A 251,212-nucleotide genomic window follows, 5' to 3' on the forward strand; every position below is an offset into this window, starting at 1 on the left:
TCAGGGCTCTGTGCCAGGTGGATGGGGTGTCGCTCAATACGGGGTGGATGTAGCCTCTGTCTCTGCAACTGGAGATGGGGGTGGGGGACCAAGGAGGATGGAACTGGGACTGCTTAGCAAGGCAGCTGGGAGTGCAGAGCAGGCTGGGCCGGGCCAGAGGGGTTACCCTAGGCAGGGAGACGGGGGTGGGGCAGGCTGAGCAGAAAGGGCTGTGCCCACTGGAGTCTGGAATTGGAGGTGCTGTGAGTGGCACCAGTTCCAGATGTACCAGTAGCAATGTGAGTGTGTGTGGCAGGGTTGTACCAATTGCGCTGTGAGGGGGCGATTGTACCAGTGGCGATGTGAGGGGAGGGTGGCCAGGTGTGCGGTTTTGAACCAGACAGTCCAGTATCTGAGCTTTCTGTTTGGGAAACAGATTGAGAAAATAGAAATCGCCCCTATTTTCTAGATAAGATGTCATGTAGATTGTGACCTAATGTCAAGTGTGCCCCTATTTTAGTTGAAAACATCTGGCAACCCTAGGGGAGAGATTGCACCAGTGGCGATGTGAGGGGGGGGGATTGTACCAGTGGCGATGTGAGGGGGGGATTGTACCAGGCGCGCTGTGAGCTGGGGGGGATTATACCAGTGGGATGTGGGGGGGATAGATTGTACCAGGTGCGCTGTGAGCTGGGGAGAGATTGTACCAGTGGCGATGTGAGGGGGGGGATTGTACCAGGCGCTCTGTGAACTGGGGGGGATTATACCAGTGGGATGTGGGGGGGGATAGATTGTACCAGGTGCACTGTGAGCTGGGGAGATTGTACCAGTGGTGATGTGAAGGGAGGATGGGGATGGGATTGTACCAGTGGCGATGTGAGGGGGGGATCGTACCAGGTGCGCTGTGAGCCGGGGGGTGGGTTGTACCAGTGGCGATGTGAAGAGGGGATGGGGATGGGATTGTACCAGTGGCGATGTGAAAAGGGGGATGGGGATGGGATTGTACCAGTGGCGATGTGAAGGGGGGGATGGGGATGGGATTGTACCAGTGGCGATGTGAAGAGGGGGATGGGGATGGGATTGTACCAGTGGCGATGTGAAGGGGGGATGGGGTAGGATTGTACCAGTGGCGATGTGAGCTGGGGGATGGGGTGGGATTGTACCAGTGGCGATGTGAAGGGGGGGGATGGGGATGGGATTGTACCAGTGGTGATGTGAAGAGGGGTATGGGGATGGGATTGTACCAGTGGCGATGTGAAGGGGGATGCGGTGGGATTGTACCAGTGGCGATGTGAGCTGGGGGATGGGGTGGGATTGTACCAGTGGCGATGTGAAGGGGGGGGATGGGGATGGGATTGTACCAGTGGTGATGTGAAGAGGGGGATGGGGATGGGATTGTACCAGTGGCGATGTGAAGGGGGGATGGGGTAGGATTGTACCAGTGGCGATGTGAGCTGGGGGATGGGGATGGGATTGTACCAGTGGCGATGTGAAGGGGGATGGGGTGGGATTGTACCAGTGGCGATGTGAAGGGGGATGCGGTGGGATTGTACCAGTGGCGATGTGAGCTGGGGGATGGGGTGGGATTGTACCAGTGGCGATGTGAAGGGGGGGGATGGGGATGGGATTGTACCAGTGGTGATGTGAAGAGGGGGATGGGGATGGGATTGTACCAGTGGCGATGTGAAGGGGGGATGGGGTAGGATTGTACCAGTGGCGATGTGAGCTGGGGGATGGGGATGGGATTGTACCAGTGGCGATGTGAAGGGGGATGGGGTGGGATTGTACCAGTGGCGATGTGAAGGGGGGGATGGGGTGGGATTGTACCAGTGGCGATGTGAAGGGGGGGATGGGGATGGGATTGTACCAGTGGCGATGTGAAGGGGGGGATGGGGTGGGATTGTACCAGTGGCGATGTGAAGGGGGGGATGGGGATGGGATTGTACCAGTGGCGATGTGAAGGGGGGGATGGGGTGGGATTGTACCAGTGGCGATGTGAGGGGGGGATCGTACCAGGTGCGCTGTGAGCTGGGGTGGGATTGTACCAGTGGCGGTGGGAGCGGGGGGTAGGAAGGCTGGTTGTACCAGTGGCGGAGAGCGGGGGGGGGGGGTAGGAAGGCTGGTTGTACCAATGGCGGAGAGCGGGGGGGGGTTGGAAGGCTGGTTGTACCAGTGGCGGTGGGAGCGGGGGGTAGGAAGGCTGGTTGTACCAGTGGCGGAGAGCGGGGGGGGGGGGTAGGAAGGCTGGTTGTACCAGTGGCGGAGAGCGGGGGGGGGGGTAGGAAGGCTGGTTGTACCAATGGCGGAGAGCGGGGGGGGGGGCTGTACACTGTGGCCGGGCGTGGCGTGCGGCGGGTCTGTGTGGGGTCTGTCCCGGAACGCGGGGGGCGGGGTCACCACGGGCTGGGCGGGGCTTTGCCCGGCCGCTCGGGGAAGGCCCCGCCCCGGGCAGAGTCCGGCGCTGGCTCGCGGCGGGGATGGCGGCGCGGTGCACGCGCGGCGCCGCGGCCGTGGCGCTGATCCGCCTGAGCCACCCGCCGCTCAACACGCTGAGGTACCGCCGCGCCCCTCCCCCCGCGCGGGGACCTGTTCTTGGGGCTGTTCCGGGCCCGGCGCCCCGCGTGTCCGCGGGCGGGGCAGGCTGGGGCCCCGCTCCCCTCAGGGGCAGTTGCGCGGGTGTCCCTGGGGCGGAGCCTGCCTGCAGCACAGAGTCATTCCCACGGCTCCTTTCTCCCTCAGCATAGGGGCGCTTGTCTGTGCAACTCGGGCTCTTTGCGACAAAGGGGCTTTGCTCTTCCTCTTCGCTAAGCTTTAGGAGAGTTGGTCAGAAGATAGGAATGTCTGCAAAATACCTTACAGTTCTGGGGGGGGGGGGATTGTCCCTACTAGGATGAGAGATCAGAAACACACATTATTTTGCTGGAAACACATTCAAGGAAGATTTTATTTTGGGGGGACCACAATGGAATTTCCCTGCTGCCTGCTTCACAGCTCTTTTCACTTTTACTTCATTGAAAAGAGCGTTTCTGGCTGGCTGCCCGAGAGGCAGAGAGCTGTCATGCTCAGTCTCTGGCCCTCCTCCAACCCTGGAGCACAGGCTCTGAGCACCTTTGCTCTCTGCCTGTTCAACTCCAAGCTCCCAGGCTTTACTCCCCGTCTCCCTGCAGACCAGGGAGACGGGGAGCAGCTTTTCTTGCCCCGGAGGACGGGGGCGGCGGACCGTGGCGCATCTGGGCGTCCCGCGGCTCCTGTCCTCCGGGGCGAGAAAAGCCCCATACGTAACTGCGGATCCGACATAAGTCGGATCCGCGTAACTCGGGGACTGCCCATATTGATAAAATGGAGAGAGTGCAGAAAAGAGCTACAGAAAGGATTTGAGCACTGAGAAAATGCCTTACAGCAAGACAGAAAGAGCTTAATCTGTTTGGTTCCTCAGAAAGAAGATTAAGTGGTGACTTGATAACTGTGTACAGGTACTGTTTTAGGGAGAAAATACCAGGTAGTAAAGGGCTCTTTAATCCTGCAGAGAAAGGCAGAACAAGAAGCAGTGGCTAGAAGTTGAAACCTGACACATTCAAATGGGAGATAAGGCACACTTTTTAAATAGTGAGGATGAGATGATTAATCACTAGAACAAACTACTCTGGGAAGTGGTGGATTCTTTACCACTTGACACCTTCAAATCAAGACTGGAAGGTACGCAATAGCAAAGCACAAGTCATTGGCCTTGGCTGGGTAATAGCATGAAATATGATATATGATCTATTCTAGACAAAATTATTCTTATTTGTATTACCTTAGTGTTTAAGAACTTACGTCATCTTTGTGGTCTTCAGTTATGCATGTCTGAATTCACCCATGCACCTCATTAGGTACACAGTCATCCAAGGCATTGGTTCCAGCCCGTGAAACTCAAATAAATTAGCAAAAACATCAAGGAGACCTGTGGCACCTTAAAGACTGACAGACTTATTTGAGCATAAACTTTCATGGTAAAAACCACTTTGTCAGATGCATCTGATGAAGTGGTTTTTACCCACAAATGCTTATGCCTGAATAAATCTGTCGGTCTTTAAGGTGACACAGCACTCCTCATTGTTTTTGCTCACCTTCGATTTTTCCTTTTTCGTGGATGTTAAGTAATATGCAGAAGGAAAACCTTTCTGCTATGAGCCTCCGAAAGTCTGAGGAGCGCCCATCTTGTGAACTCTAGGCTATGTCTACACTAGCGCGATCTTGCGCCAGAGATATGCAAAGGAGGCTAAGTGTGGAATATCGCTGCACCTCATTTGCATATCTAATGAGCCATCATTTTTGCAGAAGAGGCTCTTGCGCCAGAAGGAGCGTCTACACTGCCCCTTCTTGCGCAAGAAAAACCCTCTCGAGCAATGCCACTACGCTGATTATTTTCAGGAATAACGGCATTGTGCAAGAGGGTCTTTCTTGCGCAAGAAGGGGCAGTGTAGACGCTCCTTCTGGTGCAAGAGCCTCTTCCACAAAAATGGCGGCTCATTAGATATGCAAATGAGGCTCGGTGATATTCCACGCTTAGCCTCATTTGCATATCTCTGGCGCAAAATCGTGCCAGTGTAGACATAGCCTAAGGGTATGTCTACACAGCTGGGCTAAAGTTGAAATAAGCTGTGCAGCTTGAGCTACATCAATTGCATAGCTTAAGTCAAAATAGCTTATTTTGGTTTTTGGTGCTGTCTATGCAGCAGGAAGTCTGAGAAAGAGCACTCTTCCTCCGATTTCCCTTACTCCTCTTAAAACAAGGGTTACAGGAATCAGAGTAAGAAGTCCTCAAGCTTGACATTATTTTGACGTTCTGTCGAAATAAGTGCTTGTAACGTAGATGCAAACTATGTTATTTCAGAATAATGTTGGTTATTCTGAAATAACACTGCTGTGTAGATGTACCCCAAGTGTTTGAAAGAGAAACACTTTGTGGCACTTTAAAAAAAACAAAACAAAAAAAACCCCAAGAGGCAATTGAAGGAAGTTCACACACACAAAGCTTACCTAACTTTGTTGGAATTGCTGTTTATAAAATACAGGACAGGACCATTGTGATTAAGAAAACCCTCTGCATAAAAGGAATAGGAATAGAAAGCTAAGGTCATCTTTATAAGTATTCTCTCACCTTACGGGGCATACATTTAAAGACACAAATATAAATCGCCATTAAAATAGTTAACCAGTTAAATGATTACAATTATGCAGGGTAACTGATTAACCTTTGGAGGGCTAGTGCCCTCCAGGCAGGGGCCAGCCTGCTGGCCAGCTCACCAGAAGCATGGAGCTCTTTGAGCCCCATTGGCCCACCACCGGCTGGGGGCTGGTCAGGCTGGCTCCATTGCACCTTGGCTGGGGGTGGGGTATTGGGAGAGGGACAGTTACTAGGTAAGCATGCTGATAAATCTGCTGCCTACTAAGTAACCAGTTAATCTTTTCACATGCATGCGTGCACACGCATACATGTTGAAAGGTTTAAAGTTGTAGGAATATGTACAGTGAATTTTCACACCATAGTTAATGGATATACTCTGTCATGTTAATGAAATACATATGTAAATACAACTGGCCACGTCTATTCTTTTTATACTCAAGTTTTTCAGCTGTGATGTTGTGTATTATTATACTTATTCTAGGAACCTTTATTGTAAGTTATGTATTTTTGCAAGCACACTATAATAAGAATGCATGTAACTAACAATTCGTACACTGGACCTGTGTCATCTGCATGTTTTCTGGGCCTGATAAGAGTGAGAGGTTAGCTCAGAGTTAGGAGTTGCTCTTGGCCTTTGTCCTGCTTTCAATAAATATTGTTTTTCTTGCTAGAATTCTTTTTCTAAAAAAAAGTACAATCCTATTTATGAAAGAAAATAGCTGTGTGAGGGGAAAGGAAATACTATGTACTAGTAGAGTGTCAGTTATTCCCTGGGACAATCAGTTCTTTTGGGCTATGATAGTAAAGATGGGGAATGGAGAATAGAATTGCCCTGCGTATCAGCCTCATGTGACTGATTTCCCTAGGCTTGACAGAAGGGGTAACCTGACAAAGTCTTTCTTGCATAATCCCCCCAGTGCAAATTACCACACTTCTGAGCACGCTTAGCATAACTATTGACTATATGTGCACCGCAGGCACAGAAGTGCTTAGGACACATTTAATGCCTGTTCCTCAGAGGCACTTCCTCTTTGCTTGTATACATTTTATTCTATGTAGTGTGTTCAGAAGAATAACCAAATGTGTGTGTAAATATCACTCTATGTGCTGTATGTGGGGGTTTGTGTCCTCCCTTACAAATTAAAGTAGTGTTTCATATGTTCCTCTATTTAACCTGTCCATCAATAGCCAAGTTTGATGCTCCTGTGTCCAGAGCTCTGCTGGTAGAAGAGATAAATGGTACATAGTTGATATCGTGGGCGTAGAATAGGGATGCAACTAAGGATGTTAACTAGCAGTTAATTGACTAGTCGAGTAGTTAATGGAATTTTGTCGATAGGCACTTCCGCATTCCTCCTTTGAAATGTACAAGAGTCCACTGTATAAATAGTAGCAGACACATAGTCCCTGGGCCAGAGTCCTGATACCCCAAAAAAACACTCCAGGCAGAATGTAGAATGCCATAGCTGCAGATGTCACGAGAGTTACACAATCTTTTTTTATTTCAGGTGGAGTTTTGATGGGAAGAGATTGTCTAAATGGAAAGAACAGGGAAGGGGAGGAGACACTGAAAGGCAGGGGGCACGAGTGCAGTAAAGAGACTGTGAAGGAGGGCTTGCAGCAAACAGCCAAACAGGACAGGGGGAAAGAAAGTCCCATCAAAACTGTCCAAAATATTGATGTCCTTGCCATCGTCCACAGGCCCCTGCTTAAGCTGCTCTTGCTGGCATTAGTCTCTGGCTGTCTTCTCTCTTCCATTTCTTTACCCAAGGCCACGTGGTAGCGGTGAGAGAGAAATCCATGTATGGCCAGATGGACCCCAGAGTGCGGTCTTGATTGACAGGATGGATGTGAGGAAGAGTTGATGGGAAAAGTCAAGAGTTCCAGCTTGGTTTTAGTTTCTGGAGACACCAGAGAGAGAAGCTGAGGTGTGGAACTGGCTGGAGGGAGGCTGCTTAAGAGTGAAGAGCTAGATTTGAGGCATCAACATACCAGTGATAGGAATGAGCCAATGAAATGACTTGGAAAGAGGGGAGGAGAAGAGAGACCCTGTGGGACGTCACAGAGAGGGCAAGAGGAGGAAGAGGCCAGATGTGAGCCCCTCAGATTTTGGGTGTGGGTATGCATCAGTTGATGATTCTCTGATTTATTTTAGCTCTGCAGTTATTCGATCTTTAGAGCAAGGAGTGAAGAAAGCAGCTACAGACCCTGCTGTGAAAGCTGTTGTGATTTGTGGGGAGAATGGGAAATTCAGTGCAGGTAAGATTCTCTTTTTATTTAGTGTTCACACACACAGAGTCAATTATTCCAAACTCTGTAGGAATTTGCCACAGTAACTATAAACATAAACAGCATTGTGTACAACTTTGTGAACCTTCAGAGTATCAGCATCGTCGTCTCACTATGCTTGTGTTATTCTAGTGGTAACAGTCAGCAATGATCAGATGTGTCTTTAATGCAGTGCTTCTCAGAGATGGACCAAATTAGGCTACAAAGGACACAATTTGTGTCTTCACATGTAGACAGCCCTGCTACATGTAACATTAAATATAGGATTTGCTTACATTGATAGGTGCTGGAACTAGAGGTGCAGGAGGTGGTGCAGCACCCCTGGCTTGAAGTGGTTTCCATTATAAACACGGTTTACAGTTTGATTGAATGGGTGAGGCTTTCTGGTTCCAGTCAACTGATAGGGACTGGAGCAGCTGGGTTGCTCCAGTCTGTGATAGGTCTGGCTGCCCTCCTCCCGCCGTCCCCCTGTTCCCACCCCGCTGCAGGTTACATGCTGGCTACCTGGGAGCAGGATTGGCAGGGGCTGCCAGCCCTGCTCCTGAGGAGCTCACTGCAGAGCCTGCCTCAGCGAAGCCTCCCAGGAGCAGGTCCGGCAGCGCTCCTGGGGAGGTGGCTTAGCTGCAGGCCCTGCAGTATAAAGCTTATTTATTTAAGCCTTATACCACAGAGCCCACAGGGCATGTAACCGCTGTGATTTTTAGCACATTATGTTTTGAAAAGCATCTTAACATCTCTAGTATAAACCAGAAACATTGACTCCAACGTCTGATAAATACCCAACATACAGAGAACAGAAATTCTCGTTGGTTCTTCAGCACTTACAGATAAGTGCTTGAGTCTATAGGACTCGGGACCTTGCAACAGTTACTTGGTCCTCCGATCTTCTCCAAAGTGTTTTCCGCCCACTGTGGCTCTACAGACATTAAAAGGTACTCTGAGGTTTGCATCTTTCCTATTTTCTACCAGCTTAGATCAGCCTCCAGCTAAGAGTTCATTCTCCTCATTTGATGCTTCCCACACTGGAATCCCAGCATCCAAAATTCCCAGCATTGTGTCTCCTGTTTCATATTCAATTTCTGTGTGTGTTGGGAAGTTTTGGCCCAGCCTGGATTTTCTGTCCTGTGAGTGGGACTGGATACCAGGGAATTGGGAAGGTCAGGCGGGATCCCTCATCCTTTGCCTACAGCAGTGATACTCTGACTGAGGCTCAGGAGCCGCAAATGCCTCTTTAATGTGTCTCCTGCAGCTCTTTGCAGCACATGACATCAAAACACTATGGTCCGGCCTACGCTTAAGGGGAAAGTTGTCTTAAGATACGCAACTCCAGCTTTGTTAATTACGTCGCTGGAGTTGTAGTGTCTTAAATCACATGTTGGCACTGTCCACACAGCAGGAGGTTGATGGGAGCACGCTCCCAGTTGGAATTAGTGGGTCTTGCTAGACTGAGGTTGTCTTCACTGAGGTTGGAGTATCACTGACTTAGAGTCTCTTGCTGCCCTCTAGAGGACATCTCACACACTGCTGAGGCAGACAGTGGCCTGTGATTGTGGAGGTAACTCACCCTGATTTGAGATCAGCTCAAGGAGCTAATTAGATGTAGCCCCATCAAGATAACCTGCAAAGAGAGAGAGAGAATGTGCCAGTAATTTTAGTGTTGCCACCTGCCCTGAAATGGAGCTACTGTTCGCATTCTGATTTTGACTGGCAGTGAGAGCCCTTGGTGATACAAGGAGTTGGGCTGATGGTGGATCCAGGTCCAGAACTGGGAGTTGCCGTATGTTGATGGTGGGCCCCACCTTCTCTCTGCTGCACTACTGCCATGTTGAGCTCTCTGGCTTGATGTCTGTCTATGGATCTGTTGCTGTCCCCCCACCCCTAAACTCTTAGGCTGTGCTAGAGGTGTCTTGTGGTGGCAGCTGCTAATGCTACATTGATGGTGATTGTTATAGCAGCATGGGAGTTGTTTTTCCTTCTCCATCTCTAAGGTTTTATGAATAGGTCCAGAGAGAGTCAAGATAAGGATTCCACCCAGGGGCAGGGGGTGTAAGAGGCAGGGGAAGGCATTGCCTTCCCAAAGTGCCAGGCCTGGCCCTGCCCCACACTCCACCCCCTGTCACCGCCTTTCCTCCCTGTGCTCCGGGGCTAACTCATGAGTGTGGGGCTGGGGACTACCCCTGCAGGGGGAAAAGGGGAGCTGGAGACCTGCCCCTGTGGAGGGGGAACTTGGCTCCTGTAGGGGGCAAGGCCTTGGGTGGAAGAGGTGGGGTTGGAAGGTTGCTCCCCCAACCTCAGGTTCACCCACCACCCAGGGTTGCTTCCAAAGGTGCTTGTGAATGAGTTTGATGATCTTTACTGCTTTCTTCATCACATCCAATCTGCTTCAGAGATCTGTGCATCATGACTGCTGTCCTTCAAGTTCTGGACTGAACAGTGGTCCATAGTCGCCCAGCATTAATCCCTACTTGTTGGTCCTGAAGGGTGTTCTAAGCAAAGACGGGCACTCCCTGCTCTGCTGACTTTTCATGGTCTTGTTAAGCTCCTCTGTGTTTCCGCAGGTGCTGATATTCGAGGGTTTTCCTCCTTTCCAGCAGGAGACAGCCCCAGTCTGACATCAGTAATTGACCTAATAGAGAAAAGCGAAAAGCCTGTGGTGGCTGCTATTGAAGGCATGGCATTAGGAGGAGGACTGGAAGTGGCATTGGGCTGTCACTACAGGATTGCACAGGCACAGGTAATATGCTGTTAAGTGTCCAGAGTCCAACAAAGGGCAATAAGTGGGTTAGAAGGAATGCCCTCCTATGCCGGATCGTGCCCAGCATACAGTGCTCTGAATGGAAGGGGAAATGAGCCATAGGGAACCTGAGGCTGCACTAGGAAGAGTGCTGCTGTATGGCTTTCCTGGGAGCAGGAGAGACTAGAGGGGAGGGCTCCTAATCAAATGCCTCATTTGCATTCTGAGGAGCCCATTGAACAACTTCATCTGCAGCTCCTCCAATTCTCTCCACTGCCATTATGAGTAAGGGAACAGGTGCACACGAAGGGTATGTCTAGACTGCATCTCTCTGTCGCCAGAGGGATGTAAATTAGATACACCGGCATTGCAAATGAAACAGGGATTTAAATCTCTCGCACTTCATTTGAATAAAAATGGCAGCCGCGTTTTGCCGAGTTAGCAGTTTGTCAGCAAATAGTGGCTGTCAAGACGGGGATCGGGTGACAAAGAAAGCCTTTGTTGGCCGATCCTGTAAACCTCGTTTTACGAGGCATAAGGGATCGGGCAACAAAGGCTTTCTTTGTTGCCCGATCCACGTCTTGACAGCTGCTTTGTGCCGACAAACTGCTAACTCGGCAAAACGCGGCAGCCATTTTTATTCAAATGAAGCGCGGGATTTTTAAATCTCCACTTCATTTGCAATGGAGGGACGTAGTCTAGACATACCCGAAGGGTGAGACCTAGGCCCAGTCTGCATTACAAAGTTAATGCCACATCATATGATGGAAGTGGGATAGGAAGCTGCTAGCATGGAGATATCTAAAGACTACAAAGTTTGGGGAGTCCTGGACCATTTGGACCAATAAGTCAACCAGGGTCTGCAATATTTGGGACATACACCACAGGCATTTCTGCCCCAATCACTCCTCATCTAGGGGCTCCCAGGAAAACCTCAGCTTCATATACACTGGCCTGCAAGAACCACAGTTACTATATGTGTAGTCACAAGGGAGTGCATTTGTGCACTGAAATGGACTTTCCAATTGTAACGTTGCTGGCTTTCCAATTGTAACATTCCATGCTGTTAGTCTGTTAAAAGTTTGTATTGCGTTGCCCGAAGTGTTCTGCACATTGTCTGTCTGTACTGACTTACCACCCAATACATTTATATTTAAAAAAAACCCTTTGTTTCCAGCACATATTGCAGAATGAGAAGCAGAGCTTGTAAACATGCAGCACCACAGAACTGATTTCAGTAAACCACAGAGTAATTATACATGTGCAGCAAACACCAGACTTTTCGTAGTAGCATCCAAGCTCCAGGCCCAGAGATTACTCCAGCACACAATACTACTGTGGGTGACCATTCAAGTGTTCTTTCAAAGCCTTCCTCAACGGCATAGCTCCAAGTTGAGCTCTTGCAATGTCACTTGTATCTGGCTGTCCAAAGTCAGCCGACTGCTGCTCCACCTCCATCCTGGCAGCAGCTTTCCCCCTTGGGCTCTCAGATAACATATAGGCCACCACAGGACACGATGTGAGTAAACAGAATCCTCATCCCTTCATTCTATCAATGGCACATGCAATTGTTGTTCTGCATCTGCTGAGCTGGTGCTTGTGTCTTTGCTTGATGCTGTTGAGGTAGGAAGTGTCTGGAGAAGCAAAGTGTAGGCTGGGCCCCCAGAATCACTAATGTTTCCGTATCACCAGTGGTAATTCACCGGTTGGGAAAGAATGTCCCTGCTTGCAGCTTTCCGAACCATCCTGTGTGCTTAAACATGTGAATGTCATGCATCTTCTCTGATCAGCCCACACTGGCATCAGTCACGTGTCTGCAGGGATTTACCAATGCTTGCCTAGCCACAGAGTAGCACATTCTATTGCTATATTATGTACCAGAAGATTTAACCAGCATTGCCTGGGTCCTTCAGGACAGGGGGAGTGCAGGAGTCAGGGCAGAGCCTTGGAGGAATGGGGGTCAGGGCAGGAGGCTGGGGACGTGGGGGGTGCATGAGCCATGGTGAGGGGGTTAAAGAGGGGCTCGGGGCTGGGGATGTGGAAGTGTGAGAGATTGAGGGTTAGGGAGTGAGGAGGGGCTTGGGATGGGGAGGTCCCATCTGGCAGGGCTTTCCCTTCCTCCTGGCCGGCAGGGACCATCCACCCCCCTCCCCCGCAGCTCCTCCAGTTGGCAGGGTCTTTCCCCTCTGCCCAGCAGGGTTTTCCCTGTCTCCCTTGCTAGGGTTGTGGCGAGGGGCTGGGGGAAGGGTTTGGGGCAGAGGGGCTTCTTACCTGTCTGGTGGCAGGCAAGATGGTAGCCTTTCTTGGTGCAGCTGCCTCTAGTAGTCACTCTGCAGTATAGCTCTCCCCTGAACTCACTGCCCCCAGTGGCCACTGTATCGCATTCCTCCTCTCTGCCACCTTCCTTTCCATGTTATGGAAAACAGTCCCATTCTAGGGACTTCCCGTTTTCCTGGCACAACCAAACCCTGACCTTGCTTTAAGTTAGGAGAGGAGGAAGCTGAATACCAAATTTGGTGGTCCCACCTCTTACTGTTTAGGAGGAGTGTTTGAACAAATGGACTCACAGATAGACAGGCAGACTCAGACAGGCGGACACGCTCAAATATATATCTAGATTAAGGTGGGCAGGTGCCAAAATAATGCTTCCTGCAGAAGTATTGGACAGCAAAAAGGGCTGTGAGGGCTTGTGGAAATAAAAAAAAGCAGTCATTTTGGGAGATGGGTGGCATTATGGGATGGAGAAAAGTGCATACTGGGAACTTGATCCCTAGTTCCTAGAGATTCCTAGGTGAGTCATTTCTGTCCCAAAAAACATTGCAAAAAAATCCCCCAAAAGCATTGCACTGGAGTGCTGTGGGTGGCACAATGGGGTACCTGCCCTTGATGGAGACATGCTTCATCTCATCCCCAATCTGAGGTCATATTCTACATGTGCCTATACATTAAAACCAGAAGGCCATTCCATTTTTTCGTGCACGTGTAGAACACCAATACAGTGTTGGAAGACTGAATTTCTATTCAGCTGTAGTATGCATGAGTGCCATCTGTGTCCAGCAAATAACCAGCACTTTTAAGCCTGCATAATTCATCAAATCAACACACAGTGTGTTCACCAAATTCCTGAAGGCAGATCTGTGAGCTAAGTTTACATCCCTACCAAATTTCAAGTTTCTATCACTCTGTTGTGGCATTAGAATTGTTTTGAAAGTTTATCAAAAGAGAATACATGGCCACACCGCTAATTAATATTTCCATTATGCAATATTTTCCATTATAATCACCCAGTTTCTCTTGCTTATAATTTGCTAAACTTTAACCATCTGGATGGTGATTTTTTCAGGTTTCAGCCAAAATGCTCGAGAGATGTTCTCAAGAATTAGGTTGGGGGAAATAGGCAGTTTTGCTAATATCAAACGTTTCCCCAGCCATTTCTTTGAAACGGTTCTAGTGTATCCATACCTTTGAAGCAGAGACCTGAAATTTAGCAGGTGATGTTTGTGGGCTCTGGGGGGCATCTTTTGCTTTTCCTACAACTTATCCAGATTTAGCAGTTATAAACTGCTGAAAATCACAATTTGTACCTTTGTAGGGCTTCCAAGAGCAGTTTGCTAGAAGGAATGGTGTATGACTGTGGTTATGCTGTGCTTGCATCTTCTGTATATAGTATATAATTACTGCTTTCTTTAATTAGATCCTCTGTTTACTTTCACTCGCCTCTAGGCCTGGGTAGGTCTTCCAGAGGTCACCCTTGGGATACTTCCAGCTGCTGGAGGAACCCAGAGACTCCCCAGACTGATTGGGGTCCCAGCCGCACTTGACATAATCACCACAGGTAAATTTCTGTGGCTTTGTTTAGGATGGACAGGTGTGACATGGGATCAGGTTAGCTAGCTCAATCTATTGAACGTGTTCAGAAACTCTATTCAGACAAGGCAAATTGTATTGTAACACATACTTGCTGGCTGAGTCAAATCCTGGTCTAGACAAAGCCAGACTATTGGACTGGACTCAGTGTATATATGTGTGAATCCACAAACACTGTGTGCAAAAAAAGTCACAGAAGAGTAGCCATGTTACTGTGTAACTTTAAAAACAGTGAGTCGTCCTGTGGCACCGTAGAGCCTAACAAAAATATATATAGTATCATGACCTTTTGTGGGCAAAACTCACTTCATTAGATGAGCTGGAGACGAATAACAGAAACCCAGAATTTTATAACAGGGAAAAAAAAAAGTACCTGTCAATTGTAAGACCGGTGCTAATGAGGCTAATTAAGTGGGCTGGAAGTGTCCCATACTTAGCTTTTGATGTAAAAATGCGGTGTTAAATACAGGGAAGGCTGGCTTTATAATGCGACATCCAGTTAATGTCTTTGTTCAAGCCCAGGGAAACCGTGTCAAATTTGCATATGAAGGTCAATGCTGCACTCTCTAATTGGCTGGTGAAATGCCTTTGTAGAACTCATTAATTAAATCTATTAATGAGTGCCCAGGCAGGTTAAAATGTTCCCCTACTGCTGTGGTCACCAATCAGACTATCATGGGGACACTGCCAGTCAATCGCGAGGCAGTGTTCCTAGCCTCTCCTTGCTCCGCCTCCCTCCCCCCCAATGAGGAGCCCGCGCTGGTGCTACAACCTCCTGCAAAAACAGAGCTAGCTCTGGCTTCCTGCAGCATTGGGGGGATGTCCCGTGGTTCAGAGCCAAAGCCGGATCTGGGACTTCCCCCCTACCATGCCACAGGAAGGGAAGACAAGAAAGCGCGCACACTGTTGTGAGTAGGGGAGGCGCATGCACACTTTCTTGTCCTCTCTTCCCCGTGCTCCGGGAGAGCAGGGGAGGTAGTTAAGATGGCAGTGCAAGATCTGGAGCAGCTGGATTTCTTAAAGGAGATGCATGTATGCTTCTTCCAGGACTGCCTGCAGATTCTGCCCCAAAGATCCTTGTCCCTGGAGACGCCTAGGTACCAGCCGAGCTGCTCCTCCCCCCTCTTTTCTGGCCGACCCCCACCAGCACCCTGTCACGTGCCCCCTGGCCAGATCCCCACCAGCACCCTATCACCTGCCCCCTGGCCAGACCCTCACTAGCATCCTGCCCCCTGGCCAGATCCCCACTAGCTCCCTGCCCCCTTCCTCTGGGTATACCTCCCACTAGCACCCTGTCCCTGGCTAGATCCTCACCAGTATCCTGGCACTAGGCTAGACCCCCCCTCAGCACCCTGCTCCTGCCCACTTCCTCTTGGCCGGACACCTACCCCCCAGCTTGCTCCTGTACCCTACTTTCCACCCAAATTCTACACCTCCTCCCTATTTCACTCACTGGCAACCACGTTCCACACACTGGATCCTTCATTTTTGGCCATACCCCAGAGTGTTGAGGGGCTCACAAAATCCACTAAGCCTGGAACCCCAGAAGAGTTAATCTGGCCTGAGGCCTTGAACCTCAGTCCTACCTACCTTCCCAATGGGGCTGCAGTTCCAGTGGAGTGAGGTGTTTCAGTAGGGGCCACATCAGTCGGGCTTGGAGGGGTTGTTTTTTTGCATCTCACTTGTGTGGTTCCCGACTGATTTTTCCATGGGTCAGTGACCTCTGACCCAAAACAGGGTCCCTGCCCCTCCCATAAATAAAGACAATGCTGAAACGTTTTGTATTGGACATAATATTTTGTTTAAAAATGAAGCCCGGCCAACAAGCCCCTATCTGGCCGCAGCATCATGACACTCCTGCATCCCCCCCCGACCCCAATCCTGAGCCCATCATATACCGGAACCCCCTGTCCTGAGCCTCTCTCATCCCCAATCCCTGCACTCCCACATCCCCAATCTTGTGCCACAACGCTCCTGCACCATCCACACACTGCAAATCTGTGTCCCAAGCCCATCATACACCCAACCTCCCCTGCCCTGAGCTCCTCATAAACCCCAACCCAAACTCCTGCGCCCCCACATCCACAAACCTGTGTCTTGCTCAGCACACCAACCCTCCACCTGACCCCAACACTCTCCAGCCTGCAGGGCCCTCCCTGAGCCATCATCCCCTTCTCCACCTCCTTCTGCATCCACATTCCCTCCCAGAGCTTGCATCTCTCACCTCTTCCCACACCCAGATCCCTCCTTACCGCCCCAGAGCCCACACGTCCTGTCTCAACCCAGTGAGAGTAAGGGCTGGGGACAGCAAGTGATGGAGAGGAGGGGAACGGAGAAGGTGTGGTCTTGGGGAAGGGATGGGGTAGATCTTGGCTTGCCCTGACACTTAAAAAGCGATCTTGGGTGTAAAAAGGTTGGGAACCACTGCCCTCTAGGTTTATGTGTGTTGCCATTTCGGATGTCTGATTTGTGATCATTTAGCCTTTGTCATGGAGACTGTCCAGTTTGGCCAGTATACATGGCAGAGGGCATTGCTGGTGCTTGATGGCACAGATCACTATGTGTGCAAACATTCCCTAGGCTACTTGTGTGTGACGCTATATAGTACAGAGAGGTGTGCATGCATTCATACCTGTGTGTGTTTTGCAAAATGCAAGCAGCTTGGGGTGTTGGAGAGGCTTTATAATCTCTATCTGTATATTTATTACCATTTTCTCTCTCATAGGAGGGAGTTCCCTTTTTGTGTGTACACACTAGATTACTGAAACCTTTAGCTAATAAAACAGTGGGACATTTTAAATGAAAAGGGGTTTTGCTCTCAGTACCCTGCTATGCTGAGAGGGCACAGCTGGGGAAAGAGGTGTACAACCACACTTTAAAGTTAATTAGAACAGGAGGAGATTGAGAGAACAGGATGTACCAGGCCTTCATCAGTTTTAACTGCTAGCTTCCCTTGGTTTTTCTCCCCTTTCGGCATTATCTCTGCACACCTGCTTTTGCCATTTTAGAGCCAAGTCAACTAATGGTTTACTTAGCAGAATCTGTTTGTGTCTGGTGTGACTGATGCATCCCAGTGGAGAACAGATCCCAGGCCCGGCAAAGGCAGGAGCTTTGTCAAATGGAGTGCAATGAAATCTCTGACAGCGGGAGGCTGAAGCTACTTTATTTCGCCATTGCAGGGAGACGGGTGCTGGCTGCTGAAGCGCTCAAGCTGGGCATCATTGATGAAATTGTGGAAGGAAACACAATTGAGGCAGCAATTCACTTGGCAAACAAAGTGTCAGGTAAGGGGAGAAGCGTAGTAATGAGCAGGCACCCATTGATGAGAAGCATCCAGGAGGAGAACAGCAGGGGCTAACTGGAAGGAGGCCTGCTGTGACGAGCTCCCTTCCTCTTTTCCAGACACCGATCTCCTTCCTCCTTGCTGGGCTTTGAATTTCACAGACCACAGGCTTTAAATACAGGGCAGTTACTGTCCTGACATGTGTCTGAACAACTCAGAAACATAGGTGGGCTTCAGGGAACTCAGCAAATTCAGATAGAGCAGATAGATGGGGGAAAATACTATTAAAGCATCACCAGTTCCCTATGGGCATACACCCTTCCCCACTGCGGAGGAACAGCATTGCCCCCGCTCCAGGTGGCTTCTTGGCTTGATAAGGAGTCACCCACTTTCCAGATACAGTAAGTTCTTGGATGGCCAGACTTGTTAGTGTGGAGCACAGCTCAGCTGTATAATCATTATTGGCTGCTTTAAGAGAACTCTTTGTAATGGCAAATCCCCAGCAAGGCTTAATGGCTCCATAAATCTGTCTCTAAATGCCCATTTTTCCGTGTCTGTAGCCATAAGCTGTTATGTTGCAGTTGTCTGAGAAGAGGCTGGGCTGCGGAGAGTGGAGAAGTGCTGGAAATGACAATTGTATGAAGAGGTCACTTAGAACCCAAAGATCACAAGGGCAGATTCACTGAGGCAGGAAACATTTCCATCACTGTCCTATTTTAGTGCCTCTTCTTGGGACAGCATCTTGAGCGCCTGAGAACCACTATGGGGAGCACCGAGTCAGCATATTCTTTAGCCATCTTGGCCATTTGCCTTTACCTGCCAATACCCCAACTTCTTCTGGTACAGTGTTTGTCATTTCCACTCTTCCCAGCATAAAGAAGTGGGTAGACACTTTGCTCTGCTGCTGCTCCCTTCCTAGTGGACTTTCCACCTTGGGGCCCTCGTGCCAAGGACTTTGCCAACAGAAGCTAGCGTATTCCAAAGGGCAAACAGAATTCTAGATGACCCTGTACACCATTTTTGACACTATTTAATTTATGGCTTCTTGTTCAAGATCAATGTCCTGCGGCACTCTATCTACATTTTGTCCAAGAGCTCTCTGGCAGAAGTGGTCATCTACAATAGATACTCTCTCCTGTCTCTGTGTTTAGATTATTTGTAAGCTTTTGGGTTTTTTTTAAATCTTTAGCAACAATCAGTCCATTCCATAAGCAGTCCTCCTTCCTCTTTTTTTAAACTCAAACAACTCATGACAATGTAAATCTAAAGCGCTAGAGATACGACATGGTCATATGCTTTTCTGTTCTAAATAAAGCAAAGAAACTTCTGCTCATCAACCCCATTTGCTTGTGTTGGATGAAAGTTCATGTTTGTCTGTCCTCTATCTTTTGGAAGAGAAGTTATTGCCCTTTGTCTTTCCAGGAAGCAATGATTTCACTCTGAAGTATGCTCCAGGGTGATGCTGGGGCCCGGTGTAGGAACCATACAAGTGTTTATAGCAGACACATGTAAGTGGGGTACATGCATCGTAGAGCTAGAAGATACTCTGGATTTCAGTTTAATATTAATTGAAATCAAATAAAGCCTCTAGACATGTGAATGATTATTTTCTTCTCTGTGACAAGTCAGTTGTGCATTGTGCAGTGACTGAGAATGATGAAAGCCAGCATGACCTCAGAGGAGAACCTCAGGACTGGATGAATCATCCAGTGTCTGTTCCTTGTTGCCATTTGCTTTTGGGATTTACATATTCACTGTCGTTACCAGAACATTTCTGTACTTCAATTTCATCCTCAGTGGCAAACAGAATTAATTCCCTGCGTGCTGAGGCAAACAAGGGTAACAGCAAGAGGCCCAGGGGCTCTTTAAATGGCTGTGTACCATTCCCTTACAGCTTACATAGCATCTGCTTCAGCTGTCCATTTTTCCCAAATAGCATTTTCAAAGTCAGCTCTGATTTCACATCTGCTCTGAGGATATGCCACCAGGCCTTGCTGAAGAACTCTGAAATCTGAACACTTGTCAGTGCACTACTTAGCTACATGATCCGCGGTCAAGATGAAAAAATGAGCTGGCACATGATAGATTTACGACAGTGATCTTTGTATACTGTACTTCTCTGTCACTAGTATGGCAAACCAACAGCATCAACTCCAAACTCCTTAAAAAGAGATGCAGCCGTCTCAGCTACTTGGGCTGCACTCATGAGCTCCAATGTCTGTAAGTGCTTCTGAGTTGGCTTCTGTATCTTATGGGAACCAACAACACAGTTTCATTGGAAATACCAGGATTTGAGTCCACACTCTTTGCTTAGCAGTAGGCATGCTTTCTGATAGGATTGGCGCGGGACTTTTTTTTCAGGTGCAAGGTGGATAATTGCTTATGAAAAATAATTTGTGGTGGCACTACTAGAATTTCTGTGCTTGGTCAGCTACTTGGTCAAATAAAGGGAAGATCAGTTTCAAATGTCTGCTAGTCCTGTAGATTTTATGGCAAAAGCTCAGTCTTTCAGATTTCATACTGATAGCCTGGTACTGTGCAAAGCTTCCTTTGTTAAATACAATATGTTCTTATTGGAATTTGTATATATAGTCTCAGCCTGTTTGAAGAACACACTTCATCCACAAATTGTTATGGAATGTTCCTAGTGAAGGATAGTGTGTGTACTCAGGCACAGGTCTGGGTACTTAAGGATAAGAATGCACAGACCCCAGCTACAGAGGTAATATTCAAGAATAGCATACTTCAGGTCAGCTACATAGTCTTCAAGCTATCTCCAGTTTGAGCCTCAAACAAATTAGCCAATAAATGTCTTTGCATCTGAAAAGATCCTTTAAGAAAGGAACAGAGATTAAATCGAAACCTACAGACAGGTTAATTTCTTGAAGAGCTATAAGCTGTGATTTATAGAATCATAGAGCTGGAAGAGACCTCAGGAGGCCATCAAGTCCAGCCCCCTGCTCAAGGCAGGACCAATCCCAATTAAATCAACCAGCCAGGGCCCTGGCAAGCCAAGACTTAAAAACCTCCAGGGATGGAGATTCCACCCCCTCCCTAGGGAACCCATTCCAGTGCTTCCCCACCCTCCTAGTAAAATAGTTTTTCCTAATGTCCAACCTAGACCTCCCCCACTGTAACTTGAGACCATTGCTCCTTGTTCTGCCATCCGTCACTACTTAGAACAGCCTCTCTCCATACTCTGTGGAACCTCCCTTCAGGAAGTTGAAGGCTGCTCTCGAATCCCCCCTCACTCTTCTCTTCTGCAGACTAAACAAGCCCAAATCCCTCAGCCTCTCCTCAGAGTCATGAGCTCCAGCCCCCTAATCATTTCGGTTGCCCTCCGCTGGACCCTCTCCAATTTGTCCACATCCTTTCTGTAGTGGGGGGCCCAGAACTGAACACAATACTCCAGGTGTGGCCTCACCAGAGCCGAATAAAGGGGAATAATCACTTCCCTGGATCTGCTGGCAATGCTCCTCCTAATGCACGTTAATATGCCATTCACCTTCTTGGCTACAAGGGCACACTGTTGACTTGTATCCAGTTTCTCATCCATTGTAATCCCCAGGTCCTTTTCTGCAGAACTGCTACTTAGCCATTCAGTCCCCAGCCTGTAACAATGTTTGGGATTCTTCCGTCCCAAGTGCAGGACTCTACACTTGTCCTTGTTGAATCTCATCAGATTTCTTTTGGCCCAATCCTCCAATTTGTCTAAGTCACTCTGGACCCTATCCCTGCCTCCAGCGTATCGACCCTCTCCCTCTAGCTTAGTGTCATCTGACATTTATACATGGAGGCTACGTCTACACTGGCCCCTTTTCCGGAAGGGGCATGTTAATTTTACCTATCGTAGTAGGGAAATCCGCGGGGGATTTAAATATCCCCCGCGGCATTTAAATAAAAATGTCCGCCGCTTTTTTCCGGCTTTTAAAAAAGCCGGAAAAGAGCGTCTACACTGGCCCCGATCCTCCGGAAAAAGCGCCCTTTTCCGGAGGCTCTTATTCCTACTTTGAAGTACTTCAAAGTAGGAATAAGAGCCTCCGGAAAAGGGCGCTTTTTCCGGAGGATCGGGGCCAGTGTAGACGCTCTTTTCCGGCTTTTTTAAAAGCCGGAAAAAAGCGGCGGACATTTTTATTTAAATAACGCGGGGGATATTTAAATCCGCCGCGGATTTCCCTACTACGATAGGTGAAATTAACATGCCCCTTCCGGAAAAGGGGCCAGTGTAGACGAGCCCGGAGTGTTCTTTCATTGGCTGTTTTTTTAGAAAGGTCAATGCTCCTAATTTAGAGCTGCATTACAAAATTTGTCCACTTGATGGCACCAGAAAATTGACATTCAACTGCCACTTGGATATCTGCTTGCTCATAGTGCACAAAGCTCAGATTCAAAGACCAGACACACTGGGAGCCAAGCAGAACCCGAGGCAAACGTGGGTCAACGCAGCACGTCCTGAGTGTCCATTTGCCAAATGTGGTAATTGTGCAGTGATAGGTGTGGGCATGATACCACTGCAGGACAACTGTGGGCAGATGGCAATTCTTCAGTGACCACTGGAGGCAGATGCCCGTCAAAAGATTCAAGCGTTCTGGAACATCTCCACCATCCTCTGGGTAGGGTCCCAACATCCCAGCCTCTTTTCAGTCCTGCGCTGTGGCTCACCATTGTCTGCCTACTGCCCTTGACAAAGAGGGATAGAGATCCTGCCCTCTTGAGCTCCTGGGTTGATCAGAGGCTGGCAATTGAGTGCAAGGGGCAGCATTTGTCCCTCTGATGGGTTGGGTGCACTGCCTTTGATGTGCTTCCTGCCTCTGCTGGCCTGGGGACCAATCCTAGCAGCTGATCTTCTGTCCCCAGGCTGGGAGTTCATTATGCTGGAATCATACTGCTGGGTTGGGCCTTTTCTTGACCTCCATGGGCAAGAAGTTTTCAAGAATTTAGGCACCTGCCTACCCGGTTTATTTCTCTTACTTTTAATGTCACAATAGTTATTGTTGTATTTTACACCCTTGCCTTTTAATTGCATGACCTGGAATATAGCTCCTGGTAACGTGTATCTTTCTCAGCTTCCATTGCCTGAGTTCTTTGGTTCTCTGGGGAGCTGGAGCTGACACTGCTGGCCTTGTGCCCTTTCCACTGTTTCTTAACCAAGTGGGCTGGTCTCTCTCTCTCACAAGTTTGAGTTATTTCTCTGTTAGTAATTTGGTGCTGATAGTTTTCAATTATTTCTATTGTGGTAGTAAACAGGAGAGCCAGTGAAGGACTGAACAAAGCCCTGTTGTGCTAGGTTCTGTACAGACACAGAGCAAGAAATGGTCCCTCTCCCAAAGATTTGACAGTCTTAGTGGGGGTTATGCATGATAATTTGATCAGGATGTTAAATACTTACATTGTGTCACCAGTCCAAGGAGGTTTATTTGCCTGGTAATCTATCTAATACAGGCTGTCCCATACTTGCGACGCGATCGGTTATTGGGATAGTGTCGCAAGTCGGGGGCGTCATAACTTGAGCCCGCATTTATGACAGGCATTGTGCGCCGTCATACATGTGGGGCCGAGGACGCAAGTCGGGGGATTTCGTCCCCTTCCGCACTTACGGAAAAGGTCGTAAGGGGGGGGTCGTAAATCGGGCCATCGTAAAGCGTGGGCGTCCTGTATCCCAAATTACAACTGAAAGTTGCTACCTGAGGGCCATGCTGAATGTCTCCCATAGCATATGGTAGCATCTCTTTCCACAGGCCTACTCAGATCAACCAGAATTGTATAGAAAATCTTTTAGTATGGCCCCATCAGTATCATGGGCCGTATTCAGTTATCAGAGCCACCCACAAACCCTGCAGTATGGTTTTGAGCAGCAGATGAAAATCACTGGATATATATGGCCTGGGATTGAGATTTGCAGGTAAAAATTGTAGATTCAGGAAAGGAGAATAACTCAGAGTAAAGGTGGAGCAGAATGAAATCCTACAGCTTCTGCTCAGTGATCGTCTGAAATCTTTCTCCAGATAAACTCTGATGAATGGCTGAGCTGCTCACACGAGCGAGACTTTTTCCTTCTCTTTTTGGATTCTCTTTTAAAAACTTCTAAACACATTTGAACTTTAAAAAAAGCTTTTTGTTCCTGGTGGTTCCTAGGTCTGAGAGAAGCTAATACTCGTGTGCCTGGTATTTCTCTCAAATGCGCTCTTGGCTTGAAGAAAGAACTGGAGCTGGGATGGGCTTGTTAGACAGCTACAGTTATGGCTCCACTGATGTTTCATCAGCCATTCGGAGATGGGCGCTACTCTGCTGCTTTTCCTTCTCCTGTGTCTTCCTGCTGACAGGCCAGAAAGGCAGCTGCAGAGGCTCTTTCGGAGCCAGGATGGCGCTGAGAGAGAGGAAGGGCTGGGTGGGCAGACTCTAGTAATCTGCCGTCGTTGAAGCAAGTAGACTCCTATGGCTGGGCTGTAGCTGCAGGAGCCAAGAAGCCCTGGAGGAAGCCCACGCAGCCAGCCTTTGTCACTGATACACTTCTCAGGACACCAGGCCGGGGATCGCTGTCTGGTGTGGGCCTATAAATGCTTCTCTTTGAGCTGAGACCTCTCATGGTACCAACTCAGTGTGAACTGCACGGTGGTGTTCAGTGTGAGGATGTGCAGCCTGGGTGCTGGAAAGGCTAATTACCTAATGGTCTGTACTGTGCTGTGAGGATTCAAAGCACCATGTGAATCCTTAGCAGCATTCATGGGATGGACTCTGAGGTTCTTTTTCTATTTTCTCTCAATCCTCAATCAGACAAACTTTTGAGAACACGGGGAGTTTGCGTGAGTGAAAATGGAATTAACACCTGAAGAGTGGCTCTCGGCTTCCTGTATTTGGAGGGGTGAAGGCAGTTTTGGTACCTGAAATGTAATTTATTTTGGTCAATTGAAATCCCTTTGTGCCATCTCCACAGCAACTCCACAGTGTCTTGTAGTAACTCATCCATTGGTGGTGGTGTTTGATTAGCCCCTTGTTGGTGGGTGGATGCAAACTGTCCTTGCCTATTAATTTATTACCCCCCGTGAAGAGCGTATTCCTGTTGGATATTCTCAAAGGAGCCTGGGGAAATTCATGCTGCAAAGTTAGATATAATATAGGAACAAATGACATTCCTAGATCTTTCACATGAACACCCTGCATATCCAGCTCCCTGACTGGGATGTGTCTGATTAGAACCATAGAACTGGAAGAGACCTCAGAAGGTCATCAAGTCCAGCCCCCTGCTCTAGGCAGGACCAATCCCAACTAAATCAACCCAGCCAGGGCTTTGTCAAGCGGAGACTTAAATACCTCTAGGGATGGAGACTCCACTACTTCCCTAGGTAACCCATTCCAGTGCTTCACCACCCTCCTAGTGAAATAGTTTTTCCTAATATCCAACCTGGACCTCTCCCACCACAACTTGAGACCATTGCTCCTTGTTCTGCCATCTGTCACTACTGAGAACAGCCTCTCTCCATCCTCTTTGGAACCTCCCTTCAGGAAGTTGAAGGCTGCTATCAAATCCCCCCTCACTCTTCGCTTCTGCAGACCTAACAGACCCAAGTCCCTCAGCCTCTCCTCGTAAGTCATATGCTCCAGCCCCCTAATCATTTTGGTTGCCCTCCGCTGGACCCTCTCCAGTGCGTCCACATCCTTTTTGTAGTGGGGGGCCCAGAACTGGACACACTACTCCAGATGTGGCCTCACCAAAGCCAAATAAAGGGGAATAATGACATCTCTGGATCTGCTGGCAGTGCTCTTCTTGGCTACAAGGGCACACTGTTGACTCATATCCAGCTTCTCATCCACTGTAACCCCCAGGTCTCTTTCTGCAGAACTACTACTTAACTAGTTGGTCCCCAGCTTGTAACTATGCTTGGGATTCTTCCATCCCAAGTGCAGGACTCTACACTTGTCCTTGTTGAACCTCATCAGATTTCTTGTGGCCCAATCCTCCAATTTGTCTAAGTCATTCTGGACCCTATCTCTGCCCTTAAGCGTATCTACCTCTCCCCCCAGCTTAGTGTCATCCGCAAATTTGCTGAGGGTGCAATCAATCCCCTCATCCAGGTCATTAATAAAGATATTGAACAAAACCGGTCCTAGAACCAAACCTTGGGGCACTCCACTAGAAACCGACTGCCATCCTGACATCGAGCCGTTAATCACAACCCACTGGGCCCAGCCTTCTAGCCATCTTTCTATCCATCTTACTGTCCATTTATCCAATCCACATTCCCTTAACTTGCTGGTAAGAATATTGTGGGAGACCGTATCAGAAGCCTTGCTAAAGTCAAGGTATATCACATCCACTGACTTTCTCATGTCCACCGAGCCAGTTACCTCATCATAGAAGCTAATCAGATTGGTCAGGCCCGACTTGTCCTTTGTGAATCCATGCTGACTATTCCTAATCACTTTCCTCTCATCCAAATGTCTCAAAATGGATTCCTTAAGGATCCCTTCCATGATTTTTCCAGGAACCGAGGTAAGACTGACCGGCCTATAATTCCCTGGATCGTCCTTCTTCCCTTTTTTGAAGATGGGCACTACATTTGCCTTTTTCCAATCATCCGGGATTTCTCCCGATCTTCATGACTTTTCAAAGATAATAGCCAAAGGCTTCTCAATGACATTTGCCAACTCCCTCAGTACCCTCGGATGCACTAAGTCCGGATCCATGAATTTGTGTACCTTTAGCTTTTCTAAATAGTTCCTAACCTGTTCTTTACCCACCACGGGCTGTCCATCTTCATCCCATCGTGCGTCACTTAGCGCAGAAGTCCAGGAGCCAACCTTGTCCGTGAATACAGAGGCAAAGAAAGCATTGTGTACTTCAGCTTTCCCTACATCATCTGTCACTAAGTTACCTCCTTCATCCATTAGGGGCCGCACACCCTCTCTGATCACCTTCTTCTTGTTAACATGCCTGTAGAAACCTTTCTTGTTATCCTTCACATCCTTAGCCAGTTGCAATTTCATTTGCGCTTTCGCCTTCCCGATAACCCCCTGGCATTCTCGAGCTATACCTTTAAACTCCTCCCTGGTCATTTGTCCAAGTTTCCACTTTTTGTAAGCTTCCGTTTTGTGCTTAAGTTCACCAAGGATTTTCCCTGTGAGCCAATCCAGTCTCCTACCATGCTTGCCTCTCTTGCTACGCGTCGGGATGGTTTCTTTCTGTGCCTTCAATAAGGCTTCTTTAAAATACTGCCAGCTGTCCTGGACTCCTTTCCCCTTCATGTTAGCATCCCAGGGGATTCTGCCCATCAGATCTCTGAGGGAGTCAAAATCTGCTTTTTTGAAGTCCAAGGTGTGTATTTTACTACTTTTTTTCTTCCTTTGGTCAGGATCCTGACATCTACCATCTCATGATCACTCCTTCCCAGGTTGTCACCCACCTCCACTTCTCCTATTAGTTCCTCCCTGTTTGTGAGCAGAAGGTCAAGCTGCTCACGGCCCCTGGTCGGATCATTCAGCATTTGTGTCAAGAAGTTATCCCCAACATTCTCCAAAAACTTCCTGGATTGCCTGTGTACTGCTGTATTGGTTTCCCAACAGATGTTAGGGTGATTAAAGTCCCCCACGAGAACCAGGGCCTGCGATCTGGAAGCTTCGCTCAGTTGTCCGAAGAAACAAAGTACATTGTAAATTAATTATTAATGCAGCACTGTAGAATAGTAATAGAGAGGTAGTCGTATTAGTCTGATCTTGCTAAAACAAAAGGAAAAACTATGTAGCACTTGAAGGACTAACAAGATGGTTGAATAGGTGATGAGCTTTCGTGGGCCAGACCCACTTCCTTAGATCATATTCTGGAAGAGAATTGGCATATATGGTGTATATATATGCCAATATAGTGTATATATGCCTTTGGTATATATGGTCATGCCAGTTCTCTTCCAGAATATGATCTGAGGAAGTGGGTCTGGCCCACGAAAGCTCATCACCTATTAGCAGCAAGGAGCCCTGTGGCACCTTATAGACTAACAGAAGTGTTGTTAGTCTATAAGGTGCCACAGGACTCCTTGCCGCTTTTGCAGATTCAGACTAACATGGCTACCCCTCTAATACTCATCACCTATTCAACCATCTTGTTAGTCTTTAAAGTGCTACATAGTTTTTCCTTTTGTGAATGCAGTACTGGGAACTGGAGTCAGCAAAGTGGCATGTGAAGGGTTTTTCACTTGCCCAGAGAATACAAAATGCTTGGTGGCTTATGCTCCCGAGTAGGTGAGGAACAGAACTTGAGCAGAAGTGCTTGCTGGGGATTTTGCCTGGCTGGAATGTCCGAGGAGTGTGCATCTGGAGAATCACAATTGTGAGATGGGTCAGGAAATGGAAGAGGAGTGATAGTGCCAGATACAAACCACTCTCCGGTGTCATGAGAAAACTTCACTCACGAAGTATCAACCAGTCCAGAGTGCATTAACTTCCCATGTAGAAAAGGGCAAAACTCTGTAGCCTACTAGGAGACGAGTGGGCTTGGCAATTCTGTAACTGTATTTCTCTACTCTCCCACCCAGGTCAGCCATTAAATCCTCGCAGACTCAGTCTGAAGCAAGTTCAAAGTCTGCCCAACATGGACACCATTTTCCGTGAGGCTCTTGAGAAGGTGAAAAAACAGGCCCGGGGGTTTCTGTCTCCGGAGTTGTGTGTCCAAGCCGTCAAGGCCTCTGTTCAGCTGCCCTTCACAGAGGGGATTTGGAAGGAGAGAGAGTTTTTACACTACCTGGTGACCTCGGGCCAAGCCAAAGCAATGCAGTATGCATTCTTTGCACAGAGAGCAGTACAGAAGTGGACAACACCATCTGGAGCTTCCTGGAAAACTGCCTCAGCTCAGCCCATCCGGAAGGTGGCTGTGATAGGTAAGCTGGTGAGAGCCAGTATTCTTGCCACCTTTGGCAAATGCCAGTCTGAATGAACAGGAGAGGTGTGGCTGAACAAGAGTGGTGGGAACATAAATGCTGGAATAAGTGCAGGGCACCTTGTGGGACCACAGCAGCCTAGGAAACCAGAAAGTCTGGAATGACTTCCTATCAGGGGGCTCTGGGAGCTGGTTTGAAGTCCGGAAGTTGCCTAACTTCCCCCTTAAAATACTCCCCACTCCCTCCAAAGGCCTCATTGCACTAAGACCTTATCTTTAGCGGCAGATCGTCCGTGCCTCTGCATGGACCCACCAGGGATATGCACTGTTAGAGTTATTCCAGTCTCCCAAGTTACAACAGAACACACAAGATAGGACTTTCCTAGAAAATACCAAACTGCTTATAATAATGTAAACCTCTGCCAGTGAGGTTAAATGGCTTAATCCCATAGTGTCAGGTATTTCTGTGCGCTCCTATGTCCAGCTACCCTGTTACAGCTTCATTCTCAGTTTGTAAATAGGTGATTTCATTTTAAAATAGTGTTGTCCTGAGAGCTTAGTTAATTCTGTATTATAAACAGAGATCAGTATGAAATTCGTCTCCTTCTAATCTAGTTTTGTCATCTGTGCCTGTGTGTAGCGAGTGAGTGTGATCAGGGGTATATTAATACAAAAATGTTTTGTTGACAGCTGCATTTTAAGAAGCTTTCATCTCATCATGATCCACCCTTGCTATGTTGCACCCCTGGAAGATAATGCTTTCATTAAATTTTTATAAGTGCTATTCAGATAAAACCCTTTGATGCGTGCACAGATAAAAAACACCAACAACCCTTCCTGCTCTGTATGTTGATTGCTATACTCTGGGTAAACTGGAAAGATGAGTATAGAACACTAGGAAAATGTCCATTTTAATTTCAGAGCGACCTAGTCAGGTTGCCATGGCTTTCCCCCAGCTGGTTAGCATAAACAGATTTTTTTCATTTCCTGCAGTACACTCTGAGCCCTCTTCAAGCTCATCTCTGCCAGAAGCAGCCACAAATGGGGTTTCTTGACGTGTCTGTTTTCCTCCATTCTTTCGCTGAGCTAATTAATGCCATATACTGAATGGTCATTTACTACTTGAGTCTTCAGACTTTAAGTACTTAAACCTGCCAAACATTAATTTACCAACATATTCAGTTGTCATGAGGTCCTTCGCTGGTGAGAGTGCATGGAGAACAGTTGAATCTAGCTTGTGACTCGATGCTATCGCATTTTTGTAAGAAGGAATAGGTGACAGGAAGCAGAGCTTAGACTGGGGATTCCCTGCTGTTGTGGGATCAAGCCCATGTAGATAAATGAGACATTTGTAAAACCTCACCCTTCTGTGAAAATCCAGGGGTTCATAGATTTTTAACGACACAAGGGGCCACTGCCATCCATTTAGTCTGACCTCTGGCGTAACATAGGCCATTGGACTTCTCTGGGGCTATGTCTACACAGCAACGCTATTTTGAAATAACATAGTCCGCGTCTACACACCTGGCAGTTATTTCAAGATAATGTCAAAATACTGTCAAGCTGGAGGACTTCTTACTCTGACCCCTGTAACCCTCATGTTATGAGGAGTAAGGGAAGTTGGAGGAAGAGTGCTCTATTTCAAAATAAGTGCTGTGTAGACAGCACCAAAACTCAAAATGCTATTTTGAAATAAGCTACGCAATTGATGTAGCTCAATTTGCATAGCTTATTTTGAGTTAAGCCCTGCTGTATAGACGTGTCCTGAGTTAATTTCTACTGTGACAGACTGACTATCCTGAGCAAACCTTTGGGAATTAAAATCAACTTCACAGAGTTAAGTTAAACCTTATTGAATGAGGATTAACACCTCTGGGATATATTGTCTTGATTATGTGATAGTGAATGTTATTGTTACAGCTATGATTTTTGTCTTATGAAGAGGCCCAATTGGTCCCATGAATTATTATTTCTCTCTTCCACATGCTAGGGCTCCAACACACTACCCAAAAGCCCACTCTCATTCCAACTCAACAAATACAATTCATTGGCGCTCTCCTGACTTAACCGTTGCCAGAGTCTCCCTCCCAACTGCCAGATTCCTCGCCATCAAACGCCTTATGTTGACAATTTCCATCTACCCAACAGTAGAAGCCAGAGTTTGTCTACAACTGCTAGGCCACCTGGCGGCAAGCATCCTTGTGGCACCATGAACTTGCAGTGTCTACAGGATGGCTTAGCTCAATATACAAACCAGCCATGCGTAACCTCCATATGGTAATAACTCTGCCCATCAATGTGCTAAACTCCCTGCACTGGTGGACAAAAAGGGAAAACGTCTGTAGATGTCCCTTTTTACCAGCCCTCCCTGGCGATGACATGAAAGATGCCTCCCTCATGGCGGGGGGGAAGAGGGCGGGAGCACACCTAGACCACTACATTGCACAAAGCAGACAGTCCTCAACGGAGACCTGTCTACACAACAACCTCCTAGAACTCAGGACAGTCAGATATGCATGTCTTCACTTCCTCCCTCTCGTAAGACACAGGACAGTTTGTGTCTTGATGAACAACACTGCATGCGCTTTTTACATCATCAGACAAGTGAGAGCATGCTCACACTGTCTATGCATAGAGGCCATCAAACTATAGAATGGGGGGGGGGCAGGGCAATGTTACATAGACATCTCAGCCACCTACCTCCCTGGCTGCCAGAATGTGGCTGCTGACACTTTCAGCAGGCACTTTGCACATGAATGGAAATGCAGCTTCACAGTGGCAGTACCTGTTCCCAGCCATAAATCTGTTTGCTACATCACAAAACTACAAACACCACTTCTGCTCCAGCACAGAAATCAGAACTGCATCCCTAGGGGCTGCATTCCTCATCCATGGCATGAGACGCTCATGTACTCCCACCCACCAACTCCACTCTAAAAGAGTCATCCTCAAAATCACAGATGACAAATAGTAATAGAGATGTAGCCGTGTTAGTCTTATCTTGCTGAAACAAAAGACAGGACTATGTAGCACTTTAAAGACTAACAAGATGGTTTATTAGGTGATCAGCTTTCTTGGGCCAGACCCACTTCCTTAGATCAAATTCTGGAAGAGAATTGGCCTGACCATATATACTAAAGGAATACAATGAAAAAAAGTGAACACATTATAAAACTGACAAATCAGATTTAGAACAGAAGGGGGGGTCGGGGAGGGCTAGTATCTATGAGGAATGCATCCAGTGTTTCTTGGCCATGGGTCCAGATCATAAAGATGTTATTGATGTAGCGTAAGTAAAGGAGGGTAAAAGGGGACAGGATCTAAGGAAACATTGTTCTAAATCAGACATCAGACATCTTCACAAGGATAAACCAGTTTCTTTTCATTTCAACTAACCTGGGCATAGTCTTAATGACCTTACTACATGTATCGTACTTCAAAGAGAGTTTAACACCAGACTACAAAGGGAAACCTCAGAACTGTCATTCATGCTTAAATCTGACACTTTACCAATGGGCCTTAACAAAGATGCCAATTACCTTACCCATTACAAAGATAGCTTCCCCAATTATCACCCCTAGTATCATAATCTCATAGCTACTAGCCCTCCCCCTGACCCTCCTTCTGTTCTAAATCTGATTTGTCAGTTTTATAGTGCAGGGTGCTCAGGCCTGCTGCAGTCAGGGGCTGTGCTGGCACAGCCCGTATCCACAGCAGCCCCGCTGGTTAACCTTAACTGATAAGCCTCACCTGTTAAGGGTGCCGCTTACCAGTTAACCAGCTTCACAGTCCGAATGCCAATGACATTTTTAGTATTGACAGCAGGAAACCTCCAACATGTGTTGGTTAGATCAGCATTACAACCAGGTTCTTCCCCCTGCACATTACAGATTAGCACTCAAGGATTTTCACTCTAATTGCCCTGTTCTGTTCATTCCCTCTGAAGCATCTGGCACTGGCCACTCTCAGAAGAAAGGTCATGGGGCTAGATGGGCCATTGGTAGGCCATTGTTCTTGCGATTTGGTCACCCTGTTCTCATGTGTGATTTGGTGTCTGTAGCTGACCCCTGCTAGTGCCCCTCTTGTACTTTATCCATAGATCAGTACCCTAAGAAGCATTCAAAAGCATTGACTCCCTATGAGGCTTGGGAACAGGCAATGCCATGTGTGACCGAATGCCTCTCTGTCTCCCTTTTTTCCCAGCAGACCTTTCCTAAACCAGTTAAAATAATTGATTTTAACATTCTGATCATGCGGATCTGCCCAGATTTCAGTAATGCTAACCACATCAAATTGATGCTAATAAATGAACAACTCAAATTTGTCTTTCATTTTCCAAACTCCTAGCTTTGGCTTATAGGCAACTAAAGAATTTATTCTTTTCCTGGCTCTTGGTGCTCCTGGTGCCAAATCTACCTTCAAATGCCCAGCTGTTGACTAAAGACCTAGCAGAAGGAAGAAGTGCAGCAGTCTGGCAACATGTTTTTAGTGTTAACATCTGTACTTTGTCTACATTCAGTAAATGAGAATGGACAGAAGGACACCTATAATCTTTTAAAATTACTTTACCTTTGTTGGTTACATAAATGAAGTCTCAGGAGGTAGCCCTGATAGTGTGTAACTTTAAAAGCAACGAGTAGTCTCGTGGCACCAGACTAACAAAGGTATAGGATCATACGCTTTCCTGGGTAAAAGCTCATCTCATCAGATGAGTTGGAGTGGAAATACAGAATCCAAGATATATATAACAGCAAAAAGAGTTACCTGTCCATTGTAGGACCCTTTTTAATGACACTAAGTAAGTAGGCTGGATTTGTCCCGTTCATAGTTATTGATATTAAATGCGAATGTCAAAGGCATGGAGAATTGACTTTATAGTGTGTTAACCAGTTAATATCGTTATTCAAATCCAGAAGTGTTAGTAGTATATTCATTTTGATTATGACATCACATCTTATTTTTCCATCACTGGGCCCAAGACAGAAATCATTAAGCATTCTGCTGATGTTTTCACCAGAAGTAAAATGCTTGTCTTTGAAAACACATTTTCAAGATCTTAGTTCTTGTTGTCAAGGCTAGGAAATGTTTTGGTAGAGCATACTTGTTATAATACATGGTCAGAGCTACAGTGATGACAGGCTGCTAGTGGAAAAAATACTCCACCTTGTTTGACCTGTGTTACGGAGACTTGAGCTTGTTTTACTGATGACATAATTTCAGCCATTCTTTATAAAGCAGCTTTAGATTAATTTTTTAATCCCCCTGCTTTGTGTTTCTTTGTTTGGCTGATTGACTTTCATTTGAAAACCTGGTCAGCTGGATTCTGGATTTAAAAAATCATTTTTATAGAATTATTGCAGACCTTGTGTAGTTGTGGCTTTATTCTGGCTGTTAACAGTGCTCGTATTCAGAGTGCCCCTTTGCTTTACAAGTGCTTGGCACAGGAAAAACCTTTTAAACTCCACTAGTATTTGACTTTTTAGGTGGTTCTCAGACTATTTTTTATGTACTTGTATGATTGTAGCATGCAGGAGCCCCAGTCATTGTGCTAGACATTGCATAAACAAGGGATCTAATAGTCTGTTTAAATAAGCATGAACTTATCGGTTACTGTAACAGTTACATGCTGGCTCCCAGCCTTCCTCCCAGGGAGCTGGCTGCCACCATGTGCTGCTGCCTCTGATAAAGGAGCTGGGAGCAGGGTGGGAGGCAGGAGCTGGTAAATGCTGAGAGCCGGCTTAAAAGACGGCTTCCGGCATACACTGGCTCCTGGGGAGCTGGCTGCCATCCTGCGCTGTGGGCTCTGCAGCATAAGCTTTATACTACAGAGCCTGCAGTGTGTAACTGCTAAGTTTTTTGATGGCTGCAGTTCCCTAACTAGCTGCTTTTTAACATCCCTAGCACAAACCCAGAACAAGCCTGCCCCTGCTCCAAGGAACTTAACAATCTAAGTAGAAGAGACATCACATGGACACAGATAGTGGAATACAATGAAACAGTGAGTGATAGGCAGTGGACCAGCAGCCCAAGTATCATCAAGTGTTTTGTTACAGCAAAGAAGATTTTTAAGGAAGCTCTTGAAGGAGGATATTGAGTTAGTTGTACGGGGAGCTCTTCCCATTCATAAGGGGCAGTGTGGGAGAAAGAACAAAGGTATTTGTTTGAAGATTTGACAAATGAACAGTTGAGGTTGGCATCACGGAGCAGTTGGAAGCAAGACTCAATGTCTAAATAGTGAATAAGATAGTGGTAGGGTGGGGATAGGCTATACACATGCAGTGTATGCCTGATGTGCTAGAGGAGTCCGAAGGGATGCAAAAAGAGAGGTGACATGGTCAAAAAGTGGGCTGGGGAAGTTATCTTTCCAGTGGTGTTCTGAATGGATGGAAGCAGGCCAAGATGGCACTTGTCAAGAACAGGGAAAAAGGATGTTGCAGTAATCAGTGTGTAAGAGGAGAGCCTGGACCCAAGTTCTAGCAGTGAGGCTGGCTAGGAAAAGCCATACATTAACAATGACATGTAGATAAGGTCTGCAGGATTTAGATATCTCCTGGGTGGGAGGATCTGGAGAAAAGCGTGTGCCTAAGATGACAGCCAGACAGGCAGGAGGGTGGTATTGCCATAGTAATTGAGAGAGAGGGTTGTGGAGCCATGCTGGGTTTGAGCTGTTGACTAGACATCCATGTGGAGATATCAGCAAGACAGACCAAGATTTTAGTTTGGGCAGGCATAGAGAGGTAGATCTGCCAATTATCTGCATAGCTGAATGTATGTTTGTGGATGAGATCAGATACAGAGGGAGAAGAAAAAAGGTCCAAGGGGCAGCACTTGGAAAGGCAAGTGGGGTCCAGGGTGTGGTTTTAAAGACAACTGACTAAATTGTGGCACTGTTTGGGTATTCTCCTATTTCCCTTCATCTCTTTTTCATCTCTAGGCTCACGTGCTGTTCACAGTCGCTGTCAGCGAGTTGTACCCTAGGCCCTCTCCTGTTCAGCTTCCACCTCTTGCACTGCACCAAAATTGCTCTCACCAAAATCTGGAATGACTTCTTCCTAGCCAGAGCTCAGAACCAGTGCCCCATCCTTCTCCTTGACCTTCCACACAGTCCCGCATGCTCTTCCCGAAATGTTGTTCATTCTTAGCATCCAAGATTCGGTCCTTGTGTGGTTCTCCTCCTCCCTTCTAGTTACTCTTCCTCATCTCCTCTCCACCTTTTAAACTTTTGTTTATCATGTTTTTACTATTTTAACACCACTTTCAGTTGACTCAGTAGATTGTGGGTAACCTTAGACTTGATGTAATAGGTTTTAAATCATGACAAAGCTTTTTAAACTCAAGGAGCTGACTGGGGAGATATCTGAGCTATTAGCTATTATCTTTGAAAAGTCATGGAGTATGGGATTGATTCCAGAAGACAGGAAAAGGACAAACATAGTGCTCATCTGTAAAAAGAAAAATAAAGAAAACCCAGGGAATTACAGACCAGTCACCTTAACTACAGTACCAGGAAGGATAATGGAGCAAACATTAAAGAATACATTTGCAAACTTCTGAAAGATAATAAGGTGATAAATAATAGTAAAGTACAAAAAGTAAAGAACAAATCATGTCAAAATGTCAAACCAGCCTGTTAGCTTTCTTTGATAGGATAAGGCCTTGAACCTTGGGGCTAAGCAGGAAGCGACAGATATGGAATATCTAGACTTTAGTAAGGCATTCGATACAGTCTCACATAACCCTCTTATTAATAAACGAGGTAAATACAACCTAGAGGGAGTTACTATAAGGTGGGGTCATAAATGATTGGATAACTATTCCCGGAGTGTAGTTATCAATGGTTCACAATAGGCAGGGCTCGACTAATTAGTCAATCTACTCGACTGGGGTGAGTAGATTTTAAGCCGGCACGGCGCCGCAGTGCGATCAGTGCATGCACAGCGTGCCAAACCGCGCTGCTGGAGAGCGGGGCTCGCCACCGCTTGTCAAGCCCTGACAATAGGGATATCATCGGGTAACCAGTGGCCTTTAACAAATGATGCTTATATGGTAATGGTTAACTAGTATCCTGGGAGCAGTCCCCCTCCTGCTGCAGGCAGAGTGCTACTCCAGCACCACCGGGCCCCGTGTGGGGCTCATCCTTCCAGCCCTGTGCTGGCTGGGAGCTGGCAGCCTCAGGCAGGGTTGGAAGCACTCCCTGCTTGTGGCAGGGGGCTGCTCCAGTCTAGCCACCGCGGGTGAGGGGACCATTCAAACCAGCTGGGCTGGAGCAGCCCCCTTTTAAAATGGAAAAGATCAGGTTCTGCACTTCATTAGGGTTAAACTCTTGTTTGTTTCCTTTTTCTTACCTGACAGGTTTCTGCAAGCATTTCCAAAACTAGCCAGGGGTTGATAGCCCTAACGTACAGCTGGGGAGCTGAGGCACTCAGATGTGCCTTGCAAAGGGTCCCACTGGAAGTCTGTTGCCAAGGTGCAAAGAGAATCCAGGTTTCCTTATGTCTGCTGCCCTGCTCCAACTGCCTGCCATAATACGATGTATGAGTGGGGGAACAGGCTTAAATTACACTGGGGTACATGTGCTCTGGAGACCACCCCAGCATGGTTCTACACCTTGAACAGGCATTAGCCAATCTTTACAGCTTCACCTTTCAAGCAGATGCTCCTATTAACCCTTGACATGCACTCAAAGACCAAATTAAAATGTTGCTTTCCTCCAATTTTCCATTTACTTTTTCTCATCTGTACCTTCCCACTCTCTGTTTGATTTGCTCAGAAACCTGTTTCCTGTGCTGGAAGTAGCAAAGGAGCCCATTTCCAGAGGTGTACTTAACAATTCCTAATACTTAGTCTTTGTTTTCCTCTTGTTTTTATCACCAGGGCTGGGAACAATGGGCCGAGGCATTGTGATTTCTCTGGTGAAGGCCAAGATGTCCGTAGTAACTCTAGAGCAGGACCAGAAACACCTGGAGATAGGAAGAAGAGCTGTGACATCCCTTCTAGAACACGAGGCTTCGAAAATGCAGCGCAGTGGCCAAAGCCCGGATGCTTGTGACCCTGCCCATGTCCAGTTCACTGTGGACTTTGGTGTGTTACAGGATGTAGATCTAGTTATTGAGGCTGTGTTTGAGGACATGGCACTGAAGAAGGAGATCTTCCGTAAGGTGTCAGCAGTCTGCAAACCAGAGGCCTTCTTGTGCACTAACACTTCAGCCCTGGATATCGATGAGATTGCTGCAGTCACCAGCCGCCCTCAGCAGGTCGTTGGTACTCACTTCTTCTCACCTGCCCATGTAATGAAGCTGTTAGAAATAATCCACGGTCGTCACACATCGCCCACCACCATTGCCACGGCCATGGGTTTAGCCAAAACTATAGGCAAAATAGGGGTTGTAGTAGGAAATTGCTTTGGATTTGTTGGGAACAGAATGATGGCTCCTTACATTGAACAGGCAGTTTTCCTCTTAGAAGAAGGCTGTAAACCAGAAGAAGTAGATCAAGCTCTTGAGGGATTTGGTTTCAATATGGGGCCCTTCCGAATGTCAGATCTTGCTGGGCTTGATGTGGGCTGGAGATCTCGGAAAGGGCAGGGCCTGACGGGACCTGGACTGGCTCCAGGAACTCCTGCTCGTCTGCGTGACAGGAGGAGATACAGCCCACTGCCCGATCTTCTGTGTGAAAATGGAAGGTATGGGCAGAAGACTGGCATGGGCTGGTACCAGTATGAGAAACCAGGGGCTAGAATAGCTAATCCAGATCCATGGCTTCACAATTTCCTGCGTGATTATAGAGATGCCCATCACATTCAGGCACGCTATATAGACCAGGAGGAGATCCTGGAGCGCTGTCTATATGCCCTCATCAACGAGGGCTTTCGGATCTTAGACGATGGAATAGCTTGTGCCCCAGAAGATATTGATGTCATCTATAGCCATGGCTATGGATGGCCAAAGCACAGAGGGGGGCCCATGTTCTATGCTTCAGACATTGGGTTACCTCACATTCTGGCTAAACTGCAGAAATATTCTGAGGCCCATCCTGACATTCCTAGAGTGCAGCCCAGTGCATTTCTGAAGAAACTGGTGTCCATAGGAAGCCCTCCCCTGAAGGAGTGGATGTCCCATGCAGGACACCGGAGCAGTAAGCTGTGAATGTCCCTGCTGCACACATTCGGCCACTTGTCTAGTGGCAGCAGATATCACTCTCTGCTGTAATCAGTGAGGTCTGCTCCAATCAAACCCAAAGCACTGCGGGTCGAAGAATAACGTCTTGGTGTCTCAGCCGAGTGGAATAATTACTCCCTCCAATAGTAGTTGCTGTCACTTGGCTCCCTCTGCCCTGGCTAGCAGAAATAACTCCCCAGTGTAGACTGGGGCTAAATGGGCTCAAGAGCTCTGCTGATAGGAGTTGTGCTGTGAGGCTTCAGCCAGAGAAAAGAACAGGAAAAGAAATATTTGCTTTTGTTTTTTGAACTTGGCATGGAGGAGCAGGGACTCCTATGGCTCTTGTGTGAAGAGTACAGCTGAGGGGGGAGGGGGAGGCTCCAGAACACACAGCTTCTCTTCTTGGGAAAAGCCATGTCTGAAATCTGACTCTGCTTTCTGGATCATTAATTTTTAATAAAAATTATTTTCATTTTCAGTCATTACTTACATTGCATTACTAGGTGTTGTTACACTGTTATCCTGTGTGTACCCCTGTCATTTTTTTGCCCAGTGGTAGCAGATGTCAAATCCTTGGAGATCAGTTTGGTGGTGGTAGAGAAATCAGTGATGTGGAGTCTGAGTAGTTTCTTAACGTATCTTGATTATTTACAGTCAACTGAGCAGTCTTGGAGCAGAAGCAGTCACAAATAGGAAACAGGCAATCCCCTCTTCAGAAAACTCAGCCCAGGACACAAACACCTGCTTCCCATGGAGAAACGTACCCCAAGAATCTCTTGTTAGAGATAACGCTAGGCAGAAAGCAAACTCATTTGTTTGCAGAAGCTTTTCCCAAAAGAACTTCCATCCCCAATGCAGCATTTCTTCAGAGATGTAACACTACTCTCCTACAAAGAAAAAAATCTTTTAACACCAACATGTTAACACCTTTAACACCTGCCATAGCGCATTTCTAACCAAACATCAATGGCCCTAGATGTTAGTGAAGGCTGAGGCTATGTCTACCCTGTAGAGTTTTTCTGGGATACCAAAGGAATCCCGGAAAAGCTATGCTGTGTCCATGGAATATGTCCACTTTTTTGGAACCGTTTTGGAAAAAGCAGATGTGTTCTTTTGGCATCCCTGTATTCCTCTTTGTATGAGGAAGAAGGGATGTTCAGAAAGAGGAGGTTTTTTACAAAATGTGGCCCTATGTAGACAGGCCACATTTTGGAAAAGCCTCTTCCCAATTTGCATATCTTTTTCTGACTTTTCTTTGCAGTCTAGACACAGCCTGAGTCTGAACCTTTGTTCACTGAGGCTATGTCTAGACTATGGGGTTTTTCTAGGATACCAGGATTCTGGGAGGGATACGGGAAAAACTCCGCTGTGTCCAGAGAATGCATCTGCTCTTCTGCTTTTTTTTTTTTTTGCAGAAGAGCAGATGCGCGCTTTTGGAAGCCCTGACTTCTTCCTCCCACAAGGAAGAAGGGCTCTTCCAAAAGAGGGTTTTTTTCAAAATTTGGCCCAGCGTAGATGGAGCAGAAACACAATTTGCATACCTTTTTCCAATAAAGCCCTGTAGTGTAGACACAGCCTGAGCTGGGAAGTGGGGTGATGCAGAAACCTACTGCCCGGCTCTGTCTCCCAGCTGGATTACTCCACTGCACTGAGACAGCCTGCTCCTCCCCCAGCAGCCCCACCAATCATCACCTCCCTCTTGCAATCAGCTGTGCAGGAGGGGGCAGTGGGGATTGGATGCACACACAGGAGGGGGCGGAGCATGGGGTTGTACCATTGTAACCATATAATCTATCAACAACAGTGCAATATGCAACAATGAAGGTGCTCCACATTTCAGTCATTTGTCAAGGGTTTGATGGTTTAGGGTACACTGGGATGAGCTGACGCGGTGCCATTCTCTAGTGGAGTAGAGAACGCTGCTCAGACATGTTTTGCAGGCCTTTCAGATTCCACATGTAACCGCCTATGTGGATTTTGTATCATTTAGCTAATAATATATTCCTTTGAGTGGTGAGGACATCTGCTTTTTGTGCTGCTGATCTTCCGTTTGATCCCCATGTTGACTGGTGCTTGGGTGACCATATTTCCTTATGCTGGGTACGGGACGCCTGATAAAATTACTGGTGTCCAGTGGCAAGCACTCAGAACTATGCAGTACAAATGTTCAAATTAGCATCAAGGTGACTGAATCCCTATTAAAAAATACTATGGAATTGAATTTTTTGTTTGCCTCTAAGGCTTTAGAGTTCATAGGGGGAAGAGTGGCATTTCTCCCGCCCACCCCCCCCCATATGTCCCATTCACACATGGGGAGAGGTGAGACAAACACTCTTCCATATACCTAATATGAGAGGGGTGTGGCTGACAGACTTGCCCTCCCTGCTCCATGCTCACTGCCCTTTGTGCCTGGCTGGGTCCCTTGGACACACATACCTGTTGTGGCATTTTCCCAAAGCAATACTGGGGGGGGGGGAATGCAGGGTCATATGCCCTCCCCAGATTGGTCAGGGTTCACACCAGAATGTGGCCAGTATCAGTTTTCTGCAGGACAGGGACAGGTGCTGCTTTCAGCCACAGGAGATGGGGCAGGGGAATCTTTTCTCCCCATCTTGTCTCTTCCTGCCCACACAGAGTCAAAAGGCAGCTAACCCCTCCAGGCTACTGCTAGTCACCAACATAACTCAGCTGCCTCCTGTCACAGCATGGGCAGGAAGGGGTTAACCCCTAAGGCTGCATTGTGCACCAGGGCCCAGGGAACCTGACTCTAGGGGCATAGGGCAACTCGTGGCCAGAAAGGTGGCTCAGCAGAGGAGGCTGGCTAGGGGACGGAGCAGTCCCTTGCTCCCTGGGGCAGGGGGTGCACGTGTGTGACGAAAGTGCTAAGCTCCTGCCCGGGGGAGCTGCTGTGAAGCCTGGAGGTTCAGGTCATGAACAGGCTGGAAATTGCTTCCCTCCCCCCCCATCTGAACCGCAGTGCCAGAGTTATGTGGGGCTTTGGCACAGGAAGGGCTCAGCTCCTGGCCAGTGCCCCATGCCGGAAGTGCGTTTGGGGAGAGGAGGGAGCTGCTGGTCTGGCTGTAGTGAGCTCAGTGCTCCAACCAGGGGCTTGTTCTCTGCAGGGCTCTGGGAGTGGGACACATCCACCAGGGAGGACACAAAGCAGCAGTGCTGGGGTGGGTGTGAAGGGTTAGATCAGGGAGAGGAAAGCGAGAGGGGGAAGCACGTAATGGGCTGATGGGTTGGCAGCAGAGGCAACGGATAACGCCTGCCCACACCCGACAGCACTCAGCCAGTGTGAGACAGAAAGGGGAAGGTGGCTGGGCCTTTCTGACAGAGAGCAGACACACGGCAGGGGGTGGGGCTGCACAGATGGACCAGCAGGAGGCAAAGCGAGTCACATGTACTGCGTCTTCATGCTGCCATCAGCCTTGTATATCCACCTCCATCGTCAGCCACTGGCTCCTCCCATTCACCACTGGTGGGCAGGCATCAGGCAAGCCGGGCTCACCAGCACTGATGGGGGGTGAAAATATGGGACAATTTGATCATTTTAAAGAAAGTCAGGGCACCTGCAGGGGAGTTTAAATATGGGCCATCTGGTCACCCTACCAGTTTCTGCATTGCATGCACAGTGGTGCTGACAGCCTCCGTGGGCCCCTGGGCAACACTGGGGGGGCTGGCTCTGTGCTAACAGAAGGGGCAGGACCAGGTGTGGAAGGGGAAGGCCCAAGAGTAGCCAGCCCTCAGTGCTGCCTGGAATGCACCACTCCCTCCCCCCCCCCGCCTTTAGCGCCGCCTGGAATGTGCACTGCCACTGCCCCCTGCCTGCCCCGCATTGCCTCGATTAACCGTTCAGCTCCTAGGCACCATTCAAAACAAAAGGCCTCCACTTCACAAAGGCTGTGTCTACACTCGCGGCTTCTTGCGCAAGAAAACATCCACACTGCCATGTGCACGCTGTGCTTTTGTGCAAGAGCGCCCATGGCAGTGTGGACGCTCTCTTGCGCAAGAAAGCTCCAACGGTCATTTTAGCCATAGGGCTTTCTTGTGCAAGAAATCCCTGCCGAGCGTCCACACTGCCCACTTGCGCAAGAGCTCCTGTGCAAGAGGGCTTACACCTGTTAAAAAAGAGCGTAGCTCTTGCGCAAGAAACCCTCTCTTACCACGCTGTACTGTAAATTTCCTTGCGCAAGAGCGGGCAGGCAGTGTAGATGCTCTGCGGATTCTTGCTCAAGAACAGCCATAGCCTTAGTGTCTCCGCTTTTTTTTTGGCACGGAGCTTTGTCGGAGAAAAGCGCCAGTCTAGATGCTGATCTTTCAAAAAATAAAGCCTTTTCCGAAAGATCCTTTATCCCTTATTTCAAGAGGGATAAGGGATCTTTCGGAAAAGGCTTTATTTTCCGCAAGATCAGCGTCTAGACTGGCACTTTTCTCCGACAAAGCTCCATGCCGAAAAAAAGCAGCAGCCATTTTTGTGCTAATGAAGCGCGGGAGATTTAAATCCCCGCTTCATTAGCAATTGCGATACGTCTAATTTACATCCCTTTTCCGAAAAAGGGACGTAGTCTAGACGTAGCCATTGAGCAGATGTTTTCAGAGAACTATCCACAATGACACCAAGATCTGCCTCAGCCCTGAGCCCTCTCCAGTACTCTCACCTCTTCCTGCACACCCACCTCCTGCTCCTATCCTATGTCATTGGTACCCACATGTACCACAGCCACCAGCTTGTCCCCAGCACTGCACACAAGTCTATCTAGACATCTCGAGATCTGTAACCCATCTGTAACCCTTGCACCAGATAAGCAAGTCACCATGCGGTTCTCCCAGTCATTGCAAACCCAGCTATGTTTTTAATGATCGAATCCCACATTACAAACACCTGTCTCTTCCTAGTAATTGGTGTTCCTGCCCCGAGAGAGGTATCCTCAGTGCCTGAGACTACATCATCTGGAAGGAGGGTCACAACTAAGAGATCATCTTCCTCCACTCCAGTTGGATGTTTTCCTTCCCTGAGGCTTTCACCCTCCTCAACAGCACAGAGGTTGTCTGACCGGATGTTGCACCCATCTACTGTGTCCCAGGAAGTCGCACCTACGTACCTCTCTGTCTCCTTTAGTTCCTCCAGTTCAACCGCTCTCATCTCCAAAGACTGTACGGCTACGTCTAGACTGGCATGATTTTCCTCAAATGCTTTTAACGGAAAAGTATTTCCGTTAAAAGCATTTGTGGAAAAGAGCATCTAGATTGGCACGGACGCTTTTGCACAAAAGCACTTTTTGCGGAAAAGCATCCGTGCCTATCTAGACGCGGTTTTGTGCAAGAAAGTTCCGATCACCATTTTTGCCATCGGGGCTTTTTTGCGCAAAACAGTTTTTAGCTGTCTACACTGGCCCTCTTGCGCAAATACATATGCGCAAGAGGGCTTTTTCCCGAACGGGAGCAGCATAGTATTTGCGGAAGAACACTGACGATCTTACATTAGATCGTCAGTGTTCTTGCGCAAATTCAAGCGGCCAGTTTAGACAGCTGGCAAGTTTTTCTGCAAAAGCAGCCACTTTTGCGGAAAAACTTGCCAGTCTAGACGCAGCCTACATGTTCTCTGAGAGCCAGGAGCTCCTTGCACCATATGTTACCTGCTCATAGGGCAGGTAATCGTACATGCTACACTGGGTGCAACAAACTGGATAGCCCCCACACTGTTCTGCACCTCTGCCTGCATTTTCTTTTCACTCCTGTGCTCCTTACCCTGGCATTTTCCCTCCCCTTCTTCTAATCTACACACCTTCAATTTCAGTGTGCGTCGTGGACAGGGGGTGTTGAAGGCCAAGGGAAGCTAAGCCTCCCTTTATCCAGGCTGTGGTCCTGTCTACGCTTTGCCCCAAGGCTGCACTCTCACTCTCCCTATTTCCTGAAGCCAGTGGGGACTCAGTTCCAGCCACTGGCCTGGAGCTCAGGGTTTGAGTTGGCCAGGGCAGCTCAGGCTGGTTGAAGGCCCAATGCCCAGGTCAACCAGTGGCCTGGGCCAGTGCCCAAGCCAGGGCCCGTGCGGCTGGAGTGGGCTGGCCAGTGGCTTGGGGACACTGAGGCGCACTAATGTTGGCTCCTGCAGCCATTGGGGGCAGGCCATGTGAATCTGGAGAGGGGATGAGGCCTCTGTCTGGAGGGGTGGGACCAAAGGACTAGCTTCCCCAAAAGGAAGGGGGTTCCTCCACTGCCCCTGGCACGCTTGCACACATGCACAAGAGAGAATTTGGACCCCAAAAGATCATTGTGACCGTCTAATCTGACCTACGAAAAGTTCTTGCACTGAGCCCACCACATGGAGCCCTGTACTGGTCAAAGGTATCTCTTACAGAGACATCCAACCTGAAATACTCCAGTCACGGAGAATCCACCAATCTCTCGGTAGCCTGTGTGGTTAGTATTCCACAATAACCCCCAAGACACTTTCACAAAGTCTCTGCTCTCCAGAATACCAGTCTCCTGCCTAGAAGTATGCACAACATTCTGAGCTGTCTTTCAAAATGCCAGCTGCTTAGTGGAGCCCAGGCTACCAGGCAACCCAGATGACTCTGACCCGCCCCTACTGTTATTTACCACTTGCCACCGATCTTTGTGTCACTTGAAATCTTCACCTGCAATGATTTTATATTTTCTCCCAGATACTGACAGAAACCGGGCAGGATGAGTTTGTGGGGCATCAATTCACATGGTATGGTGGGAGCAAAGGCAGCTTTAGTAGGAGTTCATGGGCATCACTGGATCCACAGAAACCCTGCAGCACTGGCTCCTGTCTCGCAAGGCTGGGCCCAGCGTCAGGCAGAGCAACAGTGCAGGGGCTGGAGCTGCTGCTGTGGGGAGAACGCTGAGCGCAAGCTCCCCCCACAGGGCTTCCCAGGCCAGGATTACCATTGCAGTGTGGAGGCAGGAAGTGCTGCTGCAGGCATTTAGGGGGGTGAGGAGCTAGCTGCGGAGGAGGAATGCACCCATTGAAATGGGAGGCTGCATCTGCCACTGGGTTTTAGTCACCAGTAGTATTTGAACCGGTTTAGACAGTCTGGATATAGCACATGAAAAAGACATATGAGAAAATAGCTTTTCTGCATAAAAGATAAACTTGAAAAACAACTAATGGTCTGGTAGCACTTTAAAGACTAACAAAACATGTCGATGGGATCATGAGCTTTCGTGGGCACAGCCCACTTCTGCAGATGACTGCATAAAAGAGGCAGTCAAACAGGAAATCATCAAAATATGTGATTAATACAATTCTGAGCAATTCCTTGCAAGATGCTATAGGCAACTATGTATCACTGTTTCAAGGTGTCTTTACAAAAGGGAAAATACCCTGTTAAATAAATAGAACGGTACACAGGTATTGGCAGAAATATTACATATAGCTATTTCTAGGAGAGAAGAGACAGCATAACATTTATATAATAACTAGATTGATGCAGATGTACTGGTAAATAATTAAAAAGACAGGGAAGTCATATGGAGCAATCTGAATCACTTGGGGTACGTCTGTACAGCAGCGTTATTTCAGAATAACTGACATTATTTCAAACAACAGAGTCTGCAGCTACACTATAAGCAGTTATTTCGACAATGTCAAAATAATGGCGAGCTGGAGGACTTCTTACTCTGACTCCTGTAACCCTCATTTTCAAGGAGTAAGGGAAGTCAGCGGAAGAGTGCTCTTTCTTGAATTTCTTGCTGCACAGACAGCACCAAAAGCTGAAATAAGCTATTTTGACTTAAGCTATGCAATTGACGTAGCTCAAGTTGTGGAGTTTATTTCGGCTTTAGCCCTGCTCTGTAGACGTGCCCTTGGTGAGCTAGGCTCATTCAAATAAAATGCATGTTAATTGTCCAATGCAGAGTTATATGTGTAGAACAAGGAGTGCTGATCGTGCCTAGAGAATGGAGCACTGCACCTTGGAAAGCAGAGACTCCAAGAAGGATCGAGAGGGTCAGAGAGGACAATCAATTTGAATTTTTAGTGCCAGGCTGTGGCAAAAAGGACTAATGAAAGTCCATGGATATAGAATGAGAAGAGTAGTGGATAGGAATAGGGAGATGATTTTAGCTCTTTGTATGACATTGGTGAGACTGATAGTGTCCAGTTTTGGCGTCCATATTTTTTTAAAATATGTTGAAAAATTGGAGAGGGTGCAGGAAGAACCACAAATATGCAATTTCCAAATAGAAACATATTTGCATTTCTTTTAAATGTAAAAACCCTTCTTGCTTTTATAATGCTTCATTTTGTGATACTTAGTGTCCCTGTAACATTTTTGACCTTCAATTACTAATTTGTACTCTCAGCCTTTAGGTAGAGTTAATATAGTTTTTGTCAGGGTATATAATAATCAACTGAATATTTGCTGGGGACAATTTGAACAATCTGTACACTTAACTATATTAGTGTTAAGTGGTTTTGAACATGTAATAGTTTTGAACATCAAATGGTTTTTAACAACTAATAAAATTATATTTGCAGACTATCCATGAACAGAATAAAAAGCTAAATTGAGCAAACAATTTGATCAGTTCTGTCAATAGTCCATTTTACTGGAGCAGGCCTCAGACCCAGGATTCTGACTAATAGTTCAAAAATATGCCAATGACTAGATTGTACTATTGCCAATGCCAAACTAAACTAAAGGAGTTTAAAGAAACATATTACAAGACAGAGGCTCTAGAGCAGTGGTCCCCAACCATTTGGGGTTGCCGGGCACCAGGGGGCGTGGCCGTTCGCCCCCCGGGTGGGGCCCCCCCAAAGCCGCATTCCCGGGGCCGGCACTCTCTCCCCCCCTCCCCCAAGTGCCGCGCGCCCGGGGACGGCGCTCTCTCCCCCCCTCCCCCATGCGCCGCGGGGGGTCAATCCGCGGTGCCCCCGGGGCCGGCGCTCACCGTGCGCCACGCGCCCGGGGCTGGCTCCGGCACCGCGCATGCGCCACGTGTCCGGGGCCAGGCCAGCCCTGAGCACTTGGCGGGCGCAGACAAATGCCCCCGCGAGCGCCATGGCACCCGCGGGCACCGTGTTGGGGACCACAGCTCTAGAGGTCATCTTACACAAGAACGAAATAATATTAAAAAAAAACCAAACCAATACCCCCCCAACCAAATTAAAAGGTTATTTTGGAAGCAGAACTGTTGAATACATTACGTAGCACTTCAGCATTAGCTCTGATAAAAAAATCTCACAAAGAACTGCAAGCTAGCTATAAAAACATTAGATGAGGAAAGGCAAGCAGGTCTTAAACTATTTGAAAATAAAATCGGATAAATGAAATCAGCTTTCTCTGCTGCAAAATTATTTACCACTGGAAGATTTACCCAGCAGTGCTTGGGTCCTTAACTCAATTAATTTTTGTTTTTCTTAATTTAAATCTGCTCTGAGGTGGGGCTGGGTATGAGGGGCTCAGTGTGCAGGCTGCCCCAGGGAGAAAGGACTACCCCAACCCTCTCTCACTGCAGGAGCTTGGGACCAAGTGAGAAGCACCCCTCCACAATATAAGAACTGGGGGTCACCAAATGAAATTAATAGGTAGCAGGTTTAAAACAAACCAAAGGAAGTTTTTCTTCACTCAGTGCACAGTCAACCTGTAGGACTCCTTGCCAGAGGATGTGGTGAAGACTAGGACTTTAACAGTGTTCACAAAAGAGCTAGATAGATTCATGGAGGTTAGGTCCATCAATGACTATTAGCCAGAATGGGTAGGAATGGTGTCCCTAGCCTCTGCTTGTCTGGAAATGGACTACAGGAGAGGGATTGCATGAGGATTACCTTTTGTGTTCACTTCCTCCTGGGCATCTGGCATTGCCATTGTCGGCAAACCGGATACTGGGCTAGATGGACTTTTGGACTGACTCAGCATGGCAGTTCTTATGTCCATGGCTACTGCAACTCTCGCAGGCAGAGCCAGAGGACGGCTGGATGTCCACCAGCTGGGGAAGGTTCAAGTTCGTCTGCCCTCTGTGCTTCCCAGAGTGAAGAATGAAATTCCCCTTGCTGCCTGAGGAAGGGGAACAGCCATCAATGTCCCTGGACTGTTCAGGAGGCAGGAGCTGCAGCCCCCTCGGCGCTCTCTAGAGGGTGCCTGGGAAATGGTAGGCGTGGAGTTAGGGCACTCCTGGATGGGGGGTGGGAGTGCCCCCAGCCAGCCCCTTTCATCTGCCTGGTGATTCTGTCTCTTTTCTGTATGGTTTTATGTGTCCCCGTACAAATAGGAAGGGGAGATTCTACTACACAACCATGCCCTGACCTTGCTGCATACCGAATTTTGTGGTCCTGGCTCTTAGCATTTAAGAAGAGTTCTTGAACAAACCGACAGATGGACAGACAGGCTTGCTTACTCGCAAACTCGCTCAAATATGTTGAAGATTATGGCAGAATTATAAAGTGCATCACCACCAGAAACGACAACTAAGGGAAGACATGCTGCTTTAACATCACACCCAAGCATCAGCATCACTACAGTACAGAGAAGTGGGGCATAAGTGTAACCCACACACCTGCTGGGTGCAGTGTACTGTCACATAGTGGCACAGAAACCACTTAACAGAGAGGAGTCTTGCTCTACAGCCTTAGCTAATAGCCAGCTGCTCATGTAGTAGAGGTTCATGCACTAAGCTCCAGAGGTTTGGTTCTGCTCACAGACTCTTGGGGGTCTGCCAACCTTACATAAGGAAATGACAAGCTCACCCCAAACTGAATAATGAAAACATCAGACAAGCCCCCAAACCACTCCATAAATAGGGGGAAAAAGATGAGAAACAAGATAGACATGTAATAGACCCCTAAATGCAACTTTCAAGCAGCACACTGCAGCGAGATCAGGAAAACCAGGCAGACTGTTCCCAAATACAGAATCAGTGACCATAAACTGAGATCTCTGCAGACCCAGAGAGGAATAACTGCAACCACCATGAGAGAAGAAACTGAAATACAAAGCTATTTGCTACTTCAAGTCTTAACAGCTAATAGTGCTTATCAGAAGAAAACTGATATGACTGGTCTGCAAACAAATTTGTTTACAAAACGGATCCAGCAATGGCTGTAGAGCAGAATTAGGACAATTCCTCTTCATAATTAACAGCACCATACATTCAATTTCCATATTAGAGTATACAGACTAAAGCAGAATATGCTCTTTCCATAATATCTCTACACTGCAATAGATACCCACAGCTGGCCAGTGCAATCTGACCCAGGCTCATGGGACCTTGCCTAAGGGACTGTTTGTTGCAGTGTTGCTAAAACCCCAACTCTGGAACCATGGGAATGGGTGTGGGGGAAGAAAGGGCCCATGGCATCAGCTGTGGGGTTTTAATAAATGAAAGTGTGTCACAACCAGTGATGACAACTAAGGGAAGACATGCTGCCTTAACATCACACTCAAGCATCACCATCACTACAGTATGGAGAAGCAGGCTGTAAGGAAACAAGCACACTCCACACTAAGCTACTGAAAACAACAGACAAAACCCCACACCATGGCATAAATCACGGAAGGGAAGAACAGGTGAGAAACAAGATGGACTTTTAATAGACCTCAAAAACAACTCTGAAGCAACACACTGCAGCAAGATGAGGAAAACAAGGCCGACTGTTCCCAAGTACAGAATCAGTGACTATAAACTGAGAACAATAAAGCACAATGCAAACCCAAAGAGGAATGACTGTGCAGCTACCACGAGAGAAGAAACTAAAATGGAAAGACATTTTTTACACCTGTGTCCACAACATTTTCTCAAGTGTCCAGAAATACATAAAATAGTAAATAACACTTTGCTCTGAAGTAAACAAAAAAAGCTCTCACATGAGGGCAAAATAAGGAGAGGAGAAATGGTGTCATATAATTTGCCACCAAATCAGACTTACTAATGGCAAATGGCTAAAAGGGAATAAAACCCCAAACATTGTAAAGACCTGCTCTGAGTGGATGACTGAATTTTCCTCTGCCAGAGACCTCAGTTGCCTGGGATTTTGTACCTGTTGCCAGCACTGCTAGGTCTTGTCATCTCAGCCGATCATTCTGATTATGAATTTGCTGGAGGAGAAAAGGGGGTTGTTAGGGAGCAGAAGGAGCAGTGTCTGTGCAGGAGAGCTGTACAGAGGTGTATGCGGGTGGGAGTGTTGCTGCTCAGCTGTACAAGGAGGTGGGGGGGGGGGGGGAGAACAGGACTGTATGGGAGCAGGGGTAGGCCACTCAGCAGCAAATTGCCCCCAACTCAGCACCCAGTATCCTTGTCAGAGGGACAAAACAATGAGAGTCGGGGATCATCCCACAACCCTACACACGGCACATCCTGGCCACCTGGAGTCACCTACTGCCTGACTCTGCAGAGCCCTGCTCTCAGACACACACACATTAATGACTAGGTGGAAGGTAGGGGGCCAGGGGCTCCCAGCTGTATACAGCAGGGACAAAGCTGCTGTGGCAGGGGGAGTCAGAAGCTGCTCAGCTGTACAAGTGCGGCTGACCTACAGGTGATGTGGGGAGAGCAAGGCAGAGGCTGCCCAGCTGTGCGTATGTTTGGGGGAGCTGCCCTGCTGGGGGAGAGTCAGAAGCTACCCCCAGCTGTGCCAGAGGCTGGAGGCTGTGGGGTGCTCTGCTAGGTGTGAGGTAGAGGCTGCCCAGCTGTGGGAAGCTCTGGGGGGAACGGTGGCTCCCAGCTCTGGGGAGCCCAGAGAGAAGGGGGGCAAGGGCTGAGGAGTTGTGGGGTACTCGGGGAGAAGGGGGAAAGGACGTCGAGTTGTGAGGAGCTAAGGAAGAAGGGGGGAAGCAACTGCCCGGCTGTGGGGAGCCCGGGGGGAGAGGGACGGGAGCGGCCCGGCTGTGGGGAGCCCGGCGGCGGGGGGCGGGGGGAGCCCGGCTGTGGGGGGCCCGGGAAAAGGGGGGGAGCCCGGGAAAAGGGGGGCGGGGGGAGCCCGGGGGCGGGAGGGAGCCCGGGAAAAGGGGGGCGGGGGGAGCCCGGTTGTGGGGAGCCCGGGAAAAGGGGGGCGGGGGGAGCCCGGGGGCGGGGGGCGGGGGGAGCCCGGCTGTGGGGGGCCCGGGAAAAGGGGGGCGGGGGGAGCCCGGGGGCGGGAGGGAGCCCGGGAAAAGGGGGGAGGGGGGAGCCCGGCTGTGGGGGGCCCGGGGGAGAGGGCGGGGGGAGCCCGGCTGTGGGGAGCCCTGGGGAGGGGGGGCGGGGGGAGCCCGGCTGTGGGGGGCCCGGGGAGAGGGGGGAGCCCGGCTGTGGGGGGCCCGGGGAGAGAGGGGCGGGGGGAGCCCGGGAAAAGGGGGGAGGGGGGAGCCCGGCTGTGGGGGGCCCGGGGAGAGAGGGGCGGGGGGAGCCCGGGAAAAGGGGGGCGGGGGGAGCCCGGCTGTGGGGAGCCCGGAGAGAGGGGGGCGGGGGCTCTGACGGGGGCTGTGGCGCGCCCCGCCCCGGGGTCCCGGCCGGCTCCCGAGCGCCGCAGCCCCGCCCAGCCGGGGGAGGCGCCTGGCGGCCGGGCGGAGCCGGGCGGGCTGGCCGGGCCCTGCCCGCGGCGCTCGCTGCCCTGTGGCGCGGGGACGCTCCCCGCTGGCGGCTCGGCCCGGCTCGGCGGCGCCATGAGCGGGGCGGCGGCCGGGAAGAGCGAGAAGCGGGACGAGGCTCAGGCGCTGGCCCGCAGCTGCGCGGGGAGACCCGACTTCCAGCCCTGCGCCGGCCGCCCGCTCTGCGCCACCCACAGCCACGGCCGCTGCTTCCGCCTGCACTGGTGCTGCCACCTGGGCTGGTGCCACTGTGAGTGCGGGCGGGGCCGGGGGGGAGACCCGGGGCTCAGAGGAAGATGCCGGCGGGGGGGGGGGCGGGAGCTGAGGGGCAGATGCCGGCAGGCGGGCGGTTGTGGGGGGAGATAGACGGGAGCTGGGGGGGAGGTGCCGGCAGGCGGGCGGGGGTGGGGGGAGATAGACGGGAGCTTGGGGGGGAGGTGCCGGCAGGCGGGCGGGGGTGGGGGGAGATAGACGGGAGCTGGGGGGGAGGTGCCGGCAGGCGGGCGGGGGTGGGGGGAGATAGACGGGAGCTGGGGGGGAGGTGCCGGCAGGCAGGCGGGCGGGGGTGGGGGGAGATAGATGGGAGCTGGGGGGGAGGTGCCGGCAGGCAGGCGGGGGTGGGGGGAGATAGATGGGAGCTGGGGGGGAGGTGCCGGCAGGCAGGCAGGCGGGCGGGGGTGGGGGGAGATAGACGGGAGCTGGGGGGGAGGTGCCGGCAGGCAGGCGGGCGGGGGTGGGGGGAGATAGACGGGAGCTGGGGGGGAGGTGCCGGCAGGCAGGCGGGCGGGGGTGGGGGGAGATAGACGGGAGCTGGGGGGGAGGTGCCGGCAGGCAGGCGGGCGGTTGTGGGGGGAGATAGACGGGAGCTGGGGGGGAGGTGCCGGCAGGCGGGCGGGGGTGGGGGGAGATAGACGGGAGCTGGGGGGGGAGGTGCCGGCAGGCGGGCGGGGGTGGGGGGAGATAGACGGGAGCTGGGGGGGGAGGTGCCGGCAGGCGGGCGGGGGTGGGGGGAGATAGACGGGAGCTGGGGGGGGAGGTGCCGGCAGGCGGGCGGGGGTGGGGGGAGATAGACGGGAGCTGGGGGGGAGGTGCCGGCAGGCAGGCGGGCGGGGGTGGGGGGAGATAGATGGGAGCTGGGGGGGAGGTGCCGGCAGGCAGGCGGGGGTGGGGGGAGATAGATGGGAGCTGGGGGGGAGGTGCCGGCAGGCAGGCAGGCGGGCGGGGGTGGGGGGAGATAGACGGGAGCTGGGGGGGAGGTGCCGGCAGGCAGGCGGGCGGGGGTGGGGGGAGATAGACGGGAGCTGGGGGGGAGGTGCCGGCAGGCAGGCGGGCGGGGGTGGGGGGAGATAGACGGGAGCTGGGGGGGAGGTGCCGGCAGGCAGGCGGGCGGGGGTGGGGGGAGATAGACGGGAGCTGGGGGGGAGGTGCCGGCAGGCAGGCGGGCGGGGGTGGGGGGAGATAGACGGGAGCTGGGGGGGAGGTGCCGGCAGGCGGGCGGGGGTGGGGGGAGATAGACGGGAGCTGGGGGGGAGGTGCCGGCAGGCAGGCGGGGGTGGGGGGAGATAGACGGGAGCTGGGGGGGAGGTGCCGGCAGGCAGGCAGGCGGGCGGGGGTGGGGGGAGATAGACGGGAGCTGGGGGGGAGGTGCCGGCAGGCAGGCAGGCGGGCGGGGGTGGGGGGAGATAGACGGGAGCTGGGGGGGAGGTGCCGGCAGGCAGGCGGGCGGGGGTGGGGGGAGATAGACGGGAGCTGGGGGGGAGGTGCCGGCAGGCGGGCGGGGGTGGGGGGAGATAGACGGGAGCTGGGGGGGAGGTGCCGGCAGGCAGGCGGGGGTGGGGGGAGATAGACGGGAGCTGGGGGGGAGGTGCCGGCAGGCAGGCGGGGGTGGGGGGAGATAGACGGGAGCTGGGGGGGAGGTGCGGGGTGAGCGGCAGGGATAGAAGCGGTGTCTGTCGGACACGGGGTTCAAGGGCTCTCACCGTTTCCTGCTGGGCGCCTTGTTCAGGAGCCACTGGTGCGACGAGCGGGGCTGTCACCGGGGGTGTTGGTGAGGGTGGGGCTGGAGCGGGCTGTCAGAGGAAGGTTAATCCATGGGGGCTGGCGTGGGGCTGTCATGCAAGCGCATTTGGCCAGGGGGAGCTGAAGCCGGGCGGATACAGGGCCTTAGGCATGGAAGAGGTGTGATGCTGGTGTGGGCGATGGAGGTTGGCTCGGAGGGGGTTGTGTTGGAGCTGTCACAGGGTGGGGGCCGTTGCCGGAGGGTTCTGGCTCAGGGGTGGGAGGATGGTTGACTGGGGAAGGGTGCAGGCCTTGGGTCTGGAGTAGGGCTGGGGTCAGAGTGGGGCTGGGGACGGAGACCAGCACAGGCACCGAGTAGTGGGTTGGATATTGCAGTGTCAGAGCAGGACAAGGACTAAGGCTGGGGCGTTTCGCCTGGGCTGGAGACACAGTCATGTGCCTTGACCCTGCTGCTGATGCAGGCAGGGGAAGCGCTGGAGATAGATATTGGCCATGCCCTACTGCAGGTTGTGCTTTGTGCTCTCTCCTGGCCTGGCTCAGCCAGCTCAGCTCCGGTGGTGGCCACGAGTGGAAAGGCAGTTGCTGGTGTGTGGTCCTCTTGTCACTGTGGTGCTGTGCAAGTGGTGGCCTGGGGTGATGCTTGTGTGTTCCCGACAGGTACTTTGGCCGAGCCACTGAAGATTCTGGTCAGAGAATAGAGCCTAGATCAGCAATGGGCAACCAAAACTAGTGAATGGGCCGCATGAGTTGCCCTCCTTCCACTCGGTGGGCCACATGATTGATTGCCAGTGGTGGGCAACCTGCAGCCCATGTGCCATTAGTTTCCTCCTGCACCTCCCCCCCATCTTCCCTCCCTCACGTCCCTCTCACACACTGGGGCCCCACACTTTCTACCCCTCCCCTCCCAGCACTTTCAGAGTGCCACGAATCAACTGATTTGGAGTGTTCAAACTCTGGGAGGGTGAGGGAGGAGTGGAGTTAGAGCGCATATCAGGTGATTCGTGGCACTCTGAAAGTGCGGGTAGGGAGGAGTAGGAAGTGCGGGACTCCAGAGCCCCAGTGATCAAGAGGCATCGGGGAAGGGGAGTAGACAGTGTAACTGCAGGTGGATCACCGGGTTGCATGCGGGCCGTGGGCTGCAGGTTGCCCACCACCGGCCTAGATCTTAAAACAGCCTGATGCAGACTCATACTGAGCTGGGAGAGTTAGTTTGGGAGTTTGGAGTAGCCACTCCTTTGCTGAAAGTTTGGGGAGCACGCAGCATACCCCAAACATACCCTCCTCTGACTACGATAGAAAAGGAGACCAAATGTATCAATACACGTGCTCTTTTTGGTGCATCTCTTGTGTATGTATTGGGGTAAAAACTTTTCCATTACAAAGACAATTGTTTTATTGTACCACAGTTTCATAGGAGGAGGAGGATCACACATTTCCAGTAATATGCAATAGAGTTTAGCAGTTAATAATAATAAGTTCCCTTTAAAATTCAGATCTTTTTATTGTCACATTAAGAAAGCAGGTTAGGGAATCTCTAAGATGTTGACTTTTTCTCATAAAATGAATCTCACTATTAATTTCCTTTCCAAAACATCTAATTCCTGTACATAACCATCACATATGCAAGCATATTTCTCCACAACCCCTCCCATCAGGCACCTCCCTAGCAGCAAAAATATGATGGATCTTAATTGTAGTCCTCATCAGAGGCACACAGAGGCTTTTGGGACCTAGCACAAAATCTGAAACTGAGTGTGCCCTCCCCCCTTCAAAAAATTACCATGGAGATGACAGAATTTGAGAGGAGGAGAATGGGGGGCACAAAGTGGGCCCAGGCCTTTGGGGTTGCTGCCCTCCCTGCTGGGATGGTGGGGCTCTGGCTTGTATATGACCAGTGGGTGTTCCTGGTACTGTCTTTCCCTGCGCTCCAGCCCATCTGTTGATGGAGGAGGGACTCTGTTTCCACCTTGGGGTTCTTTCCTTCAGGACGTGTTACGATGAAGCCAGAGGTCACGATGAGTGGGCCAAACATGAGTGGCTCTGCAATCTGGGACCCCATGTGTTAGTTGCAATGCCTCTGGCTCACATTTGACCTGGAAGCCCTTTTTGTCATTCTGGGGAGGCCAGAGCAAACTGCAGTTTTTGCTCCAGCCCAGGTTGCCTTGGTCACCGATGGTTTATCTTGAGCCAGAAAAGTCCCCTCTGTTTTTGATACTCTCAATCTGCCTTGCAAAAAATTGTTGTCCATCGACAGAAAATACAGTGTGTTCATGTCCCAGCTTATTTTTACCAAAAGATTCACTGTTCTTGTTTTCCTTTATCTTACAACTTTTTTTTGCTTTGTATTTTTGTGCAAATTAATTTTTAAAGAGCCTCCTTCCTTCTAAAATACTAATGGGATCAGTCTATTGATCACTGTAAAATTGTTTCTCTGAGATTCTGTCTTGTCTTAGAAAAACATTGCTGGGTTTCAGACTGTCAGCCTGAAGGATTGTTTTTTCTTACAGTGGTTGTGCCCATGAGGGTTGATAAATTGCAGCATAAACCACTTAGCATTTTATCTCTAGCTGTGTTCAAGCTGCAGGTTTTGTGTAAAGGGAGGGACAAAAAGTGGCTAGTCTGAGAAGTATAGTGGAAAGTGGAAGTCTTTCTATAAACACTATTTGCATTTAAAACTTGGTTTTGGAAATCCAGAAGTATCACTTTTGACAAGCAGTACTTTTTTCTGACTCTTGTTGTTCTAAAGATTCAGTCATTATATTACAAGTTTCTCTGTCTTGGTGTTTTCCATATTTCCTTCTGGTCTCAAGTGGGCCTTTCAGATTTTATATTGTTTCAACGGTACTGTCATTAGATGGGGGAGTGAGCCATGGTCTTGAGTTTCCTGGATAATGATCTCCCTTCTGACATACTTATGATTTTGGAAACTCAGTATCATCCTTCATATTAGGTATAACCAAATATGGTGCAGGAAGATGCCTGTATACAGGTTCCCTTGACTAAAGTCCCCAAGGAATTATTTTTTGACTAATTTGTGTAAGTTTGTTTACAGTCACAATATTCCTATCGTGAGTTTTGGCTACTGGAATTGGCCTTTTGACCAGTGTGTTGAGTGTTCCTCAGTAGACGTAGGTGAATATTTTTTCATGAAGGGTGACCAGAGCTTATTTGCAGTTTTGGCTAATACAGGCAGTCCCTGACTTACGCAGATCCGACTTGTGTCGGATCCGCACTTATGAATGGGGCTTTCTCGCCCCAGAGCTCACAGGCAGCGGTCAGCCACCTCGAGCTCCGGGGCAAGAAAAGCTGCTCCCGGTGCCCCTGGTCTGCTGGGGACCGTCTCCAGCAGACCAGGGGCATCGGGAGCAAACCCGCAGCAGCGGGGGACCCCGCCGCGGCTGCGGGTTTGCTCCCGGTGCCCCTGGTCTGCTGGGGACTGTCTCCAGCAAACCAGGGGCACCGGGAGCAAAGCGGTCCGGCCAGAGCAAAGCTTCAGAGGCGAGGCACCCCCTGCTGCCGCTTTGCCCTGTGTCCCTGGTCTGCTGGGGGGGGGCGCAGCTAGTGTGCCCCCCCCAGTAGACCAGGCTTTTGTTGTGGACCCTGGGGCAGAGCAGCTGGGGCGCTGCCGGTTGGTCCCGCAGCGCCGCTCTGGGCACTACTGGACCAACCCGGCAGCACCCCAACTGCTCTGCCCCAGGCATCCTGATTCAGCCGCTGCTGGTCAGTTTCAGCAGTGGCTGAATCAGGACTCCTGGGGCAGAGCAGCTGGGTTGGTCCAGTAGCGCCGAGGAGCGGTGCTACTGGAGCAACCCAGCAGCACCCCAGCTGCTCTGCCCCAGGCGTCCCCAAGTCAGCCGTTGCTGAAACTGACCAGCGCTGACTACAGGAAGCCCGAGGCACAGTTGCTCTGCCCCGGGCTTCCTGGAATCAGCTGCTGATCAGTTTCAGCAGCAGCTGACTTGGGGTTCTTAAGTTGAATCTGTATGTAAGTCTGGTGGCCAGTTTCAGCAGCGGCTGAATCTGGACGCCAGTTCCGACTTACATACAGATTCAACTTAAGAACAAACCTACAGTCCCTATCTTGTACGTTACCCGGGGACTGCCTGTAGTTTCAACCAAATAAAAAAATGAGTATTTTTCTCCCCATAGTGTCAAGAGGTTAAATTGTACATCTTCAAAAAACAAAATTTCAACTTTTCATTTTGAAAATGTTGATTCAAATCAATCTTAATTTAACAAAAATTTCATTTTGGTACAAAAACTGAAAAAAATTAAGTTTCTGAACTACTCAATTCTTATGGTTTTTTTTTTGGGAGGGGGGTTATCAAAACACAAGGTCAGTTATTTGCTCAGCTGTATTCCTTATCCCCTAGCCTACTGATTCATATTTTCACTTGCTTTGAGTATACCACCTTTTCCTAAATTCTACTCATTAGCTTTCTTTTTATTCTGGAATTGGAATAATTTTTATATTCAGTGGTATTTTAATGCACTGCTATGTGGAAATAGAGTTTTGAGTACTTCTGGGTTGTGAACATTGTGAAGGGACTTGGGTGTGGCCAATCATGTCACAGTTTCACAATAACATGGTTCTCTCATCACAAAGCATTATTGCCTGACTTCGCTCTGCAGGTGTGAACCCCATTTTTAACTCTCTCTGATTCAGAGTCTTTTGGAGATGAGGGAAGCCAAACTCTCTCACTCCCTGAGAAGTTTTTTTTGTTTATTTCAAGGTGTCTAGTTTCAATTGACCAAGACATTGGCTGAAGCATAGTAGTAGGTAATCATTCTGTTACAGAGAGTTTCACAGTGCATATTCACATTGTGGGGGAGGGATAGGGGGAGGGGGGAGAGATGGGACAAATTGAGGTAGGACAGGCAACCTTAATTCTATTTCCTCTCTTTGAGTGCTTGATTTTGCAACCTTAACCTAGTAATTTTTGTCTGTAAATTCCTAACTTTTTACAAATGCAAACTGAAAAGACAAATTCCATCACGTGGAACCATATTGAAACCTGAGGCAACCTGATATGGAAAAGAAAAGAAAAAAACATGGATTGTAGAATTTCACCCAGTGAATTCTTGTATCAAGCCAGTAACATCTAGCTGAGCAAGAACATCTCTTTTAGACTTTAAGTGATGGAAGAATCCATCATGTCCCTAGATTAATTGTTTCAATGGCTAATTAACCTCCCAGTTAAAATTGTACATTTTATTTCTGACACATACAAATCTCTTGTATTGCACCAGCTTCTCTCAGTGTAAGAGACGTGCTTACACAGAGTTCTGCAGGCCATTTTATTTTATTTCTAGTCTGAATTTGTCTAGATTCATCTTAAAGCCATTGGAATTGTTTATGTCTTTGTCGGCCAGATTAAAGAGTCCTATAGTATCAGAAATCTTCCTATGTAGTTACTTATTCACCATGATCATGTACCTTGTGCAAAGAAGAATTCACATGATAAACTGGATTAATTTTCAAATCAAGCTTAAATTGGTGTATCTGGAAGTAATGCTGCAGAAACATGTGCTATGGTGATGAATGCTAGCTAAAATCCATAGAGATAGAAAAGGAGAGTTTTACCAGTTTACCATAGAAGTGTTCATAAAGACAACTTGCTGCCTAGAGAGGCATAGAGTTTGCTTCTCTCCCCATATTAATGGCCTTTCATCTCAGTTGAATAATTATAGTATTGTAATTTAATGTTACCAAAGGGAATAAAAATGAAATAGTGACATCTTATTTCTGTTCTCAAATATAACTCTTAATGGCTAATAAACATCTACTACTTATTCTGTATGACTTTTTATATTGGTAGACCATTTTAGATCTACAACACATCAGTTAGCAGTTTTGAAGATTTAGTCTCTAAATCACAATATGAATAAAATGTTAAATCTGTATATATGCAAGATGATTCACATATGCAGAATTTATCAAACCAAGAAGAAACATTGATGAGTTTAAAAGAACCATCTGCAATGAATTTTGATCTCTTAACCCAAATTCAAAGTTATATTTAGAGAATTGTAAGTATGTTTACGACAATCCTACTATTGCTTTGTAGGAATAGGCAAAAAGCAGGCTTTAATTATCATTTGCATGGTCAGTTACAGTATTGAATAGGAATTGTTACTCACTTTTCTTACAAGTCCCTAAGAAAGAGAGACTTGTATACCAAAAAATTTCCCACCAGATAAAAAAAATATTCATTATTCTACATGACAGTGCATCACTTGTGCTTTCCTGCTTTTGAGGAGCTCAGACACACAGAATGTGTCTCCCTTTGTGCCAAAGTCAGTGACCTTATGGTCTTTAAGAGCCCTGGAAAAATTATTCATTTCATATATAACTGCGATCATAAGACTAAATAACTGTTTTTGTGGGTCCAAATCAAGACTGCCATAGATTTCTTCCTGAACAGTATATGGGGCTATGGATGTTTCAGATGGGAATTTGGACTGCCAAAGGGAAAATCCAGTAACAGATGTCAGTTTTCCATATCCTGAATTGAAGAAGACACTCTTGAGTCCACGCTCCTGGAAAGAGCAAGAGCTTAAAATTCTCCCCCTTAATTCCAGCAGGCGACGTTGTGCCACCACTCTTGTAGTGCAATGAGTGATAGGTGGAGTTGGGGATTATTGTGCCTGCAGTGCAGGCGGGGTGCAAGGATCCCCCTTCTGGCACATACTGATTTGATACTTGTGACCTATTTGTTTCCCTACCAGCCTCATTTGAGGAGTATAAACCCAAGATCATGTGATTTCACTGCATCCTGAAGTCTCCTGCCCTGGTGGGTTTCAAAGCTGGCGTTGTCTTAGACTTACTGGATGCACTGGGAACAGCTTTCAGGAGCTTCCCACGAGTAGCTAGGGCTGATCCCAGAAGTCATTCTGTCATGGGTCACCCTCAAACAGTTGAATTTGTCTAAAAGGGACAATTTCTTAAAATATTTATATTTAATTCCTTGCTAATTCACATATGCTAAGTGTCAGGCCTTTCTATGTCAGTACAATCTTATGGTTTAGCAGAAGTGTACAAATGACTTTGTAAGATGGATCGGTATTTTTTTTTCTTGGAGATAAACATAAAGCAAACTTCAACTGTGTAATTCTGAACGTGTGGATTCCAGAGTCCACTGTTGTTTCTATGGCATATTGTGAGTTTATATAAATTAATCTATGCAATTGCTGCTAACGTATTTGCTTGCAGGTAGTCCAGAAAACATGCTCCCCCCCCCCTTTGTGTTGTGTTCATACATTTTAAACACTTTCCATTTTTTTTCTCCCATTGGTGTTGGCTTCATAAAATCTTTTATCCATTAATTTTCTCACCAAATTAATTTTAATTCTTCCTCTAGCTAATAATAATGTGAAACAATGAGCTTTATATTGGTAATAATTAAGTAAATTTGGAATACATACAACACTTCACAATTTTTTTTCCAATATGCCAGTGTGTTAATGTGCACACCTATTAAGTACTCCCCCCCCCCCAAAAAGTCTGTCTGTGTGTGGCAGTCTAGGGCTTGATTTTAGGGAATCTGTTCTTTATTCTAGAGAATTTGAAGGTGTTACGTATGCATGATTTATGTAAGACTCCAGAACTGCCATCTGTCTGTCACACTAAAATCTAAAATGTCTGATTCATTGTGAAGTGATGGAGACTGCTACAAGCATGGCTGAGAGCTCGTTGTATTCTGAATATTCAAGTTCAGTCATCGCTGGGATTGGCTGCCTGTTACCATCCATTTTTCAAGTTCTCCCTCATTTTGAGTTGATGAATTATAACGGTGTGGTGTACAGCTGCAGTAAAGTACGTGTCTGTGCCATGTGTCTAGGCCTGTGCCTGGACCATTGAGGTATTAGAGGTAACTCAGCCAATCAGCACCCTTACTCTGCAGTTAGTTTGTATGTGGCAGTTTCATTCTTTGTATGAAGACAACTATACAGATGGTGGATTACTTGACCCAGCTGCCACAGTTCTTCAAAAACACCCAGGCAGTAACCCCAGACGTTCAAAGCCCCTTTACCACAATGCACCACCCATCACCATCCAACACAACATCTTCTTCCTAATGCTCTAGCCCCCACTGGGAGGCTGTTGATTTATCTGATCACTAACTGAACTCCAATGTAATTTGGAGCAATTATAGTTCTTGGCAGATAGTTCGGTTAGATCAGTCTTTCTTTGAAAAAAATAGCTTGAGAAGCTAGCTTCTTGGTCCCAGGGTATAGATATAGTTTTTCCTCTGCTATTCCAATATGCCGGGATGGGTGAATTTCAAAGGGCTCAGCACCTATTCAGGCACCAAAATAGAAATAGCCAGATTTTCAAAAGAGTGCCGTATCCACTGTGCTGAGGGTTTTTGGAAAATCTAGCCACAAGGGTCAGAATGGGAGATTCTGGGTGCTGAGTTTTTTTTTAAATGCCCCACTGTTATAGCTCTTCTTTACCTCTTTGAAGGGATAAATACCTGCCCCTTGATTCAGTGATAGATGTAAAGCAGACCCCTTGACTAGAATATTTTTTATTCAAGCCTAAAGTAAAGCCATGATAAAGGTGCGGTATTGAAATTCCACTTTATCCTCTTGGCTACCGCCATTCCTGTGCCCCGTATTACTCAACCTTACTCTGCAAATGGTGCCAGTAAGATTTAAGTGGTTCTCTAAGAGCTGTAGTCCAGCATTTCTCTAAACATTTGTCCTTTGTATGTGCTACCACTCTGATTTATTTGTCAATAGACTGTCATAGTTGAATTTCCATACATCAGCCGCACACACAGACTCTTACGTAGGCTTCAGTTCTTGTTCTGCCATACAAACAGGCTCAGGTATATAAGGAAGCCTGTTTGCAGGGAGAGTCATGTGTAATCAAACTTTCAAAGAAGGGGTCGGATTGCTTCAGCAATGCATGCTTCTCCACTGTGATTCCAGTAGCTCTGCAGGCCAGCTGGAAGTTCTCCACAATTACAAGCTGAGTACAACTGTTAGGAAATTGGGTCTCTGAGCTCTTTGTCTCTTACAAGCATTGGAAAGGTCCCCGCTGTTACTAGGAATGAAGTTTTAATCAATCTGCTTCAAACTCTGTAGAGTAAATAGAGGTACTTGGAATCCATAAAGAAATAGGCCAATCACTGTTGTTTTTTTTTAAACTAGTATAATGAGCTGATGCTGGTTTTTTGGCTTTTCTGATCCTGGCAGAAAGTCGTGTTTCTGTGAAATCTTCAGATTCACATTTAACAAAGACTCTAGAGTATTTGAAGTTTGAGAAATGGTTTTGTTTTGTTTGCCACTATCTTTGTATTGATGCCTTCAAAAGCTACATGCTATTGAACTGGACTTGTGCATATTATTAACACTAGCTTTATACTGGGCTTGACTAGTATCATTCCATTCCATTTAAACTGGCATTCTTTAAGCAGTCTAGGTTAACCCTATTAGCATAATTTGAAGGACATTCTGTAAATTCTCTTACTGATAAGGAATTGGGAGACAAAAAACAAAGGTTAAGAAAGGAAAAGACTGGAATCACAGAAAAAAATTAAAAAACAACAAATAGAACTGCAGTTCCTTAGAGACTAACAAAAATGTATCATGAGCTTTTGTGGGCACAAGCCACTTTTTCAATCTGTAGAAGTGGGTTGTGCCCATGAAAGCTCATGATACCAGCTACATTTTTTGTTAGTCATGAAGGTGCTGCAGAACTATTAATGACAAGTTTTTTCAGTTACAGATTATCATGGCTAACACCCTTTGAAACTTCTGGAATCACAGAGTTGTAGTTTTAACAGAATCGGACTTGAGCTGCCAGTATATTTTTGCTATATGTGTACTTAAAGAGGTGGGTTGGGATGGGATGGTGGTTTGTAGTATAAAGATCAAATAGTCTTTGATAGAGTATTTTAGCTTTTCTCATAGATTTTAAGGTGAGAAGATACCATCATGATCATCTAGTCTGGTCTCCTGCACATTACAGGCCACAGAACCTCACTCATCCATTCCTATAACAGACCCCAAACTTCTGGCTGAGTTACTGAAATAATCAAATAATTATTTCAAGACTTCAAGTTATAGAGAATGTGCCATTTACAGTGGTTTAAACCTTCAAGTTACTTATGCTTCAGAGGAATACCTGGGAAAGAATCTCCAGTTACTCAGAACTCTTCCCATCTAGACAACCATCTCCGGCCACTGGAGATATTTGCTGTGGTTCTGAGATTGCTTCAGCTAGTTCCTTAAGTTCCTTGAATTTGATCAGGCCTTGCTGACTTAAACACATTGGGCTTATCTAAATATTCTGTTCTTTTGCTGTTTTGACTTTCATTCTTCCACCTTCTTGTCAATGTTACTTGTGTTGACTGTCTGCCATTAATTTTTTTTAGCAAGGATCAAAGAAAATAGTCATTAATCAGCTCAGACTTTTTGATATAATCGGTTATTAGCTTTCCTTCCCCGCTAAGTAAAGGCAATTATTTTTGTCAAAATCCAAATTTCTTCGTCAAGTTATAGTCAAGGTCTAGACTTCAGAGAAAATCATCATCCTTGCTATCAAAAAAGATAAGGAAAATGTTGGGATCCATTCCAAAGCATCCAGCAGTCTAGATTAGGCTTCTGATCCGCCTATTGACAGCCCCTTTCTAGGGTATTTAAGGAACCACTTCTTATTACCTTTTTAGTTTCTTGCTAGATGTAACTCATTTTGTGCCTTAGCTTTTCTGGGTTTGTCCCCATGTGCTTGTGCTGTTCTTTTGTTCGCCTCCTTAGCAAGTCATCCATGTTTCCACTTACAGGATTTTTTTATCATTAAATGGTTCCTATCGGAGCCATATTGGATGGGTGGTTGGTGAATGTAAGGCTGGAAGAGGCAAGTCCCCAACCTCACCTACGATCTCGCTCCTGCTTCTGAGGCCTCACTCCTTTCCTGCTTCCCCAGGAGGAGGTGGGGCAGAGCGCCGCACCTGCACCCCCCCAACCATGGGGAGGGGAGGTAAGCAGTGGGTGTGCGCTTGCCCCAACCCCGGTGCACCAGGGAGGGAGGAGAGCAACCCCGGTGCACCAGGGAGTGTGGCCCCAATCTCTGCAGTCCCGGTGCACCAGGTGGGGAAGAGGGTGCACGGCGTGGCCCCAGCCTCGGAGCACAAGGGAGAGAGGAAGACACGCAGCACTGCCCCAGCCTCGGAGCACCAGAGAGGGAGGAGGACATGCAGCACTGCCCCATCCCCAGAGCACCAGCCATCCTTCAGAATGCCTAAAGCAGGGGCTCTGGGGGCGGAGTGTGGGCGGGGCCTTGCCTGGCAGTTTGGGAAGGCAAAGCCTTTCCCCGCCTAGGCTACCAGATGCCCGTGCATATCGGCCTCTGGCTGTTCTCCCTATCTTTCCTTTGCATTGGCGTAGTTTACAGTGGTGCTGTTAATACTGTCTCTAAGAAACTGCCATCTCTGACTGGACTCCGTAGATTTTCTTCCTATGGGACCTAATCTACCTAGTCTCTGAGTTTGCTAAAATCTGCTTTTCTGAAGTCCATTCTTCTGATTCTGCTGTTTTCTGTCCTTTCTTTCCTTAACAATCACAAAATCTGTCATTTCATGGTCACTTTCACCTAAACTATCTTCCACCTTCAGATTTGCAACCAGTTCCTCCATGTTAGTCAGAATCAGCTCTAAAATACCTGCACCCTGAAACAGAAAGTTGCACCTAATATATTCTCAGAAGCTTTTCAGTAGATATCCGGATAGTTATTCAAGTCCCCCATTACTACCAGGTCTTTTGCCTTGGGTATTTCTGTGGCTCTTATACTATTGCTTAATAACATTACTGCATAATTTCCAAAACTTTTTGTTTAATATTTGAAAAGTACTCTGTCAGTATAAAAGACCTTATAAACTAGGTGTGTGGTTTTTTTAATCATGCCACATTAGTTTTAAGATTTGGTTGTTATATGCACTTTTATTATACACCAAGCAGTAAGTAGTCTTGCTATTTGGCAGTTATATGCACTTGTATTGTTTGTTCATTGGGCATAAAGGACTGTTGGTACTAGAATAATTTGTAATCTGTAAGTTTTTTTGAAAATGGTACCACATTTTTTTCAATGAGTGGTATTAACACCTTCAATTATTAAGTGACAATTCAAAAAAAGTTTTTTCAATATTTATGCTGTGTGGTTACTTTTCCTTAATTAGGACAATTACAACAAAATGGCCACATTCAGTTTCTGTTTCATATGAACCAATATGAGTTCACAGCATGGTTAAATAAACTGTTCATTTTAATATGGACTGTCAGGATAATATTTATTCAAATGTTATAAAATTCTTCCGTGAAAGCCGTGTCCACCGATCCTTACACCTCAGGGCTGTTGCCTTCATTACAGCAACCAAAGCAGGGACTGTCAGCACAAGTAATAAACTCCAAGAGTGTGGTATGCTGCTTTTCAATTGGAAATGTGTATTTCAGCAGTGCTCCAGTCTCAGCATTCTGGATAAGGGCATATTTGTAATTTAGAAATGCAAAGTATTCTGCGGTTGCTTCACCGTATTCCTATGGTGTCCAACATGCTAGCCGCTAGCCACATATGGCTAGTTGGCTGGCTGAGTGTGGCTAGTTTGCTATAGCAGTAGCCACCATAGTGGCTACTGCTTCAGAACTGGTTGGACACCACGGCCATATTCCCTTCCTCCCCTGCCCACATGCTCTCACACAGGATCACTGCTTTTTACAGCCCAGTGATTCCCACCAAATACATTTTGTCCTTTTTTTTGGTAATCCAGAACCTTAATCCTGGCCTGATTTGGACAGGAAGTTGGGTGGGAGGTAGGTTGGAGAGCAAGCCTGCCCTGCACCGATCCCCACACGGGCAGGTCCTCGCCAACGGGGACTGGCTACAGACATTGCAGTCAGGTAAATGGGGTTGCGCTGTCTGACGACAGCTAGAATAGGGGGCCAGCCCAGCCCTGGGAAGCCAGAGTCATTGATTGGCTGAGTGTGGGCTCGCTGTCCAGCCCCTCCTGCCACACCCCCCACTCTGGAGGTCTCCCTTCTTCAACTGGGCTGGGAGACACGTATGTTTGCCTAGGTCAGGGCCCAGTGTTTGGTCACCATGTCCAGGGCCCAGCTACCCCTGTAGAGCCTTCTCGTGACTTACTAGTGGGTAAGGATTCACAGTTGGGGAAACTATGCAGTACCTGGTAGCCTGATTTTCTGTATGTTTCTGGCTAGCATGGACAGGAAGAGGAGTTTATATAAGTGCACAGGCTTGATAGATCCAGAAGGGAGTAGCTTTAGTGTTTCTCCAATTTGTGAATTTACTTCCTGACAGGAAGGGATAACTTAGGGGACAGCCTGCAGAAACAAGGATGGTGAATCTGTAAACCAAGATCTACATGATTTGTCTTGAAAAGAAGATAAAAAGGAAGATCAAAATGGCAAAGGTGCAGTAACTTATACAGGCAGTCCCCGACTTACGCGGATCCGACTTATGTCGAATCCGCACTTACGAACGGGGCTTTCTCGCCCCGGAGGTCGAGGTGGCGGATTGCTACCTGCGAGCTCCGGGGCGAGAAAGCCCCGATCATAAGCTGCTCCGGTGCCCCTGGTCTGCTGGAGACCGTCTCCAGCAGACCAGGGGCACCGGGCAGGTTCCCGCGCTTCTGAGGCTTTGCTCTGGCAAAGCCTCACAGGCGCGGGACCCCGCCGCGGCTGCGGCTTCAGTCCGGGTGCCTGTGGTCTGCTGGGGACCGTCCCCAGCAGACCACAGGCACCGGGACTGAAGCTGCAGCCGCGGCGGGGTCCCGTGCCTCTGAGACTTTGCCCGAGCAAAGCCTCAGAGGCGCGGCACCCCGCTGCCGCTGCGGCTCTGCTCCCCGTGTCCCTGGTCTGCTGGGGGGGGGGGGGCGCAGCTAGTGTGCCCCCCCCCCAGCAGACCAGGATTTTGTTTTGGACCCTGGGGCAGAGCAGCTGGGGCGCTGCCGATTGGTCCTGCAGCGCCGCTCTGGGCACTACTGGACCAACCCGGCAGCACCCCAGCTGCTCTGCCCCAGGTCCTGATTCAGCCGCTGCTGGTCAGTTTCAGCAGCGGCTGAATCAGGACGCCTGGGGCAGAGCAGATGGGGTGCTGCTGGGTTGGTCCAGTAGCACCGAGGAGCGGCGCTACTGGAGCAACCCAGCAGCACCCCAGCTGCTCTGCCCCAGGCGTCCCCAAGTCAGCTTCTGCTGAAACTGACCAGCGCTGACTACAGGAAGCCCGAGGCACAGTTGCTCTGCCCTGGGCTTCCTGGAATCAGCTGCTGATCAGTTTCAGCAGCAGCTGACTTGGGGACGCCTGGGGTTCTTAAGTTGATTCTGTATGTAAGTCAGAACTGGCGGTCAGTTTCAGCAGCGGCTGAATCTGGACGCCAGTTCCGACTTACATACAGATTCAACTTAAGAACAAACCTACAGTCCCTATCTTGTACGTAACCCGGGGACTGCCTGTAAACCAAAAGGAAAACCTGTACATTTTCTGCAAGTGTGTTTGATTTAGACATAAATGTATAGAAGGAATTTATGTAAGACGAGGGGGAGTGATACACACAGTACATGTAGGAATAAGTTTGCTAGAATTGATGGCAGAGGTTAAACAAAATTAAGGGGTAATACAAAATTATTGAGATGGTCTAATATACGCTGGAAGCAAAAGGAAATACGGAATGAGAAGGACAGTGGGTGGAAGGAATTGTAGGAGAGAATTCAGCACTGAAATTGGATTGAAGGGTTGAGAGAGAACAGTACTGTAATTTTACTAACAGTTTTTTACAAGAAAAATTGAAAAAAAAACCCCATGAAAATAAAACCCAGTACCCATAGTTAGATTTTCAAGATTAGTTTAATACAATAATTGCATTTAATAGAATGGGTGGGAAAGAGATTCCCTTTATGGATATAAAAAAGGAGCTAAATGGTAATGAGAGAGCTGCTCACTGTCTGACAGCAAAGCAAGGGTTGTGCGGAATGGGCCCAGCTACCCCGAGAGGCAGTTTCTATGTTCTGGTGGGTAGACAACTGTTGTTCTGTTTTGAAAAGCAACACACAACAAAGGCTCCGTCAATTTCATAACAGATTGCTCACTCACATGCACGGCAACGCTTTTAAGAGCCATAATGTTTTCTCTGCCTCTGTCATATGTCCCCTGTGGAAACTTAGTTCAGTAATATACGCTTGTAGGCACAACCTCTATTCAGGCCCCAAGGTAAAATTTCTGTTTCCTTTCAAAGGAGTAGTTCTACACACAATTAACTCAGCTAGCATAATGTTGGAGCTAGGGCAGCAAAAATGATAAGGGGCTTGGAATGGCTGCCCTGAAGAGAGATTAAAAAGACGGGGACTTTTCAGCTTAGAAAAGAGGAGACTAAGGGGGGATAGGATAGGAATCTATAAACTCATGACTGCTGTGAAGAAAGTGAATAAAGAAAAGTTATGTACTTGTTCCCATAATATAAGAACTAAGGGCCACCAAATGAAATTAATAGGTAGCAGGTTTTAAACAAACCAAAGGAAGTTTTTCTTCACATAATGCACAATCACTTTTGGAACCCCTTGCCAGAGGATGTTGTGAAGACCAGGACTTTAACAGAGTTGAAAAAAGAGCTAGATAAAGTCATAGAGGATCGTTCCATCAATGGCTATTAGCCAGGATGGGCAGGAATGGTGTCCCTAGCCTCTGTCAGAGGCTGGGAATGGGTGACGGGTGGTATCGCGTGATGGTTCCCTGTTCTGTTCATCCCCTCTGGGGCACCTGGCATTGGCCACTGTGGGCAGACAGGACACTGGGCTGGATGGACCTTTGGTCTGACTCAGTGTGGCCGTTCTGGTGGATACTGTCAGTAGAACAGGCATGCTCTGTATTTCATGAATCCAAAAAAAAGTTCTTGTGAAGTACTTAAGGTTGCAACAGTCACAACATAACATTGTAAGAGCAATGGAATGAAAAATTAAGCCACATACTATGACATATGCTCTCTCTCTTCACCCACAGGCTGCCTTTCCAATTTGTAGCTGCCAGACAGCACAGATTGTGCTGCACAATTGTAATTGTCCTCTCCCAGCACTACAAATTGTGGCAGTCCAGGCTAGTACTGCCATGTGTTGGTCGGGGCTAGATGGTAAGGGAGCTGATGGAGGCTGATGTCCTTTAGGGGACACCATTTGTAAGCTGTGGAATGTGGTCTGTGCTGTATGCTAGTTGTGCTAATTAAGTTTAAAAAACAACAAATAGCCCTGTAGCACCTGAAAGACTCACAAAAAATGTAGATGGTATCATGAGCTTTCGTGGGCACAGCCTACTTCTTCATGTTTTGTTAGTCTCTAAGGTGTCGCAGGACTATTAGTTGTTTTTTAAATTTCAGTTACAGACAGAAGCTTATTAAGTTGTATACTTGTGGGTGGAGAAATAGAGGGATGGCTCTGATGTGGCTTAGCTCTCAAGTATGCTGTATGTAGAAATCACAATAAAAGCTTTTCAATGCTTCAGCAGCAATAGGTGAACCAAGTATAGCGACTATTACTTCAGCTGTGCATGAAGCTACATCCACAGTTGAATAAAATCTGGCAGCAAAGTGTAGCACCTGGCAAAAATTGTGTATGTATTTTGATGGTGCATACCGTTTACTGCTCAGGGTTGGAGTCTGGGGGGGTGCAGGAGTGTTATGATGCTGTGGCCAGATGGGGGCTTGGCCCCAACTGGGGGCATGTTGGCCAGACTTCATTTTTAAATAAAATATTATGTCAAACACACAATGTTTCAGCATTGTCTTTATTTATGAGAGGGGCGGGGAACCTGTTTTGGGTCAGAGGTCACTGACCCATAAAAAAATCAGTCGGGGACCACACAAGTGAAATGCAAAAAAACAACCCCTTCAAAAAACCCCAAGCCTCACTGATGTGGCCCCTACTGAGACACCTCTCTCCCCTGGCACTCCAGCCCCAGGGTGGGGAGGGTACGTGGGGCTGAGGTTCAGGCCAGATTAACTCTTCTGGGGTTCCAGGGTTAGTGGAATTTGTGGAACCCTCTATACTCTGAGGTGGGGCCAAAAATGAAGGATCCAGTGTGCAGGACAGGGCTGCCAGTGCATGGGATAGAGATAGGGGTGCAGAATCTGGGTGGAAAATGGGGTACAGAAGCAAGCTAGGTGTAGGTGTCTGGCTAGGGGGCAGAAGCAGCAGCAGGGTGCGGGTGGGGGTTTGGGCAGGGGGAAGGCTGCTGGTGGGGGTCAGGGCAGGAGCAGGGTGCTGGTGGGGGTTTGGGCAGAAGCAGGATGCTCATGTGGGGCCTGGGCAGGATACTTCTGAGGGTCTAGGCAGCCTGCTGGTGGGGCCTGGCAGGGTGCTTTTGGAGGGTCTGGCCAGGGGGAAGAGGGCAGGGTGCTGTTGGTGGGTCTGGCCAGGGAGTGGGGACGGACAGCTTGGCTGGTACCTGGGGATCCTGCAGCGTGCATTGCTCCTCCCCTCCCCAAAACAGCTGGCGCGCTTCCTAAGAAGTCGGATCTGGTGCGTAGCCGAAGACTTCCTTCCCCGTGCTGGCTGCCTGCCTGCCTTCCTGCACGGTGACGGGGTCCTGCGGCTCCCCGCCAGCTCCGACTTTTCAGGAAGCACACGCGTTGTTCCTTCTCTCCCTAAAGCAGCCGGCGCGCTTCCTGAGAATTTGGAGCTGGCGTGCAGCCTCAAGACCCCACCACTGTGCAGGGAGGAAGGCAGGCAGGCAGCACGGAGAAGGAAGTCCTCGGCTGCGCACCAGATCCGACTTCTCAGGAAGCACGCCAGCTGTTTTGGGGAGGGGAGGAACAGCACACGTGCTTGCAGAGACACCGGATCTGGCATGCAGCCAGGGACTCCCTCCCCCACCCCCCTCCAAAAAAAAGCAGGAAGCCATTTTCCGAGGAGGTAGCATCAGAGCGGGCTCCTTTTTGGGAGTGGGGAAGAACGGGGGTGGGGAGGCTAGAATACTTCGCGATTGACTGGTTGTGCCCCCCAAATCAACCAGTTGATCACAATCGATGGGTTGGTGACCACGGATCTAGAAGGAATGTGAGGTGTGACTCCTGCATCTTAGCTCATGGCTGCTACTCTCCTAATATGGCTGCAGAAAAAAAAGGCCTCAGACCTAATAATATGGCTGCAGAAAAAGGCTTCAAATTTTACACCACATATACGTTGGAAGTGAAACATCCATAAGGGACACATCTCAAAGAACTACAGTTGCTGCAGAGGGTGAGTAACATTTCCTTATCACAAATAATGGCTAACTATAGCCATATTTTAAAAAGACTACCCATTGCACCACATCTATCACGAATCACCTCTCCGCTAACTTTTGTGAAGAGATCTGCTGACAGAGGGAAAATTGTCATGGACAAATATGGGGCTGACACACATTTATGAGATGCGCACACCTGATTTTTACCCCATTATAAGACCCTTCATAGAACACAACATGAACTGTGTAGCTATTACAATAACAGATACAGCAGTAAATCATCTCTTCCCGGAGCTTATATACACAGTGAACTCTGCTTTTCATTGAATCCAGGAATGTATTATTTTTCATCGTTTGAACCAGAAGCTGCGTACCCAAGGGAGGAAACAGCACGTTAGATGGGTGCCAAGTTTCTCTTAGCAGAGCTACATCTTCCACACAAGGAGAAATAGCAAGTGTTCCAGCAAACTCTTTCCTGTGCACTTACCTGGTTCACTAACTGCACCTTGAGAAAGCATTATAAGTGACAGCAAGCATTCAGCAAGTGGTCTTCTGTTGCAGAATTCTTAGCTCATTGTATAAAAAATAAACATTACATGGCAGTTTAAAGCATATATAAACGATTATGTAATTGTTTTATAAATAAATGATGAGTGGGGGGTTAAAAACCTCTCACTGAGGTTTTGATCCAACTCTCATTAATGTCAGTGGGAACTGGGCAATGCCTTGTGTCCTTGGTGTAAAAACTGACGGGCCTGGTCTTTAAGATACAAAAAGGGAAATTAGACTTTGGTGGATTTGTTTTACATAGAAAGGAGATTCCCTCCAATTCAGCTGTTCCAGTTTTGTGTGAAAAGGTGATGTTTTTAATAAACTGAAGGTTATTCTCCTTGAAATTTCCATATGTTTTTCTCAGCAGGCATGTAGTACTGTTAGTTGGTTACATTTACGGTTATTACATTAGAGGAAAGAGGCTGACCTTTCTGTGTCAGCTTTGCACGTGATTTCTTCCGTGAGTATTCTTTTGCTTTGTCTCCATCCTCACTGACCCTTGGAGCCCATAGCTTTCTCAGAGAACTGATCACATAAAACACACTCTCATTTCTCTGAATGGTTAAAAAAAAAAAAAACCAAATCAATGTGATCTTAAAATTAGCTGTCGCTTTAAAAAACATAAAATATATTTATTTTTTAAGACATGCTCCGAGTGCCAGTAACAGCAGCAGAAATCAGTTTATGTAGAAGATGTATTTTTCATAACGTGCAGAGCTCATCTGGGTATGTGTTTGTATACAGGTTTGTAGAGTTTTCTGCCTAAGGCGATTCCAGCTCTCCATTATGCTGCTCTTCATGGCTTGTCCTTGCAATATGTTTGAACATATTTTCAGCTACTACAAGGTCAAACAACTTAGCTGGTAATCCTCTGTTAATAGAATAGCCACTGTTTCCCTCTACCCTGAAATTAGTGCCAGCATGGCAGATTTCAGAGGCATATTGTGAATTATCCCATTGCTAGCAGCATGCAGTAAGAAACAGAAAGCACTCAGATAACACCTGATCTGTCTCCACCCTCATTTTAATTTCTCAGCTTTCTGTTCTTCCAGAAGAGTCACAGAATCATAGATTAGGGTTGTAGGAGACCTCAGGAGGTCATCTGGTCCAACCCCCTGCACAAAAGAGGACCAACCCCAGCGGAACCATAGAATCCTAGAGCTGGAAGGAACTTCGAGAGGTCATTGAGTCCAGTTCCCTGCCCTCATCATCCCAGCCAGGGCTTTGTCGAGCCTGGTCTTAAAAACTTCTGGGGATGGAGATTCCACCCCCTCCCTAGGGAACCCATCCCAGTGCTTCCCTCCCCTCCTAGGGAAATAGGAGGGAGGGGACTCACTGGGATCATCTAATATGGACCTAATATCTAGCATGGACCTCCCGCAGTGGAACTTGAGACCATTGCTTCTTGTCAGACTGCCCCACCCCCACCTCCACTATATGAGAAAACAAGGCTGACTGAAGCTCATAGTTCAAGGTCAGATTCTCTAGTCTGACCTGTACGTTGCAGGGCACAGAACCCTGGCCAGCCACTACTGCAATAGACCCATAACCTTTCAGTTACTCAAGTCCTCGAATCATGATTTAATGGCTTCCAAGTTACAGGGAATTCCCTATTTACTTTGACAGTTATATACTTTATTACTTTGAGCATATAAATGGGAATTCAAAACTTCTCTCTATATATTTTGTGCCATTAAGTGTGTTTTATTTTTTTATCATATTAGAGTGCAAAGACTCTCAATATAAACACCAGTATATTGTGAATTCAGCAGTTTTGATCAGCTGCCCATGTATGTATCAAACTGCTTCAGGTTCACAATGGAAAACACTAATTTGCACACTTTTACTACTTCATTAGCAATAGCCAGAAAGAACTGAGTCTGAAGACAATTATAATCTAAAATGAATGTACTAGTTCAGGTGACAGTAATTTCCCCTACAAATGAAGTATTCAATTTTACTGTAAGTCTTTTCTTGCTCTTTTCCTTTCCCTGCATTATACAGTTCCCTACCTATGTTTATTTTGTGGTGTTGACTCCATCAGTTTCTCCTTCTTTATCCTGCCTACCCCAGTACTCATAGCTAAGGCTTGGAAAATCTAACAAAAACCTAATAACCAGAGAATGACACCTACTAGCCAAAGTGACATACACAAGCTGGGGCTGTTCCCTCTGCTATGTCGGGGCATCAGCCTGCTGTGAAGCTAGCCGCCTCCTTCCCTTCTGGGGCTCCTCTCAGTGTTTTCCTGGGACCCAGCTTGAGAGCTACAGTTTTTACATGGGCCCCTGCAGCGCCTTGTTGGTATCTAAGTACCAATCCCCCCATGTGTTCTGGTGCTAGAAAGGAGAAGGGTCTGTCCATTCATCTGCACCCCAGTTACTCAGCCTAGTATCTCCCCCTTGTCCCAGCCTCCCTAAGTTGGAGGGATACATGAACTTTAGGAAATCTGGAAACCAAGTCCCAATTTGAGGAAAAGGGTAAATTAGAATAGCAGAGTTGAAAAATTAGTTTCAGAAACCAAAGTAAGTGAAGGATTGTGTCTGAAGAAAGACAAGAGTCTTTTGTTGAAACACAGAACAAAACTCATTTGGCAACAGAGAAGCCCTATCCAGGAAGCTCTTCTTTCATGTTGGATGTAAATCTATCAGAAGACAAGGTGGCGCTTCTTGTTCCTCTCACCAACGTAAATTGGTCCAATAAATAATAATGCCTCAGCTCCTTTGGTCTCATATTCTTGGGCCAACACTGCTACAATTTCACAGCATAAATCTGTATGGCTAGCATGCTCCATCATCGCAATACAATTCACTTCATTAGTGCACTGAGAAGCCTGCAGTGGTTTTTTAATCCTATATAGAGCATATTGAAAGTGAAAAATGCAAGTCTATGGTGCTCGTTTGGTTATCTACAAAAAAAATAGAGTCTTGACTAAGAATTCCTCTAAGGTTGGGTCCTACTATTTGAACAATGCAAATGCTAGAAGAGGAAACCCAGACAGTGCGAACAAAACCTCTTTATACTGGGCGATTGCCCAGAATCTTCAGCACCATAGGTCAGGAAAGCAACTCGTCATACTGTAATTGTCCTCATAGTAATTGTGACGGGATGCGGTCACAGAAGACCCCTTGGGGGCATTTTCCCAGAGTGGCCACTCACCTTCCTGCTCTTTGGGGTTTCTCACTACCCTGTCCGACTGGGCCAGCTCCCTGGTCTCTCCCAGCCAAGGCACAGAGCTGAGATCACTGCTCCCCTGAGGAGCAGTATAGACACTGAAACACCTCACATCTGAGGAAAATGTAGTTTGGGGCTCAGCTTCCTGGGATATACCACTCCTCAAACGGGATCAGAGCCCCACATGGACTATTCAGGTAAGCCCTCTTTAGCAATGGAAGGAGGATGAACACACTGATTGCTCCCCCAGGTAACAATTATTTACACTGGGCTGGAAAGAAAAAAAAAGTGATTTTATTAAGTACAAGTAATAGGATTTAAGTGGTTATTAGTGAGAACAGGCGGAGCAAAGTAGATTACAAATTTAAAATAACAGAAAACACTTGGCTAATCCTAACATTAAACCTCAGTACAAATTTATTACAAACTCACCCTAACACTGTGGCTAAAATGGCCACCAGAGCTTTCTTGCGCAAGAGAGCATCCACGCTGCCATGGACGCGCTTGCGCAAAAGCCTATGGCAGTGTGGACGCGCTCTTGTGGAAGCCCTTTTGCAGAAGAACTCCTGCGCAAACTGGGTCTCGCACAAAAAGCCTGTAGTGTAGATGTAGCCTGAGGGTAATACCCTTGATGGCTTTCATTTCAAACCATGAAGCAGGGGTGAGGAACCTCCAGCCCCTGAGGCCCAGGGTCCACCCAGCATTGGGGAGCACACGCTGGCACTTCAGCCCCTCCTCCTGCCCCAGGGCTGGAGCACACAAAATCTACTAGGCTGCCCCCCCCCCCCCCGCTCATGCTCTGGTATGTGAGGGGACTGTGGGAGGGTGTTCTTCTCAGTTGGGGGCCATACTGAGGGGTTGGGGTTTGTTTTGTGGCTCACTTATGTCTGGCCCCCAACTGATTTTTCTGTGAGTCAGTGGCCCCAGCCCAAAAAAGTTCCCCACCCCTGCCATACACCGGCCAAATCCATATATCCAACTTCATACACAAGAATGATCCATATATATATATAATGTATTTTGGTATATACCAAAATAAGCTATACAGCTCCAGCAGATTAAGACTGATTACATGAGGTCATTTGTCCCAAGAATCTTTGAATTGTGCATCTTTGTGTCCATAAGTCCATTTCGTAAAGCATGGGGGGAGGGGCCCTGTCATAGTAATCATAAAATACTAGCAGACTTTCCTAGCATTGCCTGGTCCTTCAGGGCAGGGGGCTGGTGGTGTTGGGGGTGCAGGAGTCCAGGCAGGGCCCTTGTGGACATTGGGGGGGGAGGGCAGAAGGCTGAGGGGTGGGGGTGCTGGATTCAGGGTGGAGGGGGTTGAGGAGTTCAAGGTAGGGGGATGGGGATGTGGGAGGGGTGAGAGTGGGGGGGGTGAGGCAGGGGCTCAAAGTCAGTGGTCCCATCTGGTGGGGGTCTTCTCTCTCCCCCCAGCCTCTCTGGCTGGCAGGAGCCTCCCCCTCTGCCAGCAGGCATTCTCCCTGTCCCCTCCGGTACTGCAGCCAAGGCTAGGTGGGAGGGGAGAAAGGGCTTGGGGGCAGGGCGGTGTACGTATCCAGTGTGGGGCAAGCAAGATGGCAGAGCACCAGCCCTGCTGGCCAGTCTCTTGGTGGTACAGCTGCCCCCAGTGGTCACTCTGCAGTACAGCTCTCCTCTGCGCTCACTGCCCCCAGTGGCCACTCTCAGTAGTGCATTACTCCTCTCTGTCCTGCCCTTTCCATGTTATGGAAAACAGTCCCAAATCCCGTTTTCCTGGCACAACCAAACCCTGACCTTGCTTAAGTTAGGATAAGCAGAAGCTGCACACCAAATTTGGTGGTCCTAGCTCTTATATTTAGGAGGAGTTCTTGAAAACATACACACACACACTTCTAAAATATATAGATAATTTGAGACGTAATGCTCTCAACACACTTTACCTAAAGATGAGTATTATTTCTGTGGGTTTTTGCTCTCAGATATTAACTGACTTGCCCAATGTCAAACTGAATTGTGAATGGAACGTACATCTCCTGATGTTCCAGTCCCTGCGCTAAGCATATTAATTTGTTCTGCATCCTCCCTGGTTTTTATCATATGATGTTGCTTGGCTATACGGATTCAGGACTGTGCTTTCCTTTTCCTCAATCAAAATGAAAATAACCACATACAGTTCAGAAAGTCCTTTGAATGGAGCAGGAGTCTAACAAAGGGGTTAGGTTAGATGTGGGCATCATTCAAGGATTCCAAAAGAAAACCCCAAATGGCCTACACAAGGGGGAACTGCATTCCCACTCCATGCATGGCACACACATTCCAGTAGTACTCTGCGCCTACTGCTGACATCGCAAGGCATGCACCAAAGGGAGTGGCAGTGGTTAAACTTTTTGGTAAACGCTAGATGTTGCCAGAAATGGCAATTTTTAGACACTCCCTGTCGTTGCCGACTGGGGCTGCTGGAATATGGGGGGACACACCATGCTTTTGGAGCCTGTTACATGTGCTGTCTGTGGCCTGTGTTTCCAAAGGACAGGTCTGCATTTTGAAATGTTACACTGTGGTGAGCCCACCAGGAGAGGCAGTGAGCTTCTGGTCCCTGAACTTAAAGCAACCCATGTAGCAAATGGCCATAGTGCAGGGGCTGTACTGAGCACAGGAAACAAAGATGGCGAGTGCTGGGCTGGACATATATTCCTACAACTAGAGGGGAAATTTCAGGAGGGCATTGACGCAGAGCTATAGGAAAGACCTGGTTAGCGCTGATTAGGTAGGTTAAGCAGGTCTCTGGCACTGAGCCTAACCAGCCAGTCACCAAAGAGGGAAACAGGAGACTACAATGCCAGCGAGGGAAAGACAGCCGGACAAGCTCTGCAGGGCCTGGGTGTCTGAATCAGAAGGTGGGACGGAGCTTTTCTAAGATGGACAGGGTCAGGACCATGAAGTATGGGAGCAGTGGTTACAGCCATTGCCCCTGGAACAAGTCCTTGGGGCCAGACAGTAGCTGAGAATCTTAAGCTACTGCTGTCAGGAGATGGATGTAGCTGAACTTCCCAGCGCTCCCCAGGGCCTTAGAGACCCTTCAGGATTTGCTGCTGCGTGCCTAGGATCTGTTACAAAGTACTGCTTGCAGCACAGGAAGCTGATTCCACTCTCAAGTACGACCCACTCCTGGTGCAAAATATGTTCCTCCTTTCAATCTCCAGTGGGCTGCAGAATAACATGCAGACTTTACAGTCTCTCCATCGGGGACAGACTGATCTCCAACAGTGCTCAGTGACAGGTCAAGCTCTATTGGAGAAACTGCAGAGTGTAACAGCCAAGAAAAGAAAGAAACACAAAGTAGCGGGGGAGGGGGACATGAGGAAAAGCTGCAGCTTTGATGCACTACAACAGGCCTCTGGTGATTGAGGAGACACCAGCACCAATAAAAAAGCCTTATATGCTACAAATGGAGAGTGCCGCTGTCAAGCTGGTTCTGAAGGTGCCTTGCCATGACAGAAGGGGACCATTCCTGCCCACCCACAGAGAGCTCTGTGAGGTCATCCCAACTGCTCAACAAAGGATAAAGGCGATACTGTCACCACTGTTTGCGGTGGGGGAACCAAGAGCTCTACTCGTCTGGATAGCACGACAATCCATGGAATGGATTGGAAGGGAAACTCCACCCAGTTGCTCCAATGGGACCTTCAGGTCCCACAGAGAGAAATTGGGAAACCTGTGGGATTAGTAGAGCTAGACACAGAATCATAGAGTGGAAGAGGCCGCTGTAGATCATCTAGTTTAGGCCTCTGCACTGGGGCAGGGCTAAGCATTATCTATTCTAGACCATCCCTGAAAGGCCTTTTTTGTATCCTCCTCTTAAAAAAATCCCAATGACAGATTCCAAAACCTCCCCAGGTAATTTTTTACAGTGCTTAACCACCCTTACCGTTAAGATGATTTTCCTAACCCTCCCTTGGTGCAATTTAAACTCATTACTACTTGTCCTGCTCTCAGAGATAAAGAACAATTTATCACCCTCCTCTTTATAACAACCTTCTGTGTACTTGAAGACTGTTTTCTGTTCTCCACTCTTCTCTTAGCCAGACTAAACAAAGCCAGTTTTTCCAATCTTTCCACGTAAGTCATGTTTTCTAGACCTTTAATCGTGTTTGTGGCTCTCCGCTGGGCTTTTTCCAATTTCCACTTCTTTCCTTAAGTGCACTTCCCAGAATTGGACACACTACTCAACACCGATAAGGTCTTAGTTAGGGCAGAGTGGAAGAATTATTTCTCATGTCGTGCTCACAACACTCCTGCTGATACATCCCAGAATGAGGTTTCCTTTTTTGTAATCATTTTACATTAAACTCATTTAGTTGGTGATCCACTCTCCCAGACCTTTTTGTTCAGTACTCCTTCCTAGACAGTCCTCTCTCATTTGTGTAATGGATTGTTCCTTACCGAATTTCATCCTGTTCATTTCAGACCATTTCTCCAATTTGCCAAGGTCATTTTCAATTCTAATTCTGTCCCACACTTGCATCCCTCTCAGCGTGGCATCATCCACGAACTTTTTAAGTAGAGTCTTTATGCCATTCTCCAAATCACTATGAATTTTTTGAATGATAGGAATATGTGGTGCTCTTCCTCCACCGTTGAAGGAGCTCCCTCATCGGGGCAGCACACCGGTTCTTTATGGATGATCGGTTGGGAGCACACCTGGAGCATTGGCTGGTGCCGAAAGACACCTGCAGCCAGCTTCCTCTTTCTGAAGGGGCTGTTTCCTCTTCCCCCTTGGTGCCACTGCAGCCCTCTCCAGACATATTGCTTCCTTGGTCTTGCAGTTCTCCATATACACATTTGTACTGAAGTCCTTGTGTGCATGCAGGTTTCCCAGCCCAGCCACCTCCTCCAGCTCTCCCATCTGCTTCCTGAGGGGACCGGTAGGCACCTCCCTCTCTCACAGGATGGTCTCCCCAGCCAGCTGGCTTTCTATGATAGAGAATCAGGCCACAGTCTCTGCAAACCCACACCAGGACCCACATAGAAGTACCCATGTGACTTGAGACAGGTGTAGGAGCCAGCAGCAGCATTGGCGATTTTATTTTTTCTTCCTCCTATAAATTCTGTTTGCTGCCCCTTGGTCACCACAAATCTGGCTTTTAAGCCCTTTTCCCCTAGGTCAGTCCTGCCCCTCATTAACACGTAGAGGAAGCATAATCAGAGACCAAGGCATCAAGGGATGGAAGCGAGAGTCCTGCTAGTAGGGTCCGGCCCTCAGTCCACAACAAATCACAATGTAAACTTTAAGCAAGCCAAAGATACACCAAATGGTCAGACAAGCTCATGGTTAAACTGTGATGTCCTCGAGCAGAGAAATGGCAGTACCGAAGGGGCAGTAGGTAGGCGAGTTACCAACACCAAAGCTGCATGTGATGCTAGCTAACGAAGTGGAAAACCAATGGTTTGGTGCCCTGTGAATGGTATGAAATCAGCAGCATCGTGGGACATTGGTGTTCATTGTACACGGTGCTTTGCACAGTGCTAAGGTACCAGAAAGGGAGCTGAGGAGGCTCCTCGGGAGAGAATAAAGATGAGCCTTGTAGCTGCTGCTGGCACCCCCAGGGCCTATGACATTTTCAGCAGCAGCCCCACTGCTCTCCGCTCAGGACATGGCACATAGCTAATGTAACGCCAATATTTAAAAAGGGCTCTAGAGGTGATCCCGGCAATTACCAGTAAGTCTAATGTCAGTACTGGGCAAATTAGTTGAAACTATAGTAAAGAATAAAAGTGTCAGACACATAGAACAACAATATTTGTTGGGCAAAAGTCAAGATGGTTTCTGTAAAGGGAAATCATGTCTTACTAATCTTTTTGAGTTCTTTGAAGGGGTCAACAAACATGTGGACAAGGGTGATCCAGTAGATATAGTGTACTTAGATTTCCAGAAAGCCTTTGACAAGGTCCCTCACCAAAGGCTCCTACATAAATTGTCATGGGATAAGGAGGAAGATCCTTTCATGGACTGGGAACTGGTTAAAAGACAGGAAACAAAGGGTAGGAATAAATGGTACATTTTCAGAATGGAGAGGGGTAACTAGTGGTGTTCTCCAAGGGTCAGTCCTAGGACCAATCCTATTCAACTTAATTATAATTGTTCTGGAGAAAGGGTTAAAAGTGAGGTGGCAAAATGATAGAGGTCTATAAAATCATGAGTGGTGTGGAGAGAGTGAATAAAGAAAAGTTATTTATTAGTTCCCATAATAGAAGAACTAGAGGACACCAAATGAAATTAATGGGTAGCAGGTTTAAAACTAATAAAAGAAAGTTCTTCACACAGCACGTAATCAACCTGTGGAACTCCTTGCCAGAGGAGGCTGTGAAGGCTAGGACTATAATAGAGTTTAAAGAGAAGCTAGATAATTTCATGGAGGTTAGGTCCATAAAAGGCTATTAGCCAGGGGATAGAAATGGTGTCCTTGGCCTCTGTTTGTCAGAGGCTGGAGAAGGATGGCAGGAGACAAATCGCTTGATCGTTGTCTTCAGTCCACTCTCTCTGGGGCACCTGGTGGTGGCCACTGTCGACAGACAGGCTACTGGGCTAGATGGACCTTTGGTCTGACCCAGTATGGCCGTTCTTATGATGGCAAGAGAGAGATCGCTTGATCATTACCTGTTCAATTCACTCCCTCTGGGACACCTGGCATTGGCCACGGTCAGCAGACAGGGTACTGGGCTGGATGGACCTTTGGTCTGACCCAGTATGGCCGTTCTCATGTTCTTACAGTGTCACTGGACAGGTTAAACTGCATGGTCAGCAATGGCCAGCCCCCGGGGGCATTTGTCAGCAGCTCTTCCCCGTGTTCAGCAGAAGCCAGTGACCATGTTGGGGCACTTTCTGGGGGCCTTGGGATGGCAGGCGTAGGGAAACGTGGGCCATGGTTTAAAGGGGGACATAATACACTTGGCATATTGTGCTCATAAGTTGCCTTTCTGCTAATCTAACAGCATTGCTGAGGTAGGATTCAGGGTCAGTGGCCAGAAGGGCGAGAGCTTAGAGAGACCCTACCCTGAATTCTCCAGGGGTCATCACAGAGTCGATATTCCCATCAGTTCAACCTGCTCAGTGTTAAAACGTCCAGCCAGGTGTTCAGAGAAAACTCAGTGAAGGGCAGTCCCTGCCCTTGTTCTGTGAGGGGGAAAACCTAAAAATAACCGGGACAAAGTAGCTTGATTTTGCTTGCATGTGCACTGGAAAACTTCATCGCTACCTTTTTATTTGGCCAGACACGGCTGGCACAAGGGAATTGTTGGGCAGAATTACAATGAATGGGGTAGACAATTGGGTAGATTTTTTAAAATTTTCTTTGGTATAATGTTAACCTTAAAATGCACCTTTTGTTCCTGGTTTTGTGGTGTGGCTGGTTTTAGAAAAACAAAAAACCTACTGTGTGTAAATTTTAATTTTCAAATGAAACTTTTTTTTTAAAGTTTTGAAAAAAAAATTTCCATACAAAAAATGGTTTTGAAAATTTTTGTGCCTTTCACAATTAAAAAAAATCTATCAAACACACACTTGAAAACTTTTGTTAACCCTAAATCTGGTTTCAGGTAAACTAAAAGTTTGATGGTCATTTTGACTGAGAAATATCAGTGGCTGAATATTGTAAACACTTTTGAAACCTCACTTTCCCCCAAGTGGGTCCGTTATCTCTTCTAAGCCAAAACAATGTAGAAATTTGAGAGTCAAACTTGTTTCTTTCTTCAGGCTAAGCTCTTGTGAGCTCGTCTAAAAAATGTATTGTGTTTTCATTCACTATCCTTGGCAGTGGGCTCTGGGGCAAATGTGGAAGTGCTTGTTTGTCACAATTTGGCTGTCCCTAAAATGCCGGCAGGAATGTTGAGTGCCCTGGATTTGGGTTGGTGGAGTGGGAAGAAACCACCTTTCTTGAGCACAGACAGCAAGGGAGGTCCCCCTCTTTCCCACACTAAAACCAAGCAGGGATCAGCAAGAGAGCAATGGGGCACTGGACTGGAACACCTACAAGCTCCTAGAGTTAGTGAGTAGGAAACTCTGGTCTCATCCAGGGTCTCATATACCACTGCCTAGAGGCCTCATACGTCTGATTGCAAGAGGGGATTTCTATTGGGGGTACAGCTTTGTGCACAAGTGCTGGAAATCTGAGCGGGGCAAATCTCTTCTGTGAGAAGGAGCAACGAGGAACAAATCTGGGATGCTTGTGGCAGCTGTCGCATCGTTTCCTGCCTGCCTGCCCGTGCAATGTCTGTTAGCCTCCCCCCCCGAACTATGGGCTGTAGGTGGAGACCCAGTGCTGCCCATTGAGGTGAAGGAGGGCTACTCATGCAGCTTACTCCCCCCATGCTTGGTAGCTCATTCCTGGCCAACACAACTGTTTCACTCCTGCTTATCTAGGTTTTAAAGCGCTGGGCTACCCAAAAGATTCTATTGTATGAAAAAAATGGGGGGGGGGGGGGGGAGAGTTGTTTTATACCTGCTTACAGCTCTGGCATTAGAAATTTAAATCTGAATTTTTTTCTTCTTAGATACCCCCCCCCCCCTTATCTGTCATGGTTTTGTAACTAAGCTTTATTGTTTGGGAAAATCACAGTAAGATTGAAATCTTTTAGAAGGTTATTATGTAAACTAAATGCAGCATTTTATGATCCTTTCAAGTAGTCTCAGATTTGTCTTTCATAACAAAGTACAGTACTGAGTTTTAGCGCTCTCTCTCTATTTCTTTAGCATAGCTTTACAAGCTCCCTGTTCAGTTCAGCATTGGAGTCCTCTATATCAGGGTTCTCAGCTTTTTTTTTAGAAAGTACCCCTTTAAAAAATAAATTATAAGCACCCCCAGTACCTACAGTTTTTGGACAATTTTTTTTTCTACCATTGCAACACATTTGTTTAAACAACTTTATTGTATCCGGGCAGGCAATGACATTTTTGGGTTTAAAAAGTACAAAAATAATAAAAAATTCTGTAAGACTTAAATTTCATTTGTCTTGATGTACCCTCCAGACTTCTCTCGAGTACCCCTAAAGGTATTCGTACCACTGGTTGAGAAACACTGCTCTATATCGCCAACATAATCCTATTTTCTTATTACAGAGCCAGCCAATCAAAAATGCCATAGTCACTCCTAGAACTATGAGGTTCCCTTATTTTCTGCCTTAAAATTCCATCTGCTCACTACACAGAGGCACTGTTTTGAGGCTGGAGAAGGAAGATGCAAACACACTCACAAAATCCACTCTGACACAAAAGCAGACTAATTAATATGTTACAATGCTTCAGTTAACCAAGGAAATATCTGTTAGATCAGATCACTGTTTAAAGGCCATGATCAATGTGAAATATTTTTATCGTAGTTTTCTGACAACTTCCTTTAGTTTTTTAAATCAGTTTGGTGACACACTGATTCAATGGTATTTTTGTTCTTCATCGCTGAACTAGTACCAATAGGGTGCTATAATGTTTGTAGCAATTACGGTTTTTAACAGTTGTTTTCATTTCCCCTACAGGTAAATACGTTTATCAGCCAATGACTCCTGTGGAGCAGCTTCCAAGCACTGAAATACCCATCAGGCCTAGGGACTCCACAAACACCATGCAGATTTCAGTCTCACTCACGGAACACTTCTTGAAGTTTGCACCTGTCTTCCACCTGCCGCTACCCCCTGACTCCCCGCGGTACTGCACAATCTCTGACCTCTTTATCGACAATTACCGTGTGAAATGCATCAACGGGAAGATGTGCTACGTGCAGCGGCAGCCTCCTGCTGTGCCCCATAGAATAAAGCCTGACGAGTTTGCTGTTCGCAATGCCTTAATTTCAAAAGAGAGCAATACACCAAAACCAGATCACTGCTCTTCCCCCTCCAGCTCGGAGGACTCTGGGATCAATGCTGTTGGGGTTCCCTTTATGGAGTCGTGTGATGAGGACACCGAGGAGGGGGCGGAGCTAAGTTCTGAAGAAGATTATAATCCTGATAGTAGTTGGGAGCCAGATGAATGCCCCCTTCTGTCACCCTCGCAGTGTGAACTGGAAGTGATTGAGACTATAGAAACTACCGTGTGACAGGCGAGTCAGAATCAGTCCTATGTACACTAGCCAATATTGCTTTTGTAGCATTTATATTTGGTTTCTTTCTGACAAGTCCTTTTTTCCAGTGCACTTGAGACTTTCAGCCTCTTTACAGCAGAACAGTAATGAGACTTACACTTACTCTAATTTTAATGCGCTCCCTTACTAAGCAGATCTCCCACTTCTATGCAGAAGTGACGATAAAAAACGATACCGCGTTTATGACAAAGCGGGCCCAGACTAAGGTCTGGGTCATTTCCTTTGCTATTAATTGTAACAGGAATTGCACCCTCCTGTGTTTTATGGGGACATTTATGATATACTTTCCCAGCACAGGGTATTACAAAGCAGCATGGAGAAGGCTATGCAGTTGGCCAGACAAGCAGGAAAGCCGAGTAGTCTTTATTCTCTCCTCCTGTCGCACAAACACATACACCTACGCCCAGTTTGAAAATCTGGTGTGCTCCCTTTCTCTCCCAGCCAAGGGCTCCCCTAGTAGTACACCCCTTTTTGAGCACAGATGTGGCTCCTTTCAGACCTCCTCAGCCCCCCTCTTTGAGTGGCGAGAGAGCATTGCAAAGTGCCTCCTACCCTTCTCCAGGCTATGCATAATGCATCCACAGTAGCAGAGCTCCTGCTAACTCAACAACCAGGGACTGATCATGGGTCCTGTCAAGGCTTTTCCCCCACTCTGGCATGATACATGCAGAAGTGGGGACCCACAAAAGTACCCCAATCTTTCCAGACTTTGGTATAAAGCTTCCCCCCAAAATCTTAAACACCTAAATTTTGGGGATAAAAAAATTCACTGTCATCACCCAAGTAATGATAAAGAAACCAGGGAAAGATCACTTGGGAAATCTCAGTCCCAAAAGTAAAAACCATGACACAAAAATTAACCAATACCAGGTTAATAAAAAGAAAAGAGAAAGAACTTATCATCACCACGATATTCTTGTTGCAAGCATAATGAGTAGATGGAGAAGTCACAAATTAACATACTCATGGGGTAAACCCCACCATGGGCCAAGAGCTTAGTTGCAAAAGAGAGGAAAACCCCATTTCTAAATGCATAAACATCAGATTCCCATTCCCAAACCATAACACCTAACGGATTTATCTAAACGTTACCCTACTTACAGATAGTGAAGAGTCTTGGAGAAGGAGACATGTCTGCCCCCCTCAGTAGCTGGACAGAAACTGCCCAGAGACAAAAGAGGGAAAAACCAGAAATTCCTTTGTCCCAGTTTGAAATTCCTATGTACATTCCTATTGGCCGACTACCTGGCTTAGGTATAGTTAACCCCTTAGCTCCCAGGCTGCTGGCCTTCTCTCATGATCAGGACAGGTCCTAAATTCAATTCCCTCAGCAGTGGAGTTTTTTTTTTGCTGCCAATACATCATTTAGCCAGAGCCAGCCCTGTCTTTCTCTTGACATAAAAAAAAAGCACTAGTTTTTGTTTGTTTTTATTTTATTTATTTGGAGATTTTGGTTGTACAACTCAGGCCCCGCCAGGCTGAGCTGTGAAGTGACAGCTCTAAGGGAGAGAGAAGGGTCCAAAGTAACATGAATGTTCTGCATCAAAAGGGGAGAGGGACAGATGAACAGTCAGGTCAGTTGTGCCTCTGTCTGAATATCTGCATCATCCTTGCTTTGATTAGCGTTTCGTTTAATTTTGGTTCAAACTATTGCCAGTGCCAAGACCAGATTTGAATGTGTCGGTCGTTAAGGCAACAGATTGGGGAGGAGAACTGCAGGACAGAAAATGGCTCATTGGTCTCATACTTTTCCTCAAGCCTTTCTTTCTAATTTGACTTAAGTGTATTTTTGCCATTTCCTCCAGTTTAAGTTGATAAACAAGGATTATCAAACCTTACCTAAGACTTTAAAGGCCCAATGTACATGTGTCTGCCCTGAGTTGTTAAACAATACGGAGTTACGGTTACCAATAGTTGTGCTATTAAGAAATAAATGTGACCACTTAATTTGTATGTGTGTATTTTAGCTGGAGAATCAAGAGGTACTGTCTAACAAGAGCTGGACATTGATGGATTCTAAAGGACTCTTCCCTAAGCAAGATGCTAAAATAAGAAACATTTCTCTGACTTTATGCTCCAATCTCTTGACAACCTCTAAATGTATTTGAAAACTTTTGTATGACTGAACTGGTTAGGGACAGTTGTAATAACAGTTCCGCTTCTGATTGTAAACCTGGCCTTGTTTGTAATTCTTTTGTTTGCTATTTACCTTTCAAAATTATGGGTGAGACTAAGGATATAGAAAATACAGTTTTAGTTATCAATACTAAATCTCTTATTCTATGCTGTAGAATGGAAATATCTTTACCATTGTATCCTGACTTATTGCTAATTTTTATACACTTCGTAATTGACACTTTTAGAAAATATTTAGACTACAGTGTGTGTGTGTGGTAGGAATTTAACATGAATTGTTATATAAAGTCATACTGTACTTTTTGACTAAAAACCAACAGAGGAGAAATAATAGGTTTTATAGTTTTGATGAAGTATATAAACAGTGCAGTCCTTGTTATAAATAGATGAGGAATCTGGCCCATGTGAATGAGCAAATACAGTATTACCAGGCATGTCAAGAAACATGAAGTTTGGTTGACATTTAACGGAAGATTGTAGGAAAAGCTATTTAAATTGAGTTTCTTTTTTTTTTTTAATGTGGGCTTTATGTTTCCTGGGTAACCAGGGTTTTTACCTTGGCAGTGTTCTGTCTTAAGCATTGTCATGAGCTTCAGAGGTAGAAGAAAACATTAATTAATGCTATTGTATTTGTATATAAGCCTTCAGATGTCATTTGAGACTAAATCTGAAAACCTGTCATCTTGTGGCCTGCCTGGCTGACACAGCCCACTGGAGAGGTTCCTCCCGTTGATAAATGTACTTTCAGGGATCTAACACTGTCAGAGGGCCCTGCTGGAGAGAACACTGGAAATAATTACAAATTGTATTTCGGTGTAGGAACAGAATATTGGAAAGGGCCAACTGAGTGCGCAGTAAGCAGAAGGAGTAGACCTCTCCTTAGAATTACGCAACCACCCCTGCGGTCACAGGGCTAGAGTAGTGACTAGTGAAAATTAGTTGGGTAGTCTTGACTGAGATTAACTTAATATCCTCTGGTGACACAGATTCCATATCATCGTGTCGGGATACTTTTCTTTCTAAGCTATTAGCAATTACCGTGTTTGTCTCTTACCATGATCTGTATAAAAGTATTAAGCACAAAGGCCTTGTTACATCTTATAGAACCCCATGCATTTTAGTGGAGTACTTGGGGACAGGGAAGGGCAAGATTTGGGCAAATGTTTTAACAGACAATTCTATAATACATTTCTCAAATTTATGTTCAGTTCTTGAACCACTCTCTGAACAGGTCGCTTTGTGTATGCTACTTCAGAAAAATACTCAGATAAATGTGATTTGTTTTTTTTCCCACAAGCACAGATGTAGGTAGTCTGAAAAAAATCTACCTTTCTGATATCGAAGTTCTACATTCTAATTTGAATGACTGAGGAGTGTCCTGTTTCAGGTGTATGTATTTCCTCTAATAAAATACTAAACAATTGAAGCATAGCTTGTCTTAAGTAACTCTGTGTTCTACATATTAGAGTGAAGTGTTTCAGTTTGTCACTAAAGTACCAGTTACTCTGGCTCCAGTTCAGCAAGATGTCCAGCTTTCTGGACAGAAGTAGCTGTGTTGAAGTCACATGCTTAAGTAATTTCCACAACTGGAGCTTTGCTCACAAACACTGCCTGAATGTTTAAACCACACACTTTCTGACTTGAATTTAAATAAGACCGATAATTACTGGTGTCCATGCTCTCAAAAGGATGTTGACAAATGGAAAAGGATTCAGAAAAGAGCTACAGGACAATTTGTGATCTGGAAATATACCCATAGAGTGAGAGAGAAAAGAAGCTCAGTCTATCCAAGAGAGGGTTAGGGTAACTTGATCATGGTCTGTAAATTCCTGCATGGGGAAAATATTTCTAACAAATTTTTTTAATGTAGCAGAACAGGGCATAACAAGGACCCATGGTTGGAAGTTGAAGCTAGACAATGAGTGTAATTAACTAGTGGAATAATTTATATAGCAATATGATGGATTCTGCATTCCTGTTTTTATATTAAGACTGGGTCTCTCTTCAAATTATATGCAATAAACCAAGTAAGTTATTGGTTTGGAGGAGGAATTACATGGTGGCATTCCATGGCCTGTGTTGTGCAAGCAGTCAGACTAGACAATCATATGGTCCCTTCAGGACATAAAAGCGATGAGTGCAGTAAATGAGTGGAGAGGAGTTTGTGACTTGCAGACTGCTTTCTACTTCAGTCTGTTTTGCCAGTCAGCTATTTAGGACTGGCAGGAAAGATGCAATATACAGTCATCAGCCAGCAAGGAGGATCAAAAGGAACAGATTGCTTTGAGATGGCTCTGCAGCATGCAGCTTAAAAGGTATATTTAGTGCCAAAGAGTAAATATTATTCCATCCACCTTGCTTTTAGACCCAAGGAAAAGTTTAGAATGAAATGAAGCTAAATGACTTGCTAAGAATTTTTTCCTCTGCTAGTTGTGTGTTCCTGGGTGCTTCTTATCTGGTCTTGCAGACACAGTCGAGGACAGCTGTGCAGCGCAGCTTCAGTGTAACTACCACATGACCTACACTGTAGTTAAAATAATCTTCAAAACCCAGCATCTCAGTCAGACCGTTGGGCCGTGGGGCTGACGCTTGGCTCCCTGGCGGCTCGGTGTCCCTCTGGTAGCGCAATGGGATACAGGCATTGGGGATCAGGCTTCAGCTGGCAGAGCTTTCATATCTCTTGGCACCTGGCTTCTAATCATTCTCACCCGGTTGTGAGCCTGTTTGATTCGGTGCTGGGGGGAAGCAGAGTGCATTAGGATCTATTCGTGCCCTAGACACTGGCTCCCTGATCGCTGCATTTTCCACCTGCTGCTGCCACCTCTGCTTAAAGACATGCAAGTGGAGTGGAGGGCTCCCCACAAAAGGATCAACTAAGCTGTACCTCATCTGGGTCAAGACAACGCCAGACTGCCAGATTTCATTGCAAGCAATTGCAAGACAATTGTCAGATTTCAGCCAGCAGTGCCTTGTGGTTTAGATCTTAACACATCAGCCTCCTTGCAGCTGTGCTCACTGCTGCCACAACTGGCCTCTGACCCCAGCTGGAGACCAAAGACAAAGAAAATTGTTTCTGCAAAGTGTGAGGAAGCGGTCATTTACAATGACCCGAGTAGGCCACATTGCAAATCCTGTCCAATAACTTTTTGCTTCCCTCTTTCTCCAAACTGATGTTACTGCCCCTCTCCACCCCAAGATTCCTTCACCACCTGGTTCTGAAACCAGATGCACTGGAGCACAGTGATTGGTGTTGTCTATGAGGGGGCCAGGCCTGTCCTCACTGCTGTGAATGATCCATCAGCAGAAGCAGCATGAGATTGGGGTGGACACATCACTCAGCCGGGCCTTTGGGTCCCGGCGAGCTGAGCAGAGCACATGATGGGTCTGCTTAGGGTAATGCGCATGCACCTGGAACTGCAAAATTGCAGTGTAAGGCTTGGGGCTCAGCCGGTGAGACTTCGGGATCCTGCAACGTATGGGCCGGCCAGGCGCATTTCACTGGAGTGTAGCTGAACCCAATGTCTATACTGGCGGGTTCTTGCACAAGAACGGCCATTCTTCCGCAGAGCATCCACACTGCCTCCCCAGTCTTGCCAGGGCCGGACCGAGCCATTCCGGCGCCCCGGGCAGACAGTTTAATTGCACCCCAGATTGGAGGAGGGCGCATGCGTGGCCCAGCGCCAGCGCGAGGGGGAGGGTGCGCGGAGCTGGCGGTGGCAGGACGCACATGCCTGGCCCGGCTCAGCTCAGCTACTGCCACTGGTGCGCAGCCCAGGGCCGCCTGGGGCAGGCAGAGCCTGGCTGTGCAGGGCCCCGTGGCCGCGGGGAGAAGGGCTGGCTGGCTGGCGCTGCAGGGGTTAACGCGGCCCCCACTAAGGATGGCCGCTGGGAGCTGCTGCAGCCCGTGATCTGGGAGCCGGGCATGTGGCGCCTGATGGCAACTATAAGGGGCGCTGTGCACCCCTTACAGCTGCCATCAGGCACCCCCCATAGGTTGGGGCCCCGGGCAGCTCCCTGCCTAGCCCATGCCTTAATCCAGCCCTGATTCTTGCACAAGAAGATTTACAGTACGGCCTGGTAAGAGAAGGCTTCTTGCCCAAGAGCTACGCTCTTTTCTAACAAATGTAAGCTCTCTTGCACAAGTGGGCAGTGTGGACGCACGGCAGGGGTTCCTTACACAAGAAACCCCTATGGCTAAAATGGCCCTCAGAGCTTTCTTGCACAAGAGAGCGTCCACTCTGCCATGGATGCTCTTGCGCAAAAGCACATAGCAGTGTGGCTGTGTTCTTGCACAAGAACCCTTGCGCAAGATGCTCTTGTGCAAGAACCTGCTAGTGTAGACATAGCCTAAATATCTTGTAGCACCACCCTAGCTAAGGAGTAGCATCTCTTGCTTGTGCCTTGGCCTCCTGTGCCCAATCAGCAACAAGACCGTGTGTTCCTTTTGGTTGTGGTTTTTAATTCCTCTCCACCCTGTGCTGTATGGTCAGCTGAGGCCTCCCCTGATGACTCCACTTGCGTGATGCAGCATGGTGGGGAGACAGCAGGACCAAAACAGCTCTTGCCTTCGTTAACATGCCACACGCAGCCACCTGGTGTGGATGGACCATTCCAGTGGGGAAGGCCACAAAAGCTCCTGGGTGATCAGCTTTTCACACCTCCACTCACACGGGTACAGAATGTGACACTACAACGGTTCCAGTAGCACTTTTCCATAAGGGCGGCAGCCATCACAAGTGAGATTGCAGCACTTTGCAAGTATGGCCTGACAATTCGAGCACCGTAACCAGACTAGCGATCAGCTGACCCAGCCTGCTTCCAGCCAGGTAGTTCTCAGTGGGCAGGTAAGACGTGGTGCTTTGGCAAGAGCTGGCACCACGAATGACACATCTGAACCCCCCCCCCCCATTTCAGGAAAACAGCTGTGAGCAGTGATGCACTGCACTGTGGCACAAGGTAATTGCATCTATAGTGACCTGCACTTTGGGCACCCAGAAGAAGAGACCCAGAAAATCAGTCCCTTCAGCAACGCTTGAATGATGTTAGCATTAAACCAAAAACAATCAGACCCACAGTTAGAGACCAACACGCCCCTCCCCCGCCCCGGAGACAATCAGACCCACAGTTACAGACCAACGCGCCCCCCCCCCACCCGAGACAATCAGACCCACAGTTACAGACCAACATCCCCCCCCCCCCCCCCGCGGAGACAATCAGACCCACAGTTACAGACCAACACCCCCCCCCCCCGGAGACAATCAGACCCACAGTTACAGACCAACACGCCCCTCTCCCCCCCCCCCGGAGACAATCAGACCCGCAGTTACAGAGCAACACGCTCCCCTCCCCCCCGGAGACAATCAGACCCACGGTTACAGACCAACACGCCCTCTTCCCCCCGCCCAACACAATCAGACCCACAGTTACAGACCAACACGGCCGCCCCCTGAAGACAATTAGACTCACAGCTAGGAGTATACTGGGGTCAACCCTATTTTAGAAATAGCACATCTAAGTTTGTGGGGTGGAACAACTCCATAACAGCATCTGTTAGCTCCTCGTACTGAGCCTCCCGGGGGCAGCACCCAACTGGAGGGCCGGGTTAAAAGACGCATGTGACGAGAGATGCACTTCTACACTTGCGTGCAGGGGCTGCCCTTGTGGCCACGCTGCCCGCAAGCTCATGCACTGAGGAAGATTCCATTTTTTGTAAAGCAGTTGCCTACAAAAATGGCCTCCTCCGTGCATGGGCTGGTGCCTAATGGCACAGTCCTGTGGGCACAGCCAGGCACACACAGTTGGGGCTTTCAGGGGTGGTGGTGTACACAGACGGCACAGCTCTGGGTACCATTTACCTGGAACGAAACCCTTCCCTTACGCATGTGCCAAGGGCAGCAGGACAGGTCAGGCAGGAGCACTGTGGCCAAGCACAATCATCCCCACCCCACCCCACCCCAAGAACCAGGCGGGCCACCCTGGCACCCTGCCAAGGCGCACACAGATCCTGTGCCCATCACGTTGAAGGCCAAACGGTTGGACAATGCAGGTGAAGAGCCCCCAGTTCAGGACCCCCTGGAGTTGGCTTGGCGCCTGCAGGGCCAGTCTGCCCCTTGGCCCATTTCTCAAGACTCACGCTGAGGGGGCAGAGAAGGTGCTCGCGCTTTGCATGACTTCTGCTGCTCCTTGCTCCCCCGGGCTGCTCACAGCCGGGGTGTGAGACTCAGTCAGGACCTGGCTTCCCTGGAACCGCTGCAGCGCCAGCTTGACAGCACGTCAGTCTAGCAGGTTTACACGCAGGCCCGGCCAGCACTGCGCGGCTGTTCCATACATGCACAGGGAAGGGGCAGAGGAGGGTGGCACTATTCTGGCATTGGGTGCTGGGACCACTGCTCTGCCTTGTGGAGCACGTTACGCCCAGGCCAGCTGCCGGGCCGGGGGAGGCTGCAGACCCCAGATGCATGCGAGGTAGGAGGCCTCTCATAACACATGCATGCGAGGTAGGAGGCCTCTTACTATGGGCAGCGCCGAGACGGGGGGAGGGGGACAGTCTCTGCCCCAAACTCAGTCTGAACGGACAGGACAAGGGGGAAAAGCGAGGCACAGGGAAGGGATGTCTTTTGGCACCTCACTGGTCAGTGACAGAGCTAGGAACAGAACCCAGCTCGCCTGGCCCCTGCGGCTAATCCTAGATCACGTGGCCTTCCTGCAGGAACTGATCATTTTCTGCCAAGAGGCAGCTGGTGCCTGCTCGTCAGATGGGAGGTCACGGGGAGTTCTGGGGAGCTGGAAGCGTAGGAATGCGAGTTACCAAAGGCCCCTCCCCACACAGGGAGCAGCCCCTGACAAGAGGTGGTGTGGACTGAAGACATTCAAATGAGTTGAACAGAAACATCTTTGAAACAGCTCCATCCAGATCCCCGGGGCTAGCCCATGAACACAGGGACACGGGGCCTGTGCGTCCTCTAATCCACAAATAGTGGATTGCTGCTGAGCTGCCAGGGGCTCAGAAGAAGCGTTCGCACACAGCCCTGCCCTCCCTGCCTGACAATTAGCAGGCCATTTATTATTTAGCCTGAGGCAGGAAAGGACAGGCCTCATTACCGTGTTAGCAGCGCTGCCTTCCCTCTGCCCTCCGATTCACTGCAGCCGAGAAAAGCCACAAGCCATTTCCAGCTCGCTCCGATTCGGTGGATCAAATGCCGCCCTCTGCGCCCAGGACAAGGTCACCCCTTAGCTCGCCTTCAGGCTGGCAGCCTGGGCCCGCACAATTCCCAGCACGGCTCTTCCCTGTCAGCCGCACTGCTCGGAGACCCCGCCGGCGCACTGCCCCAGTTGTGCCGAGCTGCTTCTAGGGCAGCCAGGAATTCAGCTCTTGCCACAGGGATTTTCATCCTTGGCTTGGGATGTCAGGCCGGGCTACTCTGCTCCCTTGCCAGGCCCAGCTGTCTCAGCCAGGCTGCCTGCGGAAAGCCCGACCCAGCACTCAATGCACATGCGACAGCGCCATCCAACGGGCGACTCGTGGCTCGTGTTCTCGTGCACAAGCTTCCCACAGTTCAGCTGCCCGGAACAGGCTGGGTTTGTCCATCTTCCCGCTGGAGATCAGGCTTGGCTATTTGCATGCAGGAAGAATCTCAATGGAAATTTTCCCACCCCAACCACCCCCAGTTGCATCCTCAGGCAGCTCCCCCAGTGTCCTTGGGAGCCCGCTGAAATCTGACCCCTCATCGGGAACTGCTGATTCCAGGCAGAGACATTTCTATCAGGGGACCTAACTGGACAAAGCTATTTATGGTGCCATGAGCCAATCTCGATGGCCCATTTTGAGGGAATTAGGAGCAGAAGAGATCCCTGACTGGAAGCCGGAGGCATCGGTGCTTGTGGACAACGCAGACAGCCAGAGCTAGCTGCAGGGCGGGTCACTACCACCTCCCTCAGCCGACTCACAGACGTGTTAGCAGCATTTTTGCTTTGTTCTGAAATAATCCAGGCCCCAGGGTGCTTGCCAGTTTCTCTGCCATTCATTGGCACCCTTGGAGCTGCTGCATTTCCAATCACCCCCTGCCTAACGCACTGTTCCTCACTCTCCGGCCCGGGGGTGGGGCTGGATCTCAGCCCCAGGACCTCCCCTCTGGGCACAGCTGAGCCTGCACCTTTCATAGGCTCTGGCTGGAAGGTGCCTGCCTGCCAGCTCAGGGGCCGAGAGCTGGAATGTGCCGGGCTGAGGGTGCTACTTCCCAACTGGGCCCAGCCCTCTGCACTCCTCCTGCTCCTTCTCCAGGTGCCGAACAGCCACTGCCATGACTGGGGCTTCTTTCTGTGTCGTCTGTCATGTTGCTTAAGTGGCGGCATTTAGATGGGCGCTGTGGGGTCCCTGTGTCCCTCAGCGGGGGCAGGGAGATGGTTGGTAAATACAATTCTATCAACGTACCAGCTCAGGTCCTGACCTTACCTGGCCAGTGTCCTGCGTACACGGAGCTGGGGATTTATGCCCTGCAGCAACTAGTCTGACTCTCACAAACCCCAGCCATGTCTCTGGGGACTTGCACAATTGGCTGCCACTGCACCCCCTATTTCTGGGCAGGCCAGAGCCCCTGCTGTCGGAGGGTCTGGCTCCTGGCTAGGAATTCCAGGTCGAATCCAACATTTGCTGGGATCCTGAAAATATTGCAAAGTTCAACAAACCGAGGGAGACATTAAAAATTAAGACAGGGTTAGCAAAAGCAAAGGCGCCCCTGCCTACACATGGAGATGGCAGCCTTAACAGAGAGAGATGCAAGGGGCAGGAACTGACCGCTTGCTTCTAGCGCGCACCCTCCAGGAGAGGACTTCAGTGCTGAGAATTACGTGACTGGTGGACAAGTAGGTGTCAGTCCTCAACACTGGTAACTCATCAACTCCACAAGCCTCTTTCGCACGGGACTCGGGAGAAGGGGCTGCCCCACTGTCATTCTAACCCTTATGTGGGAAAGGAAGAAGACACTGACGTCAGATGCCATCCTTTTTTGGCCTACCTCACGCCCAGGCCACTGCGAGTAAGAAAGGGGAGAGGATTGAACACAGACCATTGCCTCAGGAACCCCCGCCATAATGGCCACTTGCATTTACTTCACGTTTCCTTCCATCCAGCTGGACACAGCCAGATGTTTGCAGAACCCATTGGCTCAAATTGCCACATTTCTCTTGCTACCACAATTCTTGGTGAATAGCACTTAGGAGAAGAGGAACTGCATCTATCCCAGTAACCCTCCCCCAGCTCTCACAGACATTTACCAGGACTGTAGGGTTTCAAAGCAGGGCATTTTTATTGGAGACTGGAGCTGCACAGAAACGTTGCACACAAGTTTGCGGCCTCACAAGTACATGCTCTTTTGCACTGTCAGCTCCTTGGAAGGGCTGATTGTGTTTCACAGTCATACCACCCATTGCTTACGACCCAGGAGATCCTGAGGGGTAGGGGTTTATTTGCACAGATACTGAACGTAAACTCCAATCCATTGGCTATTTCCCACGTGCTGCTGAGGAGGCAGTCAGACATGCTGAGTTTGGATGTGTGACATGCTCTGTATTCCCTTAGTCAATCTGTCTAAGGGATAAAAATGAACATATTGTAGGTTCCAATTATTTGGATAAGCTACGGCTACAGAGAGTCGCCCTGGGGTTAGTACAGTTGCCTCAACTTCCTGCGGCTGGCTTGAGAGACGTTGACAGCGGAGTTTAGAGCTTTCAGTGCACCCCACTGGACAAGAACCCTGACAACAACCGCTGTGATGTTTCTTCGGTGTGGTTATCACAATCAGCGGAAAATAAGCCAGCAGAGACTCTACTACACACTCCACAGGGTTACAAGTGCAGCAAGCCCATTTGACAAAATATGTCACAAAGGATTCTGGGAAGGACACGATGGCAACGGGCAGCAAATCCAGCCTAGTAGGGCAGGCCCTTGCGCCAATAAACTCACCCTCTCGGCTCGACAGGAGGAGACTTCCCAGAATGTTCTTGTGTCATCATGGAAGGACTGAGTGCATGGTCTGCGAGGGGAGGATTACTCATCCAGGAGTGGAGGGGGAGTGAGATGCAGCTGGAAATTCTTGTTCTGGAAGACGCTGTTTAGCGCAGGGTCACCCTGTGCGACGTTGAGGAGCCCATGTTTTTCACCACCACGAGTCTGAGACAACTCTGTCAGGAGAGCTAGCTGCAAGGCAAAAGAAACCCACGACTAAGTACACAAGCACAATCTTAAGGGAAGGACTCATTTTAAAGGTGGGACAGGGTGTCTAAGTGTAAGTAAAAGGAGGTTCAGGCAGTATGGACTCTTTCCATCTGTCTCCTTCCTTTCACAAAAAAGTCCAATAATAATGGCATAAGTGTAAGACCAAGGGGATACATTCTCTCACACTGCATGGTTATCTGTGAAACTCATTGCAGCAGGATATTACTAAGGCAAATGGATTAGTATGTTTAAAAGAATCAAAACTATGAAGCCCTGGCTGAACCCCTTCACTACAGAGAAAGTGCCCACAATGACACAATGAGAATGCAATTCTCATTGTGACAAGGACAAAGTTATAAGGGATTTGTAGTCTCCTGATTCACAGTAGGAACCGTTCACTAGCCAAAGACAGAAAGGAGTCTCTTTGAAACACGTGTAAGTGAGCAATACTACCCCACAAAGATTTGTAGATCTTTCCTCTGAGGCACATGCGACATTGGCCACTGTTCAGAAAAGGGTCCAGAACTAGATGGATTATTGCTGTACGGTAATCTGATGTTCCTAAGCTCTGATCAAGCAGGAAGGGTTCTCACCATCACTCTCTCTGCAACGTACCTCAGTTTAGATGGATAACCCCTCCCAAGTACACGCGGGACAGAACGCAAGCTATCTGGGTTGTCTGTGCCTATATTTTGCTTGTGCATTCACATACACAACACCCCTTTAAATTAGTACAGGGACTCCGGAATAATTACAGTTGCCAGAAGGGTTTTATATGGCAACACAGTGTTTTGAGTGAGTTTGAATGTTAATATTTTTATTGTGGTAATTTGTCTTGTATTTGAATTTAGGTAAATGGGAACTGGCCCTTTGAAAACAGGGTGAGAGCAGTTAAATGCAGAACATGTTTGAAGATAACATGATGCGGAAAATTCTGCCTGCGTTTCAAGAGTGGAAGATTCTGTCTACATAAGGTCCAACAAGATCAGAATTTGATTACATAAACCTTATCACTGCATCATTGAAAGAAGCTGTAGGGAAGAGTCAGAGCTCAGACTGCTGGCTCCAGCTGATGGCACAGTGTTGGGTACAATCTGATTCACAAACTAAAAAGAGATGAAGATACTTTACCCTGGAAGTGCCTCGGTAGAGTCGACAGAGTTGGTCAAAAGCCTGGATTTGCTGGGAATCCAACAGGGACTCTGAGCTTGACTAAAACAAAATTACAAGGTTACAAAAAGCTAAATACATAAAACACAACAAAGAAAGTTTGAATCTATTTAGGGAGGTATTTACACTAACTCACTACCACGAGATCAGAGCACTTAGACTACCGTTTGGTATCTCCTTAAAAAAAGGGAACATTTATTTTGCTTCAAGTTATTCTTCTGTGTAAAAAGACGACTAAAGATTGAACCATACAATACAAAACTCCAAATATACTAAGCAGTTACGGTGACATCAAACCATTTTAATTAATATGTACTTAGCTCTATACTGTGCTTAACTCTGATTTCTAAAGCACTTTACGGATATTAAATTCCTAATCTGGAAAAAGGCAGAGGAATATACTGTCCAGTATTATTTATCCTTTTTTGGTTAGAATATTAAAATGTACCTATTTTGTATTCCAAAACCCTAAGATTAGAAATACGATCTATTGAGAGCTAATCATTCCAGGTCAGTGCTAATGAGGATTCCTGCTAGCTGCTAGTTTCTGGAATTTACACTTAAAAAACAATACATAAAATATTCATGCTAAAATATTTTCACTATCTTCTCAAATGTGCAACCCTTTTCTGAAGGGCTTTGTTTCTATACAATTATTACAACATACAGCTAATGGTTATTTACTGAGTCACCTTCATTGGCACTTACCTTAAATTTCTTTGGGTAGGAAAGCAAGAGTCACCATAGCAGCTCAAGAGAAATTAGAAAAAGAATATCACCTCTGACGTTGATGGGAGTTTTGCTACTGACTTCAGTGGAGCCAGGATTTCAGCCCTAGTGTATTGCCCTGACAATACCAAGCACTAACACTGACGCTTTGTTGTTGTGTAACCTTCCCTCAGCACGCACAAAGGTATATGGCAGAAGCAGCGAGCACATTTCCCTCAGTCAGAGCTTTAAGCACCCCACCCCACACTACGCTGATCATGTGAGTCTATTTATCACCCCATCTTATTTGTATTTATAGCAAGGTTTTGTGTTTGGGCAGCACCTTCAAATTCTTTGGAAAGCTTGTGTGTCACACCACCGCTGACAGTAACAATGGCACATGGTCACATGCCCTGTGGGTGTGACCTGCCCACTGTCACACAGCAGATCAGTGGCAGTACTGGGTAAGGAACCCCAGGGGCGCCCAGTCTCCAGTTCTAGCCGCAGGGCTACGATGGTCCCCAAATGAAAACCCCTCAGCAATTCGTTACGTTAATGCAGCAAGTCAGTAACTACCACAGTACAGTCAATAGTCACGAGAAGCTTGGCACCAACTAAGACAATCTGGGTTTAACGAACAGCTCATTAGTTTTGTGCTATAGTAAAACAGGTTAGGCTTGGCTCAGGCTACCCATTGGTGAATGTCCAGGCTTGCCATGGGCAGCAAGAGGGAAATGTGGTGTCCCTAACCTTTGTTAGGCAGAAGCTGGGAATGGGTGATGGGTGGGATCACTTGATTCCTTGTTCTGTGCATTTCCTCTGGAGTACCTGGCATTGGCCACTGGTCTAGATCAGTGTTTTTTAAACTGTGTTCTGTGGCACACCAGTGTGCTGCGAGACAGTTGGAGGTGTGCTGTGGAGAACAACAGAGTTCAAAATGGCTGCCCTTAAAGGGACAGGCAACTTTTTTTTTGGCTCAACAAAAAAATCCTTGGTGTTCCTCATTAAAAAAAAAAAAAGTTTGGTGTTCCTCGGTCTTCAAAAGTTTAAGAAACACTGGTCTAGAGGGACCTCTGCTCTAATCCAGTATGGCCGGTTTTATGAAGGCCCCTGAACTCTCTTTCCCTCAAAGGGTAGGGACCTCACCTGCCTAGATCCATTAGTTATGCCTGTAACATTCTCTTGGAGGCCAACTCTTCCCTTTGTCCCGAGCAGCACTGCTGGAGGAAGCGTGCTGCAGGGGGCACAGAGTTGCCATTTTACCTAAGGACGGGTCTCCTCAGCCTCTGCCTTGGTTTTGAACCACTGCCCAATGAAGGGAGGGGAGAAGACCCCAGCAAGGTCAGTTAACCCTGGGAAATACCCCCAACTTTACCTTAGGAAGAAATAATTCCATTTGGCCAGAGGCTGGGTCACTAACTGGAGGGCAGGTCTGAGTGCAGCTCTAAGTGTCTCCTAACCCTCTGGGGGAGAGGCCCCACTCAGGCACAGCACAACCCAACACCAGAGGGATAATCCCAGTGCTCCTAGGGCAGGCAGACTGATGCCTCTAGCTGCCATGGCATTTCAAGGAGATGGAAGGCAAAGTTATATTAGAGCTGTACAATGCTCCCTCCTGCTGACAGCATTGAATCCCCACTACATAATGTGCCAACATGGCAGCTCCTTGGACACAACGCTACACCTGCCTCCATCACTGTCGATCTCTAAACTTCTTTTGCCCGCTCTCCTTGTGTCTCTTACAAGCTTTTCCCATCTTCTCCCCTTACTGGGTTATCCTGAACCCTCTGAGATTTATTTTCCTTTTCTCTTTCATCTGGTATTCCGTCTCCCGTTTTGTCCTGCTATTGTGTGCTTTTATGTTTACTTTACTCCGTACTTGCTCAGAGCAAAGCAGGGCAGAGTGTCTGAATGCACAGAAAAGCTGTCATCATTGTACTCCGCTTATTCATTTCAACTTGCTCTGTGATGAACAGCTGGGGATGAATTGCAGCCTAGAAGCACAATGCAATCGCTGGCTGAAAGATGTGAAACCCTGTATGCATAGTATTGCTCTCTGAAGAGCCATGTTAAACTGGGGAAGAGGTCGGAATCAGAACCAACTTGCCTTCAAGAGACTGATTCAATTCCTTGATGAATTCTAACGCTGCAGATTAAGACCCATAACAGATCACTTACGTGAAAGGGCTGTTTCATAATTTGGTGACAAACTGAAATTGATGATCTAGTATTCCAGACTCATTTTCTTTGTCCTTCATGTCTGAAATCTAACTATTTACATTGTAAAATATCTCTGTCAATAACTGTTGGTCAAGGAACCCAGAGATTTCACTTGCTGCGGACAGAGTACTTTTTGAGTAAGGTAAATTTAGAAATAAATAAACCTTTAAAGAGTAGGGGGTTACCATGACTCTAGACATGTTATGTAGTGGTGTTTCTTCAGTAATGACTAGGCTTGGATGGGTTCTATTTTTAATTCATGAAATGTCAATTTTACTACAATTTCCATCTATAATTGAAATTTATAAAGAAAAATGCTGCTTGAGAACTTTGTAGAGTTGGATTTAAGGATATTTACTGTGTATATTTTGATGTGATGTTAATTTGTTTAGTAGTTAAAAATTTTTAACCTTTCCAACTGCAATATCTGCTGTTAATAAATTATTGTCTTACCTTCTCCCCCATAATTTCCTAGGACTATGAAAATTTAAAATCAATAAAAATGGGAAAATATTTTAAACCCATAATTTTGCACAACTGAAAATGTTGGATAAAAAGTGAAAACATGTTTAGAAATAAATATCCTTCAAAATTATAAGCCTCCCCCCCACCCAATTCTGCCAAACCTGCTAATTGCCTCTACCACTCGTGGAGGAAAAGAAAGCTGATCATTTGCTGCTCCTCAGTGTCATTCAAAGACAAGAAAATGTAACATAATTGCATCCATTTTGCCATTTCTCCACTTGTCTGGATGTAACTATTAGATTGTTCTCAAGGCTGATGAGCTGAAATATTGCAGACAACTTTTCCTGTTGTCTTGGAAACAAGTGATGTCGGGCTTTTTCCCCCTTTAACCATGTAACTATAGGAACGCTCTTCATTGTGATGGGGAGTCTCTCTTAGCAAGTCTGACACTCGTGTTGGTGCAGAGGTTAAACATTTAGGTCACACAGAAATGTAGTTTCTGCCTCAAATGCCGCAGACTGGCTAGGTCGCCAATTACTCAAGTACTTTTATATGAGCTCAACAACACAGACATTCTTATTTGGAAAGGGTTTTGCAGACTAGAAACGATCCAGACCGGAGTGCCAGCACCGACAGTGGTGGGTTTCAGAGGTCTTGCAAAAAGGAGGCAAAACAAACTGTTCCACATTTTCAATTCCAGGCTCCCTAGTCCCCCCACTTGGACGATGGCGCCTAGCTCACCATCAAGAGGCAGCTATTTTCTGTAGCATGGTTTCCATATGTGTTTCCTCTTGTAGGTCATTATCATTGCCATGCTAAACCTGCCATTCTCCTTGGTTTCACAGCTGCAGCATCCATGCCCAGCTAGAGCCAAAGCAGAGCAGCAGCACACAGTAGTTACAAGTCAGGTACTTCCATCTTGTGGCATGATTGTTAACCCATAGCAGCACTGCTTTCTGGAACCAGACCATACCTTCTGCAAAGACTGTCACCACCCCAACTAACCACCAATGGGAATAGCATGGCGATGGCGCCCTTTGAAAACACCACTTGCAGAGGCAGCCAGTCCACTCAGGAACAGTAGTGTACGATGCCTCGCCTCCCCCTTTAGGGTAAGGCCTGAGTCAGTCCTTGGTCTATGACCATTGAGGTAGACAAAGCCAAAAGAAAGCACCCTGCACTAAAAATGGCGCAGGCCTACTGTGAAGCGTAGGAATCGTTTGTGGGACGAGCGGATTGCAACACGGACGTACACGTCCTGCAGGCTGAGAACCAATCCTTTTGGTCCAGTAATGGGATTGCCATGGCAAGTGTCCCCATTCTGAATTCCGGTGCCTCACAAAGGTGAGGAGTGGTCTGAAATCCAGGATGGGTTTCCAACTGCTGCTCTCTCTTGGAATCAAGTAAAACTGCTTCCCTCTGTGCTGTGTAGGAATTAGTTCTATTAGTTCCTGGTTGTAGGAAAGAGTCATAGCAGGTTCTTGTGCGAGGGATCTTTGAAGAGGGACAAGGAAGGAGGGTTGGAAGAGAACTGCAATAGAGGGAGGTATTCTGTGGAGCCTCCAAAACCCACTTGTCTGTAACAATGGACTCCCAAGCCTGCCAGAAGTGGTCAAGACATCTACCAAAGTGAGGAAAAGGCAGGTGAAACATTAAGAAAGGGAATGGCAGCCCAGGACCTCCAAATTGCTGGGACCTATAACATTTGCTCTTCGGGAAGGTGTGTGGAATCCCAGACATTCTGAAGGGGTCTCAGGATCTTTCAGTGCATGCAGAGATACATCTATGTTGCCGTCATACTTAGTGTAGTGAACCTAGAGCTCTTCCTTTGGGTTTTAGACCTATTTTGGGAATCCTGAAAGCTGAAGCCAAGAGACCTTGCTCATACCGAATGCTGCAGGAACTGAACAAATGGCGGCATTGGCAGCATTGTGAGAAGTCTGCAGAGATGCCTTGGGGAGCATCTGTCTTTTTGCAATAATTGCCAGGAACTGCTCTCTGTGCTCAGCCAGCAGATGTTCGATAAAGGAGTTCAGCTTGCTATTATCTGTGTGGTCGTGCTTCGGCACGAAGGTCCAGCCCTGTCCCGTCCCTCAGCCAGATGCTCTATCAGGATTTGTTTTTCACGAACAGATCCGTTCCATAATGATATAGCTATTCAATGACAGTTTCTCCACACACTCCCACAAAAGATTAGTCTTTTTACTTGAGTGCCTACAGACCAGAATAGATGGGTGACGCACAATTATTTTTTAAACTAATGGTTTTCTGAGAAATTGGTGGTCAAAAATTCATGCAATACTGATTTAAAAAGTAACCGCAGTAACTCGACTCACATTAATTGTCATAAGTACATTCTTCTAATTTTGGAAGTTAGAGAGAAGAATAATAGAGCCTCTCAGCTACTCACATTTTCAAATTAATACCTTGGTTTCAATCAAAAATAAGAGCACTATTAACATATGACTTACAACAGAAGCTGAGAAGCCTTAATTATGGATTCTCTCCTGCACTTCCACAATACATATTACAGAGGAGCTGCATACTTTTCCTTTTATAACATTTTCATTTTATAACATTTGTAAATAAGGATGTTTGGCTCACAACATGAATCTGCTCTCAGGGCTAGGGAAGATTTTTTGTTCCTATTTAAAGGACTAAAACTGACGTATGACGGCTGAAACTGCACTGTGCTTTATGTATTTATTCCTCAGAGATTACTTCTCAAAAGTTTGCCTTCTAGCTGGAAACCCTTTTTTTCCCACCACAAAAGCTGACGGAAATATACTATTCGCTATCCCTTGATCAGAGTTGATTTGGCAGCAAATGAAGTAATCTACTAGAAAGAATTTGAGCACAACACCATCACAATGTACTCAGCCATTGATTTACTTTGCTTCCAGAAGAGGAAATGCACTAACAGTTTGTGTGTATGTGGTGAGATGTTTTATTTTCAAAGCAAAGCAAATGCACAAAATATCTAGATGTGTTCAGGGAAAAGCCCATAACTTCACCCTCTCACATTCAAAGGCAGAACTCTGCTCCCTGAGATGCATAATTCAGAGGAGACATCTTGGCAAACCATCCATTATTTATTTTTACTTGCAATTTGCGGTTACAAGCCCAGGAGAAAGTAGGAGTTTGCATGCTCACAGTTTATTTCTGGCTCCATTAGATTGAAATAGAGATGCACCAGATGTACATTTTCTCATTGCTTTGATGTGAAATGACAGCAGTGATGTATTATAGCCAATCGTTGGTAATTTACTATTATGAGGTTCAAAACCATCCCCATCATCTAGACCGTCTTAAAATTTCACAGGAAAAAAAAGTCACAGGAAAATGGTCAGGCTCCATTAGGAGTAGGTACAGAGGTGAACAGAAGACCCTGTTCTCAGAGAAGGTGGATCAAAGGCTGCAATATCTCTATTGATATCAGGTCTGCTGGTGAGCCTATACAAAACACTTAACACTCATCTAAAGGGAACTCCCCTGAAGACCTGTTCTAGGCCCCCACATAGCAGATGAGGCAGGAAATGCATCCACCAGGATGTCAGTCTGTTAGAGCGCGGCCTCCTTTCCTACAGGGTTCATCTTTGCAAATGAAGCTAGGCTCCAAAAAAGAGACGGAATTTATAAACCCTTCACTAATAATCTAGAGCACGGGTTCCCAAACCGGGGGGCATGCCCCTCTGGGGGGCATGAAGAAATTCCACGGGGGTGCGAAGCAACCCAGTCCCCGTCCCCCCAATCAAGTTTTGCTGCCCCGCTCAGATTTTTTTTTTTTGCTCAAGTTTTGCGGGGGGGACAGGGGACGGATTTCAAAAATAAAAAAGTGGGCGTGATGCTGAAAAGTTTGGGAACCACGGACCTAGAGACAGCAAAATCGGTTCAGCCTTTTAGCACTCAGTGACAACCCCCCTTTCCCTGTGACTCTTACCTGTGCCACAGATGCAGCATTTCCCTTTTTCAGCTCTGAGAAATTCTCATTTGGTTTTCCCCCTTTGTTGCTTGAGTTGCATTTATAGCAAGTCCATCTCGTCTGTCCCTTGGTTTCTATGCCACATTCTTTACTCAGAAGACAGAGTGAGTGGTACAAATGGCCACAACTGTAAAAACAAGAGAAGAACCTTTAATATCAACTACTAAAATGGACACAACTAAATGAGTCAAAAGGCTAAGTACAAAAATGCTACTGAAAAGGGAGATTTCTCTACCAATTTCCAATTAAGAAAACAGGGCTGCCTGCACCGGCAACAATAGCTCCCAGTATAGAAAGGCCTCCACATTTGGATCAAGAATTTTACAAAACCAGAGAATCACATCTGCTGACAGCTGAGCACACAGACCATAATCCTTCATTTCAAGGCAGGTCAGAAGCAAGAATTTCAGGGTGTGTGTGCCTGTGTGCAGAAAGACATCCAAGTCTACATCTGCTTCTCTTCCAACCTTGCCCTGCAGCAGAACGCCCATCCCTCCCCCCAGGGGAGCCTGAGAGGTAGAAGAGGGCTAGCTGGCAGCGACGCAAGCCAGAGAGGAAGCGGACAGATTTACTTACCTGGTCATTTTCGTTCTTGGACAATTACTCTCCACTAGTTCTCAACGTGGGTTTTCCTCCCCTCACACACTTGGGGCACGTTCCATAGGAACAGCCAGACCAGACTGGAGCAAGTGCCCACTAACAAAAGCCTGGCAGCAGCAAGGGCCAGCTGCTTCAGAGGAAGGTGCAAGAACCCCTCCCCCAATGGACAGAACTGCTCACAGAGAACATTTCTTCCTAACGGCCTAATTAAGAGGGGTTTTTAATGCCCTGAAAGAGGGGACTTCATATCCCTCCCCCATTTTAACTCCTAAAGCAGTTCTGGGTGTTATCTGAAAGTACCACGGGAGGCAGTATGGCTTAGAGGCCAAGGCAGTGGACTGGGATTCAGCCCTGGCCTGCTGGGACATTGGGACAGTCACTTCACCTGTGCCTCAGTTTACTCGTCTGTGCAGAAGGGATAATGATACCGCCTTACTTTGTGATGCACTCGGAGACCTCCCGATGAAAAGTGCAATATGAGCACTAGGAATTATGCTAGGGTTCAACTGTATTCCCACTGATGATAAACTGTTACGGCAGGTCCACACAGTTAGCCCTGATTAGCACTTAATTTAGACAAATTCACACCCCTGAGCACTGCAGTTAAGCTGATCTAAGATGTGGCTACAGCAACTGAAAATGTCTTTGTTGACTGAGCTATAGCACTTGAAGAGCTGGGATAGCTGCATCAATGGAAAAGCCCTTCTGGCAACGTAAGAAGTGTCTATGCTGGGCCCTCCTGCAGCACCTGTACCGCAGACAGGCCCTTGGACCGTGGCAGGCTAGCATGGCCAGCTTGCACTCCAGTGTAGCATTTAACACATGTTCATGCAGTCAAGCCCTTTGTCTCCAGTCACAGTAATGTGGCTGTAACTCTAGTCTCTCCCAGGCTCAGTACTCCCCAGCTCCGCCCAGCCTCTCTCAAGAGCCTACTGTGTCTTATCAGAGGGGTAGCCCTGTTAGCCAGTATCTGCAAAAACAACAAGGAGCCCTGGGGCACCATAGAGACTAACAGACAAACACTACCAGATCTTTATCATTCTTAAAACTTAAATACTCACCTGGGGAAGTGAACAAAGAGACTGACAGAGCCAGAGAAGTACCCAGAAGTCACCTACTTCAGGACAGGCTCAGCAAGGAAAACAGACCACCTACAGCCCCAGCTAAAACCCCTTCAGCGCATCATTGACAATCTACAACCGATCCTGGAAAACTATCTCTCGCTCACAGACCTTGGGGGACAGGTCAATTCTCACCTACAGACAGAAGCAAATCCTCACCAGCACCCATATGCCACACCACAGATACACTCACCCAGGAACCCATCCCAGCAACAAACCTCATTGCCAACTTGGTCCACACATCTATACAAGTGACACCATCACAGGACCTAACCACATAAGCCACATTAATCAGGGGTTCATCCATCATCCACAAATATGATATGCCAGCAATGCCCCTTTGCCATGTACACTGGCCAAACCAGATAGTCTGCGCCAAAGAATAAACGGACTCACATCAGACATCAGGAGTGGTAACATACATAAACCTGTAGGGGAACACTTTAACCTCCCTGGACATTCAGTAATGGATTTTCAAGTAGACATTCTTCTACAAAACAAAACTTCAAATCTCAGTTACAAAGGGAAACAGCTGAACTGCAATTCATTTGCAAATTCAATCCAATCAGGCCCAAATAAAGATTTGAATTGGTTAACACACTACAAAGGCAACTTCCCCTCCTCTTGATATTCACATCTTCCCATCAGCTGGAGTGAATGAGCCACGTCCACCCTGACTTGATGAGTCTCATTAACACTGGATAAGAAATGTCTTTCTTTTGTTGTACTTTCATACATATACATCCCTGCCTCTAATTTCCACTCCAGTTCATCTGATGGAAGTGAGTTTTACCAACAAAAGCCTATGCCCTAATAAATCTGTTAGTCTCTAAGGCACCACAGGACCCTCTGTCTTCTCTGTGAGCTTCTAGGAGCAGGAATTCTCTCTCACTATCTGTTCGTAAAGCAGATGACATAATGGGGCCCCGATCATGGTCAACACTCCTTGCTCTACTGTCAAACTAATGGTAATAATCAGGGTCTCTGAATTGTTACCTGAATCTTTTGAACTTCTAAAACAAATGTTTGGGTTGAAAGGTGGATAAAGGCTCACATCAGTTCCCATTTTACCACAGCAGCTTTCCATCTTTATGTTTAAAATACAAAAAGGTTTACCTGAAGACAATGATTTCATCAGCAGTCTCTTGCCTTCTCTTGTACTGCTGCAGACAGATACAGCAGTAATCCTGCTTTGGGTTAAGCCCTCTCGTGATGGAGGCTCTCAAGTTACACAGGGACCAGTGGAGATCATGGTTCAGGAGGTTAGTAGTTGTCTCTAAAAGGGTCTGTGGGAAGACAGTCACACCATTTTGTCACCACTCCGCAGACATTTCAAATGTACTACATATAATCACAGCAAGAAGCTTATGGAATCAAAAGTGTACCTGCTATCCAGAAAATACAGTACCTCTTTCTCTCCACATATGATAACAGAGAATCGCTTTCTGCTCTTGCCTAGTCATATCATTTATTTACAATCTCTCTTTCAGTTATTTGGTTCAAATCCTGATGGAACTGACACATTCTGTGATTTCACACACTCCAGGCTTGCTGTCTTGTTTTCCATTTTTATGCAGGACATTTTTTTAGAGAGTTTTCCGAACATTTTATTAGAATTACAGGGAGTAAAAGGGTGAGGTGCAAACTCAAAAGTTCTACACTGAGTAAAACTTGCTGAGAATTTCAGTCTGCCCTTACTGACAGTTCTGGCTCACTGATCTGTAAACTTTTAAAACACAATTAAAAATCAGAGGCATTTCACTGACAGGAATTGGTTTCCGAGGCTGCTGCACACTTTGCTCTCATTTGTGTTCTCATAGAATAAATTAGAAGCCCGCCAAAAAAGCGCACACACTATTAAGACCAAAATACCCACAAACACTGTGTAGTTTTTTACATACCACGCTCAGGAAGAACTCAACAGTATTTTTCTCTAATACAAGTCAAAACACCCATCACTGGCATAGGAGCTTTATCATCTCTATTTCCCAGAAGGGATGAGTTTTACACTGAGATCCCGTACGATTGAATATGACCACTTAGATAATTGATATTGCCACTGTTACACAATCACAACAAATCCTGTAAAAATGTGTCATGTAAGGTGTCAATGGAAAAAAACCTAGGTTTTGCTAAATATGGTTATCCTGGTTAAATCCATGTACCATCCGTATCTAAAGTTAAGAATATTGGCCATGGACTTGTATCTTATTGTGTGTTGTATTCCTGGGTAACACCCATCAGACGAGACAGCTGTGTGCTGATGGCCCATTAAGAACACTTCACTTTAACAATGGGCTATAGACAAAACTCATCCCACCTGGTAAGCTTTTCTGTCGACCCCTCAGCAAGAATATGGGCCAGGACCAGGGCTGTTCCTACAGGAGTGTGGGGCCCAGGACACTACTTGCACCTCAGTCACTTCCTGCCATAGCAGAATAATGAAAGGGATAGCAGGAGGGACTCTGGGGCAAGATTAGAAGCTCTATTTGGATTTGCTAAGATTCAGTTGACGATTGGAATAACCATAAGGAAGATGAGATTTTCATGTGACTGGCAGAAGAAAGGTTTGGAATAGAAAGGTAAAGGTATCAGTTATCAAAGAGTCAGACACCCATGGACAAGTTTCAACATGAGCAAATTTCAAAACACATTAAATCACTAAAAAGCTACATAGAAATTCAAAGGGCACAAAAACTAACACTGAAACGCAACACTCATTTTAAGTACATTTTAGAACAGTCTGAACTACGGCTGCCTGCACAATAATATGCTAAAATGTGAGTTCAGACATGTTTAACTGTATAGCTGGCAAGCTATTTAAAAAGTGATTTTTCCTGTACTGCTGTGTTTTTCAATGCCTTATAGAACTATATGAATGCACACATCTTTTGAGGTTGACAAGAGAGGTTTCCATTTACCGGATTTTTTTAACTATGTTTAATGTGCCAATTTCCTGACAATAGGCAAACATAAAAAAAAATGAATAACTTCTAGACAATACTAGACAGATGCTTTATTTAGGTATGGGCAGAATGAAGAAGAAGTGCACACAACTTACTTGCTCATAGTTAAATGTGTCCAGCATCCCCAGTACAAGTCCCTGAATTTCTCCAAGTTTCCCTCTGCCATAAACAGGATCCTGTGTCAAAAAAATAAAAATTTGTGATTAACAAAATTAAAGAGCATAACATTTTTACATTTTCTTGCTTTGTTTATTCCCATTTTTTATAAGAGAAACAGCACTTAAGGAGTCAGGTTTAGAAATATTTGCCACACAAGATAATTAGATATACGCCTTTCCTCCATATATGCCATGTAGGTAAACAGCAAAGCCTGACATCTTACTGGCAACTATCATGCCAGGATCAAACCTCATCCCTTTTGGGCCCCTTAATGTTTGCTCCTTCATTTTGCAGGACTACTTTGCCTGTAACTACAGATTTAAAATTTGCTCAGCAGCATGCACTCAATTTGTCCCCCTTTTATCATAGTGTCTCCCAGATAAAGCTTAAATAGAGAACCAGCGTAGGCAATATTCAGGCAAGCTCCTATTGAAGAATACAGTCTTGCAGCATAAGGCCTACCTGAGCATTGGGCCCAGCGACCTTAATATGCTGAATTAGTCCAGCCTGGACCTCCTTGGTCTAGCATCCTTGGCACCTGACCAGTCCAAAATGAGGGAATTTGCCAGAGCATGTTAATTCCAATTCCAGGCCTCCAATCCCAGTGTCGGCACCAGTCACTGGGCTCGGCTCCTGACCCTGACTGGGCTCCCTGCCCGGCTCTGCTTTCAGCCACTGGTTCCTGACTGCCAGATTGGCTCTGCTCCTGGACTTGGCCAAGCTACCAGCTGCCAGATCCACCACCACCAGACTCCCAGCCGGCCCCTGCTTGCAGTCACCAAGACTCTGGTCCAGGAGCTCTCTGGTCCAGCAACATGCAGGGTCCTGCTGGAGCACGGATGTTGCCGGACCAGAGAGGTTCAACCTGTACAGCCTATGACACACAGAGCTGTCTGGAAATGGCAAAAAAATGTTGTAACAGGACAAGAGTTCTCAAGTGAAAGGAGTTTGTCTCTGCACAGAAACATCAAACAAACTCTTCCACAGCTCACTAGCACGCATCCGTGTTCTTGATATGTCTGCTGGTAGGTTAGGACTATTGCCACTTTTATTTGAAAGAATGAAAAAAAGCATAGCGGAGTGCTAAGAACGGATGTTTTCTTGATAATTCCAGGATACGACCACTTTACATTTTGTGATAAAATTAGATCACAGGTACATATGCTACACAAATAAAATAATAAAATAGAAGTAAGAGAAACCCCATAATATTCATGCTGAAGTGTTAAATGAATGCTGGAATCATTTGTTGATAATTTCAGAATACAACTCATGACATGTTACGGTACAGGCAGTCCCTGAGTTACGTGGATCTGACTTATGTCGGATCCCTACATACGAACGGGGCTTTTCTCGCCGCGGAGGACGCAGGCGGCAGGACCGCCCAGACGTGCTGCGGTCCCACCGCCCACGTCCTCTGCGGCGAGAAAAGCTGCTCCGCGTCTCCCTGGTCTGCTGGCGGGGGAAGGGGGGTGCGCAGCTAGTGCGCCCCCCCCAGCAGACCAGGCTTTTCTCACCGATGCCTGGGGTAGAGCAATTGGGGCGCTGCCGGGTTGGTCCCGCAGCGCCGCTCCTCGGCGCTACTGGACCAACCCGGCAGCGCCCCAGCTGCTCTGTCCCAGGCATCCAGATTCAGCTGCTGTTGAAACTGATCAGCGGCTGATTCCAGGAAGCCCGGGGCAGAGCAGCTCTGCCTCGGGCTTCCTGTAGTCAGCGGCTGGTCAGTTTCAACAGCGGCTGAATCTGGACGCCAGTTCCGACTTACATACAAATTCAACTTAAGAACAAACCTACAGTCCCTATCTTGTACGTAACCCGGGGACTGCCTGTATATCCAAAAGGCAAGTTTCAAATACTTTGCTTAGACTAACAAAGCAGTTAGACACACTTCCTAAACATTTGCTGATTAGTCCAAAATCTCATTATAGCATTTTAAAGAATTTCTTAAAAGTGGATTAGTTGCACAGCAGAACTAAGATTGTTAGATGAAGCCAAAATAATTAATTTATTATGGTAGATTTGCTAATTTCACACTAATCAACCAATACCAGATGCACCCAATTACACAGAACACAGGAACAAAAAAACTGCGCAGCCTGCAGACAATTCAAATATTTACTCCTGGGGGAATTCTGCATCACTGCACAATGGAGAATTACCTTAAAAAAAACAACAACAAATAGTTTGGTAGCACTTTATAAAGACTAACAAAATATGTAGATGGTGTAATGAGCTTTCGTGGGCACAGCCCACTGCAGAACTGGAGCTACAGACCTGCTGGCCAGCAATGGACTCTGCAGAACCCAGCTCACAATGAGCTTGGATGGAGACTTGACTCCCTGCTTGATCCAGGGACAGGAGACCCAGCTCTGGCAAAGGGTGAGGAAACGGCCGGGTTGCACTACATAGTGTCCTCTGGCACGACAGTAAAAAAGTTGGGGGGAGTAAAGGCCAGGGGGGTGCTGGTGTCTGGGGCAGGGGTACCCTGCAGCTGGGCTCTGGAGCGATGGGAGTACAGGTGTCTGGGCGCTGCCTCCTTCCCCCACAGTCCCCTCCAGTATCCCCCAAATGGAACGTTGTTGTAAGGTTTTTTTTTAGTTCTCGACTCCTGGGGGGGAATCTTTTTCACTGCTGCCTGTATTATTGTTGACAAACTTGCTGACAGGTATTTTGAAATAACATTACCAAAATAAGTGAAACCGGAGTGATTATATTGTGTTATTTTGACAAATAAAATATGGAGATTCTTGCAGAATTTTAAAATATTGGCCAACATAGCACCAGTGTGGACAGTGCAAAACTTGCTTTGCTCGGGATGGAAAAAGTCATCTTCCCCTCTTCCCAGAGTACTGTAAGCTAGATCAACTTATGCAGTAGTGTAGAACAGCCCTTAATAGTCCTGATCATGAAGACAGACTCTAAGCTGCAAAAGTGATAAGGTTCTACAGTGGAATAAGGATGGGACAGGATATCTTTAGACACATTTATGATGTGGAGGAAAAAAGCTGAGAGATTATGGGGGATTTCAATATAAGTGACATACCAGGAGGTCTCCTGTTAGTATTATAACACCCTCAGAATTTCTAAATATTACAGATGACAATTTTCTAACTCAAACCAGAGGAAATCCTGCATTAGACATCTTCTTGATAGATAAGGAAGAATTGATCACAGAACTAAAAACCAGTGGCAGCTAAGATACAAATGATCATAACTTGATCAAATTTATAATGTGCAAACAGAATGAAGTCCAAATCCAGTAATATGTATAGCTGGTACTTCAAAGGGACAATTTCATCACATAGCTGAAAAACATAATGAACACCTGTGGGAGAGATTTTAATATGAAAAGCGCAAATGATAATTGGGAATTTTTTAATAAAAATGTACTAGATACCCAAAATCCAAAACGGAGAAAGAAGGACACAGGTAAAGAACCAGTCTGGCTTAGAATAGAAGTAGACAACTATATACAAGCAAACCCAAAATCCACACAAATAAATTTCCCCCTTCTTCCATTTAAATTCACCAGTAGCAAAAGTTAGGAAATGTAGAAAATTGGTAAGGTGTTAAAAAAACAAAACAAAACAAAAAAACCCAGGGAACTCCAATCACAGAGTAATGAGTTTCAGAGAATATTAAAAATAAGAAAGAGCCCTAGCAAACTTCCATTATAGTTGAGCATGGCAGAACTGTCCTTATTAAGGAAAAGGCATTCTTCTCTGAATTTGGGCAAACAGATGTAGCCATTGTCACACTGTCTGCAATGGTTCATGACCGAGTGCGCCAACCTCAGAGTGAACTGTTACAAAGTAGGGAAGAGCCCCCCAAGCTGGTGCTATGTTATATTAGATTTCACCAACCCAATAACAAGTGGGAACTCCTGAAGCACTGCAACAGGCTAATAACTAGAACTAACAGTCCCCTTGGGCACTTCAGTGTATCTCACAAGCCAGGCAAGATAGTCTTAGTGATAGCTGGTTGCTCTACACCAAAGATCACAACATATTCAGGTTGCTCCCACTTCTAAGAGACTAGTTACTTAAGCCGTGTCAATTTGTACCCCTGATCTCACACCAAAGATAACACTTGTACCCAATCCTATAGTTATCTAAAGATTTATTCAGAAGAGAGAGAAAATGTTATAGGTTAAAGCAGGCAATTATACATGCACAAATGAGCTCCAGCCTATGGTTCCAGAAGGTGACAGTTGAAGTAAGCAGTTTGCACTGAATGTCTTTTATGGCTAACTCCCAAGTTGACCCTGGGGATCTCTGCTTCTGCTTAGCAGTTCCAGGGCTGTCAGAATCCAGACAGCAAAAGAGAAAATTTTCTTGTGTCCCTGTTTTATCTCCCTCCTGCAGCACTAAAGCTGAGGGGACGGGCTTTCTTGCACATAGCACTTTCATGCATTAACCAAGTCTTTGTACCATGATGTTCTATAAAGGCCCATTTTATTTTTATAGCCTTAGTGGATGGCAGATCACTCCCCTGACTGGGTTCACAGGTTCAGTTATAAAACAAAACTAACTTTTCAGAAGGGATGCAGATGTTACAAGTGAAGTTTATATAGGTAACAACTTACAAGCATTCCATTCAGAGTCTAAGCACATTCTTAGAAGTTTAACACCTGCCTTGAAAATACTAACAAAGGTGAGCTGGTCTGGATTCCAGCTACACATTTGTCAGTGCTCAGTTGATAACTACAGCCTTGGTAAGTGCAGGAATTTGGTCTGCCAGCTTCACAATCATACCCTATTATGATGAAACACTTTCCATTTCAATAGTATCTCATGAAGATGTTGAGCAGTTGCTACTATAGTTAGACATTTTTTAAATCCACAAGTCTGGATAATTTACATACAAAAATTAAACAACTGGCTGAGGAGTTTGCTGAATAGCTAAAGGTGATTTTCAATCAAAGTTGGAACACAGAGGATATACCGGAGGACTAGAAGAAAGCTGACATTACCCCAATATTTTAGAAGAATAAATGGGATGACCTGGCTAATTTTAGGCTGTCAACCTGACTTTGACCCCAGGAAAAATAATGGAACAGCTGATCTGAGAGAGATTAATAAAAAAAATTAAAGGAAGCTAAATATAATTAATGCCAATCCACATGGATTTATAAAAATAAATCTTGTAAAACAAACTAGATTTTAAAACAATGCTATTAAAACTTAGTTGATGAAGGTACTACTATTGATAATCTATTAAAACTTCTAAAAGACACTTGACCGGTATTGCACAACACTAAAACTAGAAAAATGTAAAATCAATATGGTATACATCAAAAGCATGGAAAAAAATGGTTAACATAATAATCAAACAGGTGAATTCCTAGCAGGGTCCTGTATGGATCAGTTCTTGGCTCTCTGCTATAATGATATTTTTAAATAGAAGGATGGTGTAGACGGAGCTGGGATGGTGTAGATGGAGCTTGGTCCTGCCTTCAGGGCGGGGGGCTGGACTCGATGACCTCTCGAGGTCCCTTCCAGTCCTATGATTCTATGAAAACCACTGAAAATGTACAGATAAAGTTTGAGGGAATGGTAAGTAATTAAGGGGACAAGTCTCTGACAGCACGAGCTGGATCACTTGGTAAGCTGGATGCAAACAATATTTGTTTCAGTATGGCCAAATGTAAGATTAAACATTTTGGAACAGAGCACATAGGCCATACACTTATGGGATACCCTAGGAAATAGTGTCTCTGAAAAGGATTTGGGAATCATGGTAAAGGTGAGAATCCCAGTGTAGTCAAAGAAGCTCCTTGAATGCTATCCTTGGATGCATAAACAGGGAAATACTGATTAGAAACAGCGAGGTTATTTTACCTCTGTATTTGGCACTACAGTGACTGCTACTAGAACACTGTTCAGTTGTGAACACAATTCAAGAGACATCAAAAAACCGGAGAGAGTTCAGAGAAGAGGCACAAGAACGACTGAAGGAATGAAAAACATACCTTACCTGTGAGCTACTCAAGGAGCTGTATCTATTTAATTAACAATGGTAACAAATAACCCGTTTACAGGGAACACACATTTGATAAGCTCTTCGATCTAGCCTATGAAGATACAATGTAGGACGGCTAAGGCTACATTTTAATCATAGGTATTTTTAGTGAAGTCATGGACAGGTCACAGGCAGTCAAGAAAAATTCATGACCCTTGACCTGTCCATGACTGTCATTAAATACCAGTGTTCCCACTAAGCTGCGCGGCAGCACAGCTTCATAGGTGATTAATCTGCCCCGCGCAGTCAGAGGATAGGGCTCCATGCACGGATCTGTCTGCCTGGGCAGGGCTGACTAATCACCTGTGAAGCTGTTCGGACGCGCAGCTTAGAGGACACACTGCTATGTACCCATTAAAACTTGGCAGGGGATGGTTCAGGAGTGTGTGGGGCTGCGAGGTAGGTTATGTAGCCCAGGGTGCTCCTGTGGGGCACCACTTGTGTTTGGGGGTGTGTGTGAAAGGACTGGGGCAGGCTCTCTATCCAGCTCCTAGCTTCATATGCTGCTTCCACTCTGCCCTAAATCCAGCTTCTGCAGCTTCCATTGGCTAGGCACTTCGGCCAATGGGAGTTGGGGGGGGGGGACAGTGCCTGCTGTTGCAGGCAGCATGTAGAGCTAGGAGCTGAGGAGAGGACCTACCGTCACCCCTCCAGGGAGGTCCTTATAGGTAAGCAACACCCTGCATCCAACCCCCCAGGCCTGACTCCCCTCACAAACTCCACTGCTGGGATTGAGGGGGGGGGGGCGGGGCGCAGAGACTGGCCCAGCAGCAGCTGGTGCACCCAGCAAGGGGACCGTACAAGCTGCTCAGACGTCCTCCAGGCCAGGCACACTGGCCACTGCAGACGTCTCAGACAGTCACAGAATCTGACCTCAGTGAGTAACATGGGGCCTTCGTGATGGCTACAAGTAGAGAATAGATAATTTCAGACTGGAAATAAAAAGTACAAATATGTGGCAGTGACTAAGCTCTGGAAAATTTTTTTACCAAAGGCTGTGTTGGATTCTCCATGATTGGAAATATAAAAATCAAGATCAGCTGTTCGAGAAGTTATGCTCTAGTTCAAACAGGATTTATTTCGACAACTTCTATGCCTTGTGGTAAGCAAGAAGTCTGATGAGATGATCACAGTGGCCCCTTTATTCTTTATAACTGTTCAATCTAAGGATACCAGATTCTTAGCTTCAGGAGATCAGAAATCCCTGAGGTGTTTCAGCTGACTGTGCTAATCCCAAGAAAGCCTCAGGGACAGACTGTTGTCCTTTCATTGGAAGATGCTCTTCCCATCAGTCATGCCATTTCTGCTGTTGGGGACTCTCTATGGCAGGAGCTTGCACATGAACCAAAGAGATCCACCTCTCTCCTAATGGATCACCCAAGGAATGCGCTCATGGCAGCGTTATGGGAGGATTCATTGTGCCAGACCTGAGCCCCTCACACTCTTGAATGAACTCGTCTGGTCACATTGCTGTCTTTAGACAGCTCCTTATAATTATGGGGATTATTCCTGCCCTTATTCTACTTCCTAGTCAGTCCCCAGTCCTGCAGAGACACAAGCCTCCAAGCATGGCCGCCTCATATTTATTTGTCTGTTGGATTCTTACCCTCTCCCCACAAAAAGGCTGCCAGCTGCATAAAGCTCTGATTTGCTAAGGTCTTCCACAGAGGACTAAGAATCCAGAACTTTTGAAACAGGGATCTCAGTAATTTTACCCTTACAATGAATAAGGATGAAGGGAGAAAACTCAATGCCCTGTCTCCCTGATAAGCTCCCTGGTACTCTCAATGAATGGGGGAGCAGGACAAGTATTTCCTTGCAGTACTCAACTTTTTCCAAGGAGGTCATAATGCAGACTGGCTGGGGATAGGGGAGAATCACTTCCCGGGTCTCTGATAACCTATATTCAATTCCTAAAGAAATATTGAAAAAATATGGCTCTTCCAGGGTGAAGGCCAAGAGCTCCTTGGTTGAAAGGACCTCCTCACTTTAACAGGTAACCTGGATTTCAGGGCCTGTAAGTTCTCCCTTGAAAGGAAATGTACATTTAAGGTATTTTTCCTGCGACTACGGCCCTGGTATCAGTTGCTGATGTTTCCTGGCAGTGGGAAATGGGATAAGGTAGAAGGCTTGCCAGAAGAGCTCTAATCAGCTTAAATTCATTTCTCTGGTTCTGAGAGCATTTCCTGTGACTGTAGTTGATTAGCTCTCCTGGGAACTCTTTGTTCAAGCCTCTGCCGCACTTCTGTGAGGTTATTTTCCTGCGCTGCAAGCCCTGATTTCCTTCTGTTAATGCAGAATAAGAAAAATAAACCCATCATATTTAGACAAACAAAAGACCAAGGATTTTCCTGTTTCAGGCAACATCTGAGGGCCAGTGTTTTTCTAGTGAGTTCCTTGACACCATGTAAAAAGTCTCAGATGTTAAGCAAGCTGCATATTTCTCAGGATGATTTTCCCTAACTGGGGCTACATCTTTAAGGATCACGTAACGAACTTTTTCCATTATTACTCCAAGCTAAAAAGGTCTTTCGGAAGACGCCTCCAGCAGCACAAAAGCTGGCATCATTCTGGAAGTTGACACACATCTTAAATGACTGACACCTTTCGAACCGACACAAAATCAACATAGGACTACCCTTGTCTCAGTTCCCCAAGATGCCTTTTGATGGTCAGACAGTCAGATTGCTACAAGTAAAACCACTTTGCACTATAGTTAACAGCTTCACAGTTTTAGTATCACCAGATAGCATCTGTAATATGATAACTGAAATAAATCTATTAAGACATGCAAGATGTTGTCATGAAGCACCAATTACCTGAGATCGGTACATAACGATACAGTGATACTTATCCATGAACAGTTATACAGGCAGTCCCCGGGTTACATACAAGATAGGGACTGTAGGTTTGTTCTTAAGTTGAATTTGTATGCAAGTTGGAACAGGTACATATTGTAGGGGAAACTCTAGCCAAACATTTCTCCAGAGCTCAGTTTTATTCTCCCACACCTCACTTCCCTCAAGTCCTTTATTCTCAAGCTGTGTCTGCTGAGAAAAGCCGCTCCTCGTCTCCCTGGTCTACGGGGGGAAGCAGCTAGTGCGGGGTTGTCTCACCTCGTTTGTAAGTAGGGATCTGATATAAGTCAGATCCATGTAACCCGGGGACTGCCTGTATACAATTAACACTGAGCTCAACTATAGCTGCAGAAACAAAATGTATTTTGGGTAGTGTGTATTCCCCCATGAAAAACTTTAGTTTGTTTAATCTGGAGCAGTCTGATGGGTGACTTAACAGCTTTCAAATACATAAAAGGTTGTTACCAAGAGGAAGGAGAAAATTGTACTTGTTAAATCTGAGGACAGAGCAAGTAGCAATAACTTGCAGCAAGGGTGGTTTAGGTTAGATATCAGAAAAACTTACCTGTCAGAGCGACGAGGAGTCCTGTGGCACCTTATAGCCTAACTGAAGTGTAGGAGCATAAGCTTTCGTGGGCAAAGACCCACTTCGTCAGGTCTTTGCCCACGAAAGCTTATGCTCCTACACTTCAGTTAGTCTATAAGGTGCCACAGGACTCCTCGTCGCTTTTGCAGATTCAGACTAACACGGCTACCCCTCTGATACTTACCTGTCAGAGTAGTTGAGCACTGGAATAAATTGTCTAGGTAGACTGTGAAAACAATCAATAGAAGTTTTAAAGAGCAGATAAGCACCTGTCAGGAATGGTCTACAGATTAGTCTTGACTTGAGTGCAGGGGACTAGACAGAAGACCATTCAGGCTGTGTCTAAACTACATCCCTTTCTCAAAAAAGGGATGTACATTAGACACTTCGAAATTGCAAATGAAGCCGGGATTTAAATTTCCTGCACTTCATTTGCATAATGGCAGCCATGGGGTTTTTCCCCCAGAAAGGGGCTTTTCGAAAGAAAAACAGCTGTTTAGACGGGGATTGTTCAAAAATAAAACCCTTTTTCGAAAGATCCTGTACTCATTTTTGCCCACGGAACAATCAGCAATTAGTGATTTTGAATAGGCAGAACTTCTGAAAAGAAAATATAGCAGCAGACTTGTGTGCAGTGTCTATAGGTGGCAATCTAAGGAAGTTTACAAAAACACTTACGAATTGTTCAGCGACGGGAATGTCTGTCAATTGTGCCTGAACTTCGGTGGCCTTCCAAACTCGACAAACTGGAATAGTCATTTTTCAGATAACTTCATGCTTCCTCAACTAATCCCACCCTCCCCACATGGCTTTCCTAGCCAGCCCCACCTGCATGTACACTTGGCCGGTATGTACTTTATAAACTCCCAACATATGCAAAGCACACACTTGTAAATGATCTGACTTGTATCCAGTAGCTGTATTCTGAAGTGTATCTACTTCTCTCCATATTCTAGACAGAGATGTAAGCAATTCCCTCACTGGAAGAGTTCTGCAACCTCTGACATTGTTTTCAACACAACTTTGCCAGGCTGTTTGGGCTGACATTTACCAAGCCCTGTGTCTGCCCCGAGCTGAATTTGTTTATGGTTTTTGCAGAATTTTTCATTCAGCCATTTAAGGAAACTATGTTATTGAAAAATAAGTTTTTTCCATGTTGAAATGGCCTTAGAGCTGTTTTACAGAAGCTCTAGAACAGTGTGGGAACACGCAGCCCATTGGAGATCTATGTGGGGCATACAAGACATTTTGTTCATCCTTGCCCATGCACAGGGTTGCCAGATTCTGTTGGTTTTCAGTGTAGTTTTTTTCCCTATTGGTTTTACCAAGTGACATGCATGTAAAGCCAGGGCGCACGAAGTGAGGTGCATGCTGATTACACACAACGCTAAGAGTCATGTGCTCCCACTGCATCCAATAAGCACTGCCATGGGTCAATCAGCACACCCCACAGATTCTAGGTACACAAGCGCATTTAGCAAAACTACCCTCTCTCAGGAGACCATCTTGTTTCCAACAATCTTGCAGCCCAGTGAGATGAAGGAGGGCCACTCACAGCCCACTCACTAGTCCAGGTTGCCCTTCGCTGCTGTAGAACCTCTATGCTTTAGACTAGACCCCTGACATTTATCAGGGTATTACTTTACTTGAAGGACCAGGAGTGGCTTTAGAAAGGAGGACTGAGTGAAAAAGCAGCGAGCAGGAAGCTACCCTGCACAGTAGGTACAATGTTGGTGATAACCAAGAAGCTGGATACTCTGGCCTTGGAAATAGGGTGAAGGGAGGAAGTTAGCAAGTGGCAGGGTGCAGGAAGATGATGGAAGCATAACGGATGAGCTGGGGAGAAACAGGTAGGCCGTGTAGCAGTAGGTGTGTTCGTCTGATGTTAGAGAGACCAAGTGGGTAAGAATCTCTTACTGGAGAGAAAGCCAAGCTACTGAGATGTGACTGGTTAGTAGCTATTGGTGAGGAGGCAGCAGGCCGTGGACGACACTGAAGGGATGGGCTCTAGAAAAGCGAGGGGGGGAGAAAGGTAAGCTGTCCCTTAGTGCCACAGCTAGAGGTTGTGGGAAGAGATAAGAGGTGGCTAATGTGAAGAAATTAGCAGGAAACGGTGGGAGTGGGATGTAAACTTGATTGCAAGATACCTGGGAAATTGCTCCCCAATGGCTAAAATGATCCAAAACGCTTTGAGCAGCAGCCTCTACAGAGTTCTTCCCCCTTAACAAGCAGTAATGCCAACGTTCACATCCGAATCCAACAGGATTTGGAAATTCATCCAATCTTTTGTTAACTAGTTGTATGCTTGGGACACAGCGAGGGGAGAGACGCGGCCAGAGGTTATAATGGCACAAAGTGACCGATGTCATTTTAGGTTACACTGTATTTTAAGTACATTTTATTTTAACATGCATAATTTAAAAGCGGCGGCATGGAAAGTACACCACACTGAGATACCATATAAATTATAGAAAGCATTGGGGAGCTCAGGACTTCTTGCACAGCATGTACGTGGTCCATGACATACAGCAAGTTATTTTTATATGTCAGCAAGCCACTGAAATCGTTCCTGAAGCACTCTACTAAATCCCTGTCTGAGGGAAGCCAAAACCAGTCAAAAGGCAGACTAAATGAATACAGCTACTTCAGAGATGAGAAGCCAGTCTTCCACAAGCCGAGTGCAAAGAGATCTTCCGTGCAAAGCATTTCTCCTCATTCAGGGGACAAGTCACTTAGGGGCAAGGGTTATCAACTCCAGAGGGGGCCAACACTGCTAGAGGCAGGATGTTACCCCATAGTTCCTTCCAATGTACTGCTTGCATTTTTACACTGACTCTGGAGGGCTCCGTCTGGCACATCCCTGCTTTTACATTCTTCCTCCTCCCTCTCCCCATCTCCTTAGTGCTTTCTGTTTTCCAAATTGCTTCCAACCCCCTCTGATATTTCCTTTTGCCCCCCCTTTATTTAAAAAAAATCAGTTACACAATTAAATAAATAAATCAGGGCTACCAGGTGTAAACTCCGATAAAATGACTTTCAATAATTCTAGAGCCTGCCCTCTACTCCCTTGAAAACTGTTTTCTTCTCACATGTCACAGACAGAGTATCTCAAAAGGACACAGTTTAATTCCTTTAAGTCTGTTTTAAACCCTACAGTAGATGGCTTATACAACTTCAGAAGCAAATGGCTTTCTGCACTTCTACAATAAGCACTTGCTGCCTCCCCTGTGATGAAGCACAATTCAAAGCCGTCACACGGCACCTCATCTCCTGGGGCCCTCCCGTGGCAGCAGGGCTTCAAACATCTGCTGTATAATCTTCAGACACCTGGAATCAGATGCATGGGTACTGCTTTACCATTTGGAGTGTGCCCCTAGCTATGCCTTGGGCCAACTCTACTTGGGAAGAAAGGCTTTGCAAGAGTCTTGGGAGTGGAACTGTGAGCCTTGTCCACAGGCTGTTTAAAAGTCTGAGCTTCTTCACACTCCTAAGATGATCAAAGGAGGCCCCAAAGAGCCATTATGAGGGGGATTCTTCTAATGCAGGTCTAGGATGTACAGGAATAAGATTCAGCCCTTCCTCAGGTTTTGGGGAGAGAAGAGGAAAAGGAAATGCTCCCCCAGCGTCTTTTGCTCCCCAGTCCAAAGACAGAACCATTAAAAATGACAGAAATTCGGAGACAAAGAACATTCAGGCAAAGTTAAGCTGAGACTACCCAGCAGCAATTAAATGGCTAAAAGCTTTCTACAAACACTGTAGGCAGTGCTGTTGTAGCTGTGTTGCTCCCAAGATATTAGAGACACAAGACGCATGAGAATATTTTACTGGAACAATTGCCGCTTGAGCCGCATAGAATTGCCTGTGATCAAAGCTCCATCCCTTTGGCCATGAACAGAAACATCTAATAAGAGATGAAGAGACCCCTCTCTCAAAGCTGTTGGAGCTGCCACATTCCTCAGCACAGAATGGAGGAAAATTCAAATAAATGTAGAAGGAACCCCAGCTTTTTAAGTGCTTAGCCACCCACCCCCAATGCCAATGTGAAAGAAGTGCATCAGAGTCCTGTGGAAGGAAGCCCCACTGCAACAAAACACAACCCTGCTTGTTTTGAAAAGTTTTTTTTTAAACAAAAATTGCAATTTACATTTCTGGTTTCTTCAGCTCCTTATATCACAAGGGTAGTCTGAATATGTCTGCTTTCAGAACACTAATGAAGGATTCTGGGTTTGTAAAAGAATTACTACTCAACCTTCCATCTCTCTCCAGACAGCATTCACCCACTTCAGACAAAACTTCTCTGAATGCCACAGGAGATTGTTCTAAGATCTCTTCTAGTGCACTTTTAGGATTTCCTTTTTACTAAAAAACTTTACAAACTCATAGGTTAAGGCTAGATAAAAGCCCAAACCCAATGTTTATTATTATTTGACAATCTCAATTTTGTAAGGTTTAGTCAAGTGTAAAATCAGAACTCAGGACCAAGTTTTTCGAGCAACAGCAGTGGAATACGCTCCTGGAATTTAGAAGTATGGAAATAAACATTTTTATAAGGTTAGATGTCTAGTGCACCCTGTTTTTCCCCTCTTTAGGTTTAATGGCTTACACTTGAAGCATTGTAACCCTTTCCCCCTCAACAGAAGGGGCAGAAATGTAGCTGTGTACTGAATTTGATGTCCACCTTACAAAGATTAGTATGTCCTTTGCAACTGTATTATTTCCAGTCCACAGATCTTTACCCATAGCACAGAAGCACACACAGAGTATGTCTAGATTGCAATTAAACTTCTGCAGGCGGCCTGTGTCAGCAGACTCTGGATATGGGGTTGTTTAATTACTGTGTAGTCATTCAAGCTCTGGGTCCCCAGAAGTACGTCCCCCAGATCTGAAGAAGAGCTCTCTGTAAGCTTGAAAGCTTGTCTCTCACCAACAGCAGTTGGTCCATCAAGGTCACTATGGCTCTTTCAAAGTACCCAAATCTACACCGGACTCTGGTAATAGTCCTGGTGTCTGGCTGCTCAAAGTCAGCTCCATCTCCACCCTGACAGCAACTGTTCCCCCTCGCGTTGAGGGGTGCTTGGAAAGAGTGACAGTAGTGTGTTGTGCCAGTGTGTACTTTAGGTTGGGACCTTTGGATGCTAAGAATTGTGTAGTGCTTGCTGTACATTTATAAGCAGAACTATATTTTACTGATGCTTATGAATTACATGGGTCTTGCTGTACATTTACAAATACTGTGTACTTTGAGCACCACTATGCATTCTGCATTGTGCTGTAAACGTCTAAAGTTAACTTTATTCTCCAAAACTAGAATTTCATTGCCAAGATATGCCATAATGTCATGTGTAAGCAGTCTCCCTCATTTTTTTCAAGCATTTCTATCAGGCAAAGTCATCTTTTCCATTAATGCAGCAGAAGAGCTCACGAGGACAGTCTGTGTATAAGAGAATTGCAGGTTCCCATTTTCTCAAAATAACTCCCGTTTATCTATTTAGTCATTTTCATTATTGATGTCCTGTGTGATCTCTACAAATTCATTGGGGGGGGGGGGGGAAGTCCCCCAAACCTGTTCTACAAATACTGAACGTTGACTTATTATTTACATACTATTTCCATCTTGAGAATTTTTTATACAAAAATATAAATACAGTTAAATAGAATTTTATTGAGTGAAAAAACTGTACAAAAGTTGTATTTTTTTTTAAACAAATTCACAGCATGTAACTTAAATATTTACAGCCTTTCCAATTTTGATGTCCATTTCAGGGCACATAGTTCCTTGTGGTTGGGCATACACCCAACAGGATTCTCTCAGGTCAGTGTTTGTGAAGCTGCCATTCCCTTGCTGTTCCCCAGGATGCAGTGGTAGGGGTATGACTGCAGTCCGTGATGCCACATGTTGTGTTGTAGGGGGCTGTGACCACTCCATTCCCTGTGGACAAAGGATAGGTAGTCTGGGATTTCTGCACTTCTTGGTCAACCAGGACCTGCAGCATTTGGGGAAGCTGCCTGAGCAGACATGTGTATTTCCCTCCCCCCGGGCCTTTCCTTTTTCTCCTTATTCATGCTGAGGCTCATACCGACTCTCCAAGCCCCATTTTCCTGGTTTGCAGGATTTCACTGAACTCCAACTTGCTCTTCTTTCTCATCTTCCTCCTCAGGGTGAGGAATTCAGTGGGCATGGAGGGGGCACCCCTGAAGGCCACATGGCCAGAAGCTGCTGACAAAGCCAGACATCTGTATCACTGGACTGAGACTGGCCATGGAAAACTCCCTCCCTTGGTCCCACAAACATTTAAGAAATGCTAATTGTCACTATAGTTTGGAATGCCTCGGCACAGCCCCACGCACCAGTGGCTCAGGAATGCTGAATGTGGAAGGCTTTTCCGTCCAACAGAAAGAGTTTCCCTATTCCATGGGTACCCAATATATGGCCATGGCACTGAGTACGGGCACTATTTTCCACTGGCGGGGTGGCACTAGTTGCTCTCACTCAGGAAGCTGCCGGGGGCTGTATGCTGCTAGCCCACTTCAGTGCATTGCAGATTATCTCTATGAAAGATTCATTGAGATTTATCAGGCGTGTACCAGGGACACCCCCTTATATACATGAACTGCTTTGCAGGGCCCTCCCACCGGCCCTGTCAGAGGAATAACAAGTAGATGCCAATTCTACCTCGGTTTGCTCTCATGCAAGTAAAACTATGAAGAGTTAATACTGGTGTCTCACTAACTTGGGAATGGACCAGATCACATTTTTAAATAAAAACATCACAAAGAAAAATGCAGGTCCACCCTTACTGAGGTACCTTTCTCCTTCATCAAGTGCATCCTGTGGGGGAGTCTCGAATGGCTTTGCTGGACCTTCCACTCTTACCCCCCCTCCCTCCCCCCATTAGCATTCTCCTTGCTGTTCACGGCAGGGGTCTCTGTCTCAGGCTCTTCTGAGGTCGCTGTGGTAGTTTGCAGGGTGCTGGCGAGGTCTGACACACAGGGCATGCAGCTAACAGGAAGACTGGCAGGTCTGCAACTCAGCACCAGATCGATTGTTGGTCTCCCCAGCCATGTGCAGGCTGTGGCAAGGTTCCTTTACTTTCACATGGCACTCCTGCCGATCCCAGTTGTATCCCTTTGCCTGTATCTCCTGTGTAAGTTTGAAGATGTCCACATTTCTACAGCTGGTTCATAGCTCTTCTGGGATATTGTAGGACAGCTGCTGGAAGACTGCTAGATCCACAAGTCACACAGTGTCTATGTTTACACTGCACCCACCAGGTTAACAGAATTTAAGCTTTGGGGAGGTGATTTTACTGCTTCACACTAATAGGATGCTTATGGATGTAGACAAATTTAAATACAAACATGCACAAATTGGTTGACACTGGACGGACAGCATGTAGCCCTATGTTCACTTTTACAAGACTATGTTAAATATGGTACAAAGCACACCATGTGAGGTATTATTTGAAAACTCATGATACGCTGATCATTACTGTCCTGGTAAAATGTATGGTAGCATTGTAAAGTTATCAGATTCCACTATATTACCACCAAGATGTGTTCCATCATGTACTGAAGGGCAGTCACAAACAGGTTGCCCAGAGACAAAAGGCTAGACAACATCTTAGCCAGGTATGAATAAAATCAATTACACCATCCCCTGATTAAGTGGCCAGAGACACCCTCTCTCCTGAAAATCAGTTGGAGAGGAGTCTTGTTCAAGAGAAAGGGCTTTAAAAGGTTGCCCCAGATCATCTCTTCTTTGCTCTTTGCCCTTTGCCCACAGCATCAACTTCTCAAGTATAAAGGAAACAGCATTGGACTTGACGGGAGATCCTGACTGAAAGATTCAGCCAGTAAGACTGACGGATCATGTGCGGAGTCAAGACATTTGCTTTGTATTCATTTAGCTTGTTAAGGTAGGTGTTAGATGCATTTTACCTTTCCTTGTAACCAATTTGATTAATACACCTCATTATGTATAATCACTGAAAAGCTTTCTGTAGTTAATAAAATTGTTTTCTCTAATCCAGTGTGTTTGGAAAACTCCATTTGGGATAACAAGATGTGTGAATATCAATGTCTATTAATAAATTACAGACTTTGTATCAGCTTGTGTTAAGCAGGAGAGTGCAGGGCAGCACATCTCTGGTGCTGGGAGTTCTCTCATATTGCCAGCAGTGTTATTCAGCAGTGGCTGGCTCTAGCACTCAGACTCTAGCACTGGGAGTGATTTACATGCGAGAGGCTGTGAGTAGACAAGGAGTGGTTGCTCTCACAGCCAAGCAGTGTAAAAGGCACCCCAGGATGGGAAATGGAGGGGCCATAACTGTCCATCAATCTGAATTGCACTCCAGGTGATGACACAAAGATGACTTATGTTGACCTAGCTTTGTAATGTAGACCAGGCCTAAGTAAGTGTGAAGGCAGGCTCTTTGCTGGCCAGGCCTCTCGCGCGTATTGTCATCCAAGCAAAAGGTCAACTTCCCCTTGATGAAAAACCCTTACACTATGTAACTTAAAGATCAGCGACAAACAGGAACCAAAACCAGACCTGAAAAGTTCATGTAAAGTTCGTGCTGGTTGTGCCATGCCTGGTAAGGCAGAAAAGGAAAAAAAACAGGAAGCCATCTCACCCCCTTACTCCTGTCACTTAACAGACAGAGTCTGCTAGCCTATCACAAAAAGTACGCAAAGGCTTTCTCTATAAAACAGCTTCCCCTCCTGTATCAAATTGAGGAATCCCGAATAAACACTGAAAGGCAGAATATGAGCCAGGTCCGAGGACTGATCACCCGAGGGCCACCTCCCACTCACTGAACCAAATAAGTTCCTGTAGAGCGTAACGTATACCAAATATAACGCATACCAAATATGTTGTTGTTGTAGTTTGTGTGTCTGTTAAATGTAAGTATTGTTATCTGAAATTGTTTAGAGGTATTGTTAAGTAGTAGTGTTAAAAGTTTTAGATAAATGATTAGTCTTATAAGTAAGACTGACGTAAATGTAACTGTTAATAATCCCTAGAGTCCCTTGTTAACAACTATTGGGATTTAGAGAAACCTCAAGGAATTTTCTTTACTGTATTGCATTTTGCTTATTGGTCATTCTAATAATTATTTGGTGCCTACGTATGTAAGAAATTGATAAAATAATTTATACATAGAAGCCCTTTAATAAAAGTTTAAAAGATATTTAGTAATAGTTTGCCTGTTTCTGCGCCTCCCATGGGCTAACCACATTTCCAAACTTTTTACTTTAAACCACAGTAAGAATTTAGTAGACTAGGTTTAGGCTCTTGGAACTCTCCACCCTAGGTTTCAAGAATATTTAAATTTTGGACTAAATCACTAAGATCTAATCGTTAGAAAATGTCTTTATGTTGTAAACCAAACAATTTTACATTGCTACAACTTCTCTCAAGGCTAAATGTGCTCATTTCAGTTAGTGTCCAATCACAGTAGTCCCAGAAACATTTTTTCCATCTTTGTAGCCTTAACTAATAATTACGGAAATTAATTTCTGTAATTACACTGAAGTCAATAATGTTACATCCGGGATGGATATGGCTCTACACTTTGAATGTGGCATAACCAAAGTCTCATAACATGCACTTCAGTAAAATTTGCATGCTCACTGCATTTTCTCCTCGGCTACTGCTGCTCACCTGGAGAATTCTCTGCAAGATCGAGGGAAGGGCAATAAATGCAGCCATGTTGTTTAGCACTTGCATTGTCAAACTCTTCAGAGCTGAAAAATGATTTAAAAAATATTAATATTTACAGTAAAAATAGTTATGACCATAAAATTAACAATAAAATTATGGTATCAACTGTTAACACAAACAAAACAAATAATGGGCATGAATTTCCTTGCTTGTATGTGTGTCAGATTTGCTGTGTGTGATGTCTTTAACCAAGTTTTTTGTATAAATTCACTGCAATTTATCTGAAAGTACTAACAGGAACTCCTAATGCATTTGTATCATGTTTGTGCATACAGAATAACTACCGTGGACCTGTATCCAGAAAAAGAACACTGAAGACTCTAAATCTACACATGTACACACTCAATGCTGACATACTTACATTCAGAATATTGGCTGAACACTGTTGAACTGGATAGCTTCTGGGGTGACATCATAGCCTCCAGAAGCGGAAACCAGAGTGCCTAGAATAATTGATAGAAATGTAACCGTGTTAGTCTGGTGTAGCTGAAACAAAATACAGGACTATGTAGCACTTTAAAGACTAACAAGATGGTTTATTAGATGATGAGCTTTCGTGGGCCAGACCCACTTCCTCAGATCAAATAGTGGAAGAAAATAGTCACAGCCATATATACCAAAGGATACAATTAAGTTCATTTTTTTAATTGTATCCTTTGGTATATATGGCTGTGACTATTTTCTTCCACTATTTGATCTGAGGAAGTGGGTCTGGCCCACGAAAGCTCATCATCTAATAAACCATCTTGTTAGTCTTTAAAGTGCTACATAGTCCTGTATTTTGTTTTAGAATAATTGAGAGCAGAATAAATCCAACTCTAGCAACAAACAAACAAAAAGACTACATGAATTTATGTTACCCTCCACAGGTGTTTACTTATATATATTTGTTTCCATTGTTGGTGATCACAAAATGCTTCAGGACTGCGGTGAGGTTGAATTTGTTTAACACAATGGAGAGTTGCTCTAGTGTTTGAGAGCCTGGCAGACCTACCCTTTAGAGTCTGGGGAAGGTATCCGCTTAGAATTTGAGGACAGGAGAGTCCCTGACTGTGCCCTTCGTGTGTTCATTTCTTGGGGCTGTGACAACGTAGGAGACTCGAAGTTGACTTCACTAAATGGTAAGAGCACTGTTCCCATTTATGTTCATAAGCTCTTCAGAGAACGGACAGTTTTATTTCATGTTTACACCCTGGTTAACACAATTGGGCCCTAGTTTCCACTGTAGTAAAGACACACAGACAAGAATGAATAATAAAGAAATCCCATAAGCAGTCAAACCAAGTTGTAACCAGTTCTACATATGCTCCCAGAAACGGTTGGCTAAAAAGTAGTATGCATCCAGAAAACCTGGCCTGTAAATCTGAAACCAACCCTGCATCTGGTCCATGAAGATTATTAAATATAACTACTAAGGAACCAAACAACTGCAAAACCAACAAGGGAACCAGAAACAAAATTAGAAGCACTAATATTACTCAACTATCACTTGCTCCAAATGTGAGGCAGAGAGCAGCACGAACACTACATCTGCAGTTACTGCATCACAGATGTGCTCCAATGCATGACAGTGCACAATAATACACCACTCCTATCTTTTCTTGGGGTGTTTATTACCGAATACACCTTTTGGCATTTCATAATTAATTCTCATTGTTGTTATTCATTAGACACAATATGCCTGGAAGCTTTAGTAATTTTGTGCAACGCCCAAATAGCCATTTGAAAAAACAAATGGAAGTTGGCAGGAGGATTACTGCATATGGTAGTCACTACTAAAGGCAGCATTTGTCAACAGTTCCTAATCTCTCTAGCCTTACGAGATACACAGACAGAATGAATAGTAGCAGTGGGCAAACCCTGACTTAAATGGACTACACTTAGACAGAACGGCCAGTTCACCCGTTTCTTAGTAACTCAGTGGACACCAAGCATGTGTCAGAGCAACAGCCTTCATATAGGAACCTCACTGCATGTTTCACAAAGACAAGGTGAAGCTAAGAACCTCTTTCCATGCTTCCCAAGAGGTGGGGCTTCCCTTGTTCTGCCCAAAACCACAACATCCAACTGATAAATTGTGCCAAAAAGCGCTATGTCAAACACACAAAATTCACAAGATTTGACTTCATGCCCTTTCACACAAAACACCAGGGATTCAGATTCCAAGCCCTATATTACTAGGTGGATTAGATGTATTGTGGAACCATACAAACCATCAGAGGCTCCTATCCCAGAATCTGTTATCCCTTTGTGGGGCATGGGGGAATACATGTGAGAGGATGAGGAGAGCAAGTAGCACTTTCGTCAGAAGGCCGATCTGTACTCTCTCCTCAGGGCATTTAGAGGAGAACGGAGACACTGTTTGGATTTGGCTGTGGCTGTGGTGTCAGCCACAATCTTTTGCAGCTTTTCTCTAAAGACGAAGATGCCAATAAACTTAGCTAAGCACAGGACCGGCTCAGAGCGAATATTCACTTTCACAGAGTCACAGATGGCACCTGGTCACTGAGCTGAAAGCTATGGCTTTATTGCTGGAGTCACTTCTTTAAACAACCCAAGTCAGCTTTGCCTCTGTTCCTAACGGCTTTGAGATTTTTCCAATGCGGGGGGAGATGCGCGTGCAAAGCAGGTGGCTTCTAAGGACAGTTGGAAGGTGGCAAAGGGAGCTCCAAAGCTTTTTTAGGGAAGTGGCTTCCATCCTATCTGTGGGTTCCTTAGGGCAGAACTCTGCCTCCTCTCTCCCATCCTCCTCATCCCCGGGAATAGCCATATCCCTGGAAAGGGATATTACAGCACTGGTTTTGGAGTAATAGTGCCTTTGGGGTCTTAAATATTATAGAACCTGCGCTCACTCTAATAGATTTGCCCTTTTTTAGGCTTGTTCCATTCACCTTAATCACTTCCTCCGAGGAGCAGCAATTCACTGAGGCGTGATCTCTGGCTGCAGACACAAACAGCTCATTTTCCTGAGTGGAGGAGGAGTCAGAGGCTTGTAGCCTCTCTATTTTTTTAGTACTTTTTAAAGCCTTTTTGAATTTTTAAACTTGATATCCTGCTGCTGTTTTGGTGAGCCCCTTGTGCCTAGCCCTGCTCAGAGCCTAGAGTTGGTTGAACATCTCTCATATATGCTCTCCACTGGTCCCCATTCAAGGGTAAGTGGTGAACTCACTGTCAGAGCTCTCCTGGGTGGCTTGGGAGGAAAGTGGCCTCAGGGAATATAGATCCCACAAAGCATGACCAAACCCTGACTTGTAGGCGTGCACCGGGCCTGGACAAGTCAGGCACATGCAATAGTAGGCGCATGGATTTGAAGCAGATCCACATAATGTAAGTTTATCAAATCACAGGTGTGCAGACCATCTGAACAAAATGCCAATGTAATGGTTATTTGAAAACAGAACTCTTCCTTCCACATTCGTGCAGTACTCCAAGATCTAGTAATAGTGCACTTAATCCCCTTACCTCACGCTGCTGCTGGTTTAAACTATGTGAATTCCTCTGGCAAAGTGCAATTGTTTTCACTAAGGTCTCTTCAATATCCTTTAATAAGTGGGGTTCTGTTGATTCTAGGTTAATGAAAAAGAAAGAGTGATTACACCATGTTTCAGATAGTTCAGCATCCCATTACCGCTAAATCATTCCAAACAACACAACCATGCTGGAATAATCTCTTTCTTGTATATACAGAATTAGGGAGACACTAGTTCTGACCTTTTTCTGGATTCAGTTTTATGGCAGAATAAACCATGGTTTGCAAAATGCTCCGAGTTTTCTCTTAGATTTGACAACAATTTAAAAAAGAAATCACATTTGTATTGATGCTATTGAGTTATGGAGCTCAAAAAGAGAGTGTAGTTGGCACCATACTGTTTCCCGCCAATATCGTGAAGTTGCTTCCTTTTTGGGTTATTTTGTCTAGTTTTCGGTAATACAGGCAGTCCCCGGGTTCCATGGATCCGACTTACAAATGGGGTGAGGCAACCCCACACTAGCTGCTTCCCCCCAGCAGACCAGGGAGACGCGAAGCTAACGCCCCCCCAGCAGACCAGGGAGACGCGAAGCTAACGCCTCCCCAGCAGACCAGGGAGACCCGAAGCGGCTTCTCTCAGCAGACACCTCAGCTTGAGAATAAAGGACTGAGGGAAGTGAGGTGTGGGAGAATAAAACTGAGCTATGGAGAAATGTTTGGCTAGAGTTTCCCCTACAATATGTACCTGTTCCGACTTGCATACAAATTCAACTTAAGAAGAAACCTATAGTCCCTATCTTGTACGTAACCCGGGGACTGCCTGTAGTAAAAATGGATACAAAGTGCTGCAAAGCTGTAATATTTGCTGCCATATCAACAAGCAAATTTCTTCATTTCATTACTGCATGTTTCCTGACCAAGAGCGTGCCCCACAGTGAGGTAACACAGAGTAGCAGGTTTCAGAAAATATGAATTGCTGTATCAGACCATTGACTTATCCAGTCTAGTTGTATCCTACTTCCAAGAGGGCCAATTTCAATTACTTCGGAGAAAAAGAAAATGTAAAAACCCTCACCCTTGACAATCGTCACACAGCTTGTTCAAAAGGGAAGTTTCTTTCTACACCCTGACAAGTTAAAGGTTAGCTTATTCCTGAAATGGGAGAGAGCTTATGTCACATATCGTGGTTGTCCTATCTAATCTAACTACAGATGTTGTCATCCATAAACATGTCCAATGTCTTTTTCCTTCTCTAGTAAGTTCTTGGCCTCAGCTATTTCCTGTGGCAATGAGCGGTGTAGACTAATTCTGCTTTTCGTAGAGACTAAATGTACAAGGAAACACGTGTTTAAAATGCCAAATGTATTAGCTAGCTTCTTCACCATGCACACTGCTGAGTAAATGACAATGCATCAAACCACTAAGTTGTGACATGAGTATAGTTTCTCATTAAACTTTTCCTTTGGTTCCCCCATCAGTCTCATTCTCTAGAGAATGCACTCTTCTGCCCGCAAACAACTTTATAAGGGACTTTCTAGTAGTCCATAACTCCAGGATATATAATGTAGCTTTTTTCTCATCATGTCTTCAACAGAGACGACTCTCAATCTGTACGAGGGAAGGATCTCAATGTGGAAGATTTCTCTGTCCCAGGGATTCTGAGATGGCATAGGGCAGGACCTGTATAGTCCAGACTTGTGTTGTCTGGCAACATTTGTGGCCCTGGAGGAGGAATACAGAAGAGAGGATGATCGGGGAAAGAGGCAGGGTAGCTGTACAGCCCATTGCTGGAGGCAGTTGCCGGGAGCGTAGCACAGTGGCTGCGGGCAAGGTGCGCTCCTGGGCCTTGGTCACAGGGCTCCACAGTCACTCTGCCTCTTTCCCCGAGCACCTCCCCCAAAGCCACGCTTGGCCAGTGCCAGCCCCTCAGTTGCTCCCAGAGTGGAGCCCTGCAACCAGCAGCAGCAGAGGGTAAGCATGGACCTCTCCTGTTGCAGCAAATTCCCTGGTTTGGGACTAGTCAGGTTCTGAGGGTGCCAGACCATAGAGGCACAACCTGTACCAGCTGTTCCTTGTTTCCAAGGACAAAAATCACTAGCTGTTGATTTGAATTTCACAACTGGAAACTAAGAGAAATTGCTGGCTGGTCACTACTGTGCCAATCACGATCACTGAACCGTCACAATCCACTGCATGCAAAGGTTCAGTTTCAGGCCCTTGTGACTTAAAAATCTGAGACTTGTTGGATTATGAAAATTCATTTGAATCGCTAGGATAGCGAAGTAAGCATTTTAACTTCTATAGTGCTTCCATTTCAGAGAGCATGTGTCTCACGGAAAAACTGAGGGTAAAATAATTTTTAATTAAGAGCAAAAACTACTTACCTTCAGCTTCACGCGTAAGTTTCAGCAACTTGCTTCGTAGTTGCTAAAACAAATCAAAATATCTCTTAGACCATTAAAGTCACAGAATTTCAATCTCTCGGCTTTTCAAAAAGGGAAGTGTCATGATTATGAGGGTTAGCCAGCAGCCTGGGGATTAAGGGGTTAACTACACCTAGCCAGGTGGAGAGACCAATAAGAATGTAGGTGGGACTTTTCAAACTGGGACAAAGGAATTTGGGTTTTTTTCCCTTTCTCCTTTTGTCTCTCTCTAAGAGTTCTCTGCAGCTACAGAGAGGGACAAGCACGTCTCTCTCTCTCCAAGACACCATTCTTCATTTTCTGTAAGTAGGGTAAAGTTTAGGTAGTTTCGTTAGGTTTTATTGTGTTATGGATTGGGTATGGGATCTGAGATCTGGCACTGCCTAAAAGATGTTTTGGCTTTTCTTTGTAACTAAGTTCTAGGCCCATGGAGTTTCTCCATGAGTATATTTTGTTACCTTCCTCTCTAGTCATTATACTTGCAACCAGAATATTGTTGTAATAATAAAAGTTCTTTTTCTTTTATTAACCTGGCAGTGGTTAATGGTGTGCCCTGATTTTTGTTTTAGGGGGAAGATTTCCCAAATGATCTTTCCCCTGGTTTCTTTAGCAACATTTGGGTGGTGGCAGCGGAAGTTTTATTCCCAAGATCTAGGGTTTTTAAGATCTTGGGGGAAGTTTTATACCAAAGCCTGGTAGATAAGGCTTTGGGGTACACTTGCTGGCCCCCACTTCTGCATTTATCATGCCAGAGTGGGGAAGGAGCCATGACAGCAAGTTCACACAAAAAACACTTTGATGTCTGAGCACAACTGCTGTCCATATATCCTTCCTCATATATTTGGGAAACAATTTGCAAATTAAACTTTGACTGAGAGATAGCAAATCAAGCATCAGGCTGTTATAAAGACAACATGCAAAATACAAAAAGCAAATGTAAACAGACAGCCTGGAGCAGTGCTCTGATAAAAGTTAGCTACTGTTGTAATATCTGGACCTACTAATTTACTGTAATTGTGAGTTCAACTGTCAGAAGTGAGTGACAGTTTATAAAATGTCTCAATCAATAATACTAAATGTTGATAGTTAAAGGGGGACAAGTGAGAAAAAACCAGAAACCCTCCCCCCCCACATTAGTCTGAACAAAAAGGCCTTCTGCTATAATTCAAGAACTGTTTTCAGATCATGCCTGGTAAACAAGAGAAGTGTGGAGCCTGAAATCAATGAACTCAAATTAGATCAGACTTAGGCCTAACTTGTGAACAAAATAATGAGGGGATGGGCTATTCCAGCCACCAATTCCTTTGGGGAGCCTAAAGAGAGACCAATGAATGATGAGAGCAGGGGAAGCAGTGAGCTTCACTATCAGAGCTGCCACACCCACTGTCTCCTGGGTCACGGACCTTCCTCATCCTACCTCTGAAATATGTCCGTATCAGGCTGGGCCACAGAGGGACCCAGATGATATTATCATCTCCACCCATCCCTGCTAAATCCCAAGAACTGCCGGAGAATGAGAGACTGTCTTCTCTCCCGCCCTCAAAATATATTTTTCCTTCCTGTAGTGAGGCAGCTGCTCTCTTGTCAGACGGGGTTAAAAGAGGCTGGAAGAGCCTGCACAAAGCCTTGGCCAATCAGGGAAGAGCTTACAAGAGCCAATGAGAAGGTGGCTCGTTGGATCAGGCCTGTGATAAGGAGCTGCTCAGCAGAGCAGTGGGCAGTTGGGGCCTGACCAGGGAAGGTGCAGGACTGGTTCTCATGGAGGCACCTTAGAGAAAGCAGAGCTGGGCAGGCTCAGGGGAGCTACAGAGAGGGAGGCTTCAGCCTGACACTTGCCAGGCTGCAGGCCTTGATGCAAAGGCCAGGAGGGTGCAAGGGACTCAGGGAAGTGGCCTAGGCAAAAGAAGGTAGTTAAGAGGGGAGTGAAAAGGGCAGGGCAAGGCTGACACCAGAGGGTCACTGAGCCAGGGCCCAGAGTAATGGGTGGGCCTGCATTCCCTCTTCCCTAGCCACACTGAGCAGTGGCCTTTATGGACTATGGCTTGCCCGAGGGGCTAGACTGAGGCTGCAGTTGGCCACACTGACAGGCGTGAGGCTGCGGACTGCTGATACTGGAGGGCAGTACCCCGAAGACAACACGGTAATCCCAGAAGTGACGCACGTGTCTGGAGTCAGAGCGTGGAGTATCGATGAGCGAGACACCAGCCAGAAGGGGCGCCTCGTTGAGGATTCCCAGTGTGACCAGCAAGAGGCACCATGGTGGTAAGTTACGACCTTTACACTTCCCTGTCCTATTTATTCCTATTTTAACATTTCTCCTCTTTTTCCTTCTGTCTAGTAAGAGACTGGCTTGGCCAGCCAATGCTGTACATTAAAAAGGATTCTTAAAAATGTGTTTGCCATGATATTAAGCAGGCTGGGGACCCTTAATATCAAACACTGAACCTTGTTTACAATGGTTAAATACTGGACAATTTCAGGGCCACATTACCACATCTGACGCTTTGGGCCCTTTCTGTCATCTCAATGCTGCCCTCATTCATCTCAGCAAAACAACACTGAAAACTAATGAGATTTTAGTGTCAACACAACCTATTTTGCTGCTGAGTGATATGGCAGAAGTGTCCAGCTTTTGAATACAGGACCTCAGTTTACTCTACCTCAAGCATTACTTGGAAGGCACCTTGAACATCTCCTTTCTTCTCCAGCAGGTAGGAGGAAGCTTCATGTAGCAAATATTTCTGGGTTATCTGGGAAGAAGAGAGTCTATTTTAAAGAGTCCCATTGTTAGAGAGAATGGAGTGATTGCATTGGTCAGAGTGGTCCTCATCTCCTCATGCTCACGATCCTGGATATTACCCACCTAAGGCACACCTACATTTTCACGTAGGGTGGGGCACCTTCATTCCAAACTAGACACTATAGCTATTAAAAAGGAATTCTAAGCTTAAAAAACAAAAATCAAAATCAAGGAAAGATTGAGCCATAATAATCGATACAGAAGGAGAATGAGCATCTCTACCAAAGGAAAATGCTGAGAATGCTGCCTACAGAAGTACCTGTCTTTTATGGTTTCGAGAACCTTCCAACACATCTGCCAGCCATAGCAGCAGAGAGTTCTATTGCTGGGGAAGGAAAAACACCCCACACGGCCATGAGAATATGAACATTTGTAAGTTTATATATGAAACAGACTGCATTGGCTTTAAAGACATTCCCTAAAACAATCGCTTTACACAGGATCTAACCAAATGACAGAGGTAAAGATTCCATTCCAAAGACTTAAATTCTCTCCTCAGTATGCTGAGAACTGAATTTGGTATCAGTACTGTAGGGTAAACTGAGGCAGCCCTAAACGTGTTAGTAGGCCTCTAAACAGCATCACTCCATTCTAGGATTAAGGCCTGGGAACACCACAGTCAGGATAAGAACTGCAGACAGTAAGAGACCTTGGGCACCATAGCAACCACGTTCTAAAACACGCGGACAGGGTCTCAGTTGGTAACGTAACACATTTTGCTTAAGATAACATTCATAAAATTTGCTTAAACTGTCTTGCTTCACTCCTAGATAATAAGCCTGAGAACCAACCGCTGCACCAACTCAAGGCCATACCCGCCTGCTATAGCAACATCATCATCTATGCAGACTAAAATGTTATTACTGTGTTGCTGACATGTTTTGGCATTTGAACAATAACCACCTGTATATTAATTAATGAGCTGTTACTTTGCAATGGGCGGAGATATTATGTAATCTTTAGTAGTTCTATTGGCTTATGTGCTCATTTAGTCTTGCTGCTAGACCTATCAAATCATTTTTCCTCCATCCACCTGCTGACTATATAACCTATTGTATTGTGTTAATTAACCAGTGTTCACCAGGGTAACCCCTGCGTGTCACTCCATCAGCTGGTGTATAATAAATCCTCCGCTTGTTTTCACCAGCATCCAGAGTGTCCTGGATTATTTCCAACAAGTACGTTAAGTTTTAAATGCAGCAGCAGCTAAACTACTCTCACACCACACAAGCAACATGATGAAAATGGTCAAAGCATGTTAGGATCAGATTTTACAATGTTGGTGCGAGCCAGGTGAGTGCGATACTTGAGAACTGGGCCAATCTGATTATGACTTAGACTGGAGCCTAGTGTAACTCTCCTGATGTGCAACTTCTCCATAACAACAACTTGTATGACATTTAACTAAGTTTGAACACCTTTAGTAAAATCTGGCTAATGTGGATGAGGGGTCACTGTGCACCTGGCTTACCTGAATGGTCTCTTCCAGTCTGTAGAAGTCCAGAATCTGTAGTGTTTCTAAAACCTCATCAGGACTGTAGTGACATAACAATTCAATGAACTGCTCAGTGACACAAGGAGAGATCTGTAGCATTTCCTGATTGATACCTTCCCTGGAACACATAGACAAGTATTTAATTGCTATTGTATCTTATTTAAGCTGCAGACATGCTAGATGAAAGTAAAAGGTTGCAGACCGTCAAAATATAGGTTCCAAATCCTGAATTAATCCTGAACTGCTGCTCTTTGCTCTATATAATGGCTCTGAGATTTATGTGAAGGTTGGTTTCCACAGAGGACCGAAGGCCCTGAGTTGTGAGAGGCCCATGTGTGTGCTCTCCCATTCCGTGAGAGATGCATGTGTAGTGATAATCAATGACGAGGGACCCCGATACACAGGTTGAGAAGAGGAGTCCACCAGATGGACAAGTCTGACCTTTGAGGGCATAGTTCGTAGTCTGTAAAACCTTTCACATTCAGTTTGTACACAGTGGCTAGCTAACCTCAAAAACATCTCATACAGGTGAATAGACCCCAGAAAATCTGTGGTATCCCTATCTGTAGATGTGGATGGGGATATCCTTAGCTCAATTTTGCAGATACAGAGGTGGATGAAGATTCAAATTTTATATCCGCCAGGGCTCTGCAGATGAGCATTTGAGACGATGAAAGTGGAAGCAGCCATGTGGCCTAGCAGTTGCAGACAATCTTGAGCTGCGGCCTGCCCCCCATTGTAGCTCTGAAGGGATGCATTGTGTGGAACCTGTCCTGAAGAAGTGAGACAAGACGTGAGATAGGATTGAGGGGCTAAAATGAAGTCAGTCTGCTGGATGGGTCGTAATGTAGATTGCTTCCTGTGGAAATAACAACTGGTCTTGGACACTGCTCGAATGGCTTCTGAGCGAGTGGGAGACTTCAGGAAACGGTCGTCTAGGAAAGGAAACAGGATACTATTTCCTAGTAAAGACCCGCAAAATTCAAACCAGAGGGCACCCTCCCCCACACTGAGGGCCAATATTTCTGCTCCTGCAAGGAGTAAGGGAAGCTGATAAGAGTCCTTCATTGAATGGAGCACCTGGCTGGTTGTAGCAGTGAAGAGCTTGTCCCTGTTGAAGGGAAGGTCCTCATTGGTGCTCTCTCCCCTCAATGGGAAGGCGAAAGCAGCAAACCACAAGGCACAGTGCGTCACAATGACTACGGAAGTGGAGCTGGCAGCCATGGCCACAGCATCGGGGGGGGGGTCTGAAGAGTTATATGGGAGGTTAGCTGTCCCTCAGAGACCATGGTTTTTAATTGTTTATCTTCAGAAACATCATCAATAAATTCAATTACTTTAGCACAGTTTGTGGCCATATTTCACTAAAAGTGCTGCACTCTAAGGGTATGTCTACACTGCTACCCTACTTCGAACTAGGGTGGCTAATGTAGGCATTCGAACTGGCAAATGAAGCCCGGGATTTAAATATCCCGGGCTTTATTTGCATGTTCCCGGGAGCCGCCATTTTTAAATGCCCTGTAGGTCGAACTACTTGCCCACGGCTACACGCGGCACAGACTAGGTAGTTTGAATTAAAGCTCCTAATTCGAACTACTGTTACTCCTCCTGCAATGAGTAGGAGGAATAACGGTAGTTCAAATTAGGAGCTTTAAACATCTTGTGAACATGCATAGAGCATGCCAGTTCTGTGCAATTCAGTCCTGGAGCTTCCACATCATGAAACCAAGAGACTCAAAGATCAGATGATGTAGATGGCCCTTTCCTGAGAGATCAAGTCCGGAAACAGAGGCAGGCCCATTGGCGTGTCCAAGAGATCTAGGATGATGCAAACTGGATCAGGAATGTCCTGTTCTTTCTGCAGGACTCTGTATTGACAGGGATGGGAGGGAACAAGATGATATTGTTCATCCAAGGGAGCAGAAAGACATTCGTGAGTGAGCCTGGTCTGTGACCAAGGAACAGAACAGGAAGACACGTCCTGTTGTACTTTGTTGCTAACAGGGTCTACCTAGGGAGCGCCTCATCTCTGGAAAACGGTGCTCGTGGTATCTGGATGAATGGACCATTCATGATGGTTGGAAAAGGACTTGCTGAGATCTCAACTTGCTCTGTGACCCTGGAAGGTAGACAGCTTTGAAGTGGATGGAATGGGCTATGCAGAATTCCTACAGGAGCACCTGGTGTGCCCTATAGTCATCCTGGGAAGATGCCATATGTGTTCAAACCACCGCCTGTTTGAAGGGGTCCTGTTTCTCACCCTCTGCACCATCTGGGTCTTGCAGTTGAGTACCAGACTTGGTAATGAGGCTTGGGAGGTAGTAGGGAAACTCTCGACCCTGATGCAGCAAAGTAGGATCTCCTGGACTGTGGAGCCTGGACTGGCTAAAAACACAGAAGTACCAGAAAGCCCACTAGGTTGGCATCTGCTCCTCTAGGAGGCGTATGGCTCACCCATTTAGAATAGTGCCAAAAGATGACAGGAGCTGTGACATCGTGGCCAGCTTGCCTTATGATGGTACGTGGGGTCTCGGTGCCACAATGGTACTCGCTTCCTGTGTTGCTGCTGTCACGCTCCCCAATGGTAGTAGATGGCAGAATGAGGACTGACAGCAACTCCCTCTCTGCCTCTAATGTGGACAACAGCATCAGGGTGCCGAATTCCCGGGCACTCTCTTGTGCTGGACTCAATGTTGCCCTTCTAGGGCCAGAGTCACTGGTACTATGATGAAGATTAGCATAGCCAAGGTCAAAGGAAAGAGCAAGAAGGCTGACTATGAATGAGGATAGAAGATGCAATTTTGAGGGACTTAAACCTAACTCAGTTACTGACTGTTGCTGAAGACAGACTTGCAAACGAGAGTTTAAAATGGAAGTGCAATGTAGGTGCCACCATGGCTACTGCGATGCCATGGGAATCTGCAGCTGCTCTCGTCAAGAGATCTTGCTTTGGATTGCTCTCCATGCCATTTCAAGAAGACAGTACTTGTGTTTGTCACCCATGAGGAGTTAAGCGTTGCCTACGCCTACTCGCATGTTGTTACTTACTCCTAGAAGAAGAGTGAAAAACAGCAAGAGGGGGAGATGTCCAAGAGTTGGGTCAGCCAGTGAGCCCAAGTTGTCTGAGGGTACATCTACCCTACAATGGCTACAGCAGTACAATTGTACTACTTTGGTTATGCCCACTCTAGCTCTGCAGTGTACACTTACGACAGCACTGAAAGGGTTGAGGAAAGGGGTTTTTCCTACATTGTTTTAAATTCACCACAAACAATAGCTGGGGTGACAGAAGAACCTTTGTTGACTTAGCTTTGTCTACAATAGGGCTTAGCGGTCAACCTAACTACATTGCACATTGTGTGACATTTTATATTAAACTAACGTAAGTTTTAGGTATCGACCAGTCCTCGCTAAACCTCCTAGAGAGAAGGAATGAAAAGTTTCATACGTTATGGTTTTTTTCTGCTACCAGTGTCTCCCACAATTCTGGACAGTATGGACCAGTTTCCTGCAGTTTCCAGAGGTGGTTCAAACCTGCAGCACAGCCTGTGCTACCCAAGCCCCTAATCTAACAGCAGGCAGGAGGATTCATTTCAAAGCTGTGAAAAACTTATAAAATGACTAATAATAATTTCAGTGCTAGCTGATAAACTCTGTACAGCAGACCAGTGCCTAAGCGGTAACTATTCACATAAAAGGTTGACCTTTGGCCGTGAAGCCATCCAGGCTGGGTAGAATTGTGGAAGATGCTGAGCAAAAAAGGAAATGATCAGATACAAAAGTCTCCACTCTGCAGCCTAGCATCTCCCACAATTTGGATACAACTAGGAAGCAGCAACCAGGAGTAAGGAGGGACAGAAAAGTGAGTACAAGAAATAAGACAGACAGCCCTTTCTGATTTGCTCAGACAGCAAGATTGTATCTGGATCACCTCCTGCAGCACCTTCCTGCCAAAGGAGACAGAGGCCACCTTGTGTTGTCTGATAGAGCTTAAAAACCAACAATGTTCCAGTAGCACCTTAGAGATGAACAAAAATATATAAACAGTATCATGAGCTTTTGTGGGCGCAAACCACTTCTTCAGATGACATATGGAGCAAGAGGCACAGAGGTTGAATTATAAAGCAGAAAAAGAGGGGAGAGGGTGAGGAGAAAGGAAAAGAAATGGTCAAATAAAGTGTTTGTGCTAAAGGAGGCTAATAGAGCAGGCTGTAAGTGCCTGAGTGTGTCTGACAAGTATTAGCTGATGGTGTATTCCTCAGATGCATCGTCTGATTCTTCTAATAAGGGAAAGCTTCATGAGACATTAGTGTATCTAAGTCAAGGTTCTAAAATGTTAGGAGTATTTTATATGCAATTATTTGTTTTCAATACATTTAGCTGCTACTACTTCAGTCTCAGTGTTTTAACAAACATGTACAGGCAGTCCCCGAGTTACGCGGATCCGACTTATGTCGGATCCGCAGTTATGAACGGGGCCCTCCCTCTCCCTGGTCTCCAGCAGACCAGGGAGAGGAAGCAAAGCGGCGGAACACGCGGGCAGCGGACAGCCCAGACGCGTCTCGGCTGTCAGCTGACCACGTGCTCCGCAGCTTTGCTCTGCTTTGCTCCCCATCCCTGCAGACCAGGGGGACGGGGAGCAAAGCAGAGCAAAGCCACGGAGCCCGCAGGCAGCAGGACAGCCACGGCGCGTCTGGGCTGTCCCGCTGCCCCCGTGCTCCGCGGCTTTGCTCCGGACGCCTGTGGTACAGCAGCTGGGGCGCTGCCGGTTGGTCCCGTAGCGCCACTCTGGGCGCTACTGGGCCAACCCGGCAGCACCCTAGCTGCTCTGCCCCAGGCATCCTGATTCAGCCACTGCTGGTCAGTTTCAGCAGCGGATGAATCAGGACGCCTGGGGCAGAGCAGCTTGGGTGCTGCTGGGTTGGTCCAGTAGCGCCGAGGAGCGGCGTCGCTACTGGACCAACCCAGCAGCACCCCAGCTGCTCTGCCCCAGGCGTCCCCAAGTCAGCCGCTGCTGAAACTGACCAGTGGCTGACTACAGGAAGCCCCTGCCCTGGGCTTCCTGGAATCAGCCGCTGATCAGTTTCAGCAGCAGCTGACTTGGGGATGCCTGGAGTTCTTAAGTTGAATCTGTATGTAAGTCAGAACTGGCATCCAGATTCAGCCGCTGTTGAAACTGATCAGTTTCAGCAGCGGCTGAATCTGGACGCCAGTTCCGACTTACATACAGATTCAACTTAAGAACAAACCTACAGTCCCTATCTTGTACGTAACCCGGGGACTGCCTGTAGTTAATTTCACAATAAGCATATCTGAGTGCTGGGTGTTAAGCCGAGTGGAGATCTGAAGTGGAACTGATAAGACTGGGTGCAGCTTTCATTGGAAGCAGAAGACACATTAATACTGTGAGCATCTAGCGCAGGGATGGCCAACCCATCAAACAAAGAGCTGAAAACAGCAGCGGAAAAAATGCAAAGAGCCACACCAGAATTTTTTTTGAGCAATTTGGGGGGGGTGGGGGGGGGGAGAGGAGAGGAGGAGAAAGGATGCTTCCCCTTTAAAAGACAAGGCTTTTTGGCCACATCAGGCTCCCATCGGCCACCACCATCTTGGTGACTCCATTTTGAATTGCTGCACCGGATGGCTCCCCTGCCCTGGTGAGCTCAGGGAGCGGAGGACCGTATCTAGGGGCGCAGGGGTAGCTTTGCGAGCTGCAGTTTGGGGGGGGGGGAGCCACATGCAGGTCACGAGTTGGCCACCCTGATCTAGTGGATCAGGGCTGGACACTCCGGCACTCAGAGGACTCAGGGATTGCAGTCTGCCTACTGCCAAGCTGTAGCGAGACAATGGGTGCTGTGTAGGCCTAATGGCAAGAGCATATGTTGTCCATATCCAGTGAAGCTAGGGAGCTGACCCACAGTAGGCACTGATGAGTGCTCTTCTCAATAAGGGCAGGTGGTAGCAAGGTGCCTCATAGGCCTGGGTACTCCTGGGAAGTGACCCTGTACCAGTTCTGCCTTTAAGGTTCAAGTATGGGATACAGAAACTAAGGAAACAGGAATAAACTCCTTTTCTGAAGTACAGCTGGCATCTATTATGAGACTACCGACCCTGACTACTTTCCTTAAGGAGACATGAAAAGGAATACGGACAGACCACTGGGTTTTGGGAATGTCTAGAGTTGAGTAACAGCTTTCTATGAGAAGTGTTACCATCCATCCAAGGTGATCAATTGCATGCCAGAAAAAATGGATTTAAAAGTCGTGAAACTATAGTAAGCGAGTTCAGCCTCGATTCCAGGGAGAAGAGGAGCATGTGCAGAGGAAGAGGACAGATAGCACGGCAATACATAGGAAAAGCATGTATCCAAGAAGGGATGAGCACAGAGGGATTCATCACAATGGAGAATCCATGGCAAGAAGAGCATGCTGGGGAAGACAGATCACCCCATTTCCCTTCAAAGGGAAGGGGCATCACCACAGCTCTCTGGCCTAGAGTCGCGCCGCACACAGAGTAATCAGCCTGACATGGCTTGGTAAGAATGTTAAACCAGTACAGGTTGAACCTCCGAAATCCAGGACTCTCTGATCTGGCAACATCTGTGATCCTGGATCAGATAGCCTCGGTGCCCAGGCGTGCAAACTGGCTGGGATCCCAGTCTCCAGGGAGCCCTGGCCAGGCGGGACAGCAGCGGGGCAGCTGGCCAGCCCCGTCCCCAAGGATCACCAGCAAAGTGGGGCAGTTGGCAAGCTCCATCCTGGGGGATCCCTGGTGGAGTGCAGCAGAAGCGGAGCAGCCAGCAAGCCCCGTCTCCAGGAATTACCGGTCAGGAGGGGAAGAAGTGGGCCACAGTGGCTGGAAAGCTCTGTCCCCAGGGAGTCCCAGCGAGCCAGAGCCCAAGTCCAAGCCCTGCAGGCTGGAATCCAGTGGCAGAAGGGCCGGAGCAGAGCCAGCTGCAGGGAGGAGCAGCATCATGAGAGGCTGTTGGCAGGGGACCCTCCCCTGATTTGGCAAATTTCCTCATTCAGGATGGGTCAGGCCCCGAGGGAGGTCTAAACTGTATTAAGAGTATAAACAGAGCCAGCCCTCAACCTCTGCATTAGAGATGGAGGGTGGACAGACCACGTCTCAAGGTGCCTTCCAGCCCTTGTTTCTATGCATTTATAATACTGTCCTAAATGTAGATATAAAGTTTGTTCATGCGTTTTTAGAACTGGCACTGCAGACACATCATCCAAACACAGCACAAATGAATGGATTTCACTGTATTTGTTTGCAATGGAAATACTGTCTCCCCTGGGAAGTGATCAGGAAATGGAAATGAAAATGTAATAAAAGCGTTGATAAGAGAACTGTAGCAATATACTTTTTACTCTATTTTCCATCACTGCTTATCAGTCATGGACACAAGGCCACTGGGTTTTAAATTTCCCATGGCAATTTCTATTAACCCCCACGGCCCTACTTTAACATAAAACTCTAGCTAAATTAAATGGGCCAAGTTAATCTCTAATGTATTTCCCTTAAATTCTGTGTAGTTACACCAGGAGAAGGCATCTAGTCTTGTGTGTTGTCATGGAAACATTTGTATTTGAGATGTTAAACTAATTTGTTCCTCTAGGAATCTCTGTTTTAATAAAACCTCTGCCTGAGAGAAGATATAAGCGTTCAGACTGATTGGAAAAGGACAGATGTTTTTGAAGGGGCATGAATCATGGTTTTTCCTTCTGACACGCTACGAAGATTGAACGTTTAAAGAAATTAAGTCGCAGATATCCTTTGACTGTTTAGCAGCCATGAAATTAAGTTATAACCTTGCAGATTAGGTTTTCTGAAGTAAATAAATCCATTTACAAACTACTGTGAAAAAAGTTTCACTATTTTATAACATGCATAGAAGTTATATTGAAATATTTCCCCTTTACATGCAAACACATCCACAACACTGGCAACACAACTTAGTAGGAGCTAGAGTGTTCTAATTAAACTACTCCAATCATCTAAGATCTTTCCAAACAGAATTTCCTACAAACAGGAGAGGTCATGGCAATATTATCAGTAAGATAACTGAATACTTGGACTTCCACCTTCTTTGTTCTGTGGTGTCTATTGCAAAGGTAAATTCACTGGGCTCATTTAAATTAGGTTATGTTCATTTTTCTGCTTATTGATCATTCAGCCATGCACAATCAATCCAATATATCGATTTATTTAGTTCTGTTATTTTGGACCCCTCTGAGAGAATTAAATGGACTTTATTAATAATTTGCAGCCATGCTATATTAATACGAACGGTGCAGGAATTCAGGTAGCGCAAAGAGGCAAGCTTTGAAGCCTCACTGTGGCTTACTGAACATCAGTCCTGTCCAGGAACTAGAGGGTGTGTGAATAATCAGATTCCAAAGCTGATATTGTGCTGTTAAAAGTGACTTTCTGTGGATGATTTAAACACAATGTGATGTATGCGCTTATGATCAGACTCAAAGTGGCCACTCCCTAACTATTTCAGGACTAAGCTAGAGGAGTTTATTACCTAGAACAGAGGTGGGCAATAATTTTTGACCAGGGGCCACTTCCAGGTCACCTCAAAAGGGGCGGGGCCTCAGGTGGAAGGGGCAGGGCCAGGACACTTCCATGCTTCCCCACCCTCAGACACTGATTGGCCTGGGGGTGGGGGAGCATGCAAAGTCTTTGCCCCCACCCCAGAGAGAACCACCAGCTGTTCTGAACAGCTGGCAGTTCCCTGTAGGTATCCATGCCCCTGGCGGTGAGAGGAGACTTCGCATGCTCCCCCCTGCTCCCCAAGTTAATCAGGGCCTGGGGAGGGGGAGCACATGAAATGTCTTGCTCCCTGCCCCCGCCATGCAAGGGAGTGCCACCCTTAGAGTCAACCACCAGCTGAGCAGTCAACCACCACCTGATTGGTCTGGGGGCAAGGGGAGCACTCGAAGTCTCCTCACACCCTGCTAGGAGTATGCAGTGCTTCTTAAGCTTAAGAAGTGCGGGAAGAGATTTCACAGGCTTCCCCCTCCCACCAGGCCCTGATTGGTCGGGAGACAGGGGGGGGAGGGGGAAGCAGCAGGGCCTCCACAGGCCAGATCAACTCACTTGGCAGGACAAATCCGGCCCACGGAGGCCCTTTTACCCACCCCGACCTAGAGATTTATGGAGCCTGTTTCTATTGACAAGAAATAATACTGAAGTCCAGAGCAATGCCTCCTTGCAGTGGGGCTCACTTATCACAATAATATTGAAGTATAAACACAGCTACTCGAAATCCAGCTCACACAAACACTTGCTTATCAATATGCATGTTCAACAACTATAGCACACAGGTGCTCACACTGAAATGTCTGAACAGAGAATTAGCACTATTCAATTGTGTGTTCAATTCTGAGCCCCTTAGTAAAGTAACTGACAAATTTGGGGGTTACTAGAACAATAGCAAAAGCTTAGACTGCTTGTAATCAGACAAGAAAAACAGGCAAAGCAAGTCTTCTAAAATGCAACTGTGTCTATATGCTCATTTCACCACTCTTCTTAGGAAACTGCTTCAGAGACTGCACAATACAGTGTAGTGCAGGGAGAGAATCACAGAATGGACATCTCAACTAGCCTAGTTACACCAGCAGGAGGTTTGTGTATAGAAATCCCAATATAAAAACCTAGGCAGTGACCAGAGATACATTTGATAGATAAAGGTATCTATCTTGACTGGCCCAGTCACTCAGTCTCCTGTGGTTTGCAGAGACCTGAGCTCCATCCTACAGAATGGGAAGTGACTGTCTAGGAAGGAGTACGGCAGAAAGGGATCTCGGGGTTATAGTGGACCACAAGCTTAATATGAGTCAGCAGTGTGATGCTGTTGCAAAAAAAGCAAACATGATTCTGGGATGCATTAACAGGTGTGTTGTGAGCAAGACGTGAGAAGTCATTCTTTCGCTCTACTCTGAGCTGGTTAGGCCTCAATTAGAGTATTGTGTTCAGTTCTGGGCACCACACTTCAAGAAAGATGTGGAGAAACTGGAGAGGGTCCAGAGAAGAGCAACAAGAGTGATTAAAGGTCTAGAGAACATGACCTATGAGGGAAGGCTGAAGGAATTGGGTTTGTTTAGTTTAGAAAAGAGAAGATTGGGGGGGGGGGGGGGGGGGGGGGACACATGATAGCAGTTTTCAGATATCTAAAAGGGTGTCGTAAGGAGGAGGGAGAAAACTTGTTCATCTTGGCCTCTGGGGATAGAACAAGAAGCAATGGGCTTAAACTGCAGCAAGGGAGATTTAGGCTGGACATTAGGAAAAAGTTCCTAACTGTCAGGGTAGTCAAACACTGGAATAAATTGCCCAGGGAGGTTGTAGAATCTCCATCTGTGGAGATATTTAAGAGTAGTTAGATAAATGTCTATCAGGGATGGTCTAGACAGTATTTGGTCCTGCCATGAGGGCAGGGGACTGGACTCGATGACCTCTCAAGGTCCCTTCCAGTCCTAGTATTCTATGATTCTATCTCAAGGAGAATAACCTTTGTCCTCAGAAGAGACAGCCTTTTATAGCAGCTGCTACAGCTGAGTCCAACCAATCAATTTCTTGCCTCTCCTTGGATCTGTACTAGCTCCTTTTCTACCTTCATGATGCCTTCATCTTTGCAAATGAGAGAGTTGAATAATCACAGAATCTTAAAGACTTGGGAAGGAAAAGCTTTGTTAGCTCATCTGGTTCACTCCCATGTCAAAGCAGGATTGTACCTTACAAAGTCTTATGGTCACATGCACAATTATAAATGTTTACACAACAGTGTATTTTAATTAAAGAGTTAGATACATACTATCCAATTTATTTACATACCTTGGGTCAAGAAGACTTCTCAAAAACTGGAAAAGCAAGAACTGATCCTGAATAGTGGGGAACACAAAAAAGAATTAATATTTTAACAATCTGGTAGAGAGTGGTCTGAAGTTGCACTCACTGAAAGAAATACTATTCACTCTTATGGGACTGATGCTTATGAAGTCTGGTCAGAGCCTCTGCCTTGAGCAAATCTCCTCGGCTAGATTCACTTGATGGTATAACTCTTTCTGCCCTCGTGGCTGTTTGTTGGATTCTAAAAGGATGACGTGATCTATACCAACAAGTGCTAGCCATTCACTGGAGAAATAAAGATGGCATTGGCTGGCAGGAGCCTGCTGTGGCCAAAAAGCCTCTAAATCGTTTTCTTAAAGGGGCAGAATTTTTTTTTTTTTTTTTTTTTGGCTCAACAACTTTGCCCCAGCTCTTTGCACTGGGTCCAGTGATATCTTGGCTCTTTGCCCAGAATGGGTTGGCCACCCCTGGCCTACATAAAACTGGCTAGAAGGACAGGCATGTTTGAATGGAACCTGACAGGCATTTTATTTGAGGCAGCTAGGAAAGCAGCTCTTCTAAACCTTGGTTAGGGACTCTGTGTCCTCCCAAAGGATACACTGCTGCCAAGCACAGAAGGGTGTAGCAGCTTCTTACCAGTGGAAATAACAAGTCTGACTCCTTGCTGTATATTTGTGTAGAGGAATGTACCCAGGCTTCCATTTGGAAGGTTCAGGCTACATACCAGCCTCAGGCGCGGTTAGACAAACTCTCTCAGCAACAAGTTATTTCATAAATGCCCACTTCAGAGGTTTCTACACTTGCAGCTGGTTCTGCCCACTGTCAGAGACCGGACTAAATGGATCTTTGCTCTGAAAATTCCTACAAATATGGCCAAAGCCAATGCTGAGAAATAAGTGATTCAAAACATAAAAACACAGTTCAATCCCAAGTGCATTTGTAAGTTTTTACCTGAAGGTTTTTAATGATTCCTTCAATCTGGTCATTGAAGTGAGTGGCTATCAGGTCTGCTGCTTTACTCGGGCTCAGTAACAGCAGCTCCTGGAGAGAGAGGGAGAAAAACTTACAACTTACAACTACAGGATCATGCTTTAATGCTGATCCCACTCATATGGTAAAATACCTACAAATCTAGATGGCAGCATCTGAAGAGTAGTAACAATGAATACCACTGGGTGAAGAATGCTTTTGAAGCAACAGTTAACTTCAGGTCAATAAAGGCCTCGGGTGGACTGAAATCAGTGACTAAAAGGCTCTACATCGTATCTGACATCAGTAAGGACCCTAAAATTGGATCATTTTTCATGAGAGCAATGTCACTATAAGAAAAACAAACAGGATGGCAGACGAAGGGAAAAAGAATTTCCTTCGTGAATTTATCCAATTCATTTTGTTCTCATCAGAAGTACTTTTTCCACAGTACCATACTGTCCTCAAAGGTGACAGACTAATTTTCCACTCATGCATTTATGTTGGTAAGAGTAAGTTAACAACATATAAGCAGGGCACTAAGAGGCCTGAAAGCACTGAAAGAATGTGATACAGAGCTATTCAGGGAGTAGCACAATAGATACATTATAACCACCACCACCACCTCAATATAGAAGGTATTTTTGATAAATCCAACTTTACAGCTACTCAGAACTTTGGGCAAAAATATTCTTTTCGGAGAAGGAATGGACAATTTGACTAAGTGATTTATTTTGCCACGCTTCATATAAAATGAATGATAATTTACAGTTAGCTGAAGTCAAATAATTAGAAGCTTTCAGTTTAATTTGAAACAGAAAAATGATAGTTCTCAAATGAAATTCGACACAACTAATCCTCATGGAAGATAACTGCTTAGCTTACTTTGGAAAGAGATTTTTCACTCTGCAGGATAACAACTGTGAAAAATATTGTAGTAAGAACGAAAGCTTTTCAGCTCTATAATTGCACTGTCACTGAAATATAATTTGAATTAAGAAAATTAACTTAAACAAGTTATTTACCAGCAACCTGGCCTCAAAATGAATAAAAAAATGCTCAAGACAAAAATTCTCAGCTATTTCTGTAAAACTGGTGGTGGATATTATTTTATTTTAAATTGTATTTTTTGAAAAAGGGGAAGGAAAGTTGTTTAGTTGTTAGAGCAGGGCCTGGGAATCAAGATTTGCGTTGTATAGATATGACTTTGCCACCGATAAGCTGTGTGATTTTAAACTTACCACCCTCTTTTTGCCTCTGTAAAATAAGGATTTTCCATCGACTAGTCAATGAGCAGGGGAGCCACAGAGGGATTAGTAGAGGTGCAGCATCTGGGACTGGATCTGAGCTGGGAAATCAGCTGATTCCCGGGTTGCACCCAGTTCCCGCTACCCTCTTGCCCCTCTGCGGATATGGTGCTGGGGGGGAACCGGCTTCTAAGCTAGCTCCCTCCAGCACTGGTTCCTGCTCCCCCACTTACGGTCTCTGATGGAGGCAGCAAGGGGGGAGGGAAGCGACTAGTCATAAGAACATAAGAACGTCCGTACTGGGTCAAACGAAAGGTCCATCTAGCCCAGTAGCCTGTCTGCCAACAGTGGCCAGCACCAGGTGCCCCAGAGAGGGTGGACTGAAGACAATGATCAAGCGATTTGTCTCCTGCCATCCTTCTCCGGCCTCTGACAAACAGAGGCCAGGGACACCACTTCTATCCCTGGGCTAATAGCCTTTTATGGACCTAACCTCCATGAAATTATCTAGCTTCTCTTTAAACTCTGTTATAGTCCTAGCCTTCACAGCCTCCTCTGGCAAGGAGTTCCACAGGTTGACTATATGCTGTGTGAAGAAGAACTTTCTTTTATTAGTTTTAAACCTGCTACCCATTAATTTCATTTGGTGTCCTCTAGTTCTTCTATTATGGGAGCTAATAAATAACTTTTCTTTATCCGCCCTCTCCAACTCTGATAAGCTTTTGCTTATTGGATAGTTAACTAGTCGCTTACATCCCTAGTGCGCACACTCACACACACCCACACATCCATACCCACACCCACTACAAGTCAAAAAACAAGGCAGCTATCAACTCTCCTCCTGGAGTGCTTCAGGAAACTCCTCTTCTACAAACCGTAGCAAAACCAACTATGCCATCCTCAAAGACAACACCCTCCTGCCTAAAAAGCAGCACAAAGCGGAGAAAGAGAAATTGATTTAACTTCAGAAAAACAAGCAATTCAGTCCACACAGTACCTCAGCGTGCTTCATAGCCTTCTGCCACACCGACTGCTTCTCTTCAGCACTGTACCCAGGCATGGAGAGGATATTATGGATGTAGTTGAACACTTCCTCCTGAAAAGCATAAAGTCAGAAGGTATTGCATATTCTATTCCAGCAATCAGAAAAATTCAGCTGGGACGTGCATCAGTGACAGCTTGCAAACTCACTTATTTGGGCAGTTAATTTTAGACTAACCACTCCCGTGTATTGGTAAACTGGAAAACTGGTTACTTATAGATTTCTTTGGTGGCTAGAGATGAAGATCAGCTGCTGGTGAGATTTTAACTTAATTGCCCCAATCACAGAATTACAACCATCACACAAGGAGTGCACTTCAGGAAGAGTATCAGGGCTAGCCTACTTGGGAAGCGCTCCTTCCCATGACTGACTTATTGGACAATCTTAAAAAAAACCCAACGAAGTGTCTGGTAGCACTTTAAAGACTAACAAAACATGTAGATGAAACAAAAAACAGGAATATGTAGCACTTTAAAGACTAACAAGATGGTTTATTAGGTGATGAGCTTTCGTGGGCCATGAACTGTCATTCATGCTTAAATTTGACACTTTACGACTAAGTTTAAACAAAGACATTAATTATCTTACCCATTACAAAGATAGCTTCCCCAATTATCACCTTCTAATATCATTAGCTCACAGACATTTACCTCCCCTCTCCCATCCCCCTTCTGTTCCGAAATATGATTTGTCCTTTTCATGTGTTCATTTTTTTGGTTGCATCCTTTGGCATATACGGTTGTGCCAATTTTCTTCCACTATTTGACCTGAGGAAGTGGGTCTGAGAGTGAGCCATTTCTATCACTATAAAACATGTAGATGGTATCATGAGCTTTCTCCAAAATTCTTTTGTCCTCAAAAGTTCACCACTTCTCCTTTACCCTCCCTGCCGTTTGTCATTCGCTCTAGTCCTGTTTCTCCTCCCCGTCTCTTTTATCCAGTTCTGTAGTTCTACATTTCTCTTTCTGCCATTGAGATTTCAGCCTGCAAATCTGTTAGAGGGTGGCAATATCAGGTACAGCACTTAAGGACAGGCCAAGAAATAAGGGAGGTTTGAAGTTCACTCTTGGGAGAAGGAATCATGGGCAGGGACCGAAGGGAATTGCTGAGAGAAACACTGGGAGCATGCCAAATTTAGGAGCAAGCCTAAGCTCAGATGTATGTTGTAGTGTAGTTTAACTTAAAGACAAACCCTAGGAAGGAAGTTACTTTTAGACAATAACCTAAGTCTCATCTACACTAAACTGACCAATTGTAACACTGACTGGAGGAAAAATGTAAACCAAAAAAAAAAAAAAAAAAAACCTATGAGAATTGAGAGTTTTGCAAGACATTTCACAGAATGCCAAGAAATACAAAAACAATAAGGAGTTCTGTGGCACTTTAGAGACTAACATTTATTAGGGCATAAGCTTTTGTGGGTAAAATCCACTCCATCAAATAAACTGGAGTAGAATTTAGAGACATGGGTGTATATATAAGGACAACAAAAGAAAGAGGGTACGCAGAAACAGACTAACACAGCTACCCCTCAGACTTTTTCAAATAAATACAAAGCCACATAGACCCAGCATTAAATGGTTGTTTTACAAATGTTGCTTTCACTTGAATAAAACCAGCAATAAATATAATTTATAACGTGGAAAACATGTGACTTGTTAACTATATAAATCAGAAGTTAAACAAATATATAAATCAGAAGTTAAACAAATATTACAGGAAATTAGGTTAAATTATCATAAATATCTCCTATGGCCTTAGAATCTACGACCACCTAAGTTAAGGATAATAAACAGGGAAAAAAATGAACAAATATATAGCATCATGGGATGGGTAGTGGGGTTTACCCAAGAAAACTCATGAACCTATAGATTTGTCTGCCTCTAAGGTGCCACAGGACTATTCATTGTTTTTCAAGTTATAAACTAGTCATGCTACCCCTCTGAAAAAATTACATTAGGAACAAAAGTAATTGTAATAAGAGTAGGTAAATTGAAGGTAAATTGTCAATAATGATACAGACAAGGCAGAATCAATCAAATATTTCTCTTCTGTATTTGGAAATTCTGGATGACTTACATAATAGAATGATGAAATACTTTGCATTGCAACCATAACCATAAAGAGCATTTTATACAGCATATACTTAAGTTTAAAAAATGTAGCATCAGCAGGATTGGAGAATTTAAGAGTTTTAAGAACTGGTGAGAAGCAATCTGGCCCAGTGGTGTTAGAAAGCTACTGATAGCCACCTCACCTGGACTTATGTAAAAGAGCCCTAGTAGGGGCACAAGATTCAGGATGGGTATTGTAGACACATTGAAAATCAGCATAAAACATGTAACTGCTACATACAAGCAGCTGATCCCGCTCTTGCAGACCAGGATTCAGTGTATGCCCTGGGTCCATACAAGAGGGAGATTCAAACTCACAAGGTCAGTGACAGAAATTTTTTTATCTGCCTAGAAAAGGAAGTGGGGAAGAGGAAATCTACTCCCTTCATGAATGAGGAAAAGTTTAGAACATCACCTATTAACCTACCTTTCTCACTGGATCGCGCAAGTAACAATCAATGATTTTGTCATACAGATGCTCCCGTTCATACATGAACTCACAAATTTGGTAGCTGAAATAAAGAAGGTTTTGCATGTTAGAAAGACTCTGCTCTTTGACACCAGATAAGATATGGAGTGTGGAATTCTCAGCTGTGAAGGAGCAAAACACAAAAACACAACCCAGGAATTAGGGGATAAATAAGTAACGTATACATAATAAGGGAATTGGAAGCATAATTCTAATGAAGTGCCCTGAAAGAGTATTTTCCTGCTGCCTTTGCAAGTGGAAGACACACTGCTCCTAGAAACCAGTTTGATATTGCCTATGTGGCCGAGATAGTGCAGAGAAGTCCAATCTTGATGAAAAACTAAATAATGGAGACTCCACCTCATCATCTCTGGATAGATTGTTCCAATGGTTAATTACCAAGGTTGTTGAGCGCCTCAGTTTTTTGTGAACCAGACCACCACACCACACACACACAACAAAACTAAATATAATGAAAACCTTTCAGCACAGTGGTGGCTCCCTTCCTGAGAGCCAGGCCTTGGCTTTCCACTCTAAAGTTGCAACCTGTTGCCCAGAATCTCAGCACTGCTCAAGTTTGGCCTGGCTGCCAATACATCATGACAACAGAGGGGCAGCCACTCCAAACTTGAGCATTGGGTTGCAATGCCTGCTGTGGGAAGTCAGGTCTACCTCCAGGGGATGTGTGCTGGGCAGACACTACAACACTAGCGTGGACAAAATGGATAACATTAGAACATAAAATTCCTGAATAATAAAATGAAAAAAACTAAAAAACCACCATCCAAAACTTAAAAACAAAAAAGCTTACAATTCAGCTTTTTCTGCCATAGGGATAAGACGGTTCTCTTCAAACTGTACTATTCCTCCAGCTTGCAGTAGTTCTAAAAGGACCTGAAGAGATATTAAATCAATTTGTGCATTGTGGTAGTACCCACAGCCCCCAAACAGATGGTGCCTGTCTGAAAGACCTTGCAGCCTAAGCAACAGTTTGCGTTTACAGGTGTATTTAATTTGGGTTCTCCATCAATTTCAAGGTTACATTTCCCTAGGACTTTCCTAAGGGACAAACACAAGATAAGTGCAAGGAAATAAGTCACCCTCTCTCCGCCAGTAATGCCCTATCAACAGGGACCAGGAGTTACACAGGAAATTCAATGAGAGAAAAAGTAGCCTGGATCTTCCCAATTAACTTAGTATCAGAGAAGGTGATGAGATATGACCCACCCTGGGGAGAGGAAGAACTTGATGCAATGATGAAAAGGGAAAATTAAGAGATTACAAATTGGAAAACTAGTCATTAAACAAAAGCAATTAACTTAGGCCTTGTCGAAAGGAGACAGCAGAGTCTCAGCTTGACAAAGCCCTGGCTGGGTTGATTTAGCTGAGATTGGTCCTGCTTTGGGCAGGGAGCTAGACTTGATGACCTCCTGAGGTCTCTTCCAGCTCTAGGATTCTATGAAAATGGTTGCTAACCTTTCGTAACTGTTTGAGATGTGCTGTTCACGCCCATTCCAATGAAGGTGTGCACAGGCAGAAACTTTCCCTAGCAGGATCAGCCAGGGAGTGGCATGGGTATGTGGCGCTATCTATGACCCTACATGTCTGCAGAATGCTCACTTTTTAGAAAGTCATCTCAACTTTTTGTTGCCATTGTGGCGCGCGTGAGGGGGCTTCCATGAAGAGATGCGTTGAGAGGAAACTGGATCACAGACTGTATCCGTAAGTGCTCTGAGTCTGCCCGACTCCTTCTCGCCACTGGGTGCCACAGTGCCGCAGACTTAGGTGCCTCGGGCCAGTGCTGTGGTCTTAATGAGGTTTCTGGCCGCCTCAAACGTATCAGGTGTAAATGGCTCAAGCAAGTCCACCAGTTTGCGCTTGGTGGGGAATTCACCCAGTGCAGGGATCGACAGGATTTGCGGTGCTGTCTCTGCCTCGAGGTTCTACAACCCAAGGGATGCTTGGTGGATCGAAGAGGGGCCGGGGCACTTTGTACCAATGAACTGGAGCCTGATGGGCTAACTGCACCGGATCAAAGAGCTGCTCCCATCAAGAGTTGGCACAAACCAAAGTCCTGCCTTTTCAGGGCGGAGTTTGAAGAATTGCAGATCTTGAAGAGCCTGTTTGGTGAGCTTCCCCCAGAGAGCAAAGACAGGAGCCATGGGGGTCGCTATTTGGCATAGGCTCATGGCAGGAAGCACAAGCCTTGAAGCCTTGGGCTTGTAGCACAGCACAGTACCCAAGGCAGGCGGTAGCAGTTATTACCACCTCTACAACCGTAACGATTAACTCTAAAATGAGAACAAACTAAACAGTGACCACGAAGCTAGGCAGTGGTGCGCCTCCTGAGCAAGCAAGCGATGTTCCAGCATCATCACAGACTGTAAGGAGGAGCTGGGGGGGAGGGACGGGTCAGCAGGGTTGTATACAACACCATATACTGACACTGGGCATGACAGGGCAGGGCTGATTAATCACCTGTGCTGCTGTACAGCTGAGGGGACACTGACTGGCACCCCTCCAGCTGACCCTACGGCGGCTGCTTGGGAAAAGCTTCTGAGGACTGTGCATGCGATGTGCACACACCTTCATTGGAACTGACGCAAACAAGCATTGAAGGACTGATCTAACTTCAACTGGCTTTTCAATATTTGCATATTTTGTCCTAGTTTTCAAGGGGAATATTTTTATTTTCTACTCCAGCTCTTCCCTAGCATCAGTTATTCTTCTGCCCAGACAGGCAGGCTATGAATGTTAGGAAAAAGACAACATTTAGGTACACAAAGCCCAGTGAGACTGAAGCATAAACAGGAACTCAAGTAAAAACATTTGAGCTCAGATACCACAGTGGTCATAGTAGTGTTGGGGAAATGCACTGGCCCACCTAAACCTAAGACAAATGCCTTAACCCCATTTCTGTTACACTTTCTGCAGTAGTTTAGACAAGAGCAATGAGTGCTGGTCCCGGTTCCCGTGGAGACAGGCTCTGTCTCTTTGGGGGGCTGTTTCAGACCCCAGGCGCTGTGATCTCAAGTAGCCATCTCCAGGCCTTGTTCTGCCACTGCTCCTGGCTGTGACCTCCCTTCTCCCGTGCCCTCAGTGTAAGCTTCCATTTTGTTACATTAGCCTCAGCACAGCCCATGGTTGGTGGTCTTAGCAGGCTAACTCTCTAAATACTCCTCTAAAGATTGCTACCTGCTGTCTCTCCGAATGTCGGGAATCATCATCAGGGCTGCACAAAAATTCAAGGACCTGGTCAAGGAGAAAAGACTATTTTCATTATAAATGACATTTCAGCTGTTTGGGCAGCCTTACTCAAAGGCTTTGAGGTCTTTCATTGAACACACTATTATTCATTGCATAACCCCAGCAAGTCAGGCTATGGATTTGTCTGCTGTTGGGTTTGTAAACACTGGAAGAGTTATACTAATGCAGCTCCATTGGTGCAAACCCCTAGTAACGTTCAGCTTATCCTGATTTCACACTACAACAGAAACATTCTGCATGTTAGACCATTTCTTAAAACCCCACATACATTATACTTAGTGGATACATGTTTAAATCAGGTCATCTGTTGGCCCTTTATTCTGGCATGCCAGTTAGTGGAGTGCCTGTGATGCTCTCAGAGACGGCTGCAGCATTCGCCAGTGCCAAAAGATTAACATTTTGGTTCTCTCCTTCCTAACACCCACGCTTTCCCCAAATACAGACAAAACCTATAGGAAACAGATGGAAACCTGCCTTTCTATGGCAAAGAAAGACTCAAAGGCTGAAGAAAAATAAAAGCTAAACAGAAAGTGTTACAGTGTCTTCACCTCAGGAGACATGTGGTGGAGGGGACAGACACAAAGGTTTCCCCATATCTCTCTGTTACATAATCACAACAGGCTGAAATAAAAGTATTTAAAATATTAGCAGCTTTGTGTGAACACTTGTGCTTCCTTCTCCATGACTTTTTTTAAATCACAACCATTGAGCCCACAGCCAGTATCCCACCCACTGTAGACAACAGATTTCAGCACAGCCTCAACCTACAGTGCAATTTGCATTTTATTTGCGACACTATGTCCGATACCTCCATATTTAGCAGTGGTTCTCAGTGACAATGGAGCATTTACCTGGTCAAAAAGCGTCCTGTTTACAAAGAGTGTATTGTTGGGTTTAGCAAGCTGCCGGGCAAGAAAGGTAAAAAGACAGCCAACTTGCGATGGCGTGAAATCAGAATTTTCCACCATAACCTTGTGAATGAGAGAAAACACAAACATGACTCATCATTATGCAATCACCTTTGAAACGCACACAAGACACCACAGCACCACCCAGAAGAAGGAACACAAACTGCACCAGCTGAACTGTGAAGTGTTTAGAGAACACAGCAAATTATAGGCTTCCCAAGTTGTGGTAACAACTGCTTCATGATCAAGCCTGCTACCTCCATGAGAGCCCATTCAACATAAGCACAGCCATCTTGGAGACAGAAGCACATGAGGTGAATCAAACAGTCACCTCGTCTGGTATTCTTGTCTGCATGGTTTAAAAAGTGGCTTTGCCTCCCTTTTCAGAGGAGGTCAGACATCCTGATGACCCAGCTGGACCACAAGTGCAGTGACTTGCTGAGTAAGAAAGCTGGAAAAAGGTTGGGACAGTTACCTGAAGAGGTGAGGCGGATGACTGCCTCCACCCACTACTATGGTGAAGGGAGTGGGTTAAGGCTCATGCTTCGGAGGGTGTGAATTTGCATGCACACTGTGGTGCTCTAAATGTGCGTGGCTGTCTGCAGCCATGGAATAAAGAGGGCATGTTTGTGTCTAGACCCCACTGTCTGGGGAGGGGATTCCCACAGGAGAATCTGCGGAGTGTTCTGGGAAACGAGCTACTGAATGAACGGGAGGGGCCACTGCCTGTGCTTGCGTACTATGAAGTGTGGCAGAGCAACAGGTTTTTAGCCATGCTCAGCCCCCCAGGCCAAAGGTGTCCAACTTGAAGCACAGATCACAGCCCTTCAGGAAGGCTTAAGAGAAAAAAAATCGATTTGATTTGGGAGACACATTCTGGGGTGCAATCCAGACCAGTGAGGGGCTGTCCCACCATCTGCCCTGTAACCCTGGGTGGCTTGCGAAGCTTTGCTGTTGTAGCTCCCAACCTGGGCTGACATCTGAGACTCTGTGTATGGCCGCAGCCCTGATCCAGCAGCTGTGACCCCAGCAGCCTGCAACACCACAGGAGTCACGTTTTGGCTGCCATCAGCCTTTACAACCAGCGCGATGATCCCACCACATGCCAGTCCCAAACTGTGTGTCCTGAAGTGCCCGGCCCTTTCATGGACAGATCAGAGGAATAAGGTGGCTGACCAAGTCTGACATGCTATACCGCATTAGAGACACTGCACCCCTGCCCTCAGCCCCTCCACACAGCTGTCTCCCCTCCGGCTTCCTTTCTACAGCAGCAGCAGCCCCACAGGAGAACAGGGCTGGGCGGCAGGGGCTGCTTGCAGTTCTACTCCCTACTTCCCAGCAGATTTTCCACTTCAATCCTGCCACCTGCACACAGGGTGTGATCATGGTCTCTAAAAACATTAAAAAGGCCAATCAAAAGCCAAGCAATGAAACCCACATTTGCTACTGTCTGTCCTCCACTGGCAGCAATATTGCTCTGAGTCCTCAGTGGAACACAGCAGGGACAGCTTGCAAGGTAGTGCAAACGCTGGCCTGAGCCCACTAACCACCTCACTGAGCTAGCAGAAAGGGAGGATTTAAAGGTTTTCACTCCCACCCTTCCCCACGTATCCTTTCAAAGAAGATTGGTCAGAAGTCGACATTTTTGCAGAGGCACTGGAGAGGTTTAGAAGGTTTTATTTTAATATCAAGTGTGCGTCTCTTTGCCTTCATTCTCAAGCAGCTGAGCCTTTTTGCTGTCACTAGAACACACACAGAGCGTGTGGAGGTGATAACCATATGCTAAAACCCATTTGTCACACACCTACCTCTGGCCTCATCATCCACCCACTCATCCATCTTATCACCCCAAGATTCATGACTGAATCCTTGTGTATTGTTAGGGCAATAGGCAATTCCCACCATGGGCTGTGGGTTCTACACACTCCATGTTGGATTGAGCTGGTTTTTGAAGGGAAGAATGACAGAGCGCCTGGGTCCCAAAGTTGGAACAAGGTAAGTTTAACTTGCAAGTCTCGTGGTTGCTTGTTGATGGGCCCTGGCTGTTCTGGTTCTGCCAGGCAAAGATGGTGGCACCACAGGCTGAGTTACCTAGGAGGAAGGGAGTCGCTCCCTGCGTATTTTCTCTCAAATTCAGTTAAGTTACAGGAAAGGAAGAAATCTGTTCCATGAAGTATTCTGAGAGGCCCCCCTCCCTCCCAAGGCTGCTATTGCCAGTAATCCTGAGGAGCTTAACCAGACGGTCCTGCGGAGGCAGAGAAATCCGACTTGGCCCTGGAGGCAGCACTGAGGCGCAGTCACTATGACTGACCTACAGAACTTTACCTCCCCTGGCTCTGACATATGGCAATGCCTTTGAGAAGGCTGGTGGATGTGACGCAGGCGTGACAGGCAACAGTTCTAATCCGTTCCCTTCAATACAGCATTTAATTATTGATAGGGCTAATTCTAGATCAAAGGGTTTAAAAGCTGTGGGAACACTGGAACCTTTAGACAGACAAAACTAGCCAGCTGGGCTGCTATTCTAATTTGCCTTTCCTTCCTGCAGGAGCAGCTACGTACCTTCTCCTCATACCCACCAGCAGCACAGAAGCCATTTTCCTCCTGAGTGACTGACACAGCAATGGCTAACACGCTGCTTGGCCACTATCTCCACAGGGGTCTCTTCCTGCCAGTGCTGCTGCTCCAGCACAGTTTTTGGCTCCAGTTCCAGCCCCTCCCACCCACTGCTCCTCTCCTCCCCAAACACTGCCATGGCCCTAGCTGTCTCAAATTATGTATATAATTTATATGAAATGGCTCATCCCCTTCACTACTGAAAACATTTAGACTGCTGTCCTGTCCACTAGACAAGCAGATTTCCACCCAAACTTGTCAACATTGCTAACGTCCCTCCGTCAAATGGTGCTTCGGTTGAAGAACCACAACAAGAGCTTACACACCTGGAACTGCCCCAGAGTTCACAGCAGGAGATACACGTCTCATTGAATGAAGATAGTGGAAAGGGGCATTCCTATAACTAGGTCTGACTGGGGCCTCATGGCCCTCTCCATGAGGTTTTGCAGAAATTAAGTTCCTGCCCATCTTGGGTATGGCTGGGGAACGGCTGTCAAATACTGCACCTCGCTGCAATGTGGGCTTCCCCAAGGGAAGCGGACCATATCTATAAAACGCTAACCTGTAAAAACTATTCAAGCTGTTACAACTCTTCACAAACTAGATTGTTCTTATTTTTGTAGGATGAAGCCCAAGCTGCAGACACTGAAGGTCCCAACTAAGGATGTTAAGTATCGGGTAACTGACTAATCGAATAGTTGATGCATTTTTGGGCGCCTCTGCCTTTGAAGTGAAGCAACGCTACACTTCAAAGGTGAAAGCGCCATCTGGAGCCCTGGGTCAGCTGGGGATTCCTCTGCTGACCCCAGGCTCCGTGCGGCACTGCAGCTTTGAAATGGCGCAAGAAGTCTGATGCTGGGCTCCCCAGGGCATTTCAAAGTGGCAGCACCACACAGAGCTCAAGGTCAGCTGGGTAGTCCCGGGCTTTTCAAAGCAGTAGCAGCATGTGGAGCCCAGGTCTGGCCCCAGGCTTCATGCGGCACTGCTGCTTTGAAACACCCGCTCTTCTTCCTCCTCCTTGCTTCCTCAATCAGATAGAGGCAGCAAGGGGAGGGGAAGCGACTAGTCCCCTATCCTGTCGACTGTCCGATAAGCATTTGCTTATCGGATAGTCGACTAGTCCTTCCCGTCCCTAGTACCAACCTGGCCCATATGTCAATGAAGAGGAACTGAAGAGGTGACTGGTCCACTCCACTGTTATCCCTTCAGACAGGCACACAAGGTGAGCCAGAGCGCACACACAGACCAACAGACACTACTTTCAAATTCTCCAGCTCCAGGTGCAGGGTGTGCATGTTGCAACCCACAGTGGAATACAACAGGGAGCATCACTTGAAGGGCTCAAAATCTCATCCTTTGCCAGTTTTGCTCACCTTCGAATCCATACTTGGCAAAGGGCAGGACAAAAAGGACCCTAGTGTTTCACCTTGCAGGCACTCTTGAAATGAGAGTTTCTCTTGAAATTTCTAGACATCTTCCTGTTGACACTTCTGTGCCTCTTTGTTCAGTAGTCAAAGGCAGATTCCTAGATTCTCTTAAAAGACTGCTCTCCTATTTTGATCCAACATGCTGAAGAAACATTAGGTCTTCAAGACCCAACTAAAGGAAGTTTAGGTCAAATTGTGGTGGCCCAGCCTTCACCAGTTGGTTGAGAGAGTGCGCTCTGGACAACGTGTGTAACAACAGAAATCCCTACTACTTAAGGGACCTACTTGTGAGACTGGAAATAGAGACCAAGGGCTTGGGAAAGGGGAAGGGAATGTGCTGCTGCTATCAGCTAAGATGAACTGTGGAACTAAGCAGAGGCAGACGGGCACCTAGGTGCTATTTTGGGGCTCACTATGGAAATGGAGAAGTTTCTTGTTCTGCTTCTCTTGTAAGGAGCCAGCTTGGAGGCTGAAAGGACACAATCTGCTGTTACTGAAGAATGTGGGACACGGTCTCCCGGCAGTGAGGCTGGAAATCTGGAAGGTGGCTGGGATTCCGTGTACAAAGCAGCACTGACACACACACGCACGCACACACACACGCACGTCCTGCTCACAGCCTGGTGCTACATCCTTCCCCAGATGCTAACGGGCTTTTGGCCCCAGTGATGGTACTCCCACTCTCCCGAAAGACTGCCCCTACTGTGCGCTATTTTAATTATTTAGCGCAACTAGGTAGGTATTTAGGAAACTAAACAGTACCTAAGCCTAGAGTCTGGCTAGGGATACTTTTAAAAATTGAAAAAATACTGTACTGGTGCTTTGTCCTGTAACTCAAGACTCTGGAACTGAGCTTAAATTATGTTCTAACTGGACAGAAGTTTATTCCTGCTTCAAAATATTACAACAAAGAACTTCTCATTGAAGTGCCTTACTTGTTTTATTTCTATGGCTTGAAAATTTTGGAACGAAACCTGCATATTGTAAGTTGCACATGTGATAATGTATTCATTCATAATAGCCCCAACTTATTTTAGATTCCCGGTGATGCTATTTAAGGAATCTAACTAATCTGTAACAATGAGATCTTTAGGCAAGAGGCCATATTACACACAGTGTTGTGGGAAAGCTAGCTGGATGCAGGTTTTTTAGAAGGAACAAAAGCCCAGGAAACAACATTTCTTAGTCAAAAACAAATCATTGCGATGAGCTGTAGAACAGCGCTTCTCCTACAAGGGCCTCAGATGCAAAGACAAAAAATACACCACTCATGAGAAGCAGGTAGCCCAGCAGGAACTACACTCACTTTACTGATGGGCAAGCTGTGCATCAGATGGGCTGAGTGATCTCCTAAGGGTTACGCAATAAGCTAGTGACAGAACTGGAAAGGGAACCCACAAGACCTGATGATCAGCCCTCTGTTCGAGCCCTCACTCCACAGAACACTGCCTTTGGAAGTGATTTTGTATACAGAACCATGTCAATGAAACTCAAAGGTGAACTTTTACATGCCCTCACCTTGAGCAGGATGTCCACAATTCTTTGTTGATACTCCACTGCTTGTTTGTCATTCTTAAAGTCTTCAAAAGTCTGCATTAGAGAAGAGATATGTTCCACAATATTCTTTGAAGAGCTTCCTTCCCCGGTTGCCAATGTCACTCCCATAAACAAAAGCAAGGAGGACTTTGTGAAAAGCACCACAAGGGTGCTTTCACATGCCTTGTGAGCAAGTTTCCCTATCTCTGCCTTTCAGGAGTCAAATGTCCCCTTGATAGGGTTTCTTTTGTTGGCCTGCTTATGTGGTAGAATGGATCGACTGCTTAGATAGGACAAGTGCAGTGGGAAGAGGAAGAAGTGAGAACCAGAGAAAATATGAACAAGAAAATTTTAATATTAAAACTTTCTCCTCATGAGGCACAAGCCTGAGAGTTTATTATTTTTATCCCATCTGCAATTTTAGCAATGGCTCAATATGGGAATGGCTAGCCCAGTGCACACCACAGAGTCAGATTCTAAAGCCAGAAGGAACCATTATGGTCCCCTCTAGTCCAACCTCCCTTACAAGACAGGCCAGAGAATGTCACCATGGATACATCTATCAGAAGTTAACCACACGCAGCTGGTCTGTCAGCTGACCCAGCCTTGCTGGGCTTAGGCTGCAGGGCCATGAAACTGCTTTGTAGAATGTTTGGGTTCAGGCAGAAGCCTGAGCTTTGGATCCAGAGATCCCAGAGTAGATGTACCCTCTGTGTTTCCTGCACCAAGCAAACATCTTCTGGTGTATGTCTGTTAGGAAGACATAACTTGAGACTGTGTAGCAATGACAGAGGAATAGAAGAGCTAGCTTCCTCTCCCCACAATTTGCTGGACTTGAATTGCCTCTTACCAGTGCAAGAACGTTAAGGAACTCTCTGGTGTCAAAGTGCAGCAAGGTACGAACGTAGGGGTAGACTTCTTCATCTGCAGATGCCTCAGCTGAGTGGAGACGGATAAGAAATTCAAACACCTGCAACGAACATTTACACAAATATTGACAATTTCCCACCATCACTCCAATTGTCACTGGTTTTGTGCCTGAAGAAAGAGTTCTAAACCCTTCTAAAGACAAAAATACAAGTTCATAGGACCATTTCTAATTGAGTGTTAAGTAGTGTCGGATGAATGTACAGCACAGTATTCTGGTACCGAGTGCCATACACCATTGTGAAAGTTAACTGTGTCAAACTCAACAAACAGTATCACCACACAAAGCCATTCAAGTTCAAAGTATCAGATTTCTTAAAAGCTCTTGCACAACTGATAATTACTGTACCACATCTCAGTTGCTTGGGCAGAGATCTTCTTTGTACGCTCCCCTATTGATTAATTCAAGCCAGGAGCAAAAGTGATTACAGCCAACATTTTCAGACTCTGGCTTAAGGCACTTGGACCTATATTTAGACTTCTAAATAAGTGACCCAGTGCAGATCCCTACTGAAGTCTATAGGAGTGGAAGGTGCTCAGCTTCTCTGAAAGTTCAGGGCACTTACAGATGTCCTACGTGAGGCACTGGATTTTTTAAATATTTTGAAGTTCAAAGTAGTACCACAACTCAATTTTGCCTGAAATCAGCAGCGAACACTGATATGGTCACAGGCCAGCCACAAAGCTATCAATTGTAAGCTAAAACAATGAACCTTGTAGGAAAAAAACCAGTCCCAGTTACATGGCAATTTATATCACTTGAGATGTGCGCACACAGTCACAATCTCGTCAGTAGGTAAGTTGGTGCTATTCCCACTTAATAGATATAGAGTGAGTAAGACAAGTGAAATGACCTGGCCTAATTTACACAACAAAATAGGCAGAAAACCTCGAGATTTCAATCCTGTGCATCTATACTCAGATGACAAGCAAAATAATCTCAGCAAACTGCATTTTAGCATTAGAAAATATCTGCCTGGCACAGCTACAGGAGCAGACCTGGCTTGCACATCCATTGGGAGATTAGTCCTGGCTATCAAACACTGTCATTGATCTACCCTGCCCTAACATGCCAGAACAGTTTGACTCATTTTTGTAGCAATTTGGCTTGCTCCGTGTTTTCTACTCTGACAAGTAGGCACAACAAGGGAAGCAGCAAGCACAGCCCCTCAGAAAATGCCATGTGCTCACATACTCTAGATCCGATAGGATACAATCTGGAGACAAAATTGCAAAATTAGGGAGGGAACTGAAACTGATCTGAAATGCAGAAAAAAGTCCCTTTCCTTCAGCCCAGCAAAGGTGTATCCTGCCTCCAAGTGCTATCAAGAGAGGTATAACTCAGTGTACAAATTGCTGGGTGACTAAGGGAAAGATACCCTAGGCTGGAAAGGTCTCGAAGATGATCTAGCATCTGGAAAGGATGCTAAAGGTCAAAGAAAACAAATGGCGGTACTGAAGGAGAAAGGTGCAGCAACAGCAGCAGAGTTTAGAAGTTGAATGGGGGAAAACCAGGAAGACATGGCTGCAACAGGCAAGGTAGAAGAGATCTTGGGTATGAGCCAAGGTTTTAGCAACAGGGATACAACGGAACTTGAAGGTTGTACTGCGAAGGCCTTCACACGTACTCATTTCTGTAGCTGGGTTTGTTTACATGAGGAAAAAAGCCCCTAGAAGTGCAGAGTAAGGAGCTATCTGCCCAAGACGACACTTTACGGAGCTCCAGGAATACCTCTGCATTCATTAGCTTAATAGGCTTTGGAAGTGTACTAGGATAAGCTACTGTGAGCAGTAAGTGCCTCCACATGGGAAATTAGGCTACATCTACATTGGCAGCTTCTTGCACAAGAACTCTTTTGCGGAAGAGTTCTTGTGCAAAAACTTTTCCACAAGAGAGTCCACACTGCCATGTGCTTTTGCACAAGAGCATCCATGGCAGTGTAGACGCTCTCTTGCACAAGAAAGCTCAAGGCCATTTTAACCATAGGGGCTTTTTCGCAAGAAATTCAAGTTGCCTGTCTACACTGCCCTCTTGTGGAAGAGCTCTTGCGCAAGAGGGCTTATTTCTCGTGGGGAGAGGAATAACTCTTCCAGAAGAAGCCCTGTTTTACAACAATATAGTGTAAATTTACTTCTGGAAGAACACTTGTGCAGTATAGACAGCCAGCAAGTTTTTGCGGAAGAACGGCTGTTCTTGCTCAAGAAGCTGCCAGTGAAGACGTAGCCTTAGTGTGGAGCTACTGTGCTTTAAATCCACACCCAGGTTTACTGTGCACTAAATTACCCATGTAGACTTCAGTCCCTATTGTCAGTAAAAGAGCTCTACATTCATTCACTGCACTCTGCACGCCTGGCTACCCTTCCAGGGCACTTCACTTCAAGGGTCCTAAGAGGTCAGCTGTAATGAAAGCTCAAAACCTAGAACTTTTCCATCTTTTATTTCCGTAGACCTACACTGCCTCGAGTCACCAAAATCTGCCTAGGGCAGGGGTTGTCAACCTTTTCAAACCAAAGAGCCAAACTACATCAAAATTCAGAACAAGTGGTCAAAGAGCCATAGAAGAATAATGCCCATTTGCATGTCTGAAAATATACATTATTGATTAGTGACATGGTGATTAAAAATAGCATAAATGATACATTGTACTCACAGACTTTATTTAGTGGGACTTCTGCTGCATCTTTTTACACATTTCTTTGACATATACATCATAATTTGTCAAATTCAGGCTCATGCGTGCATTCAAGCGACATGAGGAATTACGGGTTTTTAAATTTTTTAAATTAAAATGAAAAATTAATTCAAAGGTGCATGCGTTTCGGGAATGACACAAGAGCCATATTTGGCTTGAGCGCCATAGGTTGCAGACCCCAGGTCTAGGGACTAGTGTGGGAAAAATCAAATAACTCCAATTGTGTCTAAGGGGGGACTGTGCAGAAATCATAACTTTCTAAAAGAAAACTGCTTAAGGGTTAAAAAGTTTTCCAGGCCTCTCTCCCTGTAACAGAGAGAAATCAAATTAGCTCTAATCAAGACCCTTACAATGCCTCCTATCTCAAGTTCATGGATACTCCTAGTCTGTCACAATTTGTCATGTAAACCCTTATCTTTGTCACAGTTTGCCTTGTAGACTCCTCCATTCAAGTTCTCATGTGGCTTTGTGTACTGTAAAAACTTACTTCTAGCACTCCTGGGGTGAACAGAAGTCTCAGAGTGCTTCTGCTGAGACTTTGATATGTTAAAGAAAAACAATCCACAACTGAGCTGTCTGAACTTATTGTATAAAGATTCCCCGAATCTGTCTGTCAGGGCTGCTGCTTCACTCTTGGTGTGACAGCCTGCATGCATGCATCATAAAGTTTTCTCTTCTAGGTTTCTCTCCTGCCTCACTGATTTGATTTGACCTCCAGCCTTGAACCCTTCTGGGGGCTCTGTACCCCAGGGGAGCGAGATTTCCCCCTCACTAGCGTGGGGCCTGCATGTTTTCCCATTTCTCCAGGAAGGAAGAGAAATAAAGCAGCTCGCTGTCAGCCTTTCAAACAACTGTGTGGTAATCCATGGTGAGGTGCAAGTCCACAGATAGCTGCAGACAGCCAAGGCTGCAGATACACCTACCCAGTAGATGAAAAGTAGGTCAGATGATTAGGTAATCCTTCATCCCTTATCAAGAGTCCTGTGATACCTGCTTCATTCCCTGTGATGAAGGAGAAGTGTCCTTCCAAACTAAATACCCACCTGATTTTTAACCAAAGGTACCAGATCCTCAGGAATATCACCCAATGGATAAGCACGACCTGCTAAACAGCAGCTGGAGGAAAAGGAAAGAAACCAGTTACTACAAAGTATTGACCTAGTACCTCTCATCCTGAACAGATCTGCACAGGATCTCTTCTCATTATTTCAGAGCTGCCTAGTCTTCAGTATGTATTCTTTTAAAAAAATCCATTCTTCATATCAAAGCACCAATCTGGAAGTATACATCTTTATCAGTGCTATCATCACAGCAGAATCCCAATTTTCTGTATAAACATATATTCAATGAGTGCAGGACTATGACACAGAAAGCAGAAGAGGCATTGAGAGGGGAAATAGGGTTTTTCATGTGTGTATATTTTGGGCAGCATTTGGAGCATCTCCAAGTCTTCTCTTTTCAGAGTCACTAGAATCTTGGATATCACTTGTTCAGATTCAAGAAGTAGGGACTGAACATTAACCACGTGGGATGGGGTGTTCACTACACAAAGGCCCGGAAGGGTTAAAACGGCCATGTGGGCCAATTACCCCCACAGGCTGCACCTGGAAAGCCAGGAAGCTGGCTACAGAAGAGATGGCAGGGAAGTCACTCCCCAGGAGAAAGGACATGTGTCTGGAACGCAGGGCACGTAGCCTACAGTTAACTCTCTGTGAAGAGGAAGTGTGGATGGGGAAGCCCACAGAAGGGAGAGCGCCAAAGAGGTCAGAAAGGCTCTGGGGAAAAGCGGCAGAGCATGGGTATGTCAAACCTTGGCTGCCAACAAGAGGGCCCAAGCCAGGAACCAGAGCAGAGGGCAGGCCCATAGCTGCTGATGGGATGGCAGCGGTAGGGCAGTGAGCAGGCTGACTGCCTGAGCCCATTTGTCAAGAGGGACTCTGATACCCAAGAAGGGGAGGACATCAGTGGTGACTCAGCTGAAAGAGAAGACTGCAAATCCCGGAACAAGAGGGGTCTGCAGGATGAGAGGACACCAGAGGAAAATCTTTATTCCTGGGACTGCCACCTGCGACACCACTATTGTTGGCGATAATCTCAGAACAGTACTGGGGATAGGGGTACAGAGTTTAGGCCAAAACTGGGGATAGGGGTACAGAGTTTAGTAGGTCATCTAGTCTAACCTCCTGTGCATCACAGACCACCCACACCTATACCAAAAGCTGAAATGTGACTGAAGTATGACAGCCCATAGGACACTAGGCCAGTGTTTCTCAACCAGTGGTACGAGTACCCTCAGGGGTATGTCAACACAACGGAAATTTGGAGAAAACTGAATTTTTGTTTTAAGTTTTACAGTTCTTTATTAATTTGTGTACTTTTTACACCCAAAAATGTCACCACCCGACTGGCTACAATTAAGTTGTTTAAACAAATGTGTTGCAATGGTAGAAAAAAAAGTGTGTCTGAAAACTGTAGGTACTGGGGGTACTTTTTTTTTTTTTTTTTTAGGGGTACTTTATTTAAAAAGGTTGAGAAACACTGCACTAGACTATTCTCATTAGACCTTAAGTGCATGACTCTGCACTTGTATTACTGAACTGCATTTTGTCCCATGTGTTACCCTAATCTCCAAGATCATACCCACCCTCGTAAACAATGTTCCAACTTTGCATCGTCTAGATTGATGATGCCTCCCAACTTTGCATCTGCATAAAAGGGTCAATAGGGGAAACCATTTACCACAAACTCAGAACCATTTATAGAACCAACAAAGGATGCCACCAAGAAAGGTTAAAAATGGATGTGTGGGGCACGAAGCCCTGGGGCATGAGAACAGCTCTGCTGCAGTTGGTGTGGAAGGAGGCCTCGTCACCAAATCTCTATATAGCAAGTCAAAATGAGTGTAATACGCTGAAGCCTGAGTCAGCAGCACCCCAATTATAATCTCAGTTGCGCTACTTGGTGCATGACCACGGGTCACTTTGGCTCTCAGCTTCCGCTAAAATGCTTTGTAAGACATAGCTATTACTGCCTTTCACAGATACTACGATAATCCATTCTGATCTCCAGCATGACAGTTCCATCAACCATGAATCACAGGAATACTGAAAGAATTAGTGTCTGAACAGCAAGTTCAACACGTGAATGCATTCAAATGGTATCCAAGATTCTGCAAGTATCTTACCTTATGTACACAAGAAGCTTGTTCCCCATAACCACCTTCTCATCTAAGAACACACAAAGCATTTGTCACCTATCATCCAAACAACTGAATAGGGCTCTGTTCTTTGTTTACTGAAAGGCAACATCTCATTTACTTGACCGTTCACTGTTACTCGTGACAAAAAGGGGTGTCAGTACAGTCTTATGGAATTTTTCCAGTGCCATAACTTCACATATTTGCAGCATGTTTGAGTGAGAAAGGACAACAGATTGAGAACTATTTGAAGTCCTTTTAAAGAAGAAAGCACTGTATTTTTTGACTGTGCAAAGTCTGGGGTCTAAATGGTAGCACCATCTCCTCCCCCCCCCCCCAACTATAAGAGATCAGAGACAAGTAAAATTTATAATCAAGGACACCAGAAATGTCAAATGGTATCAAAGCTGTAAGATCTTAAAGCTGGCGCGGAGGTTCTGCACCCGCAGCAAATCACCATGCCACAGGCCAAAAGCCTTGGCACCTTCCCCTGCCCAGCTGTAAGCATGCACACTTGTTCGTCCCACTACGGAGGGGGAGGCAGTTCGGGCGCTAGGCTGGTCAGCTGTCCCAATGGCCCCCAGGCTCAGGAACAGATTAGGCCAAACTCTGAGTCTGCAAGAGCCTGCCCCCGCAGTTCCCACTGACCTGGAACATTGCTTGCAAATAGGGGTGGCTCACACTGCACAGAGCCACCAAGCCACATTATGGCAGCTTCCAGGAGTGGCGTGAGGCCAGGGCATGGGGACAGGGCGCTGCCTGAGTTAAGTGGTGACTGGCCAGAGCCCACATCTGTCACCCCCAGCCCTGAGCCCCTTCCTGCACAACCCTCACCCAGAAATCCTGCCCAAGGTCAAAACCCCTTCCTGTACTGTAACTCCCTCCCAGAACCCTGCACATCCACAGCAAGCCCCCTGCCCCAAATCCAGAACTCTGCCTGCACCCCCACCAAACCCGAGCCCACTGCTGCAGCTAAACTCCACTCCCCCAGACATCACAGCCCCATCTGTACTCCCACCTCATGCCCCAGGTGGGAAACCATCCCAGACCCTGCACTCCAGGCCCTTTGCCCAGGCCCTGAGCCCACTTCTGCACTCCAAACCCCAATCTGAACCCCTCATTTCTGGCCCCCCGTGGGGAGCCTAACCCCCTCCCCAGCCTGTGTATTGCCCACACTGATTTTTTTCCTGGGGGGTCAGTGGCTCCCGATAGAAAAACGGTTCCCTACCCTGTCTTAAAGGCAAACATTCCGTACCTGTGAGAGACTTCCCAGCATTAAGTGGAGGAGCGATGACTTTGAATAATTTCTGCAACAAGAGCGAAAAGAGAAAAGTTTCAACACGGTTTATAATTTTTCTACATCACATTTTTAAGTGCCAACCAGATGGTCAGCAATACGCACACCAGTTGACTCAGTCCCTGCCGCCAGAGAGCCAACAGCCTAAAAGGAACACACAGCTAAGCATCAGAGAACATGAAGTAGTCAAATAAACCTTCATGGGTCTGTTAGATGAACACCTCCCTCTAGCAGCATTTCGCTGCTTCCCAGAAACCTAGAGTGCAATGAAAAGAGTGTCCAGCTGGCAAGCTCTAGCATGCTATGAGCTCTAGGAGCCACAGGGGCAAGATAAGCAATAGTGTCAGAGAGCAATGCTGATCAGTCCTATTCCCATAGGCTCCAATTCCTGCTCCATGGCTCCCCAGCCCTGCTCCCAACCCTCCCCTGCCTGCCCTCCCCACTACAGGTTTCCTAATCATCTGCCAAGGTTCATATTTAATACAGGTATTTGATTAAGTGATTATGTGATTAAGATTCCCAGAGAAAGGTGAAACATGCCCACTAGAGACCATGGGCAAAAAGAGGAAGAGGTGAATCTGTGTACACTGTACACTAGCTATCAGCAGAACTCCAATGCTTAGCTTCCCTCAGCCAAGATCAAGTGAAGAACACGCAGCAGACATCAAATCAGCAGATCAGGAAATGATCAGTTTCATGTGTGAGGGTCAGTTTGTAAAGCTGAGGACTGAATGCACAAACCAATATTTCACTGCAGTTTGTAAAATTGAAACATGTAGATGTAAGCCAGTGTTTCTTAACCTGTTTTTATAAACTACCCCTTTTCAAAAAAAATAAAAAATTGTCAAGCCCTGCTTATAAACGGCAATGAAAACCACTCGCCAGCCTCGTACTGCGCATGCACAAGACCCGCATTGCGCATGTGCGCGACACTGGTGAACGGGGTGCGCGGCTGAAATCTACTCGCCACAGGCAAGTAGATTCTATAGTTTGTCGAGCCCTGATTATATGTACCCCCAGTACCTACAGTTTTCAGACACACAACATTTTTTTCTACCACTGCAACATCTGTTTAAACAACTTGATCGTAGCCAGGCGGGCAATGACATTTTTGGGTGCAAAAAGTACAAAAATAATAATGCACTGTAAAACTTAAAACAAAAATTCAGTTTTCTCCAAATTTCAGTTGTTGACGTACCCCCCCAGACTTCGAGTACCCCTAAAGGCACTCGTACCACTGATGGAGAAACACTGATGTAAACAATCCCTCCCCAATGTCCTATGAAAAAGTGCAGGGAGAAACAAGGAAGTGGATGGATTAAAAAATGACCTTAGGTACCACAAATACAGGCCGTGACTAGCCCTCCTACCTCCATTGGACTAATGAAGTCATTCATTCCACTGTTGTACACGTAGATCATGGCATCGTACAGATGGTTTTCCCAGCAGAGCAGAACTATCTGCACAAGAATAAAGATTTCCTCAGATTAGAGAACTCTTGTACAGAACAATATAACAGCTTCCATTAGCTCAGCATTTCCTGTTTTGTACTCCCCCAAAGACAGTTCTGACCATAGCATTTATCTGAGCCAGTTGCAGGAAAACAGCAGTGTTGGGTTTTTTTGGTTGGAGGATTTGGCAGGGAGTAAGATGTGCAAAGTTATGCAAGTGAGAACTTGCCACATGCAGAACTCTGCTAACCTACCAGGATAGGGGAGAGAAGTCTAGTTTATGGCTCTACACTGCACATCTGAAATCCAGAAGGCGAGCGAGGAACAACAGACATAGGAGCCTACCTCAGTCTCAAAGGAAAGATCCTGAGTCACCTGACCATGGACATGCTAAACAATGCAGTGCCAAGGTCCAGTGGCACATTTCCAGAGGTGTCGGTACCAGAGACAGCAAGCTAGGTTTGCCTCTGGACTGCACTGTATAAGGAAGCATCGGACAGTTTGAAGTCTTTAATATTGAGGGTCTTGGAGGCAAGTTCCAAGACTCGGCATGAGGGATTAATCAGTATTGGTTGATGTGTCTCCTGCATGGCTGGAGAATACAGCACCAAGAGACAGAGTAGGTCTGGCCAAGGCACATACTTCCAACCTTGTTGGTATTGAGACATTTCCCTGCTGCATCCAAGGAGATGGCACTGCATAAACGCCAGTGCCAGAGTCAATGAGTCAGTGCAAGATGAAGTCAGGGCCCAAAATGTGTCTTTTCAGAGAACACTATGGAGCCATCCAACTTGTTTGCTGGTAGATGGTACTGGTGACCTCCATATTTTGGAGGAATCTGGCCCTTCAGAACATACTGTCTGTTTCTTCCTTAGCACCAGGAAAGAGGATAAGTGCAGAGTCTAGAAAAGCACTTCTAGCAGAGGAAGAAATACTCCAGGTAAGGCCCATGGGTCTAGAAGCCAGGACTGCAGAGCGACTAGGCAGCTCACATCTCCAGGCTACTGCCCAGTAGCAGCTATAACCAGTTTACACTTCGCTTCCCATGGTCTGTATCCAAAGCGAGCCATGGGAAGTTCCGACAAAGATTGGACAGAGTCTCATGGTGATTGGCTCCCTGCCCTATATAAACCCAAAGGGCGTTTGAGGAAGTATCTTTGCAATGATGTGGCTCTCCCCTGTGGCTACTACAGCCCGCTCCTTCCTCCCGAACTCCTGGCTATGACAGCTTGATTAAGAATTAACTTCCAGACTCGCACCCTAAAAGCTGACCCTGACCCTTGCTATTGATGCAGACCTGGAACCCAAAACTAAACAGAGCAGTTTTGTCCCTGCCACTGGCCCTGATTGCCTTTGGTGGGATCCCAACACTCTACCCATGGCCAGCAGCAAGGTTGGGGGGGGGGGGGGGGGAGACACGGGTTGGCCTCCATGAAGTGGTGACGCAGTCTCACCTCCTTCCCCATTTTGGTCCAGGAGATGAAGTCTTTGAAGATCTGACAGTGGTCCCAGATGTGACCCTCACCAAGGCAAAGCTTCAATGAGGGTCACTCACGGGCATATTTCTTGCTGACGCTGCAAGGCTGAAAACCCAGAGATGGAGACATGCTCTGGAACTTGAGCATCCAGGAAAAAAAAGGAACCAGCATGCTAAGAAAACTGACCAATGAAACTAAAGCACTAATTAATATGCAATGAGAACCAATAACTGTGTACTAGAGAGAAAAAACATTTCCTGGCAGCGAGTAGGAGACTAGGCTAACATGTTCTGACTACAGAGGCAAGAAGGCAAGAACTGAGGGCAGTCAGAGTTGTAACTGCCTGACCCCAAAGTGCAGCAGCGTGAGGCAGTGGAAGCTGCACATGCTGCCCCGAAAGATACCGCCAAGGGAAAAGCTTCTGGCTTTTGTGCACTGGGTGTGCACACACCTGGAGTGGAAGGGACATACACAAGCTCACAAAGAACCACTGTGATCACTAGTCTGACCTTCCCTATAACACAGGCTATTCACCTGCTGTAGGTCTAGGCTGGTGATATCCATGTGCACAATGCAGGCCTCCATGTCCTCCATTAGGTTGTTATCTTGGTAGTGAAGCAGCAAGTCTTTCATCACTTGAGCGGTCATTCCCCTCAACTTGTCACTTAAAATGTAAGGCTCCAGGCACTCCAGGAAAATACCCTTTGCCACTGAATTCTCACTCAATTTGTCATATATCTGGCCAAACAGAAGATCACTAAGAGACAAAAGTGACAAGTACTTGTTAAAATGAGGATCAATTGAAATCTGTGAAATGTTACAGACCTACTTTCTACACAAATCCAAATGACTACAGCAGACATGTTAGGAGGGAATTCAGAGACATCTGGGACATTTATAGGGATCCAGAGAAGCCACTTGCATTAGGGAGGATTAGAAAAATTAGTAGTAATAAACCCTCCCTGCTATTGAGTAACAGGCTTGGAGATGGGGAGGAAAGTTAAAAACAAACCTCCCCTTTTGGCATGCTAGTCCATAATCGTGAGCGATCGGGTATTTAACGTTTCTCCGGGTCACCACAAGACAGAGCAGACATGGCTAGATGGGCCACTGGCTTGATCTGTGATTGTAACTCCTATGGTCTGACTAATCTGCAGACAGGGGCTGGGGAAAGAAGGCAAAAGGGGCAGTTATCCCAAGGCCTGCTGTTTCAAAGGGGTGGCTGCGGTAGCAGCTGGAGCCCCGGATCCTTTTGAGCTGCCCCATGGATTTCAGAATGGGGTGTGGAGCCAGCGACCCCAACACACCATGCCCTCGGGCCCACTGTGGCTGTCCGCCCCACTGCTAACCGATAAGCATGCAAACTCACTTACGTTCGTTGAAGTAAAAGGCAGTAATCAACTATGACAGGCACCATATCCTGTTGAAAGGTCATGGAAAAAAAGTGAGAAACTCAAAAGTATTGTCAATGGCATACATTATCAATACAGTGCAGAATCAATGGCAGGCGAAGAGCAGAAAGCTCACACATTTAGGCGGTTGCCATGATTTTCCTGGACAAAAGATATTTACACAGCTGTAACTCCTCTAGGACACACAAGTCACAGTCCTTTCCAAATTCTAGCAGGAACAAAAAAAATTGAGCAAGATGTAACAATTGTAGAGGAGTATGGGACACGACAGCAACACGCGTATTTATCTCAATTTTGGGATATCAAGAGCTTTTAAAAATCTTCCATCCTTGATGAGTGGGTGACTGGGGATCCGGCGCTGCTAGACAAAGGGAGAATAAAGAAGCAGTGGCCAGTGAATTTGATATAAAGTCTCTTGGCTATGGATTTTCAGAAAAAGTTTCTGATAGAGCTGGACATGAGTTAATGCTTGAGAAAAATGGAGACGTATATTCCAGATTATTCTGGTGCCCCATTTAATAGTACAGATTGAACCTCTCTGATCTGGCACGGATGTTGCTGGACCAGAGAGCCGCAGCAGATCCGGGGCTGGCCACAGAGCCTAGAGACCAGGGACAGGGGAGCCTGGCGATCTGCTGACAGACCCCAGGAGAGCCTGGAGTCCAACAGCAGAGGGGCCAACCTCCCCTGGTCCAGCAAACTGCCTCCTTCAGGCCCGGTTAGGTCCCGAGGGTGCTGGACCAGGGGGATCCAACCTGAATGAATACTCAGACATCTGAGGGGATCAGAGGTATTTGGGGACAGAAGGCAGTTAATCTTCCTCTCCATATATCTTCTCAAGTAGGTGGTGGCAGACAGATTAAACATTTTGGAACATTAAAATATCAATTTTTTTTCCTGATTCAATGGGTGAGGCCACCTCTCTACAGAGAGTTCTAGGAGCTCCTAACTCTGTATCTGTTATCTTGATCAGCCTTCTCTGCAACACCTCAGAAAACCAAGTCCTGCAGCAGAGCTCACTCTCTCATACCTCGATCAGCATAGCTTTCGCTTTTTCCAAAGATTGCACTTCATTGTGAGCCCTCCCTCCCGCAAAGTCTCTGCCATGGGTACCATAATTCCACAAATTCATCTATGGACATTGGGTAGACAGAGTGCCAAGACGAGCAATGTCAAATTAAGGTTTAGTTATCTCATTGTTCAAAGAGGCTCATGTTTTAAAGAACAGAAAACAAAATAACTTTGAAAGCAGATTCTATTGAAGCCTCCCAACAGCCACATCAGTGCTCCAAATGCAAGGTGGAGAATTCATCCAGAGCATTAGAAAGTGGAGTCATTTTCTCAACATTGTTCCAAGATGTCACTGCCTCCTGGCAGAGCCACATACCACAGCATTTCTGCTCTAGAACAGCAGTTCTCAAAGTTTTTGGACCACGGCCCACCCTGCTCAACACAGACATTTCCATGGACCACCAGCTAACCACACGAGACAAAACTGGTGTAGGAGGTACAGCGCAGGAGCGGGTTGAGGGTGGGAAGGCCTGGGAGGGAAGGTGCAGTGCCTTGGTGAGAGGGGATGTATGAAGGCGACAGGGTGCAGGGTCTGGGTATGAGGGGGAATAGGCTGTGCTTATCTGGCTCCGTGCTTCCCACCGCTCTCAGGTACAGCCAATGGGAGCAATGGGAAAAGCCTCCAGGTGAGCAGGTCCCGCAGCCGGGGGTGAGGTGGTGGTTGGGAGGGGGGGGGGGGGTAGCAGAAGTGCATGGAGCCGCTTCCTTCTCCCGCAAGCCAGATCCAGACTGAGAGGCTCTGCCCTCCTCACCCCCCACAACAGGAAGCCGGTGCTGGCGCTCTAACCTGGGGGAGCTGTGGGGCTGGAGCACCAGCACAGGCTCCTAGCTGAAAGAGAGGGGGCGGCATGCCCCAAGCCCACCACCCACCTGCAAGATGGACATGGCCCCGTAGTGGTCTATGGACCACACTGAGAACCACTGCTCAAGAGTAGTCTAAAATCAGCCCACTAACAGGAATAGAAACTCTTAAGCCAATTACCGTGTTTGCTGCAGAGGAGCACTACATAAACCAACAGAGCACACAGAGGGGCCAATCAATTTCTCCTTGTGCAGACACTGAAAGGGAGGTCATACTTGAATGAAGCTAATAACTAATTTCTTAAAGAAATCACATTTCATGAATGTTTCAACAACATTTAAAACCTATTATGTAAAAATATCAACGCCTTTCAGAGAAAAGCTTAATTTTCTCTTAATTTAAACCTCAAAGTTTGCTCCAAATGAGCATCTGAAGCGATGTACCTGAAAGTGTTGCTCCATAACTTGGATTTTCCCCTGGTCAGGACATTTCTTCAAAGTTCGATCAGCATAATGGAAGAGGATTTCAACCATCTACGTGGAAAGTTACAGTGGGACATTTTCTCACATACTACTATCAGCAGAGATGGTAGCCCCACTTTATTAACATTACCCAGCGTTTCTCCTAAGAACGTCTTTTCAGTTCCTATAGGACTTTTCCAAATTGTTATACCTGGTTTGGGACTGACTGAATTTTTTCTTTTTCCCAAAATTTCAACCAAAATTGGTCAGTCATTTCCAATAGTGAGGTATGAAAAAAATGCATTTTGCCATGTGGAAAAATTCTAACGTTCTTTGAAAAACTCTTGTCTTCCATGCTTTGGAACAGAGACTTAAAATTTGGCATGGGGTGGCCTTTACATCAGCAAATTGCTTTTTGCCATTCCTAAGAAAATCTCCTCAAATTTGGCAGTTATATGCGTATTAAAAAAACAACAGTTTACACATGCTCAGTAGAGAATTGCTAGAAATTAGCAGCTCTTTTCCCTAGAGATTCCATCTGCACTGAGTATGCTCCAGCCTGTTAGGAAAGTTAAGGACAATGGAGGATTCAGGCCTGTACCTTTCCCTGAGACACTGAATGTTGGGTCTTGTCTGCCAGTTTGATTATTGATACTCTTATATAAATCAATATATTTTTGTATCTTATGCTAATGTGTGTACCCAAAGGACAAAGACCTTGCTGCTTTCAGATGGGTTGGTTAGTACAATAAGGAGGAGATAAGAAACAGAGCAACGCTTCAGTGTGTCAGAGTACGGTGGGAGTAGAATATGAGCAAACACTGAAAAGCTGCCTGGCTCTTCTCTCAAGCCAAGGTTAAGCAACCAGTTAGATGGGACAACGGAGAACTGGCATAAGAAAAGCCTGGCCTTGGCCACAACACGACCTCACTCCTTACTCCTCCCACAGGATACAAAAGAGGCAGGATGAAAACCCCAGACTCACAGTCCTCCAAAATGGAAGACCATCAAAAGCCATAAAAAGTGTGAGTCAGGCGCGCAATGTAGATATATTTAGGCCTGTTGAGGAGGAGGACACGGGGGGACAGAGCCAAGGCTCCTCAGCATCACAGCTGGGAACAGGACACTGGAAAGCAGACTGCTGGCATGTAGTGCTAAGAATGTGCTTACTTGAAATTAACTCCAATATCCCTCTCATTGCCTCCACTTTGGAGTTCTGTGTACATAAGAGCGAGGGGAGGGGACAGAGAGAAAGCCCCTAAGACTGCAGTCCTAAGCAAGAATCTCTCTCAAAATGCTTCTAATGGCAATTAGGACCAACAAAATTCTGTTACTTCCACTAAGATTTCAGTTTTGAACCAAGTCTTTTGATGGTCAGACAGCTGAGGGACATTCAATCATCTAAAAATTCTTGGTTTGTCCTACCAAGGACATCTGAGCATATAAAACTTTCCATAAAATAAAGAAAGGGTATCAGAATGGCTATTCTGCATGTCTTTGTTTTTTCTGGATTGTTGGTACAAAGCAGGAAAGGGAAATGGGTGGCGGTCTAAGACCTGGTAGCTAAAGCAATAAACTTCACAATGAACAAGATGTGTGTGTTCTAAACGTAGCAGCTTCCCAATTTGCTCAGCATCAGTGAAAGTTATTTCTCCAATATAAAGAGCTCCCCCTATTTACATCAATCTATTACCATAGACTTTCACTGATTAAAACCACAGTGAGGGATAGTTTGAGAAAACTTAGGTGCCTGCGAACAAAGGGATGTTCACGAGTCTGAGGGCTGGGTGTATATTTAGTTACCTCTGTATTGGTCTTGGTCATGATTTATAAAAAGTACACCCACATACGCACACCCACAGTCAGACTTGAGAAGGCCTGAAGCCAATTTTCAAGAATAGCTGTTGGGTAAATTGGCATCAGTGGACAGAAACTGGAATTTGCAACTCACTCTGTCTGCAATGACAGCCTTTCGCTTACTGGGATCCCCAGACAACCCTGTAATGGAACACAGAACAAAAACAAAGTTTCCTTTTCACAATCAATCTGCACAGGGAAGTGAAGACTCATTTTAGCTCCTACAACTAAGATATGGGAGAAGACCTAACTGCCGTAATCCTCTAGCTGTGGGTGTCCAGATATCCTGAACACACCTAGATACAACTCATACAGACCAGCCCTTTGCCTTAATAAACTAAACCTATATTTCACGTGAACATTAACTTAAGCTGCTTATTGATTGTTTTTGAAAAACGATTTTGAAAGATTTAAATCCCCCCCACTTCATTAGCATAAAAATGGCTGCCGCTTTTTTCCGGCTCGGAGCTTTGCCGGAAAAAAGCGCCAGTCTAGACGCGGATCTTTCGGAAAATAAAGCCTTTTCTGAAAGATCCCGTATCCCTCTGAAAATGAGAGGGATAAGGGATCTTTCGGAAAAGGCTTTATTTTCCGAAAGATCCGCGTCTAGATTGGCGCTTTTTTCCCGGCAAAGCTCCGAGCCGGAAAAAAGCGGCAGCCATTTTTATGCTAATGAAGCGAGGGGGATTTAAATCCCCGCTTCATTTGCAATTGCGATATGTCTAATTTGCATCCCTTTTATGAAAAAGGGATGCAGTCTAGATACAGCCAAGGTGTTTGTAACTCTGCAGTTGTACTGCATTAGAGAGATTGACTTAAATATCCTTGTGTGTGTCTTGGAACTACAAAAAAAATCCACCTGTCAAAATCCATCAGAAAATTATTTATAGAAAACATGGGGTGACTCACACAAATTAGTGTTTGTCAACATTCAGCGAAGCAGGCACAGGCACATGTTACTTCATCAACTAAGGACACTTAGAGGAGGTGTTGTTACTTTAGAACCCACAAGGATGTCAAACCAACTCTGCCCACAAGAACAACTGCAGGGAATCACTGAATGGTGTGCTTTCCAGCCACACTAACTATCACCTGCCCAGGAGTTTTAGTCATGCCTGCAGATCAGTGAAGATGTGCCACCTTGCCCCTCTTGTACATTTTTATCCGCCAGGGGCCTCTGATGGCATCTTTAAAATTCATACACACACCTCCTTGGAGCCCTGGGAAACTTCTAGCAAGGTATGAAACACTGCTTTTCAGTAATCCCCTATTGCAAGCCTCATTTTCACATTCATTACAATTGTACTTTTCCGGGAAAGTGAAAGCTGATGGAAGAAATTACCCCGTAATCCAGTCACGGAGATGGAACCGGACTTCCCCTAAAACAGTTAATTATTAGGAAAAGAAAACACTTGATTGGGAAACTCCACAAAAGCCCGTCAGCCCATCTTCAAAACACTTGCACCATCCAAATCACATCCAAACTACAAGAACTTTTTATTCTTCACTGACACAATTCTCGCTTTAATTTATTTTGAATGTTTGTTTTTGTGTGCAGATATGGCAAAGCTACCCCACTGCTTAAAATTAACTTACCTACTACAGCCTTTGCTTTGCCTTCATGAAAAGACCAAGCTAGAGCCAGAGCTTCAGTAAGAGAATCTTGTTTCAGAAGGTGATCCACTCTCTAAAATGAGATGTACAAGCAAAACAGGGGACTCCTCAGAATTCAAAAACAGCAATCCCTTAAGCCAGTGTTTCCCAACCTGTGGGTCATGATCCTTGGGTGAATAATGAAAGAATTGTGCAAGTCTCAGAGCACTGAAAACTATTAGGGTGTGTCTAAACTACATGGCTCCATCGATGGAGCCATGTAGATTAGGCTGATCGGCAAAGGGTAATGAAGCCGCGATTTAAATAATCGCAGCTTCATTTAAATTTAAATGGCAGCCGCGCTGAGCCGACAAACAGCTCATCAGCTGTTTGTCGGCTCAGTGCGCTAGTCTGGACGCTCCCGCACCGACATGAAAGCCCTTTATCAACCTCCCCGGTAAACCTCATCCTACAAAGCATACCGGGGAGGTCGATAAAAGGCTTTCATGTCGGTGCGGGAGCGTCCAGACTAGCGCACTGAGCCAACAAACAGCTGATCAGCTGTTTGTCGGCTCAGCGCGGCTGCCATTTAAATTTAAATGAAGCTGCGATTATTTAAATCGCGGCTTCACTTCCCTTTGCCGAACAAACAAATCGACATGGCTCCGTCGACGGAGCCATGTAGTTTAGACATGCCCTTATAGTCTATAGCAAAGCTTCCTCACTTACTTTTCTAGGTCAACTATTCTGTTAGTCTCAAAACTACAAATGCATTACAAAGGCTTATCAAGGATACAGTAAAGGAGGTTGGGTAAACTTTGTAGTAAATGTAAGGAGGCTGTGAAGCCTGTTCACTTCAAATAAGAGGTCAAAAACTCAGAAAAGGTTGAGAAAACAGATCTAGATATACTAGGGCCACGCATTTTAACAGAAATAATTTAAGAGATTTTGAGTTTTGAACAACTGGTGTAAAATTTTGGCCCTATTTAAGTCAGTAAAAGTTTAGCCACGGACCTCAACATGACGAAGATTTTACCCACTGTCATTTAAATCAGCGGTTCTCAACCAAGGATGTGCTTATCCCTCGGGTACCCAGAGGTTTTCCAAAAGGTACATCAACTTACCTAGACAATTGCCAAGTTGTGCTATTGCCTACATAAAAAGCACTAGTAAAGTTAGTACAAACTAAAATTTCATACTGATGATTTATACATACTGTTCTATATACACTATACACAGAATATAAATATTGTGCATGCATTTCAATTGGAAACACTAGGAAGTCAGCAATTTTTCAGTAAATGTCCTGTGACATTTTTGGATTTTGTGTGTCTGTTTTGATAAGAAAGTCATTATTGAGTGAGGTACAACTTGGAAACACACAAGACAAATCGGACTCCTGAGAGGTAATCTGGAAAGGTTGAGAGCCACTGATTTAAATCACCAGTAGCAAATCCGTCTGTATCTGACAGAGGTTTTCAGAACCCCATGTAAGCAGTGAATGCAGTGTGCTTCCACTTCCACATTTGGACCACACCATCTCAGTTTGGCGAAAGTAAACAAGATATTTGTCCCCATGACTCAGATGCAAACCAGGAGGTGCAGCGCAGAATCTGAAGGAAGGGACAAAGATGGTTATGTACTGCCCAGACCCTGGGCTAGCTCAAGGACACCACAGTACCAGGGGCTGCTCCAAGACTAATTACGCACCACATAAGAACGGCCGTACTGGGTCAGACCAAAGGTCCTTCTAGCCCAGTATCCTGTCTACCGACAGTGGCCAGCACCAGGTGCCCCAGAGAGGGTGGACTGAAGACAATGATCAAGCGATTTGTCTCCTGCCATCTCTCTCCAGCCTCTGACAAACAGAGGCCAAGGACACCATTTTATCCCTTGGCTAATAGCCTTTTATGGACCAAACCTCCATGAAATTATCTAGCTTCTCTTTAAACTCTGTTATAGTCCTAGCCTTCACAGCCACCACAGAGCTACATTAGTGCAGCTGTGCCACAGTAGCACATCTGGTGAAGATGTGCAACGTTGATGGGAGAGCGCTGTCCTGTTGGCAGAAGAGCAACTCTGGCTGACAGAGCACCAATGTAGACAGTGCTTAGGTCGCCCTAACCTGCACACCCCTGAGTAGCATAAATTAGATTGACTTAAGCAGTAACATAGATTGGCCCTAATTTGCAACAGCGTTACATGATCTGCACCACAGCTCAGAGTTTGGATAGCACTCAGTACTCTGACTGCTCCCCTGGCACAACCCTTATGCTGGGGGTTGCGAGGACGCAGCATAAACCTGTGTATACGGTGTGTGAATGGCATTAGTGGGGTTCTATATTACTTTATTCAATGTTTTAGGGGTAAAATGTATTGTACAACCTGTCACTATAAAAGACCAAACTATTTAGGCAAAAAAAAAAAAAAAAAAAAAAAAAAAAGAGCAGTGTCATAGGAAAGTGTGGTGATGCTGTGAGTATATCCCTTCCCCCCTTATTTCACTATGTCGTATGGGGGAAAATTCCCTGGTATGTCATTTTGATATCCATTGCCCTTTTCAAGAACACAATACTGATGTATGCTGAGGACCCACTGTAACTGTATCCTGAATATATTCTGTAGCTCTTTCAAGTCAGCAGAAGAAGAAACATCTCAAGGTCTCTTCAATACTGTTTTACACGGATAAGGGAAAGAAGAAAACAATCCCTATTCAATACCCAAGCATATCCTGGAAGTTGTCCCATAGCACACTATGGTAAAAAGTTATTCTTGGGATAAAGCTGTATACGTAGCTATCAAATACTCACTCGTCATATTTTACTTTAACAAAATTCCATTAGTTCTGATGTTCCTCCTCGTACCCCATCCTACTTAAACAATTCACAGAGTTTAATAAAAACATCATGCCTCCACTCTTGACTTACCTCTCTCCAATTCCTTAACGTTGTCACATGAACAGACTGAAAAAAAGAAAAGACAAGGAAGGGAGCTATTCCTTTATGTGAGGCTCATCGTGAGTAGCAATTGATGGATTCCCACACATACAGGATAGTGTCCCACAAGACAAAGAGGTTACAGTTACTCTTCAGAGACTGGACACACCGTTCCAAACAGAAGCATTTCCTACCGGCTATTATAAAGAGTTTATAGTTTCCAAAAAGTCCCTAAAAGACGCTGCTTAAACTTGACCTACATTTTGAGAGAACAGAGTACACCAAGCACAAAGATGTATCCATATGTTATTCCATATGTTGGAATTCAGCCTCCCTCACTTTTCACCTGTTCCATCCACTCTAATGCTTCTTGTAACAGAGGGCTTGGTTTACCTCTGCACATTTCATTTGACATTTTCCCCACTACACATTTACTCTGAAGTAGCACTCAGCAGAGACTAGAATCCCAGGTGCTACTTCAGCACCTGCCTTGGCTAAAACCAGATCCAGGAAAATTAAAAGAACCCTAGAGTCACTGTCTACAAACCCTCCCCATTTTATAGCCCCATGTCCTACAGCTTCATCAGAGATAAGACTCCAGGACTCAGGAACTTACTGCACTTCTGAAATCTTGCAGAAATCTCCCTTGCAGAACACTAATGCCACCTTACTCTTGAAAGTACATTATATTTCCTGAGCAGACCGCATTTACCTTTGTGCCAAGATAGAAGATTTGACCACCACAGCTGCTGATTGACTGATAACAGGCCTTCTCCCCAACCAGGGCCTGGGAAAATATAACATTTACTCCATCATAAGTTGTTTTTATTTTTATTTTCAGTGAACATACATGAGATGTGTGACCATAACTAATCCCTGTGGACATTCAGCAATGAAGAAACAAAACGAGTTGGGGAGGAGATGGCAATTTGCCCGCTCATATTATTCACATTAAGTGGTGCTGGAGACCTAACATAGCATCTGTGAAAGGGGTTAATTCATACTTCACTGGAAAAAAAAAAGTCTCACAATGCAGGGAACACTGGCTCACATGTCAGTGATGAAAATTACTGTGTTCACAAAACATCACCAGAAAGCTTAACAAAAACACCCACTCATAAATGGAAATTCGGAGTAATTTCACTCTTACTATTTCACAATGTAAGGTATTTCTGCTCAGCTTTATCTGGTTCAGGCCAGAGAGAAAAAGGGAAAAGAGAAGATAGTAAAACACAGAAGGATGGCTGTATTAAAAGGACGTCAAAGGAAAAACATCCCCTACCAAATCACGATCCTCACTTTCTTCATCCCATTGTGATATGAGAAGTGTTGTCCTTTTCTAAACAACATCCCAGCACTCAGTAGTGAAAAGTTTAAACTCAGGTAGCTAGAAAGTGCTGGCAGGGAGCCAGGAGAACTAATGGGAAGGAAGTGTTGAGATCTGAACTGAAAGGGAATCTGCCTGCTGTTTTTTTCTTTATGCAAGTTTAAGCCAGGAGCTGGGGGGGTAGCGGGGAGACATTTTTTACCATGCCTAAAAAAGGGAATACCTGGGCCTAGAATTGGACTGGACCTTGGAAATATGGATACATGAGTAGATAGGAAATGTTTATTTAGACACGATCAAGTTATTTTCTTTGTTTTGTTGTTTGGTTAAACTTCTCTGTGCTAAGTCCATGTGCCCCACCTCATATACTGTACTTTTGAAGTTGAATCCCAGGAAAGAATAAAGCACAGAGAATTTCTATTTTCTCAGTTGCTCTATAACACTGAGTAACCAAAGTATGCTTTACCAAGTGTAACTTTTTGTTTTGTTAATAAAAAAAATCACCTTTTTTATGGATTCTTGTGTCGTGGAAGGGAATAGGTTTGCGTATGTATGCCTATGACTGAGAGGTCAGCTATCAGAGATTACCATTTGTTTTTTCCAAGCTCTCTTGTGGTAAAGAGAGCTTGAGGTACCCCTTTGGAAGAAGTTCCAAAGTGATTACTTTCTGGGTTCAAGACGACAGTTTTGGGTTTTTCCCCCCCCTCACTTGGGTAGTGGCAGCTACTTCCCAAGCTCAGGGTGTTTTTTAAGACAAGCCTATAGAGCGGGGGTGGGCAATAATTTTAATCGGGGGGGGGGGGGGAGGGAACACTCCAAGATTTTGGCAAGCAGCTTTCTGCAAGGCACCAGTCATGAGACGATATAAAAACTCTCCTGCAGCATTGCGATTTGGGACCTGTGGTTATAAAAGGCCATGAGGCCCAATAACTTCAGTTTCTTCCACTCAACCAGAGCTTTAGGAGAGGAACGCTAGGGAAAAGGGGAGAAGTGGGCAAGTAGAGTGACTATACAAAGGCCACAATCTCCAAGAATCACCATTCTATTTTCGTCTGAAAAGAGTTCTGAGGCTCAGTGGCATGATGGTGCAACCTACAGCGTGAATGTAAAGAGACCACACTTCAAGAATGATCAGTTCTGGCTAACCGACCACTACACAAGCTTATTAAACACTCCTTAAATAATGTTTTAGCCAGTTCCAAACTTCTCTGTTTAAAAGAGCAAATTTCAAAGAGTGTTATGAAATTTTAGCAGGCTACAAAGTTCAAAGGTCTTTACCAGTGCTTGGCTGACATTGCCTCCAGTGGCCAGGGATTTAAAGTGACTGCTGTTATAAACTAGCTGCACCTCTGAAATCTCTATAGTCTCTAGTTCTTCTTGTGTCTGACGATCTATCACGTGCAGCTTCTCCACACTGTCCAGAAGCACTACTGTGCGTGAGTTTATCCACTGGAAAGAAGGCATGTGTCAAACTTCAGCAACATTTAATACATAATTATCAGCACAAATGCACAATACACTACAAGAACACCTTACACCGTTAGGATCTTAAGCCATTAGTGGTGGCATGTAGCATAAAGCTGTTGTTACTCTGGGTGTTTTGGGTGAGGCTGAAGCCTAGAATACAACTGCTTTACAGGGCAAGTGTGACTACAAGTAAGGTGAAAACCAGAAAACTTTCTTCGGAGCATCCAGTATGAGAAACTTCCTCAGAATTTAATGGCTTGTACCATACATACTTGGTCAAGGGAAAATCCACCTCAATTCTTGTTCTTACAACATACAGGTTGAATCTCCCTGGTCCAGCACCCTCAGGACATACCCTCAGGTCCCAGATGAGAGATTTTGCCATACCAGTGGAGGTCATATTTGGCCTACCTACTATTGGTCCCCCCGCCCTCCTTGTCAGCCTCCCCCTCCCCTTTCCCAGACCCACTGGGCTTCCAGCCCCCCTCTCCTCCCTAATTCCTCCCCTTCCCAGCCCTGCCCAGCTGTGGTGAGCCAGAATCCAGGGTTCCCAGCCAGCAGCCTTCTACTGGGACTCTGGTCCAGGTGTAGAGAAGTTCAACATGTAATATATACTTTGCATATCTATATTCCCATCCACCCTGAAATCCAAGCACTTTATAATACTTGTGAAGTTACTCTTGTAAGGGACAAAAAGTGTTGTTAGCCTTAGAAAAAGAAACATAGTAACCTCCCACCCCCAGCTGGGAATTTAATTCAAGAGTTCTTTAATTCTTATTAAAATATCTATGAGACCATACCCCCAATTGAAAAGGCATTTGCTTGCTTTCAGAATTTCAAGAAATTTCACTTGCTAGTTTGTGGGCATTTAAAAATCTCCAAACAGGTTAACGGAGGCATTTCTGTATTTCATCATTATATCTTTAGTGCTCTTTAAAAGTGTTTTAGGGTTTGTATGTAAATTTGTCTTAAAAACATCAAGCAGCAAGATAGCATTTTAACATATACATAATGGAAACCAATATGCCAGGGCTTCCTGGCTTTTTTGAGCCATTCTTTAGTATCTGTTTATAAGGATTCATGACCAGGCCAGCAGAATTTGGCCCCATTCTTAAGAAGGCTTCATTAATACACTTTGCTCACCAGGAAGATGGGTACTTCAGTTTGCGCACACTACAGATTTGAACAGCCATTTTCTTCACCTATAAGCCATTATTAAACCATTTTTAATGTATGGGATCCTATGAAAAAGCTACCACAAATAAATTAATTGAAGTTCATAAATTCCAGATTCAAGCAGCCAATCTGCTTGCAGGGAAAGAGGGCTGTTAGAAAAAGTTCAGAGTGAAGTTACAATCCCCTGCAGCTGACAGAGGTTGACATGCATTTAACACACAGCAGGCTGTTATTTCCACCTGAGCAGAAAGAAAAACCATCACTGGATCAATACTTACAGTAAAATTGATGAGGTCATAATGCAGATGAAGTTGTTTTTGCTTAGTAACATGAATTGCACCTGAGTCATCTCTCTTCACCTGATAGAATTAGACAAGACCACACTCAAATGGGGTGCTTTCCCCAACCCAACCCAGCCCCTGCCTTGATAAAATAAATTTTCTTCCACTGAAGAAGCAATCCCAGTTCCAGGGTCTGCAGGTTTTCTCCAGTATAGTCTTACAGAGGTGTCTTAACAGCACCATCACTGGGGCAGCTTTCTAAAATGGGGCATCAATTTCTTTTTCTTGATAGAATTCATTGATATTTCAGTGAATAACTTCACAAAGTGTTAGTTCGTGTCCTTTGTATTTTAAATGTATTTTGTTTAATTTCTTATATATTTTAATAGAAAGTATTCAAAACTAGGATCTGGCCAAATTTTGGCCATAACAATCCAACTTCCTTTTGTGGGCTGACTGATCCATTTAAAAAAAATTAACTATATAAACATTGGCAGAGGCTGATGTTTAGTAGGTCCAGGGTGTAATGCATTTGTTTTGATTTAGAATTTTTTTAGTTATCTGTCATTACTAGAAATTGGTCAAACAATGAATATTACTTCAGACTTTGTCTAATATCCTGGGACAGGCACAACCACAACACTGCAAATAATTAGAATCAGCAGAATGTTTTTTCTGTTTTTCTTTTATATATATGTGTGTGTGTGTACACACACACACACACACACACACACACACACACACACACACACACACAGTATATATTTATTTATTTTTTCAGATAAGGATGATGTTTATTTAAGCTTTTTATCAACAAGCACATTCACAGTTGCACAAGATTATAAGTTTTAACCATTTTTTCTATTTTTAATGTGATTTGCATTTTTATAGTTGTGGGAGATAAGGGAGGTCAGATAGTTGAGAGTCAGTTAACTATTTAATGACAGTGCAGCTTGAGATTCCACAGAGTTAAAACTTTGAAATACTGTTACACATATCAACATCGCATCAAACATACAAAGAAAATAACTTTAAATGAAATTAAATTCTCAAGCAGAATTTGCTTACTTTGCATATCTATGAATTTCAATGGTTATTATAGGAAATATTTTTTCATGTGTTTGTGTATACAGAGTGAACCAGAATCTATTGATATTTCTGAAAAATCTAATCCTGCCAAGACCAGTCAAATGAAAATGTGCATGCCAACAGCAGCCAATAGAGAAAGATCATGTACTGAGAGAACATAAGCCCTTTCCAACAGAAGCTATGCCTTCTGGTCAGATTTTATTCACACCGAAACCATAATTCTGCCCTCCTAGGAATCTCAAGTTTTCTAAACAAGTACACAAAATAACTGCAGCATTAATGCCGGGAGAGGAAGTTTATTCCAGTTTTTAGAAGATGGGGGATATAACTTGACACCTCTACAAACCATCTTAGGAGAGAGGGTCAGATCAGTGTAGATAAAGAGACAGGCACCCATCGAGCCCATGATGTCTCACCATGCATCTCGCAGTATAATATTTCACAATGAAAAGGGGGCTAACCTCTTGTGGGCAGGCTCTTGCTGATGGGATGAGTACCTCTCCAGTATTATCTACTGGAGTCAAAGCCTAGGGTTTTTAATATTAAGCAGATTTTGACTTATCCAAGCACAAAATATAGGGTTTGGAGCAACATTCAAAGACTGAAAACAAGACTTCTTTGCACTTGGATAGTTCCATATATAGCTGTAAGGAATTTAATAATTAAATAATCATCAGTCAATTCAAGGCTCAAGCAATTATCAGTGAGAATTTTCTGCTCCCAAAAAGCGTTTGGAGTAAGACAAAGAAAGCATAATGACAATGGCATAAAATTAAAGAACTATTTAAATGGTAGCTAATTTAGATGGCCACTACTGCAACTCAAGGAACATTAAACAGGGTTTAAACGTATCAACTACTTGCCTCAAAAACTAGGGATGTCAACATGCAGTCGACTACACGATTAATCGATAAGACTTGGCTTATTGGTTAATCTTGTCAACAATACTCATTCCCCTCTGCCCCCGCTGCCTCTGTATCAGAGGCAGCAAGGGACAGGAGAAAAGCAGGAGCTGGGGGGAGCCAGACAGCTTAAAATCTGATTCCCCTGGCACTGGCTCAGCTGTGCCATGTGCCCTCCCCACACAGGAGGATGCCATGAATCAGCCTCTGTCTGTGGGGAGCTCTGATTTCCTCCCCTCCCCCCATGCAGATAGGGGATGCCACCAGACCAGCCTCTGTCCACAGCTAGCCTGGTCCGCCAGACAGAGGCTGCTTTGTGGCAGTTTCTCCTGCCTCATCCAACCCCCCACAGCAGCCTCTGTCCATGGGGAGCTCGGACCTCCTGCAGACGGGGCTGCTGCCTCAGTTTTAGAGGCAGCAATGTGAGGCATGGGGAGCAGAGGCAGCAGCACGGGGTGCCAGTGGGCTCCCTGGGAGTGGGCCCTAAGTACTTTGGCTGCCAGCCCCACCTTCGGGGACTACAGAGTAGTCGAGTAACCAAGAAGAATTCATGTGGTTACCCAACTATTCAATTACGTGATATCGAGCATCCCTATCAACAACTTTATCATTGGCCATACTACATAGTTTGAAACATGATCTGCTTTATGACAGCACCGACAGACTTCAAACAGCTCCATTGTGGCTTAGCCTTCAGAGCATACACTCTAAGACAAAGGGTGAGAGAAAGGATTACTCCAGTCTTATACCCACTGAGAAGCACAAAGAGCTTGTGATTTGCCCTACATCTCTCAGGAAATCTTTGCAGAGATGGAGACTAATCTCATCTTTTAAGTCACAGACTAGACTCCTAACCATTAGAGTATCCTTCCTCTTGCAAATACACCAGAAGCAGTTTATAAGTAACTCGGTCTGACCACATTAACTCTGTAGAAACTGAATGTCTGACAAGCCAATAGGCCTTTCCCAAATAGTCACCCCCTCAGCCTACACATCCCTCGGACCCAACATTCTGAAAAAATGCTCTCCCCTCAGCTGAGTCTCTCTAGTAGAGATATTAACCGGCCCTTGCCAGTGAACTCTGCCTACAGGCCAGCCACTGCAGGGCCAGCAGCAGAACCCTCTGGCTGCAGCAAGCAGGACTTAGGTTAAAATGGTTAACTGGTAGGTCTCAACCATGTAACCAGTTAACCATGTTAACGCCCTATGCTCTAGGGATACGTCTAACACAGAAACTGGCTAACTGCGTTCCAAGTTCAGTCAGCCAGCACTGGAACTAAGCAGAGCTTCCAGTTTCTGGGAATCCAGTGAGTATTTAAGTGGTTGGGGACGAAGACACTGTGGCCCAGGAGACCATGGGTCAGCATTGGCAGCCTCCCCAGGCATGACTCTGGGAGCCCAAGATGGAGTTGCGTCTACACAGTGAAAAGACAGGACTTGGGCCCAGTACCACCACCCTGGCAGGTCCCACAACTCAGGTCCTGAGCAACCTAAGTCAGAAATGTGTGTGTGGGGATGGCAGGAAGATTTGGGCTCAAACATGAGTCTGAGCCCAGGTTAACAATGCAATGATACCTTAGAAGCCAATCCAGATCCATTTGATTTCAATGAGATTGAGCTGGGCTCCAAAACAGAACAACTCAAAAATTGTTAAGGAGAGGAAAAAGGTCCAGCATGGATCTAGAAAGAACATTTTTCAACTTTGCTACATTAAACTACGAAAACTCTAGACCTGGCCATCATAGCCTTGGGAGAGATTTACACAGTGGCACTGCATTACTAGTGCTGCCAGGGCAACACAAAAGACATTGCTGTTCACCCTTTCAGTAGGGAAAAATGCAGTAATTCACATCATGGGATGATACCACCATTGATCTAGAGTAAATTAGTGACTGTTTCAGTGTTCTAGAGAGGGGTTATCTAAAACACCACACATCTAGCAATTCAGACTTACCAAAAGAAAATGAACAACATCTCCTCGACAGAAGGCAAGCATAGGGTTCACAGAATTCTGTACAGCCACAAAATGCCACGCCAGCAGTGGCACGCTAGAGGGATCCATCTAGAGAGAACGAACAGCTTCTATAATACTGTGACTTCAACGTGCTGTACGAAGAGGTCTGATGGGGCTTTTGGGGCCAGTGGTATGACTGCTCCACCACTCAAGAATCCATTTAGAAAGTCAGGAAAAGCAAATTCTTGGCACCAAAAAGATCAATGTCTCTGCAACGGCATCCACAGAGATGCACAGCATTCTCATACACCACGTACAAATTATCAGTCAAGAATTGTGCTATAAAGGAGTTCAGATGGAGAGTACAAGTAACTTATGGTCACCTAAGTTACAGGCAAGTTGTATTTATTCCAAAACCAAGAATACTATGATAGATAGCCCAACTTGTTAAAGGTATGAAAATGCATTGTTAGGGATACCACTGCCTTGTAGTGACCCCTTGTACTAACCCCAGGATGATGACTGAAGTTTCTGCTTGCTTGTGGTCTCAGATTAAATGGATTTTAAAGAAGAAACTCTTTCCTCTTATGGTGTCAACTCCAATCAGTCAGCTCTATGCCCCTCTCCCCATAGAGCCATTCTGCCATTCTTAATGACAGGAGCCACCCATCAAAGTTACTTCCTCAGCGATCCAATTTAGGGCACCTTCAGACACACTGCTTCCCCTTTCAGTCTGTCCTGGTATGCATGAGCTCCATAGTCTCTTCCACCATAACTCCCTCCTCCTGAGTTTATTGTACAAAGATCTAGAATGCCCCTCCCACTTGGCCATGAGAACAGTCTGTAACCTTAACCCAAAAGGACATTATTTGTTCTTACTCACACGGCCATAGGGAAAAGTCATCCACACCTTCAAAGATGGTTTCAAGCCAATGACTAGGATCTTAGACCAAAAACAAAAAAGTTATAAAAAATGTAAGTCCATTATTTTAGAGTGTTTTTCCACAACTTTCATTTTAATTTTAGCACAGAGACCACATGAGGCAGGATACCTTAGTCAGTGAAGCCATTGCTAGTAGGGAGTACTGGGTGATAGGATGATCTCTCAATTCAGTCTTCGCGTGTAAGGGCTCAATACAGCAAACTTCTCCCTTGGAACCACTGAACAGACATCGAGACTCACATGTTCTCACACCCATAACTCTCCTGAAAACACAACAATCAAATTCATGACTATCTGGCCAGTGCCAAGCGGGCCTGCTCAACATTTTTAAAAATCCTAAACGATCTCAGATTACCACTTAAAGAGTTATTTTTGCACTGCCAGGCCACAGTTAGTGATATTGCTTTCATGGCATCTCAAGGAGCATCACATATAAAGACAGGATCAATCATTGAGACTCTGCTTTAAGAGACCCATCACTAGCCCACCCATAACAACTTGTCAGGGTCTAATCCCACACTCCGGTATCTGTCCACAGCAGCTGTGCAGCTCACTCCTACACAAGACATACACAAAGGAAGAAAGCCGCCAAGAACTACTTGCATCTACTGATAATAAAAGTAGCAGAAATGGGCCTGCAGATTAAGACCTTCACTGCAGACAGAGAGAGGGAACAACTGCCAGGAGTCCCTAAGGGAAGATCATTTCCCCCACAGCTGCAGTCACCTATGACACCCCTACACATGTATCCAACTTGAATCAAAATGCATATTTGCCCGCAATTGTAAGACCCAATCTTTGCTCCAGCATGACACCATGTGGGGAAGAATTCCTTGACCTGTGCTATATTAGGATGAACCCTGTCTCTGGGATCCCCAAAAGTGGTCTGCCACGCAGAGTCTAAGCACACCTGTGCTGTGGGGTTGGAGAAATTAATCTTTTTTTGACTAAATGATCTAGGTAGAGAATTCTATGCTACATCTGCTGCGATGAGGTTTGAAATACAACTTTGCACTAACATTTTATTTCATTAAGGTGCTGATCTATTGGGTCTCACCATTTGGAAAATCCCCATTGGTTCAAATGCTTTTTTAATTCTAAAAACTGACTCAGAATGAATCCTCCTCTCCACTGTCACTTTCCCACAAAACTTAGTTATTTGCTTACTTAAATGACAGCTCAAATACGGAGCCTCCACTGTCGTTGCAAATTGCAAGTGTCGGGTCATCTGTAAACTGATCAGAGAATTAGATCATCACCACCACCATTCCTGACCTCAATTTTAAATCTAAAAGAAGTCAAAAATTTCAGCAGAAAAAACCCATTTCAGAGATTTTTTTTAAAAAGTTATGACAAGTATGTTAATACTGCTAATGAAACAGAAAAGCCATATTTAGCATATTCTTGTGTTTATAAATTCACTGGAAAAAAGCTCTGCAGTAATATCTTAATTTGATGTCTGAACACCAAGTTATATGCCATAAGCCACAAGCATTTAGCAGTTATAGTATTAGAACTTATGACATTTGCAGTGTTTTTATTGCAAAAACCAGTATAAAAAAATATGGTAAAGTCAAACACTCTGATACTGCATATGAGAGTACTCTAATATTAATTGTAAAGCGAATTCTTCCTAAATAGGTTTAGCAATCAAAGGGAGACCATTTGAATTATTTACTCAATCATTTATTTATTGCTTTAAACACGTCCAAAAAGTGAGTAACCAAGATTTTATCCTACACTCACACTTACTGCAGAAGTCAAAACTTTCTACATTACCTCAAAGATTTATATAAACAGAGAAGACTACAATTTCATTAGACTAACTCCTAGTGCAAGATGAACACGTGAGGAGAAAGGAAGGAAATACATTTTAAGTGTACTTTCACCCTATGCTGTGTTATCACAGGGCAGTCTTGGTGAGAACTGTATTTTCCTCAATTGCCTGCATCACTCTGCCTGCATATAAATGCATAATGTTCTCCTAACATATCACTGTGACGGAAGAGTTTACCTGAACTTTGCCTTCACAGAGCTACACCATTCAGAATATATTGGCAGCTCCAAAAGGAGAGATCTAGAGTTTCATTGTCTTTAAAATGATTTAACTTCCCACGAAGTGGTAAGTGTCATAATATAAAAAGATCCAAAGCTGAGAGCTAGCATGGCTGACATTACTTTTGTCATGAAATGGGGAAAATAAATCCCATCAATAACTACACAAAGTCCATCTGTGGGCCACCATTTTATTATAAAATAGATTGGTCCCAGGTTAATTTACTCCCTGATGGCAAAGTCAAAAATTCAATTAAGAGAAAATACTAAACTGACCACTGCCCATGACTGGAAATGACAAGAGAATCTGGCTTCAAGTAGGTCTAAAACAGTCAAAATTGTAACATGCATTTCTTTTTGCCCTGGACAGAGGACTGTTCTCAACGTAAGCAAAGAGAGTGCCCGATGGCATAACGGCTCTTCCAACTGTGCCTGTCACTGGATAGTGAGAAATTTAAGGAAGTCTCCTCCCTGTATCAGGTTCCTTGATACTTTCTTCCCTATTTGATTTTCTTAAACGAGTGAAGAGCAGGGTGAAATCCGCTTTAGCCTGGGAGAGGAATCATTTCTTCACTTTGGTTTGATCCTGTATTTTTTCAAGCTAATTTTCTGACTGCTTCTCCTAGTACTACTCTTTCAGGTACTGTTTCAAACTTGTCTGAAGAAACACTTTTGCCCAATTATCAAGCTTGTCTCCTTTGTGGGCCTTCCCCACAAACCAACCATGGAGAACAAGGGATACAGCTTGCAACATGTACAAACATGTTCTGGTTTTAACTTGTGCAAGAGTGTGGAGAATCGGGCCCCAAATCTTTTCCGGCAAGCTAAAGGAATGGGGAAACAGAGGAAGATATGGATGTCTCAGTAGATGAAAAGGGGCATTTCATGTAAGAGCTATGATTTATTCTCTGTAGCATTAAAAGAACACTAGCTAATGAGCATCCAGGAAAAATGTCCACCAAATAAGAAGTTATGCTCAAGTACCATGTCTGCTCACAGATCCTAGATAAGCCATTGGCACTGACAAGAGAGGTAATTTTCCTCTGGGATTGCAAAACCTGATGGCAGCACATCAGCCTTCTGTTCCAGCACCAAAGAAGTGTGGAAGTTTATAATGCCTCTGTTCCACCTGGCATCTGAAAAGTAATTTATTATCCAGCTAAATTTCAACCTGCAGAGAAGGTTAAGGACTTTCACAAGGCTGTGCCTTTCTGGTAACAGAAGGGGTGTTTTAGGAAACTGACAGTGCTTCTTCCCTCCACCTGAAATGGATTCCTGTCCAAGAGGACTAAAAACCCCAATACATGTATTGAAGGTGATTAGGCACCTACCCTTTGATTCCCTTCTCCCAAGCGAAAGCTTGAGGGAGAAAACTAAAAAGTTTCAGTATGTCTAGGTTCCAGAGGCAGGAAACATCCTTTGTAGTTTAAGTCCTAAGTTACCTGTCACTGAGGAGAGGTCTGAATATCACTGTGAATGTTACAGACCAGCTAGATTCTGTTGTCTCATGATTGCAAGCATCTTGTCAGCAAACATAAGTAGCCATTATTTTAACGTGACTAAGGAATGGAACGAAAGAGCATTGTGTCACAGAGATAGTGTGGAGGCTCTAGGAACAGGAGAGTTTGAGTGAGGGTTCTATTGGAGGAGAAGCCAAAAGGCAAGCCCCTATTCCTTAGATTTGTGTATGCGTGGGGTGGATTTTTTTCCAGTTTGCAGAGAGAAAAATGGAGCCCTGAGGAGAGGGCAGGACATCTTTGATTAGGGGGCATATAAAGGCAGTGAAGGAGCCAGATAGTAGCACAGGAACCAGCCAACAGCTGAAAACAGGGGAGCGTTAGTGGGAGTTTGAGTGGAATGTTAGAAAGGAACATGTCGTATTCTGGTTTTGGATTGATTTTGGTTTTTTCCTTGAAAGAAGCTTAAGGTATGACAGACAGAGGCAGCAGTAGCAGTGACACAAGGGATGGAAGATTCAATGAAGATGACTACATGTACATCTTGCTGCATCCACATTATCCTGGAATAGGTACCTGACAAGAACTTCGTTTGCATGAGGTGTCACCTGGAGATGCTGGTGGAAACCATATGTGAGTTTTGAAAGGGACTCAAGCAGATGGAGGGAAGGCAAGTCTCTGAGATGCAAGCTAGAGAACTGTGCAAGTACACTGCTGGGTGAGAAAAGTGGCCAGTGGAAGCATGCAACTATGAGAAAGAGGCAGAAGAACAGACTGATTAGGGAAGGAGAAAGAGCTCAGAAATAGGTTTGCTGAGCTGGAAAATGAAGGGTCACAACAGGCAGTAACAGAAGGTAGGAGGACAATGAAGAAAAGTAAAGCGGCTCGTCTCCTCCAGTTCTTGATAGGCAGAGATGGATAGTGTTCAGAACCTTATCAGGATATAGGATTGACCTGCAGAAGCTTACATGGGAAAACAAGATTCCAGAAAGAAGAGGAAGGCGGCCATAGAATCACACCACTACAACTGAGACACAGATCAGAGAGATTAGTGACAGGCCTGTTTTGAGAGCTGATCCAGAGAACAGAAGGATGTACAGTTTGACCAAAGCTAAGATACAGTATGTGGACCCAAGGCTGAAGGGGATCTTAACTGGAGCACAAAGGCTGTCCTTCATGTGGGAACAAATGATACTGCTAGATTCTCACTTGATTGCATCAATGGGAAATTGTAGTTTACATTAGGCTTTGGAAAATACTAGTGAAAATTCATAATTATGACATAATTGGCATCACAGAAATTTGGACAGATAATTCACATGATTAACAGCCAGAAGGGTACAGCTTGTTCATGAAGGACAGGCAGGAAAAAAGGGAGGTGTTGTTTTGTATCAGATGTATACACTTGCAGTGCAATTGAGACAGAAGCAGCAAGCAGAGCTACTGAAAGTCTCAGCATTATTAAGGGGTAAAAAAACAAGGGTGATGTCATTGTGTCTAATATAGCCATCTAACCGGGCAGAAGAGATGATTGAGACTTTTTTTTTGAACTAAAAACATCTCCCAAGACATAAGACTTGGTGATGATGGACTTCAGCTACCAAGATAACTGTTGGAAAAATATGGCCGGACACAATATACAGGAATATATAGGAGACAAATGTTTATTACCGAAGGTGGAAAAAGTGACTAGGAGAGAGGGTCTTCTAAATCTGATTGACAAAACAGGGAGGAACTGGATGAAATTTTGAAGGTGGAAAGCAACTTAGATGAAAGTGATCAAGAAATGAGCAGCTAATTATTCTAAGGAATGAAAGGAAGGAAAACAGCAGAATAAAGAAAGTGGACTTCAACAAGGCAGACTTCAGCAAAATCAAAGATTTGGTAGATAAATTATTAAGGGCAGAAGAGCAAGCTATCCCAATGAGTAGGAAAGATAGGAAGTATAGTAAAAAACTGCCCTAACTCAACCAGGAGATCTTCAACAACCTAAAACTAAAAAAAAAAAAAATCATACAAAAAGCAGACACTGGATCAAAGGATGAATATAAATAATATCTCAAGCATATAAGGAGAAAATAAGATAGGCCAAGGCGCTAAACAGTTAAATTAGTTAGAAACAAGAGAAAGACCAAGGACAGGTTAGGCCCATTAGTTAGAGAGGAAGAAAAAAAGATAATGCAGCAATAGCAAAAGCATGAAATGCCTTTTGTGTTTTGGTTTTCACCAAAATAGTTAGCAGTGACTAGATATAGCACAGGATGTAGTTGGGATTGGTCCTGCCTTGGGCAGAGGGCTGGACTTGATGACCTTCTGAGATCTCTTCCAGCTCTGTGATTCTAAGATGACTAACAATTCACATTAGTGTAAATGGAGTAGGATCTTAGGCTGAAAATAGGGGGAGAACAAATTAAGGATTACTGAGACAAGTTAGATGTCATCAAGTTAGCAGCACTTGATGAAACACACAGACATCGTTATTAATGGTTCATAATCAAGCTTGGTAAAACACATTGAGTGGAGTCCTACAGGGATCTGTCCTGGTCTTGTTCTATTCAGTAACTTCAAAAATAAATTTAGATAATGCCATACACTTGTAAGGTGATATTACGGCATAGAAAGAAGATCTGCATCCATATTACACACTCCTAGATAAAATGGTATTAATGCTTAAATATATTTTAATGGGCAGATCTCAAGATGCTTTTAAAGATAATCTCCTTTGCAAAGCCACTTTGAGATCCACCTGCATCAAGACAAATAACCTATTAACTACTGGGATTTAATAAGCTATATAATAACACAGAATGCTTAATACCTTGATATGTAAAATTGCTGTTCCTGGGGGATGAGCATCTGTTATAGACCTTAAAAGTTTCCCACTGGCAAGATCCCACATAGTAATCTGCAAAGAAAGTTAATTTTCTTCAGTGCAAGCTTTCATTATCAATTGTGCAAACTGAAACAAGGTGTTCTCCATTAACAAACAGACAAGTTTCCCAGTTCAAGAAAGTTCTAATCTCAGATCATCATATGAAGGTGATGTGATGATTTGTTTCTAAATTGATTTGGCATACACTTTATCTTGCTTGTCCATGCACAACCTAGAAAAAAAACCCAATCCACAGAGTTATGAATAAGCTATTCTTTATAGAAGCTCTCTGAACTTCCAATAAAACCTAGCCCTCATCACATTATCCATTTATTTGGTATTGCATAAAATACACTAATTACCTACAATATACCATTTTTCAAATGGTGCAATAGTTCATACAATTTCTTCTACAACATTACATATCTATGTGTAGTATCTACTACTGATCACTGTTCTGGATAGTCAGACCTGTTGACAAAACTCTGGTCATCTGAAGAAGTGGGCTGTGCCCACGGAAGCTCAGGATACCATATACATGTTTTGTTAGTCTATAAAGTGCTACCAGGCTATTTGTTGTTTTTTGAAGTTTATCATTCTAGCCTCTTCAGGTTCTTATACCAAGCCCATCACTAGGATATCCAATCACTCTCCCTGCACTAAGTGACACGTTAGCATCTGAAAGGTGTCCCCATCGCCCCCAATCTCATCTCTGTCCACTCAAAGAAAACTGCAAGTTAATTTAAATTTTGTTTCCGCATGCTGCACTGTATTGTGACGGTAAAGTTAAAGAAGTGTGGTGAGGGGCAAATCCTATGGGACTGTGTTCCACAGTTTCAGGCTGGCCCCCGGTAATTGAAGACGGCTTTGTAACGCACGCACACAAGAGACAAGAATGAAGGTTGAGTGTACTCCAATCAAACTTCTATAGATCCCCAACTTCTGAGCGCTTTACCATATGATCATCATGTAAATGTTACTGCTATTATTGAGCAATACCATGACCTACATAAGAACGGCCGTACTGGGTCAGACCAAAGGTCCATCTAGCCCAGTATCCTGTCTACCGACAGTGGCCAGCACCAGGTGCCCCAGAGAGGGTGGACCGAAGACAATGATCAAGCGATTTGTCTCCTGCCATCCCTCTCCAGCCTCTGACAAACAGAGGCCAAGGACACCATTTTATCCCCTGGCTAATAGCCTTTTATGGACCTAACCTCCATGAATTTATCCAGCTTCTCTTTAAACTCTATTATAGTCCTAGCCTTCACAGCCTCCTCTGGCAAGGAATTGTTTGGCTAGAGGATCAACACAGTATTGGCTTTTCCAGACTTAAAGAGAGTTTCCTCTAAATTGGCCTCACTGACTTACTTGTGCACTGGGTACAAAACGTTTTCAGTAGAACAAATAAAAGGACACCCTATGGAATCCCATTCATATCTTAAAATATCACAAAGATGCAGCAGTATTCCAGTGTGCATGTGCCATAAGTTGGTCTCCTCCGATTGTACATAAATAATTTTAGACATATAAAACTGAAAATGTGAAGTGCGATTTTCATAGATTTATAATAGATTAATCAAAACCAGTTTCCAAACTCGCAAAAGATCTTGTATTCCCTTTGCTAACCTCCCTGCTACATTTCAATTTTCTAACTTTAGCTATTGTGGAAATGGAAATAAAAAACAAACCTTTAAAAAAAAAATGAGAAATTATTTTGCCCTTGTTCTCCAATTAAACAGTTTTTACTCAAACTAAAAAAGCCTTCTCACCTTCCAGTAGTGAACAGATTGAGAAAAATCGGTGTAAAATAAAAATGCTCAGGTAGCTGCAACTAGCTAGAGTGACAAGGAAATGTGTAATGCTGCTACAGAACTTAACTATCAATATATCTAGAAGTTCCAAGACATTAGAAAGCTACAATTCTGAGCACAGCTTGTATGTACTTTTACCCTTTATTATTATTATAATAATAACAACTTATTTGCAAGTAAGAATTTAAAAACATGCTAAATGGATGTGGATGAGGTGTGTGCTGAGACCAAGGAAACAGAAGACTTTGTTCCATGTTACTGCCCTCAGTTTTGCCTAAGCTTACTGCATAAATAAGAAATACGGGAAAGGCAAACGGAGGCAGTGTTCAAGTTTCCCCACAGCAGGGTATTGTACAAAAACTCACCAGATCTTGACTCTGTTTTCAAGCATCTTCCTACCTTGGAAGAAACTCCTGTCTCCAATTTTTATTTACAAAACTGGTCTTAAAAGCAAGCACCTCAGCCACAGCTAATCAAAGTGTGTACAGGACAAATATTGAGGGAATGCATTTACTTTACTACACTCACAATTTAATACTACTACCCTGCTTCCTCCCTTCTGCTCCATCAATCCCAGGAGAGAATAATGAAGAAAATAAGATAACAGAGTAAGGACACTATTATCAGAGGCAGATTTCTTCTGAAGCAATAAAAAAAAAAAAAAAAAGAGTGAACAGTATGTGGTGAAAAAGCAAAAAGGAAACAAAGATAGAAGAGGACACCTTTGAGGTTATGGAAAAAAGGTTGCTTATCTTAAGTTTCATATCAGAACAACATTATCTCCCTGAGAGAGAAGGTCAGCAAGGTAATCTCTTTATTGGACCAACTTCTGTTGGTGAGAGACAAGAGAAAGCTCATCTCTCACCAACAGAAATTGGTCTAATAAAAGATATTACTTCACCCACCTTTTCTCTTACATATTCTGGGAAGAACATGCCTACAAATTACATCGGATACAATTTTTAATCCCCTTGAATTTTTTATTTCATAACTTGGCATAATACTCATCTAGGGATTCCTTTCTTTAAAGCCTTGTCTAAATAGAGATAAGGTCGAATTTCATAAAGATTGATTTTTTTTTAGCACCCAATTTTGTGAAGCTGACTGTGCACGTCTCAACTCTGTGAAAGAATCTGATGCAATTTGAAGTAGCACATCCCCCATAGGGTGGATACTGTCACCACAGGTGGTTCTAGGAACATGTAGTCAGCATTCCATAATGCACTTGTCTTCTCCCTTTCCCCTGCTTAAAGCAACAGCAAAGTGTTTTTGTGTCCTCCCCCGGTTATCCACACAGACACCACGGCAAGGTAAGCAAGGAACCCATTGTTGAGCCCACAGAGCATTATAGCTTCATGGCAAACATATTAACCATGGAGTGCCCTATGCTGGAGTATATCCAGAGTGTGTATATACTCTTGGTCTGCCAGAACAAGGAAGAATCTCAGGAGACCATGAACATACCCTGTGAAGCACTTGAGTAGAGTGACTGGCAAGTGCTGCCGGCATTCGATCCTCCGGACACAGTGAAACGCGAATTCTAGTGTCAGACAAGCACAGCCTAGTAGGACCACATAGTGATAGAGCTGTGGAACCATCAACAGTGGCTACAAAACTTCCATATGTTTAAGGCCACTTTCATGGAAGTTTGTGACTTGTCTAATCTCCCAGGCTACGTCTACACTAGCAGCTTCTTGCACAAGAACTGTTTTGCGGAAGAGTTCTTGTGCAAAAAGTCTTCCACAAGAGTGCGTCTACACTAGCATGTGCTTTTGTGTAAGAGATGGGCTTTTGCGCAAGAGCGTCTATGGCAACGTAGACGTTCTCTTGCGCAAGAAAGCTTTGATGGCCATTTTAGCCATCGGGGTTTCTTGCGCAAGAAATTCATGTTGCCTGTCTACACTGCCCTCTTGCGCAAGAGGGCTTATTCCTCGTGGGGAGAGGAATAACTTTTCCAGAAGAAGCCCTGTTTTCCGAAGTTAGACTGTAAATTTACTTGCGCAAGAATGCGCGTGTAGTATAGACACCCGGCAAGTTTGTGCAAGAACAGTTGTTCTTGCGCAAGGAGCTGCCAGTGTAGACGTAGCCCCAGGGTAGACCAGGCCTAAGACTAGATAGCTAAACCCAAACCGCAACATTAAATCCAAATCCTCTGTCCCCAAAGTTTGAGACTCTTTGGACCTATGGCTTCATTGCAGTACAGAAATCCCTCACCATTTGTGGTTTTGCTATCTTCAGTTTCGCATATTCACAAAGCGCCCCACCAACCTAAGCATGTGATGCAGCATGATGAAGCTTTTTCAGCATACTCTAGTAATGGAGCCATACAGTAGCAGGAAGTTTCAGTGAGAAGATGATACTGTGACACCATCAGAGATATAAATATCATAATAATCACGACTCAACATAATTGTAGTATGCGGTCACTGTCAGAAATGAGAAGTGGGTGGAAAAATGTGGTTGTTTTGTGATGGGACCAACCCAGCCTGCCCTCAGTATTCATGGATTTTGCCATTTGTGGTTACCTTAAGAACATAAGTGGCGAGGAGTCCTGTGGCACCTTCTAGACTAACCAAAGCGTTGAAGCATAAGCTTTCGTGGGCAAAGACCCACTTTGTTAAATAATATAAATTTATACCCACCTCTGGAAATTTCCACTACATGCATCTGACGAAGTGGGTCTTTGCCCACGAAAGCTTATGCTCCAACACTTCAGTTAGTCTATAAGGTGCCACAGGACTCCTCGCCGCTTTTGCAGATTCAGACTAACACGGCTACCCCTCTGATACTCAAGAACATAGGCTCTGCAAACGGCCAGGGCTTCCTGTACGCCAAACTATACCTAAGCAGCCCCAAACTTTGTGCAAAAATTCAAATGTGAGCTACTCAAATTCTAACTCTTAAAATAACGGAGAACTAAGTGGTGCATATATTTCCTAGATAATACCCAAATGAAGCAGGAAAGGCTTAAACTTATATCAACTAGCTGGCTGGGAAGAGATGTTGGTAGACATGCATGCAGCACTAAGAGAAACTGTTGTCCTTCAAACCACCACCATTCCTTAACCTTCTTACTCCTATTAAATTACATTAAATTACCTGTCCTTTTGCAAAGCCACACAGTAATCTTGAACAGTCATTGTTGATACTGAGAGCTGAGATGGCCCCATACTGGGCCCCAACAGCAGTGCTCCCGAGACAAAGCCGAAGAGCCTGGTTTGGATCTAAACAAAAAGAAAATGGTGATGATAAACAATATAATGATTAAAATAAAGGCTCAGTCCTGCAAATACTTATGCACATGCTTCATTTAGAGTATGAATACTGCTCACATGCTTAATGTTAAGTGCACATATAAGAATTTAAGAGCAGGGTCTAAGCCAGAAAAGAGAAGGGTAAAGTCTCTCATGATTTATTAGATTACTTTAATAAGAACACAGTGTTTGGAGAGGGGGTTTTATTAACTAGATAAAAATAATTTTGATTTTTTTTAAATACGGGCAATATTTAACAACACTTTAAATTACTCTTTTGTGGTTGCTGTTGAGGATTTTAAAAAACCTTTTACTTTCTAACAACAGATTGGAAGGAGTGAGAATAAAGGAACTTGTGTCCAGTCTCCTGGAGCAATGGCATTGTTCCTGGCACAGACTACTCTTTTCCTCCCTAGAATCCTCCTGTCGGGTGTCAGATAGCTTGCTTTCTTTTAACATTTCTGCACGCCATCTAACAAGGAAGATAATAAATCCCAACTTGAAACATTACATTTACCTGGATAGACTAGTTACTTGTGAAAAATGAAGTGCAATTCCTCCTGGAGTTGAAATGGGAGAGACTGATGTTATTCTGTTCCTATCAGCTCAAAACAGGCTGTTCCTTCCTACTTTAATTGTAGTAACAACCTGCCAGTTAGGAGGAAAACTGCAGCCTCTAGTTTTTTAAACTTGTTGAGTAATTTGTGTTGTATCTGTTTTTGAAGTGAATATTACAGCTTCTCCAAAAGCTAACACAAAAATCCTTTACTACATGGAGGCTGCAATTTTGCCAACAAAAGAAACTGATGCAGAAGGTCAGACTAGATGATCATGATGGTCTTTGCTGACTTAAGTCTAGGAGATTATAAAAAGAGCAATCCAGTTCATTTGGTTTATTACCAATCCAGTTCATTTGGAATTTTTAGACACTGATCTCCCATTTAACAATCAATCACTTTTGTAAGTAATATCATCAGGGTATTACCACCAACTGAAGTCTTCCACAGTAGCTCTTTATCAATCTAGCTATAAAGTATCTTATTAGCTAGCTTTACATCATTAATGTAGAAGATCTATGCTGAATTACAGCTGAAAACTATTTTTAGCCCCTCAGTGTCAACTCAAGTCTGTTTACTCAGACGGAGACCTGCTGTGTAGAAGTACCTTAGAGTTCTCAGACAGCAGAGGTCCCAGACTCTCTCAATCTCTTTTGTCCTGTTAGTTGCTCCAGAATTAAGGGTCACATTTCCAGATACACAGCATTAGAGACACAAGTTATGAAAACAGAAGCCTTTCTATCAGGGCTGCACTATGTAGCCAATGAGCTCTCGTGGAGTTTTCCCACAAGTAAAAAGTCTGGACATCTCTTCTTTTGCGTGCAGTTCAAGAACTTACAAATCTCACTTAGCAAGGATACATTCTTCACCCAAACTGTAAAAACATCCATCATGGGTATCACAGGAATGATGCCCCCATAGAAGAGACAAGGCTCAAATCCTCTGTTACAGGCAGCAGCTGATGGCAGACAGCCAGTGAGCTAACAAACAGTAACAAGTACAATAACTATTAACTGTAAGCCAATTAACTAGCAAACAAGTTATCTACCAACTCTTTAATTAAACTCTACGCATCAGGCTTACTATGAATGGACACGCCGCTTTTCTACTCGTTGCCTAAGAGGTTGGAAAGAACTGAGTAGCGTCCCTTTATGCCCTCTGGTGAGAGGGGGACAAGATGCATGAGCAACCCCTACTGGACATTGCTAGTATGTTTCAAACTCCTGTACAGGGGAACTAAGTGAGACCAACAGGTGCAGGAAATCGTACAAACTATTCAAAATGTATAAAGCTGTTTCATTAGAGTTTAATCAAGCTAAGTCTCAGAGGAATGGTCATGTTAGTCTGTATCTATAAAAAAACTGAGAAGTCCTATGGCACCTTAAAGACTTTTGTGTATAAGCTTTCATGGGTCAAAACTACTTCATCAGATGCATAGAGTAGAAAAAAGACTCCATACATCTGACAAAGTGGTTATGACCCACAAAAGCTTACATACAAATAAGTCTGTTAGTATTGAAGGTGCCACAGGACTCCTCGCTGTTTTTAGCCAAACTAAGATGTTTGGAAGACTTTTGACTCAAGTGACTATATCATTGTCTAATGGACTGATTAAGTAAATAAAAATGCATAGCAGAAACGTTACTTGACACAACTGAGGACTAGCCCAAAAGACACACCAGTGTGAGAAGGGACAGAGCTGTTCTATGTCAGCTGTCTGTGCAGGACACATTTCTTGGAGACTGATCAGAGGCGGTGGATTAAACTTCCACAGGAACCAGAGACCAGGACAAACCTAGCACCTTTCAATCCAAGTGCAAAGCTCACTACCTTGACCTGCCTGCTTTATACAGAGCAGTGTGCTTTTTAAGCTTGAAATCATCTCTCTCACCAACAGAACCTGGTCCAACAAAAGATACTACCTCTCACATCTTGTCTATCAAAGAGTGTGGATATTTACAAAAGAAAACACTACTCCTCTGCACATTCAAGGTAAGAGGAGGAACAAGCCACATGTGACAAGCATTAATCGACTAAATATATTTCTGTAAGAAGTTTGGATACTACAGCAGTGAGGGGTGATACAAGAAACCATTAATAATGGAACAGAATAGGTTACACTGGCCCATAGAGAAGCACCGCAGAGTTTTGATGACTTCACAGATACTGTAAACAGGTTTCCATTGGTTACTAACGTAGTAATAAAAATTCCAAAACCTGAAAGTCTCAAGATGTTTTGCATATAAAAGATCTTTGAAGTGTGGAGACAACACAAAGAGAGTGCTGTTAAAAACATGAGAAGAGGGGAACCCTTGTTCCCCTAAATTAGAAAATACAACATATGGAAACAACTCATTCTGAGCAGAACACAGCAGTTCTTGATATGAAGCAGAAGTTATATTCTGACTGGTCTACATTAGCTTACTGAAAAGGAATGAGTGAATAAATTACCTATGAAAACTGAGTTAATTAATACATTTGGCAAATCACATCTTACACCACCAGGACAGGAAGAGGGAAATGGAGAGTTAGTTCCATCAGCTGACTATGGAGGACTCCTCTGACCAGTAACAGAGATTAACACAACTGAGTACTTTGCTAACGCTCTCCTCTTAAACTGTTAAGGAAGATCACAGCAGCACCACTGTTAGACTTGGGTTCTTCCTAGGGTTGCCAGGTGTCTGGTATTGAATTGGACAGTTCGGTATTTTCACCACCTGTCCGGTAAAATTCAGAAAATACCAGACACCTAAAATGTCCAGTTCTTTCTGATTTCTCTCCCTCCCCCTCTCCCCCAAGCCAGGAGGTGAAAATCCTGGGTTGTCCAGCTCAATACGGAGGCAGCCTGACAACCCTAGTGCTTACCGGGTTCCACAGGGGAAATGTCAGGCCCCGCGCAGGGAGGCAAGATGGCAGGCGACCGCTAGCAGCCTGTTAGGGCCAAAAAGCCTCACCACACGTTTTTTTAAAGGGACCACACTGGGGTTTTTTTGGGGGGGGGGGTTCTTAATTTTCTGGGTCCTTTTTTTTTTCTGGTTCGGTATTTTTTCCTGAAACCATCTGGCAACCCTAGGTCTACCACCACCTTCAATTAGAACTACCTGAGAGCTAGTAAACTGTAGATTAGGGTCTCACCCTGAAGAGGCACAGTGGCTCCCTATTGGGCCACCATTTGCTACAATTCTAGTGCTAAACCTGTAATACAGCTTAAGCCTGTGCCTGCCGTCAATACCGCAGCACTGTACCAGCAAGACAACAGTATACTCTGGGTAAGCAAGCTGCTAGCTCAGGTTCTCCCCCAGCTATCTAAACAGTGCTGCAGTTCCCTTAAGGATTCAGCCACATGCAACTATCCACAGCAGAAGCTACTATTCCACAGTCCTCTTCCTTGGAAGAGTCCTATGCCTAAGGGGTATTAGAAGGAATGTCAACTGCAACAGCTGTTGCTGCAGGCTGCTCCTTTAAAGGGCTGATAGAAACTGTTAGGTGGTGGAGAGTTCTAGGTTTCCTTCCTCTCTGAAGAGGTGATAGAGCTGCAATCTCATGACAGAAGGAGCAACCAGGCTTCACCATTAAAATGCTACCACTAGCTGCTTGCAGGGAGAAGTCAGGCCCAGGCCGCGTAGAAGCTTTCTCTTTTGCCTTGCTCCAGGAGAAGTGGCCGAAGCAGGTAGCCTGCATTAAAGAAAGAGCCACAAACACCACGTGGGCTTTTCTTTTTTTATTGTTCCTGGAGGCCAACTCCCCAAAAAACTTCAGACCCTCAAAAATAAGATTGCTAGTACAGTAGGCAGTACGCTCCACTAGCCAGCAAAAGAGCCCAGCTCTATGACCTAGGCTTGCCAGATGCTTTTAAGAATCCTTGCTCCCCCCCACCTGTGCCAGACGCAGCAGGGGAACAATGTCCCCACCAGCCTTCCATCCAACAGAAAATACCGGACATCTTACATGTATTTTCTGTTTTTCTTTTACCGGACGGGGCCAGAAATAATGGACTGTCCGGGCGAAAACCAGACACCTGCCAACCCTACACAGACCCCGAACTGCAACATAGGGTAATCTGGCATATCAGCATTCAAAACAGCACAGTAAGACAGGTAAGACACGTCATTCATGCAAAGTACATGCACAATCCAATATTACTATACCTTTTCCTTTTCAGTCCACAGGGAAAGAGAGAGAAGAATCAAATAAATACAACAGAAGAAAATGAAAACAGAAGTAACAGACATACTAGCAGAGAAGCTAACGAAAGAACTTGAGCCTCTAAATTCTGCTGGTAGAGCTTGTTTCATTTATTTTAAAAAAATGGAAGGATGGGAAGAGAGAAAGCAAGAAGGATGGTTGGCAATTATTTTACAACAGAAAAGGAATTAAATATGGAGAATTGCTACTGCAGAAGTGTGTATGCCAGATTTCATCAGTCACGGTGAACAGCAAAGACAGGAAATATAACGGAAAAACAGTAATTGAAAGAACATTTGTAACTTTCATTTTGTGACTACATAGGATGGAACATAAAGAAAGGAGAAATTTTTAATCCACAATTTGATTGTTTAAAGTCCTGAGACAGGATTTTTCTAAGTAATTTAGGAGCATCAGCCCCATGAACACTGACTGGAACTTGTGCTCTTAAGTCTTAGATAATTGTGAAAAGCCTGTTTCCTTCGCCATGGTAAGGAGCCATACAGAAGCAAGAGTAAAAATACATCAGAATAAAGATAAAGAGTAAAAATAAATAGTCTGACAGTGAATTATGTGAGATAATAAATTCAACCCCCTATACAATCACAGTATTTTCTGAAGCAAAATACAGGACTATGTAGCACTTTAAAGACTAACAAGATGGTTTATTAGATGATGAGCTTTCGTGGGCCAGACCCACTTCCTCAGATCAAATAGTGGAAGAAAATAAATAGTCACAACCATATATACACCAAAGGATACAATTTAAAAAAAAATGAACATATATGAAAAGGACAAATCACATTTCAGAACAGGAGAGGGATGCGGGGGGGGGGGGGGGGGGGGGGGGGGGGGAGGAAGGTAAGTGTCTGTGAATTATTTATATTAGAGGTGGGGAGAGTTGGATGTCTGTGAGCTAATGGTATTAGAGGTGATAATTGGGGAAGCTATCTTGATAATGGGTAAGATAGTTTGAGCCTTTGTTCATTCCTTCCCGGAGAGTGTCGAATTTTAACATGAATGACAGTTCAGAGGATTCCCTTTCAAGTGCAGATGTAAAAGGTCTTTGTAGCAGAATGCAGGTGGTTAAGTCATTGAGAGAGTGTCCTTTCTGGTTGAAATGGCAAGAAACTGTTTTTTCTTTGTGATCAAAAGAGATATCAGACAAGATCACAAAGAAAAAACAGTTTCTTGCCATTTCAACCAGAAAGGACACTCTCTCAATGACTTAACCACCTGCATTCTGCTACAAAGACCTTTTACATCTGCACTTGAAAGGGAATCCTCTGAACTGTCATTCATGTTAAAATTCGACACTCTCCGGGAAGGAATGAACAAAGACTCAAACTATCTTACCCATTATCAAGATAGCTTCCCCAATTATCACCTCTAATACCATTAGCTCACAGACATCTAACTCTCCCCACCTCTAATATAATTAATTCACAGACACTTACCTTCCTCCCCCCCTCCCCCCCGCATCCCTCTCCTGTTCTGAAATGTGATTTGTCCTTTTCATATGTGTTCATTTTTTTTAAAATTGTATCCTTTGGTATATATGGTTGTGACTATTTTCTTCCACTATTTGATCTGAGGAAGTGGGTCTGGCCCACGAAAGTTCATCATCTAATAAACCATCTTGTTAGTCTTTAAAGTGCTACATAGTCCTGTATTTTGCTTCAGCTACACCAGACTAACACAGCTACATTTCTATTAGTATTTTCTGAATGATTATGGCTTCACTGCAGAAGTAACTGGGGCTCTTATCTGAGACCTCATAAAGGCCCTTCCCATGCCACATACAAAACCCCCTCCCCCAAGTTCAGTGATGCTTTCAAGTCCAGACTAGCTGACCCATCTGGGGTGTGGGGTTTTCATTATTTCGTGTCATTTTTTTAAAACCAAACTACTCAAAGATTCCAGTAATAATCTGGTAAGAAATTTCTTATTTACATAAACATCATTGAGAAATAAAGCGACGAGGAGTCCTGTGGCACCTTATAGACTAACTGAAGTGTAGGAGCATAAGCTTTTGTGGGCAAAGACCCACTTCGTCAGATGCCTAAGTGGGTCTTTGCCCACGAAAGCTTATGCTCCTACACTTCAGTTAGTCTATAAGGTGCCACAGGACTCCTCGTCGCTATTGCAGATTCAGACTAACACGGCTACCCCTCTGATAATTGAGAAATAAATAACCCAAAGGGACTGTTTATTACAGAAGTGTCTACAGGCCAATCCAGAAGGGAGTTCATTGTGCTAGACGCCACACACACAGTACGGGAATAAGCACAAGGCTGGGAGTCAGGATTCACAAGTTCTAGTCTGAACTCTGACTAAACTTCCAACTTTACAAAACACTGACGTTAAGCCTCTCACCACCTCCGTAAGGTAGGTATATCTCAATGACAAAGCTACAGATGGGGTATAAAACAAAGCGATTAATCCAAGGGTGGGCAATTAAAAACAAAACAAAACCGGAGGCCTGCCAGGATTAGTCCCTGGCGGGCTGTTATCACTATATTTACCTGCACTTCTAAGATTTTAAAGAAAATTATCAACTAGGAGAACATAAAAATTATAGTTATATGAGGAGAAAACGATGTGAATTCTTTTGAGGAAACAAGTGAGAGGGAATAGATAGAGAGAAAAAACAGGCACAGTTCTTTATTTATCATACATAACAGAATGAGAAGTCACTCAATGATATCAAGGACAAAGTTTGAACAGGATAAAAATGTATTTGCTTTTAACACAATGCATAATTAGCCTATCAATCACATTTCTACAAGGTAGAGGACACCTTGCACCATTCAAAAGAGATTGGCCATCTACCACTGACAGGAGTTAGGAAGAAACTTCCTCTCATGGACAAATTTTTCCACTGTGACATTTCTTGTACTGTCTCTGAATACAACTGGAAACTGACTATAGGGAAACCACTAGTCTAGATCATGCATGGCAATCCCCATATTTCTATAAAGGGGGACACGAAAATCTCTCCTGAGCAATCTCCTTCAATTTCTCCTCCCCCTGTAAGCTAATTTGACAGTAGTAGGGTAAGAGTTGTTGTTTTACATAAAAGCTTTCCAGTCCTGTGCTCTAGTCACCAGACATCTTGTGCAAATACCTTAAAACAACACACCCTAATTTCCATAGGAAGGAATAGTGACATGGTTGATAGGATTCAGAGCCCAGAGCACTATGTGCTACTGTTTCTGCCAGCCTCAAGAAGTAGCACCCTCTTTAAAACATATCATGTAAATTTGATTTTTAGCTACCATTTATATTTAAGTGAGCGGATAACAAGTAGGACCAAATATTGTTCAAATTTTATTTATCGTTAGTCCAGAATATTTAATAGATTTTGTTCACCTTGAGAGTCAGTCCTATAAGAAGATTATAAATCAGCAACTGTAATCGTTGACAAACATATTACATTGTTAGACTCAGCAGGTCCTACTAACATTTAAGTCAGGGTTTGATCTGATAACAAGGAACCTATGCTTTGAAAAGTTAGGAGAAATCCTAGTAACAAGATGAAACATTACGTGACAAATTTATGCTCTTGTTTATATTGCCTTAATATTCTGTTAAAGTGAATTCCTCATTTTGGCTTAAGTATGAGATACTTCTATAACAACTGCCTAGAAGATAGGAAATATTGCAGAAGGCTTATGGGATTTGTCAAGTGACCTCTTATCAATCTTACATAACTTGTTATAAAGTGGAAGGACAAATGACAGAATGCACACTTGCAACAATTCTCTTTAGTGATTGTTGTGTCATGTTTATGATATTATATATTTATAGTTCTTTACTGAAATTAGTTTTATTTTAAATATGTAAACTGAATATTAAAAATGTAGCCTAATTTAAAATATGAATTTCACAATGGACTTTGAATAAGAGAGGTACCAAAAGGATATTTTAACTTACCAAAAATTAATGCCAAACCATGGGAAGTCCCCACCGCTATCAGACTTGATGCTGCCTGGACAGAACATGGAAAAGAGTTCAAATTTTGAAATGTCAAACTGCCACCAAATCCATGATTTTAAGCACAGTCAGCATCTAACGCTGCTAGCCAAAGTTAATCAGCAGAGAGGTAAACCATTTTAGAACGTGACAGACAGCAAGGTACAGTAGAGCAAGCTTACCACAGACAAGTAACATACACAATCTAAAGTATCTGTATCAACCACCCATCACAAAACTAATAAGGTATAATTTTACATCTCAACGACTGTCACCAACCTAATCATTCCTCAATCTGTGCACAACATTGTATTTTCCCCCCACACTGTTTCAAGTTCAATTCACTCATCTGCCATGGTGATGAACACACAAACTAAGTTGATTTCCTTTATGCAAGGTTAGTATTGCTCCTGTTATCTGGCACAGCAGAGCACTCCCTATTTTTCATATCCAAGGATCACAGTTTGAGTGCACCCTCAACAATTATCTGAACCTCAAAAGAGTGCCCAGTTCAAATGACAGAAAAAATTTGCCAACAATTTCAACAAAGAGTTGGATAAGGCTTTAAGTGCCCCAAAGTCAGGAGCACAGCTAATATGTAAAGATATATCAATATCTTCTGCTATAAAGCTTTGTACACTGTAGGTTAAAAAAAGGCTTGAAAACTAGGAACCAATAAGTTCAAGCTTTAGTAGGCATGCATGCATCCACACACACAGTGGACACTTCCTGTTTCTTCTGTAAATAGCATATCAGGGTTTTAGTGATTCCCCTTGTTTCTTAAACATTGTTAGAATGTTACTCAGAAAGAAGTTCATCTTTGGTTCATCCTACCCTTGTGAATGGTTACACTTAAGTCAAAGATTCTCTAAGGAGACAGGCAGTCTAAATATGGCATTTATTTAAAATGGATTTCCCCTATCCCTCAACCCCGGCAATCTTAATTATATGTCCTTGTTGGAGAGCTTGATTGTGTAACTGGTTAAAAGAACATTAATAAAATGGGGGGAGGGTTGTTTTTTAAATAAATTATAGAATGTTTTTGATCACACTGGCTTCCAGTATATTTTACTGTTTACAGTGTGTGCGGTATTCTTATTAGACCAGCATCTGTTGGTAAGAGGGAAGTTTTGAGAAAAGCTGTGTACAGCTGAAAGCCTCCCTCTCGCCAATAGCGAGGGAAATACACCACCACAGCGTGTAGTCTACAGTTTGATGTTTAGTTGACGGTGAAGGACATTGGACAGATACCATGAAGGATTACTTTGCTTCAGTTTAAGAAATGATTCTAGGGAGGAAATATCAAGAGAAACTTGCCACTGACATTTGCAAAGCTCTTACCTCATATACAAGGGGAAAGTGTTAGGGCCTAATCTGGAGTGTGTATGTGAGCTTGTGTCACTCACGTTCCAGTACTTACTATTGCAGTCGGTAATCCAGCATCCACTTTGTCCTACAGGGACAGAAAGGTCATTGTTAAAGTAAAATGAGGCAAGGCTCCTCACCTATGTACATTTCTGTTCAGTCATTACAGCTGCACATTTGGAGGGTAGCTCTGTGCTGCTTCCCATATACAACAGTGCTCTAACAGGTGGGCAGACACCTCAAACTGGTAGTATGTTTTATACTTAGATTATCAACCTAGTCCCAAATATGAACTCCTAAAGTGTTTCAATATGGCAATCTTAGACAATCCTGTTAAATGTTCCAGTCTCTTGCCATCCAGACAAGCAGCACTATATGATAAATTATCACTTACACTAAGAATCACAAATATTCCAGGTCACTCTCAAGAGACCAGTCACTCACCCAGGTAGAGTTGCATCCCAGAGCAATGCTGGCAGCCAATTCTGTAGTATTCTAACTAAAGGTTTATTAGCTAAGAAAAAATGAGAGTTACTAGGAGGTTAAAGCAAGAAATCTATACGCAGGTGAGTCAGTCTAATTCCAAATAATAACAGAGATGTAGTAATCTGCAGAGAGAAAAGAGCATGGTTTTGAGTTTGTCACCACACACAATGATCAATTGCTTTCGAATGCACAAGAACGAGTAAATTCCTTTTAGTTCTTCTTTTGCAATTCAAGGCTTCTCTCACTTGACTGGTTATTCAGCTAATAAAACCTTTAGATGGAATACTAAAGAATCTGCTGCCAGTGTCTGCCTTGCTTTTACAGTCTGTTTTGAGAGACGCACTCCATCCCAGACAGCATGACATTCAGATTCACCAAAACAGCTTCAAACCAGATCTCAGACAGACCTTTCCTCTGGGTCAGTGTAGCAGTACAGAAAACACAGTATTGACTTTACAGGGTGAGATTGAAGTCAGTCTAACTAGGACTTTAAAAAAGTGGTGGCATGCATTTTAACTAATGAGGCTTGTAGGGATAGGGATCACATCATAAACTGTTGCCATATCATCCATTTAATGAAGCAAACTAGTGCTGCAAGGATTTTGTGTGTGTAGAAAACATTGCAAATAACTCACAGGACAGTAAGGGAAGTTTATTTGGTAAACACAACAGCTAACTTTCCTACTATTTAGTTAAACAGTGGTTTATAAACTTTTTTTCTAATGGAAAGTAGATATGTAAAACCCTGTTTAATTGGGATATTGTTTAACCAATTAATTGGATTAAGGGGGGTAAGCGGAGAGTCCAATCCAGCTTGGCTATCGCCTTCCCCCTCGCCACCACTGGAGTAGCCCCTGACTGTGGTGGGCTAGAGCAGGGGTTCCCAAACTTTTTGACACAGGGACCAGTAAATCCATTCGCGAACTTTTGGAGGACCAGAAATGTTTGTTTGCATATTTGCATATTCATTAATCAAATGATGAATATTCAAATAAGTTGTTTCTGGTCTTCCCAAAACCCCCAGTGCCAGCTTTAGCAAAGCTTTTGATATGGTCACCCACAATATTCTTGCCAGCAAGTTAAGGAATATGGATTGGATAAATGGAGTGTAAGACAGACAGAAAGCTGGTTAGACCAGGGTTTCCCAAACTTTTTACAGCCCAAAAATATAAACACATAAAAACAAACTGAGAAAATACCAGACATATAACATGTCTGGTATTTTCTCATTAGGTAAGTTGTATTATTATTAGATGTATCTGTTTGTAGTTTCAAACTGCCTGGCTGGTAAATGTGCTCAGGCTGCATGAGTGTGTCTACCAGCCAGACAATTCGCAACTACTCGAGGGGCAGTGTGTATGGGGGAACAATAGAATCCCCAGGCTGGACTAACTCATGCGGGGGGGAAAGGGGAGGAACAGGGGCAGCATCCCAACATCTACATATGGCCAGGTCAGTCCCACTCCCCTCAGGCCAATCCATTCCTCCCCCCTGCTCTCCCCACTGGCCAGCCCCACTTCCCTCAACCCCCTCCCAGGCATCCAGGTCCACTTCTCCTCTCAATCTCCCTTGGCCAGCCCCACTGCCTGTATCCAGCCCTCCTTCCAGAGGCCGCTTCTTCTCCCCGCCCCCATCTTCTCCGGCCAGCTCCCTGCCCCCAACCATGCGCCCCCCCCCCCCCCCCCGGCAGCCCTGCTTCCACCGGCCCTCCAATCTCCCCAGCCTGCCCCGATTCCCCCGTCCAGTGCTGCTTCCGGTGGCCAGCTCTTCCCTCCTCCTCACCCCAGAATCCCCTGGCACCTGCACCTTCCCTTAGCGCTGCACTCTCCTGGTGCCTCCCCCTTCCCTTACTGCCCCTGCCCCCTTTGTTTTCTCTTTCCCTGATACCCACCCCCTCAGCACTCTCTGCCCCATCCCCTCCTGCCCCTCTCACATCACTTGCTCCATTTCCACCTCTCCCATGCCCACCCCTTCTTTCAAGCCTTCTCCCAGCACCTCCCCCTCCAGCCCCCAATGCCCTTCCCCTCTCCTCTCCTCTCCCAGCATAACCCTGTCCCCCTCCCACTGACACCTCCCCTCCTGCCCTTTCCCTCATTGCCTGCACTTGGCCCCCTGGCATTTGTCTCTCTCTCTCCTGCACCCTGTCCCTTGGTGCCTTCCCCTCCCAAGCCCCTTCTCCTTCCACTCCTCCTCCTCCGCGCAAGCCCGCCGCCGCCTCCTCGCCTCCACCCAAGCCCATTCCCTACCTTCTGCCTTCCACATTGCGGGGCTGGAAGCCGCCCGAGCCAGCGTGACCCTGCCACATGCCTCCGAAGACTTTTAAAATCTCGGCCGTGACATCACGTCAAGCCCGGGTGTGCTCCCCGCCCACGTGCAACGCCGCACATGGGCGGCAGCAGGTGATGAGGAGGAGCTGCGCACGGTGGAGACGCTGTGGGGGTGGGGTGGGAGGACACGCGGGGGGGCCGCGCCAGGCAGAACCGGGGGAGACACCCAGCTGGCACTTCCGGGTTCAGGGGCGCGGGGCCCGAATTGGCCTGAGGCTGGCCCTGCCGGCAGTTACCAGCCATGCTGAGGCCCGGTATTTTTTTCCCGGCCACGGCCCATAGTTTGGGAAACGCTGGGCGAGAGTGCCCCGCAGAGACGGGCTGCTCCAGTGTTTTGGTTGTAGCAGCCTCAGCCTGCAGGGCACCCAGGCCTACTGTGGACACAGGCTGGGAGATGAGGGAGTTCCCTCTTTGATCTTTCTTAATTTTAGGACACTTTATTCATTGGCTCTTCTTTATAATTAGATGTAGTGATTAGAAGACAGATTTGTATTCCATCATTACACTTTTTTTTTTATAAAGATGCATTCATTAGTAGCCATTTCTTTTGTGACTCACTTCCCTTCCAGAGGCTGGGGTTGAGACCAACTATCCTGCCTGAATGCACCATTGCTTTGCCTCTTCATTAAGTTCTGGGGTACAGCTCACAGGCATTGAATATTACTTGAAGCTAAGAGCTCACAGTGTGAAATTGATTAAGTAAACGCCACACATGAAGGTCTTACCAGAGCAGGCACTGTTTGTATTTAACAACGTATATTCTCATTCCTGTTCATTGTAACTTGATCAATGTTTCTGCAGAAGAAATGACACTTACTGCAGCAGATACTATTTGGGCAGAAATTCCTTTCAGAAGAGAAAGACGGATAACCGATCCATGAACAGAGAAAGAATCAGGGAGCTTCTTCTTCCTAAAAAAATTAAAAGTGCTGTTAGTTCAGAATAAATCCCAGCATCTAAGATTACAGGAAAGCGTTACTAAAAGTTACAATAACCTCATTCCCCACACATTATCCAAACTCTACAATGAGAGTCAGGAACATATTTTCACAAATGATATGGAATGAAGTTTGGAGCCCTGCCTTAAATTATACCTATTCTGTCAGACAGATTCCACAAGTACTTGCATGTCAAGGAAGAAATCCATTCAACTTTGATGCACATGAAAGGAAAATGAATACAAAACCTGCCCTGACCAAATATTAGTAGCCCTCCAAAAAGTTTAATTTCGGGCTTTTAGAAATTCTCTCAATTTAAAATGTTTCCCCACAAACACTGAAACGTCAGAACTATTAACAAAAGGTTGCAAATGATTCTTTTCCCACATCATAGGAAAATGGCTGAAATATTCCTGCTCATTTAAAAAAAAATCATCCATTAGCAGAGATTAGATGTGTAAAATTTCAGCCTGAATAGTGAAAGTTTGAGAAATTACAAGGAACTGAACGTTGATTAGAATAGAAACAGCCAAACAATCTTAACTATAGGTGCTATATTATAACTTGTTTTAAAACTTTATTGAATTCCAAGGTTGAATAGCTTCATTTGATTTGAAAGTTGAGGTTTCCGAGCCAGCCAAAAACCAGTAAAACTGGAGACTAATGTTTCCCTATAAACAGATCAATTCAAGCACGTTTCCAGATGCTAAATATTGTATTTTATTAAAATGAAACTCTATTTATAGTATAATGTACTAATAAAGCCCCATTGATAAATGCCTCATAATGCTACAAACTAACTATTGACGCATGACACTCCTAGGTGCTCAGCACTTCTGTGAGTGAGGCCACACGTTTAGGAGCACATATGTGGACTTTGTTAGGCTCCTACTGTGAAAATCTTAAGGCTTTATAGCATCAGCCTATGCTATTGCCAAAGTCCACGTACCCTGCAAGTAAGGTTGTCGTAAAGCCTGCAAAGCCAAGCCTCCTGGTTTCTGCAGTACTTCTGTATAACCAACTAGAAATAATACTGCAGCACTTTGGGTAAACTGAATTTGAAAAAAATTTGGTTTTAGCTATGAAAATAATCAGTATGTCATTGTGTCTTATTTGACTTTACATTCAAATCATTTTACATTGCCCCAAGTTATCATTTTTCCCATTGACCTGTATGTTAACAACTGCACCGTACAAACTGTCAGGGGGCAGCTGGAACTTTTGGCCTCAGAGAAGGAATCAGGAGTGGTTTGGGATTGTGTGGCTAGAACACCTGCTATTAACCAGCTTAATTGCTGATTTATCAACAATACAATATTGTGCTCTAAACGGTGATTAGGAGAACACTCCCCTGAAGAGGGGGAACCGCTCTCATCATCTCACACACTGTTTCAGGATGTCTGCATACAAATTCATCAATACATTCTTCACATTTGGAAAGTCTTCTTTACAATCACAACAGATAAATTTATGTAAACTTAAAATAATTCTGCAACAAATTCCACAGCCCACTGCAGCATATATTAGACCTCTATCTTTCTGTCTCGTGGATCCCTTAGGAATAAGCAGCCTGTTACAGAATGACTTTTTATGCACATCATCCATTTTTAACATGTGGACTGAGGTTTGATCCTATCAGAGTTTGCACTGCAGTATATTGCGGGATTTTCCTCTTAATAGTGGGTTATTTTCCACTAAGATAAAGGTTAGTTTTCTATTGGGAAAAATGGCTCTTTTCACTATGCAAAATATATCACAGAAGTTTGGATGCTTCTTTGCTCGGGATTCTCCAAAATATCTTTTGAACAACAGACCACATTTCTAGTTTACCCCACTGGATTTCATACTAATCCCATGGATTGAACAGACGCAAGTGTGTCAGAAAACAGAGTTATGTGGTCCTCAGTGAAATATGATACATCAGTTCCAATACTCATGATACATCTAACTCAAAGATGGTATAGAAGAGAACTGTCCAACTTATCAGTTACCTTTTCAAGTGTGTCCTGTCCCCACTGTCTGAGCTTGCCAAGGATGATGTGTCATAAGAGTGAGTGTCAATGTTATCAACATTTAATAGAGAGGGATCCTCAAGAATGAAAGACTCTTCTTCATCATCAGTCTGAAACAAAAGCAACAATTTGATAAACACGACAGACAAGACAGACTGGAAATGACTCATCTCTAATGGAGTTCTCGGGTCATGATTCCTTGCACTGAACATTCAGATCATCCAGGGGTAACCTGTTTTTCTTGGAATACCCATATTACTAGTATAGATCCCCACTGCTGGAATCTGACAGGGACTGATCCTCAGAAGATGCTGTGGTCAGAGTCTAGAATGTGCAGTCTATGTTCAAAGTGGAAATTAAGAAGTCAATTCTTAAAGGTAAATAAAGACTGGAACAGATTATTAAGGGATGTAGTAAATTCACAATCACTTGTAGCGCCTAGAATACACACCTGATGTGACCCAAACACCACACTATCAAACTGTATTTATCCATTTATAACATTTACCTGCACACCAAGTGTTCTGTGGCTATGTATTTTCTTCATAAGTATGCCCAATTGTGTATCTACCTACTTGTAAATATTTTCTAAATATACAAGTATTTAGAAAACATAGATCTTAGATATTAAATATGGCATCTTCTGAGTAGAAAACACACAACTGAAGTGTATCACAGTGTTCAGAGTTTACTTGGTGTGTGTATTTTGCCAACTGCAGAATAAACTAAATAATCCATTCTGACATCACCGTTTAGAGAGAATTTATTAATATGAACAATTCTGTCTAGTTTCAATATTTTGGAAGCCTGCCATATATGACAAAACACACTCACCTCATTTAATATGCTTTCCAATGTTGGAGGAGTATCAACCTGGGGAATATCAAACTCTTTATCGTCTATCTAAATAAAAAAAAAAAATTTAGCCTCTTTATTCAACCTTCCAAACGTACATTTTACAGGGACTCAAAATGTACTGTATTTAGCAATTTTCTGGAGATCGACTGGAGTATGATGTGCAGTAGAACTTCAAACAGCATCATAACAAACTGACTAGTCAATCACACACCTCAACTGGAATCAGACACACGTGATCAGGGAGTGGCCGAGACCAAAAAAAGGCAAATGCAGTACAGTACCATGTTAAACTACTTTAAAAAGGGGGGGGGGGGAGGAGCAACATTTTTCTTCTGCATAGTAAAGTTTCAGGACTGTATTAAAATCAATGTTAATTTGTAAGCTTTTGAAAGAACCATAACATACTATTCAGTTATGAACAACCTCCATTTCCAAGGTGTTTATAACTGAGGTTCTAATATAACTTCACATTCAGATGCCTTCAATGCACTCTAAATTGCTTTGCAGTGGTCTGAAGGGACAAGAAAACAATCCAGTGTGCCATACATACTGTAATGTTAGGCTGTTCAATTATTTGTTTGTTTCATTAACTCCTCAAACACCAATTACTTCGTAAACTAGAGGTTCTACTCTAGTGTTTCCAACTGAGATCAGGTCCCTGATGTGCTAGGTACTGGTCACACACATAGTAAGGAAGTTTACCTCCTTTACTGTGATATGCATATCCCTGGGGGCACTTGTGAGACATCTCTGGGAAAGCCAGCAGTTAATTTAGTTCAAGATGTACCAATGGGAACACAGATAGCAGAGATGCGGACACACAGAGCCCTCACCTCCAGTCAGTACAGTGGGGGTTGCGTTGCCCAGCAACTGTCCAGACTAAATGAGACGAGAACCTCCACAAGTGAGGGGGGTCCTGACTATGCTGGGCTACAAGTATCTGCCCCCACACGCGGCTGAGCGCAGGCAGGGCGCGGACAGGCTGTCGGTGAGCAGGCGGCGGGCCGATGGGCAGGAAGAGCCCAAGTTTCTGCGGCTGTGGCTGTGCTGCAGACTCGCGTCTTTCACCAGAGGCTCCAGCCGGAGACCCGCCCCTGCCCCCGGGACACAGCGCTCAGCAGAGCAGCGGCCGGCAGCCGCGGGGCGCAGACTGACCCAGGCCCGCAGGAGCCAACAGCGCGCGCGCTCAGGGGCCTCCCCCCCGGGCCGCGCCTCCAGCCGAGCGCCCCCCCCCCTCACCAGGTCGCCGCCCGACTCCAGCTCCCGGTCCAGCTCCGCGCCGCCCAGCTTCGGCAGCAGCACCTCCTGGCCCGGCAGCGGCCCCAGCTCCTCGCCGGGCCCCGGCAGGGGGGCGCCCGGCTCCGCGCCGCGGCTCTCGGGCTCCATCTCCAGGCCCGGCTCCCTCAGGCGCGCGCCGGGGGAGCAGCGCGGGACCCCGGCGGGCTCTAGCGCCTGAGGTGGGAGGCAGCGGCACGAGAGGCCGGGGAGGTGAGGCCACGCCCCGCCCTCACGCGTGAGGAAATATCGGCTCGTGGAGCAGCCGGGCTGAGGACCCCGCCACCGGCACTAGCCGAATGACCGCTCACTGCGCATGTGCGTCTCCAGCCAATCTCCTCTGAGGCCAGAGAGCAGCAGCTAGTCCGCCCCGCCCCCATTCATACACACTCGCTTCCACCATGCGCCCATGCACACCGCCCCTGCCGCTTCCGCCACGCCCCTTTCGCCCCGCCCCCATGCACACCGCCCCTGCCGCTTCCGCCACGCCCCCAAGCCCCGCCTGCGGCCGCACCACGCCCCCATTCGCGCCCTCTAGCCGCCCGCGTGCAACTGGCCTCTTGTGTGTGCAGCGTCCGTGCGGCCAGGGCAGGGCCTGCCGCACCCCGCGTGTCCGGGCAGGGCGCACCGCTGCTCCTCGCTCGCTGCCCCCCGTTGGCTGAGGGAGCCCGCAGGAGCTCGCTGGCTGCCTGATGCTTAGCTCAGGGCCTGCCCCGCGCCCGGCCTCAGACCTACTAACCCCGCTCTGAGCTCCGGCTCCTGGCTCTGCCCCCGCCCGTGGGGCCGGCCCGTTGACTTGGCCTGCAGACTGTAACTGGGTCTGACCTTGCTCCTTCTGCTAGGCCTGGCCGCTGCTCTGCGCACAGTCAGGCCACCCACCTGGCTGCTGGCAGTTGGGGCAGACCAAACTATCTGAGACAGGGCCCAGCCTGGCAGCGACTGCTGCTCCGTCCCAGGAAAAGAATTTCCCTGTTGGAGACAGCAGGTACCCTACAGCCCCTGCACATGAGCTAAATGCGTTGCAGGCTCAAAATACGGTGATACACAAACAGGCCAGGTTATGCTTAGCCTGTCTTCCCATGAGTCAGAGTCCCCTACCTGACAAGGAGCTTCAGGGGGTTGTTAGAGTGCTCTGGGAAGCAGTAGTATCCACAGCCCAGGGCTGTGGTTGGTCAGACACACTCAGAAACAGCAGGGCCCACACCCCAGGGCATCAGCTTATAAGACACATGGCACGGGAATGGGTAGTGCCCACACTTTGGAGCAGGGATTGGTCAAACATGTATTTGTGATGTTCTGCTTAGGACAAGTAGAACCATAAACCACTGTGTTACCCCTCTGACTTCATAAGTCAGCTCCCTGCCATACAAGTCTGTCCACATCACCAGAAAGCCCCTTCAGACTCTGTCTAAATCTTGCCTTGCAAGAAACGGTTAACCACAGTTTCTCAGAGATGTCTCCCTGCAATGTGCATTCCTTCTCACTAGACAGAAAATATTAAATCTGCTGCCTGTAATATAATAATAATAATATATGGAGATATACCATCTCATAGAACTGAAAGAGATGGTCATCTAGTCCAGTCCTCTGCCCTCATGGCAGGGCCAAGTACCATCCCTGACAGATTCGCCCCAGATCCCTAAATAGCCCCTCTCAAGGATTAGGAACTCACAACCCTGGGTTTAGCAGGCCAATGCTCAAACCACTAGGCTATCCCTCCCATAGCCCCAACCAAGAAAGAGCATACATCAGCCTAGATGCACATATCACTTTCACAAACCAGCACTAAAATGATTTATAGTAAAACCAAGAATGAGTTTATTAAGAACAGAAATTAAAATGATACATCTGAGATCTGACAGGTCTGATTGCAAGCCAAACTCATTTTCTAGCGACTACAACTTTATCCTAGAAAATTACAATACCCTTTCTCATGTATTTACCAGTATCTCTAGTCCTTCCACCCATGGGACTCAAGATTCACAGACTCAAGAGTTGCCTAAATCTCCTACGTGATGGATAACTAAGGGGTTCTCTTCCCTTTTTTTAAGTACCAGTGAACCTTTGAAATATATTCTTTGAAGTGTACACCCCAGAGAGTTTTTCTCCTCAGCTGGTATGCAGAATATGCCATGCTGTCCTTATCCTCTTACTAATTGGCCCTTTCTATTAGTTTGATCACTTTATTTTAGGCACAAATGTACTTTCACTGTCTCTAAAAAGGCCTCTGCTCCCCTTGGGAAGCCAGTGTTCTGGTCTCTCTTGGAAAACCTGGCTCTAAGTTGGAAGGAGACAGGGTTACCTTGGGTGATACTGAAGTGGCATGTGTCTCCACTCACAGTAATGTCAGCTAGTGCCTTTGATGCAAACATCTAGTAGGAGAGAGAGAGATCACGTTCTCACCCTCCTAGTACTACATACTGCTGTATGTCTTTGTTCACTCCCCTGTGCTAGGCCAAGCAGGGAAGCGGCTCAGAGTGAAAAGCTTTGGTTTGGTTTATTAAAGAATTCTCCAAGCGTGACCCTTTAGTTTGCTCTATCATGTCAAGACAAAGGGCCAGATCCTGAGCTGTGTAACAATCCTTTGCATAGTGCAGGGCTACTCAACTTTGGAAGCCTCAGGGCCCACAATGATACTCACAGCACATGCCGAGGGCCGCAACTTAAGTGTGGTTGCAGATACATGTAAATATATATGCAAATAGCTTCTTTCATACTAACAGGCATGAATACAAAGATTAAGGCAAGACTACAAAACGCATAGGCTGTTTAAGTCAGTTCTGCTGATATTAATAAAATGTAATAGTTACCCAATTTCCACCCATCTGACAGCACTTTTAATGAGCAATGACAGTCCAGGAATTTAACTACTAAAATGCATCTCAACAGAAGACCATATACTGACTACTTTTTTGTTGAGCCCTGTGTAAACCCAAACCGCATCGCGGGCCGCAAACAGATGGGCTGTGGGCCGCATGTGGCCCGTGGGCTGCATGTTGAGTAGCCCTGGCATAGTGTTTCTGTTGCCAGTGAGGAAAGTGGCATCTGGACCTCCATTGGTGTTAAGAACAGGGGGTGCCTGTCACAGAACTATTGACTCCACTCAACCACACTGGGCGGAGAGAGCTGTTGTGGACAGCGCTGTGCCGCTTAGAGAGAGCCAAGACGAGAAAAGGCTCTGAGAAATTTGAGAGACTACGCAGGTTTGACTCCACTGCCTCAGAGGCCTTCCAGAACTCTTGCACAGGCTGAGAGAAATAATCCAAAGTATACTGTGCGCCCCCCCCCCCCCCCAACAAAACAGCTGGAAATATCAGAGACTGAATTTTTCATTAATACTACTTCATAAACACATTAGTTTTCAGAGGGGGGAACAAATGCAGAACAGTATGCAGAAGCAGCATATTTACAAGACAAAACGGCATCTCTTTAAAATTCCTCTTTCACTTCAATAGCAATCCCAGAAGATTAGGGGCACATTAATCTACCAAGGAGGAAAAAAAAGATAATGTGCAGAAGAAAAGATTTAAACAGCTTTTAGCAACTTCAAACAGATCTGTACAACTAGTGTAAGATTAATTTCAGTTTTTACATCGCTGAACAAGGTGCAGTAGAATGAAAGTGTCTTACATTTTCACTGCTCTGTGCTTATTTATTTACTTTAAACGTATACAGCAATAGATAGTCAGAAATCTATCAGATTTCGTAAAAAGTAATTAAAAATCTAGATCTTTGTATGCTTCTGACTTTCTTTGCACTTGTGATACTCAGTTTAAGCTACTTGGACTTTCAAAAAGCCTTTGATAATGTCTTGTGAGGGACTTTAAGAAAACTAAGAAATCAAGGAGTGAGAGGCAAAATGCTAGCATAGGTCAGAAACTGGTTAAGCGACAGAGAATAGAAGGGATAAATGGATAATATTAAACATGGCCAGGGCTCGACAAATAGTGTAATCTACTCGCCCGTGGTGAGTAGATTACACCCCGGAAGAGCCGGCACCGAGCGATCTGCACATGCCCAAAACGATCTGCGCATGCACAGAGTACAGAACCGCACAGCAAAAAGATACATGGCAAAAAGATAAAGGGAGGCATAAGGCTTTGTACCAGCACCAGTCTAGATTAATATATTTAATCTGAATAATGTAGCAAAATTAGCAGATGATTCAATATTAGGCTTTTCTAGTCTTCACTGTGAAGAAGCAGAGGGAGGGACTCAGCCGAGCTATGGGAACACGCATCACTATGGCAGATGAAATTCAATGTTGACAAATAACGAGTAGTCCTGTGGCACCTTAGAGACTAACAAATATATAGGATCATGAGCTTTTGTGGGTAAAACTCACTTCATCAGATGAGTTGGAGTTCAAATAACAGAATCCAAGGTGTGTATATACCAGCAAAAGCAGTTACCTGTTAATTGTAGTACTCGTGTTAAAGAAGCTAATTAAGTGGGCTGGATGTGTTCCATTCATCGCTTGTTATGTGACAATGTGAATGTCAAAGGCAGGGGAAATGACGACAAATGCAGAGTGATGCACACTGCAGCGTAAATGACCTGTTTCCATTTAGGGAAAAGACATGGGCATCACCCTGAACAGTTTAATAAAGACCTTTGCTTCATGTCAAGCTGCAGTCAAATCATGTTAAAATGCATAAGGAGCTGAAAATAATAAAGAGACTATTTTAGTGTCGTGATATAGCTCGCTGGCACACCCTCACTTGGATACTGTGTGCCACTCTGATCACTCATCTGAACAAGAAGGTAGCAGGAGCTGGGGGCAAAATAGAAAGACTCTTTGGTTAAGAAAGGAGGCAAAGAGGAGGGGCTAGGAGAGAGGGTCACAGAGTAATGCAGGAGCAAAATAGATGAGGTGGCTTTGTTCATCCTCGCTTGTTACAATGGTGAGCTATTCAATGAAACTGAAGGAGAGCAAATCTATCACACATGGGTGTTCCTATTAGCCCTATAAATCATCTTTTGAATCCTACCCAGTCCCAGGCCATAAGAACATGCAGGTCAATGAGCTTCACATGTATGTAAAATGTAAAGTGGGATCTTAAGCTGTCATGCAACTGGGCATGCGCCTCCTGCCCATGTGTCAGGAGCACCCTTCCCCTTCGTAGGAGACTTGTCCATTACTGCTCTCTAGGGCAGGGGTGCAAAAATGTTCCCGGTGTACCCATCTCCCCCCCCCCCCCATTACTGCACAGCCCAGGCTTCCTCAGCAGCGGGGCTTGAGCTAAAGACAGAGCTGGGGTGGAACTGGGGACCGGGAGGAGCTGAGGGCAGAGAGGGAATGATGGCAGAGCTGGGCTGAGGGCAGAGTGGGGTGGAAGTGGAGCCGGCCTGGAGGCAAAGCAGGACTGGGGACTGAATGGGACTGAGGGAGAAGCCAAGCTGGGAATGAAGTGGGGCTGGTAAAGGCAACACTCCCTCCCTGCTCCCTCATCCCCCATGAGCTGGCCCAGCTTGGAAGCAGAGCAGGGGGCTGAACAGGGTTGGAGGCATAGTGAGGCAGGAGGTGAAGCAGAACTGGAAACATGGTGTTCCCGCCACACTTAAGACCAGCCATGTGGTCCCTGAATGCTCCTCCATGCCCCTCAAGGGGTGGAGCACCCCCACAACTTGGGAACCACTGCCAAAGGAAGCTCTAGAGGATTTCTTGCACTATCCTCTCAGATAGCTGATTCTAGCCACTGTCCCAGACAGAGAGACTAGCCTAGACACTGGATCCCGCCTGGGCCTTGGTGACATAGCAGCCTGTATGAAGTAGTATATGATGAAAAGAAAATCAACTGAGAAGATGTAAGAATAGGAAATTCTCTCATTGTTCGCGGTTCGGAAATTCATGGGCAGGACTCTAATGTCTGCAAAGAACATGTGTCGATGCTTTGCAGGAAAGGCTCAGAGCAGAGCAGCTGGGGGTTCGCCCCACCTTGGGAATACATTTGGAAAAGGCAAATATGGCCATTGTGACCTGCTTTACTTGTAACGTGACCTGTTTACTCGCTACAAAGACTCAGGGTTGGGGGGGTGACACGAGCCCATGCTCCGACCCATGGCAGTGGAGAGAGGGGAGGGGTAAGGAAAAGCCCACACTCTGACCCACTGCGGAGGCCGGGTTACGCTCTGGTATCCAGCAGCATCTCAAATCCCTGGGATTCTTCCCTGTAGAGGGAGTCATTCCTGTGCTCTGTGTGTGGCTGCCCCACTGTAGAAGAACTGCTTACCCTCCTCATCTTCCTATTCTTCTTCCTGAAAGACAGTGGCATCTCCTCCTTCCTTGAAGAGGGCTTCATCCTTAACCTAGCAGTGAGAACACACAATGAGCAGTGACCGCAGGGTTCACACCACACCTTAGTGACATACCACATTCCATACCCATACCAGTCATAAAGGCCCCAATGTGCATCCTTAATCCTTCTCTGCGTGACATCTGCACATATGGTTTTTTGGCTTTCTTCCTGCAATTTTGCTGGTTTATACAACTTTTTCTAAAGCTCACAGTCCTGCAGCAAACCCTCTTCCCATCTCTGCAGCCACCACCAGCCTGTCTCTAATCAGGGAATTTTGAAAGGGTCCAAGGTTGCATAATTGGCCATAGTATAAGGGCTCTACCATCAATCAAATGTTGCCCCCGCCCCGATCCCTCAGGCACTGCTCCCACTTGTTGGAAATCCCTCAACAGGGTTTTACTTCTGGGATCCAGATGGACACATGACCAGAAGCAAAGGGTGTCATATGACCTCCTAGAATTCCTCCCATTGCCTTGTACCAATCAGGATAGGTGTGGGCCACAGAGGACCACCCTGAGAGCAAAATTGACTGAACATGGCAGGTTCTGGGGCAGGTGACCTGCCCAGAAGAGGGTCGTGTGACCCCTCTGTAAGCTCCCCGTATCACTCCAGCTGTTAAAACTCACATTCTTGGAATCAGATGGCCTATTCCAGAGGAGGTGCTGTACTCTGATTGGTAGAGGAGGTAGAGGGAGGTCTGAGGGGTCACATGATCCTCTTCCAGGAGGGTCACCTTCCCCCAGAACCTGCCCTGTTTGGTCAAATCTGCTCTCAGGGTGGTCCTCTGCAGCCCAAACCCATTTGTAGAGGGCAATGGGAAGAATTCTTATAAGGGACTGATCACCAACCTCAGAATTATCCCCAATTGGTCAAATTTTCTTTTAGTGTGATCCTGTGGGACCATGACCCATCCTGATTGGTAGAAGGTGGAGAAAGGAATTCTTGTAAGGGTTGCATGACATCTCTTTGCTTCTGGTCATGTGTCTGTCTTGATCCTGAAAGTAATACCCACAGGGATGGGACTTCTGATGACAAGTGGGTGGGACCTGAGGATCAGGGGGCGGGGACAATGTCTGATTGATGGTAGGGCCCTTATAGTACTACTGTCTTAGAAGTTTCCAGGATGTAACATTCCTGTGCCTTTCAGACTGGTGCGAAAAAGGAAACTTTCAAAGGTTTAATTCTTTGTCTCTGTAGCTGCACCCAGTAGTCTTAGCAGCATCCACACTGTTCATTAGAGCACTCTAGCTCTAACACTGGCTGGAGGCTGTGCTCATGGAACTGTGAGAGTGAGAATACTCTCCACGCAGAATCCAGAGCCTTGAAACAGTGCACTGCAGACAAGACAGAACCACTACGTTATTACCGAGCCAGTGAAGGGAGGTTCCACATACCCAGAGACACGGGCTGCGGATTCGTGGGAGCTGGAACTGTTTTAACTGAGCAGAAAGTTTTAACTGCAAGGCAGAGGCAGCTGGGGCCAGTGCTGACCAGGAGAAACTTGGCATCTCCTGCACAGCTTCCTCAGAGAGTCGGCGCTGTCCATGGAGCAAGGGGACTTCACCCTGCTTATTGCGGAGGCCTCCAGACCACCCTGAGTCTCCTCTTCCCAAAAGCGCTACACTCCTTCCTATACTCTGCCCTGAGTCTGACACATCTTGCAGCGGTGATCAGCAGGGGCTAAATACAACTTTCAAGCCCCAGTTTAACCCTTTCTTGTCCTGCATGGGGTTTATACACTTCACCACAGATGTGCAAATAGGTTTAAAAACCCATCATGACCATGTCTGAAACTTTAATCTGTTCATCTCTAAGGCGCCACAGTACTCCTGTGTATCTCCTTTGAGATACAGACTAGTATGGCTTCCCCTCTGAAACTTCAGTCTTACTCTGTGTTTTGGAGCCCAACTCCAGAGATGGCTTCTGGAGGGTGGAGAACTGAAGGACATTAGGGGGAGTGTGCTTTCAATACCCTCAGCAAGGGTAGATAATGCTTGTGTGTGCTCTCTGCCAGAGACAGCTTGAGGAGGAGGAAGAGAACTTTTCGTGTGACAACCTGCATGCATTTAGATAGGCAGAGCCTTGCTTACCAGCACGCGTTCTGCTCCTTGTTCTAAAACCTTCCTTTCTGCCTCCAGCTGGTCCCGGATTGTTTTCTGCAACAGTGGTGCATTGGCTCCTCTTATAACTGCTACTAATTCTCCTCCCTGGAAGGCAATCAGTCAGATGATATGCTTCCCAATGACAGTGACGTGTATTTTTATTAGTGCCCTCCCACTAGAGCACTTTGAATGCTTTATTTTTATTTATTGTGGCAGAATCCAGGTTTAATTTAGGGACTGGCAAAGAATACCTCCCCCCAAACTGAACAGGAAGTGGTAGGTGAAAACAGTTAGTTATTTAGAAGCTTGAGCATAGAGTTATTCATGTTAGCAGAGAAAGGCTGAATCAGAAAAAACTCCACTCGTCACTTGACATACTGACGTTCATGTGAGGAGCTCCCTAGAACTTGCGAGCTGCATGGGAGATACATTGCATCCAGCCAGATCCCCTTCTATTTGCTAAGGCGGTGAGTAGGAGGGGGAGAGGTGGTCCCTGACTAGAACAAGGGGAGATGATGTAACAACTCTAATAAGTGAAAGGGCCCTGCAAGACTTCCCTTGAACTCACAACAGCACAGGTAACCCAGTGGCCAGTCTCAAGACAGAAGCTATTGCACTTCTGTCCCATGATCTGAGAGGTACAAGACTCTTTCCTGCCTGCAGTGTATAGGAATCAGGCAGTATCCCTTTAAATGGCTTGTGACTATTTAGCACTTCTAAGGTAGCTTTATTTAATAACACAATGCTGAGTACACCTGTAATTGAATTTGAATTTCCATCCAGAGTTTGACAAAAATCATAAGTAAAACATTAATCATCTAGTAATAAAAATGCATCATTCACTATTGTCTAACATAATAAAAATGGGAAAATTAAGAGGTTGAATAAATGTAAATTAAGCTATATAATTGTTGAAATCATATTTATATAGTGAATCTGCCTGGCTAGCAAAAAGAAGTGTCAAACTTAGTGTAAAGGCTGTACGTATTTGCAAGTCAGCATGTTTGACTTGTCACAAACCAAGGAGAATCAACCTTTCTCTAGAAAAATAATTAAAAAGTACAAATGCAAAACACAATTAAATAGATTTTTCTAGGCGAGGTTTGCTGCATGTGGATTCAAATCAGGATTCAAATCTGGGATATAAAGTTTTTTGCTTTAAATCAATCCTCATTGTGGGAAAGCCCAGTCAGCTGCCTTCCTCTTGGGCATGGTTGGGAGGTCCTGAGTAACCCCTTCCCACTCCAGACAGAGTTTTCTCAGCTCTAGGCCATGCAGGAATCCTGCCTTAGAGCTCTTTCCTACAGCCGCAGGAAATGAAGGCAGATCCCGATTCCCTCAGGGTGAGCCATTCAGCCTATGGGAATAGGGAAAATTTCTGTTCCGTTAACATGTGGGTATTCAACACCATGCTGCAGTTTGCCATCATCTGCACATGCTTTCCATGTGCCCATCACCACTCATTTCTCCTCAGCTACTCAGATTGCCCAACACTAGGGAGACAAAGGAAGGGTCTTAGCACTGCTCAAATGACATCTTTTAAATACACGTCAGTAGCCTCTGAGCACACATTCTCATGATATAATCCCTGCCTATTGGCAGATGACAAAGGGTACCTGCAGTCCTAGTTCCTGACCCCTGTTATCTATCCTCATTTAGTGCCAGAGAACAGACTGTGTTCTGGGCCCTCAGCATGGCTGTAGCTACAGGTCAGTAAGATGCTCTATGCTAGGATTGCTGCCATCTATGGAATGAACTAAGAGAGGAGGGAAGCAGTTTGTTTGCTGGGAGCAGCGTGGATAGCAATGGATGGAAGGCCCTGAGCGACAAAGACAAGGGGAAGCAGGTGCTCCAAGTTTTTCTCTCATTAGGCACAGACAAGGGGACACCTGGAGACTGAAGGACAAAGGTCCCCGTTTCTCAACTGTGTGAGATTTTAAGACACACAGTTCATAAGTGGCCTGTAGGGCTCATTGCACAGGGTATCATGAAATCCAGGATTCAAAAATGATATTCAGTTGGAGAATGCACTATCCAGTTACATTAATGAGGGTGTATTTCAAGGCTGTCCTTAGGGGGCTGCATAGGACACCAAAACGTCTAAGAGGTGTGGATGATCCATAGAGGGGCCCTATGTAGCAGGGAGGCACACTGAGGGCTGCAGGGACAGGAGCTGTGAAGGCCAGGGTTAGAGAGCTTCAGGGTCAGTGTTCAAAAGATTAAAACTGATTGGATACAATGATGCCCTTGTGCCCAGATAGTGGGTACATTATAAATACCTAGACAGACTCAGAAAATAAAATGACTATCATGCATGGCAGCTTTTGGGATACATTTATCAGGGTGCATTCAGGACAAGACTTTGTAACCAAACTGATTAGCAAAGTGAATGAAAGAGGTGGTATACAGATCCAGGAGCTGGAGATCAAAAACACAAATATACATCTTTGGAAGAAAATTATTGTTTCATCATACGGTTTATTAATATGTCCAATTTTAAAATATTTTAACTTACTGCATAAAACAGAAAGGTAGGTTCACATTTTCCTCTGTATTTTTCTAGAGCATCTATGGAGTCTACTTCAGCCTAAATAAAATGTAAAACAAATAATTTGGTTATTTCAACATTTTACATTGGAGAAAAGTAAACTTTAAAAAAAGTGTTGAAAAATATTTTTGCCCTATTATTCTGAGCATTTGGGAAAGATTTTAACATATGTTTAATGAATAAGTCCATGTTGATTAGTATTACTTATAATTCCAAATATGATAAAATACATAACACCAAAAGCCCATTAGTAAGAATTAAAGGTGCATTGAGATGAATTATCCATTTCCTCATGCATACGAAAAGTGTTTGTGCACAGTGGAAACAGTTTGTGCACAGATTCTGACATATTCATGACCTTATTCCCAAGTGCCTGAGTTTGTAAATGATATGACAGAGATATATCTTGTCACTTGACAACCTTAATTAGCTTCTAAAAGGAAGATTTTATGTTTGGACTGTACTTAGTCTGTTGGAATTCATATCTACAAGGGGCTGAGTTAAGGTTGCACAGACATCCTTAACTTTAGCCCCTCTCAACTTATGAGTGCTTCACTTTGCAAATATAGTGTCCCTACAGCACAGCTCTATGTCTATAATATGGAAGGCATGGCAAAAATGATGTAATATTGGGTACTGATTCTTAAATTCTAAAAAATGTAGTCTCTTCCACTGCAAGCTGAGTTCAAACTCAGATACATATTTTCCTCACTGATGATGATGATATTGTTATTTCTTGCTATAGGTTCAGATTTGAGATGTTCAGTATTGTATAATGCTATTTTAATACATTCATAAAGAAAGTGTGGGATTTAAAAAAATCTCTGTTTGGTTTAATAAAAACCAAACAGAACAGTAACAGGTCTGGTCTTGCAACTTGTATCCATGTAAGCTTCCCCATCCTCCTATTACAAGCCCAGAAAGGAAGTGGGACTACATGCATGCCTAAGAACTCCTGACTTGTGGATACCTTTGCTACCTATTGCCAGGACAAGTGGCTTCGGCATTTCCTTGTCTGTTGATTCCGAGAGTGCTGTGATACTCAGAATAGCATCTGCATCAAATGTTACCTCTTACCACGGCAAAATGAAGGAGGCCATCACCAAGCTCATTCCTTATTTTTCTGAAAAGGCTCACGACTGTTCTACATGGACCACACCAGCCTTGATACACGTCAACAACTGCCCAAAGGAGAAGCTGTGTCAGTCGGGTTACACAGTGGCAGCACTGGGACAGCTGAGAAACACTGAGCCCACGCACAAACAAATAACCTGGTTGCTGCTGCTTCTAGCTCCATTTGGACTGTACTAATTTCAGATTATGTAGGGTCACTTATGCAATGAAAGGAGGAAATTTCCAAATGCAGCTGTCTTGGAAGCAAAGTCCCTCAATTCACTTTCAGTCTAGAAGTGAGAGTCAGGCGGTCCACACAGATAAATTATAAATGGCTGCTTTTTGTTGGGTCAAATATTGTCTCTTATCCAGAGCATCACAACCAGAACAAGAAAGACAAAAACAAAACACAGAAAAGCAGGGGAGAGTAGTGGCACGGGAAGAACAAGAGTGTTACCCAAAAAGATGCTGATATGTCAGATAAGGGCCATGAGTTGGTAACGGACGGAAGGTGAGCTAAGAGACAAACTTTAATTGCTTCAAAGCTAGTCTGTAACTGGAAAAACTTAAAAAACAATGAATAGTCCTGCAGCATCTTAGAGACTAACAAAACACGTAGATGGTATCATGAGCTTTCGTGGGCACAACCCACTTCTTTAATTGTTTGGTTAGTTCCTGTTTCTTAAAAATAGAATTTGACAAATGGGATGTGAATACCAAAGTGCTCTGTTTATTTGCTTTATGTATGTTGTGCAATTAGACCTCTGAGAAATCTTGTGTAAAACAGACACACTTTCAGAACATTATTAATCTATAGCGCACACACAGACATTCAGTTCACTCAATGCGTGTAGATTCTGTAAGAAAAACAGCTCTAATTTAAGAAAAGCAAAATGCAAGTGATCTGAAATGTTTGCTCAGTCCTTACCAATCAGTCCTCTGAAACCCAACATTTCCTCCCAATGCTCCTGGTTATTGACAGCAACCTGTGATAAAATTAAAAACATATATGCAGAGAGAGAGAGAGAGAGAGAGAATATGAAGTATAATAGCAAATCGAATCAATATGCAATAACTCTTTATTTGATCACAAAACAATGTCACTTTTATATTTAAACGAATCTCAGCAGGTGAAAGAAAGGTTCCGACTACAGTACTCAGTATCAGAGAAACTCCTACAATACCATGTAGTGGGAAAACAAATTCCGGCACTGGGCCGAATGAGGGCGTTCTAACCTTTTTCCTAGCATGCAGAGCTGGATCAAAGCAAAGCCACATGAGGTCCCAACTTCTAGAGTCATACAGCTCTTCAGAATCTTAGCTTTTATTTTCCCCAAAGTCAGTCTCTAGTCCTTGGCTTTGGGAAGAAAAACTTGAAAATTTGCCCCTCGTGTGAGCAATCCAGCAACATCTGCTTGAGCCTGCAGAAAGCCTGAGACAACTGCTCATTGGTTAGCTGGAAAGATGCTTGCCAGTAGAAACAGCAGCCCCAGTGCAGGGGCAAGCTGCTTTCAGGGGCTTTGTAAAATAGTGTGTGCTTGGTTGTCATTAGGGTTTGAAGCTAATGGGAATAGGACCCTTGTCTCTCTGAGATGGCAGCAGGACTGCAACCAGTGTCTCTACAAGAGGGAAGGTAATCGGGCTGGGTTCTGCCATGATATGGCCCAGCTAGTGGACAATCTACCCTCCCAGTCACAACTGTCCCTTCCTCTCTTCCCTTACCTGGTCACAGAAAACTCTGTGGCAATAACAGCTGCTAATTGTGTGAAAAGTCCAGTGCTTACAAGTGTTCTTTCTGCAGGTTAGCAGCTGGACATTTGGCAAAACCAGCACCAGGTGATCACCCAGCTTTCTGCAGGCCATGTGGACCACAATTCAAGAACCCCTGAGCAAGAAGAGAGCTCGTGGGGTAAGTGTATCTGGCAGACACCAGTGCAATGTGTTATTTCCCCTAGAGAAGCATGAAATCAGCAATAAGGGTCTGTATTATAGTGTGATTGTGAGCAATGTAATAGGTATCATGTTACTGTACACAGGCCCACCAACAGGGTGAGGCAAAAGGGGTAATTGCCCCAAACCGGCAATTCTAAAGGGCCTGGGGCTCCCAGATGCCACCACAGCTACCAGAATTGCTGCAGGAGACCCACACTGTGCACTCCGGCTGGCTCTGTGGGCTGCTGGGGGGAGGTGCTGCACCGTCTCGGTAGCTCTGTGGGTTGGCTGCCCCCACTCAAACCCTTTAGCCCGATGCCCCACCCTTTCTGGGAGCATGGCAATCCTGTCAGCTCCCCTGACTGTACATACTGTATAGGACTTCTAGAAAGGTAGAGTCTATCAGCGTAAGTGGTGAAGACAGTGTTGGGGTAAGATGTGTTGAAGGAAGATACTCTACCCGGACACTTGGCTTTTATGGGTTTGGGTGGATGTTCCTTTTACACAAGCTAACAGGGTGTTGCTTGCTTGTTTGATAGGAAATGCTTGGTTTGTGAGGCAGATACTGGGACTGGGAGCCAATATGAGGGAACAGAGATGGGGATACCAACTGGAGGGTTACTGGGACTGGCTGGGCAAAGACACTGGTGCAGGAAGGTGAAGTGGGGTGGGGTAGAGAGGAGAGACTGGGACTTGGATGAGAAATCCAAAGGCATAAACTAAGTCTGGCTGGGCAAGATTGAGAGTAGATTGAGGAAACAGAACTGGGAAAAGGGGAAGGAAGAGAGAAGACAGGGAAAGTTTGGAGGGGGTGGGTAGAAGTGATCAGGCTTGAGTGGAATAGAGGAAGAAGGGCTGTGACCGCTAGCGCACATTACCTGCCAGAAATTGGAACAGAACGAAGATTCCTGAAGCTCACTACTCCTTTCATGACTAACTCCAGTAAGAGAACAAAAGCCTAATAATTTACCCTTACTAGGTAGCACGTTATTTCTTCAGCAACAGTGGTACAAATCAGAGCTGTGCAGCAGCAGGTCTCAGTCTCAAACCCTAATGACAATCAAGAACACGCTATTTTACAAAGCCCCTGAAAGCAGCTTGCTCCTGGACTGGGGCTGCTATTTCCACGGGCAACATCTTCCTAGCCAAACACCATCACTGAATAATGTATCCCTTTTATTCGGGTGGTTGTCTTGTAAGTTAAGTAGAAATGATCAGATTTTGAGGAAAAGGGCTGCAAGACTTCAGGAGAAAAACAGGGTGCAACCTTTAAAGATGGGATATTCACAAATTCATAACTTCTAAGGCCAGAAGTGAGCAATCATTAGTCTGACCTCCTGTACAACACAGGACATAGAACTGACCCACAATCATTCCTAGAGCATATGTTTAGAAACATATCCAGTCTTGACTGAAAAACTGCCAGTGATGCAGAATCTGCTGCTAGCCTTGGTATATTGTGCCAGTTGTTACTCTGACCATTAAAAAAATACGCTTATTTCCAGTCTGAATTTGTCTAGCTTCAACTTCCAGACACTGGATTGTGTTAGATCTTTCTCTACTAGATTGAAGATCCCATTATTAAATATTTGTTCCCCATCTAGATACTTATAGACTAGCCAAGTCACCCCTTTAACCTTCTCTTTATAGAGTTTAATCTTAGACTCAGAAGATTATGGTTGGAAGAGGCCTCAGGAGTTGAGTCCAAGTCCCTGCCCAAAGCAGGACCAGCCCCAAATAAATCATCCCAGCCAGGGCTTTGTCAAGACGGGCCTTAAAAACCTCTAGGGATGGAGATTCCACCCCCTCCCTTGGTAACCCATCCCAGTGCTTCCCTACCCTCCTAGGAAAATAGTTTTTTCTAATATCCAGCCCACACTTCCCCCACTGAAACTTGAGACCATTGCTCCTTGTGCTGTCATCTGTCACCACTGACAACAGCCTCTCTCCAGCCTCTTTGGAGCCTCCCTTTAGACAGTTGAAGGCTGCTCTCAAATCCCCCCTCACTCTTCTCTTCTGATGACTACATAAGTCCAGTTCCTTCAGTCTCTGACCATAGGTCTAGTTCTCCAGTCCCAAATAGATTGAGCTCTCTGAGTCTGTCTCTTTAAGGCATGTTTTCTAATCCTTTCATCGTTCTTTTGGCTCTTCTCTGAACCCACCTCAATTTATCAACAGCTTCCTTGAATTGTGGGCACCAGAAATTGTCACAGTATTCCAGTAGCTGGATACAGAGGTACAATAACCTCTGCTCCTACTTAAGTTTCTCCCATTCACGCAGCCCAAGATTGCATCAGTGCTCTTGGCCAGCATCACACTGGGAGTTCATGTTCAGCTGACTAGCCACCAAATCCTTTTCAGAATCACTGCTTCCCGGAATAGCATCCCCCCATCCTGCAAGAGTGGCCTATATTCTTTGTTTAAAAAGTGTACATTTGCATTTAGCCATATTAAAAAATACTTGGTTGTGCCCAGTTTACCAAGTGATCCAGATTGCTCTATATCCATGACTTTTCCTCATCACTATTTACTTCTCCTCCAAATGATGCTGTCTGCAAACTTTATCAGAGATAATTTCATGTCTTCTTCCAGGTCATTGACAAAAATGTGAAAGAGTGTAGGGGAAAAAACTGATCCCTGTGGGACCACAGGGATCCCACACAGCACATGTATGAATTTTGAATTTCGTGGGCATTATTAGTTTTCATGCAAAAGGAATACAGACTTTAGTGCGATGCCAGGCTAGATTTATGTAAGCATGATTTTAAAAATTCACATACTTTTCTAAGAGTTTCTTTTGCTTTTAATTGTATAAAGCAAGTCACTGTTTCACTTCAGTAACGTTAAAGACCTGTCAAAGCAAATTCCCTATTCCACTTTTACCCTAGATCCACCATTAGGGCCTCAGTGATATCACCAGAACATAATACTTGACTTCTCTCTTTGGCCAGTGGGTGGCAGGATTTATACTGGGATCAACCTCCCTGCCTCAGTATAGATCATGCTGTTAGAGATTCAGTTTTAAATGTTGTTCTTAAGATTGTGTTTCTAGAGATGCTCAATAAAGGGGCTGCCTTCACTGTGGCTAGATCCACATAGGTATTCACTGACTATGACCAATTCACCTCTTAACCTTTTCTTTCATCAGTTCAGTACACTGAGCTCTTCCAGTCTCTCAGCATCAGGCAGATTTTCCAGGCCTATATCTTTTCTTTCTACCCTCTCAAATCCTCCAACAACTTTTCTAGTGTAGACACCAAAGCAATGTGGAATATTCCAGCAATGGTCTGTTTATATCACGTGCAGAGGTAATACCATCCCCCTACTCCAACTGAATAGTCTTTGAAAGACTACACTGGAAGGGGCAGAAGTTTCTGTTTTCTTAGGGCAGCCAAACTCTAGCTGAGTGTCATCATTGGAATGAACCCTCCTACTTCTCGCTGTACCCCTTAGAGGAGTGGCTCTCCTTCAAAGGTCCCTTGCTGCTTTGGCTCTCAGCACTGGAAGACTTGCTAGGCAGATTTTTTACATGGTGATGACTGTGAGAAGTTGAAATGTACCTTAGAATAGTACTTGAAAGTACTCTACACTTCCTAGAAGAGCAGCTTGGAATGGTGTTCAGACTTCCACAGGGGTCGCAGTAGCAGAGGCTGAATTACCACACTCTCTTGTTGCAAATGGCCATGCTGCATCCTTAAAAAAACACCTACTTTGTGGGCTGCTTTGATCTGCTGCACTCACCTGTACCCTTTGCTCCTGCAAGGAAGACTTGCCTCTGCTAGAACCTCACACCATAGCTTTGCCAGCAAAAGCTGAAGTAACCCAAACCAAAATCTACCCCCCCAGTACAGACAGCAAGTAGGAAAAGTGCCATAACAACAGTTCTGAAACGCACTTGTAGCATAGACCTCTACGACTGACCTGCAGTGTTATCTCCTTCTTCCTACTGGCCATTATTCTGCAAGAAGAACAGAAGTCACTGGAACAACAATACAGAGCAACTGCCATTTACATTTTAGAACGACCTCACGGTATAATCAATATTCTAGTACAAAGAGGGAAGTCCTCCTCCTACAACTGAAATTCACATACTGACCGGCCAGATGTTACAGGGAAAGGCTTTGCCATGCCATGCCATGCACAAGGGTTTCACATTGTGCAGCAGTTTCCCTTCCCCACCACCAGGTAGTAGTGTTGACAGGCTCCTGTGAAGGATTCAGATGGCCAGAAAGGACCAGTGTGATCACACATGTTTACTAATCTTAATTATTCTAATAGCTCATCATGGAACCCGCACCAAATTTATCAACATCCTTCTTGAACCTTGCACTCCGGAACTGGGCCAAATACAGAGGTATAATAACCTCTCTCCTCTGGCTTGGAGATTCCCCTGCTTATGCACCCAAAGAATCACATTGGCTGTTCTGTCCATAGCTTCATACTGCGAGCTCACATTCAGGCAATTCTTTGGTGGAGGCCACGCTTCCCAGGAGAGCCCCCATCTTGCCATTCTGGTTCAACCTTCTCTGTTCCTGGGCATGTCCATTTACATTTAGCCATATACATGCATGTTATTTACTTGTGCTCAGGTATGAGCTCAGGTCCCTATGCTCGCTTGCAGGCTCCACCCACTGGCTGGAAATCACAGCCAATGGGAGCAATGGAGGGTGGGGCCTTCAAGTGCTGGGCTTTGTGCAGCCACCTGTGCCTCCTCCCCGAGAGCTGCATCGATCAACACTCCCATCCCCTACCCCTGCAACTCTCAGCCCACCCCCACACACCCATGCTGCTCCTGCATCCTACCTCCTGCCCAGCCCCCACTCTCTGACCCCTCCCATCCCCCACCCTCCTAGACCCTGCACCTCCACCCCATTCCTGCACCCTGCCTCCCACCCAGTCCCCACACCCCGTCTCCCAAACCACACCTGTACCCTCTCTCCCAGCCCCTACACCTCCCAACCCACTCCTGCATCTTACTTCCCATCCAGCTCCCACAACTCCAGCCCCATTCTGCACCCTCCACCATCCCAGACCCTGCACCTCCACCCCCAGCTAACTCCTGCATCCTATTTCCTGCCCAGACCCTACATCTCCAAGCCTGCTCCTGCACCTTCCCTCTCAGACCTTGCACTCCCACCCCAGCCCCCTCCTTCCTGCACACTAAACCCCTTGTTTCCTAGCTCCAGGCCCCCCCAAAAGTTAATCCAGATCTGGGGGTAAACCCTGAGCCTCACTCCCCTCTCCTCTGTGGGGCTGGAGCTCAAAGGGAGTGAGGTGAGTGTCTCCTTTTTAATGCTTCTCAGTTGGGAGCACATCTGTGAGGTTCTTTTTCTCCTCACTTGGGGTCAGGTCAGTGAGGGTTCCCCACCCTTGCCTTTCTATGACTCTGTGGACAGCAGCAGTATGACATATGCACAACTGTGGGGCACGAGGGGCTTTGTGTTTGAAAAATGAATTGCTAATCACATCTTTACCTAACACACCTACAACCATGTAAACAACAAAAAAAGCAGGGAAATATTTGCCCGATTCATAGATTTCAAAATAATCTGGCACTCAGGAACTGCAATTGAAATTGCTGCAACATGACATTGGAGAGAAAACATTTGGCCTCATTAAATCTAATATACCAATCCATCAAACACAAGATTAAAAAAAAAACAGAAAAGAGATCTTTAAGAAACAATAAATAAGATAAGAATTCACCTCACTATGGCCTTCTTTCACCTGGCTCACTAGCCCCACTGGAACCATCCCCATTTCTGAGGTTACGTCTACATTGCAGGAATTTGTCAGCAGAGGCAATGCAAATGAAGTGCTCATTAGTATTTCTCACACTCATTTGCATAATCTCTTCCGTTCCATTTTGCGTAAGAGGTTTTTGCGGAAAAAAATGCAGTGTAGACAGGACAAAAACCCCTTTTACACAAGATCCTGTATACCTGCTTTTTTGAGGAATAAGGGTTCTTGCTCAAAAGTTTTTTTTTTGTACAAATGGCCCCATCTACACTGCGCTTTTTTGCGCAAAAACTTCTTCCATAAAACAGATCAGAAGAGACTATGCAAATGAGAATGCGAGAAATGCTAATGAGCACTTCATTTGCATTGCTTCTGCAGGCAAATTCCTGCAGTGTAGACACAGCCTGAGTCTCCTACAAAGTAACTGGAGAACTGGAAATAAAGCACTTCCTGTGTGCTGATGACTGGTCAGACTGTCACCTACACTGGGCTGTGGAGAAACTGACACCTTCTAGAAACCTGCTGCTTAATATGATCCTGCAATGCAGCTTGGAACAAATAAACATCAGGAAAATTTCAGGAAAAGCCCCAATGCAACCAAAGCAAAGAAACATGTTATTACAGAGCCATGGAGATTGAACATACCCTAAATTACACAGACCAGACCTCCCAAGAAACTCATCTGGAAGCTCCAGACTGGTTATTAAAGCACTTCAAGAAAAGGCTGAACAGGTCTAAGCCTTCATGAAGCTGCCAGAAATACACATCCCTCCTCCCAACGTAACTACTGCTAATGCATTCTAACACAGAATCCAACCCCTTCTGCTCCCTGGGAGTGAGACTTAGGGCCTGATTTTAACAACACCCTGTGTTCATTGGATTAAAACCCTAGGAGAAGCCCTGAATTTGTAATTCTGCAAGTCCTCTGTGGCTACTGAGCACAACCAGGCTGGTTCCCCACTCATCAACATACAGGCAAACACATTCATCTTCTGGTACCACCTCAATCAAGTAGCAAATGCTCCATTTTGAACAAAAGAGGGTCAAAAACAAAATGCACCTGAAAACAGCCAATCGCACACATCACCATTCTCTGCTCAGTAGCTCCCACCTCTAATCTGCAGAGGAGCTCAGCTGTCAGCCCAGCTCTTGCAACAGCAATCTATGAGATACTGGGAGAACAGATCAAATCAATAACAGCAAAATGTATGGAACTCTCACCACAGAGACCAGTCACCAGGGTGACCTTGTGCAACATTACAGCCAATCCTCTCAGGTACAGAATCAGTGACCGCATCCTAGAGGTGTGACAGGGAGGGCCAAAGCAGAGAACAGCAATTTTGCAGCCAAGGGGACACAGTGGTGATCGAGACAGAGAAATGTTCTATGCCAATCTCCGAAATACCAGCAGGTGCACAAAAAACACTTCCTCAAAGCATCAGGAATTATCCAGGCTGTCTCATCCCAGAGTGGAGGAAAAACTGTGCCTGACCCTGAGAGAAAGGAGATGGCATCATGTGATGGAGCATCCTGCCCCCAGATCACAACCGGATAGCACTGACAAGTGGAAATGGCTTAGATCACACATGCAAGTGTGTGATCCCATCCCGAGGGATCGCCTCACCTCTGACAGAGCCCCAAATTACTTCTTTGTATGGGGGGGGGCAGCATTTGTCCTGCTCACCCACTGCCAAGGTGTCATTGAACTGATCTTAGCTAGCGTCCACACAGAATGCAATCAGCAGGGCTGTGCGGTGGCCGTAGTGTGACTGCGTCTGGGTGGAAAGGAAAAAAGGGCCTCGCATTTGACACTTCCTTGCTCTCAAGTTTTGCTACCCAACAAATCAGAGTTAGTTCTTAATGTGGGGCGAGGAATAGCGAGGGCAGAGTCCCCCCCATCCTAAGGCTTAGTGTCTCCATTCCTCCTAGCTAAGAAGTGAGGGCTTAGGGCCCCCACATCCCACCTACCATAGTGGGGGGAGTGAGGCACAGGGGCCCCAGATTCTAGTTACAGTGAGGGGGAACAAAGCCTTAGAGCCCCCCATTCTAGCTAACACAGTGGGGGTGGGAGCAAGGGCATCCGGCCTGCATATCCTAGCTATCACAGTGTGGAGAAGTGGGAGCTGGACACCCCCACCCTAGCTAACAGAACAGAGGGGGATCAGGCCTTGGGAGAGGTGGGGGCACTAGGGCAGGTGGGGGTAAGGGTGGCAGCAAGGCCTGAGGGCAAAGGGGGCTCCAGAGCAGGGGAGGGCTCAAGAGAGTGCGTGGGGGGGGGGGGGAAATGGAGCCAGGAGTACCAAGCTGGGGCACTGGCAGCTTTAGGGGCAGGAGGCCAGGGGTTGGGCACACGAGGGACGGGGACAGCAAGGCTGGGAGCTCTGATGCCGGGGGGCTCTAGGGGCCGGGGGGGACTCTAGGAATGGAGATACCGGGGAGGCTCTAGAGGGTGGGGAGGATATGGCGGGGGCTCTAGGAGCCGGGGGGGCTCTAGTGGATGGAGAGGATATGGAGGGGCTCTAGAGGCCGGGGGGGCTCTAGAGGGTGAGGAGGATACGGGGGGCTCTAGGGGCCAGGGGGAGGGTACGGGGGGCTCTAGGGGCCGGGGGGGCTCTAGAGGGTGCGGAGGATACGGGGGGGGCTCTAGGGGCGGGGGGGCTCTAGAGAGTGGGAAGGATACGGGGGGCTCCAGGGGCTGGGGGGAAGGGTACGGGAGGGGGTCTAGGGGCCGGAGGGAGGATACGGGGGGGGTCTAGGGGCCGGGGGAGCCTCTAGAGGGTGGGGAGGATGGAGGGGCTCTAGGGGCGGAGGGGAGGATATGGGGGGGTCTAGGGGCCGGGGGGAGGGTACGGGGGGGTCTAGGGGCCGGAGGGAGGGTACGGGGGGGTCTAGGGGCCGGGGGGGTCTAGGGGCCGGGGGGGCTCTAGAGGGTGGGGAGGATATGGCGGGGGCTCTAGGAGCCGGGGGGGGGCTCTAGTGGATGGGGAGGATATAGAGGGGCTCTAGGGGCCGGGGGGCTCTAGAGGGTGTGGAGGATACGGGGGGGGGGCTCTAGAGAGTGGGAAGGATACGGGGGGCTCCAGGGGTCGGAGGGAGGATACGGGGGGGGTCTAGGGGCCGGGGGAGCCTCTAGAGGGTGGGGAGGATGGGGGGCTCTAGGGGCAGAGAGGAGGATATGGGGGGGTCTAGGGGCCGGGGGGGCTTTAGGGCCGGGGGGAGGATACGGGGGGGTTTAGGGGCCGGAGGGTGGGTACGGGGGGGGGTCTAGGGGGTCTATGGGCGGGGGGAAGGATACAGGGGGCTCTAGGGGCGGGGGGAGGGGGCGGGGTCTAGGGCGGCCGTGCCCAGGCCCACGAGGGAACCAGCCGCCGCCCCCTCCCCGGCCGGTACCTGCGGCTACACAAACCAGCCCGCGGGGCCTCCGACACCGTTTCCCAGCAACGGTCTCCCTGGTGACCGAAGCGAGGCCCACGTGCGCCGGGAGCCCCGCCCCTCCTGCGCAGCTCCAGCGCGCCGGGCAGCGCAGGCTGCGGCAGCCTGGGTCGGTGGGGGAGGGGCGTTTGCAGAGAGGAGAAGCCTCGAGCCGACACCCCGCTACTCCCCTGGCCCGGGGATTGCCGGCAGCCCATGCTCTGGGGCGCTGGTGTCACTTGCCCACGGGGCTGCCCGAACTCAGCTGGGGAAGGGGGTTAGCAGCGTTTGCGAACTGACCACAGGCCGGCTCTGATGGGCTGTCGATGAGCTTCATTGCCACAAGGTGGCACCGAGGCCCAGGGTAGCCGGATGGAAAGATTTCACCTGCATGGATTAAGGATGTCAGCCAGAGGCTAACTGACTAGTGGAGCAGTCAATGAAATCCATAGGCACTTGTGCATTTCAAAGGAGGAATGCGGAACTCCACATGCAGCCCAGGATGTCCTGCTGACTCTGGGCTGCAGGCGGTGCAAGCTTTGAAATGCACAAGCTCTTAGGCTCCAGCAGGGCATTTTCATAGAACCCAGGATCAGAGGGAGAGCCCCCAGCTGACCCCTTGCTCCATGCTGCTACACAGCTGATCCCCAGCTCAGCTGTGCAGTCTTTCCAAAGGGCAGTGCCACACAGCTGATCTCGGGCTCAGCTGTGCAGCACTGCCCCTTTGAAATACCCCTATTCCTCACCTTTGCTGCTTCTATCTGATGGGGATTGGGGGGTGGGGGGGAGG

The 251,212-nt window shown here is 45.8% G+C and overlaps 3 protein-coding genes and 1 long non-coding RNA gene across 9 annotated transcripts; 2 read left to right on the forward strand and 2 right to left on the reverse strand.

The window, feature by feature from the left end:
* Window positions 1-2,375: 2,375 nt before the first annotated feature.
* EHHADH (enoyl-CoA hydratase and 3-hydroxyacyl CoA dehydrogenase) lies at window positions 2,376-38,824 on the forward strand. 2 transcript variants are annotated; one of them, XM_075937357.1, is made up of 7 exons: window positions 2,376-2,533; window positions 7,305-7,408; window positions 9,997-10,172; window positions 13,896-14,007; window positions 17,219-17,323; window positions 27,849-28,190; window positions 37,064-38,824. In XM_075937357.1, the coding sequence occupies exons 1-7, from the start codon at window positions 2,457-2,459 to the stop codon at window positions 38,332-38,334; spliced, it is 2,187 nt and encodes a 728-aa protein (XP_075793472.1). In that variant the 5' UTR covers window positions 2,376-2,456; the 3' UTR covers window positions 38,335-38,824. The 2 variants fall into 2 exon arrangements, with proteins under 2 accessions (XP_075793472.1, XP_075793473.1); XM_075937358.1 differs by lacking the exon at window positions 17,219-17,323.
* LOC112545890 (uncharacterized) lies at window positions 38,626-51,191 on the reverse strand. The gene is made up of 2 exons (XR_012906178.1): window positions 48,146-51,191; window positions 38,626-39,233 (listed from the first exon to the last, which is right to left on the reverse strand). It is a non-coding gene; the product is annotated as an uncharacterized LOC112545890 (long non-coding RNA).
* Window positions 51,192-51,843: 652 nt separating this feature from the next.
* C10H3orf70 (chromosome 10 C3orf70 homolog) lies at window positions 51,844-89,534 on the forward strand. The gene is made up of 2 exons (XM_075937369.1): window positions 51,844-52,128; window positions 85,366-89,534. The coding sequence occupies exons 1-2, from the start codon at window positions 51,954-51,956 to the stop codon at window positions 85,920-85,922; spliced, it is 732 nt and encodes a 243-aa protein (XP_075793484.1). The 5' UTR covers window positions 51,844-51,953; the 3' UTR covers window positions 85,923-89,534.
* On the reverse strand, window positions 73,094-240,326 carry VPS8 (VPS8 subunit of CORVET complex). 5 transcript variants are annotated; one of them, XM_075937360.1, is made up of 48 exons: window positions 240,269-240,326; window positions 238,195-238,266; window positions 235,668-235,784; window positions 233,512-233,587; window positions 225,980-226,048; window positions 225,125-225,255; window positions 223,013-223,106; window positions 219,438-219,470; window positions 217,979-218,033; window positions 209,146-209,270; window positions 204,179-204,265; window positions 199,016-199,083; window positions 197,958-198,111; window positions 197,789-197,848; window positions 196,906-197,013; window positions 192,958-193,038; window positions 191,315-191,485; window positions 189,422-189,496; window positions 188,701-188,736; window positions 185,777-185,867; window positions 184,275-184,321; window positions 182,306-182,395; window positions 179,951-179,997; window positions 179,112-179,334; window positions 177,019-177,108; window positions 175,607-175,658; window positions 174,340-174,382; window positions 172,199-172,271; window positions 168,386-168,505; window positions 167,518-167,589; window positions 161,900-162,019; window positions 160,977-161,033; window positions 158,593-158,675; window positions 157,740-157,824; window positions 155,154-155,252; window positions 152,892-152,981; window positions 151,926-151,972; window positions 141,060-141,201; window positions 139,449-139,538; window positions 136,750-136,792; window positions 134,359-134,462; window positions 131,258-131,339; window positions 130,837-130,919; window positions 111,644-111,724; window positions 109,699-109,868; window positions 106,820-106,988; window positions 99,448-99,528; window positions 97,385-98,298 (listed from the first exon to the last, which is right to left on the reverse strand). In XM_075937360.1, exons 4-48 carry the CDS (start codon window positions 233,578-233,580, stop codon window positions 98,149-98,151), a joined length of 4,140 nt encoding a protein of 1,379 aa, XP_075793475.1. In that variant the 5' UTR covers window positions 233,581-233,587; window positions 235,668-235,784; window positions 238,195-238,266; window positions 240,269-240,326; the 3' UTR covers window positions 97,385-98,148. The 5 variants fall into 5 exon arrangements, 4 of the variants coding, with proteins under 4 accessions (XP_075793475.1, XP_075793474.1, XP_075793477.1 ...); XR_012906179.1 differs by lacking the exons at window positions 233,512-233,587; window positions 235,668-235,784; window positions 238,195-238,266; window positions 240,269-240,326 and adding exons at window positions 73,094-73,235; window positions 227,243-227,592 and having other exon boundaries at window positions 98,065-98,298; XM_075937359.1 differs by lacking the exons at window positions 233,512-233,587; window positions 235,668-235,784; window positions 238,195-238,266; window positions 240,269-240,326 and adding an exon at window positions 227,243-227,592.
* Window positions 240,327-251,212: the final 10,886 nt, after the last annotated feature.

The sequence above is a fragment of the Pelodiscus sinensis genome, chromosome 10, assembly GCF_049634645.1.
Source record: "Pelodiscus sinensis isolate JC-2024 chromosome 10, ASM4963464v1, whole genome shotgun sequence".
Lineage (NCBI taxonomy): Eukaryota > Metazoa > Chordata > Testudines > Trionychidae > Pelodiscus > Pelodiscus sinensis.

Coding starts and splice junctions, on each gene's coding strand:
- EHHADH (XM_075937357.1), top strand. CDS start 2,457: ATGGCGGCGCGGTGCACGCGCGGCGCCGCGGCCGTGGCGCTGATCCGC. Junction 10,173..13,895: donor ACAGGATTGCACAGGCACAG/GTAATATGCTGT, acceptor ACTCGCCTCTAG/GCCTGGGTAGGTCTTCCAGA. Junction 14,008..17,218: donor ACTTGACATAATCACCACAG/GTAAATTTCTGT, acceptor TCGCCATTGCAG/GGAGACGGGTGCTGGCTGCT.
- C10H3orf70 (XM_075937369.1), top strand. CDS start 51,954: ATGAGCGGGGCGGCGGCCGGGAAGAGCGAGAAGCGGGACGAGGCTCAG. Junction 52,129..85,365: donor CCACCTGGGCTGGTGCCACT/GTGAGTGCGGGC, acceptor TTTCCCCTACAG/GTAAATACGTTTATCAGCCA.
- VPS8 (XM_075937359.1), bottom strand. CDS start 227,389: ATGGAGCCCGAGAGCCGCGGCGCGGAGCCGGGCGCCCCCCTGCCGGGG. Junction 179,335..179,950: donor TGCCTTTTACTTCAACGAAC/GTAAGTGAGTTT, acceptor TTTGTCTCTTAG/TGATCTTCTGTTTGGCCAGA. Junction 134,463..136,749: donor ACTTACGCGTGAAGCTGAAG/GTAAGTAGTTTT, acceptor TCATTAACCTAG/AATCAACAGAACCCCACTTA.